Raw genomic sequence first — 287,346 nt, forward strand, 5'->3', positions numbered from 1 at the left:
GTTTGTGATCGGTTAACAGTTTAAAGCCAAAGTTATGTGCGAATTGCGTTTCATTGCCAACCATCGATTCTTGCCGACGAACTGCGGTTTAAATTTCAATAAAATGAAAATCAAAATATTGCCAACGCGGCCGCGGAGAGAGACGTGTGTTGAAGGCAGTTTTCGAGGGATTGCGGTAATGGGCGGGTGGAAAGTGGGGAGTGGAGAGCAAAGAGAGGGCGGGGGTGGCACGTGCATGGCACTGCGTAATGCTTAATACGAAATGACAGAAAAACAGTGGCACACAAATCGCTGCCACATACAAATGCGAAGAAAAAACAAAAAAAAAGAGCAACACCAACTGAAATGATTCAAATTTTTGTGAGAAATGTGAAATACACTTACATTAAATAATTTATAAGAACAATTATTAAAGCTGGGTTAAATCTCCAGCTATCTTCATAATTCCATTAGTTTTCCATTATCAAAGCTTTAGAAGAGAACGGTAAATTAAATACCCAACAAATAGAATTTACTGAAATTATATTATCAAAAACTTAATAAGAGATATTCAAAGTAAGGTTAAGTAAAATTAAAATATTAGTTAGAGTATCATTATCATTAAATGTTTTCTAAAAAATGTAAATAACATTTTTGAAAATTTGGGTAGCTATATCTAAGGATTAAGAATGTTATTGAGTGTTAATTGTTACTGCAATTTAAGTGCAGTTAATATTAGTTATTACATTATTATTTTGTTATTTTTAATTTAAATTGAAATCAGGATAAAATACATATTATATAGATATAAGAAATATTCAATGTATTTTTTATTCATTATTGTAAACTTTATTAAAAAAAAATGTTAAATATACAGTATATATTGATAGATAACATAAGTCAGATTAACACTATTCTTTGGATATTAATACTACTTAATATCGTTAAAAATTAATTTTAAAAATAAATAATAACTTGAATATTTATTAAATAACGTTATTCCGAATATTGTGAAGTCATAATTAACAACCATTTTGATACTTTTTAATCAGTTACTTATTTCATGATGAATTCGAAATGTTCTCGACAAAGTGTATAATAAGAAAGAGAGAAATATAGAGTGCGACAAAGAGCGCAAAAGACATGGACTCCTGGCGGGTTTTCGCGGAGTGTGGCAGAGAATGCCAGTGGCTGCCTCAACGACGCTGCGGAGGTGGAGATGGGAAGTTGGAGAGACAGAGAGACGGAGGACGGGGCGAGTGGAGCGTGGTTTCAACAGCCGCACAACGCATGACATTTATGCCCGACATAATCCGCTTACACAACAGGATAACAAGATGAGCACTCGTACATTTTTAATACGCCCGAGATACAATAATTTATATGCGTGGCACGTAAACGGCAAGGTGACCGTCCAAGGAGCCGCCGCCAGCAGCGTTAAACGTAAACAAAAATTGCGACTAAAGCTCGTTGAGGCTGCTCTGCTTGGGAGACTGGGCAGCAGCAGCAAGAGCATTTGTGCCTCGTTGCGTGTGGGGCATATGCGATGTGGCGATAAGCGGCAAAGCAACAGCAAGATAAAAAGAGAGAGAGAGCGAGCGGTGAAAAAAGCAGTGTCAAAGGCACATAAATACAAATTGTTATGGCCAGCAAGAAGCTGTGGATGTGTTTGCTGCTTGACCACGACAACAGCTGCATAATGAACTGTCACACAGTTAGTGATCAATTAGATTTTTGAGGCCATCCCCGATACCGAGATACAACATATAAGCCAAATCCCTTGCCACTTGTGGCTGTTATAAGGGTTGCGCTGAAAAGTAGGCAACGAGTTCAATGAAACACAAGAAAAACTAAATAAAAAAGGAAAAGCAAAAAGAAAAAAGAAAGCAATACAAAGAACAAAATCCAAAGCACGTCAAGAGCAATGTCAAGACCTAGTAACACACACACAATCAAGCAAACAAACACACACTCACACACTCGCACAACACTTGTGGGGCCCCCGAAAAAAATTTATGCGCTTTTCAATTGCTGCCGGCCTTTTTAATGCCCCCAAAAAGAAGGGATATTTTGGCTATATCATAAAGCGCGTAACGCGCAGTAAATGAAGATGAATGCTTAATATCATAAAATATTTACGGAAATTACCAAATGGAAAGCAGCATATGGCAATGATCAATTTATGGCTATTAAATTGAAAGGCTTGAATGTGCTCATAAGAGTATATAAGAGTCGGATTTGATTACAGTAAGCGACTTCTTTTTTTTTTGTATTTTTATATTTTTTGGTAGCATTTGCTTTTGTCGTTGTTGTTTGCCTTTGCCTTTTGCGTTTGCGTTTGCTATTGTCTCCGTCTATGAACGTGCGTAGAACGGCGTTAAATTTGGCACACCCACACGTGCTCATGTCAATATTCAAGTATACGTGGGCGTGTGTGGAAGTGTGCAAAAGAACTTTATGGCTTAAATAAGTCAACAACAACAAGACGACAGGGTGAAGGAGGTCGGAGCAGTGCAAATAACTTTGCCGTTGAGCAAAGTTGTGTTTACACTTTCGTGGCTTTTGTTTATGATGTCAAATAAAAGTGCACGACAATACCGAATAAATATTTTATTGCCATGGTGTCTACAAAACAAAAAAAACAAAAAAAGCAAAACCAAAGCAATCCAAAAGTTACTTTAAGAGTGCGTTTTGTCTACTTTTTGACTTGCGAGATGTTAAAGTCACAATGTGTGTCTGGCCAAAGAGAGATCAAGATCTCATCTTGGCGAGCACATAAACAGCTTTTGACAAATGTGTGCCTAATAGAAATAAATGCAAATATAAACTTGTCCATTGTTTAGATGACAACGGGCCCGTCGCCTGTCAGACACGGTCCATTTGTCAGAGCTGCCCCAGCTCCCCAGTCTCACTCATTGCCTCTCCCTTCTCTCTGTCTCTTTTTCTTGGAGTCCTGGTTTCAGCCAAGCAAAAAAGAGGAGGCTTTGCCATGTGGCGGCTGTCTTCGCTTTTATTGTCGCACTCGCACGATAAACATCTTCGACTATTGCCGACTGTATTTCAAGTTGGCCCGACTCGCTGCTTATCATTAAACATTATCGCGCAACGTATTTGACATTCGTTTTGGCGTCTTCACTGCTTGCTGCCTCAGTGGTTGCCTCAGTTTCTGTTGCTGTTGCTGCCTGTTTTTATTGTCCCCGTTAACCACAGAGGCGGCGCGATACTCATACAGTTCCATTGTCATTGCTTTGTTGCTTTTATGTTGATTAAATTATAAAATATTTACTAGCCCAATGCTGCCACAGTGTCTCTGCTGTATATAAATTTCATTTTTAGTGTGCCAAAGCCAAACGCGACGTATACTTAACATAACATTCCTGAATATGTTAAATCGCACTCACACCCTCACTCACAATTGCGCTGTTTAGTTTATGAAATCACCTCAGCTCATATTTCAATACTACAGCAGCCGAGAGACTGCTGACTGTATTCCATTTAATCACATCATTTCCAATCGATTTACCTCCAACAATTGCCAAGCCTAAGCCCGGGCTTAAATTCTCCCATCATCAATAATAAATGGTCTGGTTATATTCCCCCCACCAGCATTAGAATATAATGAAATGCATTGCCAACTGCAACCGTAATTCAGGCTTAAGTTTATCCCAAAACAATACGATACATCCATTTTTTACCAATAAGTTTTGGTAGTTATATCCGCTATCCATTTGTCTGTTCGTCCGTCCGTCCTGTATACCTGTCTGTCTGTTGTATTTTAACTATAGATTTTATGATTCCTGATTAGTTGCGATCGGGTCTTAGATTCTATCTATCAATCTGGTATATTTTGCAGTCTATGAATGTAGTACTACATCAATATACTAAATATATCATTTGCTAAATTTCTAGTATTTTTGAGGTACATTAATTTGGTATATATTAAAATTAAAACAAGTTTTTCAATAAAATTGGGTAGCATATGCATAACTCAGTAGAGTTCACTCGACAGTAACTTTCATCCTTGTTTATGTTTTCTAATTGACAAATCTAAACTATTGTTGAACATTTAACTATTGTTGCATTCCATTGTATTCATTTGGATTTAAAAGCTGTACAAATGGAGCGAGATGTTTCAATATAATACAGAGGCAATAAGGCTAAAGTCGGAAAATTTTTAATACACCGATGAAAAACATCTAAAGAAAAGGCAAATAATTCGCAAGCAGAAACTAACTAAATTCCTCAACTAAGAAATTACGTTAATTCTCGAAATATTATATTATATAAATATATATCTTTTTTTGGTTGACCAAAAATATTTATTTTAATATCCAAATTGCTGAAAAATTGTTGTCATCATAAAAGTCTCTGAAATTTTTGTCATTTTGAAATAATATTTAAAATTGCTGTATACTAAATTTTTATTTTTGGATACTTTGTATCAGCAAATAATGAAGACTAAAGCAAGCTCTCAACTTAGCTGTCTAATGGCATTCATACTTTTAACGATACTTTTTCACACAAGTGAAAGTGTTTGCTGTCCATCGAAGACCATCGCATTTCGTTTAAACGATGAGAATGATGTTTGCAGTTCCTATGACGCCAAGTCAAAGGGTAAAGGAGTCTGCAAAGTGGATGTTTGTGGTGATGGCACCTTCGTCAAAGGCCGTTATTGTGGCCGTGGATCGTGCAACATATTTGGTTGCAACTGCTCAGGCGGTTGTCGCAAAGGAGATGCTGTAAAAAAAGTTCGTCGACTTCTATGGTGATCTTCACATAAGCGATGTTCATTTTATATAGATGACATTATCAGTTAAATAGCTAACAATTAATCGCAGACAATCAATTTAATTAAAACAAATTATGAGCAAATGTTTGTCTTCTCGAAAAATTCGGGTTAAACATAAACCAAAGGTTTTTTTTCAATTGATAAGTTTATGAAACTCTTTCAATACTCGTGCTTCCACCTTAACTACAAGATAAACTTACTTGTGATCATTGCTCCTACATTGGCTTTGCTGCCTTGCATCGACAGCAACAGCAGATTGCTGCAAGCCATTGAAAATTCTCTACAAGCTGGTGGACAAAGGGAATGGCACCAACTGTGGCACATTCGGTGCCAAGTACCATGGCCAAGAGACGAGCGAAAAGAAGATCTGTGACAATGGCGACGATGTCGTTGCCATTTGGGAGATGCAACCTCAGAGGTGCAGAAATGGTTGTGGCAAGCTTCCGCTTGAAGCATGGCTCTGATAACTTTGTCTATGTTGGTTATGCTTAACAACACGCGCCATAAATAATTAATAAAAAAAAAAATGGAAAACCTATAATGAGATTAATCATTTGCTGGTACAGTTGCTTATCGAGTTTCGTGTGTACGCTGGGCGCTGCAATCATTTCATTTATCAGAGCACAAATTAAATGTTTTGCCATCCATAAAGTATCACGTGAGCAGTGGTCGTAGTTGTTGCTGTGGAAGCAACCCAAGCTGCAGCAAGCAACTGGACCAAAACAATCCCTAAACAAAGCAGCAGCCATAAGCTCTCACTTTAAGAGCTGCTACCTTGCCAATGTAGGTAACCCAAATAGGAGCTTGCACCTGACAGCCAACTACGAGCAGGAGCTGAAGCTGCAACTCTACCTGCTGCCGTATCCTCTTGCAACCAACAGCTGCAGCCACAACAACAACAACAACGACAGCACGTGGCTGGGGCAGTTTATCAATTCGTACCACATAGCAAAAATTGATTGCAACGATTTATACTTTCTACTTCCTTTCACTTTATACCATCGCCTTACCCAATGCGAGTACATTTTCATCCTTGCTGCGTTCTGGGTGCTCACTGCTCGGTGTTCAGTGCTCGGTTCTCGCCTTTGTCCTCTTTCATCTTGTAAATACTTTTACTATAATATCCTTTCATTGCTTGTTTTCACTGCAAGTGCCTGGCATTGTTTGCTGTACTTGTACTTCAGCTAGTTCGTTTTTTCTTTTTTTTTTTTGCTTCTTTGTGTGCTTTCTGTGTTATTCTTATTCTTATGAGTGTTGTTGTTGTTGCTGTGCATTTTCTTTTGCTTTCATTTGGTTCGTTCGTTCGTTCGTTCATTCGTTTCTTTCGCTTTCGCTTTGTCTGAATTGGACTGGCTCCAGAGGCTTCCTGACGCATCCTGGGGTTGCCCCGTGTTGCCAATCTTTTGTGTAACACAATACAATGTCCTGCGGTTGTAAAACGATTTATTTTGTTATTGATTCGCTGTAAGTGCTCCTCTCTTTCTCTCGTGCTGTTGCTGCTGCTTCTGCTTCTTCTTCTCCCGATATGATGCAAATAATGTAATGGCAGCTCAAGGCATTCGCGCTCCTTTGCATACCCATCCCACTATCCATATCACAAGCCACAGCCAGCCAAGCCTCCTCCTGCGGCAAACTCTCCCTTCTCTCTGTTATTCCCAATCGTATTCTCGTACTCATTCTCGTGCTAAACATAAATAAACATTTCGCCGAGATTATTGAAGTTTTATAACTCATTTCTGTCGATTGGTGGGCGCGGCCAGCGATGTGTATAAATAAATGGGCGCACATTTGATACGCTCCAGGAGGGGCCAAGAGACGCGAAAACGACGACGGGCAGCGAAAATAGCGTAGCTTCTTCATCGAGTTGAGTCGAGTCGAGTCGAGTTCATGCCACACAGTGCTACAGACAGCTGTCCTTTGGGCGCCTTTCAGTTTTCGTGTTGCTGCACATTTTAATAAATCGCTTACAAGAGCAGCAGCAGCTAACGTAGCTGCCCTGAAACACAATCCAGACCTGACAGTCGCAGTCGCAGATGTAGATGTAGAGCAAAGAGAAACGTAGCCAGAAATGGGGGCATGTGGGGCACGGCAGCGAAGGCCAGGCAGCTAGCAGCCAACAGCACAATAAGAAAATTCATGATCATAAATATCCTGCAGGCGTTAAACGTTCACATCGTTTTCGACGCGACGTCGACGTCGACGTCGTCATCTCTGCCTTTAATCCTTGTGTTTTCGCATTGGCTCCACTCAACTTTTGCTTTATGCAAGCCCGACTCGACTTCACCTCTCTTATGCACCACTTTTGATTTAATATGCTCATTCCCAGACACCACAACACCAGCAACATCAACAGCAACAGCCAAAGCCACAGCCACACAGCTTCTGCTCTGGTTTTGTGTTTTGCTTTCGAGTTTTTTTGTGATTTGTGTCTATATTTAGATGGTGTTCGTTCAACGTCACATCATTGTTGCTCTCAGTGTTCTATGTTGTTGTGGTTTGGCATTGTTTCCGTCATGGCTTGAGCCAGTTGCTTTGTTTATTTTTCTATTTTTTCATTTTTTTTTTCATTTCCAAGCCATTAAATAAAGCGCCCAACAACAACAGCAGTAGCTAACGAAAAAAAATAGAAAAATGTTCCGCATAATGATTTGCGACACATTTATTCGCAATATAAATTAGACAATATCCAACCAACCGACTTTGGTCAACTAACCACAAAAGGACATTTTGACATTTGCCACACATTCGATGTTGAGTTAACCAAACGCTTTGGTAGGCGTAACTTGATTTAAATTTATAATTAAAACAAGACGATAATTGAACTAAACTCTTTGCATTTTCTATTCTCTATATAGCTTTAACAACTCTACTCCACAGAAAGAAAAAGGGATGCTTGTTCAAAAATATATATTCTTTACTTTAACTTGTGGCCATAACAATCCTTTTTGGGCCAGACAAAAGTTGAGCTGGTGCCTTTTTCTGCTCAGGGCCATGCTAGCCATAACTTGGCTCAATAATAATAAAATTCTGTTATTTTATTGGCAACAAATTTAGTATGGCAGAGTCTAGAGTAAATCGCATTAAAGCAGCTCCTGAAAAGCGTAACCTAAACTGTTATTACTTAAAGCATTAGATGGGAGATGGAGAAAGGAAAGGAAAAGGAAAGAAACCTTTGCCAAATTGGCACATGCTATGAACAGAGACTCATCGCTTATGCCATCTTTATGATTAGCGAAGCGACCCTAAAGCCAACATTTAGATTAAATAGCACATGCCACATGTGTGCGCCATACACACACACACACACACATGCACAGTTACACATAAATATATGGATTTATGCATGTCTTAGTGAGTGTGTGTGTGCGTGGAAACATAAGCTAATCAAAGCTAGTTTAATGCGTGCGCCGCCAAAGTTAATCCTAATTAATTTAATTACGCTTTTGGCATAAATTATTCGACAATGTACCAGAAATAGTTGGCAGCCACTAACACACACACACACACACACACACATAGTCTCAACCATAGATATTATCTACAATTAAGGCTTACATCGCGGCGCCGCTTCTAATTGTTATTAATTGTTATCCCCAAAAATCGTTCAATAAGCTGCGCTCAAAGTGAATAATGCCAGAAGCGAACGAGAAAAAAAACGAGGTCAAACTCCAGTAGGGAACACGCTTGAAATTCAAATGGAAAATGCAAATGGAATATGGAAGTAGAAGTGGGAAGTGGAAATGAAAATGAAAATGAAAATGAAAACATTGCCAAGTGGCTCATTTGAATGAATCGACAAATATGAAATCATCAAAAGTTTTCTTTCTCTCTGCTTACCTTACGTAAATGTATTTTATTGAAATATTGTACCTGACACTCATGAGTTCCCTCTTCTCTCTCTCTCTCCCTCTCGCTCTGTCTCTCTCTGGTTGCGATTGCGATGCTGTGCACGTGCAAGAAATTGTCGAGATGGCAAATAGTTTTCCAACAGCTAAAGCAACAACGAGACAGCAAATGGAAAACTGCAAAATGTCCCACTGACTGAGTCTGGGCATCTGACTCTGACTCTGGTTCTGTCTTTGAGTGGGCGACGACGAGATAAAAAGCGACCACATCGACATCGACATCGACATCGACATTGGCATCGTCAGCGCCATCGCCTTCGACATCGACATCCAGGCACCTTCGTCCTCGAGTGTCTCCTGGACCTGGTTTCAGGTCGTTCAGTCCGAAATAAACTCCAAAATTATTGTTTTTTGTTTTCGTTACACTTGAGTTTCCTACTTGTCGCAAAACTTTTATTAGGTGTCTGCATTTTCTGCCAATGCTCGTCTGTTCTCTTGCAAAATTACTTCAGGGAACTGACTTGGGCGGCCAGGCTTATTGAAGACAGTCGGCAACAGACATCGAGCATCGGTCAGGTGGGGACGGGGCATCCATATTCAATGATGGCATCTGTGGCGATCGAAAGATGAAAGATTTTAATTAAAATATTGTCAGCAGTCAGCCCAAAAAAAGCAAACACACTAATAAATCAACATCTGCACTTTCAACAGGTTTCAACGAGTGGCAGCTCATATATTTTTGAGTTCCTCTCACTGTGTGTTGTTGTTGTGTGGCACACATAGGCACACATTCGTGGCGCCACCAGAAGACGCATATTTTATACATGCCACGGAATGTGCAAAATGTCATGTGGAGCTCTTTATCCCTCTATGTCAAGCACTTGGGGAATGCTTTGGAATTGAAACACGCTGTTCAACAGATCAAGTGACTTGATTTAACAGCGACTTAACATTTAAGAGCGCAGAGCTGTCAACTGCGCAGCTGCAGTGCTGTTAAGCTGCAAGTTAACAGCGAGCTGTTAACACTTAAAACTAGAGCAAATCAAAGGCTGCTTTTAAAGGGAATAAAATACATAAATAAATGGAATATTAAAATTCGTAATTCATAATTGAACCTATTTTTTTAATTGTCTATTTTAACTTGGAGTAAGTTTATGTATTTATTATTTTATTTGTAATTTAATTAAACTGTCTTTGCATTGCCTGAACTTAAATTGCTTGTTGTGAATGCATTTGCTGCATGCCTATTTCCGCCCAATCGCTTGCCACAGCTCACATTCAGATGCCCGGCAACCAAGATCAGCGTAAGACAAAGACAAGCCACCGCAGACAGCGTTCACGTCTCACTCAAGAGTGGAGGAAGCGAAGGCAGCGGGAGGACATCTCATGTGCTCACTTGTGCTGCTTATGCGGTCGCCTTAAGTGCTTGAAGGGTTACAGTCACAGACTCTGCTGTTACCTGGTTGCCTTCACGCTTTGGACGCGCGCTGCCTTTGTGGCATTTGGTTTATTTGGTTTTCTGTTGGTGGCAAAGACAAACGTTTATTGCCAGACAGCTGAGGCTGAAGCTGAAGCTGGAGCAGCGGCAGCAGGTTAAGCGCTGCTCTGAAGTTGTGAAATGTTGCCGAGAGAAGTTTGGTTGGCTGTGTGGCATGTGCAACCGCAAGGTGCACGCGTCACATTAGCGTCGCTTTATGCAACGAACACAATATCAAACAAAACTCGACTCACTTCTGGACAGGGAATTGCGCTTTCAAACAACTTTAAGGCTATGCTTGCTGCATTCAATAAGCATAACGAGCAATTGCAACCCCTGTTTGTGGCACAAGCACATACATATACACATACTCATTGCACGTCTCGAGGGCCAAGGACCAGGGCCATGGCCATTAAGCTGCCTTTCGGCTTATGAATAATGCGCACGATTTGCGAGCGCCATAAATAATACGCAAATCGAAAACTCGCAGCGTCTAATTGAAAATGCTGCGGCATTAGTTGCTCGCCCCCTGGTTGCGAAAGAGGGCAGTGGTAGAGGGGAAGGGGAAGGGGGAGGGTAGCGGTCAACAAAGAGAGAACGAAAGAGAGATTCATTCGCTTTGCCAATTAGACAGCGCAGACACGTGCCTTATGCGTATATCTGCAACGAGCTATAATTCATCGAGACGAGGCGGAAAGTGGAGCAGGAGAAGTAGAGAGACGAGGTAGAGAGACGATTGAGGATTTCCGTCAGCTTACAAGCCTTAGCCGTTAACCGATAACCGTTAACCAAGGGGGAAAGGCCGAAGGGGGGGTTGTTGCTCTCGTTGATCTAAGTGGGTAAGTGCGCACTTCAACTATACACGTTAGCGCCGCTCTTAACAGCATTTTATGGCCCAAATGGCAGCAGCCGAAGCAAAAGCACAAAGTCGTCGCTGCGCTGCAAAGTAGGCTATGAAATTTTAGTGGCTTACATTGTACTGACAGCCACTTAAACTTTTTAACACCAATTTAATCAACTCAACAACAGCAATCAGACACACATTCTTGTCTTCTCTTGTGTCTCGTGTCTCGTCTACCATAACATGTGTCTGCCAAATCAAAAACATGAACAAGTTCAAGCTCACACGGGCGACAAATTCAATTCAATCAAAACGAATCGATCAGCTGCTACATTTGTTTTGCTTCTTTTTGCAAATCTAGTAATAGCTGGGGAATTTGCCCCCTTGGGGAAATTACATCAAAAAGTTTATCGAGTTGCTGCTTAATGACTTAACTAGCAAGAAACATACGCTCACCTGGAAATTGCATTAAAAAAAGCGAAACAGCTTAACTATTTAATTTCTCGAACGTGCGCTGGCCAGCTACGAGTGTCGAGTGTCTGGATAGCAAAAAGAGAGAGAAAGAGTTCAGACAGCAGAAGCAGAAGTACACTTACATTTATGGTTACTTCTTTAGTGGCTTTTTTTGTCAGTGGCAACTTTGTTGCTTGCCATTTCATGTTGCCAACTTTATGTGCCAAACCGAACGCAGTGCAACCGAAATTAACTGGCGACAAGCACTAATTGGCTCTAGTTTCCCCTTCCCTTGCTTTATAAAAAAAAAGAACTGTGCAACGTGTTGACTTTTGTCCGCTCGACATGTGTCAACTTCAGCTTCTATTCTGCTGCATATGGCAGAGCATTGCTTGAGGCTAACAGCTACTTAGATAACGTTTAAAAGCCAACGGCGGCAACTTAAGTCATAACACTTTAAATAACGACAACACTATCGTACAAATCATCTCCCGACATGCGAGAATACTGCCAAAAAACGACAACGATGTCGACGCCGACGACGACGCTTCATTGCAGCAATTTGCATTTTAAGTTGCTAATGACAAAAGTTATAATTGCATAACGCTCAACCTGGAGGAGAGCGAAACATGGCGACGACAACGACACATGAGTTGTGCCATCTTTATGTTGGCAAAAGAGTTGTGTGGAGAGAGGTGTCATATGAACACACGCCTAAGGAACACAGCGAAAGGCAGTCATACAGACAGACAGCCAGACAGCCGGACTGACTGGCAGCAGCACTTGGCAGCCGGAAATGAAAAGTAAATCAAATGAGTTTACTGACAGCGCTCAGCGCACACACTTGATGAACGCTGTCCGTTCGCTCGTTCATTCGTTCGCTCGTGCCGCACACGCAGTTGTTGCCACATCTCACCAGTGCGCGCTGTCAGCGTGGTGGCGAGTGTGTGCTCAAGGCGTTGTTGCAACGCCGCAACGTGCCAAAAAAAAAGAAAGAAACTGGGCCACGGCCGGTGCAACTCGCATTTTGCCAGCTCTCAACTTTAAGACTTTATTGCGAAGTTTAATGCTAAAATGATTTCAAGTATTTTGCATTGTAAAAGAATGCTCATTATGACCACAAATTACAAGACATTTTACCTCCACCTCCACACACACTCACACTCACACTCACACATTCCATTGTACAATAAACATAATTAAATTTTGTTCTGCTGTAAAGCGGAGCATGTTGTGTGTGTAATTGGAAAAAATGTAAATCGTACTTTGCCCTTAAGCAGGCCATGTTTGAGGCTCATTAAAGCAGCCAAATGAACAGACAACAAATACATTAACTCTATCTCACTCAACAACTTTATCGCCCTCTCTCTTTCAGTCTCTTTTGTCTCCCTTTTTATATGTCTACCTCATTCACACAATTACATACACTTAGTTGTATGCATGCATAAACTGTTCGAGTTAAGCTCGTCAGCCAAACTGGAAACAGACAAAAATGCATGTACAATTAATACCCTGCACATGAAGGGTATATGCATTTTTTGACGATAAAAAACAATGATGAGTGAATGAAATATATTAAATAAAAAGATGAACAATAGAATAAACTCCCATCATTAAATATAGCTATCTCAAAAGAATGTGTTATAAAATACTACTAATCAAATTTGTCGTTGAGCATCCAGAGAAACAACAACAACAAACAACAAAGAGTTGCAATTTTCATAAAATAAAAATGAATTAATAAATGGAAAATGTAATCAACAAATAATTGGAAATATAGAAAAACCAATTTCTTTTAATAAATATAAATATATTCTTTAAATATATGCAGCATAGTATAATTAAATGATATTATTTAATATAAAAAATAACTGCCACAAAATATTATATTAAATTCACAATGATTAAACATGTGTCATATATGTGTAGCTAAAATTCCGACTAAGAGTATTTGGGCACTCTCGATTACAGCACTCGCTTTGGCTTCGGCTTATTGTTTTTGCTGTGGTTGTTGTGTGCCGCTGCTTTGAGGTCACTTTGACAACTGTTACCGCAACTTGCAGCCCCATTTAACGGTGTACAAGCTTATGTGGCTCTCAACAAGCGGCAGCAACAACAACATACACAGAGTAACAGAGGCGGAAAGAGCAAGGCAGGAAAGAAAGGACAGTTCAGGACAGAGGCAGAGACAGAGGCAGAGACAGAGACAGAGACAGACAAACAAATGCCACTTGTGTCGAGTATCATTTGAGAAAAATGTTAAATACACTAAGCGAAAATGAAAACCAGAAGAGAAAAGAAGGTTAAAAGTCAGAAGCAGCATATATAAGTTGTGAATAAAACCAAACAAAATGCAGCAACAACGTACAACAAGAGAAAGAGCGAGAGCGCAAATTAGAAAAACATGAGACACCACGAGAGTGTCCAGGATGCCAGCCAGGAGGAGTTGGTGGAAAAGGATGCGGGTGTTGGTGGCAATGAGAAGTGAAGGAGAAGAGGAGAGGAGAAGGGAGGAGAGAGGCAACATAAGTAGATACTGCAATGCAGCTTACCAGTCAAATGCTGTTTGTATCAGCTAAAAGCAAGCGCATACATGTGAATACACATATTATATAACATACATACATACACATACTTAATTCTTTTTTCGTTTCTGTTTTTTGTGTTGTTGTGCACTCTTATGCCATTCTCTAGAGCTGTTGCTCTTGTTGTTGCCGTTGCTGTTGCGGTTTGGCTTTTAATATTAAGCGCTGTAGTTGACGCTGAAGCTGGAAAGCTGAAGCTAAAGCTGGAGAGCTGAAGCTGAAGCTGACGCTGCTTGTTTTCTGCTAGTTTGTGTAGTTTTTTGGCAAGACGGCCAAACAGTGAAAAAAGCAAGGGAGAGGGAAGAACAACAGGAACAACAACTTATGTACATAATAACCCTTATATGAGTGCGATTAGGTGTGTGTGTCTGTGTGTGTGCTTGAGTCAAGTTCTGTGAGTTTTGTGTAAGCTAAGCACATTGCAAAATGCGAAAGTGTTTAGCCAGCAGTCGCCGTCTGCCGTCTCGCTTCCCTGTCGCCTCCCTTCCCCTTTAACCCCTTTGAATAAAAAATGCAAAACTAAATCTACGAAAGAGGCAAAAAAAAAGCAGCAACAGCAGCAGCGGGAGACTGAGGAATAAAATATAAATAAATGTGCTCGCAAAAGCAAATCAAAGGGAACACATTATGCATATTGCATGCCCCACATGCCCCCAGGTGGCACCCACAGCGGTTGCCTTCTGCTGGATTTCTAATATGCAACAACAGCCACAGCAATAGCAGCAGCAATAGCAATAGCAACGTGTCCATAAATTATTAATTCACTTCACTTCACTTCCTGCCCAGTTTACCAATTTCTTTGTCCCGCCCTTAAACACGAGCTTCGAAGTCATGTGCAAATTGTCGCAATAATGCGAAATCTATTTTGGCTACACTATGCGAACAAATAAATAGCAGCAAATTGTGCGCTTCATATGACACGAAAAGTCAATTACTACGGCAGCTAAAACTATACATAAATACTTTACTAAACTTAGACTAACATAAGAAATCACTCTCAAGTGTTCCCTTGTGTAATTCAAGCTTAGACACAAGCATATCCAAATACGTTTGACAAATTCAACTGCAAGCAGACGAAGGATATTGACAGGACGCAGACATAGAAGGTGCACAGTGTGGCCTTCACGCTGTCAGCGAATTAGCAAGCTTCGATATCAATTTGTAGAAGGAATTTAAAAGTTTTCTTCTATGCAACTTGAACTACAATTCTATTAAGTGTAAATAACTTTCATAACTTTTTCATAATTCAGCACTTTTGTTGCTTTAAGTTTGATCAATGTTATTGATAAGTTTACGAATTTTTAAAGCGGAATTTAACTCTTGAATTCGTGTATTCAATTTAATTAGAGATCACTCCGCTTGATTGCTTTTCAGATTCAGAGCATGCACACTGAGTATGTGACCTAAACTGACACGACTTTTACCACACACACACACACACAAGCGAACATGTCCTGTTGTCCTCATGTCCTGGCACTGCAGTGCCGTATGAGATTATCATATTTCTTCGTCACTTGCACAACTCGCCTCTACTCTGCGTTTACTCGCATGTTTGTTTTCTTGTTTTCTATTTTTTTTTTGTGCACAACAATTTCCAACTAAATAATATAAAATATGTACAAGCCAAGCTGGCAAATTACGAGCTGCGTATCCTTATGCAGCAGCGCAGTTGCCAGCTGGCAATGCAACTAACAACAGTAACAGCGACAGCGACAGGAACAACAAGTTGAGGGGACAGTGAAAACAAGAGTGGGGCAAAGTCGATGGGAACCGCAGAGAAACTAAAAAGAAAAGAGAGTTGCTGCCAAGCATGAAAGCAAGCAAGCAGCAACAACAACGAAAAAGTCAAATTAAATTTCGCATAATTTTGTCAGTTGTTGTTGTTGTTGTTGCTGCTGGAAGATGCGCTTTCGTTTACTTTTTGAAAAAGTTTTTGTTTTTGCGGCTTGGCTCAACTTTTTTGCCAGCCACATGTCGCATTTGCCAGCATTTGTTGTTTTGGCGCAGTTTTCTCTCTTTCTCTCTCTCACTCTCTCTGTCTTTCTTGGCTTCTACTTCATCTGCTCTGCTGCTTGTGCTTTTCATTTGATGAAAAATTGCATGCCGAACTTGAACCAAATATGCATGAACTGCAGCTGCATCTGCAGCCTCGGGGCTGAAACAGCTGCAAGGATAAAAACAGTTTTTTGGGGGCCAAACAAAAGTTTTTTGTTGGCCAACTGCTTGGCACACAAACACAAATCAAAAAGTGGCCAAATGAGGCGCACGAATCTAATTAGTTTGCAACCCTCCGCCTCCGCCTCCATTCTCCTCCCTTCAGCTTGACACTCACAATGGCAACGGAAGTTTACCTTGTTGCCTTGTGCGAAGGAGAGAGAGAGCGAGAGGGAGAGAGAAAGAGCGACTGAATCGCTATTGTTTTGTGTGCGCGCCAAGCAATTAGCCAAACAGTGGCAAGCGTCGTCGTTCATGTCCCATGTAAGCAGCTAGCAAGCTGGCCAACACACAGACTCTATTCAAGCCTAAATGTCAGCAGTCGTTGTCCGCCTTTTCACCTGCTGCCAGCCAGACTGCTGTCCGTGTCCCTCTCCCTCTCCCTGCCCTCCTGTCCAGCTGCTTTTCCGGCTTAGAAACAATGCCACAGTAGCACAAACAAAAGGACACAGCGCTAATCTCCACTAAATTGTTGTTTATTTTTTGGCTTTAAACGCTGTGTTTAGTCCGACGACGTTGTCGTTGATTTCGCGTGGCAATCGACCATTGAGCGAAAGCGCTAATTAGCCAACGCTTTTTGTGTGTGCTCCCCTCACCACCCCTCGCTTAGTTGTCCAACATTCATTCAGTTAGCTAGCCAGGTAGTCAGGTAGCCAGGCAACCCTCTAACCAACTCCGACTGCGTTGGCATATTAAAAATTAATATGGGAAGTACTCGGCACAAAGGCAAAAGCGCAAATGCATATTTATGAGCTACTCAAAATCCTGCAGTCAGTCTGCGCTGCTCCTCCACTGTTATTAACTTTAACTCCAGCTCACTCTCTCTCTCTCTCTCTCTTTCCACTACTTTCTACACACAGTAGTAGTTGAGTGAGCCATTATTATATGGTAAGCTAAATGGTTGAAACATGAGTAACAACAAGTCCATGCACAGCACTAGTTTTAGACAAGTGCGAAGAACAAAGTTTTCTAGATTATCGACAAAGCAAAGTTGTTTATGCATCGAGGCAAGTTTTGCTATGTTTAATGCACAAATAATTATAATAACAAAATTAATATTACTTAAGATTATATGTAGATAGATTATACTTTGATATAATTGAGGTATAGTAATATCCAATTTGTAAACGTATAATTGAAATATAATTATAACACACTATAATCAAAGTAGTTAGTAGAAGGAGTTCTCAATTAGTTCATACTTTTTTTGTTGTGTGTAATTTTGTCAATTTCTTTATTAATATTGCATCAAGTATACGTATCATACGAAATATTATTGATAATTATTCTGTTGTTATTAACAGCGTTTCATTGGAAAGATTTTTGTTTAAATTAATCCCCAAAAATGGAAATAGAAGGTATAACATTGGCATTTTATTTGAGAATATTTCATTCATATTACATTCGATACTGCGATTTATATTGTTCTTTTAAGTAATAATAAATAAATCCAAAGAAATGGAATTAGATATTGAAATATTCATGGGTTCTAGGAACTATCTTTAAAATTTGCTTTTCAGGATCACTTTACTCAAATACTGATTACAAATGAATATTTTATGTGTTGTAATAATAAGAACAACATTAATCTTGTTCTGTTTAGCAATTGCAAGAGATATTTCAGCGGCCCAGTTGAACGCTAATGACTCAAACTAGCTTTGACCATTTTGCTACCTTTGCCTTTGAATTGTCATGTAATTTTTTTGCAGCAGGTTTTAAGTTGTGTCTCAACGGCAATTTCCCAAATGAGACAAAGCCGGAAAATGTGCAGAAAGTGTGTGTGTTAGTGTGTGTGAGTTGTTTGAGGTCACAACAACGTCAGTTTCTATTAAGGCATTTGAGTTGACGTTGAGCAGCAGCAGCAACAGCAACAGCAGCAGCAGCTCGACGCAAACGCCAGACTCAAAGGATAGTTCTCCTTTGTTGGCAAAATGTTGCATACTTTTAGGTGACACCAAAGAGCGACGGAGACAGAGATAGAGAGAGTGTGAGAGAGTGAGATGGAATGCGTAAAGTGGGAGCCACAAAGTTGTCTTCAGCGGGGCATAAAATGTAATTAGTTGTAATTGATTTAAGCACAAGTAATGTTGATTAAATGGGTGGAAAGGCGCGCGCTCGCTTGGCTTGTGGCGGTTGATATGACAACGACAAGCCTGCAACATTGTGGTAAGCCTGACATGCAATGTGCAGTGGGGCAAAGAGCGCCCGGAAGAGGTAATAGTGTAGCTACTTATAAGCGACATGTGTGTGCTGGGTGCTGTGTGTGTTGTGTGTGCGGACCCTTTGCTCATATTTTTTGAGCTGGCTGTCATGTGACGATATGAACAAAGTTTTCTTGCAGCGCGCCCGTTGACAGCACAACAAAAGTCTTGACAATGTGACAACAACAGTAGCTGTGGCAGTGGCAAAGTACAAAGTGCAATTGTTGCAGACACCCCAAAGACCCAAGAGAAGAAGTTCATTTGCCAGCCACGACGCGTTGTGCACAGCAGGCGGCCAACTCTCAACTCAAGCAAAAGACACATGCAGCAGCAGCAGTAGCAGCAGAAGGACTCACAAAATTCTGTTCCAGCTGACAGGCGACAAAGTTGCATTGGGCCACGGCTACTTAGCCAAATGCAGTCAACAAGAAAAAGCTAAAGGCATAAAGGCTAAAAGGCAACACACACTCACACACACTCACACACACTTTGAAGACAGACCACAGCTGGCACTCAGCGATGTGGCAATTGTTTGCCTATCTTGCGAGTTATTTGTACTCAATGTGCGCTAATTTGATTGTGTTCGTGCGATAAACAGACATCGGTCTAACGGACTCATCTGGCCCTCTTTTGTGTGCGCCGGCAGGCCACACGATTAAAATGGGCAGCCTATGGGTATAAAATGGGAGCCACATGACGCCTCCATGCATACATCCGGTGGCAAATAATGTTAGTCTCCTCCACTCTCGCTCTCACTCTTCTGTTTGTGATGGGATTTTGCGATTTATTTGCCAAGTGTAAAAGACAAAGAGCCAAAAACAGAGAGTAAGGGCAACAAAAGCTGTGGGAGTCAAGCCTCTTGGCTCTTAGAGGAGTGTAGGCCCAAAATGCAGATAAGATAGCACATAGGGCAAAGCAATTGAGCCGAGTAAAAGGAACAACTATGTAAAGTAATCAAGGAAACGTAAACGGAAAGCGTCTAGGCACAAAAACACGATATCTTAATGAAGTATCGATTGCGTCATTGCCAACGCCACCAAAAGGCATACAGCTCCAAATCCTGTCGTAGTCGTTGTCGTTGTCGTTGCTGGGCCAACTTCGGTGGGCGTCGCTCATGGACCGAATTGAAAGGCATTTTAAAATGACATTTGCAAAAGATGCCACAGTGGAGCGCAATTGATAAAAATTTGCATATGAATTTCACACCAAAAACAAGCAGGTAAATTTCAGCTTATGCCAAACGAATTGCACTGAGCCTTTTCATCTGGCAGAACGTCAACACTTCAAGTATTGTGCCCATTGTATTTGCCCTGGGCAGACTTCGAATTTCATTTGCTTGTTTAGCTCTTATCGGATATTTTGCCCCGTCTGGCCCCAAGGCAACTTGCCTTGTCCCTTGCGTTGTCACTCATTGTTGACGTTGGCCTATCAATGCTAGTCTCGATTACCACAGCTACGAGTAGTGTGAATGGTGAATGGCACGAGTACACACCTTCAAGCACACACAAAAAAGAAAACCCGCTCGCGTCTTCAAACTTTGCTTAATTATTTAAAGTGGCGAAAAGTTTTTGGGGGGAGTGCGACCCAAAACACGCATACGAAATCCCAAATGAGTTCATTTAAAAAACAGAAAGCCAGTCAGGCAGCCAGATCTCGCTATCAGGTTTGCACTTTGTCAGGCAGGTAGAAAGAGTCCTTCGCTGCTTGCTAAATATTCAATAAGCGGCAATTTTTGTAGCATACAAATGGGCGCATTATGGCGTAATTTACAATCGACGCTGGCGAAAGCTGAAATTGTGCGCATTCAACTCGAGAGTATGAAGTAGCACAAAACGTAGTTTTCGTCCATGTGTGAGAGTTGAATGTGTGTGTGTGTGAAGCCAAATGAGTCAAAAGGGAAACATTAGTCATGCCGAAAAATATGGCTGGCAAACCGGAAGCGGCAGCCAGCCATAGAATTACTGCACTCGCAATACTCACAAGACTCATACTCACACACTCACTTTTGCACTCATTCACTTGCTGTTCGATTTGCATCATTGTTACTGCGATCGGCTTTAAAGGCGGCTCTTTAACGCGCCCAAATTGCAAAATGCTATCAACACTCTTTTAATTAGTGCAGAAAAGTGCGAATTTCCAGAAAATTCATTAAAGAGGGAACACAACGCGAAGCAGAGAGAACGGGATCTGGTGAAATCGTAATAGAAATGCCAGAGGATGCCAAGGTAGTGCCAAGTTAAGGGCAGAGCGAAGCAAATGTCTGGCGAGGCAGAAGCTTTTTTGCCACCTGGCGGCTGCTTGGGCCTCTCTCTCTCTCTCTCTCTCTCTCTCTCTCTCTGTGTCGCTCGCTCGTCTAACTTTGGCGCTTGTTAGTAGGAAACAATGTCAAACTCATTAGTGCTCCCAAAAGGCTTTCTTTTACAGTGTCGCCAAGCAGGGCCAAACACATACACACACTTATATACACATTCCTCTGCATTTGTAGATGTCCTTATGTGTGTATGTGTGTGCTGTGCTACTGTGCAGCAGCCGCTTTGAACTTTTTCTTCGCATTTACTTAATGGATTAATGAGATTTTTTGTTTGCCAAAGCCAACATCTTGGGCGCGACGCCTCGGCAAAAGAGGAACGCAGAGCGAGACGAAGAAGGTCGCTTCGTTTTTCTTTCACATCTTCTATTTTTTTTTCTTGTTGTATGCTTCTCTGGGTAAACACATTTTATGTGCAAAAGGTGCAAAATGCAAAAGCAAAGACTGTTTTTAGGTTACAAGTTTAGCAAAGAGTAAAATAGGTTTTAAAATTTATCTGGCTATGCTTTAAGTAATTGCTTTAATATAAGCTTAGTCCAATGAAAGTTGCAGTTTCTTTTAAATTTAATTCAATTGCAGAGTTAGTATTAATTGGAATTTTAAATTGCCTGATTTTATTTCTGATATTTTATCATGTCAGCTTCCATTTCTATTGTTGCGAAAGCTCTTGAGTTATTTGTCCTGTTTTTTTGGGTAACGCTTAAATTTATTTCTTTAAAAGACAGTTTTTTCAACAACTAGCAAAAGCATAGAACTAAAGTAGGAATTGGAGTGATTAATAAAGAAATACCCTAGAATATAGAGTTTTACAATAACTTAAGAACATAATACATTTCTTGAGATTTTAATTCTTTTATTAAGAGCATTAATTAGAGATACAATTAAAAGATGTTAAAAAATATTAAAATTAAATATTCTAGTATTTTCTTTATGTTTTATATTTGTAGTTATCAATTAAACTAAGTATAATAATAAATTTAAATATTTAGCACATTTATTTTGTTCAACTTTTTTAATAGGAAGATTGAACTATTTCTATATTCTATTAAACTATATTCTAATATTATTTACTTTTAATGCTTCTCTTAAGTTTTAATGGGAAAACGCCAACTTACTAAGGGGCTCAGTAGTTTTAGCTGACAATCTGGTATATTATGTACTCTATGGTATATTTTGAATGCAATAGCATATCAATATACCAATTATCGCTTTGGTATTTTTTTGTATTTTTTGCGATATGCTACTTTTGTATATTTTTATAGTAATAATACCATACTGTTTTTCTTTTATTCAAAATGGGTAGCGGGTATCTCACAGTCGAGCACACTCGATTGTAGCATTCTTACTTGTTTTTATTCTTTAAATTTGAAATACATTGACAGTACGAAATAATATTCTTTGAAATGTATATTTAATCATAACACTTTCAATTTTCAAATATTACTTCCTATACTTTAAACTATTCAATGCTTTTATGATAATAATAGTATACCCGTTACATGTATCTTTTTTACAGGTTCCGCTTGAGATTTGCTTCTTACGCTGTCTTATGCTAAACGAATGCGTAAAGCATTGTTGACACCTTTGCAGCTACACGAGAACGAACAAGAACAAGAACGAGAACGGGAACGACGAGCAGGACAAACAGCCAAAGCCAAAGCAACAGCGAGGGCGCCCCTCTTTAGTGTCATAATCACCCACATAGCAAAAGAGATGCTGACATTTTTTCCACACTTGACAGCTTAGCAGTGGCGTTAAGCTGAGCAGCTGCCCGGCCCACGTCACACACAAAAATGACTTTGAATTATTTGTTTACCTGCGCCCTGGCCTCAACTACAACACAGCTAAAGCTAAAGCTACAACTATGGTACTACAACAGCTACAGCTTCAGCTTCTCAGCGTCTGCTTGGGCTGGGATTGTTGTTGGCGTCGCTGCTGCTGCTGCTGCTTTTGTGGCTACCATGCACAATGGTGCGTAACAAATCGCAGCCATAAACTGTTAAAGGCAACCATGGCGATGTTGACTGCCGCCTGCCTACTTACAGCAACGATGAGGTGGAGAAGGAGGTACAAAAGGAGGCAGCTTTGAACCAAGTGCTGCCATAATAATTCACAATTTTTCACAGTTAAGTGTCAGGCTACGCAAAAAGAATGCCAACAAAGTGTTGTGCACAATTGTCGGTTACTAAGCGGCGCATTAAATCAAACGGGTGGCCAACACAAAAAAAAAAAAAAATAAGAAAATAACAGAATGCTCAACAACAACCGGCTTTAACATAACTAGCTGGCTTACGCTACGTATGCGCAATGTGAAGCTCAGGTGCAGCGCGCTAAAACAAACAGCACAATTACATGATTATGCATTTTGCGTTAGCCATTTAAATGTCACACAGGCACAGGCAACAATCAAGTGGACAGCGGTGCTGCAAGTGGCAAGCTCATGAGGCAAGGGAGCTGCCTCAGTTGCAAGCTGCAAGCTGCAAGCATATGCGTTAGGCAGACTCGCTCTCATATTATGCTGCCGGCATTTATTTGGATGCCCGATGACGCCGCCTGTGCTGCATGTTGTGCATGCGCCACTTCAAATGTCACCACAGACGTCAACTGCGGCAGTAAACAACAACGGCAGACGGCAGTCAGCAGTCGGCAGTCGGAGGTGGCATGCAACTGGCCAGACAACAAGCAACACAAGCACATATATACATTTATACAGCTGACAACTGAAAGGCGGCGACATCGTTTTCATGCTGCCAACGCATATGTTGGCTTTAGCTCCTGCATCCTTGTGAATATCTCCAGCTCGCTTCTCTCTCTCTCTCTCTCTCTCTTACATCTCTTGTTCAGTTGTTCAGTTGTTCGCTTGTCTCAAAAACGTTGACGTATGTTCCAACTCTCCTTCATGTTGTTGTTGTTTATATGCCATCACATCGTCTGTTTGTCATAGTTTTGCGTTTTGGGAACCGAAAGTTATGTTTTGTCAACATGACAAGCCGGAACGCCAGGATTACTCCAGCAAAAAGTCCTGTGTCAGAGAAGTATTGTTAATTTGGCAATACTTTTTCGGTTTTTTCTTTTTTGTGTGCAGTTGTCGAGTCGATTGCCAATCGAGCAATTGACATTAAAGCGTATTGGAAATTGCAAAATGCAAGTAAACTCAATTAAATGCGCTTCTCAAAGATCTACTCTGCAAACATGCATCATCGAATGAAAAGTTTTGTGCTTTGAGAGAGCAAACAATCTTCAACGTTGGCAAAGTTTTATGCAAAAAAGCTTCTTTTGTTTCACCTCAAAACAATGGAAGTCAAACAAGTTTGCCATAATTTATTATAACATTTTCTATGCGATGAAAATGCACTTGCAAGTAATTTACAGCAGGTTGCAGCATATCAATATGTATAAAGCAAAAAGAGAGAAAGAGAGTGTATTTGTGCGAAAGACAGAGAAAGCGAGACCGTGCTCAGGTGCTTGGCAAATAAATGTGCCATAAAATTGATTGAAATTGCATTGTGCTTGTTTGTGCAACAGTTTGTGGGTAACAACTAAGTTTGGCAGGCGCTTTGTTTGCACTCTCTGACCGAAAGAGTTGCAAGCGGAAACGGAAATCAGCGCCCATACACGACGAGCACAACTGAAAAGCGAAAGACAGAAAGAGTGAGAGAGAGAGAGAGATAGAGAAGTGTACCCATGGCTTTTGTGGCTCTGCTGACAATTTTGTCGAGTTGTTAGAGAGTTGCTAAAGTTGCAGCACAAAAAAAAAAGCGAAAAAGCAAAAGAGTTTGCTAGTTGCAAGTCGACAAACAGCAAAAGAGAGTTGTGTGCTGGCAAAATCAACCCGTGGCTACAACTACGACTTGCAAGTTTTAAACATTTTCATTAGCGTTAATTAATTTGAAATATGCATTTTTTTTCGCACTCATTCGCTCTTCTTCTCTTTCTCTCTCTCTCTCTCCCTCATTGCTCACGCAAATTAAACAGATAGAGACAGAGATAGAGACTGGGAGAGAGAAACCTCTTATGCTGGCTGCGCGTCTAAAACTCAAAGCGCATTTTGCGCCAGCATCAGCAAAAATGGACCACAGCAGACGCAGGTTAGCAGCAGCAACAGCAGGAGCAGCAGTCAGGACCTGCCATCCTTTCCGCCTTCCGCCGCCATCTGACAAAGCTGTGAAGTGAAGCGAGTGCCCAGATGGGTGCCCATTTGGCCAGCGGGCATAAGTATGGCCAAGAGGCCAAAGCAAAGGGGGGCGGCAGAAGGAGGCCTCGCACAACGCTGGCCACACTTTTTAATTACGCGAAAAGCGGCTGAGCCGCGCAGTTTTGGCTTTGACAGCCAACTGCAGCAAGCTGCGGGAGGAGAAAGGGGGAGCAGGGCAAAAAACCGTTGACGTTGTCGTTGCGGCCAACGCGAAAACCTGGCTAAAGGCCTGGCCAAGCTGTCTGCTTGCATACCCAACGGCTGAGGCTTGGCTCTATGCTCTTGTTGCTGCACTCAAAGTCATGGCCGGAGCTGAAGCTGAAGCTGCTAAGATTTTGGCCACAGGCGAAAAACATTTAATAAGGCGAGGCAAGCCACGATCTTGCCAGGATTAAATTCTGTGGTTCCACTCGCTCCAAAACAGAGACAGCGACAGCGACAAGCACTGATAACGTTGCAGCATCGCCTCGAGGTTGCATTGAAATTCTAGCAAGATTATGACTATTATCAACACTCAAGACTAAATTGATTAACCCAACTTTGTGCAGCAAGTTAAGTTTTATGGCCAAAAGCGCAGTTCACCGAGTGCACGAGCAGCCCAGCAATCTTTCTGAAATATTCTGCGCAACTTCACTTTAGGCAATCGGCCAAAGTTCTTACCTGGCCAGCATTATTAACTGCTTGAGAAAATACAAAGTTACACAAGCGCTGAAACCCCGGATATGAATTAGAGTAATGCGCGCATGTAAAGAAATTTGTTATGATTTTTAGCGTGCTTCGCTTAAATAATTCAAATAGCAGCAGCAGTAGAAGTTGTTGTGGGGTAAACTGCGGCTTAATTAAAGCCAACCAATGGGCGTGCTAATCTGGGCACAAAGTGCGCCCTTAACTAATGCAGTTTTGGACCACAGTGGAACGGTTTATGGTCAACTAAATTATGCTGATAAAAAGTCACGCCACTAGCAAGAGATATGCACGACTTCCGACTCTGCATCCGGCCCCAAAGTACGTGAGCCTACAGAGAGAAAGAGAGAGAGAGAGAGAGAGAGAGAGCGAGTTGAAGTGAGGGGTTAAGTTTATACCCAGAGAACCATAGTTGAATTTGGTTTAGTTGATTTAACTAAATGGCGACAAGTTTAACGAGTGTCACAGATGCGATTCAAAGCAAGCCACGTACTTCCACACACACACACACATAGATTGCCCGCAGAACTAGCGGACAGACAGACGGACGGACAGACGGACAGATAGACGGATGGAACAGTCAGACAGTTGTTGGTCAGAGCAGATTGGCCACTTGAGTCGCCTGTCGTTGAGTGGGCCACTATGTCAGCTGCCATATGCTAAGCTCTGGCCTAAACAAACACAGCCAGACGGAGACTCACACACTCTCACACACTTACACACTTATTCACACACTCATTCACACACTCAGACTCGCATTCACATCTACGCACCATGAGCAAAGTTTCGAATGCCGCCCACATATTGAAATAAATGCTTTACCATATATGCGCAAAAGCCAACAAATTTTATAGTTTGGCATCGAATTAGTTCAGCCAAAACTGGGAATGAGAAGTCAACTCATAAAATGGCCGCCAATTTGCTCTCGACAATCGACATTCGACATTCCTGCGACCCAAGGCCAATCTCAAAATCACAGACAGAGAGACAGAGCATAAAACGTTGTTCGTTGTATTTGTATTGTGTATTTTCTCAGTTCATATTGGTTAAGTTTAAGCTCTGTTCACACACAATAATAATTCATTTACGACAAAAACTTGTTCACAAAAGTGTATAAAAGACAAATAAGAATTACTGAAATGATTTAATAAAATGAAGAAAATCCTTTTGCCATTACGCATAACTTATAACAATTCAAATTACGTCGAGCATATCTTTCGATAATATCTCAACAACAGTCGTGTAATTTCATTTGCCCCTTTTGCTTTGAAATGTTGTGTGCGATGTTGGGTGGGCGAGGCTAACATGGCGTATGCGTAATGGGGCATTATCAAGGCAATTTGTTTATTTGACACAATGACCAAGCAAAATTACGCTTTGAGTTGCAGAGTTCGAAGCACAGCAGAGAACAGCACCTATTTCTGGATTTTAATTTATTTCATTACACAAAATTAGCTCGCTTATCGCCGACTGAAATCTTAACCCGCCAACAAGGACAACACTTAAGCAAATTAATACCAAGGATATACACAGCACAACAAGACAAACAACAACACAAACACAAGAGTGAATGATGAGGCGAAATCAAAATCAAAAAACAGCACAGTTTAAAATGTCGCCGCACAGACTGAAGTCGAAAGTATGGGGGGCGTGGCAAAAGCATCACGAGCATCGCGATAAGCAAAAGGACAATGCGGCCATCGTCGTTGTCGGCGTCGTCGTCGTCGTGTAGATTCCTTGGCATTCAGCTTCCTTTTAAAATCTGACTAAAAAGTATCTCAGATACACGAGCAAACAAAATACATGTCTGTCTGTCCGTCTGTCTGTTCCTAGGCAGCAAAGGATGCTGCTGATGATGATGGGGTTCAGGCTAAAGCAGTCAAATAGACGTCGGCACAATTTTGGCGGCTTCTTTGGCCCCCTTTTTGACCCACCTTTTGCCACGCTTCAGCCTCAGTTGTCAGTCGGGCATTTTTTGGCTGTCGTTTCGTTTAGATTTTTGTTTGGTTTTGTTTTGTTTTTCACTTTTCTAAGCTGTTTTTTTTTTCGTTTTTTGTGTTGCGTTGTTTTTTTATTTAAGCCAAAGGATTATTTGCTTGGTTTATTCCTTTGACTCTGTGCATGTTTCTCTCTCTCTCTCTATCTGTGTGTGTGTGTGTGTGTGTGTGTGTGTGTTTGGTTTGTTTTGCCGGCGCCTGAACACATTTCGTTAGCCTGCTTGCGGTTGGACCCTCGAGTTTATCAGCGAGCGAATCGCGTCTCATAGCACGACCTTGGATTTCTATCTCTATCTCTCTCTCTGTGTACGCTTATCTATGTTCTATATAGTATAAATGCGGCTGTGTGTGTGTGTTTATTTAGGTCGAATTTCAGGCCAAGATTAGAGAGAGAGGGAGAGAGAGAGCTGGGGACCCAAAACTCTGGCGCCAAAGCAGCTCAGTTTAGTTTGGTTTATGGCTTAGCAGCTGTTTTTGCTTTATTAATTTCGCATTAAAGTGTGTGCAACATTATTTGCTACTCGAATTCCCAGTGACCCTTGGAAAAACACTGAGAAAATCTGCCTCATTTTGTCGCCATGACGAAGAAGATGATTTTCCCGAATATGCCTATGAAACTTGAGCGCCAACATTAAATTGTTGATCTAGCAACCAAAACTTGACAAATTTTATATGCGCATTAAATCTGTTCCCATATCGCACGTCAATCGCGAAATGCTTAAATAACATATCTGGATCCACGCCGAGCTCATTAAATGGCTCAATATCAAGGCAGTCCCATAATAAAAATGCAAATAGTACGAGCACAAGCGTAAAAGCAACTTCCTGTCATTTAACACACCAAAAACACCAAAAAAAAAAAAAAGGAAACAAAGAAAAATCAAATTGCATGAGAATTATGACCTCTATGAGTCTGACAGTTGAAGCCAGGAGTTGGGTCATCAGGCTACTTTTTTTTAGGGTTTATGTAAGTGGCGGAGACTTGTTTTTTTTTTGTGCAACACTCAGCGCTTTTTATGTTGCAGATTTATGAGCTGAGACAGTGAAATGATGACCCACGTTTCTCTTCTGTTCTGCTCTGTTCTGATCTGATCTTTTGAGCGTGGCGCGCGTTTTGTGCTGCTTGGGCACTTTTTATGGTCCAGCACCTGCGGTCAGCTGAAAAGGGCTAATAAACTTGAATACAGTTTGGCCAAAAACTGATTTACATAAAGCCAAATGCTGCCATTGCCTAGCCATTTTCATCAAAAGGTAATTGGATTTCTCTGCGCTGCTGTTCCATTCTCCATTCCTGTTCAAAAAGTAGGCGACGACAGCGAGTCGCCAACAATCATTTGATTAAAATTGCTGCACAATAACAAACAGAACGAACGCTAAAGAAAACAATAATGTTAAAAAACACACTATGACCATAATAAAAATAACAAACAAACATGTGCGCTCGCCGTATACTCTAGAAAGTTATAAAGCATTTTTATGACATTCGAATTGCATAAACATCTTCGAGCTGGTCAACTGACAACTGGAAGAATTATTGATTTATTTTTGATGTGCTAAAAAAAGAGAAGATGCCAATGTTATTGGGTATCTTGCAGTCGCATATGCCGCTCTAACGTGTTGGTAATAAATTTAAAAAAGCAAAACCCACAACGAACAACAACAAATGCACATATATAAAAAACTAAAAAATGGAGACCATAGAATGAGAACACGGAATTGGTGGCAATTGTTGGCAGTTGAGGCACGCGAGTGCCACGCCCCACATTTGCCACCCGCCCACACCTGGTTAATGCAACGCTAGAGTTTCGCTCCCCCCCTCAAAAATGGCCGCTGGCTGTTGGTCAATGTGGCCACCAGGTTGGCGTCGTCGTGCTTTTCATTATTTTTCTTTTGTTTTTTTTCGTTTTTCGTTTTTGTATTTTCATTTTCATTTTTACTTTGCGGCTGCTTTGTTTTGGCTCGTGTCCCTTTTTTGCCGCTTACGCCATTCTCGTTTATTTATTAGCAATTTTATTAGCTATGAATTTGTTTGTTTTTATCGTAAAACCCGCCGCAGAGCAGCCGCAAAATACAAACAAACAACAAAATCGTCCCAAGCCTGACCCAACTCCCACTTTCTCCTGCTTCACCTCGGTTTCACTTGCAACTCTCTCTCTCTCTTTCTCTCTCTATTTCTGTCTCTTCTCTCGCTTTCAAAGGGTAGAAGGAGGAACTGTGCTTCTGGCTGTTTTTGTTGTTTGTTATTTTGCAGCCAAATGAATGTGATTTATATTTTCAATAATGAAAGTGACTAGCCCCATCGCACTCAACTTCGCTTTTTCTGCACTGCTTAAAACATTTAAATTTAAATATTTTCTATGCCTTGATTTATTGTGTTTCAGACAGTCATTGTGTTTTTCACTTTTTTTTCCTTTTAGGTGTTTGGTTTGTGGGCAAGGTTTTGCTGGTTTCACGCCCGAGCAAACAACGAGTTGTGTGACTGGAGCCAATTTTATTTGCCTTGAATTTGTCCGCTGAGGTGATTAAAACTTGTTGGTGGCAGTCAACTCTCCAACAAAAAATATATTCTATATACAAAATGCTTGCTAAATTATACACCTTTTGTGATAAGCACAATAGATGCCACGAGCCAGCCACAAAACAGTACCCAAATCAAAAGAGTTTTACACAAACTGATGTAATGAATTTCATTTAAATACGCTGCTAAATCAGGTTGGCAAACTGGCATTTTATGTGTAACTAGCCAGCTTACCCCATGATATATTTTGAAAGAATTTTCAAATATATTGAAACCTGCAGCTTGATCGTGACTTCGATAAGCACTGGTGTGAATATAAGCTAGCGTTTGTGTCTTAGCTTGACTGTTAACTGATTTCATAGTCTTATTTTAACTTACCATTTCAATTAATTGTGTTATGCATTTTGAGAAATCGATTGCTTTTAAACTTTCTGATATTTCAAGCTGATCAATTTTCATTAATTTTAAATCTATTTTAAAAATTTAAATTTGTTTAAAATTTTAAAGTGTGTTGAAATCTACAGCTCGATTGTGTCTTCAATAAGCACTGGTGTGAATAAAAGCTAGGGTTTGTGTCTCGGCTTGACTGTTAGCTGAACTGCATACTTTTGTGATTTTGTCATTTCAATTAATTGTATTGTGTATTTTGAGAAATCTATCGCTCTTAAATCTTCTGATATTTCAAGCTGGTCAATTTTAAGTATTATTAAAATTTGTTTTTAAAACTACAACTAGTTTAAAATTTTTAAATATGTTGAAACCTGCAGCTTCATCGTTTCTTTGATAAGTAGTGGTGTGAATATATGCTAGGGTTTGTGTCTTAGCTTGACTGTTAACTGATTTCATAGTCTTATTTTAACTTACCATTTCAATTAATTGTGTTATGCATTTGTAGAAATCGATTGCTTTTAAACCTTCTGCTATTTCAAGCTGGCTTGACAAATACAGCTTGATCGAGTCTTCGATAAGCACTGGTGTGAATATATGCTAGGGTTTGTGTCTCGGCTTGACTGTTAGCTGAACTTGCATACTTTTGTGATTTTGTCATTTCAATTAATTGTGTTATGCATTTTGAGAAATCAATCGCTATTAAATCTTTTACTTTTCCAAGCTCGTCAATTTTAAATAATATTGAAATTTTTTGTAAAACATGGTTTAAAATTTTAAAATATTTTATTTTAAATTATGTTGAAAATGCAGCTTGATCGTGTATTCGATAAGCACTGGTTCGAATATGTGCTAGGGTTTATGTCTTGGCTTGACTTGTAGCCGTTCTAAATTTTATTATGTATTTTGAGAAATCGATCGCTCTTCTGCTTTTTCAAGTTTGTCATTCTTAAATAATATAAAAATTTAATTGTAAAACTACAACTCATACGCGTCTTCGATAAGCACTGATTGCAATATATGGTTTATGCCTTCGCTTACCTGACTTAATGTTCTCAGACTAATTTTAATCAGTTACCGTGGCAATTTTGATAAATCTCTATTTGTGATGAAATGTAGCAAAAAAGTTCCACAATATTTGCAGCCTCTTAGCTCAAATCGTAGAAAAAAAGAAACTCTTTTTATATTTTGTATATACATATTTACGTACACATTTATTATATTTGCACACAACTGCTTTTAATTACGCTGGTAATCCAAGCTGGTCAGACTAGAGTTTTAAAAAGTATTACATTTGCACATTAATTTATCTGTGCGGCGACACAACTCGAGTCAAGTGCTGAGCTACTGAAAGGCCCTAATTAAAAATGCTTTTTATATAAATTGTAATTCATTCGAGCATCCTTTAACATTATATTATCGTTGTTGTTTTACTTCTTTATTTTTTGTGTGTTTTGCACTGAATCCCTTCATTCAGTTCGGGCCACTCAAGCAACCATTGGCAATTCATGGGCCGCAAACTCACGCTTTTATTTTTTTTTTTTTTTTTTTTTTTTGTATTTGTTGTATTAAAACATGCGCTAAATGTTCCCCTTGCGGCAATTTAATAAAAATAAAAGCCAAGCGGCAACTTCAGAGTGCCCTGTGTGTGTCCCCGCCCCCCACTCAGGTCCGCCCACGAGCACACACACCCACACATACACACATTCATACAGCGCCATTTCAGGTGAATGCGCGCGCTGCGTGCATTAAATTTTCACTATTCACTGACGAACAGAAAAATAAGAAGGAAACAAAAACACAAAAATAAAACATGAAAAAAGAGGAAGAGATTGTAAATAAAATACAAGCAAAAAGTGAGAAATACTCGTAAAGGAAACTTGGCGCCAGGGCCAGATTCGTTGAATGGTAGGCGCAACGCCAAAAGTGTTGGCCATAAGTCAGCAAACATGAATAACAAATCAATTCACTTTTAACGTCGGTGCAAATTCTTGATGCCACACACACACACATACACACATAGACAGCACTCATTTGAAAGGTGCGAAAACGAACTGTTGAAAGGCAAAAGCAAAGCAAAGCAAAGTCGCCGCCACACACACACACACACATACAACGAAACACACACATAAAGGATGGTGCTTAAGAGGCCGCCAAACAAATGTATGTACACAAGTGTTGCTGCTGCTGTTTCGGTCTCGGTGTATCTCTGTGTCCGTGTCCGTGTATGTGTGTGTGTGGTGAGCATGTGTGTGTGTGTTTGCCGCATAGTTCGGTGTTAATGGCAGGCAGCCTTTGTCCGCGTTGGGCGTCGGGCATTTTGAATTTTTAATGCATTCCGCCCGCCTGCTTAGGTTTTGAGCCCCCCTTGCTCTCTCTCCCTCTCTCTCTCACACTCCCTTTCTCCGTCTCATTCTCCAGCTTGGCTGCTTGATGTCGTGTTGCTCCAGTTTTTTTTAGGCATGTTTGCATACACTTACGCCCAGCAAACTATGCATATGCATATGAATGCTTCTGTGTGTTTGTGTGTGTGTGAGTTAGGGGGCTACTCTTAGCCTTCTCCATCTCTCCCTCCCGCTCTCTTGCTTGCCCGCCTGCTTGTCTCTCTTTTTTATGCCTTGGCAAAATTGTCCGGTAATAAATTTTCAGCGTTTCCTGCCGACAAAGCGCCGCACTTTACAACACTTTTGGCATAAACAAACAAACACCGCACACTCACACACACACTCACACACATATGCAGCAAGCCATGCGTGTGAATGGGATATGCTAGTGTGCGTTTACATTAGTGTGTGTGTGAGTGTAGCATGGCGTCCATGTAACGGAAGTTAAGTACACACTAAGTTGAACTCGTGCGCTTGTAACGATGCTTCCTTCATATGTTTTTTGATACTCGGCACTCACACACACACTCACACACACTTACAGCCCCTTCCGCTGCATTTGCTGCTCTTGGCCGGCAGGTGAAAATGTTTGAGTTTTCGTTTTTCTTCTTTTTTTTTACGCCATGCTGTTGTGTGTTCCGAGCGCTGTCCAAAGGCTTAAAACAAAACTTTTGCGCCACGGCGTCAAAATTAATGTCGACATCTCTCCTTGCCGCCGCTGCTGATGAGCTGCTGCCAATGTTAGTTTGCATGTCTGTGCATGTCCATGCATGTCTGTGTCTGTGTGTGTGTGTGTCTGCTTTGCATGCAACATTTTGAATCTCTTTTGCCATCTACTTATGTTATGTTTATGGTGTTAAGTACGTTTTTCACAAGTAATTCATGTTTATGCTGCACAATGGAGGAAAATCAACAGCAACATTATTGCAAATAAACGAAGCTATTTTCGCATATATTGAACTTGCGCTAAATAAGATGAAAGCAGTACAGTAAAAGCAAAATACAACGAAAATCTCCTTAAAAAAAATGGGGAGACCTAGTTATTAAAATGTAGAACAGATTTCTTTTGTTAGTTAAGAAAAAGATGTGAACATCAAAAAATTAACTACAATTACTTCAAAAACTCAAAATTCTAACTTATACTGAATCAAATTTCAAATAATTTTAATTTCAAAATTATAGTATTTTATTCATTCATTTTATACTCATAAAGATTTTTCAGGGGTGCCAGCTGGTAATTTTTTAAAATTTTAAACTACTTAAATTAGGCTAACTCAAAAAAGGCGTGCTACATTTAATTCATAATTTAAATATAAATATAAATATATATATATACCAAACTTAAAAATATTAAAGTGGAATATTGTGCACTTTGTAACTTTTTACAGTGTGATAACTTAAAAAATATATACAAATTGTACATTTTAATAATAAAATTTTTTTAAAAAAAAAATATGCTTAATAGTAACTAATTTGATAATGTTAATGTTACGAAAAGATGCTTAAAGTATGCTGCAAAGCAAGTTTTACACCTGTCTCATTTAACTTAACTTTAGAGGTTAAATAGGCGCTTAGAAAAGAGAGTAAACTATATTGCAGCATATATTAGAGTATGTCTTTTATCTGCATTTGAGGCCAGTCGCCATTGTGCTGTCTCCCTATTATGCAGGCCCCTTTGCTTAGTGGAACAGCAAAAGCAACAACAACAACAACAACGAGTAAAATCGAGCACAAGTGTTTGTAGGCGTCCTGGTTCTTGCTTGAGCTAATAAAACACTTACCAACACTGACACTTCAAACTAATTATGCACTGCTGTGCCGAGGGAAGCAACACTGCACACACACACACATAAACATACACAGGTGTACAAGTAGTCTTGTGTAGTGTAGTGTACATATCCATGATACAATTATACAAGGTAGTCTCGTCGGAAAAACATATTTCGACAAGAGGTTGTCTGCGGACGAAATTTTAGTAGCAAAATCTTTTTGTGTAGACACGGATAGAATTTAAATATTTAGAATTAGAGAATTCTCATATATATTATTAATATTGTTCATAAACAATTTCATTTAAAAATATGTCAAGAGACATTAATATTAGCTTCAAAATATGTAAATATTAATATCATCGTGTTAACGCGCATTTCATTGTCGTCTCGTTCACACTACCAGGCTGTGCCTCTTTCACTCTTATTAACATAGACAGGGTACCAGCTTTTTCCGACGAGACTACCTTCTATAATTGTATCATGTACATATCTAGGTGTAGTGCCGTCATTAACTGTCATTACACAATTTCCATAAACAAAAACAACAAAAACAAGAACAACAAGTGCGTGCGCCAAGGCTCAACTTGGCTCTGCAATAAAAGTTCTGCCTGATTGTGTAAGCGAGTGTCTGAGCCATTGTTTATCTTTAGAAACTTTTGTAAATTGTGTTAAATATTCCATTAAACAGAAAGCTTTTTTCTTCTTTTATTTTGTTCTACAGCTGCAACACAGTCAGACACATTGGCAATGCCTGGGCAGATAAATTGAATGGTTAGCGCACAAGCCCTTTGAATGCGAACTGGGATTGGTTAAGAGCGTTCCACTTTCTACTATTTCTCTTTTTTTATGATAATCTTTATGTTTAAATGCACATTTTATGTGCATGCATATTGAAAAGAACTGCTTTCCCAGTCGACTGAGTTTACTACGAAGTTTAGAACTAGATGGCAGAGATATGCATTAATTGAGCGGGCAAGCTTTTAAAATAATTGCCACAATAGCATATCGATTTAATCGCGCGACTGCGATTAAGCCATAGATTCCATAGAATTATACAAATACTCAACAGAGAAGAATACCCTACCATTAAATAGTGTCAATAAATTAAAATTTAATTTACCAAATAAGGAATCAATTTACTCATTCATCTAATGAATAATAATTTTTAAAATTTCAAATTAGCTGAATTCATTTTATTTTTTGTGAATACATTTAACGCAATAATAATTTAATTTAAATGAAACTAAAATTAACAAAAACAAAAAGAACATTTTATAACTTTATACAAATTTTTTTCCGTGGTGAATTACTTTTCCCTCTTGCAAATTTACTTTCACAGTACGCTATATTAATTTCATTTCATTTTTTATTTCATTTTTTATCTGTCATTCACTTAATTAGCTAATTACCGTTACTAACAATTAAATTCAAATTATTCGCTGCAATCGTCATCTGTGACGTCAGCAACATGGCGATCATGCGCACTGCACAACACTATAAAAAAAAACTCACACATACGTTCTTTGGTATTTTTTAGTACGAAATACCAAGTTAGGGTTGCTACCATGTACGTCGACAAGAGAGAGAGAAAAAAGAAGAAGCAAAACAGCAGCAGCAAGCAAGCAAGCAGTAGGCGCAGTGAGAATGTATAATTTAATTTAACTTAATTACAATTAGTTGGCCGCGCTAGATTTCATTTTTCCGTTTTCCACAGCAGTCAGTACGCAGTAATCGGTGCAAAGCTACGCAAGCAAAAGGAAAAACCCCCCAAAAAAGCTAAAAATCACAAGCGGGTGAAACACACACACTTTTTACAAACACACACAAGCGGTGGGAGCGGACGTGTGTGAGAGGAGAGAAGAAGCAGAGTGTGTGGTTGGTTTGGAAGAAACCAAAACCAAAAGAATAAAAATGCAGAAATTCGTCTGCCGGGGCCAAACGGCGTTGGCTTTACTGATAGCTTGCTGTCTAGTGTTTGGAACAACAACAGTAGCCGGAGCTGATGCAGAAATTGATGATTTCGACGATGGCATCGTTGAAGATGTGCAGGTGAGTTACATACATACATAACATATTCCATACAGCGTTCATGCATGTGTGTGTTTGTGTGCCGGTTACCACCGGCGCACTAAAAAGTACACGTCAGTAGCAACAACATCTGTTCTCGACAGGGGCGGCACACGCTACGAGGAAGAAAGAGAGGGATTCATTCACACATGCACACATACAAACATTTCTGCATTTGTACGAATGACTATTGTTCATAGCTTTGACCCCGCATATCCAACTTTGCACTACATTTTACAATTTCGACATGCATCTGTCTCGCTTTGCATACATTAGAAACCCACTTACGCAAGCCCCCCTCTCCCCATCTTGCGCTCTCTCTGTCGCTCTTTGAAAAGTGTGTCAGCCGCGTGTTTCTCTCTACCTTTTGTCTTGTCTTTTTATCGTTATCTTTTTGACGGTTATCGCTAAAGGTGTTTAATTTAAATGTTTATTCTTAGGAGGAGTCTGCTGACGTCGCTGGCGAAGAATTGGTCTACGAAAGTCCCGTCATAGAGCCTCGAAAATTCCATTTTGCCGATCATTTCGATGATGTTGAAGCCTCACGCAAGCAATGGGTTCACTCGCAGGCCAAGAAGGACGATACAGCTGAGGAGATTGCCAAGTACGATGGCATCTGGAACTGGGAATCCCCACAGCGCATCGTTTGGCCCAAGGATAAGGGACTGGTGCTTAAATCTAAGGCCAAACATGCTGCAATCTCATCGCGTCTAATCAAACAGTTTGACTTCAAATCGAAGAAACCTTTGGTGGTGCAGTATGAGGTCACCATGCAGGTGTGTGTTTACTTTCCCTTGTTACCACCCCCAAGACACTGTTGCAAAGGCTACAGCGGTTGCATCAGCAACACCCCGCTGTAGCATAAACGGCTAATCCAATTAATACTTGTAACACGCTAATCGACCCACATTTTTGTGTACAGGAGGGACAAGAATGCGGTGGCTCGTATATCAAACTGCTGTCGGCGGGCAAGGAAACCGATGATCTGACCACGGTAAGTAAAACCACATAAAGCCAATATATAGGTTCATTAGAAGTCAACTCAATATAATAATTAACATATTAGACTAAGCGCATTGGGAAACTAAATAATAATTTTATGGTCTAAAACTAGTTTTGTTTTGCCAAAGAGTTCGCTTTTACTATTTTTTTAACTTTGCATTTTGTTATCTTCTGTTTCTCTGTAGTTCAATGACAAGACACCCTACACCATCATGTTTGGTCCGGACAAGTGTGGCAACGATGTGAAAATGCACTTCATATTCCGTCATGTAAATCCAATTAACGGCACCATAACTGAAAAGCACTGTAACAAACCAAAGTAAGTTCCCCCTTTTGCCTCTCGCTGTTTCCCCCTTATTTTCGCTGCTCAGCGCTCTGTTCATTAGCTTGACATGTTGCAGATAAGCCGGGCGCATCAACTCTCAACTGTTGCTGCTGCTGCTGGTGGTTGATTTGTTGATTGCAGCGCGGTCATTCACTTTTCACTGTTGTGTGTTCGCACTTTCACTTGTTGTGTCTATTTTGCATTTTCAAGGAACCGCTTGGAGGAGCCCTTCAAGGATAAGTTGCCGCATCTGTATCAACTGGTCGTGCGTCCTGACAACAGCTTTGAAATTCGTTTGGATCACAAAATCATCAACGAAGGCTCCCTGTTGACTGACTTCAAGCCAGCCGTTAATCCACCAGCAGAAATTGATGATCCAGCGGATCAGAAGCCAGCCGATTGGGATGAGCGTGAGAAGATCCCCGATCCCTCGTCACAGAAACCCGACGATTGGAACGATGATGCGTTGCCACAGATTCCCGATGTTACCGCTGTCATGCCCGAAGGTTGGCTAGAGGATGAGCCCGATATGATTCCCGATCCCACAGCCGAGAAACCCGAGGATTGGGATACCGAAATTGATGGCGAATGGGAGGCTCCTCTTGTGGATAACCCCGCTTGTGAAAAGGCTCCAGGTTGCGGCAAATGGCAGGCACCACACATTCCCAATCCAGAGTACAAGGGCAAGTGGCGGGCACCGATGATTGAGAATCCCAACTACCAGGGCAAATGGGCTCCACGCAAGATTGCCAATCCAGATTTCTTCGAGGATCTGATGCCATTCCAAATGACGCCAATTGTGAGTGCAAATTAGTGATGTAAAAGTTAAGCATAATTAAATGAAATGAATTTTGCAGAGCGCTGTTGGTTTGGAGCTGTGGTCGATGTCTAATGAGATCTTGTTCGACAATCTGATTATTACCGATGATGTGGATGTTGCACGCGACTTTGCCGCCAATAGTTTTGACATTAAGCGTCGTTACATTGACAAGGAATCGGTAAGTTGACCCTCAACCCAATACATTTATCTATCCACAAAAAACACGAAGAAAAGAATATTAGCTAACCATGTGAATTGCTCTGCATACGGAAGAAAACGCTGTGGCATCGAATGATGCGCCACATGAACTACAAGCCCGGCTGGTGGGCCTTGTATTTCCTCTACTTGCTGATCCCCGCCAGCTGCTACGTCTTCTATTTGTATCGGCGTGCCAAAGAGGTTGCCACATGCCACCATTTTACTTGTATCTATTAGTTGCACACAAAAACACACATTGTACTCTTATAATATGCTCAACACATTCATTTTGCTATTGCTATTTGCACGAGATTCGCACCCTTATTGCTATTATGATGCTTTATTGTAGGACTCATTCGTGAATAAGGTGCTTGAGCTAGCCAAGAGTCATCCCACAGTGTGGGGCATTGGCTTGGTAGCATTTGTTGCGCTGACCGTCATCGGTGTCTACTGTAAATTTGGCAAGCCCAAGTCCCAGGTAATGTTTTGCTAGCCATCAACTTGAATCATTTAATTTGCTTAGAATACATGCTAACATTTCAATTCAAACAACTACAGGACTCTGCGGCATCTGCAGCCGCTGCGCAGGCTAAGAAAACAGATGAACCACAGCCCGATGATGAGAATGAGCCAGCTGGTGAGGAGGATGAGAGCGAGGAAGATTCATCAGCCCAGGTGGCTGGTGAAAGCAGCAGCAGTAGCCCCAAAAAGAATAAAAAGTCTGATTTAGATAATAAAGAGCAAGCGAAGCAGGAAGAGAACAGTGACGAGCCTACACAGACTGAGGTAAGTCAATCAGTGTTTTCAAGTTAAATCCATTGCTTATACTCTACAACTTTTCTCTGCAGGAATCCACTACAAAATCCACTCGCAAACGCACGGTGCGCAAGGATTAAAGAGGGGAATCGCATCAGCCTCAGTTCGCATTCTTGAAACTTAACCTAATTCCAAACTGCAATTGAAAACAAAAAACTAAAACTTACTAGAGAAAGAAGAACAAATAGAGTGTACCAAACAGCTCGTCATGTTTACCAATTCATCAACACACACACATAAGCATACACACTCAGTTCCGTAAAATCGCATAACACCCACGATTCACGTACACAGCATGATGCCTCATACCAAAACTATTTGTTGGTAGTTCACATACAGCTGCTAATTTAATAAACCAGTTTATGTGGTTCGTTCGGTTTAGTTTTCTTAAATTACACACATTTATTTGTATGTACGTACTTTTATTTGTTTTTTCCCTGTTGTATTATCTTCGTATTTTTCGATATTTCCAATTCTCTGTATTCCTATTTCGATTTCTGTTTAAAATTAATCTCGTGTGTCTCGTAATGATTTTGATTTGTGTTCTTCAAACTTTCAACGAAATCGTAATAACAACAACAAGAAAAACAAAACTAGACAAATGAGGGAAACAAAGATGATAAATGAAACAAAATAAGCGATACGTACTCCAGTAGAGAATGAGAAAACAAAAAAAGGGAAACATCTAGTTTAATATTATGTAATTTAAACGAAATTTATGAAATACGCTAGTTATATACTCAGAGTTTAAATAAATTTCATTTTGTTCATTTGTAACAATGAAAAGCTACAGCGTCAGCGTCAAATAAAACTGAATGTCAACAAGAAATAAAAATACAAAAAAAAAAAAACAAAATCAACAGAGACTACAAATCAAATAATTATTTCAATTTTCACAATAGAACATCCGTTGCCAAGCGGCAACCCGGAAGGACTAACCGACCGACCAAATCAGCCCCAGCACCAAATGCCAATCGACGGACAATCTGTTTTTATTCCTACCAGCAACCACCGCTGCTGGGCATGAATCTCCGCATCGCATCGCTATGCTATGGTGTAATGTGTTAATTTAAATGTCAAACCCTTGTAAATGTGATTGAAAATTGTGAGGGCGACGACCAAATCAGATTCGAATTGGATTTATGCTTCGCGATGCATGCACCGTCAACTGGCAAAACCGCCGCGACGCCGTTGCTGTTACCGCTGCCGTTGCCGATGTTGCATGTTTGTGGTTTTTTAGAAAATTTATTTCGCAAAAACATTGTGTGATACCCCTCAGATTGTATAAAACGATAAAAGCTCAACAACCTTGCTCGATTTCAAATTCAAATCGACAATGATTTTCTTTAAAAATAAGTTTAAAGAGTTTTGCTCGACTTTGGCGTTTTAATTCAATTTCCTACTCCCATAAATATGTCAAGTCAGACCTTCCCATAAGGGCAAAAGGGCAATTGTTAATGAAATTGTTATGACAGCCCCAAAAAACATCTATGTATGTACTATATACAAGTTCATACTCATATGTCTGATGGGATTGCAAAATACTTTGCATTCAAATTAGATTTATGCCCGCTAACAGATGTGCAAAGCAATTCCGTCTATTGCCAATCCGGAGACATTTTCCAGCACAAAAGATTAAATGGTTTGCATTCGGTTGGGAGTTCCCTGATGTCTAGTACCGATAGCTGAGTCTGAGTATTGACGACGCACTTAAAAGGATTAACATTTTCGTGCTGACTGCGGTTGGAGACGTCGCTGCATATTAAAATAACATGAATGAATCTCACTCGCTGCCATATTTCATAGACATACCGAAATCCTCGAAAAGGGATCGTTTTGCGGCATGTTGAGTAAGTGGTGTGCGGTTGCAATTACGACGCCCGGGTGGCCAGTGTGTTACTCAAACCATCGGTTTTGCCATGCGTAAGCATTATAATTTTAATAAAAATGTTGTTTTTGTTGTCAATGCTTTGAACCCTTCAAGTAGACAATAAACATTCAGCTGTAGGTCTAGACGTCCGCCACCCAAAAATAAAAAAAAAACAGAAACAAGAAACTCCCCAAATCTACGGCATTCCGAGTGAGTGCTTTAAGTAGAATTAGTTTAACCATTTTTGGGCAGGGGTCAACACTGGGTCCCCGCTCATCAGGGACTCCCCATTGGGAGTGGAGCCCGCCAACCATATAATATGCTCAACACATTCATTTTGCTATTGCTATTTGCACGAGATTCGCACCCTTATTGCTATTATGATGCTTTATTGTAGGACTCATTCGTGAATAAGGTGCTTGAGCTAGCCAAGAGTCATCCCACAGTGTGGGGCATCGGTGTCTACTGTAAATTTGGCAAGCCCAAGTCCCAGGTAATGTTTTGCTAGCCATCAACTTGAATCATTTAATTTGCTTAGAATACATGCTAACATTTCAATTCAAACAACTACAGGACTCTGCGGCATCTGCAGCCGCTGCGCAGGCTAAGAAAACAGATGAACCACAGCCCGATGATGAGAATGAGCCAGCTGGCGAGGAGGATGAGAGCGAGGAAGATTCATCAGCCCAGGTGGCTGGTGAAAGCAGCAGCAGTAGCCCCAAAAAGAATAAAAAGTCTGATTTAGATAATAAAGAGCAAGCGAAGCAGGAAGAGAACAGTGACGAGCCTACACAGACTGAGGTAAGTCAATCAGTGTTTTCAAGTTAAATCCATTGCTTATACTCTACAACTTTTCTCTGCAGGAATCCACTACAAAATCCACTCGCAAACGCACGGTGCGCAAGGATTAAAGAGGGGAATCGCATCAGCCTCAGTTCGCATTCTTGAAACTTAACCTAATTCCAAACTGCAATTGAAAACAAAAACTAAAACTTACTAGAAAGAAGAACAAATAGAGTGTACCAAACAGCTCGTCATGTTTACCAATTCATCAACACACACACATAAGCATACACACTCAGTTCCGTAAAATCGCATAACACCCACGATTCACGTACACAGCATGATGCCTCATACCAAAACTATTTGTTGGTAGTTCACATACAGCTGCTAATTTAATAAACCAGTTTATGTGGTTCGTTCGGTTTAGTTTTCTTAAATTACACACATTTATTTGTATGTACGTACTTTTATTTGTTTTTTCCCTGTTGTATTATCTTCGTATTTTTCGATATTTCCAATTCTCTGTATTCCTATTTCGATTTCTGTTTAAAATTAATCTCGTGTGTCTCGTAATGATTTTGATTTGTGTTCTTCAAACTTTCAACGAAATCGTAATAACAACAACAAGAAAAACAAAACTAGACAAATGAGGGAAACAAAGATGATAAATGAAACAAAATAAGCGATACGTACTCCAGTAGAGAATGAGAAAACAAAAAAAGGGAAACATCTAGTTTAATATTATGTAATTTAAACGAAATTTATGAAATACGCTAGTTATATACTCAGAGTTTAAATAAATTTCATTTTGTTCATTTGTAACAATGAAAAGCTACAGCGTCAGCGTCAAATAAAACTGAATGTCAACAAGAAATAAAAATACAAAAAAACAAAATCAACAGAGACTACAAATCAAATAATTATTTCAATTTTCACAATGGAACATCCGTTGCCAAGCGGCAACCCGGAAGGACTAACCGACCGACCAAATCAGCCCCAGCAACAACTGCCAATCGACGGACAATCTGTTTTTATTCCTACCAGCAACCACCGCTGCTAGGCATGAATCTCCGCATCGCATCGCTATGCTATGGTGTAATGTGTTAATTTAAATGTCAAACCCTTGTAAATGTGATTGAAAATTGTGAGGGCGACGACCAAATCAGATTCGAATTGGATTTATGCTTCGCGATGCATGCACCGTCAACTGGCAAAACCGCCGCGACGCCGTTGCTGTTACCGCTGCCGTTGCCGATGTTGCATGTTTGTGGTTTTTAGAAAATTTATTTCGCAAAAACATTGTGTGATACCCCTCAGATTGTATAAAACGATAAAAGCTCAACAGCCTTGCTCGATTTCAAATTCAAATCGTCGAGGATTTTCTTTAAAAATAAGTTTAAAGAGTTTTGCTCGACTTTGGCGTTTTAATTCAATTTCCTACTCCCATAAATATGTCAAGTCAGACCTTCCCATAAGGGCAAAAGGGCAATTGTTAATGAAATTGTTATGACAGCCCCAAAAACATCTACATAAGAGTTGGTACTCATATGTCTGATGGGATTGCAAAATACTTTGCATTCAAATTAGATTTATGCCCGCTAACAGATGTGCAAAGCAATTCCGTCTATTGCCAATCCGGAGACATTTTCCAGCACAAAAGATTAAATGGTTTGCATTCGGTTGGGAGTTCCTGATGTCTGGTACCGATAGCTGAGTCTGAGTATTGACGACGCACTTAAAAGGATTAACATTTTCGTGCTGACTGCGGTTGGAGACGTCGCTGCATATTAAAATAACATGAATGAATCTCACTCGCTGCCATATTTCATAGACATACCGAAATCCTCGAAAAGGGATCGTTTTGCGGCATGTTGAGTAAGTGGTGTGCGGTTGCAATTACGACGCCCGGGTGGCCAGTGTGTTACTCAAACCATCGGTTTTGCCATGCGTAAGCATTATAATTTTAATAAAAATGTTGTTTTTGTTGTCAATGCTTTGAACCCTTCAAGTAGACAATAAACATTCAGCTGTAGGTCTAGACGTCCGCCACCCAAAAAAAACAGAAACAAGAAACTCCCCAAATCTACGGCATTCCGAGTGAGTGCTTTAAGTAGAATTAGTTTAACCATTTTTTGGGTAGGGGTCAACACTGGGTCCCCCGCTCATCAGGGACTCCCCCATTGGGAGTGGAGCCCGCCAACCAGCATTTAAACTTATTGAAGCCTCCACTCGCATATGGCAATCGATGCGTAAGCAAAAGTACCACACGCCATGTGCAATGTTATTGCACAGAGAGGAAAACCCTTAGATTGCGACAAGTTGGGGTTGCTCCCGAGGGTTGCTTGAGTTACCCTTGACATGTGTGTGGCTGGGTTGCCCAGTCTGCAATTTTTGGCAAGTTCTGTGCAATTAAATCGTTCCGTTGTCTGATCGAAAAAAAGAAAGAAATCCTGACTGGGAATTAATTGTGGCACATTGCAGGCTCGATTTCATCATAAAGATTAGTCGAGTGCATAGACCAAAGATAAAAAATCATAAAAATAAATTGGTTTTTGAATATTCGTCAGGGCATGACACTAATAACGCTTTCATGCGATTTATTTCCTTTCGATATTGCTTCTATTGATTTCGTACACCGATAATCGTCTTATTCCCCACTGCAATAACCATTTTTCACTTGAATAAATGGATAAATCGTAGGGGAGAGGAATACTCTATACTATATTTGGGGTCACAGGATTTTATCTCATTAGAAGTGGCTTTGGTTTGCATAGTTAAGCGTTCTTAATGACTGACCATTAAACTTAACTCAATTAACTCATAATTTGTGGGTTAAGATGGGTAATTGTGCCGATAGCCAATTATAATACTGTGGGCAAAAGTAGTAAGACTTTGTTCATAATTTTAAAATTCTTTATTTATTCGGCCAAATCTATTTCGTCCCCTCAAATTAATCCCCCGGCCACAATACACTTTCGCAAACGATTTTTCCAATCCTCGAAATAGTTTTATAGTAGATTTCCGGAATAGCCTTCAATGCGCGTAGTGATTCTCGTTTAATGTCTTCAATTGACTCAAAACGGTTTTCCCGGTGCGATCGTTTGAGTTTTCTGAACAGCCAGAAGTCACACGGAGCTAAATCAGGCGAATACGGTGGTTGTGGAACGATATTGGTTGAATTTTGGAAAAAACTCACTAAGAATCAATGCAGTATGCGACGGTGCACTATAATGATGCAAAACCAACAGTTGTTGATCCATTATTTTGGTCTTTTTAGACGAATTGCCTCACGCAAACGACGCATTATGTTCAAATAATAGTCCTTATTAACAGTTTGGCCGGATGGAAGGAATTCATAGTTCGCAACACCACGAAAATCGAAAAACTGTCATCATGACCTTGATTTTTGATCGACTTTGACGAGCTCTTTCTTGACCCTCCTTGAAGTCTTTGTACCACTTAGAAACATTTTTTTGTGACATGGTAGAATCACCGAAGGCCTTTGCAACATTTTGAAACATTTCGGCACCCGAAATTTGATTCCGCACACAAAATTTAATGGAACTTCTTTATTGAAAAATTTCACTCATTGTAAAATCGCCGAATGCACTTTTTGTACTTCAGAAAACTGGCATATATGTATTAAACACTAATGATTATTTTGATATGATATTTGGCATAGAAGTTACTGACAGTCTTGCCAACCTAGAAACAAAATATTTCGACGAATGGATTTCCGCACGAAATATAAATTAAAAAGTCTTACTACTTTTTGCCCACAGTAGTATAAAGTTGCCAGCGAAAATGAAGAAATTAATAAATTTTCACTAAGAAAATGTTGAATTGTATTTTGTTCAATTGTATTATGAAATGTGTACAAGCGAAAACAAATTTGTATAATTAATTATATGCTACCGTTTTCTAGCAAATGCTACTTTACACTTGGCCCCGCTTAACACGGGGTTACGTTCCTAGAAATCCTCGTGTTAAGCGAAACATGGATTCAGTACAAAATAAGGGGTTACGTTCGCAAAAATTTAAAATTAGAAGCAAAAAAATTTTTTGTTTAAATTTGGTCTGTTTTTATTAAAGTTTCATACATTTGTTCAAAATTAACCAAAAGTTATTATGCATATGCCTTTAAGAAATGCATAACATTCATATTTTCAAAATTAAAAGTTGGTATTGAATTAAAAAGTTGCTTCATATAATTAATTAACAGTTTCAACTTTAGAGAAACTTAAAAATGTTAAAAAGTAAGAAGATCATGTTTCTATTCATATTAAATTTGAAATGCATTTGGTGGCATTCATAGAATAAGACAGTTTGTTTCAACATGTTTCCTCTTTTGGAGGCTCCTTACCAAAAAATCGTGTAAGAACGAGGTTTCTAGAGTGCTAAAAGGGGATGGGAGCAAATTTATAACCGTGTGAGACCGAGTTCGTTCGAGAGCCAAGTGTATTTGAAATATTAAGAAATATAATACATTTTTAAATTTATTTACTAAGTTATTATAGCAGATACTATTTTCAATATAATAAAATGACCAAACCGAGTTAGGAACAAAATTGCAATTTTAATTTTAATGAAATGTTGATTTGCCAGTATTCAAAAAGTTTGAAAATGTAGCTATCCACTAAGAATGGGAAGAATAATTTTAGCAACTTACAAAATACTTAAGTTGTTAACAGATGCAATCTGGTTTTCTTTTGATTTATAGAAAATTTCAATAAATTTTGAAAATAAACTGTTTGCAAGTTGCTTTACACTTAATACAACACAAATATAACGTCTTAACGAAAAGCTCAAGTTCAAAATTTCAGTGCTGCCAAATGAATAAAATGTATTAATTTGCAGTGCTGCCCATAGAAAACACTGCGGTTCATATACTCGCTATACTCCACACTCAACGAATTGCTCCTCTTCAACGAATTTATGAACTAGTCATAAAAACTTGCACTGGACACAGTGGCTCTAAAACTGCGGGCAATTGGTTTCAACCCTATTAAACGTTAATTTCAAATGCGACGCGTTTGAAGCATTGTGATATATTTGCGCGGATGATGTAAATAACAAAATATAAAAACATATTTATTTGCAAATGAAATTATTATATACATAAAATAAATAGAAAAATATATATAGTAAATATCATTTAAGAAAAATTTACAGAATGCATTTCAAATTCAATCATTCATCTTATACAACGTCTTGAATAAGGAAATGATGTAACACTCACTTTATTTTAAATCGCACCCTAAGGAGCAATTTCCTCACTGCTTGTGGCATCTTGCAGTCCGGCAGGACGATGCGCGAAAATTGATTAATGCACATCGAAGACGAGGAAACGGCACAAATCCCGCATTGCATTTGCTACGCCAAAGGACATCGTCGCCTTTAACAACAAGGCACTCTAATGGTGCTGGTCAGCCAATCATTAATAATACTCGTATCCTTGACTCGCCTTCCGTCGAGATGCATGATCCTTCAGTTTGCAAACGGTGCAGCTACAACAGCAATCTGGTGGTGTAAGAATAATAAAAATTTGATTGTAAATCGTTTATCATCATTACGCGTACAGCGTCAAAACTCGCCGAATAACCACAACAACAATAAAAAGAAATTACAAAAAGCTGCTTGACTAGACTCATAAAAATGACCGTTGGGTGAGTTCAAGTGACCACCCCAACAACTACTTGATGGGGTGAGAAGATGAATGCAACCCCTTTTAAACTATTGCAGAAAACTGACCCTTTGGCTGGCCTAATTAAATTTCCTTTGTGTCTGCGCAGTTTAGTTTGTCTTTTGATTGCCCCGTTCCTAAGATTAAGCTTTTGTTTTTCTATTTAACGCTTAATTTCAACATTTTGATGGCCTAACAAGATTTCAGCTTGACCCCTTGTTATCTAACTGCAATAATTCGTTTGGTTCGGGATCGGTTACAACGCGATTTCCTTTTATAAAACCCAACTGACCGCGACTAAACAAACACCAAAGCAAGCAGCAAGTCGCTTGACCGCTTCGATTCGCAGTTGACTTATGAAAGAAACTTTTTAATTGCATTAGAATCAAGAAGAGATTGCAATCGGGGTCTTGCTGACCATTGTCCAGCGGTTGTTTATTTTATGACTGCCCCGGGACCTCAAGAACGCTTAACCTTTTGAATATTTAGGAGCGCACTTGAGCCGTTGGCTTTGTTACAATATCAAATGTTAATACCTATGTGGTCAGCTCTGTTTTTTTTTCTTTTTCATTAATGCACTTTCCGGTCAGGGCAGAACAAATTGCTTGTACTGTATCAAACTTGCTTATTGTTATTGTTAAGCGGATCAGTTTCATGTCTGAGATCTTTTTGGTGCACACTGATTTGCATTTCAAGCTTTCCTCCTGAGTTCATTATTTCTTTTTGGCAATTTTCATTCACCAAATCATTGTCGAAATCATTATTTCGTACGTGCGCTGCACGCTTTGCGTTAAAATTGATTATGTACCAGACATCTCTTAGTACCTTTTATATATATGCATTACTATATTACATACAGACAACAAGAACTGGGCTTGGCATCCTCGCCTTGCCATTGCGTGACTTTTTTACGTAGGCCGCAAAAGGCGGCCCCGAAATTGGCTTTGATCCGACAATCATTAGTACTCGAATTGCACTCTCAAGACTCATAAATACGCATATCACAGTTCTTGCTCTTAGTCTGTTGCAAAGCCCACAAAATTGCTCAATAAAAGAGTTGGCGTGTTGCCAGCCACGGAGACTTCTCGACTTCTAGGAGCGCCAGCCACTCCCGAGTGGGCGCTCTGCACTTCAACAAACTGGGCGTAAAATGCTGTCCGATCCTTATGCGGCACTCAACTTCAGAAATAATCATTAAGTCTGACAGTCATACTCGACTTTCAGATACCCGAGCGTAAAGTAATAAAATTACAATTGAAATGAAAACGCAATTAAGATTGCTCTTACTTGAAATTCGAACTCAATGTAGAAACCAACATCAAGCACAATCTATCGAAGTGTTTTTATTTATTGTTATTTTGTGAGTAGTTGTAAAACTAAATTAATTTTATATTGCCATCGGCTATATTTTAACATTTTTTCGTCTCATTTATATGAGTTTTTTTATAAATAATGGTTCCTTTAAAAATTCTTATATTATTTTCTCCTTACATTGTTTTTCGAATTTACCTTAACAGAAAATGCGAATTTACCTTAACAGAAAATGCGAATAATACATTTCTTATTTATTATTATTTTAAACACTGTTAAAACGAATTATAAAAATGTCATCAGCCTTAAAAAGTGTTCGAATTATTATCCCAATAATAATGTACATATCTACTACGAAAATACGACTTGTGGTCTGTGTTCTTGAATTCTAATGACTTTTATTTAAAAATCCACAAAATTGGTAGCTTCCATTTTTATTTTTAAAATGCATCAGTTTATAAGAAGAACATCTTTAAAAACATTTCTTTAAGTCAATTTTGGGATAAACAATACAAATATCAACAAATATTAATTTGAAGCTAAAAATTCTGTTCTTCTATTATAAGTTTATAAAACCCTTAATATGAAATAAAGTACAAAACCTTTTTGTTAACTTTTTGCAAAAGAAATACATTTTTACTCATTACTAAAGACACTTTTTAGGCAGCCTGACATCAGCTTGGCTTCAGCACACCTGTCGCCCGCTTTCAAGCAAATCAAATTTCACAACTCCCCATACAAAAATTTGCGTACTTTGACCATTCAACAGACCCTCGAAGAGGCCAGTTCAGTGTTTCAGTTGTTATAGAAATCCGCAACGACACGGTTCAAGTGCCAAGTGGCTCGATCGTTGAAGGGGACAAAAAAGCCGCGCGTTTTTTTTATTCTCCTGTCTTTTTGCTGCCCACATGCGGCCAGGTCAGGGAGCTGTTGCAAGTGTGTGTGTGTGAGTGTGTGTAAGTGTTTTGTGTTATACGGTTCGGCGAGTCTTAACGCTCATAGTTCCCCTTTGAACCCCAGCGGAGTGGTTGGCAAAAGAAAGCCACAGTAAACAGTAGAAGAGGCAACGAAAACAAAAATAAAAACGAACACCTGATCAAAATTTCAAATTATTACGACGAAATGGGCAACAAAACATTAAGAAGGACAACAACAGGCATAGCTCGTGCTCAAGTTGTTATCACACACAGCAACACACACACTCCTCACACACACACACTCGCTCAGTTGTCGCAGTTGCTATGAAAATGCTTTGGTCTAATGAACACCGAAACAGCTAAGGCGACCTGCACCCATAATGAAAAACTTCAACTTGGTCGCTGCAATTACGCGACGAGCCCAAGAAAATGCATGTCTACTAGAGTCTAGCATGCATGCATGTGTGTGTGTGTGTGTGTGTTGGGGTTGAGGTCGCGGTGTCGAGCTCGGGTCATTCCCAATGTAACATGCATGCACCTGACACCGCCGACTCATTACGACGACCAAGAGAAACTAGGAAGTTGCGTTGAGGAAATGAGGAAGTGGCGCGCTCGCCCAGATCTTTTCTTTCTCTCCCCCTCTCTCTCTCTCTCCCTCGCTCTCTGTTTTAAGCGCGTGCTGTTTGCCCGTTGCAGTTCAAGTCGATGTCGAAGTTGAAGTCGAAGTCGAAGTCGTCGTAGAAGAAGGCGAGGCAAAGGCAAAAGTCAGCCAAGCGCTGCGTCAACGTTAGTGGCATAATTTGGTCGCGGTTCGCTGATGGTTTCCTAGCGATCGTGTTGGTGGTGGTGGTGGGGGGTTGTCCCGTTGCCATTGCTGGTTGCTGGTTGACGATTGTCGGTGGCAGAACTAACAGTTTTCCCTATGCAACAACCCTTGTGAGTTTTCCTGCAGCGCAGCGTTAAGAATTGAGCGCCAAAATGCAGCAGTCAATGACACTGAGCACTGCAGCAAGGAGCTGTCCAGGATAACATATGCGCCTTGTGGCTCGTGCCAACATCAGCATAACAATTAAACATAAATATGCCTAGGATAACACACGAACTTTTTCGGGCAAACACCTTTCCTTTTTGGTCATGTGGGCGCGTCGTCGTAGCTGCTCTGCTACTGCTGCTCGTTTGTTTATCAGCATTTTAAACTAGGCGAGGGCGCGTTCTTGTGCCGGCTGCTCAGGTTTTAAGGGTTAGCTTTGACCCGGCCAACTGACGCGCGCGCCCTACGCTCTACTGATAATGGCCATATAGCACCACCCCTGCGATATATGGTATGGTACTATATCCTTGCTTGCTGAGTCATAGATCGGATCGCTGTTGAGTGGCATAGTTTGTTTGGTCTGGTCACGCACGCAAGGATCTGCATTGCACTCTCATATGGCACACACATGTCTCTTGTGGTTGTTGTTGTGTCCTGGTCTGGTCTGGTCTTGTTTGCTTTTGCCTTTGCCGCAGTTAAAGTTGAAGCTTCACGCCGCGCTGCCCTTTGTACGCCTTCCCACTCCGGTAATTGCCTCTCCTCAACTCAACTCAACTAAATAACTGACCAACTGACTTTTTGTTGCCAATGTGCTGCGCATATGTGCAACTGCAACTGCAACTGCAACGCGTACGTACGTGCAGCATGCAGCCTGCTTTTTTTGTGTTGTCTTGGTCTTGGTTGTTTTAGTAGTTGCTCTCCTGTTGTGCGTTTCACTTAGCGCGAAATTTTGCAATTATTAATTCGAGAAACAGGCGTTCTATTTGGCTTGGGTGGCAACCATGTGCTGGCCACTTCAACTCCAGCCCAACTGTCACTTTCATGTTCTGTTTTTTTGGTGGGAAATTTTACATGTTTCCAAAGTGGTCACTACTCAAATGCCATATGTGCAGAGCCAAACAACGAGTTGAGAGACAGTTGAACATAGAATTTAATTGCAAACTATATTAAACACAAAAAAAACTGTACTTTAAATTCTCTAAGCATGAAGTGGGAATATGTAAATATTATTCTTAATTTCATTGAATAATTTAAAAAATTTAAATGAACTTTCACAGCAAAGATTTACCTTACTGTTTTTACAGCAACTATATAATATCGTTTTACGATATGAATAAAAAGTTGCCAAAGACTCAAGAAATAAGAAAGCCTTTCATACCAAACCATTAATTTTGGAAAGTTTCTAAATATCCTTTGCTTACTAAGTCATATCCTTAATCAAAATTTAATATTTCTAAAAGAACACTTCAAATTTTTCTTAGTTATTTACTTAAAACAATGAAAATATGTAAAGAAAATCTTTAGTTAATGATTAGACCCACTAAATGTAATTTTTCAAAGAACGACGATCCTTACAGCAAGCAGATGAAGTAAGATTAGAAAAGATAATATATAACCCACAAACTGTAATGTTGTTGTAAAATACTTAAAAAAACAGAAGTGTTCTTCATATTAAATTTGGATGACAACTATATTGAATAATATGATGTTTAAATATATGATAACAAATTAAATGAATGCAACAAATTTCAATACAACAACTACAAAATTTGTGTAAATACAGAGTTGCAAGTGATTATTAGAAATCTTTATCTATAACTCAATTATATTATTAATATATCTCCATTTGAACACAGTATTCAAATTGAACATGAATTATTTTCATTCGCTAATTCAATAATTCTATCAAGCAAAGGAACTGATGTCTTCTCTCATCATTTTAGCAATCATAAAACTTCTTGTTGAGCACAATATTCCCACATTAAATGGCCTTTGGCTGCAGCAGGAAGCTCACATCAATGAGCACTTACAAGGATTCAGCTTTAGAGCACGTAGCAGCCACAAATGAAACAATATATGAGGCATGGTTCATACAAAGGCCAGCAGCTTGCCATAGCAGCGCCATAAAGTGCAACATGTGCATATTAATAAGTTGACGTGGCTATCGAATTTCACAACCAGGAGCTGCCATAAACTCAAAAGAAGCAAGTTCATTGTTATACTTATATATACTTAATATAGATCGATCGTTTGTTTCGCTCTCCCTGGAGCTGGCGTCAAGATAATAAAAAAACCTTCGAGGAGGCCAGGATCTCTCCGAGTTCGTGTCCGTGTGTGGCTTCCCATCGTTTGTTGGGCTGATGCCGTTTAGCAGGACGAGTGCAAAAATATTGATCAGTCATAAAAATTGAACAGCGAGAGAAAAGAAGGCACAACAAGTGCATCGTAAAATCAAATTAATAGTCCTTGTCGTAGGCTGTCAGGATGGCACTTTGTTTTGGTGCAAGCAGTGGGAAACCAAACGAAACACAAAAGACTCGGTAATAAATTTCGAGTTGCAAGACAATGCCAAAAAAAAAGAAGAAAATCAGTTTGTCTTATCGCACAAATGCAATCTCTCACCTTTCATTTTGTCAATTAGTTCAAGTGCGCAGTAAGAAAAAAATAAAGAAACTACCTGATCCCATTTCGGGTAAAAGTACCTGCAATTTTAGGTCGATCGGGCTGACGTGTGTGCAGATTTATAGGTTGGAAATCAATAAAATATTTATTGTCTATTACGCGACACGTAAAGTGGGCGTAGGCGTGGGCGTCGGAGTAGTTTGTGGATGTGGCGACGGGAGCACTTTGTCTAGCACATGTTGCGCATACGCGCAAAACAGTTAGCTAGCTGGCAATAGGATTACAAATGTCCTGTGCCTGCCTCACACCATGTGCTGGATGTCCTGCGCGGTCAAGTGCGCAATTAAGCAGCACGAAGCGTTTTGCGATTAGATTTGCTTTGCAAAGGAGTGTAAAATTGTGAACGCCGCGCAGCAAGCGACTTCAACTATGACTGAGAACGGAGATAGCGACTGCGACTTCGACTTCGACTGTGTCACGATGTCCTGCGCGCGCGTTTGTCCTTTAAAACAATGCGCTGCAGTTAATTGCAAAGCCACCAACAGAAAGGCAGACACTCGACGGGATAGGCGCCAGGCCGTAGAATACTTAATGAGCTCAATGTCTAGCATTCTAGCTTATTGCCACAGTGAGGAGATGTTGCTGCATGCAACAGCGCGCTGCGTGGGACAGGCGCAGTCTCACTCTCAGGTACACACACACACTCTCTGCTGACCGTGCGAAATTGTGCCAGGAGATCAAGGAATCAAAGAGCGAGAGCCAGATCACATGCTGACAATTTGACACATTACGCGACGCAATGCACATTTTGCATATGACCTCGACTTGTGTGGTGGCACAAATCATAATCGTTTGTTAACTCCTTCACGCCGCAAATGCACTTGAGAGACTTGAAAGGTCTACCTCAAACAAATATGCATTCGAAAGAATAAATAAATAATAGCCAACAAAATATTAAATGCTAAAAGGACTCAAGTCGAGACAACGAACACATCCCATTTGCTGCGTCTTTCTTTGGCTTTTATTTGATTACTTTTTTTTTTGTTATTTCTCATAATATTTTTGCCCAATCCCGCCGCCAACTCGTTTGTATTTTAGCTTCCAGGAATTCACTTTACTCGCCCCGCGACCACCAAGGGAAACCACAGCAGCAGCAAAGGCAACAACAATAGCACCACATATTACTTGTTTAAGGGGCGGCAAAACCTCAAACACTACCAAAAATAAAAAAAAAGACAGACAGAAGAGTTTCTCAACAACATTCAACCTGTGTGCATTTATGATATATTTTTTGGGACGTTTGCAACACAACCGCCGAATGACGCTGTACTTTTAACTCCTAAGACACCGACCGACGAACATTTTTGCCGAGGTCCTTGCTTAATGTTTGTGTCCCTATAAATGTTGTTGTGGCCATGCACCAATGGTCATCTATTGTCTTTCGCACGCCACTCGAGACGCAATTGTTTGCAATCGAACATTTTGATTTCCCGGGAGGTCTTCGGGCCGTAAGGAGTCTACAATCAGGATGCAATCTCTCTCTCTATCTTTCTGTGTTGCAATTTCATGGCTGTCCAAGTGGGCGGCTCTTGCATTTTTTCGCGTGTCATGTGTTTTTACGATCTTATTCCTGCTAATGATCTCTTTTCGGTACTCTTTTTTGAGCCAATGTCTGAGGAGTCGGCCCAAATCGTTAATGGCCAGAAATTTCTAAACAACCAACTCATAAAATATGTTTGGCTCACAACACTTCTATTTAAGTTTCGCAATTAAATTTGTCAAGGTTTTGCACAAATGTTGTTACAAGGAATTCTTTTTTTTTGTACACGCTAAAATTTATACTCATAAAATGTATGTTTTATTTGGCAAATGTACAAGAATTGATTTCTAAGGATTATCTTGCAATTCATGCTACCAATAATTTGAAAGTAATAAAATAAACAATGAGACATGATATAAGACTTAGTTTAATGTTTATTTAATTTGTAAAAAAGTGATATAGTAAATATTGTCTTTCAAGAATAATTTGTAAGTACTGAAAAATATTTATTCAACAACAAAAATATAAATAAATAAATTGATACTTTTTTTGTTTTTTTTTTTTTGTCAATGCCAATTTCTAAATATCCTTAAATACTCTTTTCGCGTAAAAAGACAAAAATTATAAATCTTTTAAAATTAATTTCTAAATATTCATGAATACTTCTTCCAAAATCCTTGTATTTTCTATTTCCTAAACTATATATTCAACTGAATTACAAAATTTCTATATATTCCGAATATTTCCCAATACTTTTTTTAAGCACAAAGACAACAATAATTTATTATTTTCGAGAAAATCTTCTATCTGTTCGCTACAAATATTATATATAACATATGTACATATGTATATACATCTTTTCCTTAAGTTATTTTCAACTGAATTCAATAATTTTAAACGCAAAATAATAAGAAATCAGTTAGTAAACACAATATGCTCTCCACGCAGCATCTTGGGCTGATTGAATCCCCAGAGATAACATTTCATTCTTTGGTATGCGCAACACGTTGTTTACCTGAGATTTTAGTCGTATATTAAATACCGTTAACAGGCCAATTAAGTGAGTTTGATAGCATTCAATAAATAAGACGCAGCTGTTGTCAAATTTCTTCGTGGCTAACGAGATTCGGTTGAAAGTGCCGTATGTGTGTGTTTTTTGCCCTCGTCATCAATTAGAATGCACTTGAGCAAATCGGCCATGAAATTGGAGCAACCTTGATGACAGCTTCCAAATCAGTGCACACACTCCGCACACAAACACACACACACAACCACACACACGTATGTGGCTACACCTAAATTGCTCAATCAATACCACATGCAAAGCATGTTCTGCTTGAGTTTTAGTTTCAGGTTCAAGCGACGATCAATATGCATAAATCACCCAAAAACGACATATGGCCAATGACGCCGATGATCCCCTCGCTTTCATTTTTGTGTGCTCTGACGGGTTGACCACTTCAAGAACCTGGCACCGCAACAGACTCGAATTACATACATGATGTTGCCCGGCGTAATTTGTGGAGTACTAAGCTAGCCCAGCGCCTAATAAACACATAGCCATAAACAAAACTGGCGGCAGCGCCAAAAGGATCTTTTTCGGAAAACCAATTCAATCGATGCTACCGTTCATCCAACAACTGACTGACTGACTGACTGTTTGATGGCCCAGGGTCACTTGTCGTTGTGTTTTGATAAAATCTCAAGTAACTAGCTCGACTCGCTCTCTGGCCGCTGTTCATTAGCGCAGGACGCAAGCATTTGTTATTTGTTTGGGTCCAGAGTCGCGACACAAATTATTGGATATTTCGCCCTTTGACTACTGCGGACGTTAAGGTTTGTTTATGCTAACGTCGGCTAGACTTTGACTTTACCAAATTACGGGTAATATAATCCAAGCTAAAAGTCCAGAAATCCGGCACATGTGTTTTCACATTACGAAAACAATTGCCAGGCATATAAAAACAGTAAAAATCTATAACAACAATAAAAATGTATTTACTGAAATACTAAAAATCCATTTATAAAAATAATACAAATGTATTTCCAAACACAATACAAATTTATCTTAAGAAACAATAAAAATATATCCACAAAAATAAAAGTATGAATAATAGATGCCTGTTAACCATTTCCAATAAAATCAATCAATCAATAGAGTGCAATATTATTCATAAAATATAACAGATTATTTCGAAAAATCCATAAACTATACCAGATACTTGGTATATCGATACCCTATAACGTTTAAAATATACCACAGAGAACAAAATATACCAGATTGTCAACCAAAGCAACTTTGACACGACTACAGCAATCATTTTTTGGCATATCAAATTATTTCTTAAATAATTTATAGAATTTTCATAAGTTCCTAAATTTGGTCAAGAATATACTTTATATGATCGGTCATTCCTCTTTAAGCAGACAGAAAGTTACAATACCCTTTTTCTTTATGTGCAGTGGGTAGGAAAATCTATCTATGAATGCAATAAAAATCTTTCTATGATTAAAGTTGATTCTTTGTTCATGACTGCATTGGGGATTCGATTTTCCCAGGCTGCACACAAACAAAAAATGGAGCCACATCACACTTTAGCCTGCATTGTGCTCCTTTGTTGTGGAACTGACACACCCAAAGACTCAGAGATCCAGAGACGTCAAAAGAATGGATGTATAATTTGGTAATCTGTGAAAAAGCCAAACCCCCATTAAACCGCAGGCACTCTTAACTCGTTTTCTTTTCATTCTCTCTCATTTTTCCCAAATAGTCGCATGCATACAAAAGTCGTTACACAGCGCCTTTGACGTCTCCAAGTGTGCATAGACATGAAAAGGCTTCATCATCATCTCATCTACATCATCGGCACAAGAACGATCCTCGTCAGGCAGCGTCCACGTGTATGCCGCGCTTCAGCTTAAGGCTACTGCGCGATAAACCTGCGCTCCCGCTCCCGCTTCAGATTCTACTCCTACTCCAGCTCTAACTCCTGCTCCTACTCTTCACTCCTTCCCCTGCTCCTGCTGCTATACCCCACTCCAACTCTTATGTACTTCTAGCACGCTGCTCTTCATGTACCTGTCCTCAACCTGTTTTTCCTTCTATTTGTTCCCTATTTGTGCCTTCGCCTTCGCCTCCACCTCGCCCTCACTCACTCACTCTTTGTCTTGTTTGTTTTCCATTTCTTTGCAGGAAATCTCAGCAGCGAGTTCTTATGGGCCTCTGCCAACGTCTTCCAGTTGGACTTTCCCCTACAAACAGGTTCTATTGTTCTCGATCCCTATGTACCTGTATATTCTATAGTATGTATTGGATTTTCCTCTATGCACTGATATTCTACGCTCTACCTGTTTACCTGTCTCTTTCTTTCTCTCACACATTTGCTGTCTTTGTCTGCGCAGTCAAAGAAGAAAATTACATGTTTTGATTTTAACGGAAAATTGCTGAGCTCAGCGTTCAGCCCCCAACTATCAAGCAGGCTCTTTAGGATCGCAGTCAAGAGAACTAGACAAACACTCGATTTTTAATGATATACTAAAAGCAATCATCTAATTTTTATGTAACCTCTTCAAAACTGATCTAATGAAGGGTTATATCCAGAGAGATATTCTCACGGCTGCCTGGTCAATCACTTTACAAGAGGTCATTCAACCAAAAGCAAAGTCAGAAACGAAATAAAAAAGGGATACTGATCCTCTCATCAACGATCGACCACCTTAAACATAATTGCTTTTTCATAACTATTGGATTTATGCATTAGCTACACGAAATTTCACGGCTTGTTGGTCGCGCTCCTTTCAGCGGTCGAAAGGACGAAACAAGGCGTGTGCATAAAATATATGATTTTTATCTATACAGATTGGTAATACTCATTGCTCATCAGGCTACTGACTGATGGCGGACTGACTGATGCCAAAACTAAATCAATTGGTTACCGTTATGCCCATGTGTCCTGCAGGACCCTTTCCTTTTTGACTTGATGATAAGATCATTACAATGCACGTGTCGGTGTGTTTCAAGTCCCCGACTAACGCGCTGCCAAAAAAAGGGTAATTAATGATGGCACTTTTACAATTTCTTTTTGCATAGTTACTTTATAGAAACCGCAAAGAATTGTTACACCACCTACTGTCCTTAGAATTCTTAATTCTTGCCGCACTTTGCACAGTTTTTGCTAATTTACAACTCATTTTTTTCAGACTCTGGCAAAAGGCAATTAACATGCCTCGATGAGTTGGCAAAATATATTGATATGCTGTATCTTTGAAGCACTGTTTGCAGTGCCGACAATGCTATCAAATGTGCCGATTCTTGTTGTATGAAAAACAAGTAAAAACTAAGCCAAGTTGCACTAAGTTTATGTACTAAAAACTTGTGTAATTCCTGCAAGGTTAAATTTTCTGGTCATATATTAACACAGGTGTTGATTACCCCCATCGAATTCAGCTTAAACACACCTCACAAAATGGACTCTTAAGACAAAAGGCATTCTGCTAAAACTCTATGTAAATAAATCCAAGTACAAATCATTTACATTCAAGTCAGAAAAACTATGGAAAACATTGTCTGGCCTGCCCTTTGCATTTTAGCGGCAGAGTGTGAAAAGCCATTAGACTATAGATCTATACAGGCTTGCCGCCATGATCTACGCAACTATTGCAGAGCAATAGTCGAAACAATGCTCGTAAAACTGAAATCAAAAACCTCTAATACAAACATTACGTAAGTCAGCTACTGTTAAACAACAAGGCGGCACTTCTCGAGAAAAACATAAAAACTTCCGGGCAACAACACTCAACTACAGAGCCGAGTACTTACAGTGCAAAAATGTAGAACAGAAATAAGAAATAGTATAGTAGAAGTTGCCAGAGCACGTTGTCAGCAGAGCTCCATAGATATTGTTCCAGGAAATTGAACAATTTGAGAGTAATTTGCATAAGCACACACGAAGGGCTTAAGGGCGGCAACTGTTTGACGACATATTGCTCAATGGCACATGGATCAATGTGATTTGTGTATAGGAAAATTGTAATATGAGTGCAGATGCCAGCTAGTCTTGTAGCTCTAGTCTCGCTCACTCTCTACTCTTTCACCCAAAACAAAAACGAGATCATCTCATATGTGTACAAAAGTATTTCGCACATTTAGACTTCCAAATGAATGCACAGATGATGAGAATACACGCTTGTGTGTGGTCAAGCACGGCCAAAAGTCGCAGGACAAAGATGTGAAGATGAACCCGAACGTTAACCTGAACCTGAACCTGAACCTGTATCTAAGATTTCCAGTTACCTAGATCTAATATGCAGATAGATACATATATATTCAGTTAGCCAGATGTGGTCACAATCGTTTTCGGCCAGCTAACTGAACAGCACAAAGTTGCAGTTCTGTTAATCAATTTACAATAGCTTGAACCGAGCTGAACTGAGTAAAGGATCTTGGGCAAGGATAAGCCTACTTTAACTTGAAAATATTGCTAGTGTGCATAGTTAAAGGCTTTTTGTTTCAATTTGTTTTTGCATATTGTTTTGTTGAATTCCTTAATGAATATAAAGCAAGCATTGTGAGTGTGCGAATATGTGTGTGTGTGTGGGGTGTGGCTGTGTGTAATATTGTTTCAGCACTACACATGCCAAAAGCAATTCTAGTGAGTGCAACACATAGAATGGAATATCTTAAGCCGCTCTTTGATCCCTTGACCATTCTCGGACGTGATGTGAGTCCAAGATATCGACTACGAAATGCGCACCAAACACACACATACAACTACTGCTAGTTATTGGCTTGCAAAATGAACAGTTTTCAGTTTTGAAAATCCTTTTTTTCCAAAGACAGCCTAAAAATCCTTTCACAGTAAAATAAGAAAAAAGAGCGCCAAAAATAGTTGGATTGTTTTTGGTCCCTTTTTAGTTGCGTCCCTAGATAAACTACATGTGGATTTTTAACAAATTCGAGCTGGTTGCATCCCTGTTGTCTATGGAGATGCTATCATCCGCTCGGCTGCACCTCAAGTGGACACAGATACATTCATTGAAACAGTTCTAGAAACAATTTTAATGCAGCAGTCAGCTGACTGATGTCGGGTCTAGGGTCCAGTGGCAAACCGTTAGCTCAGCATTTGCAGTGAGTCCTTTTGCCCTTTGTTGACAGTCCTGTGCAGTGATGCATTTATCATAGCCAACAGATATGAGACTTTAGATAGCCGCAGTCATATTGCTGCACTTGCTCTTTCCTGTATTGAACGATCTATTCGGGCGCAACTAATCTGCCCTTGCAATAATAATTATTTCTTCAAGCATCCCTCCTCTGGCATCCTGGCAGCATGACAATATGAACCCATTTCGATAATGATGATGCGAAAAATGTTCAGTCTTATCAGCCTACAGTGGTGTACATCTCAATTTTTGGTCCTTTTTCGCCCAGATTCCTTTTTTTTTTGGGTAATGTATACGTAGGATTTGTGTGCTGATTTTTGGCCACCATCGTGGCGATCAGATTAGAATCAATTAGCCATTAAATGAAACAACTCACTTTTTGTGTGGGCGAGACACTTGAGTTACTAATTTGAGGTAGCTTATAGTATGGCTATTCTATGATATTTTAATTGCATCTTAAATATGAGGTATGTCAGATATAGGATGGAATATTAGCTATTAAATTTCTACAAATTACATCATAAATGTTGAACATTTTAATGGCCTTTCTAACATTCAATCTGCTTCCCCAAACATTAGCATATTAAAAGACGTGATTCCACATTTTTTGCTACCTGTAAATAGTTGCTCAATTAAGCCTCATTTCCGATCAAGCAAAGCATCTATTTAGTATTTTCCACGCATCATCGTTTGTAACTTCCTTCCGTCTATGTGACTGCAAATCGGCTTATGAATAGTTTCTTTTTCTTTCTTTTTGGTTTTCTCTTTTATTTTTTAGACCCTGTCATTTGTGATTCTTTTGTCAGGCCACAGAACGAAGCTAGCTTGCTCCTGGGGCCGATGAAAGTAAACAAACCTGTGGCGAGGTAAATAAACTTGGCCCATCAAGGCAGCCAAAGAGGGGCTTGATCGACGTCAGATATGTAAGAAGGAAAACAACATTCTAAGAAATAGAAGATGGGGCAAGGGCAATAAAAACCAAAAATATATATAAAAGCCGAGATACTGGATACTAGACAAACCAGTTGCTTGCTTGTGGCAAGCCACAAAACACACACACGTACACACACATACACATAATGGGCGCCCAAAGAAAAATCAGGAAAAACACAAACGAGGACTGTACTTTTAGAGAGGTCCAAGACCGAGACCAAGAAACGGATGCCAGTACCAGTTTGGTGGAGCCAGCAAACAAACAAACAAATAAGCGTGCAGCTAGAGACGAGCATAGAGAGGGGCACTGAGATCGAAGTCAACTGCGACAGCGGCTGCGACTTCGACTACGACTGAGGCACGGCTTAAGCGTGATTACAGAGAAAAATACTTGCATGCCAGAGAGTAGAAGGAGAAGAAGAACTGAACGGATACGAGTAGAGAAACGGCGGAGCGCGACATGCCTGGCATAATAAAGGGGTACGAGCCAATGGGCAGTCCAACAACAACAGCAACAACAACAACAACAACACAGGCGAGGGCAATGTAAATGTTTATGTATCTATGGGATACCCAGCCTAGGCATCGAAAGGTGACTGATCTTTACAATTCGACACTTTGACTTTACAATAACAACAACATGGACAACAACGAGGCAGCGAGTAAGAAGCAGAAGAATAACAACATCGAAGAGCGCAATCAAAACAAAAAATTCATCGACGTTGAAAACAGAGTTGTAAGAAAAAATCGAAAGGTGAGTCGAGGGCAAATCGAGTCGCATCAGAAGAAGACATAAAACAAGTATCCAAAGGATGCACGACTCAACAGCGGACAGCAAGTCGCGCGCGTGTGTGTGTATGTGTGTGTGTGTGTGTATGTGTGTATGTGGAGGCAGGGTCAAGGTAAACAGAGATTTACCTTTATGATGATGGATTTTGCCTGGCTGAGCATATTAATGGATTTCTCTCACCATTTCAAATTCGAAAGCAATCAAAATCAGGCAAAGCGGAAAGCTGCTGCCTGGAAAATGTCTGATCCTAACTACGAATATATCTGTTGTTGTAAATGGGATCTATCTTCGGGGTTAGTCTAAAACGAAACCAGTTTCCACTCACTGCACTGTGTGGCAAATGTAAAAACTTGTTGTAACCGCCGCACACAGCTGCCACAGACTACAAACTATGAGTTTTTTGCTCAAGCTTTAAGCGTGCAGCAGCTAAGAGAGAGAAAAGCTGCAGCGTGTAAAAAGAGAACAACCCTTTTTGCTATTTGGCTTGTCAGTTTAAATTGCAGATGAAATGTTGGCTGAGCAAGCGATTTTTATGATGGAATTATTACATCATTCATCTTCATCACAAATGACACAGACGCAAATGAAACGTGCTTATCGCAACTGCATAATTTGCATAGACAAAAAAAAACTTGTGGCCAAACTTGACCAGCTACAAAATGCGGGCTGAGGATTTCCCTCTAGGGTTGTTGCTGGGAAAAACTAAAAATGAAAAACTAGAAGTGTTGTCTCATCACTGATTTGTAATCAAATTAAATGTTCTTGTCAAACATAATCTCTGATAATTGTCACTTTCCCAGCTCCACTTCCAGGAATCAAACCCCAAATGTAAACCGGACTCAACTGCCGCACACAGCGTTGTAGGAAATATGAAGCGGAAGCCGCAGCAAGGACAATAACAGCAGCGCCACTTTGCACAACAGAACGCAAATGAATAGAAATTCCTGAGATAATCAACGGCATTATCTTCCGATTATGTGTTGAAAATTCCATGAAAATTGCACAAAAAAGTAACACCGACTGACGATTAACGACTGGGAATAAAAAAATGAGACAGAAACAACAACTATATTGAACTAGATCCGGATGATCGTGAGATGATGTTGATGATGAGTAGGAACACCCGAGTGGCGGCGCATCCGCTTCTCGTTTTGCAAATGTGAGCTCATCATCAAACCCTCGGTCACTTGAGGTTTAAGCCGGGCCTTAGCCAACATTAAAAAAACCAATGCGAAATGCCGCAAAAAAAAAACTGAAATATTGTGCACCCAATTGAGAGGGAGAGAGAGAGACCGAGAGAGAGGGAGTGAGAGGAGGAGAAATGAACGTGAGAATTTGTTGGTCGAATGTCCTTTAAATTTGTTGCCCGCGCACTGGCATTGTTCCTGAAGTACTTGTAGAGATTTTTGCTAGTTGTGTCCTTATTATCCTGCCTCGGCCAGCATTGTTGTGCATTGTATTATAGCAGAGATTTTTTACAGCGCTTCCAATGAATTCCGTTCGCTGAATGAGATCACGAGCATGAATGAAATCCATAGTACACTATTTTTTTTTTTGCGCCATTAAAGCGAAATTGCCGCGCGGTTTTCCAGAAAAAAATCAAACCGAAAAAGGAAGAAGGGAAGAGGAACCTGACAGGACAGGCGTGAGAAGGAATTTTGTGGCCTTGTCGACAACTTCATTTGGGCAAGTGTTATTCTTACATCATCACTTGGGTGGGCAAGACACACACACACACGTGACATGCCGACAGGAAGGATCTATGCAAGGATAACAGCAGACGAAGATAAACCCAACAAGGATTTGTGCCGCACACGCTGTACGACACAGGAAATGTAATTGACATTGATTTTTGCGCGCCAAAAAAGTGTGTTATGTAAATATTTAATCCTTGCACATCCTGTTGACCCTTTCGGCTGACTGACCGACTGCTGCATGTGTGAAAATTGATTGAAAATTACGTATGCAAATTCGGCTTTTAGCCGAAAGTCGCACATTAGACAAGGTCTGCCAAATGCGTTGCAGTTAACATTATGCAACATCGAAGGCCGGCAACGTGCAGGGGGCATTAACCATTAAGCCAACGCAACGTCATTTTATGGAGGTGCGAAATGACACATTTTGGCCGGGTCACGAAACCTGCCGCGTCATTCAGTCAGTCAGCTCTCTCTCTCTAGCTCTGCTCGTCTGTGCTCTGTCTTCTGTGCGTGCCTAGCTCAAAAGGAAGCAAGGGCAAAAACACACAGTTGCCGCAGTTGCAACCGTTGCAACCTGTTTGTTGCGATTTGTCACCTGAGGCGACATTCAAACGCAACAGGCCAGCTGAGTTTTGCGTTGAGCCTTGTCACCTTTTTCACATTGATCAGTCGTTTTGCTTTTGCCCCGTTACAAAAACCATTTTCATTCACGAATTTTATTTTGTCTTTGCTGCCATCGTGTCTCGGGAGACAGAAATGGGCTTGATTCATAATTTTTGTTTTTTGTGCTTGCCGAAAATATTATGAAAAATTAAGAATTGTTGTTTGTTAAATTTCTTGCGAAAATATTTGTCTGCAAAAATTAATTTGCCAAATCATTTCCTATGCGAAAAATGCATTTCCCCAAGGAAAATGTCAATTTATGCAATGATTAGAGTTGGGTTTTTCGATTTCCCCGGTTAATTGTGTACGTGTTTGTCAATGGTCTAGTCCTGGCTATCCTTTGGATTTTAGTTTCCCAGCGTTAGATTCCAGGAAACGTCAAACCCTAAAAAATCAAACGCTCAATGGAGAAGTTAATTCTGATGCTAGACACAATCACACCAACGTTTTTCTTTCACTATTCATTAAGGGCACTTCAATTGCAGCAGAAACCTGTCAACATAATTAATCCCCTCCCTTTTGGTTTGGGCTCCCCATTCGCTCGACACTCTACAAATCAGCTGATCGTCGGCTTGCCTTTGAGCTGCCCCTGTCCACCAAAGCGATGAAGAGCAAAACCAAAACCAAAAAAAAAAATGAAAGAAAAAAATTATGAACAATTCATAAAAAACTAGGCCCCTGTATTCAGTGCTCGAGATTCCCAAGGATGTGCCTCTAAATTGTTGTTGTGTTAATTGTCGAGGACGACGGCGACGACGAGGTCGTCATGCCAAGACTGTGCCATTAACGCGGCAGCCACAGCAGCGCTCCCACGGCCTGTCGCCTTGCCACATTCTGGCCAACTCAGAGCTGTTTCTTCTCTTTTTTTATGCCATTTACAGAGAAATCTTGCAACAAATCACGAGCTCCTTTTGTGGCCCGTCGTCGTCGTTCTCTGCGTTTTTACCACTAATTTTATTTGATTGCACTGCTCTACAATCTTCTCGCTCTCTATATAACATATATATATAACTTGTTGTGCCTGCTTGTGTTTTGACCTTTATTTGTTTGATGTTAAGAATAATGCTGCCTTTCGCCCCCAAAAAGAATACACAGACCAGACGGACAGACAGCCAAATAGTTTGAGGGTAGCGAGCGAGAATCTAATGGCTAAGTGCATCATCGGATTTTTGATGCTGACGTTGAGGCTGAGGGGGCGAAAGGAACCTGTGTGACGACGCAATTCTTTGCCATTATCAGCTGCAGTCCTCTAAACTCTAACCTGTTCGGGTTGCACTAGATCCTGGCGGATTGCTTTTTATTAGGATGCCACCGTCCTAATTGCGGTGAGATCTTCAAAACGGCATTGAAGTTAATCATTTTGTACCTGCGGCTTAGACAGTCAAAGAGCCAAATAGTCCAGTGCAAACACGACCAGAACAAGAACAAGGACGAACAACTCTGGCCCTGCAAATGGATATTTTGCTGCTTGGATTTTCACAACCCAATTTGCCGCTTTTGTTACCTTTTTGGATACTTTTGTGCCGTGGATCGTTATCAGTTCTCATTGTGCTTTCCAGCCGTTTTTATGGCAATGACAGTTCATACTTCCTGTGAGAAAATCTATAGTTGATGGCCCAACAAACAAACTACAACATTAACTACAACTACAGCAACAACGACAAGACATTAGCTGAGGCAGAAGTAGCAGCGAGAGATCATCCAGTGACAGTTGCCTAAAAGTAGAAAAAAACCAAGAAACAAATCTACATAATGACAGCCCAGTGAAGGAACTAGTTCAGAGATCGCAAATTACTAACCGGTATTGGCAGCAGCAGCAACAACTGCAATTCCCAGACAGGATATCGAAGCGCGCATCCTTGCTGCTCCTGCTCCAGCGCACCGCGGGGTAGCGTTTGAGGTTGAGCCAAAGGTCATGTCTAAAGGCGCTGTGCTGTGTTGGGCTGTGCCTTGCAGCAAACACAACACAACTTTGCATAAAATATTTGAAAATGTTTTCATTATGGTAAATAGACACAAAAGCCGATCGACGACGTCGCTGCTGCCACTGCCTTGGCAACATCACATTTGAAATATGTTACGAGTGCACCAAAGTTCCCACAAAGCAAGGGGTTGTCCTGTCCCATTCCCATTCTCGGTCCCAGTCCCAGATGAGCAGCCCTACGATATTGCGCTATATTGGTGATAAATTAGTTTAATGGTCGGGCACTAAAAAAGGCAGTCGACCGCAGGCGTAAAACTCGGCAAAGCTTCCTTCTTCCTTTCCTTTGCCTTGTCATTGCTTTAGACAGACAAGTTTTGGCGGCAAAAAAATAAAACACAAAAATCGTTGCTTGTCTAAACCGAGTTTGCGATGCGATAACTCTTCGCGTACGTGTCTCAAAATGCGCTCCATGCTCAACAATAGAGCTCAGCTCGAAAAAACAACCTAACTACATGGCGAGTACCCATAATGAACTGGCCAAACAATGCGCCAACTTTTCAGTTAAAAAAAAACTGAAAAAAAAATACACAGAGGACACGACAAGAGAATCACGTTTTAGAAATTTTCACATCGCTGATTTCAGAGTGTGTTTTTCTGTGTGTGTGTGTGCACAGTGGACAGTGGACAGTGCAACAGGACATTAGATGAAGGTACAATGAAGCACAATTCGTACATGACACAATTGCATTTTGCGGCCCAATTGTTTGCCTCACGCACGTGCAACAAGAAGTCGAGTGTCTGCTGTTGCTGTTGTTGTTGCAACGCCCATTGTAGCCAATAATTTGGTTCATTTGCCGATGCGATTACACTATACTCTACTCTATATAGTAGTCTACACGTCTCGATGCACTTACAATGTGACACTTTTTGAATGAACTACGAGTTATTTTGAATAGCGCGGCATTGCAACCTGCTGCTAAACACTAGACAATACATCTTTTTAATCTATTGTTGTCAATTTGTAGTTGTTGTAATTGTTGTTGTTGTGTATAAAGCAATTGTTGTTGCCATTATTGTTGGTGTTGTTGTCACTAAAGTTGGGCGTTGCTCTGTTGCAATTTTAATGTGATTTTATTGCCATTAATTGTTAGGAATTGCTTTTTAACACACTCTGCTTTATTTATTGTTTTTTTATCGACAGGTGTATTGCGTTCTAATGAATGAAATAACATAGGCAAAAAATGTGACAAAACAAAGAATAAATCCTTAAAGTTGTAACTTATGAAGACACTTGTTTGAATGCAGTCGAAATGTATCTTTAATTTGGGTTATTGGCTGTAGATTTATAGCTACTCTTTGTGCTACGTCCATCTGATTGTTCGTTGGTTTTAAGAAGTTGATTTAAGAGTTTAAAGGATACTGATTCTCTATAATATCTACGGAGGATATTTTCAAACTTGAATGCCACGCTTCCTTTATCGCAGATTCAAGGAAAGCTATGAATGGACTTTCTTTGCAGAGTTCAAGTAGCTATTTTGCTAATAAAGCGTTCTTTATATACCGCATACCCCCTTCTGAAGCAGCTCCCTGGATATCTTTGTGCTCTTAGATGAATGAAAATTCCTTAAAGTGTCTTAGATACTACCGGCTACTGTCATTGAGAATTTCTGCACAGTGCCAGACCGAGCTGCTGTTTGTTTAACACCTCCTCAAAAAAGTTGACTTTTTTACAGTAGTCTAAGACAAAAAAACGAGGTGAAGCAACCTGTTACAATGACCAATCGATAGTTAACCACTTATGTAAGAAAGAGCATCAGAGACCAGCAGAGCACCGCAGGTAACACTTCAGGTGCAGCGACAACAGCGAAAGGCACAGCGGAGGCTTCACCTAAAGCCTGCATAGCTTGTAATTCATATTTTCCAAACAAAATTTCTCTACGCAATTTTAACACTTTTGTTATGCACTTCTCAGATAATTTCCAGGTTACGAGTAACAACCATAACCCATAATGGCATTGTTCGAGGTGCATATAATAAAATATATATCTAGAGTGGTTGCTTGGATGATGTGCTGCCCAGTTTGAAGTGGCCGCGAGAAACAATTCCACACACTGCAGTGTGCACTGTGGGCAACAAAATCGCGTCCAGGGACACTGAGAAACTAAGTGCCTTCCACTTCTGGGAACGACAAACTATTCAATGAATGGTCTTTTTTTTTAATTTAACTGGGCGCGCGTATGAATGGAATAAAAGGAGTGTCTGTAACCGCTGCGAGAGAGCCACACAAATCAGAAACCATTCAGAGATACATAGATAGAAAAGTATGCCTAGGATACGATAAAAGGTATGCCGGAATGTGCTCTCCAAGACCTTCAAATATGTATTTATAGATCGCCGACAAATTTCTTAGAATCCACACTGAGTGAGCGAGTATTGTATCTCTTTATCATTTAAATATTTGAGAATCAAAAGTAAATGGTCGCAGCTGGGCTGGCTGTCCGATATATATGTATGTTAGATATGGAAGTAGTATGCAAAAAGAACATCACAACAACAAGAATAACAAACTTATTTATGTAAGTCAATGTACGGTCAGCAAATAGAGCAATCGTTCAACGATACCAATTTCTTGTACCCTACACAAATTTGAATAAGCAAATTTTGGGTTTCGTTATCGGATAACAAAAGGTTCACTCAGATTGATAGAGAGTTTGAAATAGTCTATCTACAATTCATATAGAGTATCGCACATATTGCATATGCCCTGCGAATAAATATGTTTATATAGAAATGCGACACACAAACATACATATTTAGGCATAATTTGCCTCATTCAAAACCAAAGCACGCGCCGTGCTTAGTAAATATTGAAAAGAGTAAATAAAATCAAATGCATATGAGTGTATGAATGTGAGTGTATTCACTGATAATGACTGAAATTGTAGCGAATTGGCAGACGTTTTGCGATTCTACTTGCGGCACGTCGCGAGCATTTCCGCAGTAAGATAAAATATGATTTTGTGCCACCAAAAAATCCAAACACACACACAACACTTGGCAACAACACGTCTGACACACATACACCGCGAAATGTTTGTGCATATCGGTTGTGCACACTCACATTCACACACAGATGAATGCATATTCATATGATATATATATAGTTGGTGGCATTCAAGGTCAGTGGCAAACGCGACGCGTCGATTGCTCAGCTTTCTTCAAAGAGAATTGTGTGCAGCTTGCCGCCAAGTCGTCAGCTCGCCATTCGCTGCAAAGCGAAATGCTTGAAATGCCCATTGATAAGCTGCGGCAGCAACAAACAAAAACAACAACAAAAGCAGTTAAAGCTATTGAAATGCCCGTTAAATATATGTTTGCATACAAAAGGCAATAAAAAATCATTTTCATTCATAAAACGCGCCTTATCAGTGCAGTGTATATGTGTGTGTGAGGATGCGGGCGGTGGCAAGGGGGCGTATGCGCAACGACAACAACAACAACAATAACAGAGACGGAGACGGCAATACGATAACTTTATGACGTCACATAATTGCAGCTGGCGCTAATGCTTAGTTCGCATTTTGCCAATGCCAACGTCAATTTCCGCTGCTGCTCGCTCTCGCTCTCTCATTCTCCCTCTCTTTCGGTCTTTCGCACTGCCTCTGAGGGAGATGCCTGGCAGCTCTTTTTATTGACTTTCGGCAAACAGATAAGTGACATTTATCGACTTTTTACGCGCTTTTAAATAAGTTGAAATATGTTTGCACACTTCTGCCTACAACACACAATGTTTATATCTGTAGTTATAGCACTGTATCTGTATCTGTATCTTTTGCGTTGTATCTTTAGCTGTAGCTGTATCTGTGTATGCACTCAGTATCTACGCCCGCTGTTTGTTAGTCAAATACCATTCGTTTCCAACACTTTTTATCAGCAGCGCTGATTTCCTTGCATTCCTTCCACAATTTCCACCAAATTGTGGACAACATTATTTCTACATATATACTATATGTACATCCATTTATTTGGTGGCTGCCTCCGCTTTTATCTGCAACCATATGTGATGCCCTATCGACCTACCCGCACACACACACAACACACACACAGCTCAGCTCAGCTCCCCGCTTATCGATATGACCAAAAGTGAATTTATCTTAGTGCAAACAGCGGTGCAACAAACTTTCAAATGTTTGTGCAGTCTTAGCAACATTGTTGCATGTCCATTCCCATTCACTTCATTCATGCAATATTTGTCGTTACTTTTTATACCTTTTTTCATATCTCAGCAGCCAGTATTAAAGGCGATTTTCTACATGATTTATGACACGTGTGCGATCTCTTAGAGTTGACCGGAAGAGTCAGTGTAAATGCTCATAAATATCCACGTATGGATTGTAAATTATACTCTAATCCTAGCGATAGCTACGCAACAGGTTAAAGTGCAAAGTGTTTCAAAAGAACGTGTCATTTCAATCGTTTTTCCTTTAGTATTTGACAAAGAGAAAGATAAGTCTCATTATCAAAGCGAAAACAATGAAATCTTTTACACAAAAACATGTGCCATGTGATAAGCTATTTAAATTTCATGTTTCATAGTGTATTTAAAAATGAAAATTTAAAATATTAAAAGCTGTGCATTAAGAAAATATTATAGGTCACTTGGGAATAAAATAAAAAACTTCTGACTGATTAAAAATCCCTAGAGATTTAAGCAAATTTCATTCACAAACTTTACAGAATTGAGAACGGCGAACTCGTTCAACTTTTAAAATGAAAATCGATTCCACTCTGAAATTAAAAATAACAAGTAAGAAAGCTACAGTCGAGTGTACTCGACTGTGAGATACCCGCTACCCATTTTGAATAAAAGAAATATATTTTGCGATATTTTTCTCCAAATATACCGAATATACTGCAAACATACTAAAAATATACCAAATGGTATATTTGGTATATCGATATAGCACCGCATTCAAAATACACCATAGCCGACACAATATACCAGATTGTCGGCTAAAGCAACTAAGACCCCCCAGTAAGTAGGTGTTTTTGCCCATACAAAAGTATTTGTTTAATAACTTCGACAATTTTTATCTGATCGCAACCAAATTTTCAGGAATCCTAAATACTATAGTAATTATTGTATATACCAATTCGCAACTCTAGCTTTAAAATTACGCTTGTTATTTGTTTTTTTTTTTGATTTGCGGGGGGCGGAAGTGGGCGTGGCAAAAATTTGAAACAAACTTGATTTGCGTGCAAACATACCAAATGCTGTCGAATTATAGCTCTATCTCTTAGAGTCTCTGAGATCTAGTGTTTCATACGGACGGACGGACAGACGGACATGGCTATATCGTCTCGGCTGTTGACGGTGATCAAGAATATATGGGTCGGAGATGCCTCGATCTACCTGTTATGGGTAGCGGGTATAAAAATAATTAAAGTTAAAAGCTGTTCACTTTAAATTTTTATAAAATATTTCCGTTGATAACAGAATACATGTCTCTTGGGGTTAGCAAATTTCATTCACAATTAATTGAGTTACGAAGAATTTCTTAAGCAAATAATACGAAATCGTATGGCAACTTTTTTCACTGTCAACTGAACTTTTGAAACAGAAGAAGCCTCATATAATATATATTATTTAAAATAAATATTAAATAATGTTATTTTTTCTTAAATATTTGAAATAAAAGAAATTAATAAATAAATTATAAATATAGTTGTGAGCATAAGTTTAATTTTTTTGGAAAACTTTATTAAAATGATTAATAATTATTATAATTAAATTTTTGTTAAAAAATTCAAAATTTTCTTTAATAAAAATTCAAAATAAAAATAACAATGGACTTTTATAGTAAAGATCTAAAAATAAGAATCATATTCTGTCCATTCTGACCTTTCTAACTGACACCTTGCCCACAGTCGTGGGAATCGCAGCGATCCCTGGACTCTCGTTTCAGAGATGACAATATTTATTGAGTTATTGCATTATTGCATCATGCCCACGTTTGGCCCTAGCAAAATTGACTCCCACGCACGCCAAATGCAGCTGCCCTCTCTCTTTCTCTGCAACGTTCACTTCGTTCCCATAGAACAACGACCCAGAGTGGGTTACTCTTTCACTTTCGTGCCGGGATCGTGTCCTTTCACCGACTCAAGTGTCCACGGCGGTGCGCACAAATTAGACTGGCAAGAAACAAAGGTTTTCAAGACGTTCCCAGCGCTGACCACTTGAACACATTTTTATGGAATGAAGATTTTGTTGGTCGCATGGTAAACGCGTACTACAACTACGCGTGCACTTTCTTTGTGTGAAGGCAAGTGTGCAAGTGTGTGAGTGCGCATACAACAAAAAATTGGAAACATTTGTCTAAGAAAACACAGTAACAGCAACAGCAACAGCAACAACAAGTGAGAGTACCAGAGACAGGGAGACAAGGAGACAGTGGTCTCGTCTTGGCGACACTTGAACCGTTGACAAAGCGCACAGATAATTCCACAATGCCCATTCCCACGATACTCTCTTTCCTCTGCCTTGGCTCTGGCTATCTCTAACGGACAATGCCAAGTGCACAGTGCAGAAACTGGAGATGTTTCGCATGCGTCTCTGTCTCGCACTGGACGACGATCCAATGTAGCCATGTGTACACTTGATATCCTGGCGTGTTTACTTTTCCAAAATACTCTTTCTTCTCTGTCGTCTGTGTCGATGTCTTCGTCTCTGTGCAGTATTTTCGTATTTTATTATTATTATTATTGCTCTGGGCACCCATTTCATTTTTCTTTCTCCTACACTCGGTTTGCCATTATGGTGACTTTGGGAAAAATCTTCACACACTCCCCGGGTGCCGTGTGTGTGTGTGTGTGTGCAACAGCAGGTAATTTTTCAACTTGACTTGCCGAATTATTCGCACGTGCATTGGTTTAGATTGGAAATTGATGGGCACAACCTTCTAAGAATTCACCCACTGCTAATTAGCAAAGGTATAAAGACGGACAATGATGTGTCAATTGCTGCATAATTATGCAAACACAATGCAAAACAAATGAAACAACCCAATGAGAATAAATAATAAAGTTATAAAATCCAGAATAAAAATCTAAAGTTTCAGAACTTCTGGATCTTTCAAAGATATTTAAAAATTTTCGATCTTCAATATAAGTTTTAAAATTAAGAAAATTGAGATCGAAACTTTTCAAAAATAATATATTTAATGTTCTTTTAACTTCTAAATGTAAGTCATATAAAAATTTTACTAAAAAAAACATACATTCTTAAGCCCTACAATAAAGATTATACGCAAACTTAATGTAAATAAATGTAAGTATTATTTTAAGAATTTTTTTTATTAATTAAAAAAAAATGTAGATTTAGGATTTTCTGTTCTTGGATTAAGGTACACATTGAGTTAAGATTATATTCTTGAATTGAGAATGTTTCCTAATCCTTAAAAGAATATTATTTAAAAAAATTACCATTCTAGATATATGGGCTTGACTTAAAAATATAGATCTACTGGGTTACATTTTTAAATGTTTTCGTCTTGATTCAGAATTTCCTTCCTAACTTTAGGTCGTTATTTTTCTTCGTGAAGACAACTTGTTTTAATCACAATGACTAGCTGCGTTTTGTTGCATACTTTCGAGAGTAGTTATTAAGTGATCTCACATTGTGGCGCTCATTCATTCTTTCAAGCCTTTCTTCAGCAATTGTGCGCCAAGCACAATGAAAAGCATTTCCAAGAATACATCAAAAAGGCAGCCAGAACTCCACTTCCTTTGCAACACACAACCAAACGATCACACACACTCCCCCTAAACAGTTGAGCCGCGACTGCGACTGCACTCCAAACTAATCTCCATGCTTGTGATCTGTGCCGTATGTTGAGCAGACCCCCATTTACCATTTACCATTTACCATTCACCATTCACCATTTACCATTACCAGCAACAGCATCACACCCCAACTCTTTTGGCACAACATAAACCATACGACGACTTCCTCCTCATTTCCGCTGGCATTGCCTCGCTTCGTTCGTTTTTGGGGGTAAAAATATATTTTCAATTTTGCCATCACATTAATCATAAGCGTCTCTTCTTCGCATTTGCCCCCATTGAGGCAGGCTGCCAGTCAGTCAGTCAGTCAGCCAGACAGCCCCTTTCAATGCCCCTACCCCTTCTGGTTCCCCTAGCCCCTAGACCCCTTTCATACGCATCTAATCTTTAAGATATTTTTGGGCACTCTGCCATCGTAGTTTGTTCGTTCGTTGCTGTCGAGTTTTCAATTATATGGTTTTTATTGCCTCAACTTCGAGACTAAATGTTGACACTCTATACTCAGGGCATGGTCAGGGGCAGAAGAATCTCGATCCGAGTGTGTGTATTTGTGTGTGTGCCACACCGACAGCAAAAATACGTTATGCTCGTTTATGCCTCTGCCACATATTCTCTGACTCTGGCGACGTCGACGACGACGGGTTGAGCCGAGTGCTCAATGTGCGCTCGCGCAGCAACTCACGTTCTGTTGCCACCTCTCACTCGCACTCACACTCTCACTCTCTCTTTCATTCGCTCTCCCTCTCTTTCTCTCGCTCTCTCTATTGCTCTCTGCTTTAGTTGCTGTGGCGCATTGCACCAGCCAAAGCAAAAGCAAGGCAGGGGGGTTTATTGAGTACGAGAATGGGAATGAGAATGTGCCCATATCGCATTTTATCAAACATAAACACACACGCACACATTCATACATAGTCGGCACAAACACACACATACATTCACGTTGCGCGCCAGATTCTGTAACGGACAAAATTTTCTTATGCACCAAGCGTCGTCGCTGTTGACGTCGCTGCTGACGCTGGCAGCAAACGTCTCATGCTGAAATTTGTTGAGCCTTCTATTTACCCCCCTTCGGATCTTTCTGTTATGTGCATATTACGCTACAGAGGAGTGAAGAATATATAAAATAGAATGGAGACTGGCGTTTGGAGCCACGAGAATGGAGCCAAAAGAATATAGCCAGGAGAATGTAGCAAAAAATTCGTTGAGCCTTCTGTTTACTCCCTTGGGATCGTGGAGTTATTTGCATATAAAGTGAGTATAGCAATGGAGAATGCAGACTGCAGAATGGAGACTGCAAGAGGAGATAATGCAGCCTAGAGAATACAACGAAGAGAATGTAGCGAAAAAAAAGTTGAGCCTTCTATTGACCCCCACTCTGATCTTGCTGTTATTTGCATATTAAGCGACTACAGAAGTGTGAACATTGTAGAGAATAGAATGGAGACTGGAGTATGGAGCTTAGAAAATGAAGCCAGAAGAATATACCAAAGAAAATGAAAAGAAAGTCAAGCCAAATGCCACAAATGATGAATGTTGCAGGCGTGGAGCGACAAACGATGCAGCAATTTGTCTCCTGGTGGTCTTAAGAAACGTAGGTGGAGCCGTTTCCCAGGACAATAATTCTGCAATTGTAACACCCCAGACAAGTGATGATAAAAAAGACGAAGACAATGCCAAATAAAATCGGCGTTATTAGGGTCAGCAGCAGCACCAGGAGCAGCATCGGCAAAGGGGATGTGTCTATCAACCTGTAATGTTCATATACACTGGTCCCTATAATAGTGCATAGTGCATAGTTTGTCGAGGGGCCTTTGACTTTATTGTTTGGCAAGCGTGAGATCAGCACACGGCGGGCTGGCAGGCAGGTATGCTCCGAGCACTGCCCACTTGCCACGCTCGTGCAGCTGATAAATGATGTTGCAATGCCTTTGGCTTTGCTTTAGATTCCCATCATCATCAGCAGTAAGCAGCACTTGATGATTTGCGCTCTCTGAGGTTCTTTGTTGGCCAAGGCAAAACAGAACAAAAGGAGCCCAAGACAAGACAAGCAAGGCTAACACCAACACCAACACCAGCACTAACAGCAACAGCAACAAGTCACAATCGGGCATTAACGACCCACCAATACTACAAGAGTGTGCTAGTAAAAAGCAACAGCAAAAGCAAAGCCAAGAAAACAACAAGGAGAGTCAAACAGGTTTAGCTACACTTCAGACATAGACATCCACATAAACGTGGACATAGTCCCTCAATCCCCTACAACACGGCTATGATTCCGATTTTCCCACAACGTCGCCCAAATTTGGGAACAGCTGATTGCACAAAAATTTTCCCAGCGCTCAACTCCTCAGCTGATGCGTAGAAAGAAGTCTCAACCTCGCCTCAGTTCACTTGTTGTTTGCTTAACAGGACGATAGGACACCACAGGACGTAGCGGCTGTAGATTGTCCACAAATGTCAAACTGTCTGTCCAACAAGGGATATCTATAACTAGCCGTAAAAAAAGTATCTTTTTGCCGTTGTTGCACTTTATTTGGAGTGTCAACTGCAGCCAAGTGCACAACAGGATACGACAGACCCACAGTTATTTGTAGTAGAATCCCTTTTTTGGCCATTGCCCATTGCTCCTTCGAGTTGTATTGCTCCGGCTCATTAATTGACCAACTCGGCACTTTGGCAATCATGAGAAAAATTGTACGTTCAAGTGTCCATTTGCCATTCAAGTGCTGCGCTTAGATTTATGCACAGATAGCATCGTCTCGACTAGACAGAAGACATAAGAAGAGGATCGTTATTGAAGTGACCACTTTCCCTTAGGTATCGCATGTCAAGTCGTTTATCCACTCTCTCTCTCTTAAATTGTCAACAGTTCAAACAGTTCTTTTTGCCAAACGCTGGAGGCGCTTAGCTCGGCACTTTGCGTTGGAATCGTTTCCAGGAAACGAAATCTGGGTTTACGCAATAAGCGGCAACTCTATTAACGGTTAGTCACACACACAGGTGACACGCCCACTGCAGTAGAATTTCCCGCTAAAACAACACTTGAGCGAATATGAAGTTTGCAACCTCAAAGATCGGCTTCGGACTTCGGACTATCGCTTGTTCGTTACGCCTGTAAAAGTGACAGCTACGTGGTCGTCGATTATGTAACTTAAGCCGAGACGGAGCAAAGAGTCCTCAGAGCAGCAGCATTCGCAGCCTCTTCAAGCGTATTGAATTTCGAGCAGTGTCACTTCAGTTCATCGTTCCATAGGTCTTCGAGGTTGTTGTTTTTTTGCGGTCAATCGGCGGTGTCACTGAGATTTGCTTAACGGCTTCGACTTTACGAGTCGAGTCGTGTTTGCTCTGACCCAGGATGTGGTTTTTGGTTCTCAGCGTATGGGTCACAAGCAGTGCGACAAGTTGTCCAGTTAGACAAATTCCTGGTCAGTTGGGACACTTCCTTCCTGGCCTGCCCCAACAATACGGAGGGAAACGGAAGCCCAAAAGTCAGTTCCTGTGCAGGTGTAGGAAGCCAAGGAAATGTCTTTCTTCCTTAGAAATGTTTCCTACTTTCTTCCACACACAATCTCGCCCACTCTCAATCGCATAATAAATACGTGCCCCAATACCCCCAAATATAAAAAGAGACGCCAAGTTTCGCGCCAAAATTGCGTCACACACTTAAAGACCGATGCTTGCCTCGGCACTTTGGCGGTCTGCTCCACACACAAACAGAGACAGAAACAGAATGAGAAGAAACAGAGAGAGAGAGAGAGGCAGAGTGAGACTGAGCGAAAGGGAACCACACAGAACGATCGTGGCAAAGCACGATAACAAATATGAACTTCCCATTCTTATGCGATCACGAGTGGGAGACGCACAAGACGCTGTGTGGAGCAGGCGGTGGCGAAGGCGTGATTGCCAAGTGAAGCCAAGCCAAGTCAAAAAAAACCTAAAGTCGAATATCGATATCTCGCACAAACGAAACGAAACCGAACCAAACTCAAACCGAAACTGAAAACCAACGCTCAATTTAGCTCTCTAATCACGCAGAGTTTGCACTGCAAAATTCCTTTTTGGCTGCGACTCCACCTCCTGCTCCTCCCCCTCATCATCCTCAACAGTGTTGCAAGCTCCATGTCTGCCACTGCGACAGGGACTTCGCCTGGAACTGACACACACAGCTTTTTCTCTGCATATATTTTGTCTGAGACAAAGTTCTTAGCTTTCGCTTATGTCCAAGTTTGTGTGTGTTTGTGTTTGTGTTTGTGTCGTGTCCATCCGTCCCCATGTCTTGTGTCCCGTGTCCCATGTCCAACGTTGTACGACGATCCTTCGTCGGGCTGTTAAAAAACATTTCGCCGAAAATGTGTCTGGCACGTTAAATGGGCTTCGTGGCCCAGGTAACTTGCAGTTCTAACCAGACAGTGCAACAACAACAATAACAACAGCAACAACAAATACCATTGATCAATGGCTTAGGTCTTTGATACGTCCGCGATGGCGATGGCAATGGCGATGGCAGTGTGTGCATTTTGGTTGCCCGACTGGACTTGGCTTGCTTTTTGGTGGATGTCCCATGGAATGCTGTGCCACCAGTTCTCGATATGCTTCAATAAGGAACATCAACAACAACAACAAAAACAACAACAAAAGTTCCTGGGAAAAAATGTTGCACAACTTTACTACCTGCCCAGTAATGATGACGACGCCGACGACGACGGTGATCACGTCCTCGTCCAGGCTTCACAGCTCTCCATAACTTCTGCTGCTGCATTTGCTCCAAACGTTTGTCCAATCTCAGTGAAGTTCAGCTCACACTGCGCCGCCGCTTAGATTCATTAAGTGAAAAGTTTTAAAGTCTCCAAAATGTTTCGTTCATTCTTTTCTCAGTGATTTTTATGGGCCGTGGATGCTCAAAGTTCTCCTGGCTCAATGGAATAAAAAAACAACACACTCACTCGCACACACAAAAACACATTAGTCCTCAAGCTTTATTACAAATTATGCGTCGCCTTTTGCCGCCAGCATCCTCTGCATACTTCTGATCTTTTGCCAGCTCTCCGGGGTTTCATTTTTGTGCGTTTTGTTATGTTGCTGTTTTTTTTTTCTTTTTGGTTTTTGCGTAGAATTCAAACTCATAAAGTTGTGTGCACAAGTGTCTGTGTATAAACTCCACTATAAATGTAGATGTAGACCGCAGTCTGGCTCTGACGGCGCCGATAAGCAACTCACACACACATGCACACTGATACACACTCACACATACGCACACACTTTGGCACAGAAGTCGCAAGAAAAAGGCGCACAGATTTGAGGGGCAAATATGCAACGCAACTGGTTTATCAACTTGCATTTTGGCGCCAAAAATTTCTGCAAATCTCTTTCATGCCGTGCGCTTTGCTCGCCCTTCGTGCCACACACAAGCTCACACACAGATACACCCATACAGATACAACTCGAGCATAAAGAACAGACCATACATTGGTATATGTTTATATACCCTTTATGCATATAATTTTCGTTTTATTGGACAAAATTAATTGGGCGCCAAGATAGAGGCATTAAAAGCCACTTTAGTTTCTGAGGCACGCACATAACTTTGCAGACACAAGACACAAAATGTATCTGTGTGTGTTTCCTAATGAATTTGTTCAACAACAACCACAACAACAGCAAAAAGCCCACACACACATGCCAAGCCGCAATTGACTGAGTTATTCTATGTGGTGTCAAGACCAAATAGTTGCCCAGCTTCCTGACTGATTATTTGCGGTCAGCCTTCAGCAAATTAGCAACAATGTTGTGGGAGAGAGATTGATCGGAGCTCACGCAGCTGACTGTGATTACCACACACCACCAAACGCGTCATCTCTCTGTGGTTGTGGTTGTTGCACTGGCCGTCACTCAATCAGTCAGCCAGCCAGTCGGTGCAGCACAGCCCATTCATAGCCAATTTTCGCCAGCCGTAGATCCTTGACCATTGTGGCAGCACACAATAAAAAAACACAAACGCAAAACTAATAGAAAGGAAAATGGGAAAAAAGAATACGGAATCTAAAAGCGTAAAACGATAGATGCTTCCTGTTAGATATCCTCATTCATATCCTCATCAACTAATAAAGAGATTTCCTTTTTCTTCCTTCATTTCTTCATTTTTGCACTTGGCCAACAAGTAGCCAGCGTTGGCAATTAGCCAATAGGTGGTCCATTTGTACCTGTCCTCACTCTCTGTGCTCTCCGCAAAAACCAAACAAATTATGTGATTAACAACAAATATAATATAAAAGATACGCGTACGCATTGTTTGTCCGAAATTCTCAGCGAAGAACTGCGCGCTTCGCTTATCGGCGAGAGTTTTTAGCGCTTAAACAAATGCAGTTCAGTGTATACTTTTGATAAGTGAATAGGCCTCTGATATTAACATTGTTCTGTTTCCTTGTAAATACACAAAAGCGGCACCAAGCGAGTCCCGTGGGAATAATAACAGCCTGTGTTCCCTTAACTCGTGTTTAATATGCATTACGCGTACGCAGCACTTCCGAGCCGCTTTTTTCATAATTTATGATCGGAAATTCGCCTCAGAAATAATCAGTTTATTCATAGCAAATGATTCACTCTATAAAATCAAAATGCAGTGCAAGCAATGTTAGATGCGAATGCAAACGCCAGGAATATGCTAGCGAATTGCAAATTTATTATTAGAAATGCGTTAGTTATCAAATTTGAGTTAGTTCTTTTGAAATTGCGTCTAGTTCAAAACTCTCAAGGGATTTTATATTTTATCAGCATATATGGAAACTGAAATACCAAGAATGATAAGAAAAGCTTTTTGCTTTCTAGCTACTTCAATGGAATTTTGTTTACTAATAACCGTTTATTTTTATAAATTTTTCTATCTACTTTTTTTTAACAATACGAACGTTCATAACTGAATCCTAAATTTAAAATGTCTATCAAAATCTATTATCATTTAATAATTTAGTTGCTTCAGTCCGCTGGGCATTTAATCTTGAACTTGTCAATTCTGTATCCAAATAGTTCTATTAATGCATGTAGTTGTGCCTCCTTGCAACATGAGAAACTAAATGCTGCCCCCACAAGACAAGACGCTCAGCTAAAAATAAAGGGAGCAAATCAAATGGCCTCACGCCACCGCAAAGATGCGCTGAGCGATACATAGAAAAGATGCAGGACAAGTTTAAGAACAACTCCCCACACACAACACACACTCACACACACCCAGGCATTGTATACACACTCGCACACACACACATGCAGACTGCACTTAGTTATACTCGTATGGGGATAGATACATGGAAAACTCGTATTTCTGCCACCAAGCGAGCGCACAAGCTGAAAGGTCAATGCATTTAGTTAATGCACTACAACTCGCCTGCATGGGTGTATGTGCAGTGAGTGTGGGGATAAATGTGTGAGTGTGTGAGTGTGTGCGTGTGTGTTGTGCGTTGGAGCTGCTGCAGCCCCCACACAGTTGCACAACGCTGCGACAACGATATTAATATAAGCCCTCGCTCAACAACTGAGATGCAATAACAGCTTCTCTTCCTTTCTCTTTCTCTCTCGCAGTTGCTTTGCTGCCTAGTCCTCTTCTAAGGTTCAAGCAACTCTACACAAACACAACTAGCTAGAGTGGAGACATTCCATTTATGTGTGGGCACAGCATCCAATGTGTATGTGTGTAGAGTCTCGCCTTCTATTTCGTAACGGACAACGGGGAACACAACTCGTTGTTCGTTCCTCGTTCCTCGTTCGATGATCGTTGCCAACTGGACTGCGGGACTTTAGTCCAGTTAATAACGCCCACATGCGAATGTTGCCAATATTGTTGTCAACACAAATAAACATCATCATCTGATCACGATCTGGGGGACCCGCAAACAACAAATGGGAAACAAATACAAAATCACTGGCTTAGAATATTCCCACGACAGAAATGCAGATGTGAACGGTCGCGCCGACACATTTGCTACACTAAAACACCCAAAAAACCAAAAAGGCAAAAAAATTAGAGAAACCGAAAAAGTAAGAAGAAAAAACTGTATATATAGCAGGCAAATCCGACCCAGACTGAAGCTGAGGAACTCACGGCCGGCTGGCAACAACATCTATAAACGCCGATTGGCAAATATTTAATTATGCTGCGTAAACTTTAAACAACTTGACAATTTCACACTCGCCTGTGAAGATCAAGACGAAGTCGCTCTCTTTCTCTCTCGCTCGCTCGCTCACTCATTCAGCGTATGGATCAGTTACTGTTGTTTTATGATCTTTAAATACGGTTCGCTCTGTGTCTGGGCTGCTCGACTTGTTGGCTTTGTCGTAACCGTCGTCGTCGTCGTCGTCTTCGTAGACATTGAGCCCTTGCCACGTCCCTGTGTTCCATTCTGTTTTGGGGTTTCTTTTTTTTATTGTATGTTCTACAACAAAGTAACAACAGCAGCAACAGCAACAACAACAACAAGACGGGACTGTTGCACAAGCATCTTGTTCCATAATGGAGCAATCTTCGACTTTATTCTTATGGCTGGTGAATGTAAATGCGAAGCTAAAGCTAAAGCTGGCAATCTACTGCTATATACATACATATGTATGTATGTGTCATGTCGATTTGTCTTATTTTCCATATTTTTTTGCATATTCAAAATAACTTTGCACATATGACTGACGGCACTGCGCGTTTCCGTTTGTCAGCTGGTTTGCTTTGGTTCGGTTTCTTTCTCTGCGAACTCTGTGAAGCTTCGCTTCGAAGCTGCTGATGCTGTCACAGCTTGGGGTAAATTCCTGTGTTTTTCGCGGAACGCACTTAGATGCAACAACAAACAAATGTTTAACTGGAAGGCGTGCAAAATTCTAGTTTGTTTTTCTTCACACTTTACTAGGCGCTAGACCTCGTCTCCACACTCTTTCAAGTCCCTTCGTATGCAGCCTCCAAGTTTCCGTTTCAGTCCCGACTCAGAATGAAATTCATTCACATTTCTGTTTATTTTCTTTAGACTGAATGCTGCTCTGTTGATGCTGTGTTGCTTGGGTGGCCTCGTGTTATGTGCGCAAGTGCTGATAAATGCGACTATTAGTTATTTTTTATAACGGCTCCAGAAAATGTAAACATATGACTCATTTGACTACTAATTTAATCATAGTTTCTATGAAACGTGCAATTGATATCCATAACAATCGTAATTACCAATTAACACTCTACTTTAAGGTCGTGAGATAAGTCAGCAAATAAGACCAACCGACCATATGACATTCATGAATATCACACAATCTGTCTGCGCAGCTACAACTGTATGTTGAATGTTGTATCTGTATCTGTATCTGTAACTGCATCGCACACGTAGTATGTACATACAATTTGAGTTCGAGTTTGAGTTTGAGTTCGCGTCCATCCATCTGTATCTTTAAGTACACTCGAAAGTCACGAAGCATTACAGATGCAAACAAGCTGAATGAACGCCGCAAAATACATAAATACAAAGTGCCCACAGTTTGTTTTCATTTAAATTGAAATTGAAGTCTTCTCGCCGTCCAGCAAAACTTTAGCTCGGACTTCGCCATCGACTGCGACTGCGACTTCGACTGCGACTTTGACTTCAACTACATCTCCACATCTTCAGTCGAAACCACGCAGCAAAAGGAGTTCTCGAGCAGAAGGCGCCCGCCACAAGGGGGCAAGGCAAGAAACTGCAAGACGCCAGTGCCAAGTCAAGACGCAGACTCATTGCAAACACCACAACAACGACGACATCGGCGACGACGAACTCAACTCAGTGACTTCAACAAGCAAGAGAGAGAGAGAGGACGACGACGACGAAAACGACAAAGTCGATGAAGGCGATTTTCATTGTTTTGTTTCCTTGTAATTCTCGCGCTTTGAAAATTGCATTACAAACAAAGGCAGCGAGCGAAATAATAAGAACAGCGATGCTTTTTGTGCCGAACCACTCGACTGCAATATACCCTACACTCTACACCAGAAAACAATAAAATTACGACAAAATTCAAAGAATGCAATTCTCTTGTATGCAAAATCCAAAAATCACCAAATATCTTCTTTAACAGGCAGAAAAATGAACTTGATTGATATAATGTTTTAGCAGTAATGCGTTGAAATTATAACCTTGTTTAATAAGCTTTATGGGGAGTACACCCTTGTGGCGATCTTGTTTTGCGGCAAGCATGCAAAGATTTTTGTTGCCTGCAGCGCATCGCATGATGCCAATTGTTCTCGCACTCGCTCACACACTATTCCTATCTCTGTCGCTGGTTCTGGTGTCTGGCAGTAAAGCAAAAAGCATTTTGCTGTCCAAGTCAAAGTGCGTTTCGCACCAATTCGCGCAACTGCTGCTGCTTCTGGGTCTGAGGCTGAGACTGAGGCTGAGGCTGCTGCTGTTGATGATGTCGTTCTCTGGATGATAATCATGGCAATGATGAGCTCCAATCGAGTCGAGTCGAGTCAACTTGAGTCTCTCGAATGGCAGTAATGATGCTGCCCCGCTTCGCTCATAATTATAATTACGCCCCAGCATCCATCGACACACAACACACACACACACACACACACACACACAGAGGCCCCAAAGGGCTGCAGCGACGATGGCAGCCAAGGCTTCTTCTCTTCTTCGGCATGATGAAGCACTGGAATTCGCTTTGCAAATAACAAGCAATTGTCGTTGTCAATGTTCATTTCCGTTTAGTTTGCTTTGCTGTGCTGTGTTGTGTGCCCTCTGCCACGCCCCTGTGCGTGTTAGGCCCCAGCCTGTCGCATCATTGGCAACGCTTTTCGAGTGATTTTTTTGTGCCGCCTGGTCTGCAAGTTATTTGCTAATGAGCGCTAATTGAGTTCGAAATGCGTCTAAATGGCCGAAAATGCATGCAGTACTTTTTGTTCTTCCTTTTTTTTTTGGGGGGGGGAGGTAGGGAACTGAGGAGTTGTCCAGGATTTTCTTCCGTTATCCCAACGCATCCGTCGGTGCTTCTTTTAATTCCAGCGCACGCATTTCTGTAAATGTAATTTAACAAAAATAAACCGCAGAACAATGTACTTCACGCGACTCACATCCAGCTGTCAGTCACTCGGCTTGAAATAAGTGACTGTGTTGATGGGACAACAGCGGCTGAAGAGAGCTCCCCAATTTCTAGCACATCGAGCAGCTCTCGAGCTGCTGCTGACAAACTGACACAATTCGTTACAAAACCATACACAGAACGCCCCCAATGATTTCCACCTCTATAAATAGATCCAAGAGATGGGAAAATGCACGGGGAATAACCACTTCCGGCTGCTATTGGCGCGTGCTCAAAACACTCCAAACACATATCCAGAAATAATCCACAATTGCAGCAGCTCGAGTAAGAAAAACTTGATATGAAAATCAAACTAATTTTTTGGTAATTACAGTCAACGACCGGACTGAAAAACACTTGGGAAAACACACGGCGATGAGTGAAAATAAAGGGAAGATACTACGAGAGAGAATGCAGTCTCTATACGAATTCAAAAAGCAACTCAACATCTTCTTGGGACTTGGCGGCTTTTCATAAATTATTAAACTTTAATGGCGTCACTGACATTTATCGCTCGCCGAAAGTTGGCAAAATAGGTCAAGTAGCGGCTAATGACGACGCAGCATCCGAGGGTCGCCGCGGCCCTCGAGGCTAATCCTCCGCTCAGCGGACCAAGTAAATCACAAATGAAAATAAAAATGTCCAAAGAAAGTGTCCACAAGAGGGCACAATAAAGAGAACACAAAAGCTGAGCTGAGCTGAGCTGATTTCAAATGCAAATTATTGAAAGTGGAATTGTGCAAAAGGGTGCACAGCTTTCTTCATGGCTATTTGATTGCATTGTTTGCGCTAATAGCGACTGGCCTCTGCGTCCATTGCATCCTTTGTGCACGGTCATTAGCCGCATCCCGTGACCGTGACCCGCGCAGACAGATGCGACAAGATGCTGCCTCCTCAGCCTCAGCCTCAGCCTCAACCTCGTCCGCATCTTGCAACCCTAGACGGGGCAATCAAATGTAGCCAATCGAGTAGTAACCGGTATGGGACAACTTCGTTTTGTGGTCCAGTTTCCGTCCTCGCCCTGCAGCATGCAAAAGGGGCCGCAGTCAGACAGACATCATGCAAATTAGAGGTTACCCCTTTCACGGGATATTTTCGTAGGTCGACCCAACCCCGCTGATCATTACGTTTAGTGCTCGACGTTGTAGAAAATTTCATGCGCTTTTTTAAGTGTTTTTGTGCCGGAAAAGCGAAATAGTAAAGAAAAGAAAGTGTCTTAAGCCGCTTTATGGGAATTACGCGCACATTTACATGCGCATGTCAAATGGTGGCCAGAAACAGGATCAAAGGTCGCTGCAGCTTTCAAAGCAAAGCGAGTGAAAGCATCTCAAGTTGATGTAAAAGGCGGGATGCTTCCTATTGTGATTGCCCCTCAAAAAGGGGCTGCACCATTTTGGGCATAAAACTAAGCCAAAAGAAAAAAAAAAACTAAATAAAAGAGAAACAAATATAGATTGTTAGCTTAGAAGGGATAACGGTTGGGAAATGTCTAATGTAACAATGACGAGCGTGTGAGTTGAAGCAAATGGCAACACTTTGCCCAAAAGTTTATAACAACAATGAACATCGCGATGTTATATCATAAATTAATATAAAAGAGAAAAAGTATTTCTTATGGTGCCCCCATAAGAAGCATGTATGAGAATGTGTGTGTGTGCTTCTTGTGATGTATCAATTAGGCAATCCCTTTTGCTTTCCACAATTTGAATGCCCAGAATTCCGTTGATGATCTCACAATCAACCCACTTTCTGTTCCGCTGTTGTTGCTGCTGCTGCCTTCGTTCCGCCCGCCTGTCCGGCACAATAAACTCGCACTCGAAGATCTTAATCACAAAAAAAAAAAAACGAAACGACACCCCAACAATTTGAGCATACTCTCAAGTATACCATTGAATTTTGTGTATTTGTGTGAATCCCCCGGAGGCGCCATGAGCGCAGCGTCGCATAGCCTGCAAGCTAATTAGACTAAATCATTAAAAAGGCGAAACAACAAATTTAAATATACAAATATTGTATTCGTATTCGTATACGAACAAAATCTATTAAATGCTCCAGCATAAATTTCAATTTATAACGCCTAGACAACGCACACGCGTGCAAGCTAAAGAAAAATCATAGTGAAGATCTAAATGAGGCCACTTCGAGCATCGAGGCACGCAAACCGAATGAGAGTACAACGAACCTCCCGCAATAATTCATCGAAAGTCTATAACGGACTCTACACAAACTGCGCACTGAGCTTACCCCCGAAGATATAAAAACAAAAACCGAGAGAACAGCTCATGATAAACTTGTCAAAGGGGAGCAAACGAAAACGGGAGAACTTTTGTATGTAGAGAACACGAGAGAGACTGCCACTTGAGAAATCCGATAGTTCTATGAGCACTTTAGATCGTCGAGCTTGATGTTTGGCACTCTAATTGTTCTCCGCCCTCGCCAGTGTTTTTTTTTTTTTTTTTTTTGGGTATGCCTATCGATTATGAACGATTTCTTTTTATATAGGGGTAGTCAAACATTTTATTTACGAGCTGCCGTAAATGGGTTAGCATCACGTAATATAGCGGCAAGCATTTCCGATGATTAATCACGCATATTCCATTATTGTTTCTATCTAGGAATTAGAGCTGCGCACTTTCCCATGGCCCAGATCAGTTCCCAAAGCGAACAAGTGCGCAACTCCACATGGCATTAATTGCGTTTTAAGTACACAGCAAGGATATGCCCAAGTGATATGCCCAGCACAGGTGGCTCCACTTCCATGACGCAGGAAATGCAATACAGATGCCTGCCTTTTCATCTTCTTGCCACCCAGCAACAATGACAAAACTTGTTTTCGTCTCCCAACCAGCTATGCAAATGATAAGTGCAAGCAATCAGCTACGAACAGCATTGAGACTATGTGAAATTGGGTTGCCCTTTAAGCACGGCTCGTAAAGTATTTTAAAATATTCATTAATTTCAGATGGCGTTTTCCCCGAAACTCATATGCATATGGAAATGCGTGTGCATATTCAAATGAGATTTTTCCAGCGATTTTTCGCACTCTACGCCTCTTCGTAGCGCGTGATAAGGGTATCGGGTAATTATTATGCAGCTTTGTGCCAAGGCGTCAAGTAAAAAAATGCAACGTTGCCATCACCATCATCAACATCATCTCGACGTCTCCGACCCTCCCGTAGCCAGGGGTGACAGCGAGGGGCACCAAAGAAAGAAACAAAAAAAACAACAGTAAGGAGAAGCAGAAGGAGAAAAAAAAAAACTGACGCCTTTTGCAGCGGCGTGTGAAATCTTTGGGTTTATTTAGCTACTCAATGCCAGCGCCGGGCAAGCCGGCTGATGGTGCTATTTCTGGCGAGGACGACGATCATATCAAGGCACAGGCAATGTGGCTGAAGCGCAGGGTGTCGCTGCCAAGGGGTGGCCTGGGTGAGTGACAGACGAACAGACGAACAGACGATGCCAGGTTGGGTGAGGGAATCTCGCAGCAAGTCTCAATTCAACTCTCTCAACTCTTTTCTCTAGCTTTTGTATATATTTTTCTTTCGATTGCAGCCGCTTCGTTGCATTCGCGGGCAATACAACAATTTGTACTTTGGGATTTTTGGTTTGCTTTCGGGTTGCTTTTGGGTTGGCCTGGGATTTTCGTATGGGAATGGGGTATCATGATCATGACATTGCACACACCAACAAAGTACAATCAAACAAACAACAACAACTACAACAAAATGCGCTGGAAAAACAAGCGAATAATGAAGCAAACTTTTTACATTTTTTTTCCTTTCTGATATTCATTGTAGTTTTTTTCGCCTTTTCATGAAGATCTTCTTCTGGGGTTGAAGAGTTTTTTTCATCTTTAGCTTGCAGCTACTGCGCTTTATTACAAAACACTTGAAATTTTCAACATGAATTTACCCTTTTTTCTTATAATTTATAACATAATTTTGACTGTTTTTTATATGTTTTTTTTTCTGTTGTTCCTTGGTGTCATTGTGCTTTCTGACTATCAATGGCAACGCCTGGGGCGGCACTTTCTTTACATGATGTAAGGAAAGTGACACGAAAAACCCATCGTTGGGTTTGAAAATGTTTTGTTCGCAATGGGATAAAAATTAGCTTAACAAAATGCTTTATTTGGATGGCAAAAGCGTGTTACAAAGCAAAAAGTCTTTATAAAAAAAAACTGATGTTTTTTTTTGATGAAATTTATATTCAAATGAGTTTTTAAAATGCCGGAAGCCAAGAAAAAAAAAACAGCTTATAACACTCAATTTAAGACTAATTTTTTTGGTTAAAAATATTTTTTTTGATTTAATGCGTAGTTTAAATAAAATGTGCGTTAAAAAAATATGTTTTTACTTAAAAAAATTATATGCAAATGGAATAATTACTGGCATTTCGTATGCGAACATAAAATTGAACTGCGAAATTGTCGAGCTAGATTGTTTCGCTCTGATAATCTTCTCCATATTGAATTGTTGTGCTCAATCCCAATTCAAGCCCTCCCCACTCAGCTCATTATAAGCCTTATTCCAGCGTTGCATGCGCCTCAAATTCAAATTCCAAATTGAGAGGCACGCAAAAAAATAAAAGAAAATTAAGGATCGCAATAAATTATTTGCAAAGGTATGCGAAAATCCAAGAAAACGCATCGCAATCAATATGAAAATTGGCTGCGTTGTGGCAATTGAAAAATGGCAAGCGAAGGGTGCAAGTTGCCAAGCAAGTTTTGCCAAATCGATGGGAAATCAATGTGTGCATGCAGTTCACCCTAAACGAAATCTTAAGCAACTCGGTAGGCTTACCTAATAATCTTAGGCAAAGGCTGAGAAGGTTGAGGTTGAGTTATGGCGGGGTGGTCATATACATATACACTTCGTGAAAGGTATGCGAAATCAGCATTGTTGTTGTGTCCTTTCTGTTGCTTCTGCTGCTGCAGCTCCTAGCAAATTGCAAAATTTGTGACGCATTCAAGATGCGAGTTGCGATCCCTTTGGTGACGACGCCGAGCACTGAGCAAAGGGACCTGGGAAAGCAACTCGAACATTAACCGTAATGTATGTTCAATAAATATTTGGTAATTAAATAAATATGGTAGCTAGGCCGAAGGATAAGAGTAATGTGTAGCAGCTGTGCAGCTTTTTAGGCGCATGCTCAATCGACCCTCCAAGACAAGGGAGAGTGTTACAATTTCACCTTTTTTTTCTGTCGTGGGATTTCTTGTGCTCGAATGGGCATGGGAGCGTTTTATGTAGAAGCGCACTGATATGCTTCCAGTTAAATTAGATCAGTTAGGGGATCGTTTTGCGTTTGACTGATCGTGTGACAAATACCAAAAATAAAGAAACTGGACTAGACAACCTAAAAGGGGATACTTGAACATGGGCTTAAAAACGAATGAATGCTCCTAACATATAGTGGTAAAATTATTTACGAAACTACACTAGACAAAATCAGACTTAAGTTTAGTTAAATTACTTACAACGCATCTCCAATATCTATAAAGAATATGCCAAGTCAAGTTAAAGAAAAAGTCGCAGTTGCTTGCATGTTAACCTTTCTATTCATGGCAAATTAATGCTGCTTTCATCTCAGATTTATTGCAGATGAACCTCCTCCGCCCCTGATTATTGACTAGTGTTGCATAGGGATGCCGTGCCACGCCCAGCTTGACATTCGTTGCCAAGAGCTCCTGTGACTTTTTCCAATTTTTGCACAATTACCCTACAATCGATGCTTTCTCCGCAAATCAATTGCAAAAAAACACAAACAAAACCCCATGACACATTGCTATAGCTGCATGCATGCATACAGCAGTGGAAACCCTACCTTAAGCAACCTGGTCTCTTACCTTACCCTACTACCTTGCCTTGCCTTGCCTTGCTTTTCCTTTACCTTACGCTGTGTGTTGTTACCTTATCCTTTGCTACCTTACTCAACCTTGCCACACCCAACGAAAGGAAAAGGGGGAAAGAGAACAGGGTATGTGGCTATGTCAAACCAAAGACGTTTGCTACAAATCTCTTTGGGCTGCAAATTTATGAAGTACGTGAATCGGAAGTACAAGACATGGAAAAGGGGGAACCTAGGGATTTAATTGCATTTTTTAGCGCGCGCGCTCATTGCGAAATTTCAGCTGCGATTCAGCTGGCAAACACGGCGCGACTTCTTTTTTTTATTTTTAAGGGCATTGATAGGGTCGATCGGGTTCGGTTCGAGTTTTGGGTTCGGCTACGAGTTTCGGATTCGGTTTTGGATTTGGATTTGAATCGATCGTTCGATCGATTGGCAAAACTGCGCCGCAACAGTTAGCAACGCTTCGGTGGTTCAACCTCAGCCACATCCTTATCCAACTGCACCGCATTGTCATGTTAATGTTGCGAAATGTGAATTTGATTGCCTCCTGCCTGTCGAGATCAATAAACACACTAATGAGCTAAAGGGTTTTGCGCATACCCTTTCGAGTGGTACCTTCGATTTTCCTGTCTCGAGAGTTTTTCCATTTTTCGCCAAGCCTATTTGCATTTTCCTTGAGCATTTTCCGTTTCGTTGGCGCTGAATGGCCGCGTGTGCCATGAATTTCGATGGTGCCGTACTAAGTTGTCGGGATCCCGTAGTGAAAGCTGCTTTTCACATTCAAATTGGCCCACGTTGCGATCGCAATGATGCCCGCAAGGCGTTTTAAGTTGCTTACTTTGGCAGCAGTTAATTGGTTTGAAGTTTTACGAATATTTGCATTTCAATTGAACTTTTCAATTTGAATTTTGAAAGCGAAACTTTTGTCTAGGTTTACGAGGTGTTGGCAAAATTGGCGGGCGGCCTTTCACCAGCTTATTAGGGGCTGTCTGTAGAATTAGAAATTAACCTGAAGGCTTGTTTACTAATTGAATCTCCTGCCTACTCCAAAATGAAATTGCAGCCAGTTGGCAACTGGGTAAAACCAGCTTGCTCGAGAACAAACAATGTGGCAAACTGTCAAATAATTAGCTGCTATTGATGGTTAATGGAAACTGCAGAAATTGCAGAAACTCCAGGGGCGTGACACGTCACAATATGTCCACACACGCCCTCGGCAAATAAATCTCCAAAACGCGCCAAGAAAGAAAGTCAACCCAATCAAGAGACACAGGGAAAAAGAGAGAATGTAACAAATGATGTTTGTAGCACGAGCCGCCGCAAGGAGTCTACGAACTCTCTTAGATTATCAATGACAGCGCGCAGCCGGCAGCAGCAGCAGCAGCAACTTCATAATTCTCTAATTCTTGTCTTGTTGCAGTCGGCAACAAGAACAATTTGCAGCAGTGCAAGATGAAATGCATGCAGCAGCTGCGACGATTTTGTGGCAAGGACCTCGACAAAACGTCTGGGACTCGAGAGCTGCAGAGCTGAGGTTGCTGCCCCCAAGGAAACGCGTCCGAGTCTTGAAATTTATTGATAGCGAGTGTGTGTGTGTGTGTGTGTTGCAGACTGCAAGTCTGTGAATGTGTGCAAGCTCAAATAAACTCACAAACACACATGCAGATACAAGCTTGTATTTCGAGTGGTTCTTGCACTTTTTGACTGCTTTTCACTTTTCTTGCTGCTGCTCAACTTAAGTTTTTTTTTTTAAGATATTTCGAGATTTTTGCATTTGCGCGCATTTCTACAGCATCGAAAGCACCACCGGCTGCGGCTCCTGCTGCTCCTGTTCCTGCTCTTGCTGCTGCTGAGACGGCACCACCTTCCTGGAGGATGAGGACGTCATCGTCACCCCAATTTAGTTGCTACCCATAGCCAACTTCCCATTATTCTCCCTGTTTGTGTTTGCGTTTGCGTTTTGTGTGTGTGTTTCATGCCTCGCTTTGCCTGTTTCCTTATGTCCTTACGTCCTCGCTTGCTTGCTGTTGCTGCTTTTTTTTTGCTTTCTTATGTTTCCTTGCGTGTGCATTTGCCGCATAGCTCGCGCCAAGAAAACGCATATGCCACCTCGATCGCCCATAAGTAATCCTGCTTGCCTCCTTGCCACTCGCACACACACACACACTGCGGCATGCAATCGCATTTGAAATGAAGCAAAAATTAAATGAAACGTGGCAAGGAGCAGGAAAAACTCTCCAAGTCTGAGCCGCCAGAGAGCATTGCCATTAAGCAGCTGCTTGGCTGACTGACTGGATGGCTGGATAGCTGGATGACTGACTGGCTGGCTTACTCGACAAGAGGGTTCAACTTTTTTCCACTCGAACTCGTATATGTACTAGTAAAGCACCACCACCATGATCATTATTACCACCCGATCGATAGAGCAACCTACCAAACTAACACGACTAAGGCAACCGCATGGTTTTAACACACACACACACACACATACATTGGGAGTGCATTACACGCCTTGGAGTTGCCAGTATTAGAAGCAAAGATATTTATGACAAGACGTGCTGCATAAATAAATGAAACCGTTGGCGTGACAATGACCCCAATGTTATTAATACGGCTGTTGAAACTACAGTTCCGCTAGAGGGTGTGCAACACAACAAGGGGACGGGGGTGGGGGCGAGTGCAACATTCCAGCAATATCATATGTGGGGCACATTAGAGCTATCTTGCCTACTGTCTTAGGTTAGGCACATGAAAAGCAAACAGTTCGTTGAACTTCCTTAGCATGTGCCATACAATTCCTGGTAATATATCATAAAAAACGGAGTTCCGATTGGGGTAGATAACTGCATACGACCGTTTAAATGACCTATAAAAAAAAACTATATGCCAAAATGTAAACAAGCCAACTAAAATAGCTACGGACTACGAGGGGATTACCAAAGTATATTTACTTGGGGTTTCTTTAACAACACATTTTTAAGAAATAAAAAAATAAGTAAATGGTGTTCTATTTATAAATAAAAAAAATTCGTAGAATTCAATCAAATTTATTGTTATGCATTCCGATAGTGGAATGTGGAATATGACGAATAAAAATTAACTATTTAGCTGATATCCCTAATGATAAATAAATTGAAAAATACCTAGCAAATACAAAAAAATTAAAAAAAAAACTAATAAAATTAAAAGGTCATTATAGCTTATAGAAATAATACATTTTATTGATGTAGTAAGCATGCAACAAAGGGCAATTGAATAAGAACCATGTAAATAACAATCAACGGCCAAGTTGATGGATTGATAATCGAAAATTTAAATTCCTCCTTAATATCGTAAGCTTTTTGATTGAAATTCCTATAAAAACACGTATTTTTCAAAAGCAATAAACACCTTTCGATTTAAGTCTGTGGAATACTTACATTAGCTTTAATGAGAATGCATTTTTATTTGGTTGTTTACTTCGACATTTCCAAGTACCCAGCAAATTGTATCCAACTAATAATCCAGATACTTCCAGCTTTCTTGGCCATCATTTACATACCAAATGTTTTAGCAAGTTCTAGTTAAGAGTATTTTCAGCTTGTGGCCATTAAGTATTTATGATGTGGAGCTAAGCATATATTCGAATTAAAGTCAATTATGCTAAACTTGAGTGCGGATCAATAACAAACACTCAAGTTCAATCAGCCAATTGCCCCAGCTTGTAATGGGGAGCATCCAGTTGGCAACAGTGCTCTTAGTGCCTAGGTCAGTTAATTAGCTAACAGTGCGACTCTGCAATATTCATATTGGGGAGAAGCGACATTGGACCCTTGGCGCACTTACAAACAACAACAAAAATTTGTCAACCCGCGATAAGTCGAATTGTCCCCAGTCCAAGTCCAAGTCCAAGTCCAAGTCCCAAACAGCGAGTTGCAGTTGCATCGCATTAAAACGGCACAAAATATGGGACAGATGTTCGGGAGTTTTTGGCTTGTGCCAAGCAAAAAGTTGAAGGTGTCAGAGTCAGCGGCGGCGGTGGCGGCAACGGAGCGCCGGCTGCTAAGCAGTCTAGGCAAAGAGAGTGAGAGAGAGAGTGAGAGAGACAGACAGACAGTAAGACAGACCCTAGGCTAAATGCTCATTATTTGCTGCATTTTGGACGGCGTTACACTTCTGCCGCTGTCGCTGCTGCTGAAGGCGACGTTTTCTTTAAGAAAACCTCGCGCGCTTTGGCACGAGCTAGAACTGAGTACCCGAGTGCTGGGTATGATCAGCTGTGGCCGCATACACTGCCAAGGGGGATGAAAATATACCAGGTGGCGACGGCGTCTAGGCAACAACCCCTAAAGTTACCAAGCATAGAGATCTAGAGGAGCACAGAACGTCTTGAGGGCCCCGAAGAACGCATTGGAAATTGTGCAAAATCGATTACAATGATTGCATTTGCGACAACGGAAGAAGGAAGAAAATTGAAAGGGAGCTGGATGCTGCTGCTGCTGCTGATGCTGTTGTAAGTAAGTGTTGCCCTGCTGCAGGACAATGGCTGTGCGCCGGAAGAATAATGGCATAAACATTGGACGCATTCAAAAGCGGGGCAAGATGTGCAGCACAAGAGAGGTAGAGGAAACTCGAAGGCCCGGTGTTGAACTGATTTTCCTTGTGTCCATTGTTGTCGTGCATTGTTGATTTCTTGATTTTTTCGACAATTTTGCACAGCATTGCGCAATGATTGCTGCTGCATGGCTGCAGCTAATGTCTTTGCCAGTAATTTATATGATTTTTGCAGCATATTTTCTTTCTCTCTGTTGGCTGTTGTCTCGTGCCGCTGCAGGCCCGGTGTGTCCAACAATGCCCAGTGTGGTCAATCGCTTGCCGTGCTGTTGCACAAATTTGCCTATTGTCGCCGAGAGCCATCAAATGCTTCTCGAGTGTGTGGTGTACAGTCTTTCAGTCTGGCACAGCGGTGCGTCGAGTGCGGCGAGCTTTTTTTGCAGCTGCCACACAGCTCGTCGTAGCTCGTGCCCCGTTATGATTTATGTCACCCATGTAATCAAGCAGCAGCAGCAACAAAACAACACAACAACTACAGCATTGATTAAGCTAGCGGGTCATTGACTGAAAGCGGCAGCTGCACCCGTAGACAACAACAGCATCATTCAAGCGGTGGTATCATCAACGTGAACGCACACGCAAACGCAAACGCAAACGAAACGGAATCAGAGTCGACCACCAGCATTTGAGCATGAGCATTAGCCAAGCCAGCACCTGCCTGTTACAACTTACAGGGGCCCGTGCCATATCCTGGGGGTTGTATGCGCACCATAACCACCCCAAAAATGTGATTCACCACCACAACAACATCGAGCACCAGCAGCAGCAGCACCAACACCACCCTCTCGATATCCTTGCAGCCGTTAGATTCTCACACGCGTGCGCATGTCCTAAATGCTGGTTTTGCGCACTGTACTTGCCGCCAGGACGAGGGCGCAGATACACACACACACACACCACCAGCAGCACACACAATCAGGATCAGAATCAGACACAACAGGCACGCCAATTAAACCATTTGCGGAAATGGCGTCCACTTGTTTTCATTTCCCTTCATAAGGGGGCGCCGCCGCCTGCCAACCATCCACCCCTGTGTTGAAAGCAAAGCGTTGCAGGATCTAAGCGCACGTGCGTCTGCGCCTGCGCCTGCGCCACACTTTCGCGCATTGACTGAAAAAGGATCTGCGACACACTCACACTATACACACACCCTCTACAAGCCCCTTTAGGTTGATCCTGATATCCTGATGCCGGCACAACAATGCCACTGTTAATGCAAATACAATCGCATCCTTTCAATTTGAAAGGTCCTTTTGTAACGCTGTATATTAACAATTTCGGATAAATATTTCAAATGGATTTTCATCAACATCGTCGTCATCATCATGCGGGCGCCGAACGTGCTATATTGTATAGGAAAATCTGCTGAAAATTGTATCCGGCACACGTGCCAAATGAAAGGATCTAAGCAACTAGGATGTTGGGCGTATGCTGTGCTGGGCGTGAGGTGGATTCCCTAAATTTGCATAAACATTGAATAATAGCGTTTACTTTAGCATAATATAGAGTACTTCCAGTTGAGTAGAAAATCGAAATAAATTTCGAGATTCGAGAGAATATTCATTCATCATTCACAGAGTATTTAATCTGATTCATGTGCCCAGAGAAATCCATAAAACCTATATAGATAAAAATCATTTGAAATACCTTACTAAATTCTAAAGTAATTTTGTATTATATTCCCTTCATTTCTGTTGTATAATATGCAGTTCGTATGCTCAGGTTTCGACCGAAAAAAGAATTGTATTTTGTTTTATGGAGAGATCACATCAAGATTATGCCAATTCTCTGTTCTTTCTCTTTCTCTGGCTGTTTTTCGTTTTTTTTTTGGTTTTGTCGAAAATATGATATATGGCTTATATGAAGCACTCACTCAGCAATTAGCTGCTGGCTTTAAGCGCGCAACTGAACTAGCCACACATATGTGTACTCGGTTATGCATGCCACAATTTGTATCTGACAGATACAGATACAAACATACACAACGAAATACGAAAAAAATACGAAAAACAAAAAAATGAATGCCATGCAAACGAAGTTATTTTTAAGAAATTCAAACCTGCAGTGAGTGAATTATGAGCCAGTGCTGTCAAGGCTATGGGCTGATGCTTGGCAAGCGACACAAGCACACACACAGTAACACACACGCTGGGAAGCGGGGATCAGACCGAATACCGAATACCGGAGACCGGCGATCGGAGCCCAGTGCGCAGTAGGAATAGGTGTGATCGAGAGGAGAAGCTAAGAAAACAGCAACACCTTACACGATGCACAGAACAGGTTGCAGCTCGAAACAATAGGTAGATAAACTCACGTACTCATAATTGTTGTTGTTGTCGATGTTGAAGTCGATATTGCTGTTGTTGCTGTCTCGTTTCTAACATTTTGGAAATCTGCGCAATCTGCTTTGGTATGCACAGGCTACCATGCATGATCATGGGCAGGGACTGTCAATATACGCATATATATATGTATACATATATTTACTTGTAGCTAGCCCGCTGATGATGATGATGAAGATCAGAAGTGGTGATGGCAATGACTAGGAAATATTGCCTTTCCTAAGAAGGATTTGTGTCAGCAAACGTGACTGGAAACATCAAGTTGTTGTATGCATTTGATTGCTGATCCTTTTGTGTGCTCGCATGTCTATTGTTTGAATAGTTAATTATGGGTTGGATCAGTTGAACACTCCTTTTGAGCCACGCCGTGAGTTGGAGGCCTCAAATCTGAGCTGTGCCGTGCTGTGCGCCTGCCTTTTTGTTTGGCACTTTTCCACTTTTTTGGTTTTAGCCATTTTTACCGGTAATTTGGGAATTATTTTTGAAATTTTTTCGAATTTTCATATATGTATGAAGAGAAAGACTAAAACAAACCATAGTTGCTTATCGGTGCTACGCCCATAACGCACTCCACATGGGCGTGGTAGCGTTGACAACTGCTGACAATGACTTCATTTGTTTCATTTGTTCATCTGTTTTAACTGTTGGCTCTGCAGCAGCTTAATATTGCACACATATGGCCAGCATTGAGTTCCGTTCGCAAAGATGATGATGATGATGTGCAGGGGCCCAGATATTATGATGGATCGCCGCTTTGAGATGGAGATGTACTTGTCAGCGATGATTGTTCATATATGACTGAAATTCAATACATGTGCGTCTTCCGCCTTTTGTGTCTGGCACAATGTGTTGAATGTGCAATTGCAAACCATTTAGCAGAGTGAAGAGAAGAATATAGATCTTCTAGCTAAGATCGTAGTAATCATTTAATGGGTTACATTTATTTTTGCCCAAGAAATTCTAAAGAAATATTATTTGCAAAACTAATCCATTGCAAAATGAAATCCTTTTAGAAGAAAGTTTTATAAAAACCTTTCTTCTTTTCCTTAAGAACTTTCCCTTATTCAATGAATTATTCTTTGCCAATTCAAATTCAGGATCAGTGAAATAAATTCGCAATTCAAATAAAATTGATTTTATTGAAGTCTTGTCAAAGTTTTCAACTTGAAAACTTCTCATCTGTGCATCTTGAGAACTTTCCCTTATTTAATTATTCATTGCAAATTGAAACCAAGTGAAAGCATTAGGGATTGACATGGACCATTTGCGATCTTCAAACTGCCAAGTTGCATCCCACGGTTGCCCTAGGATACAAAATGCACCCATGTCACATAAATAAAATTTGTATATGCGATTAAATTGGAAATTCAATCGTAATGCATTCGGAAAGACAACGCATATCTGCGCCTTCTGCTGTCAGTCAGTCTGTCTGTCAGTCAGTCTGAGCATTTGCCCAGGTCGATCGCTTGCATCCCTCTAACCCTCCCAAGTAACATTGTGGATGACACCACGCCGAGGAGGCGAAGATGAGAACAAGAAACTGGGAGACGGGAACAGCTTGAGACATGATAGACAAAATCTTGTCATAACTTTGATGTTGTTAGTAAAACAAAGCAATTGCTGTCCTCGATGGTAAGCGGCCCCTCGAGGTAAGCGACATTAGCGAAGGATTCCCATCCCATCTGGGAACGGGATTCGAAATGGGATAGCTGCGAAATATCAGCCGAGGGGTGCTAGACTGGGCAGCTGGTTGGGCGACTGACACTGGGAAAGAAGTCGTTTTTGGGATTATGCAACATCAGCCACATCGATGCCATCTAATGTGCTGTGTAATTCTGTTCGACATTGAGAAATTGCTGGACCAGGCCCATCTCAAAATGCATTTCGAATGCGGTTTAGCCAAGCTTACTGATTTGACTGATTGCAGTGCTTACTTAAATTGCGTTGTTCTGTACGGTCCGAGTTCTAAGAAAGCAAACTGCGCGTTAGACAATAAGATAAAAGTTGGATCGTCACAAGATCAAGATCAGCACATTAGATGCTGGGCAAACAAATCAGCTCCCGAGTTGAATGAATGAATCAAATGCCCCGTCCCTAGAAGAAGATCTGGTCAGGCACACACAGTCCAAAAGACGCGATGATAGCAAATAACAAAAGGGTTGAGCGCGGCTGGCTCTCAAATGTGTTGAAGGCTGAGCGAATGTAACGCGATAAGATCGGTGGTAAGGAACATCAATCCAAAAGAGAAGAAGAAATGCTATCCTTAAGAATGTTAATCAATTAATTACATGCTGTGTACACATCGCCTCAAGGGCCATAGGAAAAGGATTGCTCGAATCGAGGGTTGTCCTTGATTAATTTCCAACATATCCCTAGGCAATCTATAGATTGGCATGCGAGTTTATTTTGTGGTTGTCCCAAAACCGTAGGCGAACATTACTAAAAATGAACTGACCATTGGTCAGCTCGTGGCTCAGTCACGTGTCTGTTATTAATATAAACAACATTAAACATTGCAAGGGTTAGAGACACAAGATGATTATGAAGAAGGGGTGTTATTATACGGATTCACGGATTTATCGATGCTAAAGTGACCAAAGCCATTAATTTTGACTCTAGTTAATTACATAGATGATCATCTCATGCTATTAAATCAATTATTTACATTTGTCTCCATTTTGTAAAGGCATGTATAGTATTAAATAAAAGTAATTTCAAGTAGAGTTAATGGTTCTGGGAGTAAAGACAAGGGGAATTCAGAGCAGACACTTGAAATATCGAGCAAAAAAACAGACAAAATAAAAGAAGATACTCGTAAGTATTTTAAATTGCCCTGCTGTGTGGGAACCGAAATGCTGTGCAACATGTGACAAGAACAATTTTTGCACTCACTGAGACCCTGAGACCAGCATCAATATTGCCAACGACTGTTGCATTGTCGACACTTGTTTTGCGAAAACAAAAACCATCGAGTGGCAAAGTCCTTTCAAATTGCCCAAAAACCACTTGAGTTGGAACAATGCAGAACAAAAACCTGCTGCTACTATTCAAATTATATAGAAAATTGCCAAGCAAAACACAAACTAATTGTTGCAGAATGTGTAGCAAGTCAGAGGGGGGGCGGCGGGCATGGGAATCTTTCAAGTGGAATGCAATGTGGCAAACAGATGAAATGATGATGCCAGCCTGCCTTATCGCCAGTGTGTCTATGCCCTAGAAACCTCCCGACAATTATGACACTCAATAAGTTATGCCAAGCATATCAACATTGGAATCGAAATGCGCGCGAAATTCGCGCAACATAAAAAATGTATAAATATCTAAGCATGTCAAGAACATTGTTCGCTCATTAAGCGGCAGTAACAGCGAACGACAAAAACAACAACAACCATTTACTCCCCCGCTCATACTCCTCTCTAGGGGCTGCCCTAACTTTAAGTTGTTATTGCTGTTTACCCACATACAATACCAACTTTTGTTGTGTTGCTGAGCCGGGCGAGCAATGTTGATTAGTACTTCCTGAGGCTGCCATATCATTCCCCACAAATACATACGCATGTATGTATGCTTTATGTATGTATGGATGTACATTCTACATACATATCTACGCACTATGTACTCAGTGTGTGTATCAACAACATATACGCCTATTTGTTTAGAGCTCTGCAAACAATCAAAGAAATGTCGTTTGGGGGCTCTCTGGAAGCTTGAGCTCAACTTATCAGCGCAAGCGACCGTTAGAAGTAATCGCAACAATGGGCAGCAAACACCACATATTCACTCGCATGCATATTTCTTACAACGCACAACATGAGGGCTCCAATACAAATACATGTGCTGCAGCTCAAAGAAGAAAGAATTTCTCAGGTGTTGCTTCCGGAGTCGGAGCAGCGATAATGCCAATAAGACAACTTGCGATAGTCGATAGTGCTCTCTATCGAACTATCGTAGTTACTCACAGCTATTGCGATAGTTAGTAATCGCATCTAAAAGCCATTAATTAGAGATGCATAAAAATACAATACTGCCACCCACAATGAATGTTGCAGCCTTTGCCACGTGACTCAAGACATGTTGTGAATTCTCTGCTCCAATTGCTGCTGTGTTCGCTATATATTCTTCTTTTTTTTTTTTTTTTGGCTGAAGCACATTTAAACTCTGAACCCGGCAATTGATTGCTCTGGTGAAAGCTTCATTTGCTGGGGAATGTGTTCGTGTGTGTATGAGAGTGACTGGGAATATGAGTGTGATTGTGAATGAATGCGTTCTCTAACATCGAAATGAATTGCTTATTTTGACATTTATTAAAGCTTTAAATAAAATTTATGCAGAGAATCAATTAGTGTGTATGACTGTGGAGCCGGGTGGCTAGCAGGGGTACAGGGAGAGGGAAATTGCTGACCATTGAACAATGTTGCCATCGCCGCTATATGGACACGCACAACATCGAGCAAGCGAAAAGTCAAGTAACAAAAATATTTCTCACAATCAGTTTGTCGGCAAGCAAGCAAGAAGGACAGCGACTAAGGAGAGCGAGGAGACATCAAATAGCAACAACAAAAACGTTGCGAGGCAAAAAGACAAACGAGGAGCAGCAACAACAACAACAGCGCACATAATCAGAGGAGCGAGCGACAAAGACTGCAAGAAATCACAAGAGCAACAACTACAGCGAGAGGTGGAAGATAAACAGGCTCGCAGACAGCCACGCATACTAATGTATTTACACACACAGGCAGACAAGTCCTGCACACTTACGCATACTGACTTACATATACAACAACACTGTGATTTTTGGCGCAAAAACCCTCTAAGTGTAATTCCGCTTTGCACGCTCATTCCGATGCCCATGCTCTTCACCTACTTCTTGGCTCTCGCGCTCTCTCCGTCACACAATGCACATCTTCGAAGCCGACTGCAAGAAATCTCAGCGCCCGCTAAGACTTCCCCCCTGCTTCGACAGCGGCAGCAACAACGACTTCAACGCACACTCACACACACACAGGGATCTTCTTGTTGTTGGGCTCGTGTTGAGGAATTTGCGCGCGCGTTGTCCTCGTTCCCATTCCCTTCGCTGCTCGTGACACACACATACCACAGAAACAGCAGGACTAATTCGTTCTCTGCTGTGTGCATGTCCTTCGGCCCCTTCGATCAGCTGATCGAAACATATGTACGAGCGAGAAGCAAAGCAGAGCAGCGCAATAGCAGCGCAGGCAACGAACAGGATTGAGTGTATGAGAGCAGCGGCAAAAACGGGACCGAGGGTCATTCCCCCATCCTTTTCTAACCTTTTGCCTGTGTGTTTGTGTGTGGGCATTTCTGATCAGTATTTGTCTATTTCTCATACTTCTTCAGTTATGTACTTCGAGTATATACTACACATGCTTCAGTTGTGTTGTCTTCTTTGATTTCCCCTACTTTTGAGCGAAGTTCAAATACCTTCGAACACCTCTTTCAATCTCCAATTCAAATTGCAATGGGGCGACACACCCACACGCACACACTCACATTTCTATGTATGTATATATTGGCAGGCATGCATAAGTATTTGTATTTGTCAAGAACAATATGCAAATTGCATTGAATGATCATAACTTACCTAGCCATCAAATATGCTGTGTCTTTGTTTCTCTCGTTGCACACTAATTGCACGTCGCAGTGGCTTTTGCTGTCCAGCGGAGCCCTAACGCACACAAACACTAACATACACGCTGCGACTTCTCTGCCATCCAACGTCACGCCCTGTTACCTATCGGCTTTCGCGCGCGCGCTCAAATGCTTTTTTTACATTTTTTTTGTTGCGACCTCTGCCGACGTCAGGCGCTTAAAAACCGAATCTCAGCGCTCACTTCTTGGAATTTCGATTTACAATTTAGTTCTTCACGTTCATTTCACGTTTTTTTAAAATTTTTTTTTCAGTTTTTAAGTTTATTTAAGCTCTTTGCTGCTCCTGCGGCTGCTGCTGCTATTGTTGTGTCCCATTCTCAATCACGTTATTGCTGCAATTTTCGTAGTCTATATGTGCTTGTATTAGTGTGCAGCCTATTCTTTGCTCGCAATCAAATTCACCGCTCTCACATGAGAAGTTCACATGTGTTTGTGAGTGTTTTTGCATACATTTTTGATTTCTCAGTTTGCCCTTTTTGCGTTCCATCTTCGACTGTGTCGCCGCACCGTGGTACAATGACTGTCAACCATAAAATTAAAATTGGTCCCCATTTACTAAAATGCTAATTTATTACAACGTTGTTACATAAAAAATAAATTGCATATTAGATTTGTATTAATATATGCATGCCTTAAATTATTGAATTTGATAAGTTAGCTTCCAACCTATCTGCAGCATGGTGCATATTTCAACGGCCAACAAATGAACAAGCTCCAGTGTGCCGCGCTATGAATGAGATTTTTAGCTTTTTTTTATTCTCTGCTTGTTTTTTGAACTTGTTCAAAACCACTTTATGATTTCTGCGTCCTTTTTCGTTTGTTGTTTATTCTTTGCCAAAAGATGATCCTCTTCCTGCAGCAGCACAAAAGCACACACACAAAACTCCTCAATTCAAGAGAATGAAACCGTAGCTCATTTAGCTTTGAGCGCATTTTTGCCAAAACGGCTGGCAGCACTGTTGAAGATCATTTGCCATACCATATGATTCGGTTCATACGAATGTGTGTTTGTATTTGTGCATAGTGTGTGAATGTTTGCTTGTGTGTTTGCATAGCTTGTGTAGTTATGCAGCTTTTGTGTCAATATGTTTTTTCCTGTTTTTTCCTGTTTCTAAAAGTCTACTATAGGTAAATGATATTTTCGTGCTGCGCCGTCCAAAGCAGTTGCCTGGATTCGCCTCTTGAGGAGCACTTGGCAAGCAGTGCTCTATACCCATGGGTGCCCCCCCCCTTCACACACTTCTCGCTGTTAAGCATGGACACGACTCCCGCAGGGTCTGCACACAGCTTACTTACAAACATGCATGCAAACACACATACATATACATATGTATGTATGTATGTATAAATGTAAGGCACATTTTTGCTTTAACTTTGCCGCGGCTGCCCACACACAATCACACATACACACACACTTTGAGCTCTGCTCATTTAACGACATTGGCGTCTACGTCTGCAAAACACAAAAGAGACACGCCCCACCTACCTGCCTCCCCCCTTCAACGAAGCAGTATCGATCATATGGCACTACGACTACCTGCTGATGCTCTGCTCACGTTTTCCACAAGGCATCAAGGGGTGGTGGGGTCAAAGAGGGGTAGCGGTCGGGCAGGCGTCGCGGAATGCGTGGATCTCACATTATTACCTGCGAACGACACAATCGATGCCGATGCCATCGTCGTCTACGTCTCTTGTATTCTACTTCCAGATTTGCACGCAGGCTGAGACTGAGATTCCAGGCTCTGCTCTCTGTGACTGCAACGTAAATCACATGTGTTTTTGCTTGTTTGTTTCGTATTCGGTTCGGCATCGGCTCCACTCGACGCGCCAGTCGGCTCCAATCGGGGCCCATTCGGCAATCGGGTTTTGGCGCTCAGCGTCAGCGTTGCTGCTATAAAAGCTCGCGCGCCAAAAATTGCGCCTTCAATAGTGCGTTGGATCTCTTCGATGGTCGATGGTTGAGTTGCTAGAAGAAGGGGAAATTTTTTGGCTGAGCTACCTGTTGCCTTTACATTGGCACTGGTTTGTGATTACGCTCCAAAAACAACATAAGACTCGTAAGGATTTCCATTCTGTGTGTTGTCTGCCTATGTACAATATTTCTATGCCACTTGTGGCTGAAATGCAATTGGGAATATGGGAAATGGAAAATTGTACAATACATATGCGAGTAAGAGTTTGAGTGCAATATGTATGTAGCTCCGGCTCCCGTTCTCGCCTTTGCTCTTGCTCTTGCTCCCTCTTCTGCTCTCGCTCCTTCGTATTTGCGCTCCTGCCAACAAACACTCCGTTATACACAACGTTCTCCTGCTGCTGCTACTCTCACACAAAAGAGCAGCTCAACAGCGACGTCGACGTCGACAGCGGGGGTTGCACTGAGCGGCTTTAAAACCAGCTGCGCTCGGATCGAGAACCACATTTGTTTTCTGTTCGTCGTCGTGTCAACATCTGCGCCTTCGAGCTGCCTTCCCTCGTTCGCTTTCGTTCGTTTCGTACGGTAGTGCAGAAGAGTACAATTTTGTGTTTGTGCAAAACCATTGGATAAATATAAAATACAGCACACAAAGCACTCACTACTACTACATGCAACAAAAACAACAATGTTAAAACGGACACATTAATGCAAAACTCTCTCAATCTTAACAATATGCAATATTAGTTTTTAACAACATTTAAGTATTTTACAAATCAACACCAACAAATGCAACTACAAAGGACTACACAGTACAAAACTGCAAAAACGAACTAAAAATATTTACTAAATGTGCGTGAATCATCATCAACAATAAAAACAAACTACGAAAATTGTGTTTTAGCAATTTTCTGAAGCTACCAAAAAAGAAAAACATTTCGTGAACAAAAACATTCATTACACATAACAACAAACAACATTCAAAATGCTGTGGGAAACAATTGCCGAAGAAAACAACTGCACCATGGATTGCAATATCAGGTAATTATCAACAATATGCTAGAATGGGATAGTTAAACTAGAGAAAAGCACGACAATTAAATAAAAGTGCAAGTTAGTTGAAAAGAGTCCGACGCTTGAACTTGAGACCAACTCACACAGTAACAAAGTCAAAGTCAAAGCAAGGTAAAAAAAGAAAAATCAAAAACAACAACAAAGTTGTGAACAACGGAAAGCAAGAGCAGCAAAGAAGCCGCCGACTGCGCTGCCAGCGCTTGCTTTACTGTTTTGTTGAACAAAAGTAAGAGTATGTATTTTTTTTGCAATATATTTTTTTGCACGCTCCACACGAGCGAACGACACGTTTTTTCGGCTTTGTGGCGCTCAGCTGTTGTTGTTGCTTGCTTTTTTCATTCATTAAACCGGCTTCCGCGAAGCCCCAACGAAAATAACAGGAAAAAAATAAAGCGAACGGCAGTCAGTCACTTTTATGTGTTGTTGTTGTTTTTTGTTTGCGGTTCTCTCTGCCGATGAGTTGCCCGCTTGCGTTTTTGTGTTTTGCGCTTGCGTGACCCAAAAGACGACAAACTGCAGATGCAACGAAAACGAAAACAGTTCGAGCAGAACGTGCTACCAAAGGGGAATTCCGCTTAAGGAAGAACAGAAAGAGAAGGAAATATTGAGCAGACGGCGAAGTTGCATTTCTAATTTCAAATTCCCAATTTACGAAAAGAGTGGGACAGCAACAACAACAACAACAGAGTCGAGGGGTTGCTCACAGTTATTGCTTGTCTGCTGCTTCTTGTTGTTGTTGTTGCCTTTTACACCACCAGCGCCGCCGTCGCCACCACCGCAGTAGTGTATTTTTAGCTGCGGGTTTAATGACCCGAGAGAGACGATCACCCAAACACAAAAAAAATGAAAGACTGTTGACTAATCCTCCCTCTTTCTTTCTCTTTCTTGCAGCAATGCCAACAGCCTGAACAACAACACACAACGTCGTGCTCGTCGTGCGCTCGCCGCTGCTGACGTCATGGCCATGGATGCTGAGGAGGAGCTTTCCTTCTACGACGATGACAATGCCTTGGTCCTGCCCCAACAGCGCGCCGTCAGCCCCGAGCTGCTTGGTCTGCTCTCGCCTGAAGGATCGCCACAGCGTTTCCAAATTGTGCGACAGCCGAAAATGCTGTTGCCACAAGCAACAACGACAGCTGCTGCCGCTGCAACTGGAACAACAGCGACGCCAGCGCGCAGTTTTCGTGTATTCAACAGTCTGTCGTCCAATGGCAGCATGGAATCCTCCATGGATGATGAGTACATGGAACTGTTCGAAATGGAATCCTTTGCGGGCATTCAACAGCAGCAGCAACAACAACAACAGTTCCCAAGCGGACTCAACTCGCTGATTAGCGGCCAAATCAAGGTGACCCCCCAAGTCGCCAGTGTCGCTCAACATGATGATGCGTCGTCCATCCGTGCGTCGATGCCTCAGCATGACCGAAACGAACAGCAATCAGCTGCCTTCACCACAACAACAGCAACCAAAGACGCCAGAGACTGTCAGGGATTGCTTCAAGCGTCCCGATCCACCTGCATCGACCAGCTGCTCGCCCATCCAAAGCAAGCGTCATCGTTGCGTCGAAAAGGAGAACTGCCCCACACCTCCCTCCACCTCCAGCAGCACAACAACAGCGACGACAACGACGTTGACGCATCCGCCTCCATTGCGCAAATGCATGTCGCTCAACGATGCTGAGATTATGTCGGCGCTGGCACGCTCCGAGAATCGCAACGAACCCGAACTGATCGGTGACTTTAGCAAAACGTATGCGCTGCCCCTGATGGAGGGTCGTCATCGGGATCTGAAGAGCATCTCCAGCGAAACGGTGGCACGTCTCCTCAATGGCGATTTCGAACAGCAGGTGGCCAGCTATCGCATCATCGACTGTCGTTACCCATACGAGTTCGAAGGTGGACACATTCGTGGCGCCAAGAATCTGTACACACACGAACAGATCCTCGAGGAGTTCCTGAGTGCGCAGCAGACTGAGCTGCAGCAGCAGCAAAACGCCGATGCCGGCAACAAGCGCAACATTATCATCTTCCACTGTGAATTCTCCTCGGAGCGTGGCCCCAAAATGTCGCGTTTCCTGCGCAATCTCGATCGGGAGCGCAACACCAACGCGTATCCTGCCCTGCACTATCCAGAGATCTATCTGCTGCACAATGGCTACAAAGAGTTCTACGAGACGCAGGCGGAGATGTGCCAACCGAATGCGTACCGCCCCATGTTGGAGCCGGCCTACAATGAGGCGTATCGTCATTTCCGCGCCAAGTCCAAGTCGTGGAATGGCGATGGTGGCGGTGCCACAACGGGTCGCTTCAAGAAATCCCGTTCCCGTCTGATGTTGTAAATACTATTTTGCAACAAACAACACCAACAACAACAACACATTGTACATAGCGACACACGATTGCATATTTATTTTCATTGAAAACACACACATTTTAAGTTGATTTTGTTGATTTTCGTTTGTTAATTCAATAGCGTTTAAGTTTTATCTCTACCAACACACACACACACACACACACATTACACCCCGGACACACACACACACTCATACAAGACATAGAACAGGCAGATAAGGACAACAATAATTTTTTTGTATATGTATGTATTTTTATTAGTTATTTTGGTCAAATTTTTATTATTGTTTTTAATTGACATTTTTGTGTTAGTTCAATTTATTTAGACATTTAGATCGAATTTTAACGTAACAAACAAACAAAAAATGTGCATTATAATCTAAACGAACAAATTTTAGGATCCCCTCTGCCCCCGACAACAGACCCCTTATGCATAGTTGATAAGCAGAAACTCTCAAAAAAGGCTAAAACAAAAAAAAACATACAAAAAAACAAAATCACAATCATTTTACACAAAAACAAAAACACAATACACTTAAATGATAGAGCTAATAGTTATGTAAGAGTTGAAAGTTAAAAACTTCTCTGATAGGTCCAATTTACGCTTATTATTTGTTTATTTTTATATAATTAAACCATTGTACACCCCAAAACCTAAACTTAAAAACCCCGACAAAAACCACAAAACAAAAAAAAAACAAATTTATTATTTAATGATTATTTTAAGCAAAGCTTATTTTTGCATCAAAAAAGGCAATATTATTGAACAAAGGCGTACATTTTAAATATAAATTACAAAACATTGAACTGAAAACTTTGGTATTTTATTTACATCTTAACAAACATTGAAATTAAATGAAAAAAACAAATTTAATTCTTTTAGCAAACTTTTTAAACTTGGCGGCTTCAGCTGGCGTTGCCTGATTGTTTTACAACTCAAAATTTTTAAACACTGGCAGGTGGCGCCACTGAGGTGTGAAACTTTGCTAACAGCACGCTCTCGAATAATATTTTCGGCAAATAATACAACGCGTGTCTTCGCTAAGATGGGTTGTGTCTATACAAAGCTTAAGCTCAAACCGGCAGTTGGTTGTTAAAAAAGTACGAGCAGCTTGCGCTAGATGGCGGTAGCGACCATTTAAAGGATTATTGCTTAAACGAAAATACGTAGTTGTTTGTTATTATTTTTAAGTTTTATTTACGGTCAATATTTTTAAAGTAGCCAAATATATATTGATATATATTAACCTAACAAATATTAATACTATCATAAATGCAAAAGGATTAATGGCCATTACGCATACGTCACGTTGCCCGACTGCATTAATATGAAAGGATAGTATAAATTTAATGGGAATTGCCGGCCACTAAGCTGCCAGCCATTAAATTAATACCCACTGTCATCTCTGATGATAAGCGCCAATGAAGCAATTAGTATTTTAAGGCAATTACCGTAAGGCTTAAGCTTTTGGCAACAACATTAAAGCCGACAAAAAAAAAATACTGTTGAATGCAAAGTTTCAGCCACTTGCTGTAAGTGTGTGCGCTGTTGAAGGGCGACAATATGATAATTTTGTGGCACAACAAACATCCAGTTGATAGTCGTGTGTGTTTGTGTCCCGCTGTGGACGTGAAGTGTTATTTTTGTTACGCCTTTGCATTAGCAAACCAAAAAGTGTAGCACGCTGTGTGCTGCTTTCTGTCCGTCTGTCGGACTGTCGGACTGTCTGCGCCTCTTATCTCTCTTGGGCGACTCTTTGTTGGGCCACTGGGCTTGAAGTGCTGCGAAAAACGGGTTAATCAGCGCAATTAAGGTCAAAAAACACGTTGGCGTCGTGAACAACAGTCGAAGCAGCAGTAGCAACAGCAAATGCTTTGCTTTAGCATCTTCATTCATGCTGTCTGTGCATTTGAAAATTTAAATTGCGCATACGACGTGTAAGCCCAGTGCAAGTTGTTGCCTGATTTCCCGCTGCGTGCTCTCTCTCTCTTTTTGTTGCTATCTTTGTCTGCCACTCTTGCTCTCCCTCTCTCGCTCTAGCAATTGTTCTTTAAAAGCTCGCAAGTGCGCCGACGCCGACGCCACGATTCGCACTCGTTTAAGCCGCCATCGCCGTCGCAGCAGCAACAACTGTGTTTGTATTTGTGTTGTGTCTTTGTGTGCGTGTCGCGTTGCGTTGCGTTGCTTTCCGTTGCTATAAGATAAAAGCGCTGTGCTCACATTATCTTTAGATTGCCGCCGACCATCGTACGGCTCGCATCATCTTTGGACAATTAAAGTGCTTCAATTGTGTGGTTCGGTTAGTGTCTCTTCTTCTGCTAAACGCGTTCTTAACCGTTTGTATTAATAACACCATAAATAAGTGCCAAATCATAATTACCAAAAGAGAAAAAAACGCTGTGTAACTTTGCAAGTATTTTGCAATCAATTCGGATACCGAAAAAACAAGTTTGACAAAAACAAGAACAAAACGATTTTGTGCTAAACAAATTAGCAGTTACAACGAAAATAAAGCAAACGTTGACAGCGCCATAAATCTATTGCCCTGGGATTGCACATTGTGTAATTACCATATGTGTTTACTATAAAACTTCTCAATTACAATAAATAATCAGGCACTTAAACGCCCTGCAATTCAAACTGAACTGCAATTTTTATAAGCTCTACAAATGAGAACCGAGCTCTCGGCTCTGAAATTGTTTAAACTAATTATTTTTTTGTTATTTTCATTTAGTAGTTTCTCATTTTAATTGTGTTTGCAGCAGCTCATAAAATTTATAGTTTGTTTGACGTACTTTGGGATAGTTTTTAAGGTTGTTGACTGAAAGTTAATTTAGCAAACTTGTGATCTATAGCACATACATACATACATAGAATATCTGCCTCAATTTGCAAACATTTCCTCATAGTCAACATCAGTTCAACACACTCGGCTTTCGTTGCCCTTCACTTTCGCAATGAACTTGGTACAATAAAAGAAATTCATAGGCGTGCAAATCAATTCAGCGAATTCGCCGCAAGTTGAGTTCAATTGATATGTCAATGTCATCTGTTTAAGTAACAACTATTCACACTACTCGTGGTTGACAATCTGTGCATTCAACCACAACAACAACAACAACAGCAAACAAGAAAGAAAGCTACGATCGAGTGTGCTCGACTGTGAGATACCCGTTAGCTATTTAGAAAAACATATTTTAAAAATAAAACAATTTAATATTCCGAAAAATACTATAGTATCAATATAGTGTTATATTCAAAATAAATAATAAATAATATACCAAAGAGTGCAAAATATACCAGATTCTCAGATTGCAGGTTTTTGCTATACAAAATTGTTTCTTAAATAACTTTTACAATTTTTATCTGATTTAACCACATTTTATATACCATATTGATTACGTATATACCAAAATACTCTAGTTTACTCTAGCTACAATATTACGTTTGCTCAATTATATTTTCTATGTCGATTTCTAGAGACGAAAGTGTAAAAAAATTATAGCTCTATCCCCTATAATTTTTGAGCGTGGCAAAAATCTAAAACAAATAATAATAATAACAAGTGCTGTAAAAAAAAATTATAGCTCTATCCCCTATAGTTTTTGAGATCTAAATGTTTATACAAACGGACGGACGGCCAGACAGACAGACGGGCTTGGCTAAATCATCTCGACTGTATATATATATATATATATATAGATATATTTATTTTATGGGGTCGGAGATGCCTTCTTCTGTCCGTTACATTTCCTGCAAGCACAAAATTATAATACCCTTCAACCCTATGCGTAGCGGGTATAAAAACTACTTTAAATTCATTCAATTTCCATACGAAACTAAATACGCGACATTTCCTTCATTTGGGAAAGTTACGAGCATATAAATCTTCTATGCTTTCGAATCGGCGCCTTTGCCATGCTCTCAATACATAATTGAAACTCCAAGAAGAACTGGCTCCCGAAGAACAGAGGTGATATGATAATCCGAGAGTTCATTGGCCGCACCCGCACCCAATACCATCTAACCATATAGCCATATAGTCATGCCACACGCTCTCAGCAATGGCTTATGCATAAATAAATAATGACAAAAAAAAAGTGTAGATACACAGAAGAAAACGAGTTAGGAGTTTTATACACAGCTGGTATATCAAGTTCTGTCTTCTAGCTCCCATCTCCCACTCTCCCACTTCCCACTTCCCAGCTCCTGGTTCTTTTCAGCTTTGCCACAAGAAAGTCAAGAATCTGGCTGCAGTTGAACGTGCTGCAGTTTATAAAGCTTGCTTCTTGCATCTTGACATTGCAGATCCAGTTGCAATCGCTTTCGAATATATAATAACTACAACTTGACGATCAGCTGTTTAGCATTATGATTTCTGTCTGTGATTTCGTTCGCTTCTCTTTTCCATTTGTCATTTCTATGCCATGCACGTGAGCTGCGCTTGAAGACTGTCTGTGAAGACGAACTGCATTGCTGTGTACAAAATGAGCATAACAAAACGTAAATAAACAATAAACAACAATCATAAACAATGAATGATGAATTGGCTGTCCAATGACGAAGTTTCAATACGCTTGCTGAAGAAACAAAAGAGTTTCTCTTACCTTGATTTTGCAATTGATTCTCAGGATAGTTCTTAAGATGCTAAAATCTAATTTAAATTTAATTTTAAAATATAGTGGACGCCGTCTAGTCTTCAGGTTTTATCAAAGATATGATTTTTTCTCAATAAAAACAATCAAATACAATTTATTTACTTTTTTATTAACTTTAGTTTCTAACACTAGGATGAATAAAATTTAATCAATAAATTATAGAATATGTGTATGAATTCTTTCCTTCTGCATACATTTATAATACAGATCTTACTGTGAATAAAAATGAATAAAATTCCAATTTTATCTAAATTGTCTTCGTTTACTAAGCAGAAAATACAGATTATTAAGACTAAAATTGGGATTGTATCTAATTTTAAGTCATTTATTAAGCAGAATATATAGATCAAAACTTAATACAATGATTTTCAAATAAGTTGACAAAAAAGTTTTTAATATTCAGTTTATATTTCAAATATGGGTACTTAATACAATACTCTGCTTAAATTATTTTTTTTTATATTTTTATATTAAAATATAAGAAATAAAATTAAATCTTTAAGATGTATAAATATATCACGTACATCTTTAAGGTTTAATTTTTAAAGGTGTTAAGATTCTATACATCGATTATATTCTTATTGAATTTTGATTTTTGGCAAAAGTTTTTATGCTAATTATGTGAATATAGCAATCTGTATTTAATTTAGTTAGCGTAAATATTTAAATACAACATTTTTAATATGCCATAATACAGCAATTGATTCTCACTAAATATATCATTATAAATAGAATGTATAACTTATTAGTTTCGCTAAAATATCATAACTCTTTTTTTTATTTAATAGCGCAAATTGACTTTCATGCAATTATTTCTATGAATAATAGTGATTAGACTTATGATTAAGCATAATTTTATATTTTATGGGTTAGATAGATAGATGAAATTTAATGACAGCAAGGTTCATTCATAGTAACTAGAAATTGTAGTATCAATTGATAAAAATGTGAAAAGTTCTGAATTATATTTATAATGTTTTTAATGCAATTTAATAAATTCTTAAACATGAAGAAGCTTCCATAGCTCGATGCTCTGCTCATGCTATAAAAAGTATCTCAAAACCTTAAACAAATCGAGACAAAATTAGATTACGTTTAGCAAGGTAATGTGCTTAATGGCAAATAACAGTCAAGTGTAGACTTCAAGTTGAGTTTAAGTTGCGAGTTTCATTGGCCCAGACCTTAATACGTGTTCGGCATAGCCAAAGTAATTGAACAAAAAAAAAAAAACAAAAACAACAAAGTCGAACAACAAATTTGCATTAAAACAATACAAAAAACAGTTAACAACAACGATGAGAATTGTGAGCTGATTGCGTTCCGTTTGGATTGATTATTAAATTGAACTGTGAACAGTGAGCAAGTGATTTAGATTCATTATTAAACAGCGTTCAAAACATTAACATTAATTTAGCAAAGTGATTTACAATAATTTACGATGACTTTTGTTTTTATTGTTTTCATTTCGCTCCACTCCACAGGCGGTTACCATGAAGCTGTTGGCAACGTTGCTCGTGGCCAGCGCCATGCTGCTAGGCGTAAGCATGGCCAGCATTAGCTCCAGCTATAGCTACTATCGTCTGCCCACCGCATTGCGTCCCAAGAAATACGATTTGCGTGTGCTCACACATCTGGAGAATCCCGAAGAGCTGCGTTTCGAGGGCAATGTGAAGATACTGATCGAAGTGCTTGAGAACACGAAGAACATCACATTGCATGCCAAGAATCTGACCATAGATGAAGCGTTGATTACTCTGAAAGATACTTCGAGTGCGGACAAAAAAGAATTGCATCTCCTCCACCGAAGTGAATTCACAGCATGATTTCTATGTGATGCAGACATGTGATGAACTTTTGGCCGGCGAAGTCTATGAGCTGTCGATGCCATTTAGCGCTGATCTCAATCGCCAGCTGGAAGGCTACTATCGCAGCTCCTATCTCGATCCGGTGGCCAATGAAACCAGGTAATGCAAAGGCAAGAATTTAGCAAGTCTCTCAGCTAATAAAACTCATCCGCAGATGGCTATCGATTACACAATTTGAGCCGGCCTCGGCGCGTTTGGCCTTCCCCTGCTTTGATGAGCCCAATTTCAAGGCGCCATTTGTGGTCACCCTCGGCTACCACAAGAAATACACTGGACTGAGCAACATGCCCGTTAAGGAGATCAAAAAACAAGTGAGTTAACTCCAAGTAAACTTTTAACTGCTTTGTTAATTGTGCTTTTGTCACTTGACAGCGATCAAATTGCCGACTACATTTGGTGCGAGTTCCTCGAGTCGGTGCCCATGTCGACCTATTTGATTGCCTACTCGGTCAATGATTTCGCCCACAAACCCTCGACGCTGCCCAACAGCACTCTCTTCCGCACCTGGGCGCGTCCCAATGCCATCGATCAGTGTGATTATGCCAGCGGATTTGGACCGAAAGTTTTGCAGTACTATGAGGATTTGTTTGGCATCAAATTCCCGCTGCCCAAGATCGATCAGATTGCCATTCCCGACTTTAGTGCTGGTGCCATGGAGAATTGGGGTTTGGTCACCTACAGAGAGATTGCTTTGCTCTACTCTGCGGCTCATTCGTCGCTGGTTGACAAGCAGCGCGTGGCCTCGATTATTGCCCATGAGTTGGCCCATCAATGGTTCGGCAATCTGGTCACCATGAAGTGGTGGACGGACTTGTGGCTGAACGAAGGCTTTGCCACCTATGTGGCCAGCTTGGGTGTGGAGAACATTAACCCTGAGTGGCATGCTCTCGAGCAGGAGTCGCTGGGCAATTTGCTGACCATCTTTAGACGCGATGCTCTCGAGAGCAGTCATCCAATTTCGCGGCCCATTGAAATGGTCTCCGAAATCTCGGAGAGTTTCGATCAAATCTCTTATCAAAAGGGTTCGACGGTGCTGCGCATGATGCACATGTTCCTGGGCGACGAATCCTTCCGCGCCGGTCTGCAAAAGTATCTGCTGAAGTACTCCTATGGCAATGCCGAGCAGGACAATCTCTGGGAATCTCTCACCGAGGCGGCGCACAAATATCGCGCTTTGCCCAAGAGCTACGACATCAAGAGCATCATGGACTCCTGGACACTGCAAACGGGGTAAGTCACAAATAGAGAATAAATATCTAAATAATCATCATCAAGATCAAAGAAAAGTTTCAAGTCATTCAATTATCTCATAAAATTTCAATACTGAGATTATTATTAATTTAAAATTCTTATGCCAATCATGTTTATTTTTGAAATCACAAAATCATACACCAGTATTTGTCTTTCATTCCGAATGCAAATTCTTTTTTTAAGAATGCAAATCTTGTTGCTTGTAATTCTTAATTTTAGACTGAAAATCTTGCTTTAAGATTGAAAGTCTTATTTCATGAGTATTAATTTGCAGTACTGCATTTGCATTTACAAATGTAAACTCTAATTTGAATATTGACAAGCTTGCATGACGATTTCATTTCTTATTTCCTGAAATCATAACATTCAGGAATTCAAGAATAAGTAATACTTATTAAGTACTGTTCTTATGCAATACTTATTAAATCAGATAATGATGTTACATCACTTAAATTTTTCGAGAAGTTTGAGCTCTTTCTGTAGTGAATTTCTTTTCTGAAGAGGCTTTATTTTAGACTTTTAGGTACATAAACTTTGATATAATATTGCAGTATTATTATTCATTTTTTCAATTAAAATTTAAATTTACAATTATTATATCCTGAACTATTATTAAGCGTATGATAAGTGAGCGTATTCATAAATAAGAATTATATTTGTTTGCAATTCAAAAGTATACCTAAAAGTAATTCTAATTTTAAAGTTAAAAAACTTTTTGAAAGTTTTGTTCTCTTATTTATGGGTGATTATTTAAGTACTTCAAATTATCGAATAATGAAAAATATACTTTTTACACTTTTCAATAGTTACATTTTAAGGTTAATATTGAAGATCGGCTTAAAAGATTGACATTTTAAGTTCTGAATATTTGTTCAAGTATGTGAAGATAATGCAAAAGAACAATTTTGATTTTTAAAGTAGAAGCTTATATTCAAATTCAACCACAATTTCTCTTGGAATTATTATTAAGGAAGTAAAAATTCTCGATTATAAAAATTCTTTCTTTTGTATTCATTACAAAATTGAAAATGATCCAGAATGTCAAAGTTAACGCATACTTAACACACGTATACTTAATATATTTGAATTTCAGCTACCCCATCATCAATGTGACCCGCAACTACGAGCAGGGCACCGCCAAGCTCACTCAGGAGCGCTACTTGCTCAACACGCAGATCGCTCGCACAGCCCGAGGGGGTTGTTGGTGGGTGCCACTCAGCTATGCCACCCAAGGGGAGCAGGACTTTAACAACACGGCGCCCAAGGCATGGATGGAGTGCGACAAGAATGGCGGAGTGTTGCCAAAGACAATCACTGATCTGCCTGGCAACGATCAGTGGGTCATCTTCAACACTCAACTGTCGACGCTGTACAAAGTGAACTACGATGAGCGCAATTGGAAGCTGTTGATTGAGACGCTGACGAATGGTGAATTTGAGTGCATTCATGTGATCAATCGAGCTCAGCTAATTGACGATGCACTCTACTTGGCCTGGACGGGTGAGCAGGATTATGAGATTGCCATGCGTCTAGTCGAATATCTGCAGCGTGAGCGTGAATATTTGCCCTGGAAATCGGCATTCGAGAATCTGAAACGCATCAAGAACATCATTCGACAGACGCCCAACTATGAGTTCTTCAAGGTTAGTTCAGAAAAGATATTTCACCCTTTTTTCGCACTCATTTTGAATTTGTTTTCAATGCGGCTGCCTCAATAAAAAAAATAAAGTTGTTGTTTTTCGTAAGTCGCCCAAAGAAAGTCACAAAATCATCAAAGAATTCAATGAACTCTCAAGTTTGTTTCAAACCTAATTCAACGTTCAATCTTTCACAGCGTTACATGCAAAAGCTCATTGCACCCATCTATCTGCATCTGAATGGCCTGAACGACACCTTCAGCGGCATCGAGCAACAGGAACAGGTGCTGCTCAAGACCATGGTCGGCAACTGGGCCTGTCAGTATCAAGTGGAGGATTGCGTCGAGGTTGCTCAGTCCTATTATCGCGCCTGGCGTGCGGAGCCCAAACCCGATGAGAAGAATCCCGTGCCCATCAATCTCAGGCCAACGGTCTATTGCACTTCCATTCGCCAGGGCAGCGACTCCGATTGGCAGTTCTTGTGGACGCGCTATAAGAACTCGAATGTGGCCGCCGAGAAGCGCACGATTTTAACATCTTTGGGCTGTTCGCGTGAGGTTTGGCTGCTGCAGCGTTATCTGGAGCTGACCTTTGATCCCAAGGAGGGCATTCGCCGACAGGACTCGATGTGGGCCTTCCAGGCAATTGCCTACAATGAGATTGGTTTCCATTTGGCCAGGGAATACTTTATGAACAACGTGGACTTTATCTACAAATTGTGAGTGTGCACTCCTTGACATAACTTCTTAAATAGTTACTGAGATACTTTTTTTTCCTTTTTCAGCTACCATCCGATTACCAAGGACATGTCACGCTTGTTGCCACCGTTCTCGGAGCAAACTTTCCTGGAGAGCGACTTTGAGGACTTTAAGAACTTTGTCACCGCCAACAGAGGCTCATTGAAGGGTCTTGAACAGGCCATACAACAAACGCTGGAGACGATGCTCACCAATGTGCAATGGAAGCAACGCAACTATCGCCAGTTGTCGCGCTCTATTGAGACGATGATCTAGATCTAGATTGCGAATTTAGCTGCACGAATATCCTTAAATAATTACGAGTACACTCAACATATGTAGTTCTTTCTGAAAGTCCTCATCAGCTCATATAGTAAAAACGAATTCAACAATTAAGAGATCAGCCTGTACGAGTATTAAACAAGTTTCCAATAAATTATATACAATAAAAAATCCAATGTTTTTCTGTAAAGGGAAGGTTGTCTTTAAAAAACGAATATTTGGTGTATGGAAATACTAAATATAGGTAATACTGGGAAATATAAAATACTTCAAGTAACAGAGGGTTAATTTTTCGTATTTGGTATTTTTATTTGTTAGTATTTTATTGCAGTATTTTTGCTTGACTAAGGCTATCTTGGAAAATAAATAAAGCTGTCTAAAAAATTCAAAATTCCTAAATAATGTTATTTATTTATTTAAAGATTAGCTATAATTAAAATTAATACTAACGCTATTGATAAAGCAATAGCAGCGAAGGCCTTCAGCTTAAAAATTTGATAAATTTACCAAGTTTTATTGTATTTCACTACAAAAATACTTCTTGAAATCTCCCTCTGAATTCAAAAGATTCTAAGATAAATTATTGGATTCCATTCTGAATTAATATATATTTTATTAAAATTGAGGATTAAAGATCTCAAAGGTTATTGAAATGGAATGCTTGCGATAGGAAACCAATAATTCTGGTTCTAAGCAAGTGACTTAGAGAATCTGTGTATCTTTAGTGAAAGCACATAACAATATCAAGTTGTGATAAACAAATACGTAGATTTATCGCCTAAAGACGATACAAACGTCACATGCTAATTAGAAATGCAATAAAACGAGTCACATTGCGTGAAACTCGTTGATTATTTACTTAAAATCGAATAAATATGAATTGAAATCTCAAATTTTAAAATAAAACTACCCTGATCGAAAAGTATACCCTTAGAATTCTTAAAAATTCCACTATATACATACCTTAAATTCTTGCCCTTCAAAAATCTCAGTTCAACTACTGAGAAGATTCTTGATGTATAGATTAATGACAGATATAAGTTAGTATGTTGTATATTTCGTATATTTAGTCAAGCATGTTCTATAATGCTAATCAATAATGATAATCGTAATCATAATCATAATAATAATAATTGTAATTGCAATTGTAATTAAACGGCGCTTTGTTTTTAATTAACACAACTGTCGTACCATGTGGAAAGTTGAATTGATTTCTCTTATTAAGGATGTTTGTATTGGAATTATTGTTAATGTTACAAATTACAATTAAATTACAATCTAAATAAATATATGTATATGTATAATATGTGTTTGTGTATATGTGTGTGTTGGTGTGTAATTTTCTTTATTTATTTTGTTGTAAATGTTAATATCACTAAAGCAGCGCTCCTGAAACAAAAACGTTTATTAATTGTCAACTAAACTTCTAAACAGATAAAGTAGTTTTTTTTAATAATTATTATTTATTTTGTTATCATTATTTAGTACAATTATCGTAAGTGTGTGAGCGTGTGTATGTGTGTTAGAGTCTGATTTATATGCTTGAAGTTGTTTCGATTTGTTAGCTATGCATTATGAAAAACATCAATATAAACTATTTTATTAATTCTGCTTTTTTTGTTTTTTTGTAACAATTCACTGATTGGTATTTATTGAGTCTGTTGTCTATATGTATTGATGTAAGTTTGTGTTTGTTGTTGGCTGCTTTGCTGTTATTGTTATACTCAAATACCTTTGAAGATTGAAAAGGCGTTTCTTTATACTTTGTATGGATTTATACTCGTAACAACTATTTAACACTTGATATACATATGCATCTATATGTTTGTATATAGTACGACCAGATGCACTGACATATCTATATTGATGTACGGTACGTATGTATGTATGTATATGCGTGTATGTAAGATATATTTAACTGCTGACTTTTTCTCAATTTGTTTTGCTTTCAATATATATTGTTTATGGAAGTACGCATAGAACTGAACTATAGTATTATTATATGTATGTATGTGATGCTTCAGCTTATGAATAGCCGATTTGAGCTCTCTCATTCTCTCTCTTTCTTCCTTTATATCTGTTTGATTTTTGTAATTTACATTTAATGCATATCGAAATCGTGTGTGTGTAATTTTTGAGGCGATATCGCAAACAATTGATTAATAGCGTTCTTAACGTGTTAAATTCGTGTTTACAATTATCTGTTTATCTGACTTATATTTTTGCTTTATTGGCAGCAACTTTATAACAAATGTTTGCCAGATCTCAAATGCCACGTTTATAGGGTGCATTTACAAAAAATGTTTAATGAAATGAACAAGTATTAGCTGCGATATATTTAATATATCCAATGTGTGTGTGTGTGTGTGTGTTTGAGTGTGTTGTGTGTTTGTCTCGATGATGTAGAGAAATTAGAAAGAAGAATAACACAATACGAGATCTCGACCTGGTCGTGAAATCGATGTCATCATCAGAACTTTAACTGGAATAACTAACCTACACACAGAGCTACACATCGAGGGATGCGGGGCTGCGGGGCTTGGGGGCTGGCTTCAGTCAAAAGGTTAAGTTAGTTTTAAACAAGTTTTCGTATAGTTATTAAATGTAGATTTCTTTTTATGTATGTAGATAATCGATATAGCTTAAACGAGTACATTGTTTAACAAACAGACTTCTGCTTCACTTATTTTTTGTTTTGTTTTGTTTTGTTTTCTTTTGTGTTGTTGTATATATTCGCACACTCGTGTGACCTAATCTAGAGACGACATATTGTATGCACCGATGCAGTACGTATGTGTGTTTATATCCGTGTCCCCATCGTGGACGTGGATTGCCCCTCTCGTATCCTGGGCTCTTGCTCCCCCTCTTTGCTGTGTTGACGATTTCAAATAGCCGTTGCGCAATGTGGCGAAAACCTTTCAAATCTTGTGCAGACCACTTTGCAGATTATCATTTGACCACGAGCTCTGTGGCGTCGGCGGTGGCGGTGTCGATGATGTGCACGGCGGCTTTGAGGGCGTCGATTGGGCCGCTGGCTGCAGATCGAAACGCGCATAGAATAACAAATATGGTGTGATTGTTATTTTGCGCGTGGGTGACAATAAATCCTCAAATTCTCGCTGTGTCATCGCTTTGATTTTATCATCATCGCACATATACCAAATCGGTTCATTGCTCCCTTGTGTGTAATTTGCCTTAACGCCGCCACGCCCCGTGCTGCCATAGCCTGTGGGATATTGCGCTGAATTGCTGGCCGAGCTGCCGTAGCTGAGATTGCTGTTGCTGCCATTCTGCAGTGATTCCTCGCTGAAATCGCTGCTGCTGGCGCTGTTGCTGCCCGCCGCACTGTTGCTGGCCTGTTGTTGGCTGCAGCACAGGCGCATGGCACAACAGTTGACGCCGTGGCACGTGGTGTTCATACTCAGTTTGCCAATGCCATTTGTGATGGTCTTGCTGGTGAAACCATTCAATTGCTTCACATTCTTGCTCATATCGCCGCTGCTCGACGCCTTGCTGCGTCCAAATTTCATCTTCTTCATCAGACTGGTGCCCGAGGAGGCCAACGCCGAAGCGGCCGCCGAGACGGGTGCGCTGACAATGCTGCTGCTGCTGCTACTGCCATTGTTGCTCGGTGCGGCATTCTCATTGCTGCCCGCGGACGCCGACTGTTGTGACTGTGCGTGACTCGTTGTGGTGTTGCGACGATCCTTGGGACAGTTCATATAATCGCTGGCCAAGTCCAGAAAACATGTATACGCAATGTAGTGGCCCACAGTTAGTGTGGCACCGACATGCGTGATGACGCTGTACAGTTTGTAGACGTGCAGCTTGTTGGCGTCGCTCAGTTCACAGCACTTGGCACAGAAACAGGGCAGCGTAAATGTGGTCGGCACATAGGTGCTAACCTTCTCCATGCCGCCCGAGAAGCGATTCAGCTGAATGACCAAGAGACGTGGCAGCACCTCGTATGAAATGGAGCGTATGGCTTCAGTGTAGCCGGTACACTGGTTGCAACTATACTTGTTGTCGCCGCGAAAATATTCACGCGTAATGCACGAGTTCTGCAATGAATTAATGCACGAATTAGCAATCAGTTGGGTGTGAATAATAATTTTTACTCACCTGTATGTAGGCGCTGGGTTTCTCCTGCAGTTCGGCATTATCATAACCAGATATGGGCACGGGAACCGAAATGTCGAGCATGCCCTGCTTTTGACGCGTTATAGTCTCACAGCTCAGGCACTTGGTTGTCAGCACCACAATGCCTTCGAAATCGGTGCTGAAGAAGTTCAAATTGAGCTCACGTATGCGCTCCTCCAATCGCATTTTATCCTTTAGCAGACTAGCCGAGTTCGTTTCATCATCACTGGAATATTTTGCTGGCACCGTTGCAGTTGCTGTTGTGGTTGTGGTCACTGGAGCTGCACTTGGCGCCGCGCTGTTGGTGCTGCTGCTGCTGCCGCTGAGATCGACTGTGTTCAAATAGAACAGACTATTGGAGGCCGCATGCGGCGGTCCCATGCTGCCGCTTGTGGTTGGACTGTTGTCCTTTAGCGGTGACTGCACTCGCGTTGCTTTCGATGATTTCACTTCGTCTTTTCTCTTCGATTTGCGTGAGAAAAACGATGTTTTTGTTGTCGTAGTGCTTTGTGTTTGACTAGTGGCAATCGAGCCATTACCAGAGGCGCTCATTAGCGCATGGTTGCCTCCATCAGAGCGATCCAGGGCATCCACCGTGTCCGTTTCGTCGGGATTAGCAATGTAACTGCAAGAATCAAACATTGAATTAGATATGCCCAAATAGAAGAGCATTGAAAGTGTCTGCTTACCCATTTGCAATCACTTCGGGACACTCGCCAATGGCCTTGATCAGCGACTGATTCGTTTCTCGTATACAATTGAGTACGCACATGAGAAACTCGTGCGCATCCTGCTGCTGATTGCCCTCGAATGTGGCATTCACATCCTGTATGGCATGCAGCAATGTGTCCGCATGATATGGCTCACTCGAGTCGGCCATCTCATTGCCATGCAGACTGTGATACAGTTCATGCAGCTTCTCGCTGACGGATTGCAGACTTGACTTGCTGCTGCTGCCGCTGCTGGAGCTGCTGCCACTGCCATTTGTGGTGCTATTGCTGTTGTACGACGACGACGACTCTGTGGTGGCCAAATCTTTGCTACTCCAGCTTCTCGCATGCTCCAAATGCACGCCGCCACCGCTCACATTGCGTCCCAGCGACGCTGACTTGGCATTATTCTGTCGCACGATCGTCTGTTGCACCACGCTCAGATCGTGAATGAGATGATGCAGATTGTGCAAGAAATGCGGTGCAAAGCGCAGCGTATAGACCACCGAATTCAGATAGCATGTGTTGCCAATATTGCATAGGGTGCCCATGGCTGGCACATGATTCAAGGCACCGCTGCTGCTGCCATTGAGTCCTGCGCCAGCGCCAGCGCTTGTGCTACTCGAACTGCTGCCACCGGTGGGCACATAATACTGATGGCTTTGCAGCTCAGCTACATCGACATCGCTAGCGCCTGCCGCATTGTTGCCAGCACGTAGCCCGTTGCCACCAACCGCATAGCCATTGGCCACACCGCCGCCACGTCGCTGCTGCTCATCGCTCGACGTTTGATAGCGTCTGTCGTACAGTGACATGTTGTTGCCGCTGCGCTTGCGTTTGCGGATGGAGCGCGAAGCCGGTTTCGCCGAGTCGAGCTCAAGCTGTGCCGCTGCAATGGCCGCAGCTGTTTCCGGCGAGAAATTCGTATCAAGCTCAGGCCGATTGCGACGCTTCCGGTTCCTACCACCGACGCTGACGCTGCCGCCGCGTTTCTTTTTGCCAGTTACCTTCGGCTCCGGCTCCTCTTCGATGCGATTCCAAAATTCTGGCCTGAATTGATCTGCAATTATAATATGTTAATAAAATGTTTTCTTTTCTACTATTTTAAGCGCTCACCTAGCTTCAAATACTTCTCCTCGGAGGACTCGGTTGGTGTTGGCGATGCCTGTGCCGGCGGCGGTGTTATTGGTGGCTCTAGTGCAACAATAACAACTGCTGGCGCTTGACGTGATCGTAGACTGGCGCAACGTGTAAACTCAGCCACATAAACGCGTCGCGGTCGGCGACGTTTTGGGCTCTCCTGAACTTCTGCTGGCGGTTGGGTTTTCACCTCCTCCTCCTGGTTGACAACCTGATCGATAACCTCCTGCACTTCTGGATATATCGAAGAGTTGGTTGTTGTTGTTGTTGGCTTTGACGGTGAAGCTGTCGCTGATGATCTGCGCTGTTCGGTTTTTATGGGACTTGTGGAAGTTTCGTTTTGATCAGCTGATGTTTGCTTTTTGAGCGAACTTTTGATTTGTGTTTCAGTTTGGTTTAGTTGTTTGACTTTGTATTTGCCATTCGGAAGACGGGCTTGATCCTCATTTAGCGCATATATGTCATATTCGTGCATCTTTCATTATCCTGTCAGAATAAAAGAACAAGAATCAATTCAAAGTTACTATTTCTATCTCAATATAATATATAAATTGAAATGTTTTACTGATTATGAAAAGAACAGCTGTGAAATGCTTATAACAAAAAGGCTTGGTCTGATGTAAATTGGCAAATTGATAATTGCATTGCTAATAGGGTTTCCCAGCAACCATCATGAAAACGTGCAGTTAAAACCGAGTAAAATATAATTGATCTTTAAACAAAATTGATTATGAATTAATTGTATTTACACTTAAAGTAAATACGAAATTGAAATAACATTTAATGGAAACATTATTATTCAAAAACATTAATAGATTAAATTAAAATAAATCGATCCAGAAATTACAAATATAAAAAAAAATGCTAATAAAAACAAAGATAAGTAATCTAAATTATTTGATATATCAACATTATTTGCAGACTTCGGGGAAACACAAAAAAAAAGTTAATCAGATTAGAATAGTTCGGTTTAAAAATCTAAAGTATATAGATTTATTGATATATATATTTTATTATTACGTGCGTGCGTGCGTTAACGAAGATTCGTCACTAAAATTAATCGAAAGCAAAAAAACAACAAAAAACAGTTGCCTCCTGATAACTGAATATTTGATAAGAAAATTGTATAATGCGGTAATCTTTTAGGCAGTTGTTGCCATGATTCATTTGACAACCACAAACAACTACAAGCTATTTATTATTTGCAATTGATGTTGAAGGAATGAGCTTACATACATACATATATCTAAGAACTGCGCGTGGTCAATTTCATGAATTGGATGTAAATTGAATTCATAATTGTGAATCAATGACAACATGTTGATAGTTAATTGCCTGCTGACTCTTTTGGCCTTGTCCCTAGGGGCTTTGTTGGGTCACATGCCATGAACATATTTATTATTTGTGCCCCCTAGTATTTTGAGATGGGGCTAATTATGTAAAGAGAATGGCGAGCACATTGACCGGCGACAGGTGGAAAGACAGAGAGAGAAAGATAGACGAAAAATGGGAAAGAGCGGGCAGATGGGGGAGGGTTGTTTTATTGGTGAGGTAGGCCAGGGGCAAATCAACAGCAAACAAACAAACTACTAAAAATGTGAATGCAAATGCGAATGAAGTGTGTTGTGTGTAGAGACCATGTAGATTGCTCTATTGCTATTGATTTTGTTGCTGGAATGAAGGTCACATGTCGCACAAGGTGCACAAAAATGACGTTGACGCTTGACGGGCAAAAGGCGCATGATGATAATGTTAAGGTTACACAAATCAAAGGCTACACTGCTGTTAAGTCAACAGTTATACTACACATATGTATGTAAAATACGTTTTTTTTTTTCGTTTCGTTTGCCTAATAAACTGTCAGTTGCTTTGGATGCTGTGTATGTGTGTGTGTGTGACATTCATTTTGCAAAATCGCAAAAGTATACGTGTGCATGTGTGTGTGTGGATGCGACAACTGTAAATGAAACTCACATATTTGGGGAACAACATTTGCGGGCAGTTGCTTCAGTTCTGTGGAGCGCACTGTAAGGAATTATAATATAAACAAATTCCAATTGCCGCCGCCGCCGCCGCTGGGGCAATTGTCAAAAATTTCACTTGCAACGTAACGTATCGCAAACGTAAGACGCACACATACACGTACACGTACACACACAGACATTCACTTCTCGCTGCTTCTGGCTGAGCTTGAGACACCACTCGAATTTTCACTTTTTCACTGCAGCGGTATTCGCATTGATGTGTGTGTGTTATTTTATTTTTATCGGGTTGCAATCAGTTTAGCCCATTGTTGATTTTAGTCGGCGCTGCACTTACACAATTAGAAATAATTTAAATTACAATTTTAGATGTTTTACAGGCACTAAACTTTTATTTTTTGCTGAGAAAAATTGTGTGCCGTGAGCAGCACATACGGCCTCTCTCGCTCGCTGGCTGACATCTACTCGCTGTCGCGTATTCGTTGCGCCTACAGCATTTACTCCACACGCAAGCAAAATTTGACTCCTCACTGTAATAGGTATAACGCAATTTGTTGCTCCTCTGGTTTCAACAGTTCGCAAGTTTTAAGTTGACGGCAACACTGGCTGTGTCTTCTTCTTTCTCTCCGGCAAGAATCACGATGTCGACTGGAGTAAGTGAAAAAAAGCGTCGCTTTAATTTGCGAATTATTGTGCAATCCTACACAAATAATTGGCAAATTTGTACTCAATATATAGCTAACACATTTGCGCATACGTTACTAATGGTCGTTCGCTGCCATTCTGCTTTAATTACAGACGCTTTACACTTATCCCGAAAACTTCCGTGCCTACAAGGCGCTGATTGCTGCCCAATACTCGGGCGCTAAGGTGACAGTGGCCGAGAACTTCAATTTTGGCGAGACCAACAAATCGGAGCAATTCCTAAAGAAGTTCCCCAGCGGCAAGGTAAGTTCAAATATCATATTTTGTATATTTTGCATTAAAATGGCCATTACGTTTTTGGGTGTGCCAAAAAAAAGCAAAAGCCGGGTGTCGTCAGCTTGCAACGTCATCTCTTTTTTTGTACTACCAATTTTTTTGTGACGCATCAAATTTGTCTTTGTAGGTGCCAGCTTTTGAGACCGCTGATGGCAAATATCTGAGCGAGTCGAATGCCATTGCTTACTTTTTGGCAACCGAACAGCTGCGCGGTGGCAAGTGCCCCTTTGTCCAGGCTCAAGTCCAGCAATGGATCTCGTTTGCTGACAACGAAATCGTGCCCGTCTCCTGTGCCTGGGTGTTCCCACTGCTCGGCATTCTGCCACAGCAGAAGAACTCCACGGCCAAGCAGGATGCCGAATTGGTGCTGCAGCAGCTGAACAAGAAGCTGATCGATGCCACCTATTTGGCCGGTGAGCGCATCACACTGGCCGACATTGTTGTGTTCAGCAGCCTGTTGCATCTGTTCGAGAGCGTGCTGGAACCAAGCGTACGTAGCGCTTATCCCAGCCTGACTCGTTGGTTCCTCACCATCCTTAACCAGCCACAGGTGCAGGCTGTGCTCAAGGATTACAAACTGTGCGAGAAGGCATTAGTCTTTGATCCCAAGAAGTATGCTGAATTCCAGGCCAAGAACAAGACTGGCGCTGCCGCACAGCCCGCTAAGCCCAAGGAGGAGAAGAAGCCCAAGGAGAAGAAGGAGCCGGCACCCAAGAAGGAGAAGGAACCCGCCGAGGAGCTGGATGCTGCCGATGAGGCTTTGGCTCTGGAGCCCAAGTCCAAGGATCCCTTCGATTCCCTGCCTAAGGGCACCTTCAATTTCGATGACTTCAAGCGCGTCTATTCCAACGAGGAAGAGGCCAAGTCCATTCCTTACTTCTTTGAGAAATTCGATGCCGAGAACTATTCGATCTGGTTGGGCGAATACAAATACAACGATGAACTGTCCAAGGTGTTCATGTCGTGCAATCTGATTACCGGCATGTTCCAGCGTCTGGACAAGATGCGCAAACAGGCATTCGCCTCCGTCTGCCTTTTCGGCGAGGACAACAACAGCACCATCTCTGGCATTTGGGTGTGGCGTGGACAGGAGCTCGCCTTCACTCTGTCGCCCGATTGGCAGATCGATTATGAGGTGTACGACTGGAAGAAACTGGATGCCAAGAGCGAGGAGACCAAGAAGCTGGTAACACAATACTTCTCGTGGGCCGGCGCCGATAAGGAAGGTCGCAAGTTCAACCAGGGCAAGATTTTCAAATAAAATGCAACACACACAACACAATTTTTTGAGATTCACAATATGCAGCAAAAATTAAAAATAAAGCAAGCACGATGCGCCCCTTATAGCTAAGTTCCAACTGATTAGTAATAACGAGAGAGACAGAGAGAACATGGAGATGGAGAGATGATACAGAGAACGAGGAGACATCGGGGACATCGTGTGCTTAAGAATACAAATATATATGTCCTGGTTTTGCTCAGCAAACACCACAATTTGCCTTCTGCATTTTTGTATTTCAAACGAGAATTGTTTTTGTCACTTTGCGTTTCAACATGGAAATTATTGATTGTCATCAGCCAGGATTAATAATTTATGCCACACAATGAATAAAATAAATATGCGTTTTCTACTCAAGTAAAATAAGTCTATAAACTTGTTTGTTTTTCATTCTGTGAATTCAATACAGACACTATGTTTTTATTGGCTTCATTTTTTATCGGCTCAATTTGTTTTGCTTATATTACGAATATCGTCGGTTGACTAATCTGAAGAATTTTACACAATTTTGCAATCAGAACTGGTTGCGTTTTTAATAAAGTGGCAAAATGTAGAAAAGCTCTACGAAAATTTCAACAAGGAAATGCTACAGAAAACGGCAAAATCATCAATGGAAAGAACGTCCAAGATGCCTCCTGATGATTACTTCTTCTTGACCACAACGGGACCAACGTTGTCGCCGGTTTGTTTATTGTGCTCGCCATGGCTGCCATCACAATAGGGCCACTATAAAAGAGTAAATATGTAAATATTAAAAAAAATTATATATTATATATGGTAAATAGGAATATTTCTTTTAAAAAACATTGTATCCCTACATTCCCTACTATAAAATGAGACTTTGCCGGCACTTACGTTCTTGGTCTTCCAGCAACGACAGAATGCCGCCTTCTCTGCAATATCCTCCACATCAATCATATCCACCACTTTAGCCTCATGCTTGCGAATCGTCTCATTGCACCGTCCGCTCTTCGGGCTGCATCTGCGCTGTGCAGCTGGACAGAAGGCCAGATAACCGGCGTAGCCGATGCCGGCAACAACAGCGGTGGGTGGCACAAGCGCCAGCCAATCCTTGACTGCAATAAGTGAGAAAGAGAGAACATTTAGGAAAGAGATCAGTAAATAGTCAGATAGATATACTTAAAGAGCTAAATCATAAAAATAATACAAACTATAAGCAGAACAAGGTCAACACATCTAGAACGATACTTGGGAAGCATTGAAGCGGCATTTCTTTCACTTATCATATTCCATTTTATCATAGATAAAAGAAAAACAACAAAAAACTGTAAATGAGGTTTCCTATGGTCAATCTGGTTTTTGTAGCAACAACAGCAACAACAACAACAATGGCGCGATTTTAACACCAAAATGTTGCATAATAACGTTGACACAGTTGACAACTGCATTGGACGCTGTTAAAGCATAGAAAACCAATTGAAAAATCTGACATCACGCCACATAACCTAGCCAAGCTAATACTAATCACTAAAAACCTCTTAGCTACGTCATTAAAACCCATTTGATTTGAAAATTTATGTAGGGCAACCTTAGGGTTTAATTCCAATGATCGAATTTCTGGCAAAACACTCGTGCTCGACACTCACATGATAACTTAAACCAGCCACCAAAGGTGTCGGGAATCGGCAAATTGGACAAATAGTTAGGTAAAGTAGATTTTACTAATTGCGATATTGGTTCCATTTTGTATTTATATTTTTAAAACGAATTAAACACAAATGCAGTAGACAGTGTTACCGCACATGGAATTCAAAATTATAGCCACTTGTTTTTAGGAAAAATATACTAGTAATATACCATTTCCGCAATATATATATAAATACAAATTAGCGTAACATTTCAAATTATATTGAAGTATTGTTTCAAAGTATTGTTTTGCATTAATTTAATATGATTAATTTAAATCAGTGCCATAAGTTTTTAAACAGAAAATTAAATTCTTCAAACTGTACAGTTTAATGTTTGTGTATTATCTTTTCTTATTTATGTATTTGATTTTTGTATATTTTTGTAATATATAGTACCTAATTTAAATCTAAATTATGCGTTTGTTTACGTTCTATTTAATAACATGGAATAATATTTGTAACTGCTACATAATTACAATTTTGGTATACTTTAAAAATGAAGTGCTGTCACAGTGCTAATTCAGAAACATCGAACATCGAAACATAACGATTTCTGCTATCGGTTTTCGTCCATCTCTAAAACAAAGCAAGACAGTCTGGTGGCAAAGCGAATATAACTTGTGAAATTAAAATAATTTTAATGAGATTTGCAATAAAATGAGTCGAACGCCTCTCGATACGTGGACAAAACGGGAGCACCTTTGCTTGGCATCGGCTGTATCATGCAGTGGCGACCAGAACTGGATCACAGTGAGCCGCACATTGAAATCTGTTTGCGGCAATAATGGCAACACACGACCGGCAGATTGGTATTCGCAAAAGAACTGTGCCGTCCAATATGGGCATCTTTTGGAGACGGTGGAGACCACAAAACGCAAGAAACGCACCAATGAAAGCAGCGGCTTCTCTTCACCAGCCACAGTCGCTGTTGAGACACCCACAGAATTGTTGTTGCGCCGCCTGACCGAGGAGCGTTTGGCAGAGATCAAAACACAGATGCGACGCGATCAGGAATTGTACAGTAAAGTGCAGCGTGAAATCGAATCGTTGCAGTCGGACATGCTGAGTGAACAGCAGTTGCAGCAAATGTGGCAGGAAATCGAGAAGGAGCAGGAGACCAAGCGTATTGATGAAATGAAACTGGAGAATCGCATGCGAGAACGTGAGCAGCGCAAGAAAGATGTGGGCAGCTGGCGCAACAACAGCAATACGGCCGCAACGAGGCGTTCCAATCTCACAGCTGACACCACATCCGTAGACATGGATGTGGAGGACATAACAGGTAAGTGCAAATTATTTTTTTTGTCCGAAGAAGGTGGGAAATGGCTTCAGTGTTGTATTAAGGGTTACGTGTTCCTAGGTCCTGTCTTCGATCAGCACATGTTAAGTTAACATTTAAATTCTTTATTGTAGGCACAAGCACAGCACCTGCCAACAACACCAGCAGTAGCAGCAACACAAACAAACATCAGGCAGCTCCCGCACCGCTGCTCACATCGCTGCTTAAATCGCCAGGAGGCAGTGGTAACAATGCCTCCGCCGCAAATAGCGTCACCTCGCCCACAACAACACAAGCCACAGTTGGCTTAGGAAGCATAGCACGAGCAACAGCGCCAACGATAACTTCGTTGTTGACGAGCGGCGCCAGCGCAATGCCCAATCAACCGGCGATTGTGGCGAAAAATCTGAGCGATCCAGCATTCATGACACGTCCCATTAGCGGACCGCCTGTAGCTGAGGTGGCCACAACTGGACGCAGTCCGTCGCAAGCAGCGCCAACGCTATCCATGCTACTCGAGAAGAACAAATTGGCAGCTGCAGGCAAAGCAGCTGAAGCACCTAAAGCAGCGGATGCAGAAGCCACCACAAATCAAAAACCTGCGGCCGAAGTAGAAGCATCTGCTGCAGAGCCAGCAGAGACGTTGGATGAATCCGATGCCGAGGAACAACAGTTGTTGGAGGTGTTCAAGAATATGGACGACATCATGGATGACATAGACATTGACATGGCCAGCGTCATTGATGAGGACTTGTTGAAAGATGTGAACAATGTTGATTCGCCACCGGCAACAACTGCAAGCAAACCCGAAGTAGTTGACTTTGAGGACAAGCTGGATGCATTGAAGCGGGAGCAAGGCGATAGTCGCAAGTCGAGCAAATCACCAACGGTGTCGAAAGTCACAGAGGTTGTCCTGGGTTCCAGCGATGACTCCAATGACAACATACCGCTGGCTGCAGTTGCCTCCCAAGAGAGCAAAGATCGCAGTCAGTCTGCAACGGAAGGAAACACAAGCACAGCAGCAACTCCCATCACACATGAGGTCACAGTCGATGAGCTAAGTGAAACGATAACCATTGCCAGTAGTTCGAGTGAGGATAATGCACAGGAAATTCCAGTAGAAGAGGCTGGGGACAAGCTAGAAACAATTGAAACGGCAGCTAAAGCAACTAGCTTAAGTCCCACGCCGGAAGCAGCAGAAAAGCAGCCCGAGGAGAGTGTTCAGCAGCCAGCTGCCGATGTGGAAACTGAGAAAACATCAACAACAAAGGTGGAAGGTAAGTTGACAATTAACTCCAACCTAGATATCAGTTTAAGAATTACTTTTTATTTGCAGCTGCCAAAGAAGATGCAACCAAGACAGAAACAGCTAAAGCAGCAACGACAGATAAAACAGCAGAGTCCACTATGGACACCAAGACATCAAATGCGCCGGCAGCTGCCAGCTCAGTGCATGATACAGATGAGGAATCCTCCTCGCTGACAGACAGCAGCAAAGCAACAGATGAACCCGCACGTAGCTCAAAGTCTAAATCGCAAGCCGAGCACAAACATGAGACCGATTCATCTACTGCCCAGCCGCGACAATCTCAACCAAGCAGTATAACGCCAGCACCCGCTGCGGTGCCAGCTCGTCCTCCATTATTACGCAAGCTAAATCATCACGATCGCTCGGCGAGTCCCATGGTCGACGATGACACAACAACGGCCAGCGATCATTCCACAGCGCGATCCAGTTCACGACGTCGCTGCTCATCCACGCCGGTCATCGACAGCATCCCCAACTCGCCGGCATCCAGTGAGCACACCGATGATCGTCGCGAAACGCGCGGCGCCTCCAAGAAGCTCTTCCTGAGCATCTACAGCTCGCTGCTGGAGAGCAAACATGCTGCGCCATTTCGTCGGCCCTTTCACGATGAGCATCCACTGAAGCAGGCCGATCTGTGTCTGCGTCCCATGGACTTGCCCACGATTAAGCGAAACATTGACTCTGGGCACTTGCGCAACATCAGCGAGCTGCATCGGGATGTGCTACTCATGTGCCACAATATGTTGCTGATGTACAAACCCAGCTCGGCACAGCACAAGACAGCGCGTCTCTTTTTGCAGGAGTGTCAGGCACTCAAGGAGTTTGCAACGAGCTCGCATCACGCTCACCAATCGGATGGCAGCTCGACGAGCACTGGAAGTGGCAAGCACGAGAAGGAGAAGGAAAAGGAGAAAGAAAAGACACCGGCTGGCAATAAAGCACGCAGCGGCTCACGGAAGAGTCAACGACACCATTAATCTCCATTTTAACCGCGCTGTTGTGCTCTTATTGCGGTTTAAATCAAATCACAATCTTTTTTACGTAATAAACTTTACAGCAAATGTAACTGGATTTGGTTCGACGTTTCAGCATGACTAGAAGGTATGCTAATTTGGTGGAAAAGTTTTTTAGAGCTGGTAAATCTGTGAATGCAAAACCAGTCTCTCAGTTTTAATATTTAAGTAGCCGTAACTTGACACAGATCTGTCTTTTGGCTGTAGACGTTATTAAAGATGCGATTCAAGAGTATTCAAGGGCTGTCATGAGAACGATTAAAATTTTGCAGTACTTAAACTCAAGGCTTCAAATCTAAAGTATCTCAAAGCAAAGTATAATGCTGAAGCAATTATTTGATCATAAATGTTTAGTGCAGATTGCATTTCACTGATATTGCCCAACTGTTTAGTCATATCTAGAACAATAATTGTTTTGTGAAATTAGATTTTTCCGAGTAGTTTAATTAGTTCTGTTTTTTAGGAAACACGTTGATTGCACAATTTTATTATGTCTTTGGCAGCTGGCAGTTGAGCTTCGCACTCAATCGAAGAATATGAGATTCTGCAATCGACGCGAACGCGACGAACGGCAAACAGCGCGTCCATTTGGGCAATAGAATTTGCGCAAACAGCGCGACAGCCGCAAATCACATTGACACAATCGTGCCGCGCAAGAATCTGGACCACCCCACTCGCCATGATCGATGGCACACAGTGGCTTGCCACGATAACACTTCCACACATAGGGCACAAAGTATTCCAGGTACGAGATGCAGTTGCTCTGCCCGTAGCATTTGTCGTGCAGCCGGCAACAGCGATCGATGCCATCGGTGGGCACACCATGACCACCAAAGCCACAATAGCAGCCATAACCCTTGTAGATCAAGGGATCACAGCTCGTGGAGCACTTGATCATGGAGTACAGCCTGGCCACATCGCGTTTGCCGCGCTCATTCGACGCCTGATCTTGGGCAGTTGTGTCATTGTTCAAGGCCCATCGCATGGAGTAGCCAAAGGGATCGTTGGCACGTGCTATGTAAACATTCTCTCCATTCATCAGGTCATCAACTGGCGTCGAATGCTGATTGCTAGCAATGACTCGAATGTCCGTAACGCGTCCATTGAAATGTTGGTTCTTCAAATCGTGCATAATTTCATCGCGTGGATATTCCGCCAAAGGCAATGCTGGCGGTTGTGGGTGCACATCTCTGTGAAGAAGCAAAAGTTGTAATGTGACTCCTCAAGGTGATGTTCTCTACTCACTTGTGTGACTGCTCCTGCCATGGCAACGGCGGCTTCAGTTCACCCACCCATCCCTGTAATCCCAGCTGTTGCCATTCGACTGCCGGACTCGACTTAAGATGACTATTGCCATCCAATGTTGGCTGCACTGCATCATTGCCCACAATATTTGATTGACTGCTGATGTTTGGGAAGATTGGTGTTGAGAAATCGGAGCGTTGCATCGTGAGCATCTGGTAGCCATCGCGTTCACTGGTTGGCATCTTGAAAACGAAGCTGGGATTTGTCTTTTGCATGCTGGCTGCATACATTTCCGGTATGATGTGATCGAGCAGCGCACTGTCATTGGTCACAGCCCTGAAGGCGTTCCAAATGTCATCAACAACCGTCGATTTAGTCTTGTCCTCCAGACACAGCACAGCAGTCGAAGGCAACAGCAGCACCAGCATTGATAACCACATCATATTGTTACCGAGCGAGAGATCAATGTTTTCCCCCCAAAACAGCTCGACGAGCTCAAACGATCCGCACGAGTCGAGCGGCAATCAGAAATTGAAACTGGTGCGCCAGTCCAGCAACGAGAGCCAGCGAAATGCGGTAGTTGGCCACTAAGTACACAACAAACATACACACACACACACCGAACACACCGAAAAAAAATGAAGCATGAATTGTTCAAAATCGTGTTAATAGCAATAATAACACAATGGCCAAGCTGAAGGCGCCGCCAGACGACGCATTTGGTACCACGAAGAAGTAAACGACGACGACGACGTCGACGCATAAAGGCAAACATACTATTAACTACACCAAACAGCAGAGCAGCAACAATGGCACAAATACGAGTACGACGCGCTGCGGATTTTGGTGGGTCAGTAACCACCGTAACCCACTTTTTTCGAGCGTTTGGTTTAAAATAGCTTACAACAAATGGGCGGCAAGTTAAGGCGAAGGTTACTCAGAAGCAGTTCATGGTCAACATTAAGGGTTTTAATTGCCAAAAGCAGAGACATAAATAAAACAAAAATCACAACAGAAAGCCATAATAGCTGCTCGCCGGTGGGTGGTCAACAAACAATTGCCAGTTGTGAGTGCAGCAAAACTGGCTTTAATATATGTATGATGTACGTTGTTTACCTGTTGCCTGCTCATGTAATTTTATTGCGGCCGACTGCAACGCCTTCGTTACGTTGGTTGCATGTTACGTGCGAGTGGCAAAAAGCAGTCAAATCTCAGCCAGTGTCCGTCAGTAATCATCGGACTCTTTCGAGCCAAGCCTAACTCAAGGTGAGCACTAATGAAAACACACAAAAAAGCCAATATACCTACTTGTTTTTAAAACGCATTAATCATATCAAATAAAGTTAATTAACCATGCCCAATTACGACGTATTAAAACATGATTTAATTGTAAGACCAAGTTTATTTCGATTTGAACTGCGCGCTAGTTATGAATTCAAAAGAGCTATCGAAATACAATCGCGCAGGCAAGCGATAACTTATCGATTTGTAAACAAGCGAATAGTGCTGGAAAATGGCTTAAATTTTTAAAATAAAGAAACGGGCACTTTTTTTGTATTAGTACTAATTAAATTGTTAATATATGTACTATACCAATGTATTTATGAAGAAGCATGAATAAAAATAATAAAGCGACAGCACATAAGAGCGATCGTGAACATCACAATACATACGTATGCATGTACTTAAAGGGTGAAAAATACTAAATATATTTAAAATGCCCTTTTAGTATTTTTCGAGTTTCAAACTGAAGTGACTTTGTTAAACCGCCATTCGTATAAAAAGTAGTTTAAATTTTGAGTCTTGCCAAACAAGCTCTAAGTTTTTTTAACGGAAATCTGATTACCGGGAGGAGCTTACTCAAATGTTGAGGAACAACACTAAGTAACTAAGAAAGTAGAGCGGACGGAATAATTCTGGCCAATAATAAATAATTCGCTCAAATTCTAATTCACCCCGCTTAGTAAATTCATTCATTTGCCCCGAGCAGAATCTATATCCTCTTCCTTTGCGCATAAATAATAGATAGACAAAATGATTTCATAAATTGCATAAATATTTTATTTGATTTAATAAATGTGATTATTTTTTCTTGTCCGGCCAAATGGGCAAAGACACACATAACTACACACACAAGCTGCAGCATCCTCACTGGCAAACGGAAATGCCGCACATTGGAACGAGCATTTTTCCAGCTGCTGTCGTTGCTGGAAGGCAGACTGGCAGCCAGAAGATCTAGAGACAATGTCGAAGTCGACGACGTCTCTGTCCAGAGTTCAAGTTGCGTTGTTCTGCTTTGCTTTAATCGCTGCATTGTCATCTTGCTCTCTTCGTCCTCTTTGACGCTGTTGCTGTAGTTGTGGTTGCAGCAATTGCCAAGCACATAGTGGTTGTTGTTGTTTGTGGGAACGAGCACACAGCACAGCACAAAGCTATTTTCAAATTGGAAAGGTTTTGCACTTCGCCAACGCAGTAGTTTCTTCTGTATCTCACTTCTTGTTTGTTTTGTTGTTGTTGCGCTTTGTTTTGCGGCTTTGCTGCCAACTTCTTTCTCGTTAGTTTGCTATTTTAACTATTATATCAATTAGTTTCAGCATTTGACGTCTGCCAGCTTTTCAACTCATTGTGGAATGGGAAACTTCCAAGTGCCGTTGCAATTCACTGCGCTTGACGCGTTGCTTTCTCGTCTCGGTCTCGGGGTTGAAAATGCGCTACGTATAAAGAAGGTAAAGTTAAAGGTATGCTGCTGCCTAAATACTACCTACAAATAGCAGCAGCGAAAATATGTAAATAAGCCCAGAAATAATGCGGCGCTATTTTACTTTTTTTATTTATTAGACTCCGACTTGAGTGCGTTGGCATTTCAGTAGCGTGAAGGCAGCAGCAATAAGTGAAGTGGGAAAGGGAGGGCAAGGGAACAGGGCGTAACTCGACGTCAGGGTTGAAAGGTGTTCCCGGTTTACTGAAAAATACGAAATACTCAAAAGAAATTGTAAACGCAGGCAGGTGTTATAGATATAGTTTTAGAGTTCAAACATAAATGCACAGAACTGAACATGCAAGATCAGTAAGCAGTAAGCACACATACATATCTAAACACACCCTATACACCCGCAGGCGCCAGACAGCGATTGCGACGAAAAAGGAAAACCCCTCGACTATTTCACACGCTGCCGATAACACAATCGAGCGCGAGCAATGCTGGGTCCAAATTTATTGCAGCGTTAGACGTTTGTCAACGGGTGGCAGCTAACAACAACATCGACATCGAACGCTTCGATCGGGAATCGCGTGTCGCTTGCCCATAAAGCAGACAAATCAGAAAGGCTACTGCAGCAGCAGCAGCAGAGACAACATGCGGGCGACGGCTGCCGTCAAGGGGGCGGAACGTGTGAGCCAAACTGAAGCTGAAGCTAAAGCCAAAGCCAGCATGCAGTGCACATTGCACAGTTGACTTTTCCCTTTGCGGTCAACAGACAATTCATGCAAGCTGCAATGGGTCAATGACATACCTTTTTTTTGGTTTTGGTTGCTGCTGCTGCGGGCGAAAAAGTAGCTCTTATTCTTGTTGGCTGCTTTATTATGTGGGTCACGGGTCAAACGCAAGCAATACACAATAATATAATCATTCATGTTTGCTGTTCTCAGGCAATCAATGGAGAAGTCTGCTCTTTATCTGCAGGGCACAAATTGTTTTATAATCGCCTACATATATGTATATCCAGATCAAAAAGAAGCATTAAATATGCATTTGGCTAATTGACAAATCGCTGCTATATTAGTTGACTACTCCTTTTTAGTTGCTAGCTTGCTGCTCTCCTCTTAGGCATGGCCGCGTGGTCGTCGTTGTTTTTGCCATGTTGTATGTGTGTTGACCCAACTTAATAGACGAGCATGAAATCTAGTCACGAACTTAATCATGAACAACCGTGCACTAGATCCATGTTCGCCGACAAAATAGAGTCAGAGAAGAGCAACATTAGCAACAGCCTCTCTCCATCTATCTATCCATCCATCCTCGGAGCAATGATTATTGCCAGTGCACGACTTTCTGTGGCATTTGACTGCGGACAGCGACTTCATAGTTGGAGTTGGAGTTGCAGCAGTTGAGGCTGAATACCTCTTTCTCCTGTGATTGGTGATTGCAACTTTGTGGGTTCGGTTTTATTTTTGTTGCCTTCTTTTCTTTCCTTTTCTTTTTTTTTTTGGACATCATTTCATGTCATTGCTCGTGCCTGGAAACAATTTCAATTGGGGCCGTTTTGATCGGTTTTCATAGCTCAATTGGCAGTCCGCCTCACCTCGCTTGCGTCCGCTCCCCTTCCCCTTCCCTTCGTTCGTTCGTCGTCAACTGTCGATCTCGCGGTCTCCCGCGTATATTGTATATTGTATTTGTGTATCTGTATCTGTAGCTGTGTATAGAACTGTATGAGTATGAATGAATCAAGCTCGAAGCTTCGAATTAAGGTTTATTATTTTTTGTTCGGCTCGTTGCTTTTTTCTGCTGATTTATACAATAATTTTTACACTCTCCCCAACCCCGCAACAAACAACGCGCGTCTTTCAAAAGCCGTCGTCTGATTGTTTAAGAATTGTGGCGTCGCTGCAGTTTGAATTTCTGCTCGATCTGCACAAAAGTTTCAGGCCACACAATTCTACGGAAATTGCTGTTTACTCAGTGTCGCGTCTAGTTATGTATTGCTCAGATATATATTTAAATATAATTCATACATATCATCACTATGTACAAGCAAAAAGAGAGCGAGAGATAGAGCACAACAGAGAAAGAGAGAAATAGTGGAGAAACCTAAGAAGTAATGCGACAAAAAAATTGTGGAACAATCTTCCGAGAATTTTGAGTAATTTGTTCCGGTAGCAAATAATAATCGTGTGCCAAAGAAAAAAATACAAAAAAACTGAAACGCCTTTCGCCTTTTTCAAATACGGAAATCCAAGTTCAACTGGAAAACAAAATGTTGTTGAACTCTCTGGCCCTCTTTTGGTTATTGACAAATATATAAGGTACTCAAATTTCAGTCCCACTTGAAATTTTTCCATAAAACAGACCGAACGAACGAAAATTAATTTAAGAACATACTATACGAGAAATCTTGAGAATAAAGTTCTTTTGTTGTGGAGTGAGGTTGAGAAATGAGCTGATACGTTTTATATACGAAAATCATACACATTAGCTTTAATATGGTGCGTGTAATTAAGCCACCCAAAAGTCTGGGAAACATTTCTCGATCTCAATCTACCTCTCTCTCACTAAGTCTTTCTCTCTCTCTCTCTAAAATACACACACACACACACACACACACGCATAGCCTTGCTTGAGAACATTTCGTTCTGTTTGGTTGGCTTTCAGTACGTGAGCGTGGAGCAAAGAGCTGACTAATTACCTTGCTCAAGAACCAAAAAAAAAAAATAAAGAATAAAGAAAACAGGTGGATAGTTTGGAAAGAAGAGCACGTTTCCGTTAAGGATTTTTGAATGCGTTTCTCTTTCTCTCTCACGCACTCAGATAAAAACTGAATTCGAAACAAAAATTGTGACAGCTCATTTAGCAGCAATCAAATTGTACTACAACTTCCGTCTCAGACGTTTCCTCATTGTGTAGATAGTTTTGTTTCTAAAGAACGAGAACTCGATTCACTCAATTTCCATGTACATATGTATTTAGTAAAGTTTGACTCCCTTGCTGATTGTACTACCGTTTTTAATGAGTGTGGATCTAGTCACAAATACTAAATCAATGTGAAACACTGGACCCTCACCCACTAAAAACAGTAGTAACCGAACAAAAAAATTGTTCTGATCTGGTAACATTGCGCTGCGATTTCCAATTCATTCATTCATGCTTACCAAATTTCAATTTCGGGGCGTGCACATTGCTTGAAAATAACTCGGGCATTCTCGGTCATTTTTTTTAATTTCAATTATTAAGCGATAGTGCAAAAAACTGGAACAACAAAAACATTGCATGTGGCTACAAAGTTTGTTGTATTGATAAGCGGAGGCAGCAGCAGCAGTTCTCAGCTTTCTTCAATACGTTGTGTTCTTGTTGCTTATCAGCAACAAATACACACACAAAGAGAGCATACACAGATGCAACACATACATAACGGACAATTAAACACCCACAGTGTGTGTACGTAGGAAAAAACGGTTATAGCGCCAAAAGTAAAAGTCGTTGGCTTTTGAAATGAATAATTGAACTACTTTCAGACAGTGTGGCAACGCCATGAAAGAACCGCACAAAACATGGGGCACACATACTTTTGCATATGTACATAGGCCTGTGTATATACACATACCTATACACACTCACACGCATGCAAAAAGCAAAGCTTACACACAGCAACAGAGCGGCGAGTGTATTCACTTTGTATGTACAAGCATTGAGTATGTCGAGTGTGTTGGTGAGTAACGATGGCTGCGCTGATGGCTCAAGTTGATAGGAGAGTAGCAGTTGTTTTTGTTGAGGCTGCTGTTGCTTTTGCTGTCGCAGTCGCTGCTTTTATTTCTCAAGTATGCCTTGTCTTCTTCGCTGGCGTTGTTCTTGTTATCCTTGTTCTTCATGAAGAGTATGGTGGTCTCTTGTTGTCGCTGCCCTGACTCTTCCAATTGAAAAAGTATGGCGAATTACATACACACATGCACAGACACACAAAACACACGAGAGCAAAAAAAATCCATCGTCTATCATGAGATATTTATTGCCAGCAGCGCACTTCGCAGTCGTTTTCTCTCATTTCGCAAACTCAGTTTTATTAAATTGTTATTGAAATTAAATCGTTTCTAATTAGACGACCGCCAACTGATCCAACTGTAAACGCCTCGTGCATCCGCTGTCAGAGGCTCTCTGCCCGGTACGCTCATTATTTCGGTAAAAATTACGTCTGTATGTGCGTTTCCATGTGCATGCGTGTGTGTGTGCGTGTAATCAACGGCAATTTGAAAAAAGTAACTTGCAGAAACAAGCAGACAACGTAATACATGTGATGTACAAATGTTTGCGTGTGCATACTTTCAAGCACGAATTTGTTGTTGTTTGTTTTCCATATTATATCCAGTTTAATTTAATATCGTACATTGAAATGGTTTACGCTTATATTGTAACATTTTGTGCCAGATGAAGATGGCGGACTATGGCTGGCGGGAATGAGAATTAATATATCATCATATACGATCACGCTTTAGCACACGAATACACACACACTCGCACACAAACCAACACACACATACACGCGCGCGGCGAGTGACAAATCAACACGCGTTTGAATTAATCTCATCAAGTTTGATTTGGGGTTTTGTTTATATAGCATTTGTTTATAGTTTGTTGTGACCACTAGAGGTCTGTGTTTGTTCTGTTAATTTGTAAATCAAAATTTGCAAACGTTTCGACGGCTGCGCACAAACTACGAGGAACACAAAACATTCGAGCAGAAACAACGACCACTCACAAGCGTTGCTCTTATAAGACTAACTCAAAGCTAAGCTACAGACGCGCTCTATAGTGCGGAGATCAGTGGTATCTTGGTCGCTCTGCCATCGAGCGACCAGCGGAGAAACCACCTCAACTCAAACGTGTATATTTTGAGTTTGGTGCGAGCACAAAAAGAGCGCGGACCGAGCGAGAGCGAACGGACGAAACTCACCAACACTCACACAGAGATACAGTAAAACGATCGGGGTGCTGCCAACGCGCGTAATATTTAAACCACTATTGCCCGCGCCTAGCTTAATGATTTAAAATTTTTTTTTCAATAACAAATTGCTTTGCACAGCGTTAACAAAATGCATTTCAAACATAATTAATAGATTTGTGCCAAACTTTAAGCTTGAAATTTGCAATGCAATAACATAGAGTTGGCAGCACCAGCATGGTGGTAATTGAACTCTTGCTGTTCGTATGTACACAAATACAACGAAGAATAGCTGCCCACATACACTTACACTAAATACATAGGAGAGTGTGAGTTGCGCTCGCGAGCTGGCATTTGTATGTGTGAGTGTGCAATCGTGTGCAAATGATACAAAGAAGAATTATATCAAAAGCGAAAGAAAATAATGATGACGCAGTGAAAAAATTATATTAAAATAATTACAACAGCGCGTCCAAGTGAAGAAGAAGTTAACGTCGTCGTCGTCGTCTTCGACAGCGACGCGGCGCTGCTGCTGTTTTGTTACCGACGCGCGCACCTTTTAACTGTGGCTTGTTTTTGTTGCCGCTGCTGTCGTTGTTGCTGTTGTTCTTGGTTCTTTCCAACTATCGTTAGCGGGGTGGATTTCTTTAAGAATTGTAGTGAAATGCTTGGGAAATGCTAAGAGTACGTTAGCACACAAACACACAATTTATCTGCGTATGCGTATGTATTCCTGAATGTGTACAGTATGTACAGTACATATGTATTTATCTTTACGCGATTTTTGTATGTAGCTGTAGTTGCCCGTTGTTTTGTCAATTTCTTTGGCAAAAGGTAGGGCGAGATATTCAAAGGGTTCGTGACGTCAACGCACTCGACTCGTGCAGCTGTTGCTGTTGTTTGACACTCAGTCAGTAGTCGCAATTTTTCACGTCTCCTCCAGATCTGTGCATCCATTATATTATACAACCAAATGTTAGCGGGAGCGTCCATCATCATCTTGACCATCATGATCATCATCATCATGATCATATCATCATCGTCAAGGTGACACAGTTCGTCTCTGTTCTCTGTTTCAGTCAATGAAGTTTTGCTCACAATTCACAAATTGGGAGAAATGTATCTTGAAATGTATTTAATTCATTTCCCGCTTCCTGTAATTGACATTCATTGACGCAGCTCATTGGCCACCTAATTTGCCATTCGAGCAAACAGACAACCGAAGGTTATTCAAGCAGTCGCTATAAATCATCGACAAAGTCCTGCTATGGATAATATAAATTGATAATTGCGAAATTCACGATTATTTCGAGCAATAATTTGAATATAATTTAATTCGCATTTTATTAAACTAGGAAACTTGAATAACTAAAATAAAAGCTTAAAAAGTCTCACAAATAAACTAGTCACAGTGCTAACAATGATCTAGCTTAATAAAATATTCAAGAAAGAATAAATAAGTAATTAAGCATTTAAAATTTGCCAAACAAATTGGTGACAAGAGTTTAGATTAAAAACCTTTATAACTAATAAATTATTATTTTTCATTGAAAGCATAATATGAAATAATATATAATAGTGGTTGATCTATTTACTTTTTAAAGCTTAGATTTACTTTGAGCAATCCCAGCAAAACGACAAAAAGAATTTAGAAAGACAGCTGATAAATTACTTGATGATAAATAATAATATATTAATCTTAATAATACTGTCATAATACAAATAAATCTGTACCGTTAATAAGCTATTATTTATATATTATATTTAATATTCATTAGCAGCATATTATTAAATGGTGAATAACTATAAAATAAAAAGAATATTTCGTAATTAATATTAAAATTTTGTTCAAAGATATGTTTTGGTTGAGTAACAACATTTATCTTATAGGCTCGACACTTTTTTTTTACAAGATACAACTAAGTCTATTCTTTCTTTTTGTTGTTGTTGTTGGATTAGCTGCAGCGTTTAAGCCAAAGCCGCAGCTTAGTTTAGCTGTTTTGACCCAACCCATGTGAGATTATAAATGGCACACGTTGGCTACTTGTCACTGGGACTTTTTTTTCTTTATTTTTCTTTTGCGATTTTTTGAGGTGTGTGCCGAGATTAGCTGAGTGCTGAGCTGTGGTGTGGTGTGCTGTGGTGTTGTGGATGCCAGTTCCAAAATCGTCGCCTGACCCATGCCAATGCAATCTCAGCTGGTGCAATATCAATTGCGTTTTTTTCGTTTTTCGTTTTCCTTTTTGTATCTTGTAAATGTCATTGCGCCGTTGCCCAATGTTGCCACATCCACATCCATATCCACAGCACATTAAAGTGAGTACACTCCTTTTGTTTGCAATGCTCGCTAACAGACAATATATTTAAATCGCTGTTGATGTTGTTGTTGGCCGAATAAAATGAACGAAGAAAGATGCGAGCCATCTCTAATGGTGGCTCAAACAAATGGCAAAGTTCAAATGAGGTTAACAGCATTTCAAGTCAGCACAAGGAGCGCGCTCTGCTCCTTCGGCCACCAAAATGGATGCAACTGCTGCAGCAACAAAGCAAACAAACAAACAAATGAAATAAGCGAAGCAAACGAATACAAAAAAAAAAAATAGCAAAAAAAAAAGCCCAAAAGCATCTTAAACGACAGGCAGAGGTAACATGACCATAGTAAGATAGTAGTTACAGCTTCAACTGCAGCTTCAATAAAAAGACATGCGCACAAATCTGCCGTCGATGCGATCCACACACACACACACACACACACACACACACACACACACACACACACACACACACACACACACACACACATATAGTAACACACATACATAGGCATATATATAAACCTTTCTAACGATCGTTTACCTCTCGCAAAATGTAACAAAGGAGTCTCTCGGTCGAAGCTTGAAAACTTGCCTAGCCTGGCTTCGACTTGGCCAGTTGATGATGCGGGCCAAAACAGCAGCAGCAACAGCAACAGCTTGGGCCAAGCCTAGGCAAAGCGCCCACTTCCTACTTGTTGCTGCTGCTGCTGCCCACAAACTTAGAAGCCCCACAAACATGGCCAAAACGAGCCAATGCAAAAGATTTTGATTTTATGCTGCTGCTGCTGTTGCACACAGTCGTCGTTGCGAGGATAGCAGCTGGTTAAGTTGGCCATAATGTGCTGGCCATTTGCCCCTTTGCATACGCCACTGAACCACACAGCCAAAGAGCCCAAAAAGCCAACCAACGTTTGCCACTTTGGACAGACCACGAACCGAAATAAAAAAAACACACACCGAAAAAGAGAAAAAAAAAATATACGTAGCAACCGAAAACGAAGTTCAGGCAAACGGGGGAAAATATAAAAAAAACAATATATAAGAAAAGAGTAATAACCAGTTTTGTCTCCCAAAAAAGCCAAACAAATGAAGTCAAGCCGAAGTAAGAAGGAAAAAAAAAAGAACGTACCTCATGTTTACGAGTCGCGTAGTAGAAGAAAACCGAAAAACTTGAGGCCAAAAGCAGCAGCAGCAACAGCAACAGCAGCGAGTACGATCAGAGCAATCGAGCGTTCCTCTTGGCCACAGTTGGGGCCACCACACTGTAGTTGTTGCTGTTGTTGTTGTTGCAGCGGGGGCAAAGCGTTGCCAAAGGGGGGCAGCAACAGCAAAGCAACAGCGTGCTGTGCTGTGCTGTGTGCCATGCCGGGTCGGGTCGGGCGCTCTTCAGCTCTTAACTTTAACGGCCACCATCAGATAGAGCCAGGCAAGCAGCAGCAGTCAGGCAGTCAGGCAGCAAGAGGCAGCAAGAAGAGGCAGCAGCAGTACAGTTGAATTGAAGTTGTGTGGCAAACGGGTATTGAGGGAGTTGGCAGTAGGTCTTAATGTTGCTTGCTGTTTGCTGCTTCAGCTTTGGCTTTGGCTTTGCTTTTGGTTTTTGTCTCTGTCGACAACGCGTTGTAGGAGTTTTGGCTACACAGAAGTTTAGTTACATGCTCATTACATAGACACACACACACACACACACACACACTGAGAGAGAAGAAACACTCGCACAGCACAAGAACAACGTACATTGTATGTGGCAAGCGCGCTCTATAGATACATACAATTTATGTATTGCAGAGATAGATAGAAGCCAGAGTCGAGAGTCAGAGTCAGACTTGTACTTGTCTTGGATGCTGGCTTTTGCCTTTCTAAACTTTAGGCTTTTCCGATGCTTATCGCCGGAGAAAGAGAGAGAAAATAAGAAAAGCAAGCAAAATAATAAGAATAAAAAAAAAAAACTAAACTCCCACAAAAAGGCGAGCAAACGAGCGAGGCCCCATTTCTTTGGCCCAGCTTTGACTCGTAAGCATTTCCCCCTTACCCCTCCCCTTGATTTTCCTGCTTTTCACATGCATAAATTGTGAACGAAAAAAAGTAGAGGGAATCTGCTGAGGCTTCAGCTTAAGCTTCAGCGTCTTCTTCGGCATCATTAGTTTTCAAAATTTCCTGTATTGTGTTTAGTATTTGTATCTCATGCAGCTCAAAATGTATCTGTAGCTGTGTGTTAAGCTATTCGATTGTTCAGGACTTGATTGTTGGTCTTGGCCGCCATTGCAATGGCAAATAGCCAACTTCAGTTCTAGCCTCAACTCGCAACTCGCAACTCCAACTCCAGTTTCAGCTCGTGTGCAAGTAATTGTGAAAACAATTTGGACGAATTTTCCAGTTCAATTGCGCTTTTAATTTAAATTGCAGCTTTTGCGAAAAACTTGGCCCGCTCTTTCATTCGCTTTTTTTGTTGCCTGTTGCCTGTCCCCTGTCATCGTCATCGTCGTTGCCTGACACAAATCAATTGTCTTACGTTTATCTTTCTTTTCTTTTTGTTCTTCCTGGATCATGGGCAACATTTTCATTGTTGGCCAGCGAGTGTGTGATTGTCAATTGACGTTAAGTTTAGATGAGACTAGTTAATTAACGATCAGCCAATTGATGTTCTGCTAGCTCCAAAGTCAAGTCAAAGTTCAAATGAGTTGAAAAGTTAATGTGGGCCAGAGACATTGTATTTATAGCACTTCACAATGAGCGAGAGGAAGAGACAAACTTCCGACACAAATAGTTTCGTCTGCTACAGATTAGCGAGCGAAATGTCTTTTTTTTTTATTATACCCAGACTTTATCAATATTGACTGCAATTCATTATGAATTTTATCAAGTCTAGAGATGGGTCTTTATCTAGCCAACTCTATATTGGAATAAATACATAAATAATCTTCAACTATTTTATGCTAATTTAATGTGTAAGTTGATAGGTCTTTCAACTGAGGAGCTTCTCATAATTCATTTCAACTAAACTAACTAATCGTCGCAATTATTCACAGCTGTAAATTAATTATGCACACATTTCATATTTTCAGACCCTGTGGCAGAAATTATAATGAGTCTATTAAGTTCGTGAGTGTGGAAATATTTACATATTAATATGTATTTTAAGGCATCTCAATAGAAAGTGATTTATATTGAACTTATTGGGTTATTAATAGATAAATTTATTCAATATCTTGAGACCATCTACTTCAAATTGTATAGAGTCTATTAGGTTTTTAAGCTTGTGAATATATATATTTAATGATTACTTCAATAGAAAATAAAATTATATATTAAAATGCTTTTTGAATTGTAGTTAAAATTTAGAGACCCTTTGCTTTAAATTGAATAGGGTCTAATAGGTTTATGAGCTTAAAAATATGTATTTATTGAAATCGTTCAATATTAAAATTAAACAAAATACATAAGTTTATTAAATTGTTTATAAATAAGTCTAGGGAACATTTTGAGACCCTTTAGTCACAACCATAACGGGTCTAATAAGTTTATAAGCATAAAAATGCATTTATTTAAGCCGTTCAAAAAATGAATTGAAATTTTACCGTTTAACAAAACAAGCTCATTCAAAAATGTTTATAAATAACTATAGCTAACATTTTGAGACCCTTTAGTCACAACCGTAACGGGTCTAATAAATTTATGAGCAAAAAATAAATGTATTTAAGCCGTATATCAAAAACCGAATTGAAATTTTAGCGTTTAACAAAACAAGCTTATTCAAAAATGTTTATTAATAAGTATAGTTAACATTTTGAGACCCTTTAGACACAACCGTAACGGGTCTAATAGGTTTATGAGCCTTTTGACACTTAAAATCTGTACTTATCTTAATCCCTTAATAGCTTGTCTATTTGTAGAAGGTAACAACTTTGATGGCTGTTAAATGGGCAAACATTTTGGTATGCCTCAACGACGACTATCGAGTTTGCAGTGATGCGTGCTATGTACTATAGTTGCACACACACACACACACACACACACTCGCACACTCGCACACACACTCTTTGACCGCGTCATCAGCCTTTCACCGTGTCGTGGAGGTAAGAAGATGACAAAGAAGAAGAAGAAGGAGTTGTGCCCCGTTTTAGTGGCAACTTGAGGTCCACTCGAACTACGAGTGAAGTGAGTAGCATTAAGTTTAAGAACAACAAATTGACTGCTGCTAAATTTCACTGTTTATTTCTTGTAGTCGAGCTTGAAATTAAAAGACTTTAAACAATCGTGAGAATGGCACTTGAACATGTTCAAAACTATAATGGCCTTAAACGAAATGTACAAGAAAACGGGCAACACAGCAACAAAAGCAACAACAGCAGACAAATCAACAAGCCCGTAGTCGAAGTCGAAGTCGTAGTCGAAGTCTAAGAGAGAGAGAGAGAGAGATAAGAGGCAACTCAAAGCCAACAAACGGAGCAAGACACAAGGCAGGCACGGACAGGCGGCTAAATGAACAGACAGTCAATCAACTTTAAGCAAAAAGCACAACGACGACGACAACGACGTCAGCTGCGCCAGCGACAGCAGCAACAGCAACAGTTGAGGAGGCATCAAAGAGAAATGCGCGCGCTGATCGCTTCGATCGTTGCGTTTGCCGCTTTGCCGTTGCCTTAGCTTGGGATGCGAGATGATTTAAGGAGCGAGCGAGCGCGCGCCGCGAAAACTATTACAAAATGATCAAAAACAACTAAAACGAAATCAAATCAGTGTGCGAACTGGACCTGGCCGATCGTATCGTATCGGATTGGATTGGATCGGTTCGAGAGTCGATTACAATAATTACAATCAGCTACGCGCGATCCACCAAATCACAACAACAACAGCAACAACAACAACGACGACAACAACCACAGCAGAAACAATGCAGATCAGATACAAATACAGATACAGATAAGTCAGCTATTACGTGCATATACAATTTTTATAAGAAATTGAAGTCAAGAAGCAGAATTAAAACAAAACTCATCAACTCGATCGCAGCACATGCATGATGAATGTATGTATCTTTGTGTATGTATCTACTAGATACTCTCACACACACACACATATGACTCAATTGCGCTGTTTGTGTGTGTAGTTAAAGAACGGACGGAAGATCCATCTTCAGCTTCATCAAAAGCATCAAAGCAATTTTCAGTTAACAGCTCTTGGCCCGCTGCAATGTAAGCTGTATGTATCTGCTAGACAGGCTCAGGCTCAAACGCAAACGCAAACTCAAGACTCGAGTCTTCGACAGCATTGGCAAAGCGAATCGGGCAAAACGAGAAATTGAAAAGACAGTTACAACGTCATAATGAAGCTTAAGTTTACAAAATCGACGGCAAAACCGCACGATACAACAAACCCTCAAACTCAAACTCACACACATGCATATGTATATACACAAACAATCGTGATGTTATTGTATATATGTACATATGTTTATATGTACTGAGAGCGAAGCATAGTTTTTGCGATTGAAATTTTCGCGAGAGCCGCAAAGCCAAAGACCCAGAGAACAAAGAGCAAGCCTCAATTTGCAAATGTGACTCTCTCGCATGCGAGAGAGCGCGTGAATGAGTGAGTGAGTAAGAGAGAATATTGGGGGGCCATAGAGTGAAAGGCGTGCGCTTGACAGCGCGTCAACAGTAGCGTGCGCAGAGCGCACGCATTGCGCATTGTAATTACGTTGAGGCGCTTTGCAACACTGTCAGCGGCAAATGTAACCATTAAGTTAAATGTGATCTCGTTTTATGATAATGAAATATGCACACACAAATATATACATACGTACATATGTATGTATGTATACTGACAGATGTTTGTGTGTTTAGAAGTAAATTGCATCAATGCATTCTTTGCATCTTGATTCAGTTTGCTGACACAGCAGCAGCAGCCACATGCTGCATATGCTGCACAACACACAGATGCCCCCCAAGTGTATGTGTGTGTGTGTGTATGCTTTTCAAGCACAATTTATTGATATTCATTGTTTGTTTGTTGTCGATCGTCGTCATCGTTGTCGTTCTCGACTTTGTCGTTTGCTGCTGAGAAGCTGGCAACTGAAATCACAATTGTTGGCTCTTAAGAATAAAAAAAAAGAGGAAAAAATTGCTGATGCTGTGCCTTCACTTCTTTCTAGTCGCACACAGACGTTTCCTGCAGACACCTACATACATACATACATACATACATATGTACATATGTATGTATAATTGTATGTACATAGCTATGTACAATGTGCAGTGTACTTGCAACTGGCTTTTGGTCTATAATTCTTGTTTCTGGCTTTCGTGCTGCACAGAGATAAGGAGCAGGCGGACCACAAGCTGCAAAAGCGGCCAAGACACAAACACACACACACACACATACAACGAGCGCACAGCATCTTTAAACAGGAAACTGTATGGCGCTATCGCTCCCAAAGGAAGCGGACTAGTAATATTTACATTTATTGCAAAATTATGCATATTTTTTTTCTTTTCGTTTTTTTGCTGCATACACGATCCATGGCCCCATAGATGCGCACATTTAATAAACGTTACGTTCATACATTGTACATATCTGAACAGGCAATTATTATTCACAATCTTCCTTCTTTTTGTATAGATTATACATAAAAGATACATGCAGCACACAAAGATACAAACATACTCGGCAAAATATGTATTGAGAAGGATGGTAATTTTGAGCTACTTGAAAGTTCCTTTGGTGCGAGTTAACAGAATGTTAATTAACATTTTTGGATGTTGTTGAAGGAAGTTCCTTCAAAGCAAATTAACAGACTGTTAACAGTTTGCAATCTTCCATTAGAAAAGCATAGGCAAAAAATACCAAATGTAAATATCCATTCTATGCATGTCTTTTTAAAAATGCATTTACATTCATTACTAAGCCACGTACATAACTCTAATGACGCTGCCCCATGAATCAAATTTATTAGATCGTGAACTCTTTAGATTTCGGGGTCTCTAAGCTTATTTCCGTGGTTTGTTGCAAGAGTGAAAAGCAAGTGGTGTGGTGGTGACCCAAAGATTTTCATGGAACGTTTTTGTGGTTGTTGCTTGCTGCTGCTTTCTTGTTTATGAAAATTTCACGCTAGTCGAAAGAATTATTAATTGCGCAGCAACAACAGCAATAGCAGCGGCAAAGTAAGCAACAAGCAACCACCGCAGAAACAAAAACAACAACTGAGTGGGAATTATGCATCGCTGCGCAGAAGCAGAACGCAGCACACACACACACACACACTTTCAGACACATAGTCGCACTCATTTACACGCATAGGCAGCTTTCCAGACTGCAAGTGTATGTGTGTGCGAGTGTAAGCGCGTGTAAAAATATGGTAAACATGATAATACGTAATAAAAAAAAAAATAGTGTAACAGAAAAGGGAAATATAAAAATCAGGTACAAATTTTCACCAAAAACCGTTTGCGTCGCTTGGCCGCAGTTGTTGCTCTTTGTTGTTGTTATTGTTGCTGTTGCTAGTGCTGTTGTTAATGTTGTAAAAGCTGGCTGGCTGACTTTGACGATTTCGTGGTCACACAGTGTGAAGAATGGGCTAGGAAATAATATTGTATGCAAGCGTTGTTGTTTGTTGGCCTGTTACAGATTTACCGATTACTGAGCCCAGATAACAAATGAAAGTGCCTGACTGCCTGCATTTTGTTGTTCAAGATGGATGAGGAGGCCCCAAAAACAAAACCAAAACACAAAAAGAACGAGTTGCCCTTTTTTTGAATGCAAGTTTTTCCAAGAGAATTACACTTGCATTTGTGTGTGTCTGCGTGTGTGTTTTGAATTTTGTGTAATCTGAACTGTACTTACATGTCAAGTTAAGAAATATTACAACTAGAAATTAAAACTTTTAGACACACATTCGAGGAACACACGAAAAAGTGACAGTGTTGTATAATTAAGTTATATTTTTTCATAGTTTCGCTATAAGCATCTGGCAACTTTAACTACTCGCGCTTTGCAGCACTGGAATTCAGTTCAAGGAACTGACGTAAAGGAAAAGTGCTTTTCTTACTATGCGTACAAATATGGCGAGCAAGTTTCTTAGTGTTGTTGGCTCCAAGCTACTCAAATCCACCCCGAGTGCGCTCAACTGGACATCAATGCGACGCAGTGGCTCCACCAAAGCACGATCCTGGTTTAGTGCACGTCCCAAACTTTTGGCCTTTGGAGCTTTAGCTGGCACTGCGGGATTGCTGTTGTACGCTTTGGACGCCAGCGTTGAGGCCTCGGATGATTGCGTGCATCCACCCAAACAGAACTGGGATCACAATGGCTTACTGTCAGCCCTGGACATGGAGGGCGTGCGTCGTGGCTACAAGGTGTACAAGGAAGTGTGCGCCTCGTGTCATTCGCTGCAATACATTGCCTATCGCAATCTCGTGGATGTCTGCATGACCGAAGCGGAGGCCAAGGCGGAGGCCGAAGCAATCACTGTGAAGGATGGGCCCGATGAACAAGGCAATTACTTCGAACGTCCTGGCAAACTGTCCGATTATATGCCGGCTGCATATGAAAACGAAGAAGCTGCTCGGGCCGCCAACAATGGAGCTTATCCGCCGGATCTGAGCTATATTGTGGCTGCTCGTAAGGGAGGCGAGGATTACATATTCGCCCTGTTGACTGGATATTGCGAGGCACCAGCTGGATTTTCCCTTCGCGAGGGTCTCTACTATAATCCGTACTTTTCGGGAGGTGCCATTGCAATGGGTCAGTTGATCGATAATGAGGTGGTCACCTATGATGATGCCGAGATCGCTCCGACGAGCAGTCAAATTGCCAAGGACGTGGTGACTTTTCTCAAGTGGACATCGGAGCCGGATGGGGATCAACGTAAGCGACTACTGGTCAAAGTGGTTATGATTTCGGCCTTTTTGGTGGGCATCAGCTACTACATCAAGCGCTTTAAGTGGTCTTCGTTGAAGTCACGCAAAATCATGTTTGTGCCAGAGATAAATGAGCAGAGCAAGTCAAATGGCGAAGGGAAGAATTGTCCAAAATAATTATACCGATCATTATGCAAATAAATATTGCATTTTGTAATACTTTAATTTTAATTTTAATTTGTGGCAGGTGGGGAGAACTTATTTGGCCACCCACTTATGTATGTGTGGAACTCACCAAAGCAGTCCATTACATTTTGAATTACGCGGTTTTAATAAGCAATTTGTAACTCTTTCAGCCCTGAAGTGCACCAGAGAAAAAAGCTGTTCGAGATGCATAAAGACAAAAGCTGCTTGAAATAACGCGCCTTTGCAAAATCCATTAAAATGCTAGTTTGTAAGTATTTAGTATATTGCATCGTATTTTAAAATGTTAACTGTGGTCACACTGCAAACGCCGGTTATTAAAATTGCATTGCACGCGCAACAATTTTCTTTTTGTCCGTTACTGTTTCTTACCGTGGCTAATTAAATAAATAATATGACATCTGCTCAATTTATGAAGTGTCTGCAGTATGCTGCCCATCAACATAGAAATCAACGACGCAAGGATCCACAAGAGACACCATACATCAACCATCCCATCAATGTGAGCACCATTCTGGCCACCGAGGCGGGAATTGATGATGAGGGAGTGTTGATGGCTGCATTGCTGCACGATGTGGTCGAGGACACAGACGCCACATTCGCTGACTTAGAGCAACTGTTTGGCGACGATATCACTGGCTTGGTGCGCGAGGTGACCGATGACAAATCGCTGGAGAAAATGGATCGCAAGAGATTGCAAATTGTGAATGCACCCAAAACCAGTCGACGAGCGAAGCTTATCAAACTCGCCGATAAACTGGATAATTTGCGAGATCTGCAGGTGAATACGCCAACGGGGTGGACGGAGGTAAGTAGTCAAATCAAGCTAAACCAACTGGCAATATTTTTCTACGATTTGCAATTGCAGGAGCGACGAGAAGCGTATTTTGTTTGGGCCCAACGTGTTGTGGACGGTTTGCGAGGCACGAATGCTGCTCTAGAGGAGCAGCTTGATCAAATCTTTCGCCAGCGGCAGCTATTGGACTAAGCTAACTCATTAAAATACTTCAGAATGGACTAGTAAACGAACAGCTTAGTTTTTATTATTCTCGTAAAATGCTAGCATCAGCTTGGCCAGCTTTTGTGTCTCGTCCAGCGTCACAGCGTTGTAGATTGAAGCACGAATGCCGCCTACCGAACGATGTCCTTTCAGCTGTATCATGCCCTCCGCCTCAGCCTTAGCCAGAAATTCCTTTTCTAGCGCATCGTTGCCAGCTGCGCTGCCAATGCGGAAAGGCACATTCATGTGGGAACGGACACGAGATTCCACCGGGCAATAGTAGAAGCCATTGGAGCTATTGATAATGTCGTATATAAGCTTGGACTTGGCATTGGCCAGCTGAGACATGCCGGCAACACCGCCATTGCGTTTGATCCATTGGAGAACCAGGCCCATGACATAAATTCTGCAAATAAAAATGCGTTAAGAGACAAGAAACAAGTAAGAAGAATCCTTTAACTTTTGTATGCAAACTAGTTATGTTATTCTAAGGTACATCTGAAACTATAGTTAACAGAACTTGTAACATTGTAGTTTAGAGATAAGGTAGTTTAGTTAACAGATTATTAAATAACAGAGCTGCTTAGCATAGTTTAGTATGCCAGACTAAATGGTTTCTTCAATTGCTTCTAAGCTTATCGTTCGATTCTAATCAAATTCTCGGAAATCATTTATGAATTTGTCGCTTTGTCCGGGGCTGTGGCCCTAAACTAGAACGAACCAGATCTGCGGCCAATTCAATAAGTGTTTGTCAAAAAAATGTAGATCTATCACTTCTAATCTTTTTTAAATGCTATAGTATAGGTGTTTATATGGACTCATATAGTCCGAGACAGACTTGCAATTATTTTATGGGGTGTTCAAGAATACACTTTAAACGTAGCAGATGTCACCCTACCTTATCCTTATACCCTATAGGTAGTCAGTTTAAAGAGTTCTTAAGGATAACAAGGAATAGAAAACTCACCCAAATGTAGGCGGTGTATTCAGCAGCGAGTTGTTCTTGTCCATCAACTCGAAGTTCAGCACCGATGGCGTCAGTTTCAAATGCTTGCCAATCAGATCCTCACGAACGATGATGATGGTAACGCCCGCTGGTCCAATGTTCTTCTGGGCACCGGCAAAGATAAGGCCAAACTTGCTCACATCGAAGGGGCGCGACAGAAAGTTGGATGACATGTCACAAGCCAACGGCACATTGCCCACTTCCGGTATGAAATCGAACTCGACACCTTCAACAGTCTCGTTATCACAATAATAGACATAAGAAGCATTCGGATCCAATTTCCACTCCTCTTGCCGTGGCACATCGACGTATTTATCGAACTTTGGCAGCACTGCATTCACTTTGCCATACTGTGCGGCTTCCTTGGCTGCCTTCGAAGACCAAGAGCCGGTGATGACGTAATCGGCTGTGCCAGTGCTGCCAATCAGATTCATGGCAACCGCTGCAAATTGTCCTGTGCCACCGCCCTGCATCAGCAGCACTTTGTAGTTTTTGGGAATGTTCAATAATTCGCGCAAATCGGCGATAGCCAAATCGTGTATTTTAGCATAATTACTGGAACGATGCGACATTTCCATCACAGAGATGCCACTGCCATTGCAGTTGATAAGATTTTTCTGCACTTCTTGCAGCACCTGAAAAAATGTAAATCCTTGAGCTAAATAACCTACAAAACGAAGAAATTATGCTGACCTCTTCAGGCAATTTGGCTGGGCCGGCTGCGAAATTGATAACCATGTTGTTGAACTCTGTGTGTGCGCGCGCTCTGAGAACCTTGACGGCAACTCGTTAAAGTCGAACTGAAAGTGTTGAAAAGCAAGCAGCAGCGAATGAAAGCGATCGCTTCTCCCAACGACTGCGCTGCGACTGCGACGCTTGCTGATAAATAAGCAATAACAACAACACACGAACTCATGCATGCATGTGTACAAACATAACAAAGTGTGTGCGCAAAAACATAGTGGACAGAATAATTCGCAAAACCAGTGGCGTTCCACTTTAGTTGAGCGGCCCACTAAAAGCTCTTAGTTGTTGTTGCAGCTACGCCACTGGCGCAGCGACAGCGCAGCAGCGTAAGTAAAGCTCTAGCCAGACAGAGACAATCGAAACCCGGCCTTTGTTCAGTTCGATCAAAACAAGTCGACAGACGAGAAAACCGCAACTTGGCACTGCAAGAAACGAAAACAACACGCCATTTGACCGTATCACTCTCTTCACTCTCAGCAGCTGTCAGTTGTCTCTGTCTCGCTGCACTGTTGCTATGCACTTGACTGGAAAAGGCGTAAACAAGTGCAGCTGGAAGAAATAAACAAGGTGCAGTCGCGGAATTGTAAGTTACAGTAGACGCTCCATATAACGAATTAACAAGCATGAAAATATATTAAAATTATTAACGAATTTAGTTGTATTTTTCATAAGCTAATTTTAATTTTATAAACGCTTAACACACTTTCACTGACATAATGTTTGCCAGACAGAATATTATCTGCTCATAAATACACTGATAGCACACTCATTTATTGTAGACGCTTTATAAGCACTTCCAAATACACGTTTTCTACGCCTTATCTGCCAGATTCGACATTTCCCCAGATTTTGAACGTATTATTTATGTATGCCATTCAGAGCATGCTGTTCTAATTACTTTATCATCCAATGGTTTAACTCATATGTAAGAGCAAAAAAAAGGTGCTTAAATTTTCCAATTTACTTCTATGCCGAGGGGCAAAACGAATTTCCAATAAGATGCAAGCAACGTGCCTGGAAATTTAAACGTGTGAGAATTCGTGCGGGGCCAAGCAATGTGTGTGTGTGTGAGCTGGTGTCGATACATTTACGTGAATGCGTGTGTGTGTAAGCAGTCGTCGATATATATTTGTGTGCGTGTGTGTGTGTGTGTGTGTGAGCAGGCTGGTCATTCATAAACGTTGAGCTTTAAGTCAATAATTTGGCGAACGCTTTTTAGGGGCTTGGCCCGTTTGTGGTATTTGCACTTAATTAAAAACAACAATTTGTTGAACTACATTATTTGTTTATGATTTATTGCCACCGAGAAATGCTAGAACTAGTCAAATTTAATTAAACACTCTTGTATCTTATGGCTGCGCTTGCACTTTGGCGACGAGTTCACTCCAGAAATTGCCGTAATCTTGTAGCACAGTGCCGCTGCAAAGAAAATAATTAATTGCATTAACCGCAGTCGTATTTAATTGAATGTAAACAACGTGCTATAAATAGGCAATAATGCCGATGAGTTGACAATTTTGTTGTGATTATTGTAAGCTGCATTTTTACACTGGGCTACAAAAGTAATTTATCAAAATGTTTGACTTAAGTCTGTCGCCACATTCGCATAATTTACAAATCATTTGTCAAAGATTATGTGTGAGTGTGTTGGTGTGTTGTATGTGGTGGTATGATAAATGATGATGATGAGGCAGTGGCATGTAGCACAGTGTTGTTGGCGAACATTTTGTGCCGACGTCATTCTTTAGCGGCCACCAAGCCAAACCAACTCTTTTTACTTTTTAGCTATTTTCTCAAGATTTTTGTTGCCGTTGCCCCTCCCTCTGTCCCTGGTGACAAACAAATCAATTACATAAGGCTGATTATTATCCGGCATTTTGCTGACAATTATGTGGGTCAACGTGGCGTATGATTAATGAATTCCCAATTCGATAGCAATGATTATGCCAAAAATGTTAACTTGCTACATCTTGTAAGCACTTTTAATGCCACATCATCATCATCATCATCATGCTCCTCCTTCTTCTCCTCCTTTGACTTACGTAAAGTAGACATTGCCACGCTTATTCTGCGGCGCCTTCCATATTAGCTTTGCACCCAGCTTATCACGATTATCCGAGTGCGTTATGGCCGAGCACTCTGGTATCGTTTTCGTATTCTCACTCTGCACCCATTCGCCGAGCCATTCATTTGAATTGGCATCACGCGCCTGCAGAAAGAAGCCACGGAATGTCTTATCCTGATGCACGGGATAAATGGTCACCTCCACTTGCTGGCCGGGATGAAACGTCTGCGAGCTGGCGACCACTTCAAACGGATTTGTATGCGCCGGCTGTGAGCGCGCCTTGCCATGATTAGGCTGATTCGCCCTCTGCTTCACACACGTATCCGCTGGCGCGCCATCCGGAAAGCCTGCAACTTCGCCCAGCAGCAAATGCAACAGCAGCAGCAGAAGTGGCAGGAATAGAACTTTGGCTGATGTCCGATGATTGCAATTCCTATAACGAGATGCCATGACTTGACTTCACTTCACTTGGGAAACTGTCGACCGTTAGCTGTTAGCTCTTAACTCTTTACGCTGTGCGTTTCAAATGGCGTCAGCGCTTTTAAAGCCTCGCTTCGAGTTGTCCAAGACCAAAAAAAACCGAAAAAGTAGAAAAAAAGCTTGCGGCATATGGGCGTTTTTGTATGTTGAGGTGTTTGCTTTTGGGCTTTTTGTTGCTGCTGCTGTTGTTGCTGCTGGCCAGGCTAACCAGTTTTTAATGATCAAAAATCAAAATAGTTATGCGCAGTTCCTTTCCTGCAGTGCTGCGTCGAACAACAACAAAAAACTGGGTCAAACATTAACGCTTTGATGCAGCCGCCTCGCCTTTGCGCCTCCCCAACTCTCTTCTCCTGTTCTCCTGTGCTCCAAACTCGCTCCAGGCTAAAGCGCCCGATTCGGTTCGTCTAGGTTTCTGTTTCTGTTTCTGTCTCTGTCTCTGTTGGTTTTTCGAGGCGCTAAGTGCTCCATTACGAAATTCTATGCTTCTAATCACACACAGTGTCCAGCATTGACGATGTTGTGTGTTGTGGTTGGCCTTGTTGTTGTTGCTGTTTTGCCGTTTTGCCGTTTTACTGTTTGTTTTCTAGCTTTTCTGCGTATTTTCTGCGACTTTAATGTGTTAATTGACAGGCCGCTGCCGCTGGCGTTGATTTCGCTGAGCTTTTGATTTCAACTTTACAACTTTGTAACGCCCGAAAGACAGTTTTGCGGCGTTAATTTCCTTTTTTGGGGAGCGGGCGGAAAACTAGCCAACATGCTGTCATCGTGGACGATATTAAATTGATATTAAACAATTTCGTTAAATAACAGAAGCGAAATCAAAAGATAGAAGGTAAATATAAGTCCTTAACTTCACCCTAATTTTGAGAATAGATTCAAAATATTAAACTATGCTAATTTAAGCTCTTGCTCCGTTTGCTACTCTTTGAATGACTCATCTTAAAGTTTTTGGCATCAATTTTCTTTGATAGCATTTGAGAGCATAACAAAACAGAAGTTTTTAAAACGGAAACATTTACAAATAAAATAGTATAGTGTTTGCTTTCAAGAATGTAATGTTTTTTGCTTCGAAAATTATGTTATTATTTCCCCAAAAAAGAAGCATTAAAAGTTCTTAATGTGGAAATGGATCTTTATCTTTGATAAACCTGTAAAAAACGACTACTGCTGACAATCTAGTATATTCCTTCCCCTTTAGTATATTTTGAGTGTAGTACTATTTCATTATACCAAATATAACCATCCATATAATTCGGTATTTTGTGGTATATTTTTAAAATAATACCGCACTATTTTGTTCCTTTAAACAAGTAAGAAAGTTACAGTCGAGTGTGCTCGACTGTGAGATATCCGCTACCCATTTTTAATAAAGGCAAAATATTGCGGTATTATTTTCAAAATATACCAAAAAATTCTAAAAATACTAAAAACATACCAAATGGTGTATGTGGTATATCGATATAGTACCGCATTCAAAATATACCATAGACGGCACAATATACCATATTTTCAGCCAGATTTTTATCTGATCGCAACCAAATTTACAGGAATCATAACTACTATAGTATTTATTGTATACACCAAAATTCGCAACTCTAGCTTCAAAAATACGCTTGTTATTCGATTTTTTTGTTTTGCGGGGGCTGAAGTGGGTGTAGCAAAAATTTTAAACAATCTTGATCTGCGTGCAAACATAACAAATGCTGTCGAAAAAAATTATAGCTCTATCTCTTAGAGTCTCTTAGATCCAGTGTTTCATACGGACGGACGGACAGACACACAGACGGACAGACGGGCATGGCTAGATCGTCTCAGCTGTTGACGCTGATCAAGAATATATATACTTTATAGGGTCGAAGATGTCTCGTTCTACCTGTTACATACATTTCCTGACAGCACAAAGTTATAATACCCTTCTACCCTATGGGTAGCGGGTATAAAAATGGGTGGTGGGTATCTCACAATCGAGCAGACTCTGCAGCAGCTTTCTAACTTATAATTTTAAGGATTGTTTAAATAAATGCAATATATACCTAGTTACAACAAAAAAGTTAATTAAATTCTGAGTCACTCAATTTTTGTAGAAGCAACATTTTAGCCACTTTCATCCAATTATAAAATAAGGTAATTCATTAAAATACTGTGCATTCAAAAAATGTAAAATTTGTCATTCTTTAGAAGCAAAAATGTTGCCAAAGTTAAATACAATTCAAATTAATTTATTATTTCAAGTGTTTTGAGTATTTTATACAGAATAATTGTTTAACATAGTTCAATATCAATTAAAAAGTTGAAAAAATTTCTAAAATAAATTAAATGTATTGGGTCCGAGATGCCTCCTTCTGCAATTTCCTGTGGACACAAAGTTATAATGATTCAACTCAATATGAAAATAAATAGCAATTAAACAGAAAGTGTTTGTATATTCTACACAGTTTAAATGTTGTTCATAATTCAATTACAATTAAAAAGTTTACCAAAAAAAACGGTTGAAATAAACGATTCAACAGAATGTGAAAATAAATATAAATTAAATAGAAAAGTTGGTAAACTGCGTCTTAAGTAAAGAGAGCAAAAAAAGGATGCCAGCAAAAACATTTGCTTACTAATGAAAAGTTTTGCACTTAATTTCAGTATTTGTTTACTATCTTTATGGGCATCTCCTTCATATGAATGTGTGTGTGTTGATGATGCCTGTTAATAAACATGTATGTCAACTGTGTGTGTGTGTGTTTGTAGTTTTTGTTTGTTTGTTTAGCAAATGAGTTTTAGTCGTGCAAATAAATGGCATCAAATCGTGAAATTCTATGTGTGTATGTTGACTATTAGTTAGGCGCATTAATTAACTTAGCACAGCACATTGCATATAGAGCTGAATGCAAAACGTTGGTAAATATTTAACGCACATTGTTCAACTCGATGGTGAAGTAATGTGTGTTGCTTGTTGTTGTGTTGTGTTGAGTCTGCAAAAAAGGTCAGTTAACCCAATGCTGGTCTGGCTAATCAAATACCGAGTACTACAAGCACAATTCAGCCTGACGCTCGCCCCGAGTACGTCATATATTATGGATGTGGCAAATGCGAACTTTCAACTCCCTGCCGCAGGCGCGAAAGGGGAGAAGAGGAGCAGAAGCAGGAGCAGGAGCTGAATGTGCTGGCCGCAAATGTTGAGCATAGCAAATGACATTTGTGCCACATCACGCTCAAAGTTTAACAAACACTGGCAAACCAGGCACAGGCGAACACACAGCCCAATTCTCAGTCCTTAAATCCTGGCCAGCTGTCGCCTCAGAGGTTGCCCCAGCCCCCCAAAGCGCGCCCGGCAATGCATGCGAAATTGAGTAAGACAAAAAAAAAAAAAAAAACAAGACAGAAACGGTTCCTTTTAACCAAGTCGATGGTCGATGTAAATAGTGGCGAGTACAAAACAGTGCGCGCTGTTTTCGGTTTCGGAAAATCCACTGCGAAGCCGAAGGTGGCGCGGAAAAGTGTGTCACCTGCAAGGATCTATTGCGCATGTCCTGTGCGCTCTCGCTCTCACGCTTTGCTGGTGAAATACATTTAAATTTCAACAACGTTTCGTGGCTTGCGACTTGCGACTTCACAAGTTGATTTAGCGGACACAGAACGCAGTCAGACGTTGCAGCGCGTGGTCGTGCCAAACGAAAAAACTAAACCAAAATTAAAAAACGAGCGAACGAACAAGGAGTACTACAAAACAAGCACTACTTGAGCAACAACCAATCAACAACAACAGCAACAGCAACAGCAACAAGAATAACAACATAACTAGAACAAAGTTACAACAGCAGCCAGGCGAGCGAGAAAATTGTGAGCAATTTGTATTTGTAATTTCTGTATATTTTACGTACTAAACGCGCGCGATTTTCCAACTCTGTGTGTGAGTGTGAACTTTATATTTGTGTGTGTGTGTGTGTGCTCCACTCTACTGTTTTGTGTATGAGTGTGTGTTTGAGTGAGTGAAGTCAGCCAGAAGCGAACAAAAATATACGCTCAAAGCGAAGCGTGCAAAAGTTTTGTCTGTTGATTTTTTTGCCAAAGCAAAAAAAAAAAAAAAGAAAAGAAAAGAAAATGCAAAAAAATATGAAAGAAAACACTTAAAGTTAAACAGAAAAGCTAAAGCCCAGCGGCTGGCCAAGAGGAAAGAAAAAAGTATGTAGAACAAACAAAACAAAGAACAAATCGGGCAATGTTTAAACAGCAGCAACAAGAGAGTGACTTTGCTGGGCGTGCATAAATGAATCAAAATGAAAATCAATGCCTTTTGCTAAATATGCGATACGTATACGTGATGTGTGGTGTGGTGTGCTGTGTGTGTGTGTATGTGTATGTGTGTGTGCACGAAAGGTAGCAAAGAGAAGCAATGCGAAGCGAAGCCAAGCGAAGCAGCACAGCGAGCTAAATTCAAATAATAATAAAGGGAATTCTCACGTGACGCATAAAGCCAAGAACACACTCACACACACACACACACAAACTACTGCTGCAAAAGCAGGCCGCAAAGCTCAACTTAATGCCACCTGGCTCACACACACACACACACACACACACACACACACACAGAGAGACATGCACATGCTACATTTCAGCTACTTTCATAGCTGAGCTGATTATGATATGCGCTGCATACTTTTAGGGGCAGCACAAAAAAAAAATGACAAAACTCGCTGCCGCCGCATTTGTTGCTGCCATTTTGCATACACGGAATATAATGAACTGTACGTCTGTGTGAATGTGTTTTGTTGTTGTATTTGTGTACCGTGTTTTGGTTTTAATAATTTAGCGCACTCAGTACTAAATGACGCGTTTAAAGTATGAAACGGCAGGCGAAAAAATATATATATGTATATTGTATATGCCATTTAATGCCGCTACACTCTGCGTCTCTGTGTGTGTGTGTGTGTGAGTTGGAGTGTGCTGGTCTGCAATAACAACCCCAGGCAGGCAGCAAAAAAATAAAATAAAATAAGGCACACTAACACACTTTTGGGGCCAGAAACTCTGTTACTGAGGACTACGTCATCCTAGCCAGAAAGCAGGCTGAAAGCCTGGAGCTGCCTTTGGCAACGTCGTCACATTTGCGCATTTACAATCACATCGCGTGGCATAGGCCTGGCCTCCATACACACAAGCACACACACTTCTGTGTGTGTGTGGCATGTGGAGTTATACGAACTCGCCTCGAGCGCTTGGATCGATTTGGGATAGACATTGCGGCAGCTGCTGCAGTCGAGTTCTACACAGTTACAATTTTTTGCTGCTGCTGCTTGCTGTGTGTGCAACACGAAATCTGCAAGGAGCAAGGCGACAAGACTCGTCAGCAAATCGAATTTAGTCTAATATATATGTATGATACATATATTCGTTATTGACATTTTCATATGTGTGGCCCCAGAAGCGAAGCGTAAAGGGAATTTTGCCAGCGGCATTTTGTGGCTGGTGCGGATGCTCTTTGATTGCCCTGCCAAGTGTTGCAGTAAATTTCGACATTATCAAAAATGCTCGACCCTTGACCTTAGCCCAGCGGCAACTGAATATAAGAGGCCTTTATGCTTTGTATTACTACTCCAACGGTTTCGATTGCCATTTCGATTTCCTGCTCGTCGCCAACTGCAAAATCATTTGCCATCAAATCGCATGTCGCTTCCTTTTATTTCTTCGTATATATATAGCTTTTACACTCTCATACATTTGAGTGTGTTTGTGTGTGTGTGTGTCTGTGTGTGTATGCAAAGCCTTGTCGCAAAGTTTGCGTTTATAATTTATATTACTTGTTCGGTTCGTTTCGTTTCGTTTCCATTGTTTTTTTTTGCTGCGCTTGGCCTTGCCTCGCATCTGTATCTGAGTGTGTCTGAGTGTATCTTTAAGTATGCCCACTGGCATTTACCGCTTTTGGCGGCTCCAGGGACAGATTCTCTAGGCTCTTTTATGACTATTAAAATATGCATTTAAATATATCTTCTGTTCTACTAAGCCTCATGTGTGTGTGTGTGTGAAAAGTGACTTTACTTTCGTATTCATGTGTGGAAAATTGAAATTGTGTGGTTATTTACTGAACGTCTTGGCGTTGATTGCCGTTACGCCCCATTGCCTGGTACATGACTATAATAATGATTACCATTTTATAGCGCTGCCAAGATAAATTGTCGTTCTGCCGCCGGCCGACACCAAGTCTGAGTTCATTTTTCAATCCTTTACCCAAAAAGTTATTCTCAATTGCTTTGCTTTCAGACTGCAGCTCATGAGAAAATTTGCCGAAGCGGGGAAAACAAGCTCAGAGCAGAGTTGAAAACTCTTTTGAATGCTACGATAAAATATTTATCAATAACCATAGTGAAGAAATATATTTTTTAATGTTAATCTTTTGCTGTTGAATCTATTTATAATGCCAGCTAGTTTTTGAGTTTTTAAAGTCAGTTTATTCTATTTTATTTTCTTTTGATTTTAGTTGAACTTATTGGATTAGAGAAGAGCTGAAAACTTTCTTGAATGCTACGATAAAATATTTAACAATAACCACTGTGAAGAAATATATTGTTTAATGTTAATCCAAGATCCAAGCCACAATTAGAGTTTTGAAAGTCAGTTTATTATATTCCCATTTCTTATGATTTTAGTTGAACTTATTGGCGAAATTTTAGAAGAGTTTTTAAAGAAATGAAAATTTCTAAATTATAGCTTATGAAGGAAAGTTGTTTCAGCATATTTTGTTTCTATTCGTATATAAGATATATTCTTTTGATAGAGAATGGTATTGAAGCTTTTTTGGTCTAATCATTAGTTATGCTTTTTATGGTTGAAGTTTTAATAAGAATCAAATTTATTCACAAGATAACTTCTGCAGTTCTGTGTTTTCTAGAATATTCTCAAGTATCTTCAACATAAATCTGTATTTGTCTATATAGTTCTTTATTTGTTACATAAAGTTCTTTTCTTTCAATCATTAGTTATATTCTTTTTGTTTACAATTTTAATAAGAATGAAATAAATTTTGTAGGTTTATTTTTTTCAAGAAAGCTATAAAATATCATCAACAGAAATCTGTTTTCTAATGAACTATCTCGCTCAATATCTTTATACTTATTTATTCGATTGCAGAGGTTTTGTTTTAAGGGAAGAACCTGTTCTCTTTAAAACTTTTAACTCTCATCTCAAATATAAAATTCTGCACCGCAATTTTATTTGCTTTTTGGTTTGCAAGTTCTCTCACATTTCTCACTTTGATAAGCTCGTAATTAGATTCTGACTAATTGTCAGCATGTGTAATTTTGCATACATCTTCCGTACAGAAGGAGGAGCTCAACAGCAAAGCAAGCTACTTATCTCTTGCTGCTATTGTGTGTTTAGCTGGAGACTGAGCACGGAAGGACTTAAAGTGTCAACGCATAGAGGGCGTTGCTCCAGTTCCAGTTGCTGGGCTTCTGTTTTGGCTAATTGCTGTAATTAATTTACCTGAGCTGACTCGGTGAATTGTCTCATTCTCATTCAGGTTGTGTTGCCACAGCGCAGCATGTTTCTGTGGTCCTTTAAGTGGTTGTGTGTGTGTGTGCGAATGAGTGTGGCGGGCTTTAAGCCAATCCAGTTTAGTGGTTGACCCATTTTGCTGATGGCACAAAACCACTTGAACTCTGCAGCTGTTCTTATTATGCACCACACACAACAGATGGGGTGCTATATAGACTAGTATATTATAAGTATGGTTATGAGTGTGTTTGCTGCACGAGTCGCATATTAAAGAACTCGGGTTGCAGCCAGGAATACGCGACCATCTGTCTAGCTTTTATTTGAGTCTCTACTCTATTATTTATAGGCCTGTTATCTGCTGTAAAAGTTGCAAAGTGTTTTATGCGCAATTAAAATGACAAAGTGTTTGTCGCTTCGCCATCGCATTGCAACTACGTGTGTTATGGATTAACGGACAAATGCATTAACGCTTTAAGACATGTTTTGCTGTAGCTAAAAGTATTTTTTTTGTTCTGTGTTTTGCATAATGTTCTCGATACTCTGGCACGTGCTGCCTGCTCGCCTTCACTTGCAGTCGAATCGAGTTGAAGCTTACATGTTTGCACTCTACGTACGTTTTATGCCATTTCTAAACGCAGTCACATCCGGATTCACATCCGACGCCACCTGCCCCCCCACAATTCCATGAGTTTATCTGTATGCTTGTGCTTGTGTGTTGATTTAAAGCCTGGCCATTCAGCCTGGCAAAGTGCAATGTGAATGGGCGTGAAGCGTGCAAACTTTAATGGATTTGCCGATTCTTTATGGGAGAAATTGGGTTTAAATTACCCCGGATGAACAGTGGAGCTTATCAGTTTATCAGGCATCATCCCATCAAGCATAAATGTGACCTTTACATAAATTCAAACACTGCGTTGATTTACGGCGATTGGCAAAGAAGTAGCATGATTTATTCGTTGACCCTTTTCACATTGCTTTTGCAATTGTATTTGTTGACATATTCAACTTAATCGCAACAACTCAGAAAAAACTGCCACGCCTCGTTGCGTGCATTAAAATGTTATTAACAGTGCTGACATCAACGGCTTCTACTTGACTGCATCGACAACCACTGAGGCCACTGAGGCGTATGCGTAATGCACCTGGTTGAAACTAACATACATATATAGAATATGAAACGAATGGAGAAAAAATGTCAAGCGAAAAGGGAAAAGTTAAAGGCAAACCAATGGCAAAATCACGTTTTATTTATTCACTGTCAGGCGAAAAGGTTAAATGTTGCACATCGAATGCCATTTTACCAATCAAATGTGTAACCGTTGCCGCATCCGTTTTCGCCATCCTTTTTGGGGTGTTTCGGAAACGGAAATGCACAACAGCAACAGCAACAGCACAAACGACAAAGGCGATGGCGATGACGATGGCGATGGCGTTCGCGACGGTGAAAAACTGACTGAGCCATGGACATGCATCCGCTTTTTGAATGCCAAGCTAAGTCAACTCTGCAAATCTTCCAGAGTTGTCAGGCTTCGGGGTTCGTTCTTTTTTGGGTGCTGGCTAATTGGCCATATGCTTGGCTGCTGCTGTGTGAAATGGTGACTGTTTTTTTTTTGAGGGTTTAACCTGGGACTCAATGTTGCCATTTGCCGTACAGCAAAGAACCGTTGCTTGCCACGCCATGTGTCGTGATTTCTCATTTTTCTTTCGTTTTCATTTGCGGTGCGTTGTTACTGAATCGTCTTACTCACGCCCCTCTTAAGGCTGAATCCCTTGCTGCAGCGACGCCTACAACAACTCGTGTACAACTCACGCCATATCCGCTTCACCGTTGTTATTGTTATGGTTGTCCTCAGTTGTGTAGCCAGCCAGTTTTGTTGATGTTTGCTCGTTCGCTTCCCGACAATGCCAAAAGCGGCAATACTTTTTATTGTATTTTCGCATTTTTCCACCAGTTTATTTATTGCCCTTCACGTGGCCAGGGCGACGGCGACGGCAAAAGCAACAACTGTAACCGTTGCCGAAAAGTTCACAAAGCGCAACATTGGCTCCGCTCACGACACAAATTGTGGCAAGCAGCCTAAAGTAACAACAGCTACAACAACTAACGGGGGAAAACCAACAACTGGCCCACATAGCCCTCTGTTTTGTATAACAATCATAATTCATTATATGGCATGCTAATTGCATGCCTCGCATTTCCACTTAGCAAGCTCCCAATCCTGCCTCCTGCCTCCTTCCTCTGTCATTGTAGTTTTCAGCAGGATTTGAACATGAAATGCGAGGCTAAATTAATTCATAATAAGCCAAAAGAAATACTTATATACATAACGCTCTGTATTTGCAAGCTACTTACTTTAGCCATCGCCATTAGTCCAATTAAACAACATGCGATATATAATTGAGTTTTAATATATAAACAAACGCACTAACACCAACGCACTCTCACAAACACACATATTTCATTTCATATACATATAGCATATATGAGAAAAATATATGTCGAGAGCGTTGTGTGTTTGTTAACTGTGTAAACGATATGCAAACACAAGAACTTTACTCAAAAAACAATTAGGCGCTGCACTGTGGAGACTGCTCGACTTTTAAGTACGCAAAAGTTTAAAGAGGGATGCCTCTATGTAAATAAAGCTTAAACATAACTGCAGCATGATTATTAATTTACTTATTCAACCAAAGTGTGGTAAGATTAGGAATGATTGATGAGCTATGTATTAAGAATAGACAGAAAAGCTTAACGAGAGTTTCTATATTTAGGTTGCTGCTAAATAGACTAAACACCAAGCGAAGCTTCGTCAGCGACATTTCAAATAGATAAATTATTTCAAGAAGGAAAAAATATGAAAAAGCTTTGTTATGGGAAATTACGCCTACTGCAGAAGGGCTTTAGTTGCTCTGGATGACAATATGGTATATTTTGTACTCTAAGGTATATTATGAATGTAGAACTTTATCTACAAGTATATACCACAAATAGACTTCGGCTTATTTTAATATGGGAATCAGATATCTCGCTGTCTTACTTCTTCATAATTTTATTTATATCAATTGGTTGGAATAATAGTAACTATAAAATTTAACAATTTTTTTCATTCTTTTAGTTTAGTAAATTAATTTACTTTTATTTATTATAATTGAACTAAATTTGTACATGACTAAAATCTTATTTAAAATTTATGGTATTAAAAGTTCAGTCTTGTATTTGAAGTATGTTTTATTTTTAAACTATCCGAAGATGTTTCAAGTTTTTAAAATCTAATAACAAAGAATTAAAGACTTTTTAAAATAAGTTTTTATCCTTTCAATAATTGTAGCTCTACTGTAATTAGTCACAAGTAAATGAGTTTACTTGCAGCAGATCAGTAATGAAAGATACGAGTATAAAACAACCAATTAAACGAGAATGTATTTTCGTAATTTGAGATTTTTGCTCTCGAGCGAGATTTTAAAGATTTAATCAGTGAGAACGTAGCATCGTTGCCAAAATGCCATTACGCCCATTCATTTAATTTTCATTAAAAGAAAAATGCCAGCAAAATTATCCTTACATTGCTAATTCACTTGGCCAAGTTTTTCGCTTTGATATTTAGTTTTCTTGGTCAAGAGTTTGGCCAATCTGAGTTGCGCTCTACTTTTGTGCAGCCACTGAACTTTTGTGTTCATTAGCTGCCATTCAGCGTTGGCCTCAATGAAAATTGTTGCCGAGTTGTTGTTGCCACCTACCCCCCCTCACTTAAATCTGCACCCACTCTATTGGCCACAGATAATTACTAGTTTCGAGTATAGTTTATTTAGTTTGACATGCATTTTTGATTAGTTTATTGACAATTTATAGAGCACCAGCCAAGTGTCTCCCAATTGGCCAATAATTTGCACTGAATGCGTCTGTCAGACAAACTGCATTATGGCAACGCTTTGCTCTGGGCCACAATACTGAATCCCTCCGCTCTCTGGCTCAAATTGTAGGCCTTCAGGGCCATGTCTATTGCATTCCGTGGGACGCATTTCTGGTGCTTAATGCCAAGCAATTTGTTCAACGCCTCGTATAAATCTTGTGCGCATTGTTTGGCACTGCTAGTCAGGATTTCTTTGCAGTTATTCACAGACACACATACACACACACACACATACACACATTCATATGCAGCCATACTACTATATAGAAGAGAACCATAAAGCCTTTTGTATAGCCTAAACGAAGGGCTCTTAAGATATGCGAATGAACTGCTGGCACGCTGGCTTTCTACTGGGGTGTTAGTTAGGGTAGATTCAGCGTTCAGATTACTTACATCAGCAATCAATAAAGTATAGGACAAACACATGTGCACAGCTATACGGAATTTAGTTCTGGCTCTTGGCCAAAGTGCGTTTTGCCAGCGCACACTGGTGCAGCATGCTATGAAATTGGCAAGGAAAAATATATGGTATTTTTTTTATATTATTATTAAATTTTACTATTATTTATTTGTTGTATTATTTATTAGTATTAGTTATATAACTATATGTAGTATTTACTATTTACTTTTTATAATTAATATATAGAATTTACATTTTAGTTTTTAGTATTTGTTACTTACTTACTTACTAAGAATGAACTAGTTAGTATTTATGATTTACTATTTAGTATTTAGTATTTACTAATTAGTATTTAATGTTTATTACTTATTGTTCTGTATTTAATCTTTATTCTTTAGTATTTACCATTCAGTATTTAAAGTTTTGTATTTTCTTTTTAGCATTTAAAATGTACTATTCAGTATTTAATATTTTGAATTTAGTAGTCACTATTTAGTATTTAATATTTGGTATTTGCTATTTAGTATGAACTATTTAGTATTTCATATTTTTAATTTACTATTTAGTATTTATCATTCAGTATTTATTGTATGGTTTTTATTTACTATTTACTATTTAAATATTTTTTAGTACGACTATATTTTAGCTTACATTTTAAATAGCATTTGTAATCGGCATACTAAAATACTAAATACTGCCTTAAAAATACAAAATTAATTGCTGTAATTATTTTGTTGCACGCCACTGTGGCGCAAGTCCAAAGCTGCCGCTTCGCTTGGATTTGTGTGGGGCACGTTGTTTGTCTATGGCAGTTGTGGTATTGTTTTTGTTCTTGTTGTTGTCGTTGCTGTTGTGCCTCTGTAGGCGACAACATACACATGCATGAACACAACACACACACTCGCAAAGAACACACACGCACATAGATGCTCAGATGTAAGACTTTGCCATTGTTTGCAGAATTTATTGCACGAATTTCTGAATTGGCTCTTTGGCCTGGTATGTGGTTTTATTATACCCTGTAGCCATTAATATTGCATGGAATGGGTATAATAAAAACTGAAGTTGGCATCATTGGCGCTATAAAGCAAACTATGTAACTGATCAACATTAAGAGTAAAGTGCATCTCAAGCGAAAGATATTGATTAAACGCCGTTGAAAGTGTTTTAAGTGCGAAATTCTGTTTAGTTTACAAACATTGAAAACTATAGGATAACTTCACGCCCTTTATACTCGACTAATGTTTATTTATAGCTTTCCTCATACAATTCTTTGTCCTAGCTGAATGAATATCAACGCACAGCCGAAAGACTGAGCGATGCTATTTGTTCCACTGACTGAATAGTTTGTTCAAAACGACGACGGGACGTTTGAAAAACTCGCCAGGCAAGCATGGAAAAATAGGTGAAAAGCGGTTCTGTGTGTATCTCTGTTGTTCAGCAAACTGATTGGCATCGTGCATCTTTCGTGCTCTCCTTTGTGAATACACAGAGAGACATGGCCTTGGGGTCGCTCCTATGGCGCCTAAAACAATAGCAGGGCAATAAGTATTAATTGGAACGACCTGAGCCTCATTACCATTAGAATTGGCAGATGTTTCCGTTTTATGCTTATGTCGTGTTAATTAGCATAAACATTTTTCCGGGTTATAATTTAGCCCCCCCCCCAAAAAGGCACGGAATACACGAGGTGCATGTTGCGTATACGTTATGTGTGACAATGCGAGCACATTTCTTCTCATTCATTTTGCGACAGCATACTACGATATTGTTATTGTGTGTAATTTGCTCGCAGGATGCCTTCGTTTCATGTGTCAAGCGATTGTCTCATCATCGTGGGGGCTTCTGTGCAACCATATATTAATATTGCGTATACGCCGCATTTGACATTTATTTATTACACTCGCATTTAATGCCGTCACATAAATTTATGGAAAACCCGAAAACAATTTGTGTGCCCCAACATGCACGAATGCGACACATGGAAGACATGCAACACGTTTCCTGCTCATCGTTTCTGGGTTGCGTGAGTCGCGTTTTATGAGCACGGCTCCCCGCAGCTTTCTGCAGCAGATCTCGCAATTGGATGCTTATAGCTTATAAATATGCTGGCCTGACCAGCATAACTGTAAATTCCTTGTATGCTTATGCGTCAGACGCATAAATTAATTGCGGATTTACACTGTCTCACACTGGGGAATTCAGCTTAGCCAGATCTCTTGAGTGCGCCACGCCACATTTATTACCGAAATAAACACCCAAAGCCAAAGCCTATTTGCTGTCACACAACGAACGAGTGTTCAAATCCAGACAAAACCCTCAACTGGGGAAAACGAGTAAAGTTTATATTTAGATGCTGACAGTATATTTATAGAAACTTAATGGCATCACGCGAAGACGCAAAATTATCTTTCGAGTCAGGTAACTACGTGCGACTGTTGAGACAAATTCGTATTTAAACGAATGGCTTTCGTTTAGTAGAAGTTTTTTGGGTAGACGGTATTAAAGAGTGGATGATGTGAAAAGTAAAAGAGCGACGTTTGAGTGACGTATTCAGTCACATTGAAAGATCTGCTTGTATGCAAATAAGTGAGCACTGACATGTGGCAGGCAAATGTCGTCCGTTATTCGCGTCAGCTTCATGCAGCTTACACACACACTTTGAATACATACTATGTAGTTGCTGCTGCAGTTGCAGTTGCATACATGCATACTCTGTGTTGTGGCATGTGGAAATGTTGCAACATTCATGGCTTATACAGGATATTCACGCCACATGCGTTGTTGCATGTTCAGATGTATGATTTATTTATCAGGCTTTGGCTCAAATAACACGACGCCATAAGTCCCCCAAATCGTGTAGAAGCCTGCACACACTGCCGCAGCAATTAAGCAGAATAACTGACACGAGATGAAAAAGCATTAAATTAAATGCAAAAATAATGGTTAAATCCACAATACGATTGTTGTGTGCTCAGGTATTTGTGTGTTGCATGAGAAACACAAGCACAGGTATTCGTGCGCCTGAAACTATGCAATGCAATATTTGCTTGCAATATGTCGGACTGCAATTCAACGTGTGCAAGCGAAAGGATCTTTTATTAAAAATGCTTTTAAGACATACATATCTATATTATATTTCAAAAAACAAGTAAGAAAACTGCAGTGTGCTAGTAAAATCAAAATGTATTGTAATGATGCTATATTTGTTGAATTTCATTCGTACGCAACGAAATGTTTGCAGCTATTTTTTCATTATGAAATTTAAAAACCTTTTATGAAAATTTAACAAGCAATGAACAATGATTAAATGCAATGATGAAATCGGGCAACTCTGTTTTTTCTTTGATGAAAATTTGTAGCTTTTATTAAATTTCAAAATCATACAGGCATGCTCCGGTTTTCACTTTTCGTTTTCGTTTTCGATTTGGGACCAAAACCGAGATTTTCGTTTTTAGGTGCTCCGGTTTTCACACATTTTTGGTCATCGTTTTGCTATCGGAACGTTTCATTTTTTACTGCTAAAACAGCTGACTTGTGTTTTGGTTAAAAGTAAACAACGCAAAAAAATGTCTTTTGTATGTCCAATTTCGTGCGTGGATTGAACTCACATAAAGATATTTTTATCCTGCATTGTTTATTTATGCTTCCCCTCAATAAAATATATTTGGCTTTTCTCTTTTTTGCAAAGAAAGATTTGATACTTTCTTTAAAAAAATCAGTTGAACGGCAATCAGCTGTTACCCACAAAAATGGGGATGCCACCTTTTAATGTATTTCATTCCGGTTATTCCAACAATTTTTTTATAAAATTTTAACACATAAGTAATTAAATTAAATAAATTAATTTTAAAAACATATTTTACCCAACTTCAACAAATTTATCGCCATCCGTTTGATTATACAAGTTTTTCATTCTATCAAAAGTATGGCATAGGCGATAACTCATGGTGTCGGACTTATCGGTCGCTCACCAAAACGAAAATTGTTGTTGCCGACGGCAAAATTTGATACAAATTTGAGGTGGGGTCAGAAATTAGTCGAAAAATAATTACAAGCCTAATTGATCTGCTGGCGGTCTTAAAAGAACGACAATAAACCAATGAGTCAACTACTTTTTTCCTTTTGCAAATAAGATCCAATTTAATATAGAAAAAGGCATTTACTTTTCATTTCGGCAAGTCAAATTTTCTCGAATTGCAATTCGAAAAATCTTGTGAAAGTAATTTTGTCGTTTTCGATTTCAAAACGAAAACGAAAACCGAAAGTGAAAACCGGAGCATGCCTGATAAGAAAGCTATTCTTAAATCATTAAAATCATGGAGTATTTAACATCAATATGCAGGACAATTCAATGTGTGCAAACGAAAAGACTTTTATTAAAAATGTTTTAAGATATTAAATAAATTTGCACGAAAAATAAAGCTATTGTTAATAATGATTGAATACACAGGTATTTGTGTTGCATATGGAAACATTTATGGTTGCGCCTGAAACTATGCAACGAAATATTTGGTTGCAACCTGCCGCAATGCAAGCCAGCAGCACTTTTATTGTTGAAATTAAAAAAAACTTTTATGAAAATTAAACGAGCACAAAAAGCCATACTTAACAATGATTAAATGCATCTGCAAACACATGGCAAATATTTTATTGGCAGATGCAGCAGCTCTTTAATTGATGGAATTTTAATACTTTTATTAAAAGTGATGATGAAATATGGAAACACTGAAGCTAAATCACTTTAATTGATGCAATTTTAAAACTCTTATTAAAGTTCAAAAAGCAAAGAAATCTCTTCTTAGCAATGGTGAAATCTGTCATTCAAAAATTTGTATGGCAAGTGCAGAAAATCGTGTGGCAATTCTTTTCGAAATTAAACTTTACAACTTTAAATACATTTCATCAAGTAAATAAAGCTATTCCGAGCTATGATTAAAATCGTGCAAGCTGCTGCACTTTACTTCACCGAATTTAAACTAAAAGCGGGAATTTTAATGGACACTTACGACTGTTATAAAATTGAAACAATAAAATAAAGCCAAAGTTAAAGACTGCACAAAAGTGCCCCTGAAACGTTTAAAGAGCAGTATAGCAAAACAATTATAAATACTTGTTCGTGGCAGAGTAACATGAACACAAACATATGTAATGTCACATATGTTATTCTCAACTGTGTGTGAGTGTGACCTTAATCCAATTAGCTGGTCCGGACCGAGGCATTGGCAGCTTTGTGCTGTTGCCCCACACACACAGATGATTCCCCAATTTACTGTCAGTCAATTTAATTTCGTGCCAGGCGGTCCAAGTCAGTTTGACAGTTTCGGTTGGACAGTTAGTGTGTGTAAAGCGAGAAGAGAGAGAGAGCGGGAGAGAGAAAGAGATAGAGATAGAGAGAGAGTGAGAATTTGGCAGCTAGAATGGAGAATGGTAGTTGGGCAGAGTGCAGGACTTGGTTTCAATTTCATTGGTTTGGCTGGTGCCCATTTGCTGGGCACTTTTGGAAATTGTTTGAAGGTCGGTTTGAAATTTCACACGCAGTTAAGTGATTAGCCCTGCTTGCTTGCTACTGCCCAAGGGGGCAACAACTTGGCTCGTTTTGTCGTTTATTGTTGTTTATTCTTTGTTGCTGGAAATCAAAACAAAACGCTTCAATTTCTCTTTGCAGTTTTCGTGTTGCGACACCAGCGTTGACCAGAGAGAGATCTACGTTTCCATGTGAAGTGGCAATCAAAAGAGCAAAGGCAATAGAACAAACGAGAGCGCTCAAATTGAACGGCTTGAAAGCAGCATGGATGAGGAGCACGACGACGATCGAATAATATGAGATTAGATGGGGCTTTAGAGCCCCGTCACGGTGCTGCAACGCTGCAGGGCCGCTTTATTGGCGTTGCCAAGTATCGGCGCGAGACGCGTGTAAAATGTGAGCAACAGCAGCAACAATGCGCTGATGAAGACGACGAAGCAGCAGCAGCCGCAGCAGAAGCAGCAGCAGCATCATCAGCAGCAGCAGCAGCAACAGAGGCCACAATAGCAGCTAAAGACGCCAACAATAATAGCAGCAATAACAACAACAACAACAACAACAACAACCAAAACAACAACTACGACAGCAACAGCTATAATAATAACAACAAGAGCAGCGAGAGCAACAATTGCCGCTGGGAGGCGTCAGAGCAACAAGCTCAACACTTGTCGCCCAGCCAGGCGCCAAGCATAATAATAGCAACACAAACAAACAACAAAGCAAACTTGCACTTAAGGATTAAGGGCGTCGCAACGACCGCAACAGCAACAACAACTGCCGCGTCCCTAAAAATGCGTGAGGAGCAATCGTTAATGCTAATGGACCGCCGGACCGAGGTCGATGTTGGTGTTGGTGGCAGCAACAACAACAACAACAACATGGGGCGACTTCAAACATACGTCCTGTGCCTGATTTCCGTTGTCGCACTGCTGCCACGGCTGCCAGTGGCGCTGGCCGATGACGGTGACAATTTCTTTGCCGTTAATAGCTTCAGCGTGGGACCGGAGACGACAACACCCGAGTTTGGTAAGTTAACACCACGGGGCATGGCCTCACCGTAACTTATGTTAGTTATCGTGTGTCGTGTGTTGTGTGTCGTGTGTGGCATGCCATGTTGTCGTCGCAAACCGCTAATCAAATATGTACAACAATGACGTCATCATGTTGCACTATTGTTGCATAATCTTGCTAAAGCAAGCACAATGCTTGCTGTCTAACCACAAAAGCCACACTCAAAATGTGTGCTTGCCACAAATAAATGTGCTTACTATTTCACAAAAATTTCCAATTCGTTGAGCTGCACTTTTAAGATACTACACAACAACAACAGCGAAGCAAAGTTTCCAATTATAACAATTATAAATGTTGAACGGTCTAGCCTTAAATGACAGACCATCAGTTTTGAGGCATTAAAAATGAGTTGAGTTGAGGCTGCTGTTGCCCGCATAGAACCCTTCGCTTGGTAAACAAACTGCCACGTTGGGTAATCTCTTTTTGAAATGGGTATTAAAGGGGCAACAATACAACTGGGTTGCCTTTTGGGTCATAGAGAGCAGACCCCTTGTTGGTCGTCGTTGTCTCTCTTGTTGGTCCCCCACTTTGTCAACACTTTCAGAGAATTTGCTCGCCACAGCCACAGTCGCAGCCAGAAAAACCGATGCAATGCGGCAGCAGCAGCAGCAGCAGTTGCTTCTCTTTTTTAGCTGCATTCTACGGAGGGCTCTATTCATAGCAGTCACTGCATTTAAAAATAAACCACAAGCAAATAGACTTGCACCCTTCTCTCGCTCACACACACACTTCACATGCATGGCCAAGTGTTTGTGTTCGTGTGTGTGTGTGTGTGTGTGTGCGCGTGTATTTGTCTGCTAGAAAATGGCGCAACCTTTTTGCAAAGCGCAGCCATTTTGTTTTGTCTTTGCGCTTCCGTTGGCTTAAATGCGAGGCCGGCGCACATCCTTTTCCGCTCCTTTCCTGCTCGCTGCTATCGTCAGCGTCATCGTCATCGTCATCATCAACAGCAACAGCAACAGCAGCAACACATAGACACGACTGCCATCAACGTTGGTTGCGCTTGGTAATTATGTCGGAGTATCAACAAAATTAGTGGAGCAAACGCGGCATATGCTGCGATATTAATGTCAGCGTTAACCCCTGGTTGCCGTTGAGATTTTGCATACATTGTTGGCCGCCAGTTCCGGCCAAAGTTGCTCCCAAGTGCTTAATTAAGATGTGAACTCAACTCAACTCAACTCTGCTCACTTTACATGCCACTGGCATGTTCTTCTGTGTGTAACTGAGTGTGAGACTCGGTGAGTGTGTGTGTGTGTGTCTACGGCGTCTGTTTTCATTTCATTCAAACTTAATGAAGGATTCCACCCACAAGTCTGCCAAGTGCCCTGCCATGTGGTATGTGCTGAACCATTGAAGTGCCTCTCACTCGAGTCGCACTCCGGCCCCTTGAGCACCTGCGTAGGCTAGCGCCAAAACATTTCGGCATACACAGGTACACACACACATTGCCGCTGCAAGACGTGTCTGCAACCACGCGAGGAGGCGCTATCAGAGAGCGCGGGGAAGACCCTCTTTCCTATATTGGCAAACACTCTTTAGAGAGAGTCGCAAAACTCTCAAAAATGCGATCAAGGAGAGCAAAAAACGGTGTTTCCTGGCCCTGTGTGACACACTGGATGACGACCCATGGGGCAAGGCATACCAGATCGTTATAAAGAGAATCGGGGCACGGAGATCGCCACCACCACCGGATGATCTGTTGCGTGGAATTGTCATGGATATGTTTCCCAGCGTGGAGGAAGACAACGCATGGCTGCCAGATACAGCATCCAACGATGGTCTGCCGCTGAAGTTGGTCACCAGCGAGGAGGTGTTAAAATGCGTTAGGAGTATGAAACAAACCGGCGCTCCAGGTCCGGATGGCATACCCGCAAGGGCACTAATGCTCGCCTGCTCCCTCCATCCAGAAGTTTTTTCAGCAATGCTGAATAAGTGCCTGGAAGAAGCTGTAGTCCCGGTTAGGTGGAAAACTCAAAAGCTGGTCCTAATTCCGAAGCCCGGGAAACCGCCTGGCAATTCATCCTCGTTTAGGCCTATCTGCCTCATCGACGTGGCGGGAAACTGCTGGAGAAGGTGATCTGCACCCGCTTGGAGGAAGCTATATTGGTGAACGGAAACCTTTCCCCCAACCAATATGGATTCCGGAAGGCCAGGTCGACAGTAGATGCAATCGAGAAGGTAGTTGGCATTGCTTCCAATGCAATTGCTGGCACTCGCTGGAAAGGGGGCCAGAAGAAGTACTGTCTGATGGTGACATTGGACATCAGAAACGCCTTCAACTCGGCCCGGTGGAACTGCATCTTACGGGCGCTAGACGCATTCAAAGTCCCACGGCAGTTGCTAAAGATTATCAGGAGTTACTTCTCGTCGAGAGTACTCAAATATGATACCAGTGTTCGAACAGAAGAGTACATCGTGACTGGAGGCGTTCCTCAGGGTCTGTGCTTGGCCCGCTATTGTGGAACGCGATGTACGACGGAATCCTTCGACTGGACCTGCCGACAGGAGCAAACCTAATTGGTTTCGCCGACGACATTGCGCTACTTGTGGTCGCTAAGGAGCTGGAGGTCGCCGAATCAAATTGCAACAGAGCTATCGATTGCATTGGGACTTGGCTGCTCTCCGTCGGACTGGAGTTGGCTCCCCAAAAAACGGAAGCAGTGCTGATCAGTAGCAGGAAGAAAGTGGAAACAGCGGTAGTCAAGGTCGGAGCCGCCCATATTACCTCCCAAGCGTACACTTAAGTACCTGGGAGTGACGATCGACTCGAGGCTGAGTTTTCGGGAACACCTGCAGGAGGTTGGCCGTAAGGCTGCTGTCACCAACAGGGCGTTATCTCGCCTGATGCCCAACACCAGGGCCCCAAACAGTATCGTCGAGCATTAATTTCGAGCGTAACAAGGTCCATAGCCCTTTATGCTGCTCCTATCTGGGCAGACGCCGTTATCAAAAGCTCGTACATCGGCGGCTTGGCGTCAACCTTCCGGCTGAGCGCCATCAGAGTCATAAGCGGTTTCAGGACCGTTTCCGACGAGGCTGCACACGTCATTGCCGGCATACCCCCCTTCGAGGAAATGGTCAGGGAGAGGGTAAGTGTCTTCCGGCAACTCCAGACTGGCTCCTTACCCAACGCCGAGAAGAGATCCATTAAACAAAGGGCACAGAGGAATGCCTCGAAAGGTGGCAGACCCGGTGGAACGAGGCGTCAAAGGGCGGTGGACTCACCGGCTTATCCCTCTCATTAAGGAATGGACGACAAGGAGTCACGGCCAGTTGAATTTTCACTTGACCCAGGTCATCAGTGGCCACGGCTGCTTCAGGAGCTACTTGTTCCGGTTCGGACACGACACAGCCGAAGAGTGCCCCGCTTGTTTCCCGACTGCGGTGGAGGACGCCGAGCACGTAATCTTCCAGTGCGGTAGATACGCAACCCTCAGACAAGAGCTGGCAGTTGCAATTGGTGAGAGGTTAACCGTGTCGACATTGGTTCCGCTGATGCTGGTATCGTCCACTAACTGGACACTGATCAGCCAATTTGTGGCTGCGGTCATGAACGAGCAAAGGAGGGCCGAGAAGGCAAGACAACGAACGAGGGAGTAAGTGGCGCCGACGCACTTGTGAAGCATTGCTTCGCGGCCGTCCCACAAGAGCCAGGCTCCGCTAACTCGGTTTTCTTCTTCCTTGTCTCTAGACATAATTTCCTATAACTCCACTCTGTAAACTTTTTCTAACCTATACTACGAATAAATAAAAAGGTACACACACACACACACACACACATGCACACACAGACGCTGACGTATACATACGCACTCGTAGTCGTACTCATGCTGGTACTTAACTGGCTGACAAGCGAACTGAGCGAACAGAGAGTGAGAGATTTATACATGAATTTACATTTTAATCTGCCACTAAGCCGCTTGGGATTCAAATACTTTTCACTTTTTGCAGGTTTTATTTTATTTATACATTGTGTGTATATATTGGGGATTGAAAGTTTTCTTGCGGTTTCATTATAAATTTGACACCTGGGATTAGTCAAGAGGAACATGTGTTAAGTTAACCTTTACTTTACCTATTTCACCTTTTTTTCTTCACTTTTTTCATCATAGATTATGCCAGTCGCGGCCAGAAGAAGTTTGGTGACAAGTGCGAGAATACATTGGAGTGCGGTTTTCCCGGTTCAATATGCGATCCCAAGAAGAAGTCGTGTCAGTGCACCGAGGATCTGCATGTCACCAATCACATTGATAAATGTGGCAAGGGTAAGCGTTAACAACAACAACAACAACAACAAGTACAAGTATCAGGCTCAACCTTGCTTGTCAGTCTGCCAAGTTTTCATTAAAAGAAATGCATTGCCAGCAAACAAATCCCCCAAAGCTCAACGTTGATTACATCGCGCGCAAATTAAAAAAAAAAAAGAACAGAAAAAAGAGGAAAAAACAGCTGAAAGAAAGTCAAGTCGAAATGATTTGGCAGCGGGCGGGCGACACTTGGCACAAAATTATAATTTATATTCCCCCACTGTTGGAATGCGCATTTAATATTGTAAATTAAAATTTAATTATGGCGATTATGGTCCCCACCACGTAAACATTAAGCTCAGTGCATTGGCTGATTGATAGATTTATGGGCTGGGGATTTTGCATTTAGCAAGCTGGTTAATGACTCACATCACAGTGAACTTGGTACCCAAAGTAAACTGCTTATCAAACACCAATTATAATTACGAAATAGACTAAAGGGATTGGGAATTTGAAATTTGGATCAAACTATAATTACAAGCTGAATGCTTATAAATACTTGTAGCTGTGCCCAATAAATGCGTAAAATTCATCCGACATTTACACACATGCCATAATATTAAAAATACAATTATTTATGTAGTGTGTGGGTGTCATTCGTTGTCCTCATTCTGCGCCTATAGTTTGACCAATAAAAATATTTGTCTGTCTGCCATTGCCATTGGGTCGACCCCATTTCGGACACTCGTAAAACAAGTAAAACTTGTCCACGTGCTGAAACAATAAAGAATGTGTGTACGAGTATGTGTAATTCAATTGTGCGAATCGTGGTCAACAATTTACTTATTTTTCCCCCTCTTATCTCCTATCTTCCTCGTCTTTAGCGGCTGCTGTTAACGAATCCTGTTTCTTCAACGAACAATGCGAAGCGGTTTACTTTCAGACGGAATGCCGAGACGGACGTTGCATTTGTCGGTTCGAGATGTCGCCCATCTGGGGCAAGGATGGCTCCGTCGAGTGCAAAGGTCGGTGTGGACACACACACAGTTAATGTTTGCTTAACGGAAGAGTAATGGAAAGTGTTTTGCTTGCAGGGCGCCAGGATAAGCGAGGACCCGAGACATACATTGATCCGGCCATGATTGGCGTGCTGGTAGGAATGGCATTGATGTTTATTATTATTTGTGTCGTCCTGCGATTGTTTAGCCAGTGAGTAAATTGCAATGCAAACATTTTCACACAACACCCAACGTAAAGAAAAAAAGACTGCAAGACACCGTGTAAAAATCACGCACTTTATAAGTCTAACATAGATAGAACTAAACGAAAGGATATACTAAACATTCTGAAGGGTATAGAGTTCCGAGCAGCATAATCAAGCAACACTTGAAATGTTGCCTGTCATGAGTGGGGCAAACCTAATTGGGTCAATGGGCTGTGCTGATGATGCTTTGCCGTCGTCATGCCGTCAGGAGCGAAGAGCGAAGGCCCAAGGACAGCTTCATTATGTTATGTGCAAAAAGCAAAGAGCATGCTGTGGGCGTAGTCATGGTTATGTTGATAAATAATTTCATCAGCAATTAATTTCAGTCAAATGAACAAAATTTTTGCATTAATTGGCATTAAACGAAACTAACGGCAACGACATTGCCAGCCACGTTCCACACACATCATCGTCCACTTCAATCTCATTCCACGCTCCAGCTTTTTGGCACACGTCATCATCATCATCTGACATTTGCTGAACATCTCCGCTAATCGAGCACTTTTGTACTTCTTTGCAGAGCACGCTGGCGTGAGAATCGTACCATCTTTAATACGCCCAATCCACGCCTCATGAACGTCTCTCTGCTGCGCGACAGCAAGCTGCTCCATGGCCAGGAGCGTCGTGGCTCAAGGATGTCTGTACGAGCTCCATCGCGGCAGCCAAGCATGGCCTCATTGCGGCCCCACTCACCGAATCCGTCGCTAGGTAAGACAGGTTTGTATTCCATTCCACAACACGGCACCGTCTGCAGTACCAGTGCGTATACCTATTATTTTTGGCTTTCGTTTCTTTTTTCGATTCGTTTTCGATTTGTGTCTTGTCGTTGATTTTTGTTTTTATTTTAGTTTGATTTGTGCAAATTTTGTTTGACAACTTGCAGAACTTTTCTGTCAACTTGCAAAGCAAAAAAAAAATAAGAAAAAAACGTAAACGCAATCAATCAATCAAACTAACTATCAATCAATCAAACAGTCGCTCAATCAGTCAGTCAGTCACTTAACAACGAACCAAACAATAAGAAAACGAGCCCCTATTCAAATGTTCGGAAGTGTTCGAAACAACTTGAACTTGAATCTTATCTTTAAAGATACTCCAAATATCGATTATATCCCATGTTTGATTGACACTGATGATAAGCTAAAAATAAAAGTAAGAGTGCGCGCTTTCTTATTTATAGCCCTCAACGAAAAGTTGCCAGATCATATACTATATATAAGTACAGACAGAGTGTGTGATATATTGTGTTTTTCCTTAGATATGCCAATTATATATTAGTAGTATTAGCTGCGCAACCAGATAAGTGTGTAAAGTGAAATGAACGATTCATTTGTGGAGGCGTGACATGGCGCTATTTATGAACTGGATTGAATAAATGGAGAATACGTGTTTATAGATTTCTTTAGAGAGTTGAAGTGCCCTTGAGGGGAAAATTACGACTCGGCGTGTGGCCAAGAATTTCAATTATAAGTAGCAGCAGCAATATGAGTACTCGAGGTTTACCCAATCAAGTGGATCGCATTGTGTTCACAAGAAAACCAAAAAAATAAAAAATAAAAAACGGCAAAATGATTTCAACTGGTTTGCGGGGCTCAATCAACGTGATTGACGCTTTAAGAACCGTTAAGTTTAGAACGTTGGCCATTTGCTGTTGAGTTGTTGACGATGATGATAATGATGATGATGATGATTTTGTTGTTATCTAGCTAAGGCCCAGCGGACAGTTGTTGCCAATTACCTTTGTGTGGTCGTCGTGCTTTCATTTTGTTGTTGTTTGAGTTTTGTGTCGCGATGCCAAACAATAAACATTTCCTTTTTGCTCGCTTCCCTCGAAACTCTATGTGTCTCTCTCTTTCTCTTCTGCCACACTGAAACACACCCACACCCACACACACTCACTCACTACGTAATGTACTACAATAAAAGGTCGCATGATACGCTCGAAGAGCAACACGCGCTCCAGCGACTCCCGTGTCAGCGATGTGTCGAACTGTTCGCGTCTGCTGGAGCATCCAAGCGCCGCCAATCAGTATAATGTTGTTCATAGCCATTTCTTGCCCTACGTGCCAACAACAGCAGCAGCTACAGCTACAGCTACAGCAGCAACCACAGTGGTCCACAATACAACAACAGCAACAGCAACAAATGCTGCCACAGCTACCACAACGCCAACGCCATCGCCAACGCCAGGTTCATCCATCACCGTAACGACCACATACGTATCCTCGCCGGGCACAGCACCAGCCTGCGGCATGGCTGCCAATTCGGGTGCAAATAAGTTTTAGTAGGCAAATGAATTCCAAACAAAAAAAAAAAAGAAAAGAAAAGAAAATACAGATCCTGATCCTGATCCTGATCCACAAGTCCACAAGGCATAGGTCCACGAGGTAGGCAGCTGCTCGTCTCTCAGTTCTTATCGTAGTAGTTGTTTTTTCCCGAACAAATTGTTGAATGTGCTGTCTAGCTATTGTGATGCCCAGTGTCCTGTATTTTATTAAGAATAATCGTAGTTGCTGTCGTTGTTATTATTGTACCAAACTTGTATGCTGGAGACAGTTGCGGTTATCTTCTACATAAGTAACTAGTAACTAGCTCCTAAATTGTATGTTCCACACACACATACACACCACACACTCAACATAGAACACTGAATACCCTGTACTAAGTAGGAATACAGCTACAGACTTAGTGCTTAGACTTAGTCTGCCTGTCTACTGGCCCTATATATATATATACATATATAGTACAAAAAACATACTACTTCTATACATACATAAATACCAACTACATTCACACTATGTACTTAGAGATACTTACTTCAAAACTGAATTATACGAAACTGTCATTATACTCGAACACTTTCTAAACATCTATAGTTTTTCCTTTTTTTACTTAGCAGTGCCTCATTCTCTTATGATTTCCATTTCGATTTTCGTTTCGGTTTCCGTTTCCATTTTCCTTAGTTTCGTTTCTGACGCACGCAGCTTTCCTCAGTTTGTAAGTTTGCCTGGGTATCAAGTAGAGATATAAAATACCTTATTTAATTATGGCTCAATTATCAGTTTATAGTATTCGAGTAATTCGAGTAGCATCTTATCTACCATGTTACTATGTAGTCTTGTGCTATTTCCGATGCAAACACGAATGGCGTTCGGCTATCTCAGGCAGCGTCTCAGATAGCCGAAATGTCCTTTCAACCGGTGCGTAAGCAAACCGGCATCACTCAAAATTTGTTGTTGTTTTGTGCTCGTTTCGAAAGATTGTTTTGTTTGACTTTGTGATTTTTAACTCTCTGTCTGTGTGTGTGTTCTCCACAAAATAGGTTCGCAGTCGGAGTCGCGTGGCAGTGCCAGCAATGCCTCAGCCGCCTCGGTGCGTTCGAATCGCAGCAACTCGGTGGCACCGGGCAAGGTGTCCAGCGGTGGTGGTCATCATGAGCGGCATGGCTCCTCGCATCGCCAGCACCATTCGCATGCCCAGCAGCAATTGCAATCGCCGCAGGAGGAGGCCCTGATTACGAACATAACAACAAACCCCGTGGCCGAAAGCGTAACCGTTGAAATTATCGAACCGGGACACAAGTGAGAGAGAGAGATTGCTGAACGCAGAGACAGAGAGAGAGAAAGAGCGGCGATGAAGTAAATAACAATTTATACAATAATAACAACCGTAACAAGAACAAGAACAATGAAAATGATGATGGAATGAAAAGAAAACCATAAAACTAAAGTAACAGAAAAACACTCAGAAAACGAGTCAACAAATCGTCGATATCGTCGTTTAATATGCACGCGATAATAAGGCTCACTATTCGGGCCAATGCCATTGTTAGACCCTTTTTTAAAGACATTTTTTGCAATTAATGGACAAATTGTTGGATACCCAGTATAAAGCGTATTACAAAACTTTTTGCAGAACCACACGACAACAATGCTAATTAATTACTTGCATAACGATATATTTAAATAAATATATAAATATATATATAGATAAACACACATATATAGCGAGCAATGCATATATTGATCGGATATATGCAACTACACCGTAAAAAAAATGTTCGAAAAAAAACCTTGCATAACAAATTCATACTACTCTTTTTTTCAAACCAAAAAAAATCAACAAAATAAATTAAAAAGAAAAAAATATTACAAATAACAAAAAAACAAAAACAAAACAAAAACAAAGATCATTTAAATAAATAAATTTACAAATTTATATAAATATTGTACGCAAAATAGAGAAAGCTTTATGAATTAACAGCAACAACAACACCCAAGTAAAACAAATTTCGTAGCAAAGAAATGAACAATAATTGAAATGAAAATTAACCAATGTAGGCATGATTTCAAAAGTAGTGAATTGAGTTTAGATTTTGTTTTCATTTGTTTTGCGTTTGATAATACTACTTAAGGAAAAGCGATAATCATTGCCAAAAACAAAAAAAAAAGAAAACAAGAACAAAACAATTAGGACACATAGCAAAACAAGCAAAAAAAAGCTGATTATGTACAATGTACATACGCACAACGCCTTATCTTATCTAACTTACAAAAACACACAAAAATAACAGGAAGCAGCTCCTCCCATTGAATATCTCTATAGTGCGAGTTCCGGCCACGCCTATATATTAACAACAACAAATGCTGCTGTAGTCCCCATATGGATAATTATTATTCTTATAGCCAATGAACAACACAGAAAATGCAATTGCAAATGCAAGAAAATATTATGAACCTCGGGACCATATTTTATAATCAAAATATGCGTTTCAGAAAAATGTAAACGAAGCACGCACGTTTAGTTCCCACAAAAACATTTTTCAAATATACTCGTATAATGAAAAACCAAAAAAATCTTAAATACCAAAAAAAAACAATAACAATACTTTTAACTATTGGTTAATGCTGGCTGAACTAAAGTTTAGGGAACACTGAGAACAAAAAAAAAAGATGAAAAAGAAAAAAAAAGCTAGCACAATGCACCCACAAGTGCCGTAGTTCGGGTAGTTAGTTAAAATCTAACTACCTCTCTAAATATACGAGTAGCTTCTAATAATCTAAATTGACTTCCAAAACCACATATGAATCTTGAGTTCTTATTGTGCTACGTTTTTGTTACAAATAATTACACATTTCATTTTCCAATTCCCAATCCAACCTTAGTCAATAATGTTCTCCTTCAGCACTGGGCGGACCAATAATAGGGGAAGATTCTTCGTGCGTCGAGTGCTGAGACAACATGTGTTGGTATAAGTGTAAGAGGGGATTCCGTTAGGTTTTCAGTTGAAATTCATAGTACTTAAAGTCTATCGAGTATAATAAGGAATTTTTTGATTTTACAGCAAAGCCCCACAAACAACCAAAACAAAAAAAAGAAACTCTCATTTGCTTTTGTGCTCAATCAAAGAAGCTTAACTGTGAGAATAACAAAGTGAATACAAAACGTGTTTATAAAAACCTTAAATACTAAATACAAAAAAAAAAAAAAAACCAAAACCTAAACATGGCCTACAAAATGGCAAGTACAATTTAGTAGAGCGAGGGTAAATCGCATTAACTTAAACTTTAAAGCAAATAACAACCAAAAAAATGAACAGAATAACTTACAAAACTCCAATTCAAAATGAAAAAAAGATACAAATCATTAATAAAATGCTTGTTAAGTAAAAAAATAAAAATTAATAATAATAATTACTTAGCTAAATACGAGTAAATATTAATTACAAGCATAATTTTATTCAAATTGCATCGAATTTTTCTTAAACAGCAAACAAACAATCTTATTTCTAGGGCATCAAATATATACATATATACGTATTTACATTAAAATGCACAACAAAAGGAACAATACATAATAATATAAACTTAACTTGATAAAATGACAGAAAAAAAAAACGACTTAAGCATTGAAATTTGGGGAAGGATTTCAAAGTTTAACTTTGTTTTTGTGACAACACGTAATTTAAGCACAAACGCTAAGAATTAAATTAAATAGATCTATATATATTATACATATACATATTTAAGATTTATGAACATTCTCCAAACACTGATTTTTCTATTTACATCAAAATAAAAACAAAAAGAAAAACAAAAACAACAAAAAAAAAACAAATGTTGAAGGCAGACTTTAATTAAGCGATTTTTAAATAAGCAGAAATCATAAGAAACATATTTTAAACAAATTATATACATCAATATATGCTTTATTTACTTTAATATTTATATACACGACATACAAAAAAACAAAACTACATACAAAACTAATGATGATTATATACACTTGTATGAAAGTCTAGTGGAAATCTATGCGATAAATTCATTTACACTCTACCAAACCAATTTTATACATATACCAAGCAAAACAAAAACTTCAAAAATCTAATCTAATGAAATCTATGAATATATGAAAATAGTTACAAAATACATTATCGCAAAATTAGAGAACAACAAAAACATGAATTAATTCTGTAAGCATCGATAGAAGGCATTAATCTAGAGATTTCTCATGTGACTCATGTAACTAAGTACTTACTACAACTAGCAACAACAAAATGAACAACTAGAAGTTGAGCGTAGTTATAGTATGACAAAAAGAAAAGTTAAACCAAAACAGTAGCCAGGATTACTTATAGCTCGCAAGTTAACCATTAGGTAAAAACATTGCATTCAAACAAAAAGAAAAAATCAAAAAAAAAAATTACTAACAAATGAAATGCTTTTTTTTCAAAACTTAAGAACGGCTAAGAAAGCAGTCAAGGAAAAGAGAAAATGAAAACAAAAACCTGTTGGAAACGCTACAAGAACTTCGTATATTATACATATAAAGTGCATATATACATATACAAATATAGATTTATATTTAAAAATCAGTTCACTATAATAAAAACTATATTACCATAACTTACATAAAAAAAAACAAACAAAAAAACGAAAAACAAAATCAAACTACAGTCTTTTATAGAGTGGTTCCCCTGCAAATGTTCTCCCGCTGATCCGATCCATCCTGATCCGGTAATCTCCTGTTTGTCACACGCTTATAATAGCTCTGTTCGGCCACATAATTGAGATGCTTGGCGCTACCCGCTCCAGTGTTCTTCACGAAGCGATATAGATGGCCATTGCGCTGCTGCAGCAGCTCGTAGGGATGTCCGAGCTCAACGACACGTCCCGTATCGATGACCATCACACGATCCGAGTCCATAACCGTATGCAATCGATGTGCTATGGTCAGCACAGTGCAGTTAGCGAATCGGGTGTGAATGGCCTCCTGAATCAGTTGATCAGTGCTGCAATGCAAATTGAAATTGATATTGAAATTGATATTAAAATTTCAACACTTTCTTAACGGAAATCATTCTTTACTTACTCGGGATCTACGTTAGCTGTCGCCTCATCCATGATGAGTATTTTGCTGTGCCGCAAAATGGCTCGCGCCAGGCATATCAGTTGTCGCTGGCCCATGCTAAAGTTGCCACCGGCATCGTGCAGTCGATAGCTGAGCCCGCCATTGAGTGCAGCCACAAATGACTTCATTTTCACAGAGTCTAACGCCTGCCATAGCTCGTCATCCGATTGATTCTCAAACGGATCGAGATTGTAGCGCAACGTGCCCGAGAATAGCACCGGATCCTGCGGTATAATCGAGATGCGGCTGCGCAGATCGTGTAAGCCCAGCTTAGAGATATCGTAGCCATCCACCTCGATGAGTCCTTCATTCAGAGCAAGGCGAAAGAGCGCTTGCACAATCGATGATTTGCCAGCGCCAGTGCGTCCAACAATGCCGATTTTCTCCTTCGGTTTGATGGTGAAATTGAGACCATTTAGCACATAATGCGACGTGTGCTCATTGTAGCGCAATCGCAGATCCTTGAAGTGCAGCTGCCCCGCATTGGGCCAATCTGCTGGCAAATTGACACTTGCATCCGTCTTGTAGGATGGCTCCGGTGGCAGTTGCACGTACTCCAGCACACGCTCTACACTGGTCATTTGATTCTCCAGTTCGACGGTCTGCAGCATGCCCCACTGACAGATGATTCCCAGCGACATGGACTGTGTGATGGCCAGACCAACATCACCGCTGAAGTAGCCACGATCGACAATGAGAAAGCTGAAGGTGACCAGCAGAATGTACAGCACACAGATGAGATCCGTCCAGAAGGCAAAGGCACGATTCACAGTCACATACATGTAGACAGCGGATGTGTTTTCATTTTGATATTTATGAAAGTCGCGCTCCAGACGCTTTGTGGCATTCAGCGCTCGTATTGTAGGCAAGCCCCTAAAAGTGGCATTTGTATACGAGTAAATGGGACTTCTAGCTGCATAGGGAAATCATAACAATTAAATCACAAATTAAGAAAAATGTAAAACTTATTGCTTTTACTCACAAATGATATCGATGCGCTTGAGGCTTCGACTGGCGCCTATGTAAAGACTTCTTGCAAAGTAGAGCAAGCCGATCATGAGAATCGCAGGTATGAGCAGCCAATAATTGGCAGTGCTTACCACAATGAGCACAGCCAGGCCATTGACAAAGAACTCGAATGAGTCCATCATTGATTGTGGCAATGTGATGTCAATGGACAAAATATCACTGGAGAATCGATTAAGTATACGCCCTGAGGTGGCGAGCGTAAAGAACTGCATGCTGGCACGAATGACGCCCTGAAAGAGAAAGTTGTGAATGTGCAACGAGATGCGTAGACACATCATGAAGAAGCCAAAGGTGCGCAGCACATAGAGCAACAATGTGGTGATGATCAGCACCGAATACACGATGACCAGACGTGTTCTAATCTGCTGTCGCTGAATCGGTGTCCCGTGCTCGTCTGGTTCCTCTTCCTCCCAGTTAGCCCTAGAATGAAAGTCAAAAGTTTATTATATGATTAGAAAACATTAAAATAGGGTAAATAATAAAATGGTTTTTATATTATTATGATCTTGATCATTATTATGTTAGTTTTGAGTAAATTAATAAAATTAATTTGCAAATCTTTCTTCGAAAATATTCTGAACTTTGAAAATATTTTTTAACAAATAATGAAAAACTTAAATTTTGAAATCAAGGATGTATGCTCAGTTGGTCAAGAAATTCTGATTCATTCTAAGTTTATTTTAATTCTACATTTAAAAAAGGAAAAATCTTAAAAATTCCTTGCTATAGATTCACTTACCATTTGGAGAGAAAAATATCCATGGCAGCCTCGGAGCCGCGTGCTATTATGAAAACCACCAGAATGATGAGCACCACCGACGGCAGACCCAGCACAGCAAAGTATTTCTTGTATGTGCCGAGCTTAACGGATCCCTGTTCCTGTTGTTCCTTGTACAGCTCGGCGCACTCGTCCTGATGCAACTGCATCTCCTGTTGGCTGAGCGGTTCGCGTTGCTCTGTCTCCTCAAGAATGCTGTCGGTGCGCATGGCACGCAGCTTGGACACCTCGCTGTCATTGGCCACCGACATGCGAAATCGTTTCAGCTGCTTAAGCGACTCGTATCTACCCTGAATGGAGGCACGTCCGCCCTCCATGAGCACCACGTGATCGGCATGCTGCAGCAGCGCCACACGATGCGTCACCAGAATGCGTATCTTGTCGCGCAGAAACTCCTTGAGGCATCGCTCGAGCAGCTGATTGCCCACATGTGAGTCCACAGCCGAAAGCGGATCATCGAGCAAATAGATGTCCGCCTTGCGGTAAACAGCGCGTGCCAGGCTAACGCGAGCCTTCTGCCCACCACTGAGACTGAGACCCGTTTCGCCCACTAGCGTGGCATCGCCCAATGGCAGCAGAGCGATATCCTTTTCCAGCATGCACACACGCAACACCTCCTTGTAGCGCTGCTCATCGAACGGCTCCATGAAGACAATATTCTCGCGTAGACTGCAACGATTCAGCCAAGGTTCTTGCGGTGCATAGCTGATGACGCCATTCAACTCAACGCTGCCGCTGATGATGTCCAGCTCGCCGAGCAATGCGGCCAGCAGCGTGCTCTTGCCGGCACCCACGGTGCCCACAATGCCAATGAACTGCTGCTCCTCCACCTCGAAGGTAACGTCTTCGATGTGCCGCTGCAGCTTCTCCTGTTTGGCGGGATCCCAGCTAGCTGTGAGTCGGCAAAGTGTCACACTCTTGCGCATTGAGCGTGGATTGTGCATGCGTCCAAAGTAGTTGCCATGCTGCAGATCGTCGTCCACATCATTGAAATTGTCGACACCTCCGTCAGCGGGATCTTCGTGCTGCAGCAGAAAGTGCAAAACACGACGAGCCACCACAAAAGTTTCGGCCCACGAGTTCATGGCGAGTGGCCAGAGATGCAGCAGCGATTGATTGAGATGATCGTAGTAGCTGGACACAATGAACACCTTCTGGGCGGTCACAATGTCGCCGGTGTACACATAGCTGATGAGGCACAGGAACAGCGAGAGCTTCGAGATCATATCGGTGCACTGCAGCGCCGCATACAGATACATTGTGCCACGAATGGCGCCCATCTCTTTCTTGCGCACACGTGCAATCAGTTTGGCAAAGGACGTTTCCCAGGCATACATCTTGATCACCTGCATGGCCGTAATAATCTCGTTCATCAGCTTGACACGCACATCGCCGTATTCCGCCGAGAGGTACTTGAAACGCGCTGCCGCCTTAGAAGCCCACACCTGGAGCGGTACAAAGACAATAATGGCACCAATACCGACGAGTGCTGGCCAGCCGATTACTTCGTAAATGATGTAACCAAAGATCAGGCCTTCGAAGGGACCCTTCCACAGTTCGTGAAAGAAGTAGAATGTTTCGTTGAACTGCGGCAGATCGGTGGCCATGATGGCAATGGCATAACCACTTATGCCGCTGTTATCGGCAGCGATCGATACACGCAAACACTTTCGATACACGAGGCCAGCACACGCCAAGCGGACACGAGCGCCCAGCTTAAACATATAGAACATGAAGGGATGATAAGTTAGAGCGTTGACAAGCGAGCACAAGACCACGCCCATGGCGTAGAGATATGCCGATTCCTTGGATATATCCTCATTGCTTTCCGAGAAGAAGGACACCAATCTGCCCAGCAGCAGCGGTTGCAACGTGCTGCAAATAAAAGTTCAGACACTCAACAGTTGTAGAAACCGATACAAAAATTTATAAACTTACTGCAAAAGGATCTCCAGCAAGGAGTAGAGTATGCAGATGGGCACAAAACTCGCGCCATAAGCCTTGAAGATCATGTGCAGCACACTCGGTTGGGAGCGCTTCAGCTCCCGCTCCCAATACTCGAGCAGTGAGTGCGATACACCTCTGCTGTCCAGGCTGGGCACATGTTCGTACAAATCCGTTGGTTTCACGTTTTTGCTGCCGTAGCCTTTTCTGAGAATCTCACGTGACCAGCTGGGAATCGTAGAATGGAAAACAACAAGATTTGTAACACCCAGGTGGGAACTTTTTATAGATGGGACAGACAACGCGTTGTCAGAATTGTTTAAGTTAGTTTATCATAATCACACTTTAAAGAATCTGCTGCATGTTTGTGAGTTCCATTGATTGACAGCACCATAAATCTCGACTCGATGTGCTCGGCTCTTCAAGCTTATCTTATCACGGCCGCAGAAGGCGGGGCAGAAGAGCAGGCACGGTATTGATCGCGACTAAAAATTTCATTAACTTTCAAATCACCCTCGCAATTATTACGTATACGGAACATACCCCTACAATATATAAAACGTATACGTAACGAATGTTTTCAAGTTTTTATTGACCGCATAAACTATTGAGATTTATGGCATCATCGGCAGGCACCTTATAGACGAGACGAGCTACTGAGATTTTGTTATACGACTATTTGGCGACAATAATCGCTCGAGCACTCACATAAAGAACCATTTGGAAAAGAAATTCGCTTTTAGCACTGGATTCGGTTTTAGCTCCTTGGTTGTGAACATTTTATTTCACATTGAATTCACTGGAGTTGCAAGGTTGCGACTACATAAATTTGTGTATATAATCCTGAAGAGTACACATAGGTATTCACATATAGTATATTTTGTAGTAAGTAGACTAATATCACACAGATCCTTTGCACAATTCGCGCCGTAGTAATAATCCGGTTGTGGCCGCTGCCTTTGCCGTCTCGCTCGCAACTGATTTGCAGTACGCGAAAAGCGTTTGATTTTTAACCAATTTTGCGCTCCGTTCCCGAATCATCGCTATAAATCAATGATCCACGAAAGCCTATCGCACCACCACCTAACACAGAAAGGGGTGGACAGTTTGTGTTTATCTTAATGCCGCCTGACAGCAAACCATCAGTCGATGCAGTCGAAACCACAGCAGCGAGTCGCGAGTCGCGCCGACGACCATTTACCAAAGTGGGTTACGCTGTTAACACATGGAATACGGAGCACTGCCAGCAATTCCAGGTCTAGCCCTAAATTAGTATCAGCGCATAATGAGTAATATATATACCCTGTATGGATTTCACCATACAGATGAGGTTTATTTTAGATAGATAGCTGCCGAACGTGATATTCGGCAATTGAATTCCAAAAATATTTATGCTGATATGTGTGTTTTAAAATAGAAATAGAATAGTGCTCATTAACTGAGTACAATAGGGTATCTCGTGGTACATCTATCGTTGCTAAATTACATTTCTTTTTTTGTTTAATCAACGTATTCAACTTTGGCTATTGGACTGTTCGGCAATTGACAATTTTAATTAGAAGTCGTCGCACTCCACATTGTGTGTTTTACCATCGTTTATCTCTTGTCTTAGATGTGTATCAACAATCTATTGAAATTTGTCTATTGCTTTGTGTAATAATGAATTGTGAATTCTATAAACGGATGTGAATATTATAAAAAATAAATTCCATAAACGGATATGTTTGGTATAATCATTCCCAGGCACTTTATTGAGATTTTGTACGTAAATACGTAAGTACAATGTTAGAACTCTACATATTGTTGTATGTAGTAGTTTCTGTAGTATACAGAGTAGTAGTAGACTGTTTATAAAAATAGCACTTGGCGTAATTTGATTTCCTTCGATTTGTGCAAATTGCTTTTGTGTTTCTACTTATGAAATATGAAGACAGAGCGGAGGCATTAAAGTATCCTAGCGAAAGAGTTACATTCATAAATTTACCTTTAAAGTTAAGTAACGAGTTAACAATGAATCACGCTTATATGTAAGTATATCTGATTACGTATATGTGTATATACAGACTTATACAGAATTGAACTAATACAATTACAACTACAAAACACATGATAAAGTTAAGTACAAATTGTGCTTATAATACTTTCAGTTTCATCTGAATGTGAATCTCAAGCAAGTTTGTGTGTGATTTATTTCTGGGCGTGATTTAATTAAGTTTGCATCCATGTTGGGCTTGAATTGTTTACGAGTTTCGTAGACACTAAGCTATATAATGTTGATAAATTCGCCATAAAAGTTAAGTATCAGGTTAACATTGAATCACGTTAGCATATGTACATACTCATATGAAATAGAAAGAACTTACACGATTACAACTAAGAAACATTTTAAAGTAATTTGTTTTCGATGCCCATGTTTATAATACTTTCAGTTCCCTTTCACTAACTCCTAATCAAGTTTGTGCGTGTAAGTAAATGTTTGTGTGCTATTCTGATTTCTCATGAAGTGCCGGTGTAACATTGTGCTCCTGAGGAATCGCATCCTTATCAAGCAATCGCTTGCTGTAACTCTCCTCGGCCATTTGTTGTAGTGAAAATGCTGTTGTTGTGCCCGTATTATCGACTAAGTGTCGAAGATATCCGTCAGGTCGCTGTAATAGCTCATAAGCATGGCCAAGCTCGCGGGCTTCTCCTGCATCCATGACAAGTACACGATCCGAATCCATGACGCTATGAAGTCGATGCGCAATTGTAAGTACAGTACAATGAGCGAACTTCGATCGAATCGTTTGTTGAATGAGCTTGTCAGTTCTATAAAAAGTACAAGATTAATATGATGACGTGCTTATTTCCAGACGTAATCAGCGGTTAATAAACTTACTCTGGATCCACGTTGGCTGTGGCCTCGTCTAGTATCAGTACTCGATTGTTACGTAGAATGGCGCGGGCCAGGCAAACCAGCTGACGCTGGCCTACGCTGAAGTTGGATCCACCATCATACATGACGCAATTAAGGCCACCAATTAACGTTGAGACATACGAACGCAGTTCCACATCGCCCAGAGCTTTCCACATCTCCTCGTCGGTTCGCTCATCCATCGGATCCAGATTATAGCGTAACGTACCTGAGAACAGCACTGGATCCTGTGGTATGATTGAGATTCGACTGCGCAAATCGTGAAGTCCCATATGTTCAATGTCTACGTCATCAATGCGTATCATGCCCTCGTTGCACGCCAACCGGAATATGGACTGTATGATGGAAGATTTGCCAGCGCCCGTACGACCAACAATACCAATCTTCTCGCGCGACTCAATTGTGAAGTTAAGATCCCGTAGCACAGGTTCATCTTTGGGCGAGTATCGCAGCTTGAAGTTAATGAACTCTATGCGTCCTTTGCTTGGCCATTCGGTTTTCGGTTTGAATTTCTCTTCGGTCTCTAGTGGCGGCTCCGGTTGTACTTCTGTGTACTCCAGCACACGCTCGACGCTAGTCATTTCATTCTCCAGCTCGGCAGTCTGACGCATGCCCCATTGGCACATGCCTGTCATCGTGGTGCTGTGTAATATGGCCAAGCCGACGTCGCCACTGGTGAATTCGTTTGGCAGCACCAAAAAACTGAATGTCACTGCGGTCATGTAGCCAATGCACAATAAATCCGACCACAAGGCAAAGGCGCGCGTACACGAAAGGAAGAGGAACCACGCTGAGGTGTTTGCATTCTGATAGTCGTGAAATTCACTCTCCATCACACCCTGTGCTTGCAGTGCTCTTACAGTAGTTAAACCCTGGAACGTTTGATTCGTCAAAGAGTAGATTGGACTGCGAGCTATAAAGATTAACATACATTAATTGAGAATTCTAAAATGAAATTAGCATAGACTTACATATGCCCTCCAATCGCTTTATGCTGCGACTTGAGTTCACATAGAGATAACGTATACAGGCCAGAATCACTACAATGACAGCAGCAGGAACTAGCAGCCAATAATTGGCAATGGCGACAATGATAAGCACACCAGACACATCGATGGCGAACTGAAAAATTAACGAATTAGAATTATTTGCAATACTTATGAACAGTTCAACAAACTTACCGAAATGCAATCTAAAAGCGTATGAGCTAAATCAGTGTCTATTGTGCGAATGTCCTTCGAAAACCGATTCAAGATGCGACCCGAAGAGTTCGTGTTGAAAAAGTACATTGTCGCCCGTGTGATACCACGGAAGAGGCGATCGTGCAAGCGCAGTGAGATACGCAATCCCATCCTGAAGTAGCCAAATGTGCGCATTAAGTATACGATGAATGTGGCGCTCAGCATGATGGCATAGAATAAGACGAGCTCCTGACGAATGCTATCTTCAGTCCTGGCCTCAGACATTAGAATGGTATCGTTTACAGGTGCAGGAGTAGTCGACTCATCAAACGTTGCATTGGTTGAGAGATTCGTTGTGCGATTGAGTGCAATGTTTTCTTCCCAAATAACCCTGCAAATATTTAAAGGCGTATTAATAAAGATTAAGATACAGCACTCTCATACACTTACCATCGCGATAAGAAGTAATCCACGCCTGTGAGCATAACTCTGGCACAAATGAACAGCACCACAATGACGAATAGCAGAAATGAGCTCTCCAACGCTTTGAAATACGAAGCGTAGACACTAAACTTGACCGAGCCTACGGCTTGTTGTTCTTGATTCGTTTCCTCGACCGTCTCATCGGGCCTGAGCAGCTGATTATGCTGATGATGCTCCATACTTTTCTCAGAATCACTGCGAGACATGTGGCTGGCAATGCTATGCGTATCGATTCCACTCTCGTCATGGGTTTGCTCCAGAAATTGAAACTGTCGTGACCGTTGCAATTGCTGGTAACTGCCTTGGGCTGTAATCTTGCCCGCGGACATTAAGATCAAATGCTCCACATCGAAGAGATATTGCACTTGATGGGTGACTAAGACGCGTATCTTGTTAGACAAAAAGTCTCGTATGCACTTCTCAAAAATGTGCTTGCCCACGTGAGTATCGACGGCCGAGAGTGGATCGTCTAGCAGATAGATGTCGGCTTTGCGATATACAGCACGCGCTAGATTGACGCGAGCTCGTTGGCCACCGCTAAGACTGACACCACGCTCTCCAATGACAGTCAAATCTCCTCTGGGCAGCAGCTCCATATCCCGCTCCAGCGCACATACTTTGATAACCTTCTTGTAACGACGTTCATTATAGTCCTCCACAAACACAATATTATCGCGTATGGTGCCTTCAAATACCCAAGGCTCCTGGGCGGCATAAGAGATCTTTTCCGTGCACAAACGCCTCGCCGTGATCAATGCCCACCTCACCGAGAAGCACATTGAGAAAACTGGACTTGCCGGCCCCAACACCACCGACCACAGCCGTCAGTGACTGATCCTGAATTTCCGTACTGAAGTTCTCAATGGCACACGTCTTATGGCCATCACTGATGTCCCATGAGGCAGATACGTTTTTCAATATCACACTCTTTTTTGGGTGTCTCTGGGCTAAAGTCCCGCAGTCGATTGTGCGGTGCTTGAGTTGTTTGGGGCTGACCATTTGTTAAAAGCGAACCATTTAGTTCGACATTTTTCTTCTTATCCTCCTCGGTTAGTTTGCGCTTGTTCTTCGACTGCATTGTGTCGTTTTCCATATTACTGGGACACTCTGCTCTGGTGCCATCCAACAAAAATTCCTTGCAACGTTTTGCCGAAACCAAAGCCTCGGCAATGAATGTAATGGAGAGTGGCCAGAAATGTACCATGGAATCATTCAACATGTTGAAGTACGATGAGACCGTGTAGACCTTCTTTGCTGTCAACGCATCGCCCAAATAGACATAGGAGCATAGCGCAAGGAACACGGACAATGGTGAAATCATTGAGGTACAGCTTAATGCTGCATGAATGTAGTTTGTGCCACGTATCGCCTTCACTTCCTTGAGACGCACTTCGGCTACGACGCGTGCGAATGACTTTTCCCACGCATACATCTTAATCACTTGAATGCCTTGAATGATCTCGTTCATCAGTTTTACACGCATATCGGTGCGTTCGGCTGTCTTCTGCCGATAATAAGCCGCCTTCTTGGCCGCCCACGCTTGGAGCGGTATAAAACTAAGCATAAACGAGACACCAATGACAGCAGAAAGTCCAATCTCGCGATACATTAGATATCCAATTAGTATCGATTCCATGGGTCCTTTCCATGTGTCGTGCAGAAAGCAGAGGGCGACATCGAATCGACCCAGATCATTTGATAATATATTTATAGCTCGAGCACGAAGACCATCGTTGCAACTGCTCTTGGATACTTGCAGGCACTTGCGGTAGATGAGACCCGAGAATGCCAGGCGCAATTTGGTGCCCAATTGAAATATGTAGAAGATGAACGAATGAAATGTTATCACAGGTATCAGCATGCAAATCACAATGCCCAGTGCGTTGATGTATGCTTCGTCCACGGTTACTGTGGTTTGATCTGTGGCAAAATATCCAACAAAGCCGCCCAAAAATAGTGGCATTAGCGATCTAAAATAAAGTGAATGGATTAGCACGATTGCCATAAATATGATGAAATCTACAATATAATTGCTCACTTGCAACAAGTCTCGAGAAATGCATAGATTAGGCCCAAAGGCAGGAACACGGCACCATAAGCCCGCCATATCGTACGGATTATACTGGGATTACTGCGTTTTAGTTCATCGTCCCACAAGTCACTAAAAGTTTTCGTCACCCGCTCGCTGTCAAGGCACTTCCTATGCTGATACAGTTCGTCATCTGTAAATGGGCCCTGGAGACCGCGCTTAAACAGATCCCGCATCCACCTGTAAATAAAAAGATTAGTTTTTTAATATGTATACAGATATGATAAGCATCTGACACTAATTAGATGTGTGTCATTAAGATTCGTTTGAGGCATAATAATTTATAAGGCTGCTACAGAAGAGAATCTCTGATATCTAATCAAAATCAAGTTCAAGGATACATACTAAAGATATATGTATATTTATACTTTATGATTATTATTATTAGTATCCAACTGAAGTGATCATGAAAAGCGAATAATAATAGATTATGTATTAACAACAAATATTATGATTATGGACTATGGACCACGTAATTATTTTATCAAAATTATATATATTAATAATGAATAATAAATTCTTTAATTCTTAAAACCTAGCAATTTTAATATCATAACAGGATATTCATGGAATGTTCAAAAAGGATTATAACTATACATTTTGTTGCTGCGATTTTTTTTGTATTGAAATAAATTGCAAATACTTATTATTTACGGTCCCCGGATAAAACACATGCTTTATAAATATGTATTGCGAGATAACGATTGATGCATGCATTTTGAATAAATATTTTAGTTAATCATCTAACACATGCGTACTATGTTATTTATCTATACTATATATAAAACTATACATTCATATACAATATGTGGCAGATAACAATGTAACCTTGATAGCTTCAGTGACATCTAATATGTACCGATATCTTGTGCCATACATTGACAACCAAATTCAGGGAAATTCATTCGATAAAAATAATAATAATGAGGAGACAGACGGTGAATAACCTTCATAAATATTACTAATGTGTTATAGTACATAAAGATTACATATCTACAAATTTGTGAGAATAACTTTAATACATCGCGACACGTGCTAACGAGTTGACTTAGCATGCGGAATTTACAGTAATTATTTGTGTTTTTTTGGGACTTTTTCGTATGACTAATATGGTGGACACGGGACTTGGGGTTTGTGTAAGCAAATAAGAATCTCATTAATATTCTTACCAGAAACTCCAGCGTGAGAAGGCGTTGGCAGTTGCATAGGGATTCTTTGGTCGCACTATCTTTCTTCTGGTGCGGTTCATAATATATTATTTTTTTAATAAAATTTAATTTTTTAGGCACAATTATCACTATTGCAAAAATGGAGCTTGTCCTCCTTTTTACTATTGTCTATTTTATTGCACTGTCACAAGAACAATTCCAATCGAGAATATTACACAAAATACGCTCTATTGTAAATTGATTGGCTATGGTCGAGGTCAACGGCAATCTTCTCGTACCCGCTTCTATGTCGACGACGTACCAAATTAACCGTTTGTTGCTGCGATTGCTGTTGTTGTTGTTTGTCGTCTGCTAACAACAAAACAAAGCCAATGCAAATGCAGGCTCTCTTGTAGATGTATGTAATGTATTTTTTATTCGCTCACTTGGAACGACGAGAAATCGCACACAAAAATTTAAATTAGTTAGTAATTATTTCGATTTAAACACTTATTACGACAAAACAAAAAAACTACCATGTGTAATCTACATGGGCCGGTGGACGTCACTCCGCTCTGACTTCAGAAATGGCAATGACAAAATCAATGAGAGCGAGAATAAAGGAAAACTTGCAAAACAAAACTCAACAAAGAAGAGCGCGAGAGCAGCGCCGTCAATGGGAGAGCGCCAAAAAATGAAACCGTGAGAGTGCAGCCGGTTCGCACAGCTGTTTTGCTACTCTACGATTCCGGTTTCATTGTGTTTTTCTGCCGGACATGCAGCCATCAACAAATTTCAAATCAAAAACTAATCAATTAAGATTGCGTACTACTTGGCATTATCAAATTAATGAAATTATGTATTATTGTTGCCTTCCAATATCAAAGGTCAATGAAAACAAAATGTTTAACTGGCACGATAGGGTAGATAAGCATCGGCTTGAAGATGGCATTTGCACTCTTGCTCTCTTTGATGTTTGAAGCAAATGATGTGATGCCAAATGACAATTTGAACGCTGAGCGGGCCGCGATTGCCCAGCATTGTGAAATTGTTTATAGACAGACATGCATTGAAGTGTTGGTTTTGTTGTAAAACAAAAAAATAGTTTGTAGACAAATGAAAGAACGTGCAACTTAGTTAAAAAACGGGCAGTCCCGAATGTTTGGAATTGATAAGATTCCACAATTTCACAAACCGTGAAATGTTTATACTGTTAAATTTATGACCATGGATCAGCTAAGCTTTAAGCTCCATCTCACATGTCTGGCGTCAAACAGATTAATCGCCAACACTACAGTACAAGAGTACACATAAATACAAATCTTGAATTTTACATCAGGAGTGATGAATATTTTTTATTATGTATAATTATGAATTAGCATTAACTCTCGTGTTTTTTTTTTTTTGTAATTTGTGTTTAGTAATTTGGGTGAAAAATACATTGTATATATGGATAGATATATTTGATGACAATCAGGGAACACAAGTTCCACTCAGATGATGACAAACAACATGCCCATTTAATCCTCAATGTATTCGAATGGCTCTGGTGGCTCGGGCTCCTTCTCATCATCATTCATGGGTCCAAATGCCGCCACCGGTTCAACCAGTTCCTGTTCCTCGGCTGTGCCAGTATGCTGGAATACAATGATGCCACCAATGGTCACATCCTTCATGGGCTCGTACGACTGCCCATCGATGACACTGAGCACCTTTAGCTGCTGGCGAAGTACACGTGCTGGATTCTGTAGAAGCTCGAAATTTGGTTCCGGTTCCTTTTTATCCTTCTTCTCTTTTTCTTTCTCTTTCTCCTTTTCTTTTTCTGCACTTGCGCTGGTGCTGGCTTCTTTGTCCTTGTCGTCATCCTTCTTCTTATCCTTTTCTTTCTCCTCCTTTTTCTTGGGCTTGGCCTCATCGGCAGCGGTCTTCTCGTCAGACTTGACAGCAGTTTCAGATTTCTCATCATCCTTTTTGCTGGCAGCAGCAGCAGCTGCTCCTTCTTTGCTGTCCTCATCGACATCCATCTTTTCATCTTCCTTCTTACTATCGGCATTTTCTCGTCTCTTTTGTCTAGCTGCTATCGATAAAACGGCTGTGGCAACCTTTTCGCGTTCTTCGCTCTTCTTTTCCTCCAGCGGTGCGGGATAGGCATATAACGATGGCTTCGCTGCCGAACGATATTCCATCTTGGGCATCTTCAGATCCGAGTTCAGACCAATCACACAAGTGGGCGTAAAGGCCAGAGAGAGCGTGTGCGCCAGGGGGAACCAATACCAGTATTGGGTGAAGGCGAGCATGCCGACGACAGCTTGCAGATTGGTGTGTCCAGTGCGCGACTGAAGCGAGAGCGTTGCATTGCGACCACCAGCATCAATGATACCTGCAAGAAAAACAAGTGAACTATTAGAAAATGCAAGTTTGACTACAGAAAACCGCTCACTCACCTTGAGCCAGAATGGCACCGTATTTGGCCATCACATCTTCGTGCTTGTTGCTAATGACCTCAGCGTACAGCTGACGGAAGAAGGTGCTCTTGGGGCAGCTCTGATCTGTGTGCTGGATGAGTATCATTGCGGATGCAATGAGCGCACCCTGACGCACAAAATTCACCGGATCAAACTTGACCATTGGCTCCAAAAGAGCAATAGCCTCACGCAGTCCAGTGCCGGCGCAAGCAATGCCCAAAGCCATTGCAGCACCGTACCGCACATGAGGATTATAGGATTCCGCCAGCAGACTGACCACCGATGGACATTGCTCCGGTGTGCGGAATAGAATGAAACCAATGGCAGTAACGGCAGCGCGACGCACATCATCATTAACATCGGAGACGGCAACGTGCAATAACTTGCGAATAGCCTTATTGCTGCCAGTTCCATTGTAGGCCATGGCTAGGGTGTACATACCGGAGCGGCGCAGCACTGGATCCTTGTCCGTGGAGAGACTGGTCACCAGAGGATCGGCCTCTTCCAGGCGCGAGAACATGGTCAATGAAATGCCCACGGCCAGACCACGCAAAATCTTCTCATGCTGCGTTTCTTGCGCATACGAAACCATATCTTCGATGGCCTGTGCATTTTTCGAGCCCAACATAACCATGCCCATGGCAATGCCAGCTGCCTCACCAGTGACAGCGTCATCTTGATACAAATTGAACTTAAGCTGCTCATAAAGGTCCTGACGATGCGTGCCCATGCCAGCCAGGCCCAATCCCAGGCAGCCTCCATGACGAACATTCTCGTTCTGTGCATCCTTCAGCTGTTGCAGCAAATAGTCAATGATATTGGCGCCATGATTGGCATGTATCAGACCCAAAGCATAGAGTGCACCGCCCTCGGAGTAGCCTGAGCTGGGACCAGCCTCCTTGGGCAAATAGCTCTGCATCAGAGCTAGCGAGTCCTTCTCATGTCCGCGGTGAATAACGCCCAAGGATGCGGTGGCTGTTAGCTTGGCCCAATTTGTAGCACGAGCCAGCCAATCGAGATTGTCGCGCAGGAACTGATCGGAGGTGGTGCCGCTGTGCATGAACGCATTGGCAATGACAGTGGCTGTGTGGCAGATCGAGACACGCACTGCCTCCTTGGTGCCTCGCAGAATCTGCAGATCGGCGTGATTGCTGCGTATGAGGAACTGCAGCTGCAGATCGATTGACACCTCACCGGAGAGTATGGAAATCAGCTTCTCAATGTTCTTCTGATGCAGCTTTTCCATATCATTCAACGAATCAATGGTGCGCTCGATCTTGGCATCGGCTGTAAGACAAAAATAGAAAATTAGTATTATTATTCATATAAGTGTAGAAATTATATCATAATTAAGGATCAAATAAAATTCGAAAATAGTAATAATGCACTTATTATATATCTAAATATATATCTGAATTTGTATAATTCAACTGTATTAATATATAAACAACTATTACCTTCTTTATCCTCAATGCTCTCGTCGCTGAGCAACTTTGACTTTTCATCGTCAGATTTGGCCGCTGCATCGCTGCCTCCAGCGGCGGTGCCCTGAGGCTTGAAAGTGCTGGGCAGGGCGGTTGGAATTGGTGCTGTATCCTTAAGAGCCTGCAACACATTGCCAAGAAACTCTTGCGTGGCAGATTCATACAAATCGAATGCGATTTGATAAGCCATCAAATTATTGGCTTCCACCGATGAGCGGGTGAGTTTGTCCAGCATTTCTGCAACGGCAAGCGGATCCTCGAGGAAGATCAAGCATTGACACATGTTCACGTAGTCGGGCACTCCCAGATCCCGATAGAGTCCGACCAGGCAGCGCAGCACCTGATTGCGGAAGCCACGATTTTGTAGTAGCGACATTGTCACATTATAGGCATAGGCCAGCATGCCCCGCACATCGTCCGATTTCATGATGGACACTTCGAAGATGTCCATGCGACGCGTCTCTAGCGCAATGCCCAATGCCTGGCGGAACTGATTGTCATCGAGACAGCGTTGAATCATGCGATTCACAATGCCCTCGAGACGTTCGTCAACGGGTTTCGCCTCCTTGGGATTTTCAATAAATTCTACGCGCTGCGCAATATAGAAATCAATGCACTTGGCAATTATGGTTTCAGTGTATTCATTGCGGGCATTCACATCAAATAGATCACCAGCACCCAGAGCATATGTGAGCGCATCCTCAAAGGAGCCCAGATGATAGAAAACTTTGGAGGCTACCATGCCAGCTAATTTGTTCTCGGGAAATGCGCGATCTTCATGCAGCATTTCGATTTTCTCAATGGACTCTGAGATCTCCGGCCAGAACTCGTCCACAATGTTGTCCAGCTTCTTCAGGGCAAATACCTTAAGATCAGGCATCGGCTCATCAAGTAGGGATATTATCCCTGCGGCGGACGTGAGACTCATTTTTGTTGTTTTTTTCTCCGTTGACTTTTCCGACAATGATTTATGTTCTACGAAATGAACGTGTAAAATATGAATAATTTGAACACCAAAACTATCTGATTATAACATAGAGAAGCTATATTTTGAAGTACTAACCCAACAGTTACACCTTTCAATATAGCTCACAGATTTTCTTTTATGCCGAAAAAAACGCTAAATCACCAATTGTTATAGTGCTGCACAACGCAGTCTGTGTGTGACAGTCTGTGTTGAAGCCAGTCATTGAAGCATAGTGTTGCTAAATGACTTATTTTGATAAGTGGCAACGCTGACGAATAAAAACAACCTTCAATCGATAATGTTATCTGTTATTTTATTTTTGTCTAGACTAGATAACAGTATGTTTGTCGAATTTATTTATTTTAAAATTTGTTGAAGAAATATTCTTTTGACTTGTATGAGTTTTCATGGGAATAAATCAAAGTTGCAAAAGGATTAATCGAATAATTTATCTCTGCACTGAAGTAGTAACGTAAATAGTAATTACGGTATATTTAGTATATTTTCTCAATGATAATATTATGTGTTGACATTACAGATGTGGTCACTTTGCTAGCATCGCAGCAACAAAAACGCGCGAAGAAGTAGCGCGACCACAACACAAAATTGTTTAGCTCTCTGTTAGTAAACGTAATAAACGTAGAAAATAAACAATAATAAATATGATGTGTGAAGATCAACTAATACCAATGGATGTTGCGACACCGCATAAAGGCGCAGGCAGCCTAAACTCCTCGGCATCCTCGATTTCAATGGAGGCAAAACCGATGAACAGTTGGGCCCAAGAAGTTCGCGCAGAATCTGGTCAAAGCGACGAGGTAATTTTGTTCACTAATGGCATTTGAATGAATAACTGGAAAAGTGTGTATTCTAGGCATCATCGTCATTCAATAGCAGCGCCGGTTCAGCTGCTCAGGTAAAGCGAGAAATGACATTTGAATTTCTAGACGGCAGCAATGAAGAAAAATTTGAGCGTCTGGTGAAGGAAGAGAAACTAAAGACGCCATTCAAACGACGTCATTCTGGCACACCGCCCACACAAAGTACTGAGAATAGTCGTTCCACTAGTCCCAACAGCAGCGAATCCTCGGCTAATGAAGTAAACGCACGTCCCAAACAACACACGTCCTTCAAGGGTCACAAAGAGGAGAAGCGTGTGCGCCACAACAGTTATACATCGTCGACCTCATCCTCATCCTCGTACACTGAAGCAGATCCCGCGGTTTTATCGCGTCGCCAGAAGCAAATTGACTATGGCAAGAATACGGCTGCTTATGAGAGATACCTAGAAGTGGTGCCCAGAAACGAGCGCGCTCGCGAACATCCTAAAACACCAAACAAGTTTGGAAAGTACAGCCGACGTGCCTTCGACGGCTTGGTCAAAATTTGGCGCAAGCAGCTACATTTCTATGATCCACCGACAGCTGGAACAGCTGCGCAATCAGGTGAAGCAGACTCGGATTCGGACTAGAAAACATTATGTTGCATTTGGGGAATCGGGGAGGGAAGCCTAGCATTGAAAGTACAAAAACAGGCAAAGTTAAAAGTAATTAAACAAAAAAACAAACTCATTTTTCTATTAACATCATTACTAAAATACATTAAGTAGCGTTGAATAGTGCTCACAGGCAAGTTATGTTTGTTATATTAACATAAAACTATGTAAAATTCAATAAAATGCCGTCGTTTTTATTTGTGCGTTTAGTTCTTTAATTTCTCTATAGTTGTACATTTTTTAATTTTTTAATTAAAAATAGTTTTTTGTGTTTATTTAGCTGGAATATAAAATGTGCAATTATCGCTCGAAATAAGTGTATTACTGCAGAACACTTCACTGTTGCAGCAAATTGGCAACAGGGTTGTGACCCACAATACCGAAACAAAGCAGCTGTTTTGTTAACACATGTGTCTATTGTGAACTAATTCTTTGCAGTGCGCGCTTGTTTGAATTGGCTTTTCCACACATTAGCGTGTCGCACATCTGAAAATGCTCACACATGGTGGCACAGCGGGCGTCGTTTTTTGTGTGAAAAAACAGCCGATGGACTCAAACTAGACGACGCTCAACTGGCGCTCACATTGTACACGCTGTAAACAATGTCAGAGATTTTTAAATGTATTGTAATGTATTTAAAGAGCAGAAGAAGGCATCTCTGACCCTAGAAAGTATTGATTTCGGCGATTAACAGACATTTGGATAGTCCTTATAGTTCTCCTGCTATCCTTAAGGTTCACATGATATCCTGGAATGTAAAATTTTCGTGTGTTTCTTGTAGTACTGAGATACGTACGTATATTGGCAGGCTATATATAAAAGATATATATTGAAATGATCTATCAACTAAAGGCAAAATATGAGTTGCGGAATACTAAAAATTACACATCCTAAAAGTATGCCAAAATAAATTTTCGCAATTTCAAATTTCATATAAATTGTCTACGATTCAAAAAGTGTCCTGTATTTCGGCCATTTGAATTCCGATCGTGATGCCCTTTGGCATAAGAATTTTTCCCACAATGACAAACCGATTGCTGCACTTAAAAGAACCAAAATTTTACAGAATTCGTAGAAAAATTAAACAGAAATGAGCGTATATCTTGGTCATATCCTTTTGGATCATTGAGAGTCCTGTGTCAATCGAAGAGTACTCGTGTGGAATTTGATTCTGTCAACTTTGATCCCAAGTAACCATTTGGTTCTCGAGTTATCATCAAATTAACACTGTTTGTATTTTTCCTACGGGCAACGGAACTAAAAAATTACAAGTATTAGATACCAATCGATAGAGTTTGTCCTTATGATCCTTGCAATACATGTCCTTTGAAAATGCAACAGCATATGGCTGAAAAATACGCATTTTAATTTTTATATGGAATATTTCTTACATTAATTTGCATCCTAAAAGTATGCTTTAAAATAGTTGTGCTCAATAATTTTGTGACCGCCAATCCGCTACGATATCGAATTTCCCTTGGCTCCAGTTGAGCCAAATAAAATACCAGGTGAACATAAATCAGCAGCAACGCGAAATACAAAAATTGAAGAGTGGCATTAAAATTATGCTGTAAAATATTAATTTTTTAAGAAATTTCTCGGACTTAATTGAACATCCACAGCCACAATTGCATGATCCTTCCTCTTTCGCGATTCTTTCTTTTGAGACTCTACCGCGACTCTTGCGATTCTTCTGCGACTCTTCCGCGATTCTATCGTGAGCTTTCCGGAAGCCTTCTAGGATAGTCTCCTGAGACTCTTCCGCAAGCATTCCACAATTCATCTGCGGTTTATTTGCGATTCATTTGCGACTCTCCAGCAACTCATCAGTGATTTTCCCGCAATTCTTCCGGAATATTAGTAAATAGCAATAAGAAGTAAATTCTCTTTTTTTATTTGAAATAATAACGAAATGGTAATAAATAATAATCGGTAAATTATCTGAAAATATTATTGTGTCGATATATCATTGCAACGATTGATTACATTGCATTGTCGAGATTTCCTATTTTGCTAGCTTTCAACATTTTGGAATACATTTTTGGAGCTCTAAAGCACACATGTGCTTGAGTAAAGTTTATAATTTTTTAAAATGAATGCCTTGAAAGTTTTACTGCGAACAATTAATACACCCCGTGCCTCTTGCTCTATGGCATACACATTAACCGAGGCTGTGGCAGAGGAATAGGAAGAGGCAGAGGAAAGGGTAGAGGAAGAGGCAGACTGGGACTGGGACTGAGGCATATGCACAATTACAAGCACTGTAGGCAGGCAGCTTTATTAAACTTTGTTGTAATTGCAACAACATGTGTTGTGCCACTTTCTCCCACGCATTACACACATTTCACTGAAAGTGCGAGTATATATGAGTATATGTGTGTGTGTGTGTGTGTGTGTCTGTGTGTGTGCGTTTGCATACATTTACCTAATTAAATAAAATAATGTAAACGCAAAAGTTGCAGAGGGCGCGAAAATGTTCCTCGTCTTCCAACTCTCCCATCACACAGTCGGCATTTTCTTAGCTTTTCCTACCACATTTCCCTTCAAATTGGAAAATAAAACAATTATGAATGCTGCAGTTGAGTGTGCTGGACTCTTGCATACCCTATAAAAACGTTAAGTACTCTAGTGGGTAGAGTTTGGTAGGCTGCTACAGCACAAATTGCAGGGTATAATTACGTAGAAATATTCTCAAATATTTATAAGAGAACACGTGTGTGTGTGTGTGTGTGTGTGTGTGTGTGTGTGTGTGTGTGTGTGTGATTATACCGTACTGCTTGCGTCTGATAATTATCATTTGCTGAAGCCAACTCTCAGCTCATTGCAAGACAAGCAAGAGGAGGGACATTTGTAGGGAGTTGGCGGCATTAAGGCTTTCGCCTTCTCAAAAGTAAATATTTAGCTCAGCAAATTCAGTTTTCTCTTTTCCGCTGTTCTGCTGAACACTGCTCCCGTTTCAGTTGATTTCGTTAATGGTTTTTGGTTTTGTGCCTTTCCAATTCGAATTTGTTGGCCATTAAGTTTGCTCATTTTTGGCTCGTGAGTTCCCGACATCAATTTGCATATGAAATTGTTGTTTTATTGTTGTGGCATTTGGCAAATGTAATTAAAAACTGTGTGTGTTTAATTTGCGGAAATATAACTGTTACCCTTAAAGGAAACCCGTCGCGCCAATCGAGCCAAGACAAGCGACCAAAAAAACACAAAAAACACAAAAACTCAAAAAAATGTGGAAAAAGAGAACTCGGTCACATACATTGCGCTGTCAAATAAAAAGGAAAAGTGCATAAAGTATGCACATGGCGCGGCCTACAATATTTCGAGTTGAATTCATATTTGCATTGAAATATTTTTGCAAAAAATAATTACATGCACATGCCCCACAAAAGGCGGCAGGCAGCGCTGTTTATGACTGGAGACAAGCACACGGAGACATTGAGGTGGAGGGACGGAGAACAGGAGGACAGACGACAGAGGACAGACGACAGGCATGTTGCATGGAGCTTTTTTGTGGTTTTTTTGGCAATGTCAGGACACGACACGACAAAGCCAAATGGCAAGAAAACTTCCAATTGTTGTTGCTATTGTTGTAGCTGTTTTGTTGCCCGTTTTGTTGTCTCAACTTTGCTGTGGCAAGCGGCAACTACTGTTTTTGGCCCGCAAGACACGCGATGCGGCTGCTTCAGCGGAAAAGAAAACAGCAAACAAAGTAAGAAGTAAAAAAGAAGAGAAGACTCGAAAAGAAAGCAACAACAGCTCATATAATAAAATGCAATTGATATTCAAAAGGGAAATTGCAGTAAACAATCAGACACAACTACGACAGCAACATCGTAATCTCCTTTGTGGGGCTTTTCAAGCGAATTGCCTGCAGCGGCAGCAGCAACATGAATTTGCCGCAGGGGCAACCTTCGAAGGCGCCTCGCACCAGCAACAACAACAGCAACAGCAGCAGCGCATGCTCCACACCCAAGGCATGGCTCGAAGGGGTTTGTTTCTTTTTTTGGTTTTTTCGTTGCTTCCGCCAAGCTGCGGCGAATATCGCGCAGCGTAATGCCTCGACTTGGACTGACCTAGTTCAATATTCTGGCCCGTTGGCTGTTTTGGCCGGTTGCAGAGAGTTTGTTATTGCTTATGTTTTGTTATTGTTATTGTTATTTTTTGTTTGCAGTTGCATTGTTCAATTTGAATGTTTGACTAAAGAACCTGAACATGAACAACTCTTGCAAATATCGCAAAAGCTCTTCTTTATGCTGTTACTCGCTCTCATGCTTCGGGAATTTATTAAGCTTCACTTTTTGGCTGCTTCCACATACACACACACACTTGAGTTACGTTTGCTAAGGGGGAAGCGATGGAGGAAAAGGCGTGTTGAGTTCCGCTACCACAAAATATGCAAACAATTTTCAATTAAAAATCAATTTTATGCTTCAACTGTGGCTAAGTGCAAAATACTCGTAGTAGTTGTGCTGCACCCTACAAAAGCATCGCATATTCAGGTGTTTCAAGTCCATATCGAAGTCTAGTTTATGGTCAACCCAATGTTGTCATTAATGCTTAAGCATTTCTTGTGCATACTTTTTATAATCAACGTTAAACTCGTATTGAACTATTTTAAGAAATTAATGCAAGTTGTGTTTCCTAAAAGTTTTGCAGCTGACAAAAGACTTAGTGCTCTAATATTCGCGTTGCAATTGTCAATGTTTCTTACCACTTGCAGAAAATTTGAGTCGCATTAAACGCAATGCTGTAGATCAAAAAAGCAGTAAAATTGGCAGGAAACACCCTGTGCTAAAGAACAAAGCAGTGTAGCTTAAAGTAAAGCAAGCAGTGTATACAAAATAAGCAGTGCAAGCAGTAAAAAAAGGACTTGATTATTTTGGATTCTTTGAGATACGAGTTTTGTTTGATATCAATATGAAATTTGATTGTTTTTAAATAAGTAATAATAATAAAAAATAATAATAAAAAATTCTTTTCTTCAATGAAATTTTAAAATTGTATTTCTACGCTACATGGTACATAAACCACAAATGTCAAATTTCAATTCAGTTTTCTTCTAGTTCTTGATCTTGAAGACTTTTCCAGCCTACGATTCTCCACATTTTTGCCAGTGTATGGCAACCGCAGTTTGGGGGCATTTGTAAACTTAGAAGCAACAGTGGCAGCTGCAGCTGTTGCATTTACCCAAAGACGGAAGCCATCTGACCAAGTTGACATGTAGCCAAAGTTGAAAGCGGAAAACCAAGCAAGCTGGTGGCATTATGGCAATTAGAAGGAGCAGCACCAGCAAATCAAAGAGCGACGGCCAATAGTGGAAAAGGAATTACAAGTGGGCGGTGGACGGTGGGCGTGGAGAGGCAGAGACAAGCTGGCACTTGATGCCGCTTTGCCGCGCACCGACACTTGGCAAATAAAAGAAACAATTTAAAGGCACTTGAAATGTGCTCCTAGCCCTCCACCTTCTCCTCCTCCTTAGGTGCCTTGTTATCATTTCACCCCTCTCAGCGCATTTGCCTCAATCCATTGGTATGCCCTGCCTGTTGGCATATTACATGCATTCAACGTCAAGTCGAGTAATTGGCAAATTGATGGCCCAATGGCACACACAGGCACACACTCACACACACAGGCACACACACACACACACTCGCACATATGTTGCGGAGATGGGGGAGCGGCGATGGCGTTTAGAAATTTTCATAAAACTTTTTATGGCTGCCATTTTGTGGCGCGTTACAATTGTTGCCAATTTCCGCAATCACTCCCCCCGCCCCCTTCCCAGCCCTACCCAAATGTGTGCTTAGCACTCGAGAATCCTACTGCCCTCTTCTTTTTCGAAATGCAATTGGAGTCTTGTGGCGTGTTGCCGCACTCGAAAAAGTTTCAGCGAGAAGCGTGAAGCGAAAGTCAGCCACACATCCAATTACGTTTATAGATATTACCAAACATTGTGCCAAAAATACGCACAATATAGCCATAAAAAATGTACATAGAATGCTTAAATAAAGCTTAACCATGCCACATGCCACATTCCACTGTCCATTCGCCAAGTGGAGACGCTAACTGCTCTAATGCCTCCTACAACGACTGCAGCAATATTTGAACTTTGCTAAGCTCCCATTGAAGGGGATGTTTCAAAGTTTCTACTCGACGCACTTCTTGTGTGTTTTTATACCCGCTACCCATAGGGTAGAAGGGTATTATAACTTTGTGCCGACAGGAAATGTATGTACAGGTGGAAGGAGGCATCTCCGACCCTAAAAAGTATATATACTCTTGATTAGCATCAATAGCCGAAACGATCTAGCCATCTCCGTCTGTCCGTTTGTCTGTCTGTCCGTCTGTCCGTATGAACACCTAGATCTCAGAGACTATAAGAGATAGAGCTATAATTTTTTCGACAGCATTTGTTATGTTTGCACGCAGATCAAGTTTGTTTCAAATTTTTGCTAGAGTTACGAATTTTGGTATATACAATAATAACTATAGTAGTTATGATTCCTGAAAATTTGGCGGCAAACAGATAAAAATAGTGGAAACTATTAAAGAAATACTTTTGTATGAGCAAAAACGCCTATTTACTAGGGGTCTTAGTTGCTTTGGCTGACAATCTGGTATATTGAGCCGTCTTGGTCTATTTTTAATCTGGTACTATATCGATATACCAAATATATCATTTGGTATATTTTTAGTATTTTTGTAGTATATTTGGTTTATCTTGAGAAGAATACCGCAAAATAACTTACTTTTATTCAAAATGGGTAGCGGGTATCTCACAGTCGAGCACACTCGACTCTAACTTTCTTACTTGTTTTTTTTTTGTGTTCGCCTTTTGCACTCTGATCATTTGCCAGCTGACGACTTGCTTACTTTTGCTAGGATACCATCGATTGTGAACTTGTGCTTGCCCCGCCGACAATCGATTCCGTTTCTCTGTGTGCGTACTTTAAGTGACTGCAAAGTTAAGATTTTCAATATTTAATGCGCTACACAGCAATTGATAATTTATGCCTTGTTTTCTAAATGACCATAAATGACTTGGGCCCGGTCTGCAAACAGAGACATAACAAGTTGCACTCGGTTGAGCACGACTATCAGATACCTTTTGGTTTATTAAGAGCATTATTTTCCCCTCTCCTCATTTTGTCATTCTCTAAAAAAGAAAAGAGTTGTCGCTTAATAGACAATCTGTGTTGTTAATTCTTCATTTTATAAATGGCTTCCCTTCGCAATTTCTAATTGCCTTTTTCAATTACGAAGCGTATTACAAGTTGCTTAGCTTTCTCTCCCACACACACACACACACAAAACACAAACAAAATGCTGCCTACCATTTTGCTCATTTAACAGTTGCGCGGTATAAAAAAGACAATTGCATTTTGTAGCCCCCAGACTGTGGGACAAAAAAGCGGGGGCTACGCCAGAGGCGGTCACATGCATTTTACATCAATCGACAGTTCCTGGAAGGCAGGTCAGAGTACGACGCCAGCGAGGCAAATACAAGACAAACACACAACTGCGTAGCAATCCGCTTAACTTAAACGCTTTGATCGGCAGCAAATTGAAGCACAGAGCACAAGTCCATTAGGTACAGAGAAAGAGAGAGGAGAGAGAGAGAGAGAGACAGCGAGGTTTTTTCATTTCCCAACTCAATGACGTTCATAAGCAGTTTATAAATTAAATAATATAAATACTTTCGAGTTCGAGTTTTCGAGTCACAAACGCTGAAATATTGCATTATTTTAAATTGAGTATAAAATGAAGAGAATGTTTATACACTCGAAAAGACATTGTTGCTGCAATGTTGCTGCAAGGCAGGCAATAAGAATGAGACATCGCAAAAGAAACGCACAAGGTACTCGTACATCGAGCGTATACTTAATATTGCGCGTGTTTATTATCTGTTGTGGTCGCGGTTACATAAACATCATGCTCGTAAATTAAAATGACACGTTTTGCATATTCATACAAATACAGAGCGACAGAGAGAGAGAGAGAGAGAAAGTAAGAGAGTGCGAGGAAGAGAGAGCACGCAGCAGCAATAAAAAGGTTAATTATTCAATTAAATTACACTCGAAGGCGTTGCAGATGTCGCATTCGGCAAATGGCTGACGACCCATAAAACTGACACCGCTCGCTTGCACGGCAGAATAAGGCAGGACTCGTTTCATGGCGCGGACTCGACTCACAGTGTAGTGCAGCGTCGCCTCCCCGAAAAAACGAAATCATATAAAATCATGTTTATTTAATTTGCATTATAAAGCGAGGCTGGTCGTTAAATTCACTTGGATGTCAGCAGGCAACAAACCAACAGCTGGAGAAGAGAAGTGCCCAGCCACGTCCGCGTTTTAAAAACAATAAAACGTAAAATGTTTGACAAATACATATGTATGTAGTGTAGTATATGTGTATGGTGTGTGCTCCTCAAAATAGGCACAGGGATAAGGAGGAGAAGGAGGAGGAGGTGGAGGAGTATGAGGAGGTGCTTGGTCTCCCCCAAAGGAACAGGACATCAAAATTGCGCCCTGACTCTACAGCATGGCGTCACGCAAGCCCCGTTGGGGCAAGCACTACTTTCGTAGGAGTGCAGCAAGGGGAAGGTACGCATATTAATGAGCTAGGGCAAAGTGTTCAGCGAAAGAGAGAGAGCGAGAGAGCAACAGAGAGGGAGAGGGAGACAGAGTTATACAGCTCCTTGTGGCGAACTCTAAAGTAATGCATGTAATGTGAGTCGCTGACGATGTCCAGGCAAACGCTTTATGCGTGACCGCACTGTTGTTGTAGTTCCTCCTGTTGTTGTTGTTGTAGTTGTCGTTGTAGTTGTAGTCGATGTTGTTGCTGTGCTTGTTGTGTGATTAATTCGCGCAAAGAGTTGTGCGCTTCCGTTTCCGGTTGTAGTTGCTGCTGCGCTTTTATGTTTCACATTTTACAGGAGGCTGAATCGTGTGTGACTCTGTGTGTGTGTGTGTGTGTGTGTGAAGGAGTGTGCTGCGTGGGCGTGGCACAAAATTAATTGTTTTGTGCCCAACGAGGCTTAAAAACACATGCTCATGTAAGCCACGTCCGTTTCAGAAGCTTGCTCGCAACTCCCACACACACACACACACTAGTTGAGTTTTACACTCACACACACACACATACACAGGTTAGTCACCAGGCAACGTTTGACGCTTTGCTTTGCGACATACAGTTGAGATAAGAGCAACGCAATGGTTTCGCTTGTGTGCAATTAATATGAAAATCAGACACACTTATCTTAATTAGCTAGTCGCTTCAACTAAAAAAGGAAAAGGACAACCCCAAACTACACGTAAACTGACTGACTGACTGACTGTTGGACTTATTGTGTCGCCAGGTCGAAGCACGCTAAATGTGTGAAATTAAAAAAAGTATATAGTACGCGCTTATTCCCTTGACCCTATCACACACATTTCCTCCCCCTCTGCTTCTCTTCTTGCCACCGCTGTTAATGCGGGAAGTTGAGCTGGCAGTTACTGCTTATTATGGCACTTCACATATAATGCGTAGTTAACAAAATGCCGCATTTAGTTGAGCTGCCAACCCTTGAGTGCTCCCAGAAGCCGACACAGCTAATTCGTGTTACGTATACGCCCCGCTGTACGGCATACTTATTGCATATGAATATTGTACAAAAAATGGGCTAGCCTTTATTTTCTCCGCTTTTTCCTATATTTCTTTTTCTTTTTAATGTGTATGCGTTTGTGTTTTCATTTCTTTTATTTAGTCGTTGCTTGTTTTGTGGGCTGTGCTTTGTCTTCTTTCTGGCGTACAAATTTACAATTGCTTTGCAGCATTTACAATAAACAATAGCAAAATATCCATGCATAAAAACAAATGCAAATTCCTTTTGCCAAAGGTATTTGACACTCTGTCTCGCTCTCTCTCTCTCTCTTTCTCTTTATCAATCGCACACTCTGATAGCTTTTATTCAAATACATTTGCAATATACTATTCGACATTGAACAAAAATACGGGCGACAAAATATTGCATACAGTTTTGAAACGGCTCAAAGGCAAAATACCAGCCATAAAGCGTTTTATTTCATATATATCGTATGTACTAACAGCATGTATTCACATCAATTTCTATAGGTATTTGCCATAACTCTGTTGCCACGTGTCTCTGTGTGGCTGTTTGCATATGTGGTTGTGCCATTTGTTTGAGCTTTTGTTCAAAACTGCATAATACCGAAAGCAATCTCGAATGATATTAGAGTCTCCTATTGGTTTTCGCTTTTCATGGCATTCTAATTACGATTTATTAACGTGACTATTTTGTGCACTCACCTTAATGGATTTATTTAAATTAAAGCCACACAAAATTGCTGTAATAAAGTTGAAGTTTAAGAATTGGCTTACCGATAGTTTATTTTTATTTTCTGCATATAATAAATAGCAAGACAATTTAGATAACAATAAAAATTCGATACAATTTTATATTTCTAGTTTTTAAACTAATTATTTGCCATGACAATAAAACTTTGGCTGGTCTTAGCATCAATTGGAACAGATGCACGACTTACCTAATTGTCATATAACGGAATCGGGTCATGGCGGAAATTCGATACTAGCTCAAAAAGATGGCGTATATAATCTGGAGGCCATTAAATTCGTATTTGTGGCACTAAGTTTGACCTGAGAGTTGCATAATTTGTGTGCGATTTGAAATTGCACAAGTCGACGAGAGAAAGAAATCATGTAATTGTAAATGTAATTGAAATGAAGTAAGCGTAAATTGTGATAAAAATAAAAGTCAGCAGCAGCCTCAAGCCCATAAAAAACAAGCAAAGCGAAAAGAAAAGAAAATAAAGTGACGGCCAGTCGAAAGAAATAAGAAATAAAAAATAAAACAGAAAAACAGCAAAAATACAAAAAAAAAATCGTAGGCAGTCAACGGGCAGCAGCAGAAGCAGGTGGGTAGGTAGGTAAGGCCACCGAAATGTTTGTTTCCTTTCAAATCAGTACACTTCCTTTTAGCCTTACCTTCGACTAACCTGGCCTTACCTTCGCCTTGTCGCTGAAGTGGAGCCGAGACGGCGACGGCTACAGACGTGGCAAAGAAAATAAGTGGAAATCACTTGAAAATACTAACGAGCTGTTACGCTTGGCAAGAAAAATATAATCAGCAGCATCATGTCTGCAGGTGCACTTAAAAGGCGTTCACTTTTTTTTTGCTCTCTTCACTTTTTTTTTTTTTGATTTTGACTCGCCCAGTCTTTGTCTTGGCAGCCGAACAATGACCAAACACACAAGAAATGTATTCAACAATTAATATTAACCTTTTTGGTCAGACATTATGGAAATGAAAAGTTGTGTATATGCAAAATCAGAGCAGACAGCTTTGGTCAGTGCACAACCGAATGAAACCCACAGCTTTAGTCCGCCTAAACACAGTTGTTGGACAACTTTTTGAGCGGCGTCGCGTTGCGTTTGATGCTGAATGAGCTCAACTTTGTTTGTGCTTATGAAGGCCACGGCAGTCGGACAAATCGTGATCAAATCCCGTAATGAAGTTAACTTGCCACATAATGATGATGAAGTTGGCTGCTGCAGTTTTTGTTGGCGCGTGCCGTCGTCGGCGCTGGCAATTTATGCTCCTCGTCGCTCGCGCCATGGGAAATGACTTTGAACTTTATTGTTTTGCCATGTTGATGTTGCCGTTGCTGTTGCTGTTGTTGTTGCTATTGCTGTTGGTGTTTGCAAGCAGCCGGTTTATGAATAGTTTGGTGCACTTTTTTTTTGGCGAGTATAATTTGCATTGATCGCATAACTTAATTCATAACTGCAAAACGAACGAGAGAGTGAGTGTCAGCGAGAAATGGGTGTAGGAAAGAAAGAAAGGCAAACGCCAAGTTGAGAGTGAGTTGAGATCAAGTAAGAAATGCTTGTTTGTACTTTATGCCACGTTCAGGTCAACACCGAAATGCAAGACACTCACTTTTTTTGGGGGCCAGCAAAACAAGTGTGGGGTTTTCTTCTCTGTCTCTCCGTGTCTGTGTTTGTGTTTGTGTTTGTGTCTGTGAGTGCTTTAAGAGAGATTGTGTAACAATCGACGACTAGCAAAATAGGAAAATGGGAAAACTCTGCAGGTAGTCCTATGCACTGTGGTATATAAACGCGTGCCAAATACAAACTGCAAGCATTTGAATTGCAAGCGTCCAGCCATCTAGAGCTGCTCAGTGGATCCAGCGAGGAATCTTTAGAGACAAGTCGAGACAACACCCAGCCAAAATGGCCAACATTAATTTGGTAAGTGTGAATAGATAGTGAGAGAGAAAGAATGCAAAGTGGAAGAAGTGGAGAGACGATGACTGCAAATATTGTTATGCGAAATTGTTGGTCGATTGGCGATTATTAAAAATGCATTAGTCGAGAGTTCTTTTCTGGTTCCATTTGCATTTGCATTTTCTTTACGTTTCTTTTCGCTTCTGTTCTGTTATGTTCTGTGCAATTGCTTGCCATGTTCTTTGGCGTTAATCTTTGCTTCGATATCCCCATCCAGCAGCAGCAGATGCCACTCATTATGGCCACCGCAGCAATTGTATGCATTGCTGGCACACTGAAGACTTCGGCAGCAGCAGCACAGTTGCGTGGCCCGGCAAGTGGAGGAGGTGGCAGCAACTTCAACACTGCACTGTACGATAATCGCTGGCTGCCGCTGTCCGAGGAGCAGGCAACATCCGTGTTGCACAAGCCACTGGCTCTGCATCGCTATGGCATCGGTGGCGGGGGCCAGGAGGCCGAAGAGCGTCGCAGTTACAGAAGCAATTCGTCGGGCGGCGGCGGCGGTGGATTCGAAGCTATGCTTAATGGTCTCTCAAATCTCTCGGGCCTGGGACACATTAGCAACGGCTACGCCTCAGTGGCGCCCACGCATACCGAAGCCTTGGCGCTGGCCTCGTCCTCGTCCAAACAAGAGATACCAATTTATGAGGAGCAGCACGACGATGCGGCTGTCGCGGCGGTGGCGGCAACAGCCAACGATTACGGTGATGGCGGCAATGGCGATGGCAGCATTGATGCTGGGGACCATATTCAACAGCATATCCAGCAGCAGCAGCAGCAGCAGCAGCAGCAGCAGCACTCAAGTGCGGGTCTCCATCCGACGATTTACGATTATCCAGCTGTTGCCACGGGAGGAGGTGGAGGCGGTTATCTGCCGGCATTTGGCGGCGCTGAGCACAACGCGTTGACGCCCTCTGAGGCACAGCAATACAAAGAGGCGGTCGTCGCAGCAGCCCAACAACATCAGCAGCAGCAGCAGCATCAGCAGCAGGTGGAGCAGTCGCAGGGACATCATTACGCCTACGACAAAATCTCGGTGGGAAATTATCTGAATCATTACGATCAGAACTCTGACGGCTTCGAGTCATATCGCCAGCATCACGCTGACGAGCAGCAGTATCAGCAACAGCAGCAGCATCAGCAACAACAACAACTCGAACACGCCTCCTACTTTGGACCACATCACGAGACATCGGCGTCGTCGTCGTCAGCGGGGGGCTCGGCATCAGGTGGCAGTGACTACGAGGACCATGTGGATAGCGATGGCGGTGCTGGCGACCATGGCGCCAATTTTCTAGCCGAATCGAGTGGTCACGATGGCGCCCAAGCGCATTCACATCAGTCGCATCATCATGTGGACATCATTAACTATGTGCCCGTCAAGCATGTGAAGAAGGAGCATGTGCCCGTCGAGAAACCCGTCAAAATTCCCGTCTCGCATGCCGTCATCATTCCCGTGAAGAAACCTGTGCCCATTCACATACCCATCACCAAGCAGGTCCAGGTACCCATCGAGAAGGAGCTGAAGGTGCCGGTGGAGCGCATTATCCCAGTGCCAGTGGAGAAGCACATCCCGGTGCCGGTGGCGAAGCATGTGCCGTACCATGTGGTCAAGTATGTGCCCATCAAGGTGCCCAAGCCATTCCCCGTCAAGGTGCCGGTGTTCAAAACGGTGCTGCATAAGGTCAAGAGTTGGTGGTAAACCAAGAGAGGGAAGAGGAGGAGGAGAAGAAGATGGAGCAAGAGCATCGCTTTTACATAGCGCTTCAGCATGTAAATCCGCGCATGTTCATTAAATTAGCTATAAGCACATTATGTTACGCATACGCAGCGTTGACTGCGTTGTTAAAATGCATTTTGTTAAGCCAAAAGTTGTTGTTCGTGTTGTCGGCCAATTTTGTGACTCATTTAACATGACAACAATTTACATTCGCAAGAATACACAAAAATAAGTATAAACTGGCGCATTAACTCATTTGCAGTCGTCATCAGTTGCCTGTTGTTGTCGCTTGTCGGTGGATTGTTGTTTTTTTTTATATATATTTTTAGCTGCGATTTTACGCTGCATTTATTACGTATACGTCTGACAGTCTGGCATTCCATTTGCCATTTACTGTTTGCCATTCTACTCCCACTGCCTCGTCGGAGTATATTTATTTAATTTTTATTCACTTTAAGCGCACAGAGAATGGAATTGTGTTAAATGAAATGAAATTCATCTAGGCTTCTGCCGTGCTTTTCAAACGGCCAAATGCCACAACGCTGCCTCTTTCCAGGCCATTACATTCACAGTTGTCGCTGTAGCTGTAGCTGAAGTGCCGTATTTGTAGCTGTGTAGCAGGACATCCTTGAAGCTATCGGCACGCAAACTCTAATTAAATTAAGAGCACACCTTTCTTTGTTTCCCAGCCACGGGTTGGAATGCTTTGCCAACTGTTTACACTCAGTGTCAGTGACATTCTCTTTCTCTCTCTCTCTCTGTCTCTACTCTGTTAAGTTCACATCCTTCGTGTGCATACGCCACAGAAAGTAGGCAACATCTGCTGCTATGCTCATCAGCATCAGCATCAGCATCAGCATCATCAACATTATCATTGCAGGCGCAAGTTGAGTTGCTTCTAGCATTAAGCTTGTCATTTTTAAACGCACATAAACTGTCATTAAATTAGACTCACAGAAACAACGTACAATATATAAATATCATTTCTCATTCTTATGTTGGTATTCTCCCATTCTGCCATTCTACCATTCGTTCATTCTCACATTTTCTATATATTCGTGACAAAATAAAACTCAATTGCTCACATGCAATGCGCGTCTTTTGCCGCCATTTTGAGCAACTCGCACGCACACTTAGGCATTTGCATGCCAAGTCCTTTCTGTTGTCCTGTTTCCCCTCTTCGCTTCGCTGTCTCGTTGTGGTCCTTCGCCTTTGGCTTTGCCTGCCTGGCTTGTCAGTCATGTGGCTGTCTGTGGTTCTTCTGCCTCGTCCAAGAGCTTTACTCCTCCTCCTTCAGCGCTCCTTCTCCTTGTCCTTTTCGTCCTCATTCAAGTGGTTGACGCTGCTTCTACGCTTGCTCCATTTACTGTGTATTTTTGATGTCTAAATTGCATTTTATTATGTCGCCTGCAACAACAACAGCAACATCAGCAGCAGCAACAAAGCGAGGCAACAGCTAAAAAACTCCTTTTGCGTTTGCTACATATGTTGGCCACCCAACTTTTCCTTCCCCTCTTCCCCTGCCCCCTTTCGACCCCTGCTGCCGCACACTCACACACACACTAACACACACACATCATTGTCGCCTCTCGGCGCTTCTGACTTTGCATGTCGCTGTCGGCGCTGCTGTTACTGTTGCTGTTGCTGTCGCTCTTGTTGTTGCGGTTGTAAATTTTATTTATCATTTAACATTTTTTACGGTCTTTATGCTGGCACACAGAAAGAGACTGCGGAGGAGGACAGCGGGAGCAGGAAAGAGCGAGTCAGGGACACACTTTAAGTGACTTTTGAAGCACTTTATTTTGCATACAAAATATTTTGCTTGTCGTCGAGTGTGCATATGTGTGTGTGTGTGTGTGTGTGTGTGTGTGTCTGAGTGTGTGTTGTGCACACTTAATATGGCTGATAACTTTTGGTTGATTGAAGCTGCCTTTCTTCACAGAAATCTGCAATGCAATATATATTTTTCGTTAAAAATTTTCGTTTTTAATTTCGTGCAGTTTTGCGCAATATTTCATTGCTACTTTTGAATTAAATTATGTATTTAATTATCAACAAATATAATATACGTTAAAACATTTTACATTTTGGGTAAAGCGAAATTTAATTATTTTAAATTAGATGCACACAAAGCACACACTCCAAACACAATTAGAAGCACATTTGGTAGTAAACACAACAGTTGCTTTTCATAATGTGTGTTTGTTTGTGTGCGTGTGGGTGTGGGTATGTGTATATGTGTGGCACAACCACTGCGTATTTGTACGTTTATTAAAAAACTTTTGCATAATGAAAGTTGCACGCCTGCTTTTCCAATTCCAGACGCAATATATTCTAGCTCGCAAAAAACTTTCCTCTGGGCGAGAGTTATTCATAAATATTTTCGCACAAAATTTGAAAATGTGATGCACATTTCCCCTCCCCCACTTCTTCCCCTTTTACATTCACTTTGTGCTTATTTTATTGCTGTGCATTTGATTTAATTTCGGGGCTTTTTTATTGATTGTATGTGGATGTTGCGTATACGCAACGTTGAGCACGACTTTAACTTGATATTCATAATATTTTTCGAGCACTTTCATCCACACTTTAATGCTGCAATTGTTATGTATATTTGCTCTTCATAGTTTAGCCACATGTTCGACTATCACTCTCTTTCTCTCTCTCGGAGTGTCGTCACGTGTGCGGAGCTTTATAAGCCAGCGCTAACGATAATAGCATAGATGGAACAGGACTCTCTACAGGCAATATACATACTCTTATCCCCCGTGTCATTGCCACTCGAGTGGATGAACGACACTTGGCGAACTGACGGCGGCTCAAGCAGACTACAACATGATGGGCATACAATTTCTCCGTGTCTGTCCCTTTAACTGTCTCCGTGTCGTTCTCTAGTTTTTCGGCTATAGAGTTGGCGACTGCTGCAGACAATCAGACAATACTCGTATAAAGTGCGGCACGTGCTTAACCAACTGGCAACATGGCTGGCTAACAACGCTCGTACACTGGCACTTTCAAGTCCATGAAGATAATATCTGGCGTTGGATAAAATGATTTACGCGCAACTCGCCCGCATTCGATGTTCAGACAGCATTACCTGCCAAACCAGCGAGGCAGCCATCCAACCATCCAACCATCCAACCAACCAACCAGCCAGGTTATATCTAAATGGCACAAATAAGTTGCCAATTACCGAGTTGGCCAACGTGTGCGGTGTACAGCATTTTCATATTTGTGCCGCAATAGATACAAATGCGAATACAAATCGCCTTAAATGGACTCTCGCCTACCAAAATACTCGTGCAAATACACAAATATTGCAGATGGCGCGTGCTTTATCCCCCATTTTACCCTCTTTATTTCGATTCAAAACACGGCAAGTGTTATGGCCATTAATGCGACATACTTTCTGTGTAGCCATATATCTATTTGATTTTATGCGTTTTCTTCGAGTACTCCACATTTTCCATTGGCATGTTTATGGATAGATGACTTCTTACGTTTGCCATTATTGTACTGTATTGAACATTATTGTCATCACATTTAGTATTCTCATTTCAAATGCTATTTATTAAGCTTACTTAATCAATATCGTTCAAATTTATGCTTTTGAGTGAAGTGTTGTGTACTCTACATTTGTACTATCTTCCAAATATTTAAAGAGACAATAAATTATAAAATATAAATTGAAGTTAAGTGCTTTTTTTTCCTTTTTTAAACCGTATTTTCTAAATACAAAAAAATGTAGTTTTAAAATTTAAATTAAATACTCCAAAAATAAATTAAAGTTAGTTTCTTGTTTATTTTTATTAAACATCATTTAGTGAATAATATAAAAATATACACAAATCGTTTACAATTTGAACAGTTCAAATGCAGTAAATTCTTTCACCACTCAAATTGTATTTTATAATATACTCCAGTTGAGTTGATTTTTGTGTCAATTATGAATGAAGTGACAGTTCATAGAGTTTCTGCAATAGACATTATATGAAACGTGCTCACGTGTCAACGACTTTTCATATTAGTTTTGCAAACATTTGTTAACAGTGTTGTTTGCTGTGTTGACTGCTGTTCTGCTGTTGCTGACAGAATTGGTTTGGTTTTTAGCATTTTCGCTCATTATGTGCATAGTTCGTAGTGGTTTGAAATATGAGATATACCTGTTAGCTTTAGTTTATAAACTGACATCTTTGCATTGTGTTCTTCGTATTCAGTTTCAGTTTGAGTTGGGTTAATCAGAGTGATGGACTGGCGTGTCTCTCCAGCTCTCGATTGTCAATCAAATACGGATGCAATTCAATACACTGCTGCAGCATGAAATCTAAGCACTTGTTGTCGGTTATTTCCATTTCAAAGACAGCTCTGATGACTGAAAACTGGACGGCAGAAGCAGAGTTGAAGCATTTCGAGATAAGCTTGGCATAAATACTGAATGCAACTCTGCCTTGTTTTCGGCTTTAACTTTGTTGTTCGACATTTCATTGCAGGTGTGCAGAGTCAGCTTGAGTTTTGTCATTTAACGCTCTTTAATTGCAATTATTCGGCTGAATAGTTCACGTTGTTTGCCTGCAAGTTTGTTTGGCCAATGAAAAGGGCAATGAAGAGATCCTTCCTCTAAAGGAAGGCAGCGTGTTGTCACTTGACATAAATCCTTTTTATGCCTCATGCGTCGATGTGCCTTTGCTTCGTTCTCGTTCTCGTTCTCGCTCAAGATTATTAAAGTAAAGTGTAAATAGTTTATGGTAATCGTAAAATATATACGTAGCACCACTGGCTTTTACGACTCATACTCAGACTATGCTAACAAAACGAGGCATAAATTTTGCAAACATGAAATATCACTCATACGTCAAGGTTTGTGTGCATACAAAAAGTGAGTCAAGCTGTGATGTGACATACTACATATAAGAACTAGGCTCAGGTGTGCTCAGGAATCCACATTGTGCCAACGGCAAATCAATTAAAGCACCTTCTAAGAAGAAGGACCCGAAAAGTGCGCTAAACACTAAAAAGTGCGAAAACGCTGTGCGAAGAACATCAAATCTAACAGCCACCTGAGTCGAAATTTTTATGTCGCACATAAATTGTTGGCCTGGCCAACTGTGAAAAGGGCTTTTGCGGACGACCCACGAAATGGGTTAAAACTTTACGCCGCGCTATGTCTAACAAATGGTTGGGGATGGGAAATGTTTCTACTGTGTTTCCACTGTCATTTTTCAAAAATGTTTCGCCCCATTTCGCAGGCCATTCGCCAACGCAGAATGTGAAACGGAAGAGGGAAAGGAGTCTTCGCCGTTTAAACCTTTCAAGTTGCTATCCCTCGTCTCAGTCTCTGTTCGCCATCGTCGTCGTCGTGGTTGTTATGGCTGCGCAGCAATTATCAAAGTTTTGAGGTAAAAGTGCTGATTAATTTTTTAATGTTTATGTTTAGCACTCCCCCACTGGCCATTTGCCGTCGCGAGTCCTTTTTCCCTTTGTCCCGCCACAGCACAAAAAAGTGCTACGTCATTTGCAAAATTATAAAGTCATATTGTTGCACGCGCATCTTTGTTTCCAGCATCTGGTGTTGATTTAATCGACAGTGAAAGTTTATGCACACGTCACACACGACGTATGCGTGACAAATTAATAGTAAACAATCACAGTGAACGCACACACGCATACACATTGACATTGTCTGAAGTTTGGCATATTCATATTTGCTTGCACATATACGTAATTGAATGACAGCGACAGGTAGCTATACTTCCGCCCCCACTCCCCCCTCTCATCACGGTCCGCCTCCACTCCTTTGATGCCACTGTTTAAACAGCCTCATCAGCAGAGTCCATGTGGTTGCCTATTTGACCGCGTGCATGTTCATTGTGATTTGCGGCTTTCGCATTTGCCGCTCATCATTGCGCTGGTTGCCTGCCTCGTTTGGTTTTGGGTCAGTTATGGGGCCAACATCAGCTGCAGCTGCATCTGCCGCTTTGCTGGGGCAGTTGTCAAAATAGCCGCAAAATTCTTAACGAAGTGGTTTTGCGGCTGCTGCAATTATGAATTTATACTATATGTTACATATACACTGCACGATACAAAAATGTGGTATTCAACTGAAACTGATGTACAAATTTCATGTAGTTTCTCTGAGTGTAGGCGCCAATGTCTGACATAGACCGCAAAATAGTTCATTTGCTGAGCAGATAGTTCATCTGGTTTAATGATTTTTAATTACGTTTGAGCCCGCCATTTTGACGCAAATTTTTGGGCATTAAATAAATACAGCTAGCTTAAGAATGCTGCAGCCAACGCACAAAAAGGAAAGTTGAAGATGAAGATGGAGCTGAAGCTGAAGATGTTGCTGTTGCTTTTGCTGTTGCTGAACTCGCCTAGGACTGCCAAGTCAATTAGCGTTAATTTCATTAGTCGGCAATAACTTGCAGCAATTCCATCAGCTACAGCTACAGTCGTCAGCCTTGTCACGCCCCCTTTGGCAACGCCCCCCCTTCCACCCTCCACACACTTTCCTCATTCCTCAGCATGCTTCTGTTCATAGTCAGGATTCTACTTTTTGGCTAATTTTGTTGCTGTTTCGTTAACGCCCTTCTGAAGTTGAACGTCGCGTTTATTTAGCTCCGACTTTGCTGCGTGTTGCGCAAGTCGTTGCTTTTGTTGTTGCTAGTGTTCTTGTTGTCAGAGTCGTCGTTGTTGTTGTTGTTGCAGTTACATTTGGCAATTAGCCATTGCATTCTCTCACTGTTGTTGTTGCTGTTGTTGCTGCTGCCCGTTGCCCGTTGCCTGTTGGTTGCTGCAGTTGCCGCACTTCAATACATATTTATTAGCCGCATTTGTTGGATCTTAGCTCAATTAAAAAGTTTTACTTGGCTACTTTTCTTCATTTGTAGCTTGCCCTCTGACCCCTTGACTCCTTGACTTGCCTCGACTGCCCTCTCTTCAATTTCTTGTTTGACTATGCAATCTCCCCTCTCTCTCTCTTTCTTCAATATATTGGTCAAAGTTTTTGAGTTGCTCTGCACTTTTACACTGCTTATTGCCACTAATTGCAATTATTTTGTGGCTCAGGGTTAAGAGTGCGTTGCCACATTATTATTAGCTCTTGTAAAAAAAGTCAACATACATGCGATATGTAGTACAAAAAAAATATACACTCAAACTTAAAGCTAACCCAACAGCTGATTGAGAGCCGCCCAGCGGCGATGTCCTTTGTGTCCAGGTTGCTGCTTGTGCACCACAGTGCGTATGACGGGCACTTTGATGGGATACGGATAGTATATGGGCGTGGCAATCGGTTTCTCCACCCGATATGGAACACGTCGTTCCACCACAAAGGGAACTGGACGCTCGACAGCCACCGGCTTCACTTTCTCCACGGGTATCTTGACCTCTTGAAACTGTGGCACTGTCACGGTCTTTGGCACTGGCACCCGAATGGGAATCGGCTTGGGTATGGTGGTGATCAGGGGGCGTGGCACACGCAATGGCACCGGCTGCTTGTAGGGCACATGTTGCTTCTGATAGTGGGTGACGGGCACATGTTTGGTCACCTCAATGTGCTTGGAGAGCGGCAGTCCGGCAATCGCTTTAGTGCTCGAAGGCGTGTGATGCACGCTTGTTGTTATGGGTGGCAGCGAGTTGCCAATGGCTTGGCCTCCGCTTGGGGCAAGGCTGTTGCCTGTTTGGCCTGGCAGATCGACAATGTGCCGCGCGGCCAGTTGTTGATCCTGTAGAGAGAAATGTGTATTGCTCTGTTGTCTTTGTTGTCGCTGTTGTTGCTGTGGCTGCTGTTGTTGTTGTTGCTGTTGCTGTTGGCGTGTTGGTAGCTGTTGCTGCTGTTGCACAGCGAGTGTGGCACGTTGCGTGCTGCCGGCATAAACCATGCCGTTGTCATCGTTCAATTGCCGCGGCTGTGGCGCCACCTTTTCCAGCTGCTGCTGTAGCGGCTGCTGTTGCTGTTGCTGCTGCTCTCTGTCGCTCCCTGCGGACGTATGGCGATAATTGGAAAATTGCTCAATAGGATAATCGAGCAGTGGCATTGGCGGTGGCGGCAGCGGTGGCCCAGCCTGAGGCAGCGATAGCGGCAGCGTCGCCTGATATCCGCCATAGTTCTGATAGTAGATGGCTGCCGGAGTTGGCTGCTCACTCCGCAGCAGCTGCTGTTGTTGTAGCTGTTGGTGTTGTTGTTGTTGTTGTTGGTCGGCATTGCCATCGAGCTCGTAATTTGCCGTATTAATGACAAAATCGATTTTGCCATCTGAGTTCAGTCTGTTGTTGTAGCCGTTGTAGTTGTTGTAATTGTTGTAATTGCTGTAGCTCTCGTAGTTGTTGTAGCCATGTAGTGCGGTCGTTGGCACAAAGCCTGCGGCATTGATGGCTTCAGCTTTTGGTTCATAATTTGCATATGGTGCTGCCAAGTCGCCAATGTCGCCAACACCAACACCGCCAACACCGCCGCCGCCGATGCCGATGCCAACATCCTCATCCTGGAGCGTTTGTGTCGTCGCCGCGCCGCCAACAACAGCTGCAGCAGCACTATTTGCTGCCCCATAATAATGTTGTGTATATCCTGCTAATCCTGACAACGCCTCCGACTCCGACAGCGACAGCGACTCTGCTGCTGGCTCATAATAATTGCTACTAGTGTGATGCTGATGTTGTTGCTGATACTGATACGGATGCTGCTGCTGCTGTTGCTGCAGTGGCAATTCGCTCAATTCCAGTGGCAGCGGTGCCGTTATGCCAGCCGTGGGGCTCATTGTTATGGATAACAACAAGAGCATTAACAGCATGGGCCACTGTAATGCATTGATCATTAGTGGGCCCTTTGCATATTGCCAATTTCGTTGGCCATCATCGTCAACTCTCTCCCAATGACGCATGCTGTGTGTGTGTGTGTGTGGTGGGTGTTGCTCCTTGTGATGTGATTGCTGTGGAACAAAGCGCTGGCTGTGTCTCGTTATCAAGTGTGGAGATTGGGTGCACGCATTTGCCTTTTTATAGCTGGTTGTCAGCTGGTGTCAGCTACTGCTGCTGCCGGCGAAGTAATTCGATAGACAGTCAAGTTCATTGGCTCGTTCGGATTGTATAACTGCGCGTTCACTTTCACCTTTTTGGCCACAGCATTAGGTGCATCACATTTCAGCCACACACACACTCCCACACACACACACACTTGCAACTATCACTTGTGGTCAGTGTCGCGTCCATATCGATGATGCTGCTGATGACGATGACGATGACGATGATGTTGGCGTCACTTGGTCTATGGACTCGTGTTTGCGGTTTGCGCTCTTCGAGTAGCCCATGCACCACTGCACCACCACATTGACTCACATCGCTGCACCATGTGTCTTTGACATGTGGCATCCCATCGTCATCGCCTCTCCCGCTGTCTGTCTGTCTGTAGTCATGTCTCTTGCAATTGTCGTTGTCGTTGTCGTTGTCATTGACCGTGTCGTGTTGTCATATGAAACCAATTTCCGGTATCAAGTTCTTCGCACTTTCAATTTCAATTTCCATGGCAATGACATACAGTCGTATTTTAAATTTCTTGTAATAATTTAAAGACATCAACATTTCATCTTGAGACTGACACAATGCGTTGGCGAAAATCAAATATTTTCTCACTACATTTCGATGGAAATTCTTGACTGGAGAGCGATAGTAGTGACTGCTACCTGCGACTCATTTATCATTCTTTCATGCATTTTACTTGAAAAACTTTGACTCCTCTCCTCCTTCCCCGCCCTCCGGTCTCGACCACTTACCGAACTTTGCCCCTTGTGGCACAAAGTATTTGCACAATTGCTGCTCGAGTTGCGCCCGAAATGACAGCGCAAATTACACCTAAAGTGTATTTTCACATTGAACGAGGTTAAGCTTCGTTAAATTTTGTGCAGCGTATCAGCAAGACGTCCCTAACTCGGCAACACATACCCTGTAATTGGGTGGAGTTAATGAAGAATATTGATAAAAGCGGATACTGTAATTTAAGAGCTAATTGCATAGATATATTAAAGGTAAATCGAAATAAAGTCATGTGAGTAAATAGTTAAGTAAATTATACAGAAGCGTGGTATCATTTAGTCGTTCTCTTCTATCTCTTGTCTCTCTATTTTGAGTACCTTCACATGTTTGTTTAGCATTTCTTGTGTTTTGTCTACGAATGCTTTTTGTTTTCAGTCTGCTACTTTGTCTACAGGAATGTCATGAAAAATGTGTTCACTGATACTATGAGTAAACGCATATGAAGTTGATCAAACATTTATGATATGCTCTCTATTGTAAATCATTTCCTGCTTTTAATTAAACGAGAATTATTAATGTTAGAGAGAATTTTTAATGCTGGAGCAAATTCTTAATAACAAGACCCTTAAGTAAAAAAATGTGAGAAATAAAATAGTCTATTCACTGTATTGTCTATCTTTAAATGTAATTTAATTAAATTAAAACGCTAAGTAACATTAAAAATTAATTCTGAGCTCCAGAGTAGTGGCAAGTCAATCAGTTTTGCTGACCGAGGCACTTATTTGTTTCTTTTTCATTACTTCAAATGCTTTCAAGTCTCGTGAAGCATATTTAAGCATGGAATCATAGAAAACGCCAGACGTCCGTCTCGCTGTCCGTCTTTGTGTCCGTCTCTGGCCAGTAGTCGGCTTCCCTTTGCAAAATCAACGAAACGGAGCCAATGTAAAAAACCTTTCGCTCATAATCGCACACACACACTTACACTTACACACACACTCGTACATTATTAAAGGTTCAAAGTTGCTTTTCGCTTTGCACAAAATCCATCATAACATTAACTGCCGACCAAGAGAAGGGAAATACTTAGTTGGTTTGGGTATCGATGGGTCAGTTGGGGGTGTTTTCTCTCTCTCTCTCTCTCGAATTTTTTTTGCTAGTATGACACTCTAAGTTCATTAAGTAACGCTAAAACGTTAAAATGCTGAAAACTGAGAGGCAAATGAAGAAGTAGAAGCAGAAGCAGAGCAAAACATCAGCTCGATGAAGGCACATAGTTATTTTGCTTGACCTGCCCAGCTGAGGTTGGGTTTGAGTTTTGGGTTTGAGGTTGTTTCGCGCTGATGTTGCATGCGAATTTAATCAAGTCATGCAATAAAATTTACGGTTGCCTTCTTTGGGGCAAGTGTGCGGTTCAACGGTAGTCGTATGGCTTGCCTTTTGGCCATGGCTTTCCGTTGCTGTTGGCCCAGGTAGTGGATGCCAGATGCCAAACTTCGCAAGGTTTTCTACAGTTTTATAAGTCCTAATATTTGGCTCGCTTCTTGTATTTTTCATTTTCTTTCACGGCTTTCGTTTTTCTCTCTATTTTTTTTTTATTTTGTATTCCGCGAGTATGTTTGGTCTGCTGAAACAATTTGCGGTTCTTGGCTAAAAGTTGTAGGCATTTTTCAGGTTTTTTTCCTTTGCTCCTTGGTGGCACAAAAAGGAAGCCGTTAGAATTCCTTTGACAGACTTGTGCGGCGGACAGTTCTGGCATTTCATTGCCCCGGTCTGTTTAGTGCTCAGCAGTATTTTGTGATTTCTTAACTTGCCATTGATTCACATGTCAATGCAAAAGCCTGACCACAATTGCGAGGACAATTGAATATCCTTCGGCTTACTAATGTGCTGCCGCAAAACAGAAAAAAAATTAGCATGCGGCGGCATTGTTTAGGCCAAATACCTTGACTTGGCCGCAACGCAACGCATTTGCCATTGGCACTTGGCACTTGGCCCCTTTTGGGGTGTGTGGAAATTCGCAATCAAAATTCCACAACGCGGTCCTTAATTGGTCTTTTTGCCATGCAGCTCTAGACGGACTCGATTCCACAGGCGAAGTTTACTTTTTAGGTCTCCTTTTCTTTATTTTCCACTGCTCAGCGCTGCTCTGCTCTGTTCTGGTTTTTTTTTTGTTTGCAAGCCTCATACAAATGCAAATTTCAATTACGCGTATTGCCGGGCGAAATTGAAATGCTTTTGGAAAATAATTTCGTTCAGTGACTCATAAGAAATGCAGGCTCGGTTCAAGTTTTTCTTTCCATTCAACTTCAAGTTGAGCTTCAACTTTAGCGTTAGCTTCAGCTTTGGATTCAACTTTGGCTTTGGCTGCTTCCCCTCGCCATCTTTTTGGTTGGCCTGTCAACAATCGCGCGCATTTCATTTGCATTTCGAATGCGTGGAAAGTTTCGCAGCAACTGAAATTTATTTGCGAATTTTGTAACATGTGTCCAGTTGGCACAAGTTGAAAACTTTTCACTCGAAACTTGCAACGTCGCGTCGCTTCGCGTTGCGCACCCTCATCGCAATTGCCACAATCACTTTGGTTGCTTCGGTTAATGAAAATTTCATTCGCCATAAAGGCAAAAGTTTTTTCCTTTGTATACACAGACACACACACACACTTACACTCTGTGTATGTCTACTTACTATCTTCTGTTTGGAGGAGGACTAAAAGCCAACGGTTCATTGGTCACATCAGACAATTTTGTGGCTCGGTTTGCTGGTCCTGCCACTGGATTGATGGCCAGCGAATGCCAGCGAATTATTTCATTTAATTGCCGTTGAAATATTTAATATTAATTGATGTGCTTTAATTGCTGCTGCGGTGCGTTCGCCACAGCACAGAATGCTACGCATCTTCTCTCTTTTCGGAGCATCTCGCTTTGGTCAACTCATTAAAAAGCCATCAACTGGCCTGGCTTGGCTCTGGTGTTCTGTGGCGAACCACTAGTCGTATTATTAATCTTAATAATTACCACATATTGCCATGAAAGAATGCCGCAGTAAACAATGCCAAAGTTGGTCAAACACACACACACATAACCACAACAAGTTTTCTTCGTGTTTCGTCTTTTATTGCATGGCTTTTCTTTTCCGTTTTTCGCCTTCTCATTCGTCGCTTTATTTGGCGCATATTTATGTCTCAATGTCTTTTCTTTTTCTTGGTGTTATCCATCGATATCTTTTTCTAAGGGTAGCATAACTTTGTGCCGGAAGGAAATGCCTTTTTCGACACTATTCGGTATATTAAACTTGAACATTTTAGTATACTTTTAATATATAATATAATTTTTGAAATTTGTATTTTGTTGGTTATCGATTCTAAGTACTTTTTCGATAAATAAATTTTAGTATACGTAAGTATTTTTCCGGAATTTTAATTTTCTACATTTCATCATTTTTCCAGTATACTAATTTTATGTATTATATTAATATATTAGTTTAACATTATACTCTTAAGTACTCTTTTCAGCTTTAGTTTTTTTTGTATGTTCTTTGATATATTTTACCGATAAAATCGCATTCGCAATGCTTTCCTTTTATTGGAAATAGATAGCAGGTATTTTACAGTTGAGCTAGATCGTAGTCTTCTTTCTGGTTTTTATATAGTCACATACATACATAGTTGCTTGATATTGGCATAATTTTATGTCCTTGCTGCCCACTCGCTGTGTGTCGGTGTCGCTATCGCTCTCTCACTCGCATATGACAATTTTCCATTGACGTGAGACATTTTTATTCGCTTTTCCAATTTACAGTGATGGCGACAGCGACACTCCTTCCTTCCCCTTCCTTTTGGCTAGGGGGAGAAAAAAAACTAACGATGACTGACATATCGGACATTATGCATGGAAACTGTAAATGTAGCTGTGCACAGCTGTGTGACTATGACAGTAACTGTAACTGCAGAAATGTGACTGCGACTCCGACTGCGACTGCGACTGTAACTGTAACTGTAACTGTGACCGTGCAGCAAAGCCAAGGTTTTAATGGACTGAATTTCATTAAATTAATACACTTTTGTACAGTCTGCATTGTGTGCGCAGTTAAAAGCTTTGCATAAACACATCGCATCATCGAGTGAAGGAATGTCGACTCTCCGTCATGACTAAAACTGCCCAAATATAGTACGTGAAAGCGAATACAACTACGAATGCGAGTATGAATACGAGTACGACTCACTATGATGTGAATGTGCAGAGCGTTTGTCAGTTGGGGGTAAAAAATCCGGCCAAGCGCGCAATGTACTCGTAATCGCAGTTGAATTGAAAAAGTTTCCACTGTTTGCCAGGCACACATACACACACTAGTATTTTTATAGTTTGTGGTAGAAACACACATTCATACACTGACACACTCGCCTACATATGCACATGAGAGTGGCCGCAATTCGTTTTTGTATTCACTCAGCAAATTTAGTATTTTATTGAGTTGTTGTGATGGATATTTAATGAAGTGCAATTTAATTTTTCACACAGCGAACACAACGATTTATTGAAGATGCAACCGCGACGAGCATGCAACATGCACGATTTGGTCAAATGGCCAACGGATAAAGCATAGAGAGGAGGTATATGGGGAATGTATGCGGCTGAGTGATTGCTGCAGCATATTAAGTATACGCAATGATACCTCTGCTCTGCTCTGCTGGATGCAAATTTAGCACAAAATGCATTGAATTCAGCTTGTTTCAATTTATTATTAAATGTGCGATGCGCTGCTGTTGGCAATAAATCAATCGCAGTCAACGCCAACTCACGTGGTGTGCGCGCGGTGCAATTTCAATCATTGGTTATGAGACTCTCTATTGCCATTTGCCACATCGTTGTGGCATGTGTTTCAATGCGATTGTACGACTGCAGGTAATTGAATGCCATTGCAGTTGCTAATAAGCCACAGGACTTTCAATTGCCAGTTATCGGTGGGGAGCGGGGGCGGGAGCGGGGAACGAGGCATTGTGCATAGTGCAATTTGCCATTTGCTGGGCGATTTTTAATTATAATTAATTTGGCGTCGACAATTCGCGCAGCAATTAGGAAATTTTGGGTATGCAGCGGCAATTAAGCCAGTCACAGCTCCAAGCACCACCGCCGCCAAGGAAGTGAAAAGTTCTTAGGCCAATTAGTTTTATTGTAGCCGTAGGAAAATTGTGCAGCCCCTCGAGGCGCATTAACTACCGAGCGAGTCCTTTAATTAGCGTTCCAGGAAGCTGCCACCGTTGCCTCGCTTTAACGGCATGTGCAGTGGCTAATTATGAACAATTTACGACTTCAAAACCGAAAAGAGTTCATCAAAAGAGCAACTGCAGTTGACGTGTCGTATACTTAACATACTTCACAGCCAAGCAGTAGTGGCAAAAATAGAAAGCATTAAATGAATTAATGCGGCATTTAGAATGTGAATTGTGCTTGAATTAGAGTAACTTAAATTGGCATAAATTGTAATGCATAGCATATTTAAAGCATAAGTGATGAATGAAAGATCAACGGCTGCTGAAAATATATTTCATTATGCAGACATAATTAATATTAATATCAATGAGATGGGAAAAGGGCGGCTATCAATTGGATGAATTAATGAAGTCATTATCTTAATCAGCTCGTCTCGAAGCCCAGTCACAACTCAGGCAATGGCTGATGAAGACAAGCAGACGTACAAAAGAATATTCATAGAGCAAGCGAGCAAGTGAGCGGGCGAGTGTTTGTAAGTGTGAGTGAGTGTTTGTGGCAGACGCAACATGTAAGCAACACCAAAGTGCCATAAGCGGAAATCAATTTCATAGAAATGAAAGTCATCGCACACACACATGTCTAAGGCAGGGCCAAAGGAGGAGTAGCCGAACAGAGCAAAGCAAGGACAAAGGAGGCTGGAGGACGCCACGCCACTTGAGTGTATTGAGAGAATGAAGGAGCAGTTATTGGCTTGGAGTAGACGACTTTGTCGAACTTTTGTCGATGTCCCAGGCAGTGGCACAATGTAAGCAAGGGCAGTTGTCCTTATTGAATTTCAATGACACATGCACAAACGTTCTCGATGTGTGGCCAGGCAAACGAATGAATGTGAGTACGAAATGCGAATGCGAATGTGAATGCGAATATAACCACAGTTGTGTCTCGTCCTACTATAGCATCAATGGCCCATTCGCCATGCCGTATGCTCTCTTACACTTATACTTATGTGGCAATGACAAAAGCCGACAAACAGGAAGACAGCACCACAAGAACAGAGCGTAGTGCTTTCGCTGTGGCATGCCACTACTTTCCTAGCAAGACATTCAGTCAGTCAGTCAGTCAGTCAGTCAGTCAGTCTGTGAGTCAGTTGGCTTGGCAACTTGTTGACCGGATGTCCGTGCGGCGGCAATAAGTACGTAAAATGGGATTATTTGTGTGTGCCAGAAGAGTGTGCCTCGATTCAAGTAAATTGAATTTATCTTAATTTTTCGTGGCTGCTGTGACTGCAACTGGCTAGCACTTTCTTCTACTTCTAAAGACCATAAGCTTATATCTGCAGTTCTCAGTTGCAGATGCAGTTGCCTTAAAGTGCAGTTCCAGTTGCAAATATATATATTTTCCCTCGCCCAGCTGTTGAATGAGGCCAAAAGAAAAGCAAGTGCGGCTTTTATTTATTTATATGGAAATAAAGTTGCGCTTGACTTTAGAAATTGTTGCGGTTGCGGTCGCGTTTGCCCCATGTTAACCCTTGTAGCATTTCACCTCGCAGAAATACGCTTTCTATTCTAAGTTAATTCAGCTAAGGGAAAGAATTCTGGCTATAAGCAAAGAGCAACGCGGACTCAAGTCAGCTATGCTTTGCTTTTCAGTGTATTCGATTCATTCATTCACATTCATCTATTCATGCAGCGTGGCTGTCGAAATTTGAATGTGGTCAGCCTGAAATTGTGTTGTTGGCCTTCGTTGCCTTTAAGGCACCGAGAGTTGAATGAGGAATTTAATCAGTCCAGAGTCCAGGTGCTGACAGCATGCCTTTTGCTTCGAATTCTTGCGTCTTGCGTGTCGGGTAATCCTGTCTAATGATACCAGTGACCCATTTAAGACCCAAACTCTTGGGAGCCATGTGTGCTGTCCATTTATTAGATACTTCTACAGTCAGTCAGTCAGTCAGTGAGTGAGTTTGTCTCTCATCTCCCCCTGCGGTGCGTATGCCAAGCATGTTCTTTAATATGCATAATAAAAGTTTTATATAGTTATACAAAAAGAGGGAAATGAGACAGCTCACAGGTTGCGTCATGCAGTTGAGAAGATTATATATATATTCTAACATAACGAGTACAAGTATCTGCAATTGCTTTGCCATCGAAATCATTTGCATTAAACGCTCGCTAATTGGCTCGTTTTGTGATGGAAATTTGTGCTAAAGAGCTCGTCGCAGGGCAAGCGATTATAATAAAAGCCATGCACACACACATTCAGTGAATGAAAAAAGCTATATAAAAAAATCAAAGAGAAAATCAGTGAAAAAATAAATATAGCTATAAATGGGCGTTGGCTGTGGCATGAATGCAGTTTTCTATAAAAATGCGTTTAACAGAGGCAGCAGGCAGCAGGCAGCAGGCAGCACGCAGCGGCAGCAGCCGTCGCCGCCACACAAAGCAACACATTTGCTGCATTTATTGCGTTTTTCCGTTAACTGCCTCGAACATCACACACACAGTCACACGTGGAACATAATGGGCTTTGTTAGCTGCGAACTTTGCTGCACACACACAGAGAGAGAGAATATCGCTTAAAATCTGGCTTTTGAATTTGCAGTTGAACTGCCGTTGCCATTGTTGTGCAGCTCGCTAGCAGCTAGCTAGAGGTGTGTTCTCTCTTCTACTGCTGTGATAAATGGATCGGAAAATACGCGTACTTAACAACGGATGCCTTGTTTAACGTGTGTGTGTGTGTGTATGTGTGTGTGGCAACTACAATGCAACGCTATGCACTGCCATCAACTTTGTCAGTTCAGTCTGTGTAAACGTCGCTGTGACATTTTCATTTCATCTTGCAAATAATTTGCAGCAACTTCTTTTTTTCTCACACACAATTTTGCTTGAGAGTTGGCAGTGTATACAGCTGTCGGCATCAACTCTCTTTCGCATACTCTTTCTTTATTTTCGTATAATATTTGTTTTGGTTGAAGCCATGTGTGTGTGTGAGGTTTGTATGAGCTTGCTTTATGCACTCGCCTGTGTCGCCTCATTGGGCGCTTCATTCGAGCAGCAAATGTTTACACCTGAGCAGTTAGTGGCAACACTCCGTGTCGCGCCACAAGGCGTATACGTGTCAAGGATAATTCATGAAAAATCTTTGCGCTTTGCTCTGCTCTGCTCTGGTCGAGTGCAGTCTGCAGGGCTTTTTCACTTTTGCGCCGATTATACAATCAGAAAACAAACGCTAACGGCCAGAGAGCGAACGTTGTGTGTGTGTGTTTGTGAGTGTGTGGAACAACTTTATAAGTGCTTCCAAATTGGCTGAATACAATACGGTAAAAATATTAGGGTGCTGCTCCTGTGCAAGTTTACAGCTGATTTTCAGCCAAAACCAATGCCAATTCATCAACTCAAAAGACACTCAGCATACACGTATAAACATCGTGAAAAACTAGTTGAGGTATTCCCTTGTTTAACAGACCATTTGCAGCCTTCACGTATGCTTTTCATAAGCCAAAAGTTTAACTATACGTTGCTAGAACATAAAGTTGATTTCATCACCTCATGCTCGAATATTGTACGAATTTTCACAAATCATTTCATCAATTTTATGTGGAGTGAAAAGAACAGGAGCAGGCAAAAGCAAAGTCAAATTTGACAAATAGCTTCGGCTTCTCTACTGACGTCATATTTGATGTACTCGTACTTGCTCCCAGTTGCGAGTCGTTGGGTTTTTGCTATTTTGCATTGCCGCAGCACCAGCTGCTGCCACTCAGCCAAGGTGGTGCATGCCTCATGGCAGCTGCCAGCAGTTCGCCTCGCATGCATTGCAAGTTTTGCAACAACAGCAGCAGCAGCAGTAGCTATTTGATAAACGATTCTGAATTAACTTTGCTCGGCTCGGCTTCTCAAAACTTGGCGCTCTCGGCTCGACTTGTGGCTTAGCTTAATCAATTGGCTATGTCAGCTCAATATGTGTGTAGTATGTGTGTGTATGTTGCAAGTATAAAATATCAAATTGATGGAGCACGTGCTTGTCAGTGCTTGTTCGTAACTCAAGCAAAAATTATAAAAAAAAATCAAGTATACGTATATATAGAAAATAATGTTGTTCACTTTTCTTGCCAGTTTCCTAGTTTGCTAGTTACATGCTGAGCTCAGCTTTGAGTGGCAGCGGCAACAATGGCGACTTAAATTGAAGAGTATTTAGAGTTGAGTGCAACAGCTGTTTGCGTAACATATATTTTTCGGGGCCAATTTATGCGTCGTGTGGCTGCTTTTGAGTCATTCCCACACACACACACACTCACGCATCTTTGTTGTGAAAACGAAGTGAGTTTCATAAATAACTTTTCTTTTTCTTTTTATTTATTTTTTTGCAGTTTTGCGTGACGGCTGCTGGTAACTTAATGAAATTTGCTTTTCCTAGATAATATATCCGGGCCCTGCGCACCTCAAACTTATTTTCTTTATTTATTATACCCGCTACATATAGGATATAGAGAGTATTATGAGACAGGCTGAATGATATACGATACGATATATCCAGGTCTTAGAGAATACAATAGATAGAACAATAATTTTTTTATTGCCAGTACTTTTTACTTATCAATGTACCAAATGTACACTTCAGCATATTTGAGTATTTCTTCAATATATTATTTTTATATATTTAAATGAAATTACTGCAGTTTTGCTTTTAATCAGAATATGTAACGGGTATCTCATAGCCGAGCACATCTACTAAAGCTTTCTTACATTTTTTTTTTGTGACATTTCTCTTAGTTTTTACTCACTTATTACGGTTATAGTTATACGAAGCTGCCGCTTTGCATTGTCGTTTATTACGAAAATGTCGAAAGTTGACAAACTTTGTGGATGCTCACAAAGTCGATTTTTTTTGTTTTTTTAGCCACAGCTAAACATTTTGGGTGCCGCTGTCTGAGAGTTAAGCAAGTTGCCTAGTTTTGCTTTTAGTTGCCACGTGGCAGTCACTTGCTGCTACTTTTATTGTTGTTTGTGTTGTTGTGTTGTGTTGTTTTAGTTGTAGTTGTTCGCTTTTATTGTCTGCTCAAAATTGTCATCAATAATAATAAAAGTGCGAGTGAGGAACAAAAATGGACAGCAAGCGAAGCCAAGGCAGTCATCATTGGGATACAGTTGGCCACTTGTGATATAATAAATGTTGCCAAGACGACAACTAACTCAATACGGTATATCCACATGTTTTCCGTGTGTGAGTGCTTGCATTAATGTCTCTCTTTCTCTCCTCGTATGTATATCATTCTATTAGTCTCTTTGGCTGTGTTCATGAAAATACACTTTTGTATTCATTCGTCCGCAACTAAAAATGTTTACCATAAACTTTTCTCTTTGCTGTTTTACTTTTCTTATTCATTTATTTAAGTTTTCTGTTTCTTTTACAAATTTATTTTATCGAGCTGTGCCACCATTTCCTCGTGTTCCTTGCGCTCGGAGAGTAAAGTGGCCAACTCAACGTGACCACCGTTGACTGCCAATGTGAGCGGCAATGAATCAATCTGCATATTGACTCCGGAGTCCAATAGCAATTGCGCTACTTCGACATAGCCACCCATTGAAGCCGCTATGAGAGCCTTCTGCATCTCGACGATTTTATGCTCATGATCGGCGCCGGCTTGCAGCAGCAAACGCACCATATCCAAGTGGCCCTTGTAGCAGGCCAGTGTCAAAGCACTCTTAAAAAACTCATTTGAATGGGTGTTGATGCCGGCTCCATGCTGAAGAAGTACCTATGAAAGAGACATTTAACATTCGATTAATCAACAGTTGAGTTGAGAGTTGAGGTGAGAGTAGTTTATACATTCTTTAAACCTCAGATAAGATCACGTGAACTGGCTTTCTAATAACGAAATCAATAACTCGATTCTCGTCACTGAAGACAGTGGCAATCAAATCTTGGATTCTAATCACTTGACAACGGTCAATTTACTGTCCATGACTCGATACTAACCTTGGCTACTTCCACATGGCCCTCCATGGCAGCACCCATCAGCGGTGTATAACCTTTCTCATCCTGCACCTCAACATTGGCGCCATTGCTCAGCAATAATTGCACCATCTCGAGCTGACCGTTCAAACAGGCGAACATTAGCGGTGTGAAAGCGGCACCAGGTGCATTTACATCGGCGGCGTTATTGCTGAGCAGCAGTTCAACAAGGTGCAAATCACCGCAACAAACAGCTATATCCAGTTCCGTTGAATGGTTTAGTTCCTTGTTTTCAGACATTGCCAACAAAACCTTTATACGAGAAAATAAAGAAACACAATTGTCACAAAATATTTGACAAGTAATATGAGACGAGAATAACGCAGAGTTATGTTGAATGCGGTATATTGATTATCGATACTAATTCAAACTTATCGATGTTACACTAAACTTTCGATCATAAATTCCCCTTTTCCACTGTGTTCACATAATTTTACTGTTACTGTTTACTTATCGATAGATATTTTATTAATAAAATAACTATCGCATGTGAATTCCACATTTAATTGTGAAAAGTGGAAAAAGGAATATAATATTTATGTAAGATACATAAACTTTTTCAAAGCCACTCAAATTTCGATATCGTGTGGAGTCTTCAAAATGGGCAAATTGAGACATTATCTCTGGGCGCGGGCCTGTATTTTTAGGCCCGGGCCCGCACGAAAACAAACTCTTTTTTGAAAGGCCCGGCCCGGCCGAACACGAAACTTTTTCACCAAGGCCCGGGGCCCGACCCGAAACTTATTTACACATATAAGGAAATTTGAAAGACATGCAATTGATATATATCTATATATATACATATTTATTAAGGTATATTGAATAGTGTTATGTATTTAATGAAAAACGAACTAAGTCATATTTTTATTTAAAAATAAAATTTCTTCTAAAGTTGTGCTTGTTAGCCTAGTGTCTTTTTCACACATGGCCAGAAGTTGGAAAAAACCAATTTCCCAATAGGACGCCACTTTTGAATTAGTGGTGTGCAAACAAGTTAAATATTGTATAAGCTAATCGATAGTAGCATCGATACGCAATTAAAATACGATAAATGGCGGTTCTAATTCGAGAATAAAAAAAAAGCGCGATCAAATCAAAATTGTTTTCAGGCCTATTTCTGGCTTTTACGGGCCTAATTCGGGTTTTTACGGGACGGGCCTTTTTGCTAAGGCCCGTGCCCACCTCTAATCTCTAAACTAAAGCTTTTTTTTTAAAGCAGCTACTAAGAAGTCAATTTGCTACGTTCTGTGATGCTCTTTACCTCGCCATCGGTAAAAGTTTCTTGACAATATTTTTTCAAATTGATTTCAGGAGATACTTAAAGCTATGGATGGATTTGCATTTATTCTTTCTCTCTTGGATTAACTTTCCAAGATTTTGCAGCCGATGGATTGCCTCGGTTGTTCTCGTACACCGCAAGAGAAAATTGCTGCATTTTGGGAGATATACATACATATGTACGAGTATGTATCTGTGCCAGCTCATAGTAGCCTGCAGAACAAGCCATTGATAACAACGACTCGCCCTCATCCGTTGAGGCAGCGGCATGGTTCAAGTTGCTCTTGCACAGCAACCGTTTGACCGTATTAACATCGTTGTCTACACAGGCATTGGCAAGGCTGCGCGAGAAACCGCTGTGGTGAATTGAATAGGGAGGGGGAAACATTATCAAAATAAATAAATCAATTCGTTGGGTCTCAAATAGGATCAATTCGATCGATCACCTGCTTGCTTTCATCGCTTGCGTAGGTGTCATGCCACAGGTGCTTTCTTATTGGCGGCAGCCTCCAGCAATGCGGTGAGAGTACTCGAGCGTTTGTTGTTATGCTCGTGCAGTAAGTTCTTAACCTCTGGCGCATCCTCGTCGTCATCGTCATCGTCATCGTCTATATCCTCATCATCAGCGTCGTTGTCTTGCAGAACATCTATTTCAATAAAAAAAAAGATTTCAAATCAAATTTGATTTTGGTTTAGTGTACGCAATGACTTACCGATCTCTTCATCTTCTTCCTCATCATCGCCTTCAGATTCATACGAGTCCTCGGAGTCTTCTTCCGTTTCGTCTTCATCTTCACGAACTTCTTCCTCCTCATGAGGACAACTATCGGCATCAGACTCTTGTATATCGTATCATAAATACAAAAAATATTTGTTTCAATTAATTTCGTATTAATCGTCGATTATAAAATTAAAGTTTAAGTAATAAGGTATTCGTGATCGTCGGTTAAGAGGTGACAACATGAAAAATGTTCTGGAAATCGTATTAAAGATGGGAAAAACTAATCAAAATCAGTTAAGCAATATTAAAGAGCACCTTCTTGTTGTCTAAGACCAGCAAATGTGATGTTTTGTGTGGTTACATAATCCAAGTGGTAGTTGGAGACTATTATTATTTTATTATATATTAAAGAATATCCCATTTTGTTTTGCTGTTGCGTTTTCCTTTAACTATTAAGTTAACTCTAAACTTTAAATAAAGTGCATACAAAAAAGACAAACTTCCGAACAATCTGTTAATTTTATCCTACTGAGCGTTTGCATTTTAGTTAAATTTTTTTGGTTTAGTTTGGTAAGTAGAAAGTTATCATAAAGAATTTAGACATAGTCGCCAAACATTTGTTGGCATACTTGTATTTGTAGTGCTTCAATTTAATTGTTTTTGTTTTTTAAGGCACTTATAACGCGTAACTTACCAAGAGATCTGGCCTTAAAAACAAAAATGCCAATAGGATCTACAAATAAAGAGAAACGTAAGAAAAATCATAAAAATAATTGAAGCTAAAAAAGCTAATATTGGATGTAAGGTAAACATCTAATTTCACTAATATAATTTGAAAGCAAACAAAAATAAAGAAAATGGTTATACTATATCTCACGGAAGAAAAACACACGTAATCAACACGTTACAAAAATATCGAAAGTTGACAAACTTTCTGAATGCTTAAAAGTCGATTTTTTTTTGGTTTTTAACCACAGCTTAAAATGTTGGGTGCCGCTGACTGAGAGTTAAGCAAGTTGCCTAGTTTTGCTTTTAGTTGCCACATGGCAGTCACTTGCTGCTTCTTTTATTGTGTTTGTGTTGTTGTGTTGTGTTGTTTTAGTTGTAGTTGTTCGCTTTTATTGTCTGCTCAAAATTGTCATCAATAATAATAAAAGTGCGAGTGAGGAACAAAAATGGACAGCAAGCGAAGCCAAGGCAGTCATCATTGGGATACAGTTGGCCACTTGTGATATAATAAATGTTGCCAAGACGACAACTAACTCAATACGGTATATCCACATGTTTTCCGTGTGTGAGTGCTTGCATTAATGTCTCGTCTTTCTCTCCTCGTATGTATATCATTCTATTAGTCTCTTTGGCTGTGTTCATGAAAATACACTTTTGTATTCATTCGTCCGCAACTAAAAATGTTTACCATAAACTTTTCTCTTTGCTGTTTTACTTTTCTTATTCATTTATTTAAGTTTTCTGTTTCTTTTACAAATTTATTTTATCGAGCTGTGCCACCATTTCCTCGTGTTCCTTGCGCTCGGAGAGTAAAGTGGCCAACTCAACGTGACCACCGTTGACTGCCAATGTGAGCGACAATGAATCAATCCGCATATTGACTTGCGCTCCGGAGTCCAATAGCAATCGCGCTACTTCGACATGGCCACCCATTGTAGCCTCTAAGAGAGCCTTCTGCATCTCGACGATTTTATGCTCATGATCGGCGCCGGCTTGCAGCAGCAAACGCACCATATCCAAATGACCTTTGTAGCAGGCCAGTGTCAAAGCACTCTCCTTAAACTTTGAATGGGTGTTTATTTCGGCTCCATGCTCAAGAAGTACCTATGGAAAGAGACATTTAAAATTAAATTAATCAACAGTTGAAAAGGTGAGAGTAGTTTATACATTCATTAAACATCAGATAAGATCAAACTAAATCATGCGAACTGGCTTTCTAATAACGAAATCAATAACTCGATTCTCGTCACTGAAGACAATTGCAATCAAATCTCAGATTTTAATCACTTGTCAACGGTCAATTTACTGTCCATGACTCGATACTAACCTTGGCTACTTCCACATGGCCCTCCATGGCGGCCCCCATCAGCGGTGTATAACCTCTCTCGTCCTGCGCCTCAACGTTGGCGCCATTGCTCAGCAATAATTGCACCATCTCGAGCTGACCGTCCAAACAGGCGAACATTAGCGGTGTGAAAGCGGCACCAGGTGCATTTACATCGGCGGCGTTATTGCTGAGCAGCAGTTCAACAAGGTGCAAATCACCGCAACAAACAGCTATATCCAGTTCCGTTAAATGGTTTAGTTTCTTGTTTTGAGACATTGCCAATAAAACCTTTATACGAAAAAATAAAGAAACACAATTGTCACAGTTACCAGTCCAGTGGCCGAGAGAGTCTCATTTGCGAGAGAATTCTGTAATATGTTAGAAATACTCACAAATAAAATCACTATGCTGTTTGGAGAACAGAATAAGACTGACTATTTCGGCAGTGGCAATTTATTACAAAAGGCATGAACATGTGTGTATGTCAGAATCTATGTATGAGTGTATTATCGTTAGAGTTGCATAGAGTAGGCTTGGAGTTTCCGGATCGGCATTATTCCATGTGGCCGGAGAGAGGGGCATGTTAACTCGTCATCACACGAATATATCGCAGAGTTATGTTGATTATCGATACTAATTCAAACTTATCGATGTTACACTCAGTGAAGGGTAAACTTTCGATCATAAATTCCCCTTTTCCACTGTGTTCACATAATTTTACTGTTACTACTTATCGATAGATAATGTATTAATAAAAATAACTATCGCATGTGAATTCCACGTTTAATTGTGAAAAGTGGAAAAAGGAACATAATATTAATGTAAGATACATAAACATTTTCAAAGCTACTCAAGTTTCGAAAACGTGAAGCGTCTTCAAAATGGGCAAATTGAGACATTATCTCTACTAGAGGCGCGGGCCTGTATTTTTAGGCCCGGGCCCGCACGAAAACAAACTCTTTTTTGAAAGGCCCGGCCCGGCCGAACACGAAACTTTTTCACCAAGGCCCGAGCCCGGTCCGAAACTTATTTACACATATAAGGAAATTTTCAAAGACATGTAATTGTATTGAAACTCTATGTGTTCGATTCATTGCGTGCGTATATCGATTTATGTAACACTAACCGATTGTAACGATAACTTAATGATGTCAGTTGAAAAATAAAATTTCGTAGATAGGACGCCACTCGGCGAATTTTTTCTGTTCAATACAAGTTAAATATTGTATAAATTATATATATAAGTATAATTGATCCGATTTTCTTATATTTCTTTATTTCAGTTCTATTTCGGGAACAACTTGTTCTCTCGTTCAAATCAAAATCATAGTGAGGCCTATTTCTGGCTTCTACTCGACCGATACACCTATACGATCGGGCTTCTAACTCGATATATATTTAAGCCCGCGGAAACGCAAAATGCCCGGCTTATGCCAATTCTAATCTAGTATTTACAATATTTACATTAGTCATATTTTTATTTAAAAATACAGCTTTTCTAAATTTGATTTTTTAGCCTAGTGATGCTTTTTCACACATGGCCATCGGTAAAAGCCAATTTCCCAATAGGACGCCACTTTTGAATTAGTGGTGTGCAAACAAGTTAAATATTTATAAGCTAATCGATAGTAGCATCGATAAGCAATTAAAATACGATAAATGGCGGTTCTAATTCGGGAATAAAAAAGCGCGATCAAATCAAAATTGTTTTCAGGCCTATTTCTGGCTTCTACGGGCCTAATTCGGGTTTTTACGGGACGGGCCTTTTGCAGGCCCGTGCCGGAGAATCTTAATACATATGTACGAGTATGTATCTGTGCCAGCTTTGTTAGCCTGCGGAACACGCCAAAATAACAACCCGTGCCCACCTCTAATCTCTACAACGACACATATACTAAAGCCTTCTTTAAAGCAGCTACTAAGAAGTCGATTTGCTACGTTATGTGATGCTCTTTACTTCGCCATCGGTAAAAGCTGCTTGACAACCGCTTTTTCAAATTGATTTCAGGAGGACTTAAAGCTATGGATGGATTTAAATAAATCTTTTCTCTTGGATTAACTTTCCAAGATTTTCAATTCGATGGATTGCCTCGGTTGTTCTCATACACCACAAGAGAAAATTGCTGCATTTTGGGAGATATACATACATACATATGTACGAGTATGTATCTGTGCCAGCTCATAGTAGCCTGCAGAACAAGCCTTTGATAACAACGACTCGCCCTCATCCGTTGAGGCAGCGGCATTGTTCAGTTGTTCTTAACAGCAAGACCGTATTAACATCGTTGTCTATACAGTCATCGTCAAGGCTGCGCTCATCATGTGCGTCGTTGTCTTGCAGAACATCTATTTCAATAAAAGAGAAGATTTTAAAATAAATTTGGTTTTGGTTTAGTGTACGCAATGACTTACCGATCTCTTCATCTTCTTCCTCATCATCGCCTTCAGATTCATCCGAGTCCTCGGAGTCTTCTTTCGTTTCGTCTTCATCTTCACGAACTTCTCCCTCCTCATGAGGACAACTATCGGGATCAGACTCTTGTATATCGTCCTGCAAACATAAATACATAAATACAAAAAATTTGTTTCAATTAATTTCTTATTAATCGTCGATTATAAAATTAAAGTTTAAGTAATAAGGTATTCGTGATCGTCGGTTAAGAGGTGACAACATGAAAAATGTTCTGGAAATCGTATTAAAGATGGGAAAAACTAATCAAAATCAGTTAAGCAATATTAAAGAGCACGTTCTTGTTGTCTAAGACCAGCAAATGTGATGTTTTGTGTGGTTACATAATCCAAGTGGTAGTTGGAGACTATTATTATTTTATTATATATTAAAGAATATCCCATTTTGTTTTGCTGTTGGGTTTTCCTTTAACTAAAGTCAACTCTAAACAAACTTCCGAACAATCTGTTGATTTTAACCTACGGAGCGTTTGCATTTTAGTTAAATTTTGTTGATTTAGTTTGGTAAGTAGAAAGTTATCAAAAAGAATTTAGACATAGTCGCCAAACATTTGTTGGCATACTTGTATTTGTAGTGCTTCAATTTAATTGTTTTTGTTTTTTAAGGCACTTATAACGCGTAACTTACCAAGAGATCTGGCCTTAAAAACAAAAATGCCAATAGGATCTACAAATAAAGAGAAACGTAAGAAAAATCATAAAAATAATTGAAGCTAAAAAAGCTTATATTGGATGTAAGGTAATCATCTAATTTCACTAATATAATTTGAAAGCAAACAAAAATAAAGAAAATGGTTATACTATATCTCACGGAAGAAAAACACATGTTGATTACGTTACGAAAATATCGAAAGTTGACAAACTTTGTGGATGCTCACAAAGTCGGTTTTTTTTTTTTTAACCAGAACTAAACATTTTGGGTGCCGCTGACTGAGAGTTAAGCAAGTTGCCTAGTTTTGCTTTTAGTTGCCACATGGCAGTCACTTGCTGCTACTTTTATTGTTGTTTGTGTTGTTGTGTTGTGTTGTGTTGTTTTAGTTGTAGTTGTTCGCTTTTATTGTCTGCTCAAAATTGTCATCAATAATAATAAAAGTGCGAGTGAGGAACAAAAATGGACAGCAAGCGAAGCCAAGGCAGTCATCATTGGGATACAGTTGGCCACTTGCGATATAATAAATGTTGCCAAGACGACGACTAACTCAATACGGTATATCCACATGTTTTCCGTGTGTGAGTGAGTGCTTGCATTAATATCTCTCTTTCTCTCTTCGTATATCACTCTATCTGTCTCTTTCTTTGGCTGTGTTCATGAAAATACACTTTTGTATTCATTCGACCGCAACTAAAAATGTTGACCATAAACTTTTCTCTTTGCTGTTTTATTTTTCTTATTTATGTCCAAGTTTTCTGTTTCTTTTGTGCTTATGCGCCTTTTGTTTGTTTTGCCATGTTGTCCGTTGTTCGTTGTCCTTTTTGTTGTGTTGGCTTGAACTGTGCGCGCAGACAATTCGGGATTAACACATGGCTGCCGTTTGTCACGTATACGCCACGGCTATCAATGATGCTCGTTGTCAGTGATTGCCAAGGGCAACTGCAAATTTCTAGCTACAAATTTCATTTTATCGAGGTTTTATTGGCGTTGAATTAAATTGAGCACAGCATCGAGGCTAACACGCATATCCCGCGGGTACACAAAGAGAGCACAGAATAGAGAGAGAGAGAGAGAGAGAGAGAGAGACAGAGAGAGAAAGTAAAGGAAAGAAAGAGAGAGCGACTGTGTGTGTCATTATGACTGACTTTGGCTTTGATGGAAATTGCTAATGAAATAAGTTTTTAGTTGTGCGAATTTATTTCTTTTACTTTTACTTTACTTTATGTCAAAAAATGTTTATTTATTCTTGCTTGGCCCGAGGGCAAGATTTCCCTTCTTTCTCTACATATTTCTTCGGCAAGTACTCGAAAACTTGAACTCATTAATTACACTCAGCAACTGTGTGACGTGTCGTAGATCTGCAAAAAAGCAGCTAATTGAATCAAAGTGCCATAAGTCATTGCAAGCAGAGAAGCAATCAAATAAGCGCAAATACCACATACATCTGCTCAGCACACTTTCACTTCAATGATCTCTTAAGCTGGTAAAGTCTTCAATAAAAACGCCATGTTGCAACTGCAACTTCAGTTCACACACAGAATGACTGTCATTTATCTTCAACTGCAAGAGCAGCAGCAGCAGCTATTAGAGCTGAGCACTGAGCGTATTGCTGGGCGTGACACGATTTATTGCCAATAAATTTCAAATTAAACATATAGAAAATATCGACAAAGTTTTAACATCGAATATTTCGCTGTGATATGTGCGATTGCTAATTGTCTGTGAAAACTTTGTGTGCGCGAAAACTTTAAAATAGAGACGCGCAATTTCATTAACGTATTCCACATTAACGGACGAAATGAAAATAGAAAAAAAGAAAACGAAATGAAATGCAGAAAAAAGGAGACTGAGACAGGGAAGAGATAATGAAAAAATCTGTATTTAAATTTCTTTGCAATAATATTTACCTACAATTCCCGCTTCGGCACCTAACTTCCGCACGAACGACACGACAACACAGGACAGGACAGGGGAGGAGAGGAGAGGACAGAACACGGGTTCTCTGGCCAATGGCCAATGGCCATGTTCCATGTTCCATTTGCAGAGATAAGTGTGCGTCGATGGATGGTTGAAGGGGACAGAGAGAGAGAGAAAGAGAAGGGGGCAGGTGTATGGGATGGAATGGGGGCAGTTATACTGACAGCCACTTCCGTGTGAACTAATTCCCTTGCACTACACTTTTAGCTTCACTTTATACATATATTTTTTTTTTCCATTTCTTTGCTGCCAACGCGTTTTCTTGAACTTTAACGACTCAACTCACTCCCTCCGCACCCCGCGGTGTCCACCCACATTTTATTGTTATTGTTTGTAATTGAAATGGTGCAAACGTACAAGCGATAAAATGTAAATCCAAACTCTCAACTGACCGAGGGAGCACAGAGAAGTGAGACGGGACGGTACGTCAGAGAGCCATTGCTCCTCCATTCATCGATTGCTCCATTTAACAAATTTCGATTTCCGCATCAGATTTTCCTTCCCCCAGAGCGACTTCCTGTGCAAAGTTTTTTCTCCTTTTTTGCTTTTATTGCTCTTGTCCCTCCCACGCTGCAACTTGCGGGTTATACGAAAGCGATTATTGTCTTCATTTTAATTATTCCGATTGTTGTAATTTGCAATACCTTCTGGTGATTATAACGTGTGCTTCAATTCAATGGAGGCGAGAGCTATCAAGAGCTGCATACATAGCATTTTAAGTCCCAAATGCGAATGCTTTAAGTGCTTAAGGGTTTATTAAGATATTAAGAAAGTAAATGGATTCATAATTGATGTGCGCATTTTTTAAAGTGTTGTACTTGTTTATGACGATTTATTTGAAAATCTTAAACGGAAGTTAACTTCAAAGTTTTTTATATTATAATAATAATAATAATGCAATATTTATTCAATTCTTAATGGTTTGTTGGGATACGCCTAATGTTTTTGTAGTCGTAATTAACTAATACGTATCTTACAGACTTAAATTACGCCTAAAATTATAAGAACAAGTAATTTCAGAAGTTGGCAGATATACAATACAGAGAGAAAAAATTAAAAGTTGACAAATTCACAATTGTTTTAAATTACATTTTATCATTATTTTTTAAAAATGTTTATTTAATTTCATTATACCAAATAATATTTGTTTATGAAAAATAATAAATTTTTTATTTATTTTTGAAATATAAAAGAAAATATAACTCAGGAGTTGGCTGATTTACAACAAACAGAGAGAAAATAAATTTTTAAAGACACAAATCAAAAAGTTTGAGCTTCAGCATTCATCAATCTCAGCAAGTAAGAAAACTATACTCGAGTGTGCACGATTGTAAGATACCCGCTATCCATTTAAAAACCGTTTTCTAGAAATATACCACATTTATATTTAGTATATCGATTTAGTACTAGATTCCATTGAGTTCAAAAGATTCTGAAATAATTTTATTTTTTTTTGGTTTTCTGAATAGTTATGTATTGAATTTACCCATTAATTTCTTACCATAGCAAATTGCATTCCTAATGTATGGACTACTTGCTCTAAGAAACGTTTCATAGTTTAATGGTCAATCGTTAGTTAGTTAGCTGATGTTAGACAACAATTGTCAATCAGGTTCCAAAATATATACTACGAAGCTAATTCGGGTGAGTTCAAAACTGTCACAAAGTTGACTTTTGCCAATGTTCAAAAACATGTCCAGACATCCCTCTCTCTCTGTTTTGCTGCTGATTAAGATGCTGCAAGCTGAAGTCCTCATTAGGTGAACATCCGTCTGATATGCAACCAGAGGCAGTCGAGGACAATGTGCAACAAACAGTTTGCCCGGTGGCAAGCAAATTGCAGTCATTATTATGCAAGTGGCAAGTGGGAAGAGGCATGTGGCAGGAGTTGGGAGAAAGAGACGATAAGACAAGTGTAGAGACAACTGTGGCAGTATAGTTGTGGCTTTAGCGAATGAAAGTGTGGCAAGACACGTAGAAACATAATTGTACAATGTGAAAGACATGAAGAGACATGTCGAGGCTCTTATGGATTCAGCAAGCAACAAATCACTTTTCACATTCGGACGCAAAAGGCGCTTGATGTCTTCTACATTTCAGCATTTTCATCTAGAGTATTTCTTTATTCTAGCGCAGTTCGTCTGAAATTTGTTTTCTCTGACAACAGCAAATAGCGGCTCACGCATGTGCCTTGGGGTTGTGTTTGGGTGGTTGGTTTGTTGGTGGAAATTTCCACGGTTGTGACGACGGCGAAGACGACGAGAAGCGGGCGGAAATGGGAGAGTTTTAATTTGTCCTATGAAAATATTTGCACACGACTTGCAGCTACAGATGTAATTGAATTAAAATCTGGCTGACAAAGTCATGTATGGCCCACGGCAATGGATTTATTTTTGGGCCACGGCTAAGTACAATACTAGTAGCTGGCACCCTCAACGGCCCAAGGCACTAAACTCAGTTTCAGTTTTCAATTGCTTGCGACAGAGACAGCGAAAAAAGTGAAAGTTTTTGGCCGAACACAAAGAACAGGAAAACTGGAAACAGGGATTATAAAAGCAGGAAGGTTTTTAGAATTTAAACGAATTTTCAGCTTAGTCGCAAACATGTTTGGGAGGCAGCTTATGGACTGACAATATACATGGAAGTCGATTTCCATTGAATCCATGCATAGTTTTAGATTTTAATTAACTGATTAAACGCGGAACACGCGCTCACCAAAAATTAAATTATTAAAATGCATTTGATTCTGAAAAGCCAACTTAATTCAATTACAAAATTATGCCGCCACAGTGATAACAAGCCAATAAAAAAGCTAGACAGTCGAAGGGAGCACACAGACTGAGTCTTTTTTTTTTTGGGTTGATTTGCATAAAATTGATAAACAATGGCGGATGGCAGCAGACGCTTTGTTGAGTCTCATGGCCAGACAGATAATGCGTCGGCGATTTGCAAAGGATTAAGAATTCAAGGCACAACGATTGCCAGTCAGCCAGCCAGCCAGCCATCCAACTAAGTGATAGATACACGAAGAAGGCTTTGTTCGTTTGTTCGCTCGTTGAGTGCTGGCTGCTCTGATACTGATACTATGCGAGTGCAACGTAGCATGCAATGGAGGGGCGGCATCATAAAATGTTTGGTGGTTGATTTGATTTATGACTTTAATTGGCCAAAAGTCAAGCAGTCATAAAGGGCATTAGATATTCTCTTAAAAAGTGTATTCGTGTATTTTGCAGTTGCACACTGGGAAAATCTCACAACAAGCTTTGGGGTTTTGTTGCCAAATCGGATTTGGCACTTTGGGCACGTCTTAAATTATTTTATGCTTTCCAAATAAGTGCATTAGTTACAACAGAAGCAAGCCACAAGGTTAGGTGGCTGCACTCTGCAGAGTCCTTTGCATTTTACAAAATACTGTGCTACCCTTCCAGCATAGACTAGAGAGTAGAGGGAGTCAAGTGTAGTTGCATTACTCATACTAGAATAATTTAAATATGCACATATGTCTAAGGTTGTATGTGGCTTGAAGTGCACAACAGATTTATTGAGCGAGAAGGCCAATATTATACACTAAATATACTTCAGTGTATAGTTAGTAGAGAAATGAATCGTAAAATTTAACATTGCTTATGAATTGGAAATAAAGTAAACATAAAGACAAGAATGCTGAGTTGTCGCGGCTTGTCATCAATCTGAAATCTGTGGAAACGGTGACAATTGCTAGCAGCGACGAGCAAATTGTCCATGAGACGAACCACAAAAAAAAAAAAATAGACATGAAGAACTGCAGATAACTAAAACACATTCATATATTCAAATGACGTGCAGCTGCTTTTGCTTTGCACGTTGCTGCTGAATGGCATTTGCCCTTCACCTGGAGTCCTTTGCAGCGCGTCCTCTGGGCTTGCGAAATAATTTCGAGGGATTTACATAAATACATAAGTTAAATGCACATTTAGCATTTTGAATTTGTAATATTTTTGCTGTTTAGTTAAGTTTTGTCGAGCATGTGTTGCGAGGGGGCAGATGGAGGGGTGTCGCTGACCTGCATAGCTTTTCCTCTTTTCTCATTTCATTTCAGTTTTATGTTTTTTACGTTCGTTTTTTATATATTTCATTTTTCATTTGTAATGCTTAAAGGCTCGTTTCATAGCATTGTTAGCATATGAGAGTGAGTACCATAGGTAGCCATGGCTATAGCTATGACTATGACTATGACTATAGTTATGGCTTTGGCTTTTGGCTTTGGCTATGGCTCTGGTTGGACTTGAGCGATGTGCAAATAAATGCCACATAAATTGTGCAATTGTTTCGTGTAGTGTTGTGCTAGTCTTCTCTCAAATGTCCTATGCAAAAATATGCTCCTGTTTGCCTAATGAAAATCGTTCTAGTTGTCCTTCTTCATCCGCTTCTGTGAGGGGAGGGGTCCAAAAGTGATTTGGCCGTGCAACATGGCGTATGAATTTTAATATTTAGCCATTGTGGCCAAGGTTTGCATTTTATATGTATGTGCCAGTGAGTGAGTGTTAGGTGTTGTATCGTCGAGCACTTCAATATAAAAGATTTCTCATTTTTGCTTACATTCATTCCCATCTCGCACCTCTCTCACAGCTCAGCACTGAGCACACACACACACACACACAGCTTAGATAGCTCAGTTCACAGCTGCCGAGGTTCTTTATTATGCGACGGGGCTATTTGCAGCTTACACTGCCTTTGCTTTGTTCTCTGCCTTACATTTTTCTGTATTGTCATCAGCAACAAAACTATTTGTCTATTCACTGGTCTGCATTTACTATTTACATCCCACCCGCCCTCGCCTCGTCTCGCCTAGCCTGTTATTATTTAAAAGGCTCTGTCACAGTCACAGTCTCAGTCTCAGTTTTTGCCCCCATCGACATCGAGTTGAAGCTTTTGTTTGCCGTTCGAAACTGCTGCGACTGCAACTGCGAAGAGCAGGAGAGAATGGAGGAGACTTTGGTGCCTTCACCTTTTGTGAGCTGGCCAACTGAGTTATTAATATTTATCTTGCTCTGGCCGACAGCATAAGCAATGAAATGATTTGCACAAATTGTTGTTGAAAATTTCATTACTATCATCGAGCTTAGTTTTCAGTGAATAGGCAAATTCTTTTTCTGCCCTCAAAAGTGCGCTATGGCTTTAATAACTCCCAGCTAATTGATCAATCACTATTAAACCCAACTCCTCCCCTTCCCTCACATTAATCAGCTTAATGCGTCTTAGTATTTAAAAAGACTTTCAACACTAGGTTGAAAATGTCTCTCAACAAGAGTAAGGAAATTATGTGTATGTGTGCAGTTTGCTGTTAGCAAATATTAGGCAAGTAATTGGTTGTGCCAGCAACAGAATGAGGCACCAAACATATTGATTCTAATATGCAAAGTGCATTTTTTAATGCTCTGACATTGCAGTTTTTGATATCAAAACTGGGGAATTTTGCAGCTTGCGTTCGGCATTCGGCAATCTGCAGTCTGAATTTTGCATTTTATTTTTGCTATTTTCTTCGACCACATTTCGGATATTGCTAAAGAATCGTACGGAGTATGTTTGTGAATCAATTTTGGGGCAGATACTCATTACACAGCTCAGTTTGAGTTTTTGTTCTTGTTTACTTTTGGCATTCACCTGGCTGTTCCATCATGCTTGACATTTGTCAAACTAGGCATATGCAACTATGCCACAAGTTGCGTAATTGCTCTCTATCTATCGACAACTAAATTTGGCACATGCATTGATGCTACAAATTGCCGCAGATCTGTGGCAAGCTGTTATTGCCATGCTCTGTGTCTGTGCTACATGCTTGCAACATTGAAAAGTTTACATTTTATTAGTTTCTCATGGCAATTTTTGGCTTTTCATATATGTTATGCTGAATACTTTCTGCCCCGCTCTCACGCACTTCGATTGCTTTTTGGCTTTTTTATTCAATCGACTCATGGGGAAACGCCTTTCGTCTCCGCTTTTGACTCTGGCTCCGACTCCAGTTGCTCTACACACACAATTCGATTGCTAAACCGCAATTACATGTTGCTTCTCTTTCGCTCCCTCACTGCTCTCTCTCTCTCTCTCTCTCTCTCGTTTTGCCGTGCACATCGTTTTGCATTAGATGCGATTTGAAAACTGCAAATTGGATTTGCTCAACTTTACCAAATTGCCACAACAGGAAGCAAATCGGCAAGCAAATCGACTGCGTTTGGCTAAAGTATTACCCAAAGTTTGCAACCAATTATAACTTCAAAAATCACACAAACACACACACACACACGCATTTTTATTGTTGGCTTTAAAAGAATGAATTTTCTCAAATTGTTAATGCCAATAGGTATAAAGTACTATACTATATATAAAACGAGTTAACCAACTCAACTCGACTCGTTTGTCGCTTGCTTTATTGTCTTGTCAATTTTTAATTAATATGCAAATTTTGTTAATGTGTGAACATAACAATTCGCCTGTTTTAAACAGACAAACCCAAAATGTTAATTTTAATGTTGGCGACCGCAATTTCCAACATTGTCTAATAAGGAATTTCAACTCCCACAATAAACCAAACGAGCCCCAAATAAACATTCTCAGCACATCCCTCCCTCTGACCATGTTCAGCCAGCTTCCTTTGACATTTTAATAGTTCTGTTGCCACATTCGCTTTGTTTTGTTTAACATTTTGTTTCATGTCCTACCTGCTTAGCTCACCACAGAGCTTTACGGCTTTAAAGAGTTACGTGAAATGGTTTGTACTAAAAGAAAAGGATGAAAAGTGTTTTAAAGAAATTTAAGTATAATAATTATAATATTTTATCTAAATCTAGTGAATTTATTATATAGTTGTTATTTAATAATTATTAAATAAAGTAAAGAGTTAAAATCTAGTGTTAAAGTAGATAATAAGAATATAATAAGTAGAGTTCACTTAAAGATTTGTTATACAAATATTTACATTAATTTAAAATAGACCTTAGTTCCTTAAACAATTTATATTAATTTGCTAATAAATAGAGAAGTCAAATCGAATTCATTTTTTAAAATACAATATTTCCTAATATAATTTGCTTAAAATATTTTAAGCAATTAATAAATTGCGTTCATAAATTTACCTAACGCAGTAAACATTAAATAAACATTAAATTTTAATAAGAGATAAGTTTTTAAAATAATAATTAAACTTATAATATAAGATGTTAGAAATATTAAAGGTACATAAATATCTGAAAAGCAGATAAATATATTATATTGTTTTTATAAGTCACAATTTTTTAAATATAAATAAGTTTAATTTATTCTATATAAATTCCCAATATCAATATGAAAAAATAATATATTGTTCCATAATATTGTTAATTATTGCTTTCGTTATACTGCATTTTTTTAAAAAGATTCTTATATAATTCGCCAAACGTGTCAGCTATTAAATTATCAATTTGAGTATGCAAAAAAGAAGCGCATATTTCAATTGCAACAATTCTGAAGCCATTTTGCATGTTGCAAGCAATCAATCAACTGCCAGACTGAATTGAAATTAAAACAACAGTCTGTTGAACGAGAGCACACCTTAAAGCAGATCCGCAGAAACAGAAACAGAACCAGAAACAGAAACAGAAACAGAGAGGGTTGTGTGCATTGGCGGTTGGCCGTGTCCGTTGTGATGACCACAAAATTACGTGCCACGTCGCTTCATTGCCGCACATACATTCCCAATTAAGCGATAAGCGGGTGGCAGGTGGAGTAAGAGTGAGAAAGAGAGAGAGAGAGAGAGGGAGCAAGAGAGCGAGAGGGAAAGAGTTTGGAAGCGCACATGCGACACAGTAAATTAAATCGGGCAACAGCCGCGCATGCAAACGATGCGTACTTAAATGGGGTGAAATAAAAAGAAAGCAATTGCAATTCATAAAATAATAAATATAAAATTGATTTACGGCATGTCCGGTGCAACAAAATACAATAACAACAACAACACCGAAGGCAATAGCATGGCGGACAAAACGGAAGAATAAAAAAACGATATGCGTCAGTTAACGGAAAGCGAAAATATGCTCTGAATTTTCTTTCGCAGCAAGTGAAAGGCCTTCAGACTATACTATGCTCGCATTGTTTGCTCTTTGGCCATGATGCAACAGTGGCTGCATTTCCATATTGTACACGCAGCAACAACATCAACAACAAATGCAAATTGAGTCAACTATTTGTGGCTAAACGTGATCGACTTTCTGCTGCTTTCTACTAACAGTAGTATAGTGAAATAAATGAGAATACCAGCATACACTTTTTGGAGAGTACAGGGTATGAAAAAGGTCATGTCAAAAACAGAAATATGCCACAAGGTATTTGCAATGAAATGATTTTTATTTAAACAGAATTGTGCGTCAGTCGAGAGGCCAGTCGAGCCAGTCCAGCACAATAAAAAAGCAAGTAAAAAAAGTACAGACAAGTGTGCTCAACTGTGAGATACCCGCAATCCATTGAGAATAAAATCATATTCTAAGAATATGCTAAATTAATGTGCTGAAAAATTACAAAATATACCGAAAGATATATTTGGTATGTTGATATAGTACTACATTCAAAATATATATGACAGCCAATGCAGCTAAGACCCGATTTAAGTAGAAGTTTTTACCCTACAAAAGAATTTCGTCGGAAGTGGGCGTGATAAAAATATGAAACATACTCGATCTGCGTTAAAAATTAACAAACGCTGTAAAAATGTTATCTCCAACTCTTATAGTCTCAGAGATCTATGAGTTGAAACGGACAGACGGACAGAAAGACAGCCAGACAGACGTTGTCGCTGATCAAGAATATAAATACTCTATGGGGTCGTAGTAACCCTTTTCTGACTGTCACATACATTTCCTGCCAGCACAAAATTATAAAACCCTTCTACGCTATGGGTATCGGGTATAAAAAACGTAACACCAACAATGTCCAGCGACAGCAAGAAGCACAGCAGCAGCAGCAGCAGCAGCAACAACACCTGCAACACACACAGATTCATGCATTTATAGAAAGAGACATGTACATGCATGTACGCACCACACAAAGAGACAGCGTGAGTCCACTAACAGAGACAGAAAGAGAGAGAAAGCGAGAGAGAGTGAAAGAGAGATAGAGAGAACAACGCACAGATTGCAAAATATTTGTCATAATACTTTTAAGTTCATGTCAAGCGGAGATTATGTCTCTGCTCTCTGTTCACTGATTGACATATGTCACTCAGCCATTCAGCCAGCCAACCAGTCAGTCAGTCAGTCACTCAGTCAGTCACTCAGTCAGTCAGTCAGTAGGTGCCCCTTTCTGTCTGCCCCTCTGTCTGCTAGCCAGCCAAGCAGTCATTCGAGTAGTGAGGCAACAGTCATGCCTGTTGTGGGTTTATTTGTTGTGTTCCTTGTTTGCCATTCATTTTTCATATCGATATGTACACAAATACATATATACACAAGCACCTACATATACATATGAACAGTGTACATCTGTATTTTGGAGTGTTTGCTCGAGTTTTTCATTTTGGGGTCAGTCAAATCAAAGAGCGAGCGAACACATCAAATATAAATAATTGTATGGCATTTTACAACACTGTTTGCTGACATAGGTAACTGCAAAAGGTGCGTGGGCATTATCACACACACTCACACACACATAGACACAGACACACATACACATATTTACATACACACTCCGTCTAGCCCCGAGTCGAATTCATATCCATATCCTGTCCGTTTCTATGAAATTCCATTTCCATTACGATTTCGATTTCGTTTTCATTTTCAGCTTTCTCGTTTTGGCCATGTGTTGTTGGCCCTGTGCGCACAAGTCCAGTTTGGCATTTGATAAATGATTCGCGTTAATAAAATGCGTTACCAGAATGGCCGCCTTTAATCGCTTGACACATTTTATATTTTTTCAACATTAATCATTCGCTATGATCTTCGTTGCCAACGTCATTTTTTTATGGCACCCCAAGCTGGGCATTGGCTCAAATCACTTCATAAAATGGCCAAAACAAAATAAAAAAGGGTACAGCCAAGAGCCAAAGTAAAGTTAAAGTTGGTCGAAAGGAAAGCGAGACATCTGCAGCAACAACTGAATTGATCTCAGGGTCCATTGGCGTTGGCTATTTTTTCGATTATTGCAACACTATTAATATTATATTTTAGAAAGGAAATAAAAGTATGAGAATAACATATCAAGATCTTCATAAATCTACTGACTAAACAAAATATTTGCCTTTTAGTTTTGTAATTTTACACCAAAATGTATATTTAAATAGTATAGAGGAGATCTACAATTTTTTTTGAGTAATTATTTAAAGCGTATCTATTATTCGTACACACTCCATATTCTATATATTTTGCTACAGCTCTTATTGTTGATTAAGAAACTTTCTTGGCTCGAAAGTTGGCCTGATGGCAAACGCAAAGACGAACTTGGCAGAGAGCCTGGACAGGAACCACATCAATTATGCATTTAGCAACGGATACTAACAAATAGGAGAGTTAATGCATTTGTCCTGTTTGTGATTTTATTAGTTTGCTTCATTAAAATTTGATGCAATTTTGTTTTGATTGAGTAATGAATTTATTTAAGTACGAGATTGACCAGTCTCCACACATCTGATTGACTCTCTGTGGCCTCTCAAAAGGGGTAAATTGTTATGCGCAGGTCTTTGGATTGCACCTCGCAAGGGGAAGTGTTAGGGGAGTGAGGGGGGAAGAACAGGAAATCAGTTGCATTCGGAGTAATTGATTGGACCGCCTCGTTAACAGTTCAAATTAAACGGAAATAACATTTGTCTTGTAATAAATTTGTTCAATTATATTATATGGATTCCTCTTGCCATGGCTCAATGTTTGTCCACGGCCAGTTAGTTATAATTAAAAATGAATTAATTATTGAAATATCAATAGTCCCACGTGCGTGTATTTGTTGTGAGCTAACAAGACTACAGGAGTGTAATTATTACTGGATTAAAGTTACACAATATTCAAGCACACCCTTTGCATCCCTCAACTGATGAAAAAGGTCGTTTTAACTGCATAATAAATTCGAATCTGAGCATAAACATAATAAGAGTATTTTGCAGTTATGCATACCCCAGATTTTTAAATGTTATTAACAACGTTCTGCAGTCATGTGAATGAGTTATTTAATTGCAATATTAAACACATATGTTTACTGAATAAATTTACTTTTTGTTTGTCATTTAAAAAAGTTCTTTGCAGTCACAGAAAATAAATACAAAATAGGGTTTATTTTTTTAAATTTTGTAATAAAAAAAAACAACGTCTATCTTTTTTTTTTGTTTTTTTATGAAGTTGTAAGCTCGTAAAGTCAATTATGAGCTTTTGAGATATTTACAGTAAATTTTATATGTAAGTCAATAAGCGAAAAGTAATTAACAAATTATATTAATTGTGATAAAATATGCATATGTTTATTATGACCACTACTTAGATGCGTAATCCAGGGACTTGATTTAATTTAATGTTTATGGAGTTTATTATACAAAAATTTGATTTCTGAATTAATGATAAGTTTGTTTTTTAGGTAACAAACAAAAATGAAAAGAAAATATTAACCAGACTTAATTGTTTAATATTTAAATAAATGTATTATTCTTCAATTCATTTAAGTTTATTTTAAAAAGGATAATATTAATTTAAATAATATTTTTTACTTATAAATTTGGAATGTTTTATTAGACAATAGATAGATGGCTGAATGGTTGAATTTTTTCTTGGTATAAAAATAGATAAAAAAAAAATATGTTCATCAAGTTATTCGTTAGGTTTATTTAATTATTATGATTTTTGTTTTGATGATTTATTATTGCCATTATATAAGAAAACAGGCAGAGAGAAACGGAATACTAATTTGTTAAATATTTTCGTTATATACATAACTATACACAAAAACATTAAGATATTCAACAATTTATTTAAGTTTATCTTAACTGGATAACATTCAATTTAAATATCACTTATTTCTCATGATTTCTGAATAATTGTATTTTATCAAAAAATAGAAGTTAGGCAAAGAGCAAAGTATAATTTTTGATAGAAAGATGGCTAATTTGGCTAATATGTTCTTAAAAAAAAAGATATGTATAATCGTTTACTTAATTTAGTTAATCTAAATAAAACATTTTTATTGATGATTTCTGAATGATTTATTTGATGACATTTTATTACGAATCACACAAGGAAAAAGTTATATATTTTTGGCAGGCAGATGACTAATTTATGGAATATTTTCATTACAGCTTTAATAAAATACCCTTTCCCATCTATAAAAGCGAATCATGAACTCACATTTCGATACACTGTTTCTGTATAGAGTATAAAAAACCCTTTCTTCCATTTTTTTTTTGTTATTATGCGTATGTAAATTGACAGACAGGACAAGAAAACTGAGATTTCACTCGCAGGATGTGTTATGTTATGCCGTGCCTTTGCCTTGTGCCTTGTGCCTTTTGCCTTTTGCCTCTTGCGTTTTTGCCTTTTTGACGTCAAGCGTTTCTCTTGTACATTATTAGGTTGACATGTTTGTACTTGAAATTTCAGGCACGTTTGATGAAATGTAATAGAAGAAGCCGCAAAACATTTTTGTGTGTGTCAGACAGTTTAACCTGATCCCCCTCTTCCCCCGTTCACCAGATGACGCCTAAGATACTTACATGAATACGGGTATATACTCATTGTATAGTACATTCATAAGTGTGTATATAATTTGGCTTGCGATGTCAAAGCAGCTTTAACAGATGTTGCACTCAACTGTGGGGTTGGGGCTAATAGGCAGTTATCAATCTGTATTCTGTATTCGGTATCCTGTATCCTTAATCCCGTATCCATGGCAAATAAAGTTTCCACACTCCATCCAATTTTGAATCCTTTTCTGCTAATACATGTATTAAGCGTTTAGCCTTTTCCTGCCGCAATCGTTTGGAAGTAATCAGCATAATAAGGTAAAAGAGTGAAGCAGTCAAAGGCAGGTAAAGCCTTTTGAGCATGTCGTTTGTCTCTGCACACGTAATTACCCAGGCTCAAGCAGCTGCCGCTGCTGCTACTGTTGTTGGGGTTAAAGTTCATTTTTGGGGCAAAGTTAAGGTTAAGAATTTTACTGATTACTTTAAGTTTGCTGCACACATACACAAAAATGTTTTGATGATAAATAAAATTTGCAGTAGCCTAAATCATCAGCACAAACACACATTCACTTACAGTCAAAAAGAGAGAGAGAGAGAGAGAGCGAGAGAGAGGTGAACACATGTTCATACTCACGCGATAAGCACCTGCATATTCATAACTCAGATAAGCAAGAGCAAAGTCCTGAGTGTGACTGGGGCCAACGTTCAACCTTGATGCGAGCAAAAGTATCCTGCCAGGCAACCCAAACATTTTTCGGCAACCTAAATTCATGTAAATTATGTTAAAGTGCAAACGCCCGTAAGAAGACGACGCTTTGCTTCGCTTCTGTTCGGCTTGGGCCTCTTTTTCAGCTCTACTCTATCTTGAGCGGAGGGCGGGGCGTTGTGGTGTGGGCGTGGCAGGCTGGAGAATAAACTGTGCATTTTCATGCCTGGCCATAGACGTGTGTAAAATAATATTTTTGCACATTCTACGCCTCAAAACCATAAAATTGCATAATTTATAAATTTGAATATCTAACACACACTCCCACACCCACATCCACACACGCACACTATCACACTTAGTTGTGTGTAGTTTAGTGTGTGCTGCACAGTCGAAATGCAGCTTTATTGCTTTGACCGAACATTTGAAACACAATTTAGACAAAAGAAATTCTAGGAAAATAGAAAATTGTCTGTGAAATTGCAGCTGGAAATAGGCATATCGACTCTAGCAAAAAATATCTACTACATTGTATTAAATTTTCACTTGAATTTCGAGTAAATTTTTAAATTCCTTTTCTTTTATTTAGCATGGGAATGAGAAATCGCATTGGCTGTTGATGCTGATGCCATAAGACGAATGCCACAAATGCACTTCACTTCAGTTCAAACGTTACAACAACATCAAGAGTATAAATGACCCAAATAACACTTGTCAACAAAATCATAACTTAACACAAATATTTCTTGACTTTTTGGTCAACAAAAAAAAAAGGACTGCAGACTTCATTGCGCATTTAATTGATTTGGACTTTCTGTTGATTCGCATTTGGTTTATTGCCGACTTCTACCAAATTTCGGTTGCTGTGGTTCCACAATCTACTCGGTCATGTCAAAAGCTCTCAATTTATTTTATTTATTTTTGTATCCTTACTGAGGCTACTTGAGTTTTGTGTGCCATTTGGCAAACTGCACAGAATATTGATACGTTTAATGATTTATTTATTTATTTATGAATTTGGGATTAATAAAAAATGTGTGACTTGCTTACACAAAATTTCTTGCGTATCATCTAAGTGTTTCAAAAATATCTATTTTCTTTATTGAAAGTATAATAAAATGTTGATTTGTTGACTTAAGGTACCACAAATGAAAAATCTTTCATTTGGTTTCATCGATTTTCAGCTTCGACAATTAATTAGTGAGAGCGGTTATTGGAAGAGTTTTTTATTAAAAACTAACTGCAAATTTTAGTAGGGCAAATTGCAGTACAAAGCAAAATCGATAAGGATGGCGGTGTGTGCTAAAATAATTCTTCAATTAATTGAACTTTGCCCTTAAAATTCTAGAATTTAAAATATAAAAATATATAATATTACATACATATTAGTGTAATATATTATAGTAATAAATGCAAACAATGCCTTATTTTAATATAAATCCAATTACATATACTGAAAAACAAGTGAAATACACAGAAAACAATATTTTGTATTATTATTGTTTCTTCAATAACTTCTAAGATGTTTATCTGATCGGTATACAAAATTAATGTACATGTCGTTTTCCCACTTCTTCTGAAAGTATTCTTAGACTCATAATTATTATTATTTGCGGTCCCTATTTAATTTCAAATAATAAACAGGAGTCCATAATTATCTTTCTCTGCTTTTCCACTATAAATCAATTCTCGCTATTAGCGCACAATTGCATAAATGTTTAAGCAGGAAAGTTTAACTGAATTTTGACACGCCCTCAGCAATAGTCGATGAACAACGATGAACAAGGGTGAACAAGTCTTTGAAATTGGAGTATTAGTTGTGCTTTGTTTGGGGAGTTCACACTGTTCTATTTCTCATCGGTCAAGTTTATTGGACACATGCTCGTCGTAAGCTGGCGCAGATGTTTGTTTAGTGAATTACTCGAAGGGCATTCGAGCTGACCTCAAAGTGGGGTCGCCGCTCCCCCAGTCCTACCTCCATCCCCTTGCGGTGCGGTGGCCAAAAAACGCAAGCATTGTTTCAAGCATGCTTTCCAAGGCGTAACTTTCTCTCCAATGACCCCAGCAGAGTGCGTGAAACCACAGAAATTTTACAACTATTTAGTGCAAATGGAGCGACGGCGGGTTCACACCCATTATCTAAGCCTAGGTGAGTGAAAATAGTTATTGCCAGCAGAGCCTTTAACAAATACCAAGTTTAGTAGTAGTGGGTGATAAAAGTTGAGAGTCTCGTGTAAGCTGCGTTTGTTAACTGCCCCGTGTGGTGCGGTCGAACCCAACATTTGATGGCATTTGTGAGTGGAACAAGCTTAACACACACACGCACATACTTAAAGAAGTAGTGTGCTCTTTTGGTGCCTCCATTTCAATGGCACGCAACTTTAGTTTCGTTGCTTTCTTTATCTTTATCTTTGTCATTTTTGTTGTTTTCCTTTTTACCGCGATGTGTGTGTGGCAGAGGTTGAAACGCTTCAAGTTGAAAGCAAACAAAATGCGCTTTTGCGTTTCTGCGCGACTCACGACGATAGCAGAAGAGATAGAGAAAGAGAGAGGGAGAGGGAAGTGAGAGGGGACGTTGCACCTGGCTTTGTGTCTGTCCGTTAAAAGCGTTTATCCTCAAAGGAGTCGAATGAAGAGCTCGCTGAAATGCATCAAATCAGCGCTTTGCAATATGAAGAGCCGTCTTGGCTTTTGCGGTGCAAACGTGAATGCGAATGAGCATCAGAGCCTCAGCTGGGGAATGCGTTAAGAGAAGAGTTCAAGCAAAGTTTTCGAGTAGGCAAACAATGCGAGTGCACAGATTCCGCCCACTAAAGAAGCTTGCACTTATGTCCAATAAAAATTTATTACGTCTCTCACACTTCACACTCTATACGAAAAATGTGCTCTCAGCACATTTAACGACACTTTTAACTAGTTCCCATGGGTTAAGGCGACGTTTTCTGGCCATGCGATGTCGCATTGCTTGCAGAAACTCAGTGCGTCCAAGGATGCCATTATTATCCGTATCGAACACGGTGAAAATGATATCAATCATGTTCGATGATAAGCTTACACCCACAACAATATCAGAGATATGCTTCAGTGTGCTGCGCGATATATCCGCTCCAGCCAGAAAGTGATATGTTAATGCTATATCAATGGTTGGTATATTCGTGACGAACTTGAAGAACGACATGAACTCCTCGAGAGTTACGCCGCGCTTCGAGTTCTTATACTTCTTCTTAATACGCTGCAACGTTGCCATCTTGTCATAACGTGGAATCGATGAGTAGGACAACAGCAGCGTACTAAACGCCAGTTCACTAATGACCTTCTTATTCTTAAACTCTGTTCTTCCACCGTCCAAGCGATGCAGCATGTTGAACTCAATCAGCAAAATATCCTGCGACAATTTGCGTTTGAAAGTCATGAACTTCTCAAGACTCAGTTTCTCATTCAAATTTGGTCCAAAAAAGTAATGATTGATCGAGTTACTCGCCTTGAAGCGGGAATATCCAGTGACGCCCTGCATCAGATAGCTCATGCCCTGCAAGTCGAGATTGTTGTCGCCATTCGGATCGAAAATATGAAACCCAATTTCAAAATAATGATCCGGCATTGGCACCAACATATGCAGGTACAGATAATCCGTGAAAGTCAACAAACCATCCGGTCTTATCTTATAGAATATGCTGTCCGCGGGCACGCATTGAAAGCTGAGTTTTTGTGCCTCCTCGCGACTCATCTTGCGATACTGATTCAAGCCCAGGCCGTCCGGTTGCCTGATGCCCGGCATCATGGACCGCAAGAAATCAATGGGCGTCATATACACCTCCCATTTTCCGGCACTATTGAGCGTCTTGATTGATGCAAAGTACCCGAAGATCTTCTCCGGCTGCGAGTGTATGCGCAATCGATTCTCATACTCACGTATAGTGATGTCACGAAACCGACCACGATGCGTACCATGAACGTGGCTACTTCTATTCGGCCTACTCCACCAGAGCTTCACCTCATGCAGCTGTTGCTTCGCCTTCTGATGCTTCTCCTTGTCGGCTATAGCGGGCAGCAGTTGTGGCAATAACCATCGCTTGCAACCAAAGCCAGCGATGACGACTAGCATGCAGTATTTGAATATGCGCAATTGTTTCGTCTGCACTCCAAGATTATCACTTTGTTGGCGTCTCAATATTGCTTTCATCTGGACTTTTATACCGTTCACAATTTTGCTGAGGGCGGAAAACATGCTGTTGCCAAAAGGAAATTTTGAATTTTTACCTATGCCCACAAAACGTTGGACATTTGTTTGCCAAATCCTCAACTAGATTTTAGCTTGAGGTCATCTGTTTTTTCCGTGTGAGTTTCGTATTTTGTTTTTTTGTTTCGAGCCCCCAAAAAAAAACTGATTGGTGTTGCAAGGCCTGCAAGCCACGGAAGTCTCTGAAACACATTCGATTAGAGCATTAAATGTAATCAGCAGCGCAAATGTTTGAACTAAGCCAAACACATAGATTCTTCTCCTTTTGCACTTTCTCTCCCCCCTTTCAATGGTTGTATAAGACCCCTGGGAAATTTGCCAACAATAAACTGAGCCAAAGCCAAGCAAACATGGCGATGGAGATGAAAAGCAGAAAATTTCTTTTGCATTTGAGTGCGAATAGACGAATACACATACACACACATAACATAGATATGTTATGTGTGGTTCCAGTGATAGATTGTTGTAGATTTTGTGGATTGTTTGATTTATAGCATGGCGCCTGAAGCGTACACTTTTTCCACAGCCTGCTCGCTCACCTGGGTCGCTTTTCATTTAAAGCGAAATTCTGTATTAAAGTTCACTGAATTTTGTAATAATTCAGTTGGAATGTTAAAGACAGTTCAGAGATGTGCTTGAAGACCTTTTTTGTTTGCATTGTTCGATTTGCAAAACGCGTGTCTGAAACGAATGACAAATCAGTGCTGAGACAGACGTGTTAAAAATTAGCGCAAAATGAAAGCAAATATTAAACGGAAGAGGACTCACTCGCTGACGGGGTTTATTTGATTAGAATAGAGTGCGAAATTTCCATGAAGGGGATGCATTTGTGAAGGTTGGCGGGCTTAGTTCAAAATTAATCAACTACAAAAGCCAAAGGCTCATTTGCATACGAGCATATGCAAATGCGAATTGTATTTTTGTTGTTGTGTGTGAGTGTGTGGGGCGGTTGGGGGGATTTATCTTCGAGAACACGAGATTAAATGAGTAAAGTGTCACCTGCAGCAGCAGCAGCAGCTACCGATTCACCGATTTACCGACTCGCACCTCGCACTGACAACTGACAAATCCAAAATAATCCAGATATGTGACGTATGCGTTTTGGGGAAGCGATACGAATAAGCCCATAACTAGGCAGACTTATCAGGCCTTGATTAACGGCCTCTGCCTCTGCATCTGTCTCTGTTTCTGTATCTCGCTCGGTTGAGCGCCCAGTCGAACTGTATGTTACTTTATGCTACTTTATTTATGCCTTTTGTTGATTCTACATTTTTAACACTTGCCTGAGCTTTTTACCCCCCTTTCTTCCTTCTGGCTGTCTGCTTTCGTTTCTAAGGGTATGCAAAGGATAATCGTATTTGTCAACAAATATGTAGCGCAGCAGTGTCTTGATTGACTGACTGATAAGAGAAAGCGAATTGATTCCTCAGAAAGCCACAGAGGCGCAAAATATTTTCTTTTTTTAATTTTTATTAATTTTATAAATGGTTCTCAATGTGTATGTGAGAGTGCCTCGCTTTTGTCGTCAGCTTAAGATTTTTGATAAGCCAGTTGAAAAGTGTGTCTATAAGCACTCGAACTTTCAAGTGGCATTCACTCGCGTTGGCTTTGTGTGTGTCATCAACTGAAATGGCTCAATAGATACAATGGCAGCTAACAACGACAGTTGATGGCTTTCTAAAGTTGCCTTAGACATATTTATACCCTCTAAAAATACAGCTAAAAATTTCTTTGCTTAACTTAGAGGGAATGTTTTAGTAGTCTATTCTAATATTTTTCCTTTATTTAGTTTTTTATTAGTAATTAGTTGTGATGTCAATATAAAGATAATTATTTAAATTAAGAATACAAATACTTTTATAGAGTATCTTTTAGCAATTCCCTCCCTTAGACCGCTTTTCTATATTTGTTTTTCTATAATTTCTTGGGTTGTCAATGTAAAGAGAATTATTGAAATTTGAGTGGACTTCAAAAAGAAACCCCCTTAGAGTTGATGGCGAAAAATTGAATTAAAAGATAATGTGAAGCGCGAAAACTGTTGATGGGGCATTCTGCGCGAAGTCGAGAGAGGGAATTTCCCTTTCACAATCTACTCGTAAGCACAAAGCGTGATTTATGTGACTTATGCTCAAGCTGAGACTGAGGTCTAGTCCAGCTGCTTGTTTGCCAAGTGCTCGAAAATTATATAATCTCTCTCTGCTCGCCCTTTGTGGGTCTCGTTGTTGGCAGCAAACAACCCCAATGGGCCGACAAGTGCTCGAATAATGGGCACAATACAAGAGCGTATGTGTGTGTGTGTGTGTTTGTATTTGTGTGAAAAATATTCGCATGTTAAATGCGTTGTAAATAAATGCATATGTATATGTATCATGTGAGTGTGTATGAAATGTTTGTTGTTTTCTTTTTTGGTAGAGAAAGTTTTCGCGTATACCCCAAATATGTCGGACATATGTAGAAATCATGATGCAGAGGACTTTGCAAACTGTCAACAGACGCTTATGGGGGGCATAAGTAAAACTGTTTTTCATATAATTAATGCAAACTTAATGTGGGGCAAAATGTATTATAGTAAAATTGTCGCACATAAAATAAATGATGATTTATTTTTAACATATAACAACTTCATGTATGACCCGCTTAGGGCATTTGGTAGTCGGCTAGTGTTTGCATTCTACAGCACTTTGTACTTGTCTTTCATGTGCAAATTTGTTGCTTCAATGGACACGCAGCGTACTGCGTGGAGTCAGAAGTCGAGGGAAGTCGGGAGTCGATTGCAGCAGTTTTGTTTGCTTTTCGTGGCGCCTGGTAATAATTCTAGATTTATGAAAATTGTTTTCCCGTTAATGTTTGCTATGTTTTCGACATTTTTATTGTTGTTTGGCCCCCTTGCCTGGTTATTGAACAAACGCCTTGAGCAGCCAGAAAAACCGAACCAGAACCAGAAGCAGAAAACAGCCAGAATCAAATTGAAATTTTTGCCCCATCGAGAAGTAACATATATGTATGTATGGCCAAAAAAAAAGGGCATATGCTGTACCCGGACTTTTCCCACTTAGAAAATGAGGCAGCACAGAGTTGTGCCTTATTTTGATTACATATGTTTAACACAAGTGCAAGTGGAGGGATATATAACATACTACGATATACCCACAGAAATACATACTCACATATGCGAGTACTCAGTAACGTTGGAATTTCAGAGCCGTGGAATGTGCTTTTAGCATTTTCGGCCATTTCTGGTTTGGTAATATGAAACTTTAGCTTAGCCATCGCCGACGCTGACGCCGACGCCGACTCCCTCCCAGTTGCAAATTGGAAATTTGATTTTTGTTTCGAGAAAAGGGTTGCACGCTGTTTTTCGGTTTGATTAAATTTCTCTGATGCTCGCATAAATCTCTCAACTTGCCCCCAATTGCCTCCCCTGCCCCTACACTTTGAACCCTCAGTTTATGAGGTTTATGGCGCGTGTGCAGTTAAGGCAACAGAAGATGAGAAGTTGTTGGCCTCCACATCTCATTAATCTCATGCCTATTAGCGAGCTGCATACGTGGCGAATTCTGAGTGCGTGTACAACTACTCACTATCGACGGCCAACCGAAATGCCAATTGATAAATCGAAGCCCTCAAAATCGGTGACTGTCATCAATAAGCTGCCATAAGCTGAGCATAGCAATAATGCAGACACTGCATTCAACCAAAACAGCCTCTAGCCTTCGACTATGTTAAATCCACTAAGACGACTTACACAATCAATCAATTAGGCGCCAGTTAGCTGATGGCTAGCCGGAAGAGTTAGTACATCGATTAATTGCAGCACATTGGCCGCAAGACCCACAGGGAACGCTAATTAGCCGAGTTTCCAACTATGTACATGCCACCAGGTGGCAGCATGCATCATAATTAATGCAAACAAATGAATTGAAATAAAATTAATAATTGCATAAATCACAAATCAACAGTCGAGTGGCTAATTAGGGCCCCAGACTAGCCAAAGTTTGATGGCCTAATTTGCATAACATGTATTATTTACTTAGGTAAACTCTCCAGACGCGTGAACGATAAGTTTATTTATACCCAGCATTGTGGAACGAATCAAAGAGGAATTTGTTGGTATAAATATAAATTAAATTGAAGTGCACAGAAAAAAAGTGAGGGATAAATATGCCGAATTAAGATTGAAGCGATGTCAATATCTGGGTATTTTCTTAAGTCAAGAAAACAGTAAATTCGGGGATTCAATGTTATTCATTATTATTATTATTAAATTTTTCACCGCAGCGTTTCAACCTTGGATTTGAGAGTATATCAATTATATTTGTTCTAAATTGATAACTAGATTCTAATTATACAAATCAAATCGATTGTTTCCTTAATTTTCAAGATGCAAATTGCATCATGCAATCTAATATATGTATTATGTTTATGTTTTCTTTGGAATCCTCATCTATTCATTTCATTTTGAAAAGTACATCTTGAATGTTCTACTCAAAATACTCAAAGAGAATTAAGCACTTATTACATTGCACATAATTCGCAATATCAAATTAAGTTAAGAAAACAATAAATAGAACTACTCATGAAACTCTTTCAGTTGGTGGCACAAATGTCATAACAACAATTAAGAAATTTATGACATCAACTTCTTGGCAATATTCTTTTACTTTCCACTTCATAACAGAGTATTAGTTAGTCAAGTTATCTTCGCTTACTTTGTGCTGAGTAACATTTAATGCTTTGCAATGGTCAAGTCAAGTTCAGAAGCAGTTACGACCACAATCTGTTTACAGTGTCAATTGTTAAAGTGAATTTGGGGCAAAATCTACTTTACTTTCATCGTTCGCCAGGTGGAAAATGCAAATGAAACTTGCCGTAGCCGGATTTGCATAGTACTGTATATATGGTATATATATCGAAGTGTGGTCATCCAAGAGCCGCACCCATGTGTGTGTGTGTGTGTGTGTGTGTTTTGTTTGTGTGGCATGCCTTGGTGAATTGCCACGAATTCGATTTGCCTTCTGCCCCCCGCATGGAAAAGAAAGACGAGCAGATATCGATTTTGTTTTTATGCTACTCTCGAACTTCCGCTTCCGCTGCTTGTGTAAATTGCAATATTGTCTCAGCGTGGCACACAAATTGATTTGATTTAATTTCAATTTTAATTATTTTCTTGTGTAATCCGGAAGAGATACACCGCTGTTCTACTCCACATTCCCCACACTCCTCTTTTCAATATCTTTCGTTTATTAACTGCGGCTTTTCGTTTCGAGGGCAGCAGATGCAGATTTTTTGTTGCTGTACGCTTAAATTTGCTGCATTCTCGTCCGAATCGCATTTACTTTGAGGTGCATTCACCCACACAGACTTTGGCATCGCCCTTGGGATGCCAGTGAATATCTTGAAGCTGCTTCCGTTACAGCTCGCACGTTCTTGTGTTGCGTTTATATTTATGCAGTTTACGTGTCAGCTGCTTCAATTCTCTCTTTTTTTTGTGCGGCTGCTGCCAACTTGCACAACTGCCAACTAGCAACTAGCAACGTGGAACTCGCAACTTTGGAAAAACGGGACATAAGGAACAACATTTGTCATATTTGGCATGACGGTAACTACTTCCGTGTGTTCTATCCACATCTCATACGCCAATGTCTACCTTGACTCCGTATCTCTATCACCCAGTTTTCTCTCTCCATCTCTCTCACTCTCTCACTCTCTCTCTATCTCTTTCGCTTTTTGTGACTGCATTTTCTTCGATTGCACACGTCGGTTCAGAAATGTTGATTTCTGGCGACCTGAAAATAGAACCTGCAACTTCGACTCGACTCGATTGTGGCACCTCCTCTTTCTCTCGTTCTGCATGCTGTGGCAAGCAACAGCCAAATACGCAACAAATTAAATTTAAACGGTTGAAACGTGCAAAGTCGTTTGACTGCTGCATTTTGCCAACTACAGCTCAAATTGCCTGGAAACTTGCGCTCTTAAATTTTTCAATAAACAGCCAGCGCTACACTCACATGCTTGGCTCAATAATATTTAATACGTCCACTCGTCTCAACAAAGTTGCACAGCAGTAGCTAATGCAGCAAGGTACAGAGAGGGTTATAAATTTATCAGTGGCTGCAATATCGTCTTTCCACAGCAAAGATGCCGACCACAGCCATTCAAGGAACTCCTGCTCTCCGCTATTAAATTAAATATATTTTAGCAGGCTGAGGTCTGAGTAAGCGAAGCACTCACTTCAGAGACGATGACATAGGGCTAAAGTGTCATAGCCGCAGCAAATATAAATTTACCTTGCCTCACTCTATTGCTTGCCATTTATAATCGTCAGGCAACACACACACACAAACACATGAGCATGGCTTCCGATGTTGGAGAGAAGTGGGGCACAAAGTTTCGCTTAGTTGCTCCAAAATGTTAGTTGGCAGTTTGCGGCTTGTGTTTTCCCTGCATATTATACGACATTTAGGGAACAAAGAGCAAACAGCCGAAAGGGCTTTATTTGGTCATGCTTTCGACTTCTAGTATTGTGTTATCTAAGAGGCAGCTTAATCTGTTGGATCCAACTACATAGTGATAGATAGCGTTTAAATCAAGTGTAATTAATGCTCTCGTTTTAAACAATTGATGCACTCGCATATCAAATATTTATTTCCATAACTTGCACTTAAATAATTGATTGACCATTTAACAACATTTTAATTAATTTTTGGGAAAGTTGAGCGCTGTAAGTGCGCGCATTGTTTGCTTTTTGGCCAGCTTTTAGTTTTGGCACTCTATATAACATACATGTGTGTATTTATATTGCACATCATTTGCCGATGCAATCGCATTGAGATTCGAATTCAATTCGCAATGGCATTGTTCATGCATTATTTATTTAGCGGTTTATTTCGTTGTGGTCAACGGCAAACCGGTTTAAACTACCGCCACAGCAATAAAAGAGAATGAGCCAGAGAGAGAGAGAGAGAGAGAGAGAGAGAGAGGGAGAGAGCGAGAGTGTGGGTCTGTCAATTGAAACAATAATCATTATGACACAACCGCAAACTTCAATGTCATAGTGCGAGAGGCTTTTGGTTTTTGGTCAATCAATCGGAAAAGCCAAACGGATGGCAAATGGTTTTTCGCAAAATTCTTTGAAATTAATTTTAAATTAAAAAGGCAGCAACAACAATAAACACGACAAAAAACAGTGCAAAAGCTAATTGCACTTGGTCTGTCTATACATACATATATATGTCTGTGTGTGTGTGTGTGGGCGGGAATTCGCAATTAGTGGTGAGTTAACTCAGGCATTTGAGGCACTGAGCACCGGATATTAGCTTCAGGCACCTGCCAAAGCACAAGTCACACACTTGCACACCTACATACATGTGTAGTGAGAGAGAGACAGAGAGAGAGAGAGAGAGAGAGAGAGAGCGAGAGGGAATGAGAAAAAGAGTGGTAGAGAGAGAGAGAGAGAGTGAGAGAGCAAAGGAAATAAACTAAAGTGCTCATGCCGGAGGCCATTCTGCATCTGCTTGTTCCCAAGTAGCAGCTGCTTTTTTGAATTTTGGTGTTTAGCTTTTAGCGCCTAAAACTATGCTTTAGTGGTCAAGTGGAACAAACAATGGCAACAGCAGCAGCAACAGCAGTAGCAGCATGAAGAGAGTGTAGCAACGGTGCCAACAACAGCAGCGGCAACGGCAATACATGACCAACAGACGCCAGAAGCTGCAACTCTAGCATCACCATCAGCAGCAGCATTAACAACAACAAAAGCAACAATTAGGCATATTTTAATATGCGGGTGATAAGCTGCCAGATACGCTGTAAAAGAGGGAGATCTTCATTGTGGTAAAAGTAAAGTCATCAACTCTACCACTTCTAAGATTTTCTTAACAATATTCCATTGAATGTTGTAAATTAAAATTTATTGAATAATATGTATATTCCACATTTATGTAAAGCTTTTGTTTTATTGGAACACTTTGAAAGCGTGCTGGTATAAAAAAAATAATAAATAGTTTAGTCATTTTGAACTTTTCTACTTAAGGAGAATAAACTGAATAAAATAAAGTAATTATTGAGTATTGAACTAATAAAGCCATTCCAAAACTACATAGAACTTATGCTTACAGAAGTAAAAAGGAATATTTATTTCAATAATTCAATAAAATTAGAGGCAGCAATTTTTGTTAAAAAAATGTATATAATATTAATACTAAAAATAAAATATTTTGCCAACATATATTTTTTTTTTACATAAAATATACAACAATAATTCTAAAAATAAAATATATTGTAAAACATACTTTCTTTTTAGTGAAGAAAATTTGATAAAAACTTTAGTCTATTTTAAGCGAATCACTTTCTTAGGTTGAAATCTTTTCTATGATATTAATTTTGCTAAGATTTGCAGAGCAATATTTTCATCGAACACTCAAATAAAATTAGCTAATTAAAACCTTTTTATACTGTTGCGACAAAATGTTCCACCAAAAATACTCTTTGAGATTGTATAACATTTTTTATTTGCCACGAGAAGGAATATGGAAAATCGTGTGCCCAAATTCTCTCGGAGTCTAAAACAAAGTTGCGTCCCGAAATGGTTAGAAAACTGGTACCCTTAATAAATACTAGAAATATTTTTACTATTTTTAACTAACAACCAAACTACCTCACTTCATATTCCAATTGCAGGGTACAACGAGAGCGGCAGCTACAACAATGGCAGGCAGGTCGTCTGCAGGCTTCAAAAATGAGGCAACAAACAAGGCTCGTTGGCCCGCACCGAGGCCGTTTACAGTAAAAGGAGAATGGGGCACAGTGCATAGTGCAATGAAAGAGGAGCGAGAGCGAGAGGCGAGGCGAGAGCGAGTCGAGGCAAGTTTTGGCAAGCAGGCGGTTAGCCGGTCAGGCGGGCTAATGGAGGGCTCACGTCTGGTCATTTGCAACATGGTTTATGTGCTGGACAATGCTTTTTGCACTCAATGAGGAACGCATTTGTGAGTGTGTATGAGAGTGTGAATATGTGTGTGTACGTGTGTGTGTGTGTGTTTTATGCCAGGCTGACTGTTCTAGTTCGAGTATGACTTGCAGCTATTCGGCTTAAATATTAAATGAATAAATGATTTACGTAGAATTGCGAACATAGCCAGAGGTGGACCATGAAAATGATTCCCTCCCTTTCTTCCCTCTCTCTCTCTCTCTCTCCTCGTCAGCTTCTAATTTTTTGAAGCAGTCTGTTTTGCCAGTTGTCTCTCAATTTCTCTGGTATTTGTTTTGTACACACAGTTCTTCTGAAATCTTCTTTAACGCATTGAAATCGCTGCCAACGCGTAAATATTCATTTTGGTAGCACATTATCTCCCTGGCCGGACAACGATTGCCCCCAAAACGAGCAGCGAATTGCGCAATAAAGTGCAAATAAAAGATTATATCGATAAAGAGAAGAAAACAGCAAAGGAAAAAAAAAGAAAAACAAATGCAAACATCAGCAAGACTTTGGCCCAGGACAAAAGAAGAAAAGAGCATAAAACGAGGAGCATTTTACTTCGTGATGATTTTACAGGTTGCTGCCCAAAGGCAAAAGTGCCCAAGACTAGCCTTCAAATACCCTGGAAAACTCTAGCTGCTATCGCCACAAAGGTGAACTAAACTTCCCTATTTTAAAATTGCTGTGAATAGGGCGGCTGTTTTTTGCTTGGCTCATCGCCGTTCTTTGGAAGAGAAGTCAAGCGTATTGAGTGCCAACTGTACGGTGTCCATTTCAATTGCGAAGCTGTGAATTCAACATTAAAGTCGTTTATTGGCGATTAAATGGCGAGCCGCCTCACGCATAAACAATTAATTTCCAACTAATTGATTTTCGAGCAAAGCTGCAAATGAGAAAAAAACAAAATTAACAGAGTTCAGCTATGTCCTGCAGGAATATGTAGATTGGCCAATTTTGGAATCCATATACAGACAGGGGCGGGAGACAGTCTCATGCTGAGCCAGTGGGGTTCCATTTCCGGTCTGTCTGCTGGCGTGTTAATTGCATTTGCGTGTTGCAGACGCTTCAACCCGTTAGTGAGTCGGAGTCTGATTCGCCTTGCAGAGTCCGAGCGAGTTTTGTTTTTGGGGGGTCAGCTGGCAAACAACATTGTAAAAGGCAATTCAGAGCAGCAGCAGCAGCAGACAGTCAGACACCGACTGAAGTTGACTTCCGCTTATTCGACATTTGTTTGTACTCTCTCCACACATACACACGCACATAGTATTTGAAGAGGTGGCAAATGGCAGAGAAAGGGGTGAAGGGAAGGCAGCGAGGTGAACTGTCAACAAGCGGTCCCCATATACAACAACTTTGGCTCTGCCTTGTGCCCTTTTGCTTTGTATGCAGCAGAGCAGCAGCTGAGCTCATTGCATTTGGATTTTGGATTTTGGATTTGTGCGTTGTTGCCCGAGCAACGACGACTGCTGCCTTTTCCGGCCATCTAACCTAGGTTTCCTCTCTCTCTCTCTCTCTCTCAATCTCCTAAGCTGTCTGTCTGTCTTGGTAGCCAACTGGTAGTCGTAATTACCAACCAAATAGCTCCAATCTACGGGCTAATGAAAGCCCTAAGTACATTCGTAATGGTGTAATAATACCTCGAAGGCAGAGCTCTTCACGTCACTAGGCTTCAGCATCAATGTCCACATCATCATCAAGGCATGTGCTTAGCCTCATATTTCTGCTGCATGTTCTCTGTCTCTGCCATAGCTCAATCTGACCGAACACATAAACTGAAGAAGCTCAAACTCGATGTGTTGTTTATTGAACACAAGTTCGCGAAATTAAAAGATTTTCTCCCGTTCGCATTAAAGTTAAACTGTTAAACTGCAAGCATTCGCATTTATCTGACTGGCAGTGCAATAAAGTGACTTCAATTAAGAATTTATCGCTTTTCAATGTTCAAATCCTTTGGCCATTGTCTGGCTACCTGGCTGCCAGGTTGTCCTTTTGTGCCAATTTGTTTTAGTTTCCGCTTGCCTTTTTTTTTGTTCTGCTTCGCACACTCACAATGCGGGTTGAGGGAGGCATACGCAGACAATATCTCATTGATTGCCCGATGTCAGATGCTTGCCACACACACACACGCACACATACCCAGAGGAGGCAAGTCTTTAAACGTTAAATGCCCTGCAACAAGGTGGCAGGTTTGATTCGCAGATCTGCGCGAGACTGAACGATGATTGCGATAATATTCAGTACACGTCGCATAAAATTTGTATGTAGATAAAATACAAAATACACGAAACACCACGCAAAATTCTTATGCAACCGCAGAGACTTCAATGCCTGTTTTGCCTGTCGATCTGGGCGCCACTCTTGGTAATATGCCACAGAATTATGTTAATCAGTTTGAAAAGCCAAAACTCTACTGATAGCATGGAGGGGGAGGTGGAAGGTAGGTGTTATATGGCAGGTGAGAGTCGCGTGCATTGGTGCTGTCATTTTATGTTAATCATACGCCACGTTTGGCGATAATAATGCGCCAAACAAGCAAAACAAGATGAAATACGCGTGTCGCATGCGTAATAAATTTTATCACTACTATCTGGCTAGCAGCTGCCCATTCTACACTTTGGAATTGGCTTTGCAGTTGCAATTGGCAGTTGGCAATGATATCCTGGTTCAGTTTATCAGTCGCATGTCAAAAATGTGAGTGTGTGTGTGTGTTGGGGCATAAATTAGAGCGCGACTCGTTCACTGATTAGCAAACTAAACCAACGCGCACATTGCGAAGCGTTAATCAACCGCCATTTGAACTGAAAGCAGTGCGTATCCTTGGCTTTTATTGGCTGCCAGTTAATTGTAAACAGGCTTGACTGTACTTCACTCTATTGATTGCTGTTGCTTTCGCTTTGTTGCCTTGCCTATGAAATTGTATTGCGTTGCGTTATAACATACATTTTTTTTTATTTTTTTATGTGCGTCTATATATATATATATATTTATTGCATGAGCGATTTTAATTGTGTGCTCCACACCCACAAAAACAAGGAGAGAGAGAAAGAGAGCGTGCAACGTTGTTCAGTACAGACAATTTGAAAGCAACATAAATTCACGTAAACTGAAACCCAGAAGTCGCTTGTCACACATACTTAAGCATTATGTTAATTTATATATATGCTTACACACACAAGCACACACACACAAACACACACTCACACACTCATACTCTCACACATACAGTGGCAGATAGATGGCAAAGCAATGACTATGAAAATGGAAGCGACAGAGCGTTGCTTAAGCCGGAAGCCGCCAGCAGGCGCACATTTGAGTAACAAAAACGTGTGGGAGTTGAATGGGATTGTGAATGTGTGAGTGTGTCGGTGTGTGAGTGTGGGAGTGTGTGTGTGCGGCAACGAGTACTCGACAAATATCCAAGTAAGGAGCAGCAACTTAGCTCAGTGACAGTCATGGGAATCTCAAGTACAATTCACTAATTCGCAGTCCTCGCCAAACACCCGACAAAAAAACGCCTGACACTGTCTTAGCAAACGGAGGGTGTGAGTAAAACAGGGTGTCAGGAAGCTGACACACACACATACACACACAAGGGGCCTCGGCGGCGATCAGTTGTCGCGGAATTTCCATTGCAACAGACGGTGGATAATACGAATCGCATATAAATTTTCACTCATGCTGACATTTGGCTGATAAATCTCTGCCGGATTTGCCGGAAACAATGACAATGAGTGACGATGAATATAGCCAAATGCTTTTCTTTTCACCTGACTGTCTGAGCAGCTGCTGCGGCTGCTGCTGCTGTTGCTAAATACCTTTTGATCATTATGCCAGTAGCAGCAACGTTGATGAGGAGTCGAAGCAAACAGTTGACCAGCGAACTTAACCCGGGAACAATATAAAGAGAAAACTCATTAAATCATTTGGATGGACGTCTTTTGTGGCAGCGCAGCGCAACGTTATAATAAAGAAATATAGGCATGCATTAAGGTCACAGGCAGGTCGGCGTATTCTTTATGCTTGCTGGGATCGCTTAGCCAAAGGCAACAAAAACTCAAAAAATTAAAAAGGTGAATGGACAATGCAGACAGACAAAAGCCGTAATAATTCACGTAGCCAACAAAGGGCAACAAACACCAAAATACATTTTAAATTTGCAGGCTCATCTTAAAGTCGTTTTGACAATAATTACAGAAATTTACTAGCAAACAATTGCGGCTGTGCTTAGACAAATAATCAAGATGGGAAATTGCACTGGAAATGTAAAATTAAATATCTCTGAACATATCTCGGACAATCGAAGCTGCAACAACTTGTGCCAATATTTATAACAATAACAATAACAGAGTGAATACGCATATGGCAGACATTAAGCCATGTGCCATTAGCAAAACGTGCATAAATGCCAAAGGACGAACGACGAGGAGGAGGTCGCAACCACAGTTTATTATGAATACCAGCTGCAGATGCCGAGTATGAATACATGTCTGAATACACAGGTAAAGCTAACTCTCTCTCGCTTTCCGCTTGGCCATTGTTTCTCCTTGTGCCGGGCTAACCCAATTCTCAGAGACATGTTGGGTCAGACTGGTCAGTGGTTAGCTCACACGCACGTGAGCTGGTCAAAAGCCCAACGGGGAACACGAGGCAAGAGCGTGAAGTGGGGCATGTGAATATTTATGTCGTCCATTGATTACAATGTCGTTGAACTCGAAAGAGGGTATCTGCTAGTCAGTCTACTGAAGTCCTGATCAATTTACTAAATTCCAGTATGGTTGTTTATTTTTGATCCGCGAACTAGGTCATTTTATTCGCTCACTGTTCAATTTCGTTAATTAATTGATTTGGTTTATAGTCCAATTTCGTCTATTTTAAGAAATTCTTCGTTCCTTAATTGAAGTTCGCCTTGGCTTATTTTAGTTTATTGGTTTATTATTTTTATAAAAATTTAAAGTGTTTGTTCTTTTATTTAAGATTTCAAAAGTTCAAAATACTGAAGGATGAACTGAAGGATGAACTGAAGGATGAACTGAAGGATGAACGGATGACTAATAAAATTGAATAACTAAACAAAAATCAAAAGATGATGGTGAATCTATTTAGTTTGCTCACTTTATTGAATATGTAATAATGAACAATGCAGTCGATCAACCCAATTCTAGTCAACGGCTTAAGAGGCTCCACAATAATTTGTCATCCTTGCAATATGATTAATTTTTCAGCCATTGACTACACTTTTGCTTGCTAGGCTTCGCTAACTCAAAATCCTGTCAAGACAACCGAAATGCGGAGCACATTAAACGTGCATAGAATTGACAGCTAAAGGTATTTAGCTAAGAAAGAGAAAGAGAAGGAGTAGTACATCTGTCTTGGAAGCAAACAAAGACCGACTGGAGGCCATAGTAATGTGCAAATTGATTGATAATCGCTTTGAGGACAGACTGCCATAACAATAGAAGAAGATGTCACTATGCATACGATGAGTATGTGAGCGGAGAGCTCTTGGCTGCCAACCAGCTGTTACTCTTGTTGCCACGTTATGTAAATCACAGGTCTATGAATAAATTGATTGGAA

The 287,346-nt window shown here is 40.6% G+C and overlaps 23 protein-coding genes and 4 long non-coding RNA genes across 38 annotated transcripts; 12 read left to right on the forward strand and 15 right to left on the reverse strand.

Annotated features, from left to right (window-relative positions):
• Window positions 1-8,612: 8,612 nt before the first annotated feature.
• On the reverse strand, window positions 8,613-105,504 carry LOC133837846 (uncharacterized). The gene is made up of 3 exons (XR_009893872.1): window positions 104,866-105,504; window positions 47,750-48,030; window positions 8,613-9,223 (listed from the first exon to the last, which is right to left on the reverse strand). It is a non-coding gene; the product is annotated as an uncharacterized LOC133837846 (long non-coding RNA).
• Window positions 36,171-40,643, forward strand: LOC133836180 (calnexin). Of its 4 annotated transcripts, none has more exons than XM_062266512.1 (10): window positions 36,171-36,275; window positions 36,344-36,678; window positions 37,137-37,472; window positions 37,619-37,690; window positions 37,884-38,017; window positions 38,234-38,822; window positions 38,881-39,021; window positions 39,117-39,242; window positions 39,600-39,827; window positions 39,890-40,643. In XM_062266512.1, exons 2-10 carry the CDS (start codon window positions 36,541-36,543, stop codon window positions 39,935-39,937), a joined length of 1,812 nt encoding a protein of 603 aa, XP_062122496.1. In that variant the 5' UTR covers window positions 36,171-36,275; window positions 36,344-36,540; the 3' UTR covers window positions 39,938-40,643. The 4 variants fall into 4 exon arrangements, with proteins under 4 accessions (XP_062122496.1, XP_062122493.1, XP_062122494.1 ...); XM_062266509.1 differs by lacking the exon at window positions 39,117-39,242 and adding an exon at window positions 39,391-39,519; XM_062266510.1 differs by lacking the exon at window positions 39,117-39,242 and adding an exon at window positions 39,391-39,519 and having other exon boundaries at window positions 36,230-36,275; window positions 36,347-36,678.
• LOC133839487 (nucleolin-like) lies at window positions 41,010-43,390 on the forward strand. The gene is made up of 4 exons (XM_062271077.1): window positions 41,010-41,081; window positions 42,125-42,220; window positions 42,301-42,528; window positions 42,591-43,390. The coding sequence occupies exons 1-4, from the start codon at window positions 41,010-41,012 to the stop codon at window positions 42,636-42,638; spliced, it is 444 nt and encodes a 147-aa protein (XP_062127061.1). The 3' UTR covers window positions 42,639-43,390.
• A 1,380-nt stretch (window positions 105,505-106,884) lies between the features above and the next one.
• On the forward strand, window positions 106,885-110,796 carry LOC133837843 (M-phase inducer phosphatase). Its single transcript, XM_062268748.1, is given in 3 exon segments — window positions 106,885-107,886; window positions 108,811-109,275; window positions 109,277-110,796. Coding segments are annotated over 3 exon segments (1,503 nt in total). The 5' UTR covers window positions 106,885-107,830; the 3' UTR covers window positions 110,259-110,796.
• A 1,662-nt stretch (window positions 110,797-112,458) lies between these two features.
• LOC133838019 (aminopeptidase N-like) lies at window positions 112,459-120,873 on the forward strand. The gene is given in 8 exon segments (XM_062268942.1): window positions 112,459-112,571; window positions 116,412-116,704; window positions 116,706-116,894; window positions 116,950-117,105; window positions 117,168-118,025; window positions 119,140-119,689; window positions 119,881-120,401; window positions 120,468-120,873. Coding segments are annotated over 7 exon segments (2,787 nt in total). The 5' UTR covers window positions 112,459-112,571; window positions 116,412-116,420; the 3' UTR covers window positions 120,697-120,873.
• Window positions 120,874-123,311: 2,438 nt separating this feature from the next.
• Window positions 123,312-129,148, reverse strand: LOC133838013 (ubiquitin carboxyl-terminal hydrolase 1). 2 transcript variants are annotated; one of them, XM_062268936.1, is made up of 5 exons: window positions 129,012-129,148; window positions 126,669-127,178; window positions 125,532-126,612; window positions 124,825-125,467; window positions 123,312-124,763 (listed from the first exon to the last, which is right to left on the reverse strand). In XM_062268936.1, the coding sequence occupies exons 2-5, from the start codon at window positions 127,165-127,167 to the stop codon at window positions 123,621-123,623; spliced, it is 3,366 nt and encodes a 1,121-aa protein (XP_062124920.1). In that variant the 5' UTR covers window positions 127,168-127,178; window positions 129,012-129,148; the 3' UTR covers window positions 123,312-123,620. The 2 variants fall into 2 exon arrangements, with proteins under 2 accessions (XP_062124920.1, XP_062124918.1); XM_062268934.1 differs by having other exon boundaries at window positions 128,667-129,027.
• Window positions 129,149-129,184: 36 nt separating this feature from the next.
• On the forward strand, window positions 129,185-131,300 carry LOC133838016 (elongation factor 1-gamma). Its single transcript, XM_062268938.1, has 3 exons — window positions 129,185-129,327; window positions 129,473-129,622; window positions 129,783-131,300. The coding sequence occupies exons 1-3, from the start codon at window positions 129,316-129,318 to the stop codon at window positions 130,914-130,916; spliced, it is 1,296 nt and encodes a 431-aa protein (XP_062124922.1). The 5' UTR covers window positions 129,185-129,315; the 3' UTR covers window positions 130,917-131,300.
• On the reverse strand, window positions 129,858-132,703 carry LOC133838018 (CDGSH iron-sulfur domain-containing protein 2 homolog). The gene is made up of 3 exons (XM_062268941.1): window positions 132,542-132,703; window positions 131,790-132,010; window positions 129,858-131,660 (listed from the first exon to the last, which is right to left on the reverse strand). Exons 1-3 carry the CDS (start codon window positions 132,636-132,638, stop codon window positions 131,577-131,579), a joined length of 402 nt encoding a protein of 133 aa, XP_062124925.1. The 5' UTR covers window positions 132,639-132,703; the 3' UTR covers window positions 129,858-131,576.
• Window positions 132,704-133,146: 443 nt separating this feature from the next.
• Window positions 133,147-136,232, forward strand: LOC133838015 (bromodomain-containing protein 8). Its single transcript, XM_062268937.1, has 3 exons — window positions 133,147-133,865; window positions 133,997-135,139; window positions 135,199-136,232. Exons 1-3 carry the CDS (start codon window positions 133,241-133,243, stop codon window positions 136,146-136,148), a joined length of 2,718 nt encoding a protein of 905 aa, XP_062124921.1. The 5' UTR covers window positions 133,147-133,240; the 3' UTR covers window positions 136,149-136,232.
• Window positions 136,233-136,639: 407 nt separating this feature from the next.
• LOC133838017 (uncharacterized) lies at window positions 136,640-137,967 on the reverse strand. Its single transcript, XM_062268940.1, has 2 exons — window positions 137,430-137,967; window positions 136,640-137,374 (listed from the first exon to the last, which is right to left on the reverse strand). The coding sequence occupies exons 1-2, from the start codon at window positions 137,870-137,872 to the stop codon at window positions 136,708-136,710; spliced, it is 1,110 nt and encodes a 369-aa protein (XP_062124924.1). The 5' UTR covers window positions 137,873-137,967; the 3' UTR covers window positions 136,640-136,707.
• A 1,749-nt stretch (window positions 137,968-139,716) lies between these two features.
• Window positions 139,717-144,903, reverse strand: LOC133837638 (uncharacterized). Its single transcript, XR_009893839.1, has 2 exons — window positions 143,747-144,903; window positions 139,717-140,391 (listed from the first exon to the last, which is right to left on the reverse strand). It is a non-coding gene; the product is annotated as an uncharacterized LOC133837638 (long non-coding RNA).
• LOC133837637 (uncharacterized) lies at window positions 139,818-140,560 on the forward strand. The gene is made up of 2 exons (XR_009893838.1): window positions 139,818-140,155; window positions 140,268-140,560. It is a non-coding gene; the product is annotated as an uncharacterized LOC133837637 (long non-coding RNA).
• A 10,349-nt stretch (window positions 144,904-155,252) lies between the features above and the next one.
• On the forward strand, window positions 155,253-156,427 carry LOC133837583 (cytochrome c1, heme protein, mitochondrial). Its single transcript, XM_062268384.1, has one exon. The coding sequence runs from the start codon at window positions 155,439-155,441 to the stop codon at window positions 156,423-156,425; it is 987 nt and encodes a 328-aa protein (XP_062124368.1). The 5' UTR covers window positions 155,253-155,438; the 3' UTR covers window positions 156,426-156,427.
• A 320-nt stretch (window positions 156,428-156,747) lies between these two features.
• LOC133837656 (guanosine-3',5'-bis(diphosphate) 3'-pyrophosphohydrolase MESH1) lies at window positions 156,748-157,673 on the forward strand. Its single transcript, XM_062268497.1, has 2 exons — window positions 156,748-157,260; window positions 157,321-157,673. Exons 1-2 carry the CDS (start codon window positions 156,847-156,849, stop codon window positions 157,438-157,440), a joined length of 534 nt encoding a protein of 177 aa, XP_062124481.1. The 5' UTR covers window positions 156,748-156,846; the 3' UTR covers window positions 157,441-157,673.
• LOC133837653 (probable phosphoserine aminotransferase) lies at window positions 157,466-159,308 on the reverse strand. Its single transcript, XM_062268493.1, has 3 exons — window positions 159,152-159,308; window positions 158,420-159,093; window positions 157,466-157,858 (listed from the first exon to the last, which is right to left on the reverse strand). The coding sequence occupies exons 1-3, from the start codon at window positions 159,194-159,196 to the stop codon at window positions 157,486-157,488; spliced, it is 1,092 nt and encodes a 363-aa protein (XP_062124477.1). The 5' UTR covers window positions 159,197-159,308; the 3' UTR covers window positions 157,466-157,485.
• A 255-nt stretch (window positions 159,309-159,563) lies between these two features.
• Window positions 159,564-191,188, forward strand: LOC133837652 (uncharacterized protein DDB_G0284459). 6 transcript variants are annotated; one of them, XR_009893841.1, is made up of 8 exons: window positions 159,564-159,788; window positions 179,215-180,099; window positions 184,260-184,412; window positions 185,279-185,419; window positions 185,489-185,603; window positions 186,179-186,375; window positions 187,585-188,045; window positions 188,981-189,118. XR_009893841.1 is itself a non-coding variant. In XM_062268490.1 (7 exons), exons 2-7 carry the CDS (start codon window positions 179,370-179,372, stop codon window positions 189,241-189,243), a joined length of 1,599 nt encoding a protein of 532 aa, XP_062124474.1. In that variant the 5' UTR covers window positions 159,571-159,788; window positions 179,215-179,369; the 3' UTR covers window positions 189,244-191,188. The 6 variants fall into 6 exon arrangements, 3 of the variants coding, with proteins under 3 accessions (XP_062124476.1, XP_062124474.1, XP_062124475.1); XR_009893843.1 differs by having other exon boundaries at window positions 186,179-186,366; XR_009893842.1 differs by lacking the exon at window positions 159,564-159,788 and adding an exon at window positions 165,376-165,581.
• On the reverse strand, window positions 159,788-161,850 carry LOC133837655 (putative defense protein 3). The gene is made up of 2 exons (XM_062268495.1): window positions 161,248-161,850; window positions 159,788-160,624 (listed from the first exon to the last, which is right to left on the reverse strand). The coding sequence occupies exons 1-2, from the start codon at window positions 161,718-161,720 to the stop codon at window positions 160,555-160,557; spliced, it is 543 nt and encodes a 180-aa protein (XP_062124479.1). The 5' UTR covers window positions 161,721-161,850; the 3' UTR covers window positions 159,788-160,554.
• Window positions 186,372-188,900, reverse strand: LOC133837657 (uncharacterized). Of its 2 annotated transcripts, none has more exons than XR_009893844.1 (3): window positions 188,760-188,900; window positions 188,476-188,665; window positions 186,372-186,555 (listed from the first exon to the last, which is right to left on the reverse strand). It is a non-coding gene; the product is annotated as an uncharacterized LOC133837657 (long non-coding RNA). The 2 variants fall into 2 exon arrangements; XR_009893845.1 differs by lacking the exon at window positions 186,372-186,555 and adding an exon at window positions 188,102-188,142.
• A 239-nt stretch (window positions 191,189-191,427) lies between the features above and the next one.
• LOC133837650 (probable multidrug resistance-associated protein lethal(2)03659) lies at window positions 191,428-198,439 on the reverse strand. Its single transcript, XM_062268487.1, has 6 exons — window positions 197,528-198,439; window positions 196,814-197,047; window positions 194,837-196,750; window positions 194,051-194,517; window positions 193,030-193,981; window positions 191,428-192,949 (listed from the first exon to the last, which is right to left on the reverse strand). The coding sequence occupies exons 1-6, from the start codon at window positions 197,596-197,598 to the stop codon at window positions 192,619-192,621; spliced, it is 3,969 nt and encodes a 1,322-aa protein (XP_062124471.1). The 5' UTR covers window positions 197,599-198,439; the 3' UTR covers window positions 191,428-192,618.
• A 103-nt stretch (window positions 198,440-198,542) lies between these two features.
• On the reverse strand, window positions 198,543-205,225 carry LOC133837649 (probable multidrug resistance-associated protein lethal(2)03659). Its single transcript, XM_062268486.1, is given in 9 exon segments — window positions 198,543-199,627; window positions 199,698-200,646; window positions 200,705-200,855; window positions 200,915-201,305; window positions 201,365-202,122; window positions 202,124-202,333; window positions 202,335-203,367; window positions 203,436-203,666; window positions 204,656-205,225. Coding segments are annotated over 9 exon segments (4,128 nt in total). The 5' UTR covers window positions 204,736-205,225; the 3' UTR covers window positions 198,543-199,302.
• A 732-nt stretch (window positions 205,226-205,957) lies between these two features.
• LOC133837651 (26S proteasome non-ATPase regulatory subunit 1) lies at window positions 205,958-209,791 on the reverse strand. Its single transcript, XM_062268489.1, has 4 exons — window positions 209,647-209,791; window positions 208,557-209,558; window positions 207,079-208,386; window positions 205,958-207,014 (listed from the first exon to the last, which is right to left on the reverse strand). The coding sequence occupies exons 2-4, from the start codon at window positions 209,509-209,511 to the stop codon at window positions 206,155-206,157; spliced, it is 3,123 nt and encodes a 1,040-aa protein (XP_062124473.1). The 5' UTR covers window positions 209,512-209,558; window positions 209,647-209,791; the 3' UTR covers window positions 205,958-206,154.
• Window positions 209,792-209,878: 87 nt separating this feature from the next.
• Window positions 209,879-211,240, forward strand: LOC133837654 (histone RNA hairpin-binding protein). The gene is made up of 3 exons (XM_062268494.1): window positions 209,879-210,022; window positions 210,089-210,368; window positions 210,425-211,240. The coding sequence occupies exons 2-3, from the start codon at window positions 210,213-210,215 to the stop codon at window positions 211,019-211,021; spliced, it is 753 nt and encodes a 250-aa protein (XP_062124478.1). The 5' UTR covers window positions 209,879-210,022; window positions 210,089-210,212; the 3' UTR covers window positions 211,022-211,240.
• Window positions 211,241-223,195: 11,955 nt separating this feature from the next.
• On the forward strand, window positions 223,196-225,324 carry LOC133837482 (ecdysone-induced protein 74EF). 2 transcript variants are annotated; one of them, XM_062268259.1, is made up of 2 exons: window positions 223,196-223,318; window positions 223,575-225,324. In XM_062268259.1, the coding sequence occupies exons 1-2, from the start codon at window positions 223,301-223,303 to the stop codon at window positions 225,054-225,056; spliced, it is 1,500 nt and encodes a 499-aa protein (XP_062124243.1). In that variant the 5' UTR covers window positions 223,196-223,300; the 3' UTR covers window positions 225,057-225,324. The 2 variants fall into 2 exon arrangements, with proteins under 2 accessions (XP_062124243.1, XP_062124242.1); XM_062268258.1 differs by having other exon boundaries at window positions 223,572-225,323.
• Window positions 225,325-232,071: 6,747 nt separating this feature from the next.
• LOC133837468 (alpha-protein kinase 1) lies at window positions 232,072-234,040 on the reverse strand. The gene has a single exon (XM_062268243.1). The coding sequence runs from the start codon at window positions 233,954-233,956 to the stop codon at window positions 232,241-232,243; it is 1,716 nt and encodes a 571-aa protein (XP_062124227.1). The 5' UTR covers window positions 233,957-234,040; the 3' UTR covers window positions 232,072-232,240.
• Window positions 234,041-245,319: 11,279 nt separating this feature from the next.
• LOC133838563 (ankyrin repeat and KH domain-containing protein 1-like) lies at window positions 245,320-246,343 on the reverse strand. Its single transcript, XM_062269709.1, has 2 exons — window positions 246,008-246,343; window positions 245,320-245,786 (listed from the first exon to the last, which is right to left on the reverse strand). The coding sequence occupies exons 1-2, from the start codon at window positions 246,281-246,283 to the stop codon at window positions 245,436-245,438; spliced, it is 627 nt and encodes a 208-aa protein (XP_062125693.1). The 5' UTR covers window positions 246,284-246,343; the 3' UTR covers window positions 245,320-245,435.
• Window positions 246,344-249,408: 3,065 nt separating this feature from the next.
• On the reverse strand, window positions 249,409-250,685 carry LOC133838562 (ankyrin repeat and KH domain-containing protein 1-like). The gene is made up of 2 exons (XM_062269708.1): window positions 250,099-250,685; window positions 249,409-249,875 (listed from the first exon to the last, which is right to left on the reverse strand). Exons 1-2 carry the CDS (start codon window positions 250,372-250,374, stop codon window positions 249,522-249,524), a joined length of 630 nt encoding a protein of 209 aa, XP_062125692.1. The 5' UTR covers window positions 250,375-250,685; the 3' UTR covers window positions 249,409-249,521.
• A 20,671-nt stretch (window positions 250,686-271,356) lies between these two features.
• Window positions 271,357-273,293, reverse strand: LOC133837930 (calcium uptake protein 1 homolog, mitochondrial). Its single transcript, XM_062268845.1, has one exon. The coding sequence runs from the start codon at window positions 272,786-272,788 to the stop codon at window positions 271,430-271,432; it is 1,359 nt and encodes a 452-aa protein (XP_062124829.1). The 5' UTR covers window positions 272,789-273,293; the 3' UTR covers window positions 271,357-271,429.
• Between the last annotated feature and the right edge of the window lie 14,053 nt (window positions 273,294-287,346).

This window comes from Drosophila sulfurigaster, chromosome 2R (assembly GCF_023558435.1).
Source record: "Drosophila sulfurigaster albostrigata strain 15112-1811.04 chromosome 2R, ASM2355843v2, whole genome shotgun sequence".
Lineage (NCBI taxonomy): Eukaryota > Metazoa > Arthropoda > Insecta > Diptera > Drosophilidae > Drosophila > Drosophila sulfurigaster.

Coding starts and splice junctions, on each gene's coding strand:
- LOC133837930 (XM_062268845.1), bottom strand. CDS start 272,788: ATGTTTTCCGCCCTCAGCAAAATTGTGAACGGTATAAAAGTCCAGATG.
- LOC133838017 (XM_062268940.1), bottom strand. CDS start 137,872: ATGATGTGGTTATCAATGCTGGTGCTGCTGTTGCCTTCGACTGCTGTG. Junction 137,375..137,429: donor TGGCAGGAGCAGTCACACAA/GTGAGTAGAGAA, acceptor GCTTCTTCACAG/AGATGTGCACCCACAACCGC.
- LOC133838562 (XM_062269708.1), bottom strand. CDS start 250,374: ATGTCTCAAAACAAGAAACTAAACCATTTAACGGAACTGGATATAGCT. Junction 249,876..250,098: donor GCCATGTGGAAGTAGCCAAG/GTTAGTATCGAG, acceptor CTCTTTCCATAG/GTACTTCTTGAGCATGGAGC.
- LOC133837651 (XM_062268489.1), bottom strand. CDS start 209,511: ATGAGTCTCACGTCCGCCGCAGGGATAATATCCCTACTTGATGAGCCG. Junction 208,387..208,556: donor GAGCATTGAGGATAAAGAAG/GTAATAGTTGTT, acceptor TTTGTCTTACAG/CCGATGCCAAGATCGAGCGC. Junction 207,015..207,078: donor CGGTGCCATTCTGGCTCAAG/GTGAGTGAGCGG, acceptor TTTTTCTTGCAG/GTATCATTGATGCTGGTGGT.
- LOC133838016 (XM_062268938.1), top strand. Junction 129,623..129,782: donor AGAAGTTCCCCAGCGGCAAG/GTAAGTTCAAAT, acceptor TTGTCTTTGTAG/GTGCCAGCTTTTGAGACCGC.
- LOC133838015 (XM_062268937.1), top strand. CDS start 133,241: ATGAGTCGAACGCCTCTCGATACGTGGACAAAACGGGAGCACCTTTGC. Junction 133,866..133,996: donor GGATGTGGAGGACATAACAG/GTAAGTGCAAAT, acceptor TCTTTATTGTAG/GCACAAGCACAGCACCTGCC. Junction 135,140..135,198: donor ATCAACAACAAAGGTGGAAG/GTAAGTTGACAA, acceptor TTTTATTTGCAG/CTGCCAAAGAAGATGCAACC.
- LOC133837655 (XM_062268495.1), bottom strand. CDS start 161,720: ATGGCATCTCGTTATAGGAATTGCAATCATCGGACATCAGCCAAAGTT. Junction 160,625..161,247: donor CGTGGCAATGTCTACTTTAC/GTAAGTCAAAGG, acceptor TTTTCTTTGCAG/CGGCACTGTGCTACAAGATT.
- LOC133836180 (XM_062266509.1), top strand. CDS start 36,541: ATGCAGAAATTCGTCTGCCGGGGCCAAACGGCGTTGGCTTTACTGATA. Junction 39,022..39,390: donor GTTACATTGACAAGGAATCG/GTAAGTTGACCC, acceptor GCTTTATTGTAG/GACTCATTCGTGAATAAGGT. Junction 39,520..39,599: donor TTGGCAAGCCCAAGTCCCAG/GTAATGTTTTGC, acceptor AAACAACTACAG/GACTCTGCGGCATCTGCAGC.
- LOC133839487 (XM_062271077.1), top strand. CDS start 41,010: ATGCATGCACCGTCAACTGGCAAAACCGCCGCGACGCCGTTGCTGTTA. Junction 42,221..42,300: donor TTGGCAAGCCCAAGTCCCAG/GTAATGTTTTGC, acceptor AAACAACTACAG/GACTCTGCGGCATCTGCAGC. Junction 42,529..42,590: donor ACGAGCCTACACAGACTGAG/GTAAGTCAATCA, acceptor TTTTCTCTGCAG/GAATCCACTACAAAATCCAC.
- LOC133837650 (XM_062268487.1), bottom strand. CDS start 197,598: ATGTTCACAACCAAGGAGCTAAAACCGAATCCAGTGCTAAAAGCGAAT. Junction 194,518..194,836: donor GATATTTTTCTCTCCAAATG/GTAAGTGAATCT, acceptor CTTTCATTCTAG/GGCTAACTGGGAGGAAGAGG. Junction 192,950..193,029: donor ACAGCTAACGTAGATCCCGA/GTAAGTAAAGAA, acceptor TTTGCATTGCAG/CACTGATCAACTGATTCAGG.
- LOC133837656 (XM_062268497.1), top strand. CDS start 156,847: ATGACATCTGCTCAATTTATGAAGTGTCTGCAGTATGCTGCCCATCAA. Junction 157,261..157,320: donor CGCCAACGGGGTGGACGGAG/GTAAGTAGTCAA, acceptor TTGCAATTGCAG/GAGCGACGAGAAGCGTATTT.
- LOC133838013 (XM_062268936.1), bottom strand. CDS start 127,167: ATGCACGAATATGACATATATGCGCTAAATGAGGATCAAGCCCGTCTT. Junction 126,613..126,668: donor GGAGAAGTATTTGAAGCTAG/GTGAGCGCTTAA, acceptor TTATAATTGCAG/ATCAATTCAGGCCAGAATTT. Junction 125,468..125,531: donor CCCGAAGTGATTGCAAATGG/GTAAGCAGACAC, acceptor TGATTCTTGCAG/TTACATTGCTAATCCCGACG.
- LOC133838018 (XM_062268941.1), bottom strand. CDS start 132,638: ATGGAACCAATATCGCAATTAGTAAAATCTACTTTACCTAACTATTTG. Junction 132,011..132,541: donor TGGCTGGTTTAAGTTATCAT/GTGAGTGTCGAG, acceptor CACTTATTGCAG/TCAAGGATTGGCTGGCGCTT. Junction 131,661..131,789: donor GTTGCTGGAAGACCAAGAAC/GTAAGTGCCGGC, acceptor ACTCTTTTATAG/TGGCCCTATTGTGATGGCAG.
- LOC133838563 (XM_062269709.1), bottom strand. CDS start 246,283: ATGTCTGAAAACAAGGAACTAAACCATTCAACGGAACTGGATATAGCT. Junction 245,787..246,007: donor GCCATGTGGAAGTAGCCAAG/GTTAGTATCGAG, acceptor TCTCTTTCATAG/GTACTTCTTCAGCATGGAGC.
- LOC133837468 (XM_062268243.1), bottom strand. CDS start 233,956: ATGCGTCATTGGGAGAGAGTTGACGATGATGGCCAACGAAATTGGCAA.
- LOC133837653 (XM_062268493.1), bottom strand. CDS start 159,196: ATGGTTATCAATTTCGCAGCCGGCCCAGCCAAATTGCCTGAAGAG. Junction 159,094..159,151: donor CAGCCAAATTGCCTGAAGAG/GTCAGCATAATT, acceptor ACATTTTTTCAG/GTGCTGCAAGAAGTGCAGAA. Junction 157,859..158,419: donor AATACACCGCCTACATTTGG/GTGAGTTTTCTA, acceptor TTTTATTTGCAG/AATTTATGTCATGGGCCTGG.
- LOC133837652 (XM_062268490.1), top strand. CDS start 179,370: ATGAGATTAGATGGGGCTTTAGAGCCCCGTCACGGTGCTGCAACGCTG. Junction 184,413..185,278: donor CATTGATAAATGTGGCAAGG/GTAAGCGTTAAC, acceptor CCTCGTCTTTAG/CGGCTGCTGTTAACGAATCC. Junction 185,420..185,488: donor TGGCTCCGTCGAGTGCAAAG/GTCGGTGTGGAC, acceptor TTTTGCTTGCAG/GGCGCCAGGATAAGCGAGGA.
- LOC133837654 (XM_062268494.1), top strand. CDS start 210,213: ATGATGTGTGAAGATCAACTAATACCAATGGATGTTGCGACACCGCAT. Junction 210,369..210,424: donor AATCTGGTCAAAGCGACGAG/GTAATTTTGTTC, acceptor TGTGTATTCTAG/GCATCATCGTCATTCAATAG.
- LOC133837583 (XM_062268384.1), top strand. CDS start 155,439: ATGCGTACAAATATGGCGAGCAAGTTTCTTAGTGTTGTTGGCTCCAAG.